Source organism: Oncorhynchus clarkii, chromosome 19 (assembly GCF_045791955.1).
Source record: "Oncorhynchus clarkii lewisi isolate Uvic-CL-2024 chromosome 19, UVic_Ocla_1.0, whole genome shotgun sequence".
NCBI classification, from domain to species: Eukaryota; Metazoa; Chordata; class Actinopteri; order Salmoniformes; family Salmonidae; genus Oncorhynchus; species Oncorhynchus clarkii.
Window position 1 is genome coordinate 54,393,821 of NC_092165.1, and position 261,903 is coordinate 54,655,723.

Genomic DNA, 261,903 nt, shown 5'->3' on the forward strand with positions numbered 1-261,903 from the left:
CTCAACTTTGAGCCATGAGAGATGTACATGCATATTATTAATGTTAGCTCTCCGTGTACATTTAAGGGCCAGCCATGCTGCCCTGTTCTGAGCCAATTGTAATTTTCCGAGGTTCCTCTTTGTGGCACTTGACCACAAGACTGAACAGTAGTCCAGGTGCGACAAAACAAGAGCCTGTATGACCTGCCTTGTTGATAGTGTTGTAAAAAGGCAGAGCAGCGCTTTATTATGGACAGACTTCTCCCCATCTTAGCTACTTCTGTATCAACATGTTTTGATCATGACAGTTTACAATGTTACTCCAAGCATTTTAGTGACCTCAACTTGCTCAATTTCAACATTATTAATGCCAGTGGCATGTCATTAGTAAAGATTGAAAAAAGTAGGGGGCCTAGACTGCTGCCCTGGGGAATTCCGGATTCTACCTGGATTATGTTGGAGAGGCTTTTATTAAAGAACACTGTTAGACAGAACACAGAGGGTGTTATTTAATGGAAGTCTCTCCAACATAATCCACAATATAGCAGGGTGTAAAGCCATAATACATACGTTTTTTTATCAGCAGAATATGATCGATAATGTCAAAAGTCGCATTGAAGTCTGTAAATCATACATTTCTCTCAGCCAATCATCAGTCATTTGTGTAAGTGCTGTGCTTGTTGAATGTCCTCTCCTATAAGCATGCCGAAAGTCTGTTGTTAATTTGTTTACAGTAAAATAACATTGTATCTGTTAAAACACATTTTTTTCCAAAAGTTTACTTAAGGTTTGTAACAGGCTGATTGGTCGGCGATTTGGGCCAGTAAAGGGGGCTTACTATTCTTGGATAGCAGAATTACTTTTGCTTCCCTCCAGGCCTGAGGGCACACACATTCTAGTGGGCTTTGATTTAAGATATGGCAAAGATCGTCTGCTATTATCCCTAGTAGTTTTCCATCCAAGTTGTCAAATCCCGGGGGCTTGTCATTGTTGATAGACAACAATAATTTTTCCACTTCTTCCACACTCACTTTACGGAATTAATTTGATCAGTTGTACTTGGATGTGTAGTGTCAGCGTTTGTTGCTTTAAAAAAATCATGAAAGTAATTGGCAATATCAGTGGGTTTTGTGATGAATGAGCCATCTGATTCAATGAATGATGGAGCTGAGTTAGCCTTTTTGCACAAAATTGAATTTAAGGTGCCCCTAAAGCTTTTTACTATCATTCTTTATCTCATTGATCTTTGTTTCATAGCGTAGTTTCTCATTATTTTTATACAGTTTAGTCACATGATTTGTCAATATGCAGTACGTTTGCCAATCGTTTGTGCAGCCAGACTTATTTGACGTTCCTTTTGCCTCATCCCTCTAAACTAAAAAAAAATTCAATTCCTCATCAATCCACGGGGATTTAACAGTTTTTACAGTAATTTTCTTAATGGGTGCATGCTTATTAGTAACTGGAATAAGGAATTTCATAAATGTGCCAAGTACAGAGTCTGGTTGCTCCTCATTACCCACCACAGACCAACAAATATTATTTACATCAACAACATAGTAATCACTACAAAACTTATTGTATGACCTCACCATGTTTTCAATGATCAGCATGTATAGGGTCTGACGGGTTGTGTTCACCTGAGAGACCTGGATTAAATGGTGTCATGTCATCATCCTGTCAATTCTAATCCCTCATGCTTCTTAGTGGTTCCCTCTATTGGAGACTTTATGAGACAGGCACTTAGTGGCATGTTGCCCTGTGTCAGCGGCAGTGGCTATTTCATTTATATGAAATTTTAAAATTTGAATCAAATAATCCATGTATTAAAATGCTCTTGGATATACAAAACAATCTAAGGACTTGGCATATCTGTTGTTAAATGTCAAAATTATATCCAGATGTAAACAAATTATATATTTTTCCCCCAGGGATTACCACAGCAGGGGGATTTTGTGTCCTGCTGAGCTTTCTCCTTCTGGGGTTCCCTCATTCAAAGCAAAGATTGTTGAGGGAGTGAGGAGTCTTAATAGCTTAATAGCTTTGTCATTTGTGGTTCCCTCAGCCAATGTTTTGCCTCATTACAGAGAATAATGGATTAACCTTGTGACTTTATGTGTGCCAATAATTACGTTTTGCAATGTAAGGTACTTCGGGCAGGTGTACTGAGAGTAGTATGATATTTGCTGCTCCTCCCCCTCAATAACTAATTTTCTAATAACTGGCAGTTGTGGACTTGGCCGGCACATTACCATTACCTTAGGTACGATGCCTGTGATACCCCAGTATTGAGCAGAGTGATCATCGTTCGTATACTACTGTACAGGTGTAGTGCGTTCCACGTATCATATCATGTATACCATAACCTGTCCCCATCCTGTGCCTGTAAGAGCAATCAGTGGTTATTTTGAAACGATAATCAGAAATGTGCTACAGGTCCATCAATTTGCATTTCATTATGATATAGGCATATACAAGATGCCCTTCACATTACAGCCCCGCTCCAAAGAAATGAGGGTATAGGGATGTAGGTGGTAGAAATATGTCTCATGGCATGAGATTGCAGAGATGTCGAGGTCACGTATTGTTAATTCTTAGTGTATCACTGCATGTAGGATACTTTTCGTAGGTGGGATTGTTGGCGGTTTGAAAAGGTGACTCGTATGTATTTCTAATGCACACAATTTCTGTCTCTCTCTTTCCTCTTCTTAGGTTGTCATGCTGTAATAGAAGCCTGGAATAAGCTGTGCAGTACTATTCCCCTCTGGACCTCAAACCTGAATGCTTAACTGACCAACAAAGCTTTGACAGGAAAAAAGTTAACACACACTGGAAATCAATACAACACATGCTGTGCTTCGTCTCACTGGGAGTCTGCAAACGCCTTGGCCTTTATCTCATTGAGTTGCAAATTTCTAAGGCAGAGACAAAAACATATGGCATGAAGAAGGGATATTGACTTGTTGTCCATGACTGGACCGGTTGAAAAGGACTTCCCACCTGATGTGGATCATGTTAACATTCTAGCTCACTCTCAACATCAACATGGCTGGACCGCCCAGGCTTTGACTCTGAAACCAAATGAAATAACCCCTGGTTCAGCTTTAAGCTAGGACAGAGCGAGCCATTCCTGTGTATTACTATCATCTCTGAGTGTGGACTCACTGAGGGTTATTGAAGAGGATGAGACCATGAAAGCAGCAGTTGATAGGGAGCCGTGGTCTGGGGTGTTGTGCTCGGCCTGGCTGGAGTGGAGATAAGAGCTTGGGCGAGCGAGAAAGCAGAGGTTTGATGAGACCAGAGCAGAATACAAATCAGCGTCTGCCGTCCCTCCGCCGGACTTCAGCGTCAAACCAATATTAGTGTGTCTACTGAATTAATAATGCCAACAGTTGTGCATTGAAAGTATAACCAAAATCTATCTATAAATATAAAACTAAATAGCAGTCATCACTTTTGAGACGATCAAAACGGAGATAAACAAATAACCCAGTGTGTCTTCAAGACTGAAATAAGGGATAAAGGATCCATCACGTCCCATGGATACGTGTGACAACCAAAAGTGACATCCATCGATGCAGCCCTCTTTACCATGCGGAGAAGACAACGTGAAGCGTAGGCTGTGATCGATTGAGGTGATGTGCCTCATCTAGACCTGGAACAAAGGGTTACAGGGGAACGGCGAGATGGATCAGGATAATAGCTCCGTTGATTCAATCTTCACCAATGCCACAGAGAGCCCCAAAACTTCAGAGGCACACTGGGACGAGGCCATTCTCCTAGGTCTGCAGATCTCCCTGTCGGCCATCCTGGCCATCATCACCCTGGCCACCGTACTGTCCAACGCCTTTGTTATTGCCACCATCTTCCTGACCCGGAAGCTGCACACGCCAGCCAATTTTCTGATCGGTTCGCTAGCCGTGACAGACCTGCTGGTGTCCATCCTGGTCATGCCTATCAGCATCGTGTACACGGTGAGTAAGACCTGGTCCCTGGGGCAGATCGTCTGCGACATCTGGCTGTCATCAGATATCACCTTTTGCACCGCCTCCATCCTGCACCTGTGTGTCATCGCGCTGGACCGCTACTGGGCCATCACTGATGCCCTGGAGTACTCCAAGCGCCGGACGATGCGTCGAGCGGGCCTGATGATAGCGGTGGTGTGGGTGATCTCCATCTCTATCTCTATACCGCCACTCTTCTGGAGGCAGGCCAAGGCCAACGAGGAAGTGATGGAGTGCCTGGTAAACACAGACCAGATCTCCTACACGCTCTACTCCACCTTTGGGGCCTTCTACGTGCCCACCGTGCTGCTGATCATCCTCTATGGCCGGATCTACGTGGCCGCCCGCTCGCGCATCTTCAAGACTCCGGTGTCGTCCGGCAAGCGTTTCACCACGGCCCATCTCATCCAGACGTCAGCCGGCTCCTCCCTCTGCTCCATCAACTCTTCCGCCTCCAATCAGGAAAGCCACCTGCAACCTGGAGGGGGAACCAGCGGAGGTGGAGGAGGAGGCAGAGGTGGGTCGCCTCTCTTTAATAGCGTGAAGGTGAAGCTTGCAGACAGCGTGCTGGAGAGGAAGCGTCTGTGCGCCGCCCGGGAGAAGAAGGCCACCAAGACGCTGGGCATCATCCTGGGAGCCTTCATCGTGTGCTGGCTGCCTTTCTTTGTGGGTACCCTGGTACTGGCCATCTGCAAAGAATGCTGGTTCCACCCAGTGCTCTTCGACGTGTTCACCTGGCTTGGCTACCTGAACTCGCTCATCAATCCCGTCATCTACACCGCCTTCAATGACGAGTTCAAACTGGCCTTCCACAAACTCATCAAGTTCAAGAGATGCTACTGAGGGAATGCGAGGATTGAGCATTCAAAATTTAAATCCATAACCTATTCTCTTGCCTTACTTAGTAAATACCGGTATGATAATATAGGGCCTATTCATAGAAACACTGTACTGTTGCATTAGTTCATGTTGTAAACACACATGCTCATTGTGTTTGGTCTCTGTACATTTTTCTGTACATTGGAACTTCATTGACCGGCTTGTGAGGTGCCTCAGCTCTTTCAGATATTTCCTTAATACAGATGTATGCATGCATTTCTAAAAGAAGAGAGAGTAAAACATATTCAGACTACAAAACTAATTATAAATGAGGGTCTGGGTTTGTATATTACAGACCCCAAAATAACAGACTTATCATACATTGAGACAAATGAATGAGACTACGCAGTATGAGACTGGGATCTCCTTTGGATGGTAGACATGAGGGGATTGATCCATGGATTATAACTGAGAAGCGGATTATAAACCCCCATCGTACTGGAAAAGCCATAGCATGTTGTCACAGAAATGTCACATTACAGAGGCTCATCGTCCATAACACGTCTGTGGTACAGTACAATAGAGACATATATAAAGATTAAGTCTTACGCTCTTTATGTGTATGCGTTTGTTTCTGTGTGGAGGAGTTGTCACTTTGCTCTAGGTGTGAGGGTGTGTGCGTGTGGGGGGGGGGGGGGTGGGGGGGGGGGTCCGTATTGAGTGTGTCAAGAACTGTAATGCTGCTGGGTTTTTCACGCTCAACAGTTTCCTGTGTGTAACAAGAATAGTCCACCAACCAAAAGATATCCAGCCAACTTGACACAAATGTGGGAAACATTGGAGTCAACATGTGCCAGCATCCCTATGGAATGCCTTGCAGATTCCATGCCCCAACGAATTGAGGCTGTTTTGAAGGCAATAGGAGGTGCACCTCAATATTAGGAAGGTGTTCCTAATGTTTTGTACACGCAGTGTAACATTTTTTAATAATACTATCTTTGAGAACTAACAATCTAACTAACAAAAGCGAGACAGTCACAGAATATCAAACATTCCCAAAACCAATCATTCAGTACACATGCCCATTGATTTAGTTATAATGTTTGAGCAGAGGAACACCGCATTAGCTATGACAAAATGCTTAGAATTGCAGGAAATTTGCTTTAAACTCCAAGATGGTCTCTCAGCTCCATGCCAAACTGTGTAGAACTAGAAAATATCTTCAAAACTGCAATCTTTTTTCTCAGCTCAATGGAAAAATAGCCCAAAACTGCTTTACAACTGCAGAATTCTCTCTCTCCCACTGTGGGAAGTTCAAAATTATGAAACGGTTTACAAAATGTATTAATTTTAAAATGTTGATTACTTCTACTTGCCATTATCAACTGACCTGATGATAAGACGTGACTATTTTTTTTTGCTAAGATATGATGAGGGAGTCCCTGGGCAAGAAAAGTACAACAACAAAAAACTGCTCTAAGAGGATGACTTCTCTGTGTAGAAGACAGCATTTACCTTAGGATTGAACCTAAAAATGAATTATGGCCTCTTTCCAGTCAACATATTAATCTGCATGAGCTATTGTGAAGTTGTCATAAGGAATCATTGATTCAACATGCAGGCTGTCTAGAACACATTTGTCAAATGCCTTACTGAAGAGGATTACAAATACGACATAGTATTGTTTCCATTGAGGCTTGGTCATGTGTACAGCTACTGATTCTGTGGTGTTAAAAACATCAGTGAGGGAAAGAGTTTATCATCATTCCTCCAATTTGTCTCCTACAAAAAAATAGGCCTAAGCAATTCAAATATTGAACTGTCCTTCCCCATAAGATAAAATGGTACTACTAGTATAGTACATGGGGTAACTGATGACAGCTTAGGTCAAGTGACCTTTGTCAGCCTTGCCGTATCTTTCACATCTTTTCCTGACACCCTGGTTTGTGTTTATTATGACTGAAACTTGCCCGTAAACAACACTGTCAGAGTCATGACATGCTCACGTGGGGTGGAAAAGGTCAGAAACGAGGTGATATAGCGAACCGTGTCAGAAAGTTAGAATCATACTGAGAGGTGTCACATAAGAGAGTGGAATTCACTCTTATTTGTCAGGTGGCAAAATGTTCGTTTAGATTGTGAGCGAAAAAGAAAACCCTAGAAGGTCTGTTGCTAGATATTGGCACTTGCAACACCAGGGTTGTGGGTTCAATTCCCATGGTGGACCGCTACAAAAATGTATGCACTCATTGCTCTGGATAAGAGCATCTGCTAAATGACAAAAATGTAAGACTGTGCTGCAAATGGTATGGTTACACAATATTATGTGTTCCTAACTTTGCTGTGAGAATCTCTGTGTGCTCATTTCGGGAAAGTACATGGTGTGCAGATATGTTGTTTGGAAGCACCTTTAGATAGCTGCTACAGCCCTGCACACGCATCAGAGCAGAGCCTACTGTAGTCAGACCTAATGCACCTCCATCTGTGCCTGTCATCAATTCTTCATGCTTTCCCGCCAAGTTTCTTTCCCAAAAAAATTTACCTTGCTTCATGGTACCTATGTGCTTCTTACATGGTTTGACCACGAGTGTCACAAGTGTCAAAAGGGGATACTCAGACCATCATGATTGACCAAGACCCAACCATGAGGAAGACTGGACCAGATGTGGGTAACCACTTACTGACAATTCATTATTTACGGTCAATTTATTTTTGTTACTGTTGGCGAATGACACAACTGCTACATGTCTGGCTATTTATGTTGACCTGCTATAAAAAATAAAAATAAGTAAATTGATGGAATTAAACCTGCCAACAGCAAAACTACAAAGCCAATAAACCAATTGTATATCGATTAGCATAAAATAATGAATTACCAAGGTAATTATCTGACCTTGAGAGGGTCACACTAATTGTGTTGTTCGAGTCCAGTTAGAACAGCCGCTTGATTACCTCCTTGCAGCCGAGAGCTAAATGAAGGTTGCTGCAGGATGTCAAGGTGGTTCACGTGTCTCAGAGTGAAGACAAATGAATGGAACTCAATCACAAAACCCACAGCATTAAACATGCCCTGATTAGCTGTCCAGCAATTGATTTCCCCCTCCGGCAATCACAAGGGGTTCCAAACCTGTCCCTGTTAATTAAAGGGGAAATGGAAAGATAACTAAGAAGGCCAAATAAGTTGCCACCTTCTATTCTGAGACGAGGGTGATGGTTTCGAATAGCATTGGTGCTTCTCTGACATAAAACCAAAAGCTCCCTGGGTGGAGGATGTTACTTCATGGCTCGTGTTAACAGACTGCGAGGTGGGAGAGGGAACAACCCTGACAGCCCCACAAACAAGCAAAATTAGCCTCAGGAGAAAGTTTGACCTGGACTATATCAGCTCATATGAATAGCGTTGTCTTAAAGCAACTTAAATATTCCATCAAGAAGATATCTCAAACATGCAAGTCACAAATGCCATGAATGAGAGAGAAAATCTGTATCTTGTCTTTTTAACGTGAGTTACTGGATATGCCATTCTTCATGTTATAGATTAATTTGAGTCTATAAATGTCAGAATAGTTTAAATGACATACATAATTCACTCTTCATGGGAAACATCATATCAACATCATAGTTCATATGATATCCATCTTTAAGGAAACTGCAGAGAGACTTATGCTAGGTGATACATTACAGATGTCACATTCTCAATGCCTTTCCATCTGTTTATCACTAATGTGGATGATATGTCAAAGAAAATCAAAAACAAGAGTGAAGAAAAGGTTAGGAGAGCTCAAAGACACAGTGGAACTACTAGAACAGATCTGTAATAGTTGTGCTACAATAACTGCCTGTGTGAACAAAGTTCATTAAATGTTTCAGTGGCATTCATAGCCGCGGTAGAGGTTATTTTTTCTCTGACGGGTGGGTGGGGGGCTGAGAATGTTTTCCTGAAGCTACAGATGGCTATATCGGTCAGCTAATACAAGACTAATAAAGGCCCAGTTCACTATTTTTATTAAGACAATATATTTTTTAAATTAATATTTCATTTTTTTATTATGATTTTTCGGGGGATTCTGCAGCACCCTCAGCACCCCTACTTCACGCAGCTAGGGTGGCATTGTACCGAATGTTTATCAATAGTTTCTCAAGAAGAAGAAGGCGCTGGAGAAGATGGCTGCCGTTTTATGGGCTCTTAACCAACTGTGCTATTTTGTTTTGTTTTTTTTGCATTGTTTGTAGCTTATTTTGTACATAATGTTGCTGCTACCATTGCTTATGAACGAAAAGAGCTTATGGATATCAGAACAGTGATTACTCACCTTGAACTGGACAAAGTTTTTCTCTTTAATGAGTCGGACGTTAGGTATTTACTCTAGACACCCAAACAGGCCCTCATCCCAGTCATTTACAGGAGAAAGAGATGGAAAAGATATTGCAGAAGGAGATTGAGGTGCCTTGTGAGGATCGTAGCTGTCTACATACCACCATAGACAATGCTGGCACTAAGAACGCACTCAATGAGCTGTATACAGCCATAAGCAAACAGGAAAGCGCACATCCAGAGGCGGCGCTCCTATTGGCCGAGGATATTAATGCAGGGAAACTTAAATCCATTTTACCTAATTTCTACCAGCACGTTTAATGTACATCCAGAAGAAAAAAACTCTAGACCACCTTTACTCCACACACAAAGACACGTACAAAGCTCTCCCTCACACTCCATTTAGCAAAGCTGGCCATAATTCTATCCTCCTGATTCCTTCTTACAAGCAAAAACTAAAGCAGGAAGCACCAGTGACTCGGTCAATAGAAAAGTGGTCAGATGTAGCAGATGCTAAGCTACAGGACTGTTTTGCTAGAACAGACAGTAATATGTTCTGAGATTCTTCCGATGGCATTGAGGAATACACCACATCGGTCACTGGCTTCATCAATAAGTGCATCGATGATGTCGTCTCCACAGTGACTGTACGTACAGACCCCAACCAGAAGCCATGGATTTCAGGCAACATCCACACTGAGCTAAAGGGTAGAGCTGCCGCTTTCAAGGAGATGGACTCTAACCCGGAAGCTTATAAGAAATGCCGCTATGCCCTCCGATGAACCATCAAACAGACAAAGCGTCAATACAGGACTAAGATCGAATCGTACTACACCGGCTCCAATGCTCGTCGATGTGGCAGGGCTGGCAAACTGTTACAGACTACAAAGGAAAGCACAGCCAAGAGTTGCCCAGTGACACGAGCCTACCAGACGAGCTAAATAACTTCTATGGTCTCTTCGAGGCTAGTATAACACTGAAACATGCATGAGAGCATCAGCTGTTCTGGATGACTGTGTGATCACGCTCTCCGCAGGACAACAACTTACTCCGTGAGTAAGACCTTTAAACAGGTCAACATTTATTTTTTATTTTTTTATTTCACCTTTATTTAACCGGGTAGGCCAGTTGAGAACAAGTGCTCAACATTCACAAGGCCGCAGGGCCAGACGGATTACCAGGACGTGTACTCCTAGCATGCGCTGACCAACTGGCAAGTGTCTTCACTGACATTTTCAACCTCTCCCTGTCTGAGTCTGTAATACCAACATGTTTTAAGCAGACCACCATAGTCCCTGTGCCCAAGAACACTAAGATGACCTGCCTAAATGACTACCGACCCGTAGCACTCACATCTGTAGCCATGAAATGCTTTGAAAGGCTGGTCATGGCTCATATCAACACCATTATCCCAGAAACCCTAGACCCACTCCAATTTGCATACCGCCCCAACGGATACACAGATGATGCTATCTCTATTACACTCTACACTGCCCTTTCACACCCGGACAAAAGGAACATCTATGTGAGAATGCTATTCATTGACTACAGATCAGTGTTCAATACCATAGTGCCCTCAAAGCTCATCACTAAGCTAAGGACCGTGGGACTAAACATCTCCCTCTGCAACTGGATCCTGGACTTCCTGACGGGGGCCGCCCCCAGGTGGTAAGGGTAGCTAACAACACATCCGCCACGCTGATCCTCAACACGGGGGCCCCATAGTCCCCTCCTGTACTCCATCGTCACTCATGACTGCACGGCCAGGCACAACTCCAACACCATCATTAAGTTTACCAATGACACAACAGTGGTAGGACTGATCACCAACAATGACAAGACAGCATAAAGGGAGGAGGTCAGAGACCTGGCCGTGTAGTGCCAGGACAACAACCTCTCCCTCAACGTGATCGAGACAAAGGAGATGATTGTGGACTACAGGAAAAGGAGTCCCGAGCACCCCCCCCCCATTCTCATCAACAGGGCTGTAGTGGAGCAGGTTGAGAGCTTCAAGTTCCTTGGTGTCTACATCACCAACAAACTACGGCAAGCTGTACCAGAGCGCCAAGTCTAGGCTCAAGAGGCTTCTAAACAGCTTCTACCACCAAGCCATAAGACTACTGAACATCTAATCAAATGTCTACCCAGACTATTTGCATTGCCCCCCCCCCCCCTTTTACGCTGCTGCTACTCTCTGTTATTATCTACGCATAAGTCACTTTAATAACTATACCTACATGTATATATTACCTCAATTACCTCGACTAACCCGTGCCCCCACACATTGACTCTGTACCGTTACACCCTGTATATAGCCTCGCTATTGTTATTTTTAGTTATGTTTTTAGGTATTTTTCTTAAATCTGCATTATTGGTTAAGGGCTTGATAGTAAGCATTTCACTGTAAGGTCTACTACATCTGTTGTATTCAGAGCATGTCAAAATAAAATTTGATTTGATTTGAGAAATTACAATTGTCTTCTACGAATCAAAGTCTATTTCTGGGTGATCTTAAGTGTGTCCTTGCCATCTGCCTACACACATTTCCTGATGATGTTAGGATGAAATTCCTCACTGTAAACTTAACATGAACCCAGAGATCACATTAAAGCTAATCTACCTGGCGTCCATGCTGCCTACGAATGCAATGCCACTCTCGAACATGGTCTGCATCCCCTGTCATGGTTTGTCAGTGTTCACGGGAGTCAAGATGGCGGCTTTGCTTTTCAAGTCCATGTATTAGCCTATAACTTTGCCTAAGAGTGGGAGGGCAGAATGCTCGTTATCAAAACTGGCCCGGTTCTTGAGCTCAGAAATTAGTTTGGTATGAAGAGCTCATGGTTTATCACAATGGCTTTTAAACCTGTCTAAAATCCCAATTAGCAACAGTGCTTTAAGGGGGGCCCCGTTATCAAATTCCTCAGGCGAACACACACGTGGAGATAAGACTGTCTAATGCTCCTTGGTGTCCAAAAGGAGGTTGCAAGTGTAAGAGGAAATAAGAATTATGCAATCACTCGAAGCAGAGTGCATATTACTGTCACATACAAATACACAGTTTGTTCTTTCAGTTGGAGAGTAACTTGGTCTTACCTGAGATTATTTTATTACCTTTATTTAACTAGGCAAGTCAGTTAAGAACAAATTCTTATTTACAATGACGGCCTAGGAACAATGGGTTAACTGCCTTGTTCAGGGGCAGAATGACAGATTGTTTACCTTGTTAGCTTGGGGATTCAATCTAGCAACCTTTCAATTATTGCCCCAGCGCTCTAACCACTAGGCTACCTGCCGCCCCTATTAGCAGTCAACAGTCAAATTAGATCGAGATACCCAAAATCCAGGTGTATTGTGTAAGACCCAAATGTCAATGAATAAGTAACGTTCAGTTTTTTTTTTGTTCTTTAGATTACCTTGTTCCTTTTTCTTCTCTGCCACATCAGTGTGTATACAGTACATAGCCAAAAGGTTTTCTCATCTTGGCCAAACCATCATATATTGTGTTTGGGGCCATGGGAAGAATATTCCATAAAGACATTTGTTTAAAACATGTATGAGCCTAAGACACATGTACTTGTCACTGTTCGTTTGCATATTTTCTTTTAAAGTGTCAGTTTATATTTTAGTATCTCTGATTTGAACGGACAAGTCGAAAGTCATAGAGTGGGTATTTTTAGCTCAGATTCACCACCTAGTCTAAGCAAAAGTACCCAAAAACATAATACGGAATTGTAACAACTTACTTCGGATATGGTTTCTACGGCAATGGGAAGATCAAACTGGCAGACAGACAGGCAGGCAGGCACAGGAAGGCAGACAGACATACAGACCTGTTCTCTGTTTATTTATAAATGATCTGACCTACTGTATAATCCACATCTATAATCCAGATCTGCCCATCTGTACACAATCCCTGAAATAAAAGCCACTGGTTGTGAACAGAAAGATCCCATAACCTCACTCTTGAATATGTGACACCGATGGTCATGGGAGATGGCCACCAAAACACTGATGGCCATGGGAGAAGTTGAACAGAATAATTTAAATGGAAGCAGTAAACACAGAAATGCATAAAACATATCCAAAAGTGGTCAATGGTCCCTGCTCATATAAATTCTTATAAAAAGTCACAAAACATGTGCTGAGAATTTCCTATCCTGCTCCCGTTCAGTCAGTAGACAATCCCTATAATGATAGACTTACTGTATCTGCTGAGGGTCTCCCCACTCTGTAATTCATCACTCCAGAGAACACGTTTCCACTGCTCCAGAGTCCGATGGCGGCGAGCTTTACACCACTCCAGCCGACGCTTGGCATTGTGCATGGTGATCTTAGGCTTGTGTGCCGCTGCTCAGCCATGGAAACCCATTTCATGAAGCTCCCAACAAACAGAGGCAGTTTGAAACTCGCCGGTGAGGGTTGCAACTGAGGACAGAGTGATCATTTTTACGTGCTTCAGCACTCGGCAGTCCAGTTCTGTGCGCTTGTGTGGCCTACCACTTCGCAGCTGAGCCATTGTTGCTCCTAGACATTTACACTTCACAATAGTTGCACTTACAGTTGACCGGGGCAGCAATAGCAGGGCAGAAAGTGAAAGACACTGAGCTCTTCAGTAAAACCATTCTACTGCCAATGTTTGTCTATGGAGATTGCATGGCTGTGTGCTCGATTTTTATACACCTGTCAGCAACGGATGTGGCTGAAATAACCGAATCCACTCATTTGAAGGGGTGTCCAAACACTTTTGAACTGGTTTCTCTTGACGAGTTCGGAACAGAAAGCGCCATTCGATTCTGTCAAATGCATTTTGTGCATCCATGACAACAATTATTGGTGTGTTATGCGAGCAATTTGAACGAGATGAAAAAAAGGGACACATTGATTTCTATGGTCCCATGTGAATTTATTAGAAAACGTTTCAAGCATTTCAAAATTCACACGGGAGCATAGAATGCAGTTTGAAGAGTCCCCTTTCCCTTGTTGTTGACATGTTTTATATCCTGTTCTTCTAAGGCAATAGATGCAATATATTTTCTATTTAGCATTTTGAAATTGACAGTGGGATCTGATAACCTCGTCACATTACGTCTACCATTCATTTCCCAAACGGACATCGCCTGAAAGTCATATTTCCAGTGATGAGACATGCACTTTGAATATAATTAAAAAACACACAGTTGTGTTGTCTCTTGCTTGGAACGAGCACTAGCAATATTTCTTAGAGAGCTTCGTCTCAGCAATAGCATTGTTTTGACATGGTACGACTAAAGAACCAAGGTAGACTTTAACAATGGTTGCCCATTTGTTCAACTTTTTTTGGTTGATTTGCACCCATTTTCCATGCTCACAGCCAAGCCATTATTCTTTCAAAATCATTCCCTAAAAGCACATCTTTATTCATCAGACGTTACGGAGAAAGTTTTCCATCTCTCTTTCTTTTACTTTGTCATTACTATGATTACAACTGACACTTACCACAGCCAAAGGGAAGGGCCTTATAATGAAGGAGATATGAATTATGTATAATTTAATGAAAAGAGAAAGAGAGAGAAAGAGAGAAAGAAAGAAAGAAAGAAAGAAAGAAAGAAAGAAAGAGAGAGAGAGGGTGAGAGAGAGAGAGAGATAGAGCGAGAGAGAAAGAAAGGGTGAGCGAGAGAGAGAGAGAGAGAGAGAGAGAGAGAGAGAGAGAGAGAGAAAAAAGAGAGAGAGAGAGAGAGAGAGAAAGGGAGAGAGCGAGAGATAAAGAGAGAGAAAGAGAGAGAGAGAGAGAGAGAGAGAAATGGAGAGAAAGAGAGAGAGAGAAAGAGAGAAAAGAGAGAGCGAGAGCATGGGAGAAAGAGAGAGGGGGATATTGAGGTGGAGGTGGAGAGATAAAGATATAAAAAATAAAATCCCCAAATCCCAAAGTCTCAACGGTCTGTGTGAGCTTTGGCAGAGTTGTCAGCATAGCAGGGTGTTCTGCCCTCATTCAGGTGAAGACCAGAAGCATAAAATCTTCCGAGACACAGCCTCACAACGGTAACGTTTTAGGTGGATGTAGCATTGTGGCCTTTACAGTTCAATTAAAAAAGCAGCTGGTTTATTCCTTTGCAGCCGCACAACTGCTGTCCCCATAGCAGACTCTTAGCCGCTAACCTTCATAACTATCTAGCTGCTTACACAAAGACCAGAGCCAACGGCAAGGGAGTAGAGGGAAGGGATTAATGCTAAGCAACGATGAACGCTAAGCAACGATGAACGTGGAAAATCATTAAAGACTCCAGCCACCTAAGCCATAGACTGTTCTCTCTGCTTCCGCGGTACCGGTGCATCAAGTCTGACATCAACAGGCTCCTGAACAACTTCTATCCCCAAGCAATAAGACTACTAAATAGCTTAGAAATGGCTACGCTCACAATGCACACCCTACCCTATGCACACCCTACACACTCACGCACACTGACACTTCAACACACACAAACACTCACTCCATTATTTGCTCACACACACATAATATGCACATACATTTATACTGACTCTACACACACACCCACTCATATACAATCATCACATACGCTGCTGCTAGTCTGTTTATTATATAACTTGATGCCTAGTCACCTTACCCCAATACATATCTATCTCTGTCACTCCAGTATCCCTGCACATTATAATTATGGTACTAGAACTGACTCTGTATAGTATCCTTACTTACTTTATCGTGTTCTTCTTATTTCAGATTTTTTTATGCTTTTGTTCTAACTTGTTATTTTTTAGTATTACATTGTTATTGATTACTGTGTTGTTGGGTTTAGAGCTGCAAGAAAGACATTTCACTGTACTTGTGTACGTGACATTAAAACTTAATCTATCACTCAACGTACACTTCTGACTAAATTAAGTCTAACTCACATGAAAAAAATACTATAGTTTAAATAAGTGAATAAAGCATGGGGCATTAATGACCAAATTACAGTCTAAATCATGAAGAATAAATGAGAATATGATTCCCAATTCAGACAGGCTGTCAAAATGATGGTCAACGGCTAAGTTCCATTTCACGGATGAGGGAACATGTAATTAAAGGCAATGATGTGGCAAATAATGGATTTATATGAAAAAGCATAGGCTGACCATAGGCTGGTCATAGACTGATCATATGCTTTATCATAGGCTGATCATAGGCTGGTCATAGACTGATCATATGCTTTATCATGGGCTGATCATAGGCTGATCATAGGCTTTATCATAGCCTAATCATAGGCAGATCATAGGCTGATCATAGGCTTTATCATAGGCTAATCATAGGCAGATCATAGGCTTTATCATAGGCTAATCATAGGCAGATCATAGGCTGATCATAGGCTGGTCATAGACTGATCATAGGCTGGTCATAGACTGATCATATGCTTTATCATAGGCTGATCATAGGCTGGTCATAGACTGATCATATGCTTTATCATAGGCTGATCATAGGCTGATCATAGGCTTTATCATAGGCTAATCATAGGCAGATCATAGGCTGATCATAGGCTTTATCATAGGCTAATCATAGGCAGATCATAGGCTGATCATAGGCTGGTCATAGACTGATCATAGGCTGGTCATAGACTGATCATATGCTTTATCATAGGCTGATCATAGGCTGGTCATAGGCTTTATCATAGGCTGATCATAGGCTGGTCATAGGCTTTATCATAGGCAGATCATAGGCTGATCATAGGCTTTATCATAGGCTAATCATAGGCAGATCATAAGCTGCAATCACTCCCTCTTGCTGAAATGTTCCCCAAACATTTGTATTTTTCCTCTTGCCAGGCACTTTCATATCCAATCACATTTTGTTCTTCACGTGCCTTGTAAAAAACAGGTGTGGAATTAGCAGCAGGAAGTAGAAGTGCTGCAGGAAGCAGCAGGAAGTAGAGGTGCTGCAGGAAGCAGCAGGAGGTAGAGGTGCTGCAGGAAGCAGCAGGAAGTAGAGGTGCTGCAGGAAGCTGCAGGAAGTAGAGGTGCTGCAGGAAGCAGCAGGAAGTAGAGGTCAGCACCTCAGCACCTATGCTGTCGCATACCCTACAAACATTGACATTTTAAACACTGTACCAGTCAAACCATTTGGACACATTCCAGGGTTATCAGTCCGCTAATGCAGGACTAGTGTAATGCGATGCTACTGGCGGCAGAGAAGTCAGGCGCAGGAGAGCGGAAACTGATTTACAACGGTTTAGTTTAATAACCAGAAACCACCGTAAACAGAATCAAAACAAAAAACGGATCAAACAAAACCCAGTACACACCAGCAATAACGTGCACAAGCACGACAACAAACAATTATGGACAGGACATGGGGGGGAACAGAGGGTTAAATACACAACATGTAATTGATGGAATTGGAACCAGGTGTGATGGAAGACAAGACAAAACCAATGGAAAATGCAAAGTGGATTGGCAATGGCTAGAAGGTCGGTGACGTCGACCGCCGTCCAAACAAGGACAGGGACCGACTTCGGCGGAAGTCATGACAACTAGTCAAGGCCCAGTGCACTACTTCAGTGAACATTTTTATTTATTTTATTTTTTATTTTGTATTGCTATATACAGTATATATTAATTAAAAAAAATAAAAAATAATTGACCCAAAAAAATTTGTTCACTGAAGTAGTGCACTGGGCCTTGACTATTCCTGTATTAGCAGACTGATATAGCTGTCTGTAGCGCAGGCCCATAACAAAATTCCCCGGCCAAACAGTTTGCGAACCACTGAGATACACAATGAGTAATGATCTATGTACCAGGGACACCAGTAGAGAGTCAATGTGCAGTGAAACAAGGTAATTGAGGTAGATATGTACATAGAACTAGACATAAAGTGACAGATAGTAAACAGTAACAGTTCGCAGCCTTCCCATCGTATTCCTGGGGTATGTGAGTCAAAACAGTGATCCATGTAGATAGTTAAATAGTTAACCAAATAGCTACCTGGAATAACTATTTAGTAATCTTATGGCTTGGGGGTAGAAGCTGTTCAGGGTTCTGTTGATTCCATACTTCCTCTGACACCGCCTGGTATAGAGGTCCTGGGTGGCAGGGAGGTCGGCCCCAGTGTTGTACTGGGCCGTCAGCACTACCCTCTGTAGCGGTCAGATACCAAGCAGTTGCCATTTATTTTCTATTTTACCTTTATTTAACTTGGAAAGTCAGTTAAGAACAAATTCTTATTTTCAATGAAGGCCAAGGAACAGTGGGTTAACTGCCTGTTCAGGGGCAGAACGACAGATTCCGGTTACTAGTCCAACGCTCTAACCACTAGGCTACCCTGCCGCCATACCAAAAGGTCAGTCAAGATGCTCTCAATGATGCAGCTGTAGAACTTTCTGCAATATCTTTTCAGTTCACTGAGGGGGAAGATGCATTGTTGTGCCCCTTTCACGAATGTGTTGGTGTGTTATGACAACGATAGATCCTTAGTGATGTGGACACCAAGGAACTGGATGCTCCCGACCCACTCCACTATAGCCCCATCGATGGGGGTGTGCTCGGCCCTCCGTTTCCTGTAGTCCACAATCAGCTCCTTTGTTTTGATGATGTAGAGGGAAAGGTTGTTGTTCTGGCCAGGTCTCTGAACTCCTGCCTATAGACTGTCTCATCGTGGTCGGTGATCAGGTTTACCACCGTTGTGTCGTCGGTGGACTTAATGATGGTGATGGAGTCGTGTGCGGGCACTATGGTGTTGAACGCTGAGCTGTAGTCAATGAACAGCATTCTTATGTAGGTGTTCCTTTTGTCCAAGTGGAAAAAGGCAGCGTGTGGTGCAATAGAGATTGCGTCATCTGTGGATCTGTTGGGGCGGTATGTGAATTTGTGTGGCACCAGGGTGTCTGGGATGGTGGTGTTGATGTGAGCCATGACCAGCCCTCAAAAAATGTCAGGGTTATAGCTTACCCGACGCTGCCGTTCTGTCCTGCCGATGCATAAAAAAAACAGTCAAGTTTCCGAGAAATATAGGTTATTACAGTTCTTCAGGTCGCATTGGTGGGATAGTCTCGAACAGAGCTAATCCAGTTTGTTCTCCAGTGATTGTACATTCGCCAATAGAACAGAGGGTAGAGGCAAAGGATTTACTCGCTGCCGTAGTTTCATCAGGGTACCCGCACGTCGGCCTCTATATCGGTGTTGTCTTTCTCTTCCGAGTGTCGGGGATTAGGGCCTGGTCTGGGGTGAGCAGCATGTCCTATGCCACTGACTCATTGAAGTATAATTCCTAATCCAAATTGAGGTTAGTAGTCGCAGTTCTGATGTCCAGAAGCTTTTATTGCTCATAGGAAACGATGATGGAAACATTATGTCCAAAAAAGTAAAGATCCGCGCAAAAAAACACACACAATAGCAGAATTGTTCAGGAGCCCGTAAAACGTCTGCAGTACATTCCAGCACCATTCTTCAAAGACACATGCACTCTTATCCTGTAATAAAAGCTGATTTAAATTAAATTAAATTAGAAAATCAGATAATAATTCTAAGCCATATACAACTTTCTACTGAAAATGAGTTATTCTCTTGGAAAATATTCTACCTCGATCTGAGTAATACAGCATACTCATTACACAGGTGCACCTTGTGCTGGGGGCAATAAGGGCCACTCTAAAATGTGCAGTTTTGTCACACAAGACAATGCCACAGATGTCTCAAGTTTTGAGGGAGTGTGCATTTGGCATGCTGACTGCAGGATTGTCCACCAGAGCTGTTGCCAGAGAATTGAATGTTCATTTCTCTATATAAGCTAAGCTCTACAATGTAATTTTAGAGAATTTGGCAGTACGTCCAACCGGCCTTAAAACCTCTTAAGGATCTGACCCTTTTTTTAAATTTTCGCTTCAAATGACATACCCAAATCTAACTGCCTGTAGCTCAGGACCTGAAGCAAGGATATGCATATTCGTGATAGCATTTGAAAGGAAACACTTTGAAGTTTGTGGAAATGTAGGAGAATATAACACATTCGATCTGGTAAAACATAATACAAAGAAACATTTTTTGTTTGTTTGTACCATCATCTTTGAAATCCAAGAGAAAGGCCATAATGTATTATTCCAGCACAGGCGTAATTTAGCCACTTGATGGCAGCAGTGTATGTGCAAAGTGTTAGACTGATCCAATGAACCATTGCATATCTGTTCAAAATGTTGTATCCAGACTGCCCAAATGTGCCTAATTGGTTTATTAATACATTTTCAAGATCATAATTGTGCACTCTGCTCAAACAATAGCATGGTATTATTTCACTGTACTAGCTACTGTAAATTGGGTGGCAGGTAGCCTAGTGGTTAGAGTGTTGGACTAGTAACTATAAGGTTGCAAGATCAAATCCCTGTGCTGACAAGGTAAAAATCTGTCATTATGCCCATGAGCAAGGCAGTTAACCCACTGTCCCAAAGCCATCATTGAAAATAAGAATTCGTTCTTAACTGACTTGCCTAGTTAAATAAAGGTAAAACATAATAATAACAATTGGACAGTGCAGTTAGATTAACTAGAATTTAAGGAAATGCTTTTGTTACTTACAACCTCACCTCATGCTAATCATATTAGCCTACTTTAGCTCAAGCGTCCCGCAGGGGGACACGCACACTCACACACACACACACACACACACACACACACACACACACACACACACACACACACACACACACACACACACACACACACACACACACACACACACACACACACACACACACACGACATACACTGGTCCCGTAGAGGTTGTGTGTAACCATGTGTAAACATACTATCCCAGGGTCTCCATATCCGGCTTCTTCACCTGCGGGATCTTCTGAGACCAGCCACCCGGACAGCTGATGAAACTGAGGAGTATTTCTGTCTGTAATAAAGCCCTTTTCAGGGAAAAAATCATTCTGATTGGCTGGGCCTGGCTCACCACTGGGTGCCCTCCCAGTCCTAAACATGTGTGCGCCCTTGTCCAGTCATGTGAAATCCATAGATTAGGGCCTAATTAATTAATTTCAATTGACTCATTTCCATCTATGAACTGTGACTCAGTAAAATCATTGAAATTGTTTCATTTTGCGTTGATATTCTTGTTCAGTATTTAAACAGTACCAGTCAAAAGTTTGGACACACCTACTCATTCAACGATTTTTCTTTATTTTTACTATTTTCTACATTGTAGAATAACAGTGAAGACATCAAAACTATGAAATAACACATATGGAATCATGTAGTAATCAACAACAAAAAAAATTCAAAATAAAGAAAAACTCTTGAATGAGTAGGTGTGTCCAAGCGTTTGACTGGTACTGTATATATTCATAGTGTCTTGCAAAGCCTAATCTGACTTTCCACAGTTGATCTTATGTTGAATACTTGTACCCTTCTCTTTGGACTCCTTAGAAGTTATCTGCATTTGTTATGGGGCCAATGTTGTACATCTCCGCGTCAGCACTGCTGTAGCTATTGAGTCATACTTTGTGACTCTCTCATAATTCCATTAATTAAAGGATGGAATGTTAAAGCCGGAACAGGAAGAAAATGGATAGAATCCAAACTCACTTCCAGTTCCAGCTCACGTAGTGAAGGGATTATGCAATGTCTGTGGAGAAGGGAGTTGGGTTGGGGCTACACCATGACAGAGGAGGAAGGTGATGAATAGTAGAAGTAGGTTGGGGAGCAGGGACTAGATGGCCAGTGACTCTAAGCCTGCTGGGTAGATAGATTCCCACCTGCCTGAACCCATGACCCCTGACCAGTGCCAACAGAGCTACTGAATGCTTTATAACTCCAGGTGCCCTCTCTTCTCTATTGGTTAGGACGTCTCTATGGATCTTTTTTCACAGATGGCTTTAAGGTTTAAACCATGTGCATGGCTTTTGCTGAGATGCTGATTTTTTTATGAAAACATCAAAGCGATCACTGGGATATTGGAACTCTTTCTCAACAAAACTAAACCTAAGAGAACCTAAAATGATCCATATCCCTGGGTCTAAACATCCCCCATGTTTAACCACAATTCTATAATTCCCAGCTGTTGATGCTGAAATCAGATCTATTTCTAATCATGGTTATAAAGCCATGGGCAGGTGTTAAGTGCTTAGTGGTCATTTCCATAATTGCTGTGATGCTTTAAACTAACCGTGGGACTAATTAACATAGAAAATGCAATAAAGGGTTTGGTTTACAGCACGCCTGAAAATCCCCATTAACTGGGTGTTTTTAACTATATGAGTCAATATAATAAGGGCAAATTACGTGTGTATGGCGAGTCTAACAAATCTGTAAAAATCAACCTCTTAAAAACAACACACAAAGAAAGTAATAACATGCTGACCAGACCGGACACGTCACGTGCCCGAGCGTCGCAAAATAAATGTAGAAATCCATGTTATTCAATTATTGAACACACACTGTCGCGCGCGCCAACGAGAGTCGGCTACACCAAGGGCTAAAATAGAAGTCATTTCTATTTCTGATGCAGATCGCGCTGCAAGTCCTGCCTCTCCCATCTCCTCATTGGTTTATAGAAGCAGGTACCCACGTGCCATCTCCTCATTGGTTATACCCACGTGGGTGATTGAAAGACGAAATGTTTTGCCTGTTGTCGTGGTAAAAGTGTAGATGCCAATCACCATATAAGTTCAAAGATGAAAAAGCCTGGAAGGAGGAGAGATGACTAGAAACGATTCAGTTGGCCGTTTTATGTGTGGATTAATTGTCGGAGTAGAAGACCTTGTGCATTTCAGGTAATATAGCAACACAATGTTTATATCCCAGGACAAATTAGCTAGCAACAGCAAGCTAGCTAAATAGGACAAATTAGCTAGCAAGTGCAAGCTAACTAGCTAAATTGCCATACATGTTTAATGCTTTTCGACCTGTCCCCAAATTAATGTAATTGGTTCAGATTGATTTGATATTTTAACCTGCGTGTCGTGGTCGCGTTTGGTGTAGGGGGACAAAATGTATTTATGCATGATAGCGCACGATGGCGCATGCACGCAGCCGGTTTGGGTTCCGTGTAACATGGAGGATAATGGCAGATCGCTCCAATATTTTTTGGCATATTTATTACGATTTTGTTGTTTATAAGTGTTTTTGTTTTTGATTGCTCTTTTGAATTTGTTGTAATGGGTCATCTCGACAGTGATTCAAGACTGATGTTGTCTTGCTTTGGACTGTTTGTGTCACGCCCTGATCTTAGAGATCCTTACTATTCTCTATGTTTGGTTAGGTCAGGGTGTGACTCGTGTGGGAAAATCTATGTTTTCTATTTCTTTGTGTTTTGGGCTGAGTATTGTTCCCAATCAGAAGCAGCTGTCTATCGTTGTCTCTGATTGGAGATCATATACAGTGGGGCAAAAAAGTATTTAGTCAGCCACCAATTGTGCAAGTTCTCCCACTTAAAAAGATGAGAGAGGCCTGTAATTTTCATCATAGGTACTCTTGAACTATGACAGACAAAATGAGAGAGAAAAAATCCAGAAAATCACATTGCAGGATTTTTTATGAATTTATTTGCAAATTAGAGTGGAAAATAAATATTTGGTCACCTACAAACAAGTAAGATTTCTGGCTCTCACAGACCTGTAACTTCTTCTTTAAGAGGCTCCTCTGTCCTCCACTCGTTACCTGTATTAATGGCACCTGTTTGAACTTGTTATCAGTATAAAATACTTCTGTCCACAACCTCAAACAGTCACACTCCAAACTCCACTATGGCCAAGACCAAAGAGCTGTCAAAGGACACCAGAAACAAAATTGTAGACCTGCACCAGGCTGGAGAAAAATAAATCAACTGTGGGAGCAATTATTAGGAAATGGAAGACATACAAGACCACTGATAATCTCCCTCGATCTTGGGCTCCACGCAAGATCTCACCCCGTGGGGTCAAAATGATCACAAGAACGGTGAGCAAAAATCCCAGAACCACACGGGGGGACCTAGTGAATGACCTGCAGAGAGCTGGGACCAAAGTAACAAAGCCTACCATCAGTAACACTACGCCGCCAGGGACTCAAATCCTGCAGTGCCAGACGTGTCCCCCTGCTTAAGCCAGTACATGTCCAGGCCCGTCTGAAGTTTGCTAGAGAGCATTTGGATGATCCAGAAGAAGATTGGGAGAATGTCATATGGTCAGATGAAACCAAAATATAACTTTTTGGTAAAAACTCAACTTGTCGTGTTTGGAGGACAAAGAATGCTGAGTTGCATCCAAAGAACACCATACCTACTGTGAAGCATGGGGGTGGAAACATCATGCTTTGGGGCTGTTTTTCTGCAAAGGGACCAGGACAACTGATCCGTGTAAAGGAAAGAATGAATGGGGCCATGTATCGTGAGATTTTGAGTGAAAACCTCCTTCCATCAGCAAGGGCATTGAAGATGAAACGTGGCTGGGTTTTCAGCATGACAATGATCCCAAACACACCGCCCGGGCAACGAAGGACTGGCTTCGTAAGAAGCATTTCAAGGTCCTGGAGTGGCCAAGCCAGTCTCCAGATCTCAACCCCATAGAAAATCTTTGGAGGGAGTTGCAAGTCCGTGTTGCCCAGCAACAGCCCCAAAACATCACTGCTCTAGAGGAGATCTGCATGGAGGAATTTGACGTTTGACCTCTGTCATTGCCAACAAAGGGTACATAGCAAAGTATTGAGATAAACTTTTGTTATTGACCAAATACTTATTTTCCACCATAATTTGCAAATAAATTCATTATAAATCCTACAATGTGATTTTCTGGAGAAAAGAAAATCTCATTTTGTCTGTCATAGTTGAAGTGTACCTATGATGAAAATTACAGGCCTCTCTCATCTTTTTAAGTGGGAGAACTTGCACAATTGGTGGCTGACTAAATACTTTTTTGCCCCACTGTATAAGTTGTCATTTTCCTTTTGGGTTTTGTGAGATCTTGTTTTCTGTATAGTTTATTTTGCCTTACAGAACTGTGCACTTTCGTTTTTGTCGTTGTTATTTGGCTTTTGGTGTCATCAATAAAAATAACGATATACGCCTACCATGCTGCACCTTGGTCCGGTCATTCCACCAGTGAAAGCCGTAACAGTTTGAACTGTTTGGATTTGAACGCCACAACACTGCCCACTGGGGACAGACGTCAATTCAACCTCTATTTGACATTGGTTCAACTTAATTTAATTGAAATGATGTGGAAACAACATTGATTCAACCAGTGTGTGCCCAGTGGGCAGCTTCATGAGAAGCCTGAAGTAAAGGACTGCATACAGAGTTGGCTTGTTCTAGTGAAGATAATCTTGACTGTTAATTATCTGTGGGGAGCTTACTGCGTCTGTGACAGCAGTAGCATCCCCACAGATTTAGTGGTGAGGAGTAACTTGACAGCTAGTTAGCTAACCATCAGGCTAAAATGACCGGAGCACTGACGTTGGGGTTAGCAGAGTGCGCTGCAGAGCCTCTGCTGACCCCAACGTCAGTGTTCCGGTCATTTTACTGCTCACTGACTGCTTACTGACTCTGACCAGTTTCATTCTGCATGACCATCCATGCCTGAAGTACCTCCTCTATCAATGCCATCGACGTAAGTCCTTGATCCATCATTCCACCTTCCATTCCCTGACTTCAATACTATGTAACCAGTTGTGTAAAGTAACTAAGTAAAAGTACTTTGATGTACTACTTAATTAAGTCTTTTTTTTTGGAGTAGCTGTATTTTACTATTTATATACAGTATATTTTTATGACAACTTTAACTTTTGCTCCACGACATTCCTAAAGAATACAAATAAATGAATAATAATAATCTTTACTCCCATACATTCAGTCCCCAAATATTTGAGCAATAAAAAATTGTTTCATCCATCTCTGTTCTTTCATAATTTCCCAACAATTCACATGTGGCTGAATCTCACCATAGATACCATTCCCTCTGTCTCTGAATGTGTAGCCCATGTATCTGATGCTGTCTGGACCAAAAGAGTAGGACATGGTGCCGCCGTAGCATTTGATTGATAGATGCCAGCAAGGTTTTGGGCTCATTGATAAAAAAAAATGATATAATTAGCCAATCAGCATTGAGCTGATCTCAGCTATGGGTTGACCTGGTGCAGCAAACCACCACCCCCCCCTTCCTAAGCAAAATGTAATTGTCAGAAAAACATGTCTGTTTCTGCTCTGCTTGTGTTGATATCCTGCAGTTGACTTAATTCTCTGTACAGGTCAATGATTATGACAGTGATTCTGATCTAACCAGAAATGCATATGTTGTGCCACTGGCCTGAGATGATTGAAGTTCAATATGTAGGCTAGTAGGCTCATGTTAACTAGCTAGCTAACTTACCTGATGCATTGTTGCCCATGAGAGGAACTTAGGCTAGCAGACATTTTAGCTAGGTAGCCTATGACAACAAAAACTAAAAGTATGACAGAGCCAAAGACCATTTAGCCAACATGAAGAGAGGAGGATGGCATTGGCATTCAACTAGTAATCAAGTTCTCCTTCACCCAAATCCAGATAGCAGATGTTCTGAAAGAGCTGCAAAACCTGGACCCATACAAATCAGCTGGGCTAGACAATCTGGACCCTCTCTTTCTAAAATGATCCGCCGCCATTGTTGTAACCCCTATTACTAGTCTGTTCAACCTCTCTTTCGTATCGTCCGAGATCCCTAAAGATTGGAAAGCTGCCGCGGTCATCCCCCTCTTCAAATGGGGTGACACTCTAGACCCAAACTGTTACAGACCTATATCCATCCTGCCCTGCTTTCTAAAGTCTTTGAAAGCCAAGTTAATAAACAGATCAATGACCATTTCGAATCCCACCGTACCTTCTCCGCTGTGCAACCTGGATTCCGAGCTGATCACGGGTGCACCTTAGCCACGCTCAAGGTACTAAATGATATCATAACCGCCATCGATAAAAGACAGTACTGTGTAGCTGTCTTCATCGACCTGGCCAAGGCTTTCGACTCGGTCAATCACCGTATTCTTATTGGCAGACTCAACAGCCTTGGTTTCTGAAATGACTGCCTCGCTTGGTTCACCAACTACGTCTCAGACAGAGTTCAGTGTGTCAAATCGGAGGGCCTGTTGTCCGGACCTCTGGCAGTCTCTATAGGCCGACTCTTTTCTCTGTGTATATCAATGATATCTCTCTTGCTGCTGGTGATTCCCTGATCCACCTCTACACAGACGATACCATTCTGTATACATCTGGCCTTTCTTTGGACACTGTGTTAACTAACCTCCAAATGAGCTTCAATGCCATACAACACTCATTCCGTGGCCTCCAACTGCTCTTTAACACTAGACAAACCAAATGCATGCTTTTCAACCGTTCGCTAGCATCACTACTCTGGACGGTTCTAACTTAGAATATGTGGACAACTACAAATACCTAGGTGTCTGGCTAGACTTTAAACTCTCCTTCCAGACTCATATTAAACATCTCCAATCCAAAATTAAATATAGAATCGGCTTCCTATTTCGCAACAAAGCCTCCTTCACTCACGCCGCCAAACATACCCTCTTAAAACGGACTATCCTACCGATCCTCGACTTCGGTGATGTCATTTACAAAATAGCTTCCAATATTCTACTCAGCAAACTGGATGCAGTCTATCACAGTGCCATCCATTTTGTTACCAAAGCCCCTTATACCACCCACCACTGCGACCTGTATGCTCTAGTCGGCTGGCCCTCTCTACATATTCGTCGCCAGACCCACTGGCCCGATGTTAGGTAAAGCTCCGCCTTCAGCTCACTGGTCACGATAACAACACCCACCCGTAGCACGCGCTCCAGCAGGTATATCTCACTGGTTATCCCCAAAGCCAACACCTCCTTTGGCCGCCTTTCCTTCCAGTTCTCTGCTGCCAATGACTGGAATGATTTGCAAAAATTGCTGAAGCTGGAGACTTATATTTCCCTTACTAACTTTAAACATCAGATATCTGAGCAGCTAACCGATCGCTGCAGCTGTACATAGCCCATCTGTAAATAGCCCACCCAATCTACCTACCTCATTCCCATATTTACTTTCTGCTCTTTTGCACACCAGTATTTCTACTTGCACATCATCATCTGCTCATCTATCACTCCAATGTTAATTTTCTAAATTGTAATTACTTTGCTACTGTGGCCTATCTATTGCCCTACCTCCTCACGCCATTTGCACACACTGTATATAGACTTTCTTTTTTTCTATGGTGTTATTGACTGTACGTTTGTTTATTCCATGTGTAACTCTGTGTTATTGTTTGTGTCACACTGCTTTGCTTTATCTTGGCCAGGTCGCAATTGTAAATGAGAACTTGTTCTCAACTAGCTTACCTGGTTAAATAAAGGTGAAATAAAAAATTGAATTGTTTTAGAAAAGGGTGAGTCAACATTTTTTGTTTTACTTACTTACTCACACACACACACACACACACACACACTCACACTCACACAACACACACACACACACACACACACACACACACACACACACACACACACACACACACACACACACACACACACACACACACACACACACACACACACACGCAGAAATCAGTACCATGGACATCCACATGATATTTAGCAACATTGATTGGACTAAATAGCGTTTGGCATCTTTAAGTTTGTTTTCAGTGTATTAAACTAAGCATATATGGCTTAGTTTAATACACATTTAATACATATTTGGCAAGTGGAAATGGTTCTGGAACAGCGGAGGCAGGGCTCCTGTTGTTTTTGTGCTGACTTGAGGTAACTCTGTGGTTCTAAATCAGTAGTTAATTCGTAAACCGTTGAAAACACTAACTTGCTTAACCATGCTGCAGGTCATATAACTGTTTGTTACATGCAATATTTACTTTGTGGACTTCACAGGATAGATGTTGCTGTCTGGTTTTGTGATGAAACAAATGTATGTGTAGTTTAATTTATTCTGCCACTGTGTGATAGTTGTATTTTTGTTGTCACAGCCTTATTGTATGTCATGGTGGTGTATAAACAAATGGGTTATAGAGCAAACAACACAATCATCACAACAGAGGTTGGAATATGTATTTTTTTACTCACTCCCCAGTGATTTTACCCACGCAACACTACTGCATACATTTTCACTGACACCCAAAAGTACTTTAAATGCTCAGACAGGACAGCAATAATAGACCTTGGGACCACATCACCCCCACCCTCATCAAACTCCACTGGCTCCCAGTTCAATACAGGAGCATCTTTAAATCAAATGTTATTGGTCACATACATGTGTTTAGCATATGTTATTGTGGGTGTAGTGAAATGCTTGTAAATTGTTCATGCTTAACTACAAAGCACTCAATGGACTGGCGCCCACATACCTTACTAACCTCCTGCACCCCTACACTCCCACCTGTTCACTGCGCTCCTCTGACACTGGCCTCCTCACCCTCCCTCTCACCAGCCTCCACTCCATGGGAGACGGGGCTTTTAGCAGTGCAGCTCCCCAACTCTGGAACTCCCTCCCTCTCCATGTCAGAACCTCACAATCCATACAGATATTCTAGTCCACACTAAAGACACACCTCTTCACACAGGCTTACACATATTCTGTTGTCTTAGCTTTAACCTCTGTCTAGTTCACTTCCTGGTTAGTCTGTCACCATTTTTAGTATTCTCTATGGTCAGTCTGTCATCATGTTTAGTATTCTCCATGGTCAGTCTGTCATCATGTTAACTGTTCTCCATGGTCAGTCTGTCATCATGTTTAGTGTTCTCCATGGTCAGTCTGTCATCATGTTTAGTGTTCTCCATGGTCAGTCTGTCATCATGTTTAGTGTTCTCCATGGTCAGTCTGTCATCATGTTTAGTGTTCTCCATGGTCAGTCTGTCATCATGTTTAGTATTCTCTATGGTCAGTCTGTCATCATGCTTAGTGTTCTCCATGGTCAGTCTGTCATCATGTTTAGTGTTCTCCATGGTCAGTCTGTCACCATGTTTAGTGTTCTCCATGGTCAGTCTGTAACGACGTTCGTCTGTAGAAGGAGAAGCGGACCAAAAAGCAGCGTGGTGGTTACTCATGTTCTTTAATTAATGGAAACTGAACGATACATGAAATAACTTAACTCTACAAAACAACAAACGGAACGTGAAAACCTATACAGCCTATCCTGTGACAACAAACACAGTGACAGGAACAATCACCCACCAACACACAGTGAAACCCAGGCTACCTAAGTATGATTCTCAATCAGAGACAACTAATGACACCTGCCTCTGATTGAGAACCATACTAGGCCCAAAACATAGAAATGCCCCAAAACATAGAAAAACAAACATAGACTGCCCACCCAACTCACGCCCTGACCATACTAAATAAATACAAAACAACGGAAATAGAGGTCAGAACGTGACAGTACCCCCCCCCCCAAAGGTGCGGACTCCGGCCGCAAAACCTTAACCTATAGGGGAGGGTCTGGGTGGGCGTCTGTCCGCGGTGGCGGCTCTGGCGCGGGACGCGGACCCCACTTCACCATTGTCTTAGTCCGCCTTATTGTCCGCCTCCGTGGCTTACTCACCATGGCCACCCCTCTCAATGACCCCACTGGACAGAGGGGCTGCTTGGGACAGAGGTGAAGCAGCTGCTCGGGACAGAGGGGCGGCTGCTCGGGACAGAGGGGCGGCTGCTCGGGACAGAGGGGCGGCTGCTCGGGACAGAGGGGCGGCTGCTCGGGACAGAGGGGCGGCTGCTCGGGACAGAGGGGCGGCTGCTCGGGACAGAGGGGCGGCAGCAGCTTGGGACAGAGGGGCGGCAGCAGCTTGGGACAGAGGGGCGGCAGCAGCTTGGGACAGAGGGGCGGCAGCAGCTTGGGACAGAGGGGCGACAGCTGCTCTGGACAGAGGGGCGACAGCTGCTCTGGACAGAGGGGCAGCTGCTCGGGCGGCCCCTGGCTGACTGGCGGCACTGGCGGCCCCTGGCTTACTGGCGGCCCCTGGCTGACTGGCGGCACTGACAGCCCCTGGCTTACTGGCGGCCCCTGGCTGACTGGCGGCACTGGCGGCCCCTGGCTTACTGGCGGCCCCTGGCTGACTGGCGGCACTGGCGGCCCCTGGCTGACTGGCGGCCCCTGGCTGACTGGCGGCACTGGCGGCCCCTGGCTGACTGGCGGCCCCTGGCTGACTGGCGGCACTGGCGGCCCCTGGCTGACTGGCGGCACTGGCGGCTCCTGGCAGACGGGCGGCACTGGCGGCTCCTGGCAGACGGGCGGCACTGGCGGCTCCTGGCAGACGGGCGGCACTGGCGGCTCCTGGCAGACGGGCGGCGCTGGCGGCGCTGGGCAGACGGGCGGCGCTGGCGGCGCTGGGCAGACGGACGGCGCTGGCGGCGCTGGGCAGACGGGCGGCGCTGGCGCCGCTGGGCAGACGGGCGGCGCTGGGCAGACGGGAGGCTCAGCTGGCGCTGGGCAGACGGGAAGCTCAGCTGGCGCTGGGCAGACGGGAAGCTCAGCTGGCGCTGGGCAGACGGGAAGCTCCGGCAGCGCTGGACTGAGTAGCTCTCGTAGCGCCGAACAGGCGGGAGACTCCGGCAGCGCCGGAGAAGAGGAAGGCCCTGGTAGCGCCGGAGAGGCGGGAGACTCCGACAGCGGCGGCGGACAGGCGGGAGGCTCCGGCAGCGGCGTCGGACAGGCGGGAGGCTCCGGCAGCGGCGCCGGACAGGCGGGAGGCTCCGGCAGCGCTGGAGAGGAGGGAGCCCCTGTAAGGATGGGCCGGAGAGACAGCCTGGTACGGGGGGCTGCCACCGGAGGGCTGGTGCGTGGAGGTGGTGACGGATAGACCGGGCCGTGAAGGCGTACTGGAGATCTTAAGAGCAGGGCTGGCACCAACCGCCCTGGCTGGATCTTCACCCTAGCCCGGCAGATGTGGGGAGCTGGGATGTAGCGCACCGGGCTAAGCACGCGTACTGGGGACACCGTGCGAACAACTGCATAACACGGTGCCTGACCAGCACCACGCCCGCCACAGTTAGCACTGCTAGGAGCACTGTAGTGCTGAGATGGCACAGGACGTGCAAGGCTAGGGAGATGCACAGGAGGCCTGGTGCGTGAGGCTGGCACAGTCTTCACCAGACCCCTCGCACGCACCTCAGGATGAGTATGGAGAGCTGACCCCGGTGCCATTAAATCCCTGACACGCTCCGTCAGGCGAATGTCGTGCCTCATGCACCAAACCAGCAATTCCCTCATATCTCTCTCCTCCAATTTCCCCATTAACTCCTTCACAGTCTCTGCTTCGCTCACCTCCAACACCAGCTCTGGTTCTGAGCTCCTCCTTGGCTCCTCACGATAAACGGGGGGAGTTGGCTCAGGTCTGACCCCTGACTCTGCCACTCCCCCCCCCCAAGACATTTTTGGGGCTGACTCTCGGGCTTCCGTCCGCGCCGCCGTGCTTGCTTCGCCAACCTCATTCGCCTGTAACCTTCCTCGCACTGTTCCATCGAATCCCTAGCGGGCTCCGGCACTCTCCCTGGGTCGACCGCCCACCTGTCTATCTCCTCCAAAGTTGTGTAGTCCAGATTCTGCTCCCATGTCCCAAAATCCTGATCTCGCTGTTGCTGTTCCTGCTGCTGCTGCCTCTGTTCCTTCTCCTGCTGCTGCTGTTGCTGTTGCCCGTTACCACGCCGCTTGGTCCTGTTGGGGTGGGTGATTCTGTAACGACGTTCGTCTGTAGAAGGAGAAGCGGACCAAAAAGCAGCGTGGTGGTTACTCATGTTCTTTAATTAATGGAAACTGAACGATACATGAAATAACTTAACTCTACAAAACAACAAACGGAACGTGAAAACCTATACAGCCTATCCTGTGACAACAAACACAGTGACAGGAACAATCACCCACCAACACACAGTGAAACCCAGGCTACCTAAGTATGATTCTCAATCAGAGACAACTAATGACACCTGCCTCTGATTGAGAACCATACTAGGCCCAAAACATAGAAATGCCCCAAAACATAGAAAAACAAACATAGACTGCCCACCCAACTCACGCCCTGACCATACTAAATAAATACAAAACAACGGAAATAGAGGTCAGAACGTGACACAGTCTGTCATCATGTTTAGTATTCTCTATGGTCAGTCTGTCATCATGTTTAGTGTTCTCTATGGTCAGTCTGTCATCATGTTTAGTGTTCTCCATGGTTAGTCTGTCATCATGTTTAGTGTTCTCTATGGTCAGACTGTCATCATATTTAGTGTTCTCCATGGTCAGACTGTCATCATGCTTAGTGTTCTCCATGGTCAGACTGTCTTCATGTTTAGTGTTCTTTTATATACTTATTTAAAATGAGATTGTATTACTTTGTATCCTGCTGATTTTATTGTGTATGTAATGTGACTTTGGGTGTTGTGAAAAGCCCTTTAAATAAAATGTATTATTATTATTAAATAAACACAAATAAAGTGTTTGTAAATTATGTCTGGTTTGATTAATATGTTTAATTTGATTTACTTTTACTCAAGTATGACAATTTAGTACTTTTTCCACCACTGTACTTAAGTACATTTAATACTAAATACTTTAAGACTTTTCCTCAAGTAGTATTTTAATGGATGACTTTCACTTTTACATAAGTCCTTTTCCATTAAGGTATCTTTACTTTTACTCAAGTAGGACAATCTTAGGTGGCATGCCAGCTGGTAAGGTTAGTAGACTACAAAAAACAAGCAATTACTAATTGTCCTGAATCTTTCAAACTTTAACCCAGATTTTTGCTGAGATGCAGAGAAGGAGGATACAGACAGCTCAAGAGGTATGTTTAGATAAAAATAAAAATAAACATGGAATTAAGCATAATGATTATGGCTCTGGATTGCAGAAAAAAAGCTGTTTCAGGTGTTTGAAAAACTCTAAATTCTCCAATTGACAGACAGGGGAACACCCCCCCAGCCATCCTAATGTACTTTGTGCCCCCTCAAAATTCTGGGGTGCATGATGCCCCTGCAGCAGTATGTGGTTATATGACAGTGAAATGATGATATTCCATTAACAAATTGTAGCATGTTATTTCCTGACACTTCTTCTTCAGCCCGGTGCCACATGTAACACATGTACCGGTACCACGCATCAGTCCTCCAGTGAGCTTCCACAGTCCAGAGCTTCCGGCTACAGTTCCCAGTCCAGAGCTTCCGGCGACAGTTCCCAGTCCAGAGCTTCCGGCGACAGTTCCCAGTCCAGAGCTTCCGGCGACAGTTCCCAGTCCAGAGCTTCCGGCGACAGTTCACAGTCCGGAACCTCCTGAGACGGTCTACAGTCCGGAACCTCCTGAGTCGGTCTACAGTCCCGGACTCCTGAGACGGTCCACAGTCCGGAATCTCCTGAGACGGTCCACAGTCCGGAACCTCTGGCGACGGTCCCCAGTCCGGGGTCTTCGGCGACGGTTCCCAGTCCGGGGATCCGCAGTCCAGAGCCTCTGGCGATGATCCGCAGTCCAGAGCCTCTTGCGATGATCCGCAGTCTGGTTCTACAAAGGCGGAGGAATCAGCGTAAAGATGGGGGGATGCGTCCAGAACCGGAGCCTCCACTGAGGGTATATGCCCACCCGGACCCTCCACTATAGGTTCAGGTTTGCGGCCGGGAGTCCGCACCTTTGGGGGGGATGGGTACTGTCACACCCTGACCTTAGTTATCTCTGTTTTCTTTATATTTTGGTTAGGTCAGGGTGTGACGAGGGTGGTTACATTAGTTTTTGTATTGTCTAGGGTCTTTGTATGTCTAGAGTTGGCCTGATATGGTTCTCAATCAGAGACAGCTGTTTATCGTTGTCTCTGATTGGGAATCATATGGATCGTGGGATCTTGTCTATGTGTAGTTGCCTGTCAGCACTCATTTGTATAGCGTCACGTTTTGTTATTTTGTTCAGTGTTCATTCTTTTAATAAATAAGAATGTACGCATACCACGCTGCGCTTTGGTCCGATCCTTATAACAAACGTGACATGAACATTCTCCAGACGTAACGGCAACCAAGGTATGCTTACAGGTGAAGTTGGACTATCTCTGGTTCAACACACATTCAGAGCTTTTATTTATTTTATTTATCTGGCCTTTGCTTCAACCTCTCTCCAGCCAGCTGTACCTCCCAGATTAGGCAAAACCGCAGGTTAACGTTTTAGTCTGAAAGGTCCACACGGGTAAAGAGGAACGTGGGATGAGAGAGAGAGAGAGAGAGAGAGAGAGAGAGAGAGAGACTGAATTAATGTGTCAGGGAAACCCGAGACGGGAGGGGAAGAGGAAGTGTATTAGAGGGATCAGAGGACTATAGGAGCCTTGAATTCAAAAGGCATCCATTGGCCCTTCTCTCACAGGATTTTATCACAAATGATATGTGGCGTGTCAAAGCCTTGGTGAACACTCCAAGGGAAGATTGAGGTTTTCCTCTAAAGGCCACCAGCATAATCTGCTTTTCTCATTTAAAAAAAAGAGGGGTATCCTCAAACAAACATATTCTCTCTCTCACGCAGGCAGACATTGACATGAAACACAGTCAGAACTCCACAGATAGGAAAGAGTGGCATGGAAGTCCCACTAGGCAGACGTCAATTAAATGTCTATTCCACGTTGGTTCCACGTCATTTCATTGAAATGGCATGAAAACAATGTTGATTCAACCATTGTGTGCCAAGTGGAGTGGTTGTCTTTGATATCTTCAAGTGGCGTGGTAGTCTTTGATATCTTCAAGTGGAGTGGTAGTCTTTGATATCTTCAAGTGGCGTGGTAGTCTTTGATATCTTCAAGTGGCGTGGTAGTCTTTGATATCTTCAAGTGGAGTGGTAGTCTTTGATATCTTCAAGTGGCGTGGTAGTCTTTGATATCTTCAAGAGTGGTTGTCTTTGGAGGTGTCAGTCATATCTCCTCCAGTCGATGGACTCCCTCTCATCCCTCTCAAAACAGGCTTTTTTTAATCCCTCTCTTCTCTCTTTCCTCCTCTGGAAAGTGTTGTATGCGTTTCCTTAGCTGAAATACTGAAAATGGTGGCTGGTCAAATCTATTATGGAAAATGTTCTCATGCTGTAGTAGCCAACCCAAAAAAAGGAATGTAAGGCTCGCAAGATATATTGGGTAAGCGAAACAGTAGCTTTAATCCCCAAAAATATATATATATTTTTTTCATAACCTTGTTGGATGACATAGCAGGGTGCTTTGTAATACGATGTAAGATATGCATCATTCAGTGATGAGGTGGTAAAACAAAGATGGATAAATTCTGAGGTTCCATTTGCTTTCAAAGCATTTTTTTCCCCCACAAAAGGTGAGTAAACAGTCTTTACGTGTGTTTTGACCCTCTACTGCACAGCTGGCATCACTGCAGCAGAGAAATTGCCACGCCCAGCACTAATATGTGAGGTGTCAGTCCCAGCACCTTGTCTACAACACATATCGATCTGTCAATCAAACCAGATGTTGAAAGTGCTTTAGGCTGGCAGTGTTGGGTAATAACAGAACTGATAAACACCAAGGATATCCACATAGCCAAACATTTATTTGATTTATTTATTAACAGGCGACAATGCACATTAATCAACATCAATATTACAATAATGCAACATCCATGTAAATGTGCCGGGGTTAGCCAAAAACTCATTTGCACCCGTAGTCCCAGGACAGCTAAGGACAATTACACAACAACAATACACATACTCACTAAAACAATACAACATACCAATACATTACATCCAATAATATATTTTTCTAACAACAACAACACTATCATCAACTGTCATCTAACATATGAGGAACCACAGATAACTCAGGTGTACAGGTTTGGATAGATTTTAGCCATGTTTTCAATTCAAACTGAAAAGTACAAGAGTCAGTGCAGCTTCTCAAGTCCATGGGCATTGCATACCATTAACATAAAACTTGACGTAAGAGGCACGCATTAAACCTCTCTGACAACATTACAATGTAACCCTGGGAAATATATATACATAGCAAACAATGCGATTATGGAGAGTCTGGCTAAACAATGAAAACCGGGTTGATCCAGCTAGCTCCAACAAGAAGACGTCGTCAATAATAGAACAACACAAGTAATGTGGTGTATAAATTTGACCGAAACGAAAAGCCTTTTTTTAAAGACCTCTTCTCTCCTCTCTTTATTTCCAGTATCTATTCTGGTCCCAGATCAACCTCAGACAGAGATCATTGAACGCCAGGGAGAGTTTTTAATAAAAACGGGAGAGGCTTGTAAGGCAGTGGCAGCTGTGTGGTGAATACTGAGTTGTCACAAAAGCGAGATGAACATACTGTTATCAGCACAATGGGAAGATGCTAGTGGAGAGTGGAACTGGGACAGGCTTTTCACCACATATGGTCTGACTGGAACTGTCAATGGCAGAACATCTGGTTGAGAGAGCATTGAGAGGCACAACACCGGAGGATTCAGTGAGTCAGCGGTACATAAGAATATCAAAGGCAAACATTTCATTTGTGTTGCTGTTCTTGTCCCTTAGAGTTCTGTATGTTTTGTGTGGACCCCGGGAAGAATAGCTGCTGCTCCTTCAACAGCTAATGGGGACCCGAATATAAATCCTAAATCATCTCATGCTTAGAGGCAGTTGTCACAATCTGCATCTCAAATAATGGCACTGAAGCACTGTTATTGAGAAGACTATGAAATAGAGACACAAAAGCAATTTCTTAAAGATGAAATGTCTTACAGAGGAAACACACCAGAATGATGGCCGGCCAAGTGCAAAAGAGTGTCTATGTCTGTTATTTTCTGTTAATTTTTAGATGTTTCTACAGGTTGAGTATGTGACAATAGCCACTGCCCGCTGACACCCAGCAAGTGGTTGCTATAACACACTGCAGCAACAGCAAACGATAGGACGGCTGTTGGTCCTCACAGTGGGTCCAAAGTTTAAGAGAAGATATCTCTTCTGGTTGAGCTTAACTAAGAATAAAGCCTCGGGCAATTGTTTTCCACTTTCTTTTTTGTCTTATTGAACGAAATCATGACGTTTGTTTCTTTCAGCCACAGTTCATTACCAACTTCATCAGAGAATAGAGATGTCTAATTATTGAGTTTCTCTCCAAAGATTTTTGATGAATTCCCCCTTATAAGAAAAAGACACAATGGTTGGGTTGAATTGTCCCTGACAGAATATTACATTGAATAAAATGGACAGGACACGAGTAAAAGGTGAGGACGGAGTTTATTAAATGTATAGGTGCTGTACATCTATTAAACCTATAGGTGCTGTACATCTATTAAATGTATAGGTGCTGTACATCTAATAAACGTATAGGTGCTGTACATCTAATAAACGTATAGGTGCTGTACATCTATTAAATGTATAGGTACATCTATTAAACGTATAGGTGCTGTACATCTATTAAACGTATAGGTGCTGTACATCTATTAAATGTATAGGTGCTGTACATCTATTAAACATATAGGTGCTGTACATCTATTAAATGTATAGGTGCTGTACATCTATTAAACGTATAGGTGCTGTACATCTATTAAACGTATAGGTGCTGTACATCTATTAAATGTATAGGTGCTGTACATCTATTAAACGTATAGGTGCTGTACATCTATTAAACGTATAGGTGCTGTACATCTATTAAATGTATAGGTGCTGTACATCTATTACACCTATAGGTGCTGTACATCTATTAAATGTATAGGTGCTGTACATCTATTAAATGTATAGGTGCTGTACATCTATTAAATGTATAGGTGCTGTACATCTAATAAATGTATAGGTGCTGTACATCTAATAAATGTATAGGTGCTGTACATCTATTAAACCTATAGGTGCTGTACATCTATTAAATGTATAGGTGCTGTACATCTATTAAATGTATAGGTGCTGTACATTTAATTAAATGTATAGGTGCTGTACATCTATTAAATGTATAGGTGCTGTACATCTAATAAATGTATAGGTGCTGTACATCTATTAAATGTATAGGTGCTGTACATCTATTAAATGTATAGGTGCTGTACATCTATTAAATGTATAGGTGCTGTACATCTATTAAATGTATAGGTGCTGTACATCTATTAAATGTATAGGTGCTGTACATCTATTAAACCTATAGGTGCTGTACATCAGTGGGGTCATTAGTCTCCATTTCAGAACTGAATAGTTTCCCTGATTGGTATGGAGTGGGTTTTAAATGCATAGCAGGCTAGAAAGATTGACCATGGATTGCCTTTACTAGACTGTGCCCCCGTCTAGTCAGTCGGCATAAACCTTCAGCGACCTCTGACATTGAAATGAACTGAGCTAAAGCACATTCATCTTTTTCAAAGATATATTTTGGGAACTTTTGAGAGTACATGAAAACCCTCCGGCCAGCTCCAACTTAAACACAGAATAAAAACAAAGAGCTAATTCAACCTTTTCAAAAGTTTTGCACTGAAATATACAGAAATTCTCTTTCCATGACATAGGATGAGGGTGAATGGGCAAGATTTAAGTGCCTTTGAACGGGGTATGGTAGTAGGTGCCAGGCGCATCGGTTTGTGTCAAGAACTGCACACTAAACAGTTTCCAGTGTGTACCAAGAATGGTCCACCACCCAAAGGACATCCAGCCAACTTGACACAACTGTGGAAAGCATTAGAGTCAACATGGGCCAATATCCCTGTGGAACATCTTTCGACACGTTGTAGAGTCCACATTGAGGCTGTTCTGAGGGCAAAGGTGTTCCTCAAGTTTGGTTTACTCAGTGTATGTATTATGATTTATCCCAATTACAGTACATTCGGAAAGTTTTCAGACCCTTTGAGTTTTTGTTTGTTTTGTTTTGTTATGTTACAGCCTTATTCTAAAATGGATTAAGTCAACATGTTCCCTCATCATTCTACACACAATGTCCCATAATGACAAAGCAAAAACATTTGCAAATGTATTAAAAAAAATACAAAACAGAAAATTCAGACCCTTTACTCAGTACTTTATTGAGGCACCTTTGGCAGCGATTACAGCCTTGAATCTTCTTGGATATGATGCTACAAGCTTGGCAACAACTGTATTTGGGGAGTTTCTCCCATTCTTCTCTGCAGATCCTCTCAAGCTCTGTATGGGTGGATGAGAACCGTCACTGCACAGCTATTTTCAGGTCTTTTCTGAAGATTCCGGGCTCTGGCTGAGCCACTCAAAGACATTCAGAGACTTGTCCCTAAGCCACTCCTGCATTGTCATGGCTGTGTGCTTGGGATCATTGTACCGTTGGAAGGTGAATCTTCGCCCCCAGTCTGAGGTCCTGAGCGCTCTGGAGGATCTCTCTTTACTTTGTTCCGTTCATCTTTCTCTTGATCCCGACTAGTCTCCCAGTCCCTGCCACTGACAAACATCCCCACGGCATGATGTTGCCACCAACATGCTTCACTGTAGGGATGATGTCAGGTTTCCTCCAGATGTGATGCTTGGCATTCAGGCCAAATAGTTAAATATTGGTTTCATCAGGATAGAGAATCTTGTTTCTCATGGTCTGAGAGTCCTTTAGGTGCCTTTTGGAAAACACTAAGTGGGCTGTCGTGTGCTTTTTACTGCAGAGTGGCTGGAATGCTGCAGAGATGGTGGTCCTTCTTGAAGGTTCTCCCATCTCCACAGAGGAACTCTGGAGCTCTGTCAGGATGACCATCAGGTTCTTGGCAACCTCCCTGACCAAGGCCCTTCTCCCCCATTGCTTAGTTTGGCCGGGCGGTCAGCTCTAGGAAGAGTCTTGGTGGTTCCAAAATTCTTCCAGTTAAAAACGATGGAGGCTACTTGGTTCTTGGGGACCTTCAATGCTGCAGATATTTTTTGGTACACTTCCCCAGATATGTGCCTCGACACAATCCTGTCTCTGTGTTCTACGGACAATTTCTTTGACCTCATCGCTTGGTTTTTGCTCTGACGTGCACTGTCAACTGTGGGACCTTATATAGACTGGTGTGTTCCTTTCCAAATCATCACCAATCAATTGCATTTACCACAGGTAAACTCCAATCAAGTTGTAGAAACATCTCAAGGATGATCAGTGGAAACAAGATGCACCTGAGCTCAATTTCTCATAGCAAAGAGTCTCATAGCAAAGAGTCTAAATATACACTGCTCAAAAAAATAAAGGGAACACTAAAATAACACATCCTAGATCTGAATGAATGAAATATTCTTATTAAATACGCTTTTCTTTACATAGTTGAATGTGCTGACAACAAAATCACACACAACTTATCAATGGAAATCAAATGTATCAACCCATGGAGGTCTGGATTTGGAGTCACACTCAAAATTAAAGTGGAAAACCACACTACAAGCTGATCCAGCTTTGATGTAATGTCCTTAAAACAAGTCCAAATGAGGCTCAGTAGTGTGTGTGGCCTCCACGTGCCTGTATGACCTCCCTACAACGCCTGGGCATGCTCCTGATGAGGTGGCGGATGGTCTCCTGAGGGATCTCCTCCCAGACCTGGACTAAAGCATCCACCAACTCCTGGACAGTCTGTGGTGCAAGCGAGACATGATGTCCCAGATGTGCTCAATTGGATTCAGGTCTGGGGAATGGGCGGGCCAGTCCATAGCATCAATGCCTTCCTCTTGCAGGAACTCCTGACACACTCCAGCCACATGAGGTCTAGCATTGTCTTGCATTAGGAGGAACCCAGGGCCAGCCGCACCAGCATATGGTCTCACAAGGGGTCTGAGGATCTCATCTCGGTACCTAATGGTAGTCAGGCTACCTCTGGCGAGCTCATGGAGGGCTGTGCGGCCTCCCCAAAGAAATGCCACCCACACCATGACTGACCCACCGCCAAACCGGTCATGCTGGAGGATGTTGCAGGCAGCAGAACGTTCTCCACGGCGTCTTCAGACTGTCAAGTCTGTCACATGTGCTCAGTGTGAACCTGCTTTCATCTGTGAAGAGCACAGGGCGCCAGTGGCAAATTTGCCAATCTTGGTGTTCTCTGGCAAATGCCAAACGTCCTGCACGGTGTTGGGCTGTAAGCACAACTCCCACCTGTGGACGTCGGGCCCTCATACCACCCTCATGGAGTCTGTTTCTGACCGTTTGAGCAGACACATGCACATTTGTGGCCTGCTGGAGGTAATTTTGCAGGGCTCTGGCAGTGCTCCTCCTGCTCCTCCTTGCACAAAGGCGGAGGTTGCGGTCCTGCTGCTGGGTTGTTGCCCTCTTACGGCCTCCTCCACGTCTCCTGATGTACTGGCCTGTCTCCTGGTAGCGACTCCATGCTCTGGACACTACGCTGACAGACACAGCAAACCTTCTTGCCACAGCTCGCATTAATGTGCCATCCTGGATGAGCTGCACTACCTGACCACTTGTGTGGGTTGTAGACTCCGTCTCATGCTACCACTAGAGTGAAAGCACCGCCAGCATTCAAAAGTAACCAAAACATCAGCCAGGAAGCATAGGAACTGAGAAGTGGTCTGTGGTCACCACCTTAAGAATCACTCCTTTATTGGGGGTGTCTTGCTAATTGCCTATAATTTCCACCTGTTGTCTATTCCATTTGCACAACAGCATGTGAAATTTATTGTCAATCAGTGTTGCTTCCTAAGTGAACAGTTTGATTTCACAGAAGTGTGATTGACGGAGTTACATTGTGTTGTTTAAGTGTTCCCTTTATTTTTTTGAGCAGTGTATTTAAGGTAGTCTTTAAAAAAGTTTTTATACATTTGCAAAAACAATTTTTTTTCGCTTTGTCATGATGGGATATTGTGTGTAGATCAATGATGGGGAAAAACAATGTAATCCATTTTAGAATACGGCTGTAATGTAACAAAATGGGAAAAAGTCAAGGGGTCAGAATACTTTCCAAATGAACTGTATGTGTTGCAATTCCATACAGTATGTATCTCGATTTATCACAATTAAATGTGTTGTGATTCCATATATATTATCATTTATCACAATTATATGTATTGCGATTCGATACTGCGATTTTATTGCGATTCAATGTTCCAAACATATTGCTCACTGCTATTGCTCACATATTGCTCACTGCTGCAAAAGAAAGCCATAATAAAAACACATTTTGATTAGTCATGGAAATAAAAGTGATGAAAACATGTTGACTCATCATTTAAAAAGAAGATTGAGGTCAAGTTATAGGAGGAGAAATACAAAAGTTGACACTGCTACAGCCGACTAGCGCTAGCTAACGTTAACTACCTGGCAAAAAATAATTATATATATATATATATATATATATATATATATATATACAGTGCCTTGCGAAAGTATTCGGCCCCCTTGAACTTTGCGACCTTTTGCCACATTTCAGGCTTCAAACATAAAGATATAAAACTGTATTTTTTTGTGAAGAATCAACAACAAGTGGGACACAATCATGAAGTGGAACGACATTTATTGGATATTTCAAACTTTTTTAACAAATCAAAAACTGAAAAATTGGGCGTGCAAAATTATTCAGCCCCTTTACTTTTAGTGCAGCAAACTCTCTCCAGAAGTTCAGTGAGGATCTCTGAATGATCCAATGTTGACCTAAATGACTAATGATGATAAATACAATCCACCTGTGTGTAATCAAGTCTCCGTATAAATGCACCTGCACTGTGATAGTCTCAGAGGTCCGTTAAAAGCGCAGAGAGCATCATGAAGAACAAGGAACATACCAGGCAGGTCCGAGATACTGTTGTGAAGAAGTTTAAAGCCGGATTTGGATACAAAAAGATTTCCCAAGCTTTAAACATCCCAAGGAGCACTGTGCAAGCGATAATATTGAAATGGAAGGAGTATCAGACCACTGCAAATCTACCAAGACCTGGCCGTCCCTCTAAACTTTCAGCTCATACAAGGAGAAGACTGATCAGAGATACAGCCAAGAGGCCCATGATCACTCTGGATGAACTACAGAGATCTACAGCTGAGGTGGGAGACTCAGTCCATAGGACAACAATCAGTTGTATATTGCACAAATCTGGCCTTTATGGAAGAGTGGCAAGAAGAAAGCCATTTCTTAAAGATATCCATAAAAAGTGTTGTTTAAAGTTTGCCACAAGCCACCTGGGAGACACACCAAACATGTGGAAGAAGGTGCTCTGGTCAGATGAAACCAAAATTGAACTTTTTGGCAACAATGCAAAACGTTATGTTTGGCGTAAAAGCAACACAGCTGAACACACCATCCCCACTGTCAAACATGGTGATGGCAGCATCATGGTTTGGGCCTGCTTTTCTTCAGCAGGGACAGGGAAGATGGTTAAAATTGATGGGAAGATGGATGGAGCCAAATACAGGACCATTCTGGAAGAAAACCTGATGGAGTCTGCAAAAGACCTGAGACTGGGACGGAGATTTGTCTTCCAACAAGACAATGATCCAAAACATAAAGCAAAATCTACAATGGAATGGTTAAAAAATAAACATATCCGGGTGTTAGAATGGCCAAGTCAAAGTCCAGACCTGAATCCAATCGAGAATCTGTGGAAAGAACTGAAAACTGCTGTTCACAAATGTTCTCCATCCAACCTCACTGAGCTCGAACTGTTTTGCAAGGAGGAATGGGAAAAAATGTCAGTCTCTCGATGTGCAAAACTGATAGAGACATATCCCAAGCGACTTACAGCTGTAATCGCAGCAAAAGGTGGCGCTACAAAGTATTAACTTAAGGGGGCTGAATAATTTTGCACGCCCAATTTTTCAGTTTTTGATTTGTTAAAAAAGTTTGAAATATCCAATAAATGTCGTTCCACTTCATGATTGTGTCCCACTTGTTGTTGATTCTTCACAAAAAATACAGTTTTATATCTTTATGTTTGAAGCCTGAAATGTGGCAAAAGGTCGCAAAGTTCAAGGGGGCCGAATACTTTCGCAAGGCACTGTATATATATAATCGTATTATTATTTAGAGCATCGATACTTAGAGTCATAGAATCTATATAATATAGTCAAAAATCATTGATTACTTTCCCCCCCATCTCTAGAAGCTACACAGTCTGATGGGTAAGAATACGCCTCCATGAGAAATACCTTTGTGTGTGTGTGTGTGTGTGTGTGTGTGTGTGTGTGTGTGTGTGTGTGTGTGTGTGTGTGTGTGTGTGTCCGTGTGTGTGTGTGTCACGTGGCTGGACATTCTCTTTACTCAGAGAAAAGTATGGATTATCGATCAATCACTTAACTCAAAGAAATAACCAACAAGCATATTCCTGAATTACCCTCCTTATACCCTTCTGTCTTTTGATCAAATCAACAGTTGTCTAAACCCAGGCCATTTGTACAACATTAGCCAATGCACAAAGCGAGGTCCATACAGAAATGGTTTGTCAAGATCGTTGTGGAAGAACTTGACTGGCCTGCACAGAGCCCTCAACCCCATCGAAAACCTTTTGGATGAATTAGAACGCCGACTGCGAACCAGGCCTAATCGCCCAACATCAGTGCCCGACCTCACTACTGCTCTTTTGGCTGAATGGAAGCAAGTCCCCGCAGCAATGTTCCAACATCTAGTTGAAATACCCATGAGTTTGGAATGAGATGTTCAACAAGCAGGTGTCCACATGCGTTTGGTCATGTAGTGTATCTATAGCTTAAACTGACACATCTTTAGAGGTGATTTTTTTACTATGCAAATTAGGTTTCCACAGGGCGAGGACATCAACTACAGGAGGTTTAAAAAGGAGAAAAAAATTGAGGGATGTGTTGAGATTTCAAATCCAAGAACACCATGCCCTTGGTATCTTGTCTTCTCTCTCATGGTCATCAAACTGTACTGTTAGGCTTGCCCCAGTTCTGTCTGGAAGATTTATGACTTCAATAACATAAGAAATATTGTCAGCTGTTGAAAGTATACATACTGTAGTTGGCTATGTTTGAAATATGTGCAGTGCGTACTAGTCTCAATTAGTGAAAGCAGTTACCGCTAAATCCACCTAATAATAGCAACAGATAGTCTATTTGTTAGTATGACGGTATGAAAAGGTCAAATCACAGATAGTATCAACATTAGGCTACCGCTTTTTCCAATACTTCCCATCTATTCAGTGGTTTTACAGGTCCACAGAATAGGTCACTGGTTTGGCCAATATACTCAGTCATCCAACAACAACAAAAATCCCGCTGCTGAAAGCTTAATTAAGATATTAAGATTCAGCTTTTTAAAAATTACTTTTCCCAATGAAAAATGATATCCCAAGTATAAATACAGTAAGCCAGGGGTGTTAAACATACGGCGAGCACATTCAATCCAAAATATATTTAAATGGGGGGGGGGGGGGGGGGGGGGGCGGATGATCTTAATCGACATTGAAATGACTCAAACTCAATCTAAATTGTAAAGAAATTGCTAATTTGTGCTGGTGTGGAAATAAAGGGGTGTGGGGAACGTACTCTGCGTCGCTGCGATCAAGAGTCAATGGCGCTGAGCTGACTCTATTTCTCTCTCTATCAAGCTTCCACCTGACAAACAACTCAGCCTCACCCCGCTTCAGTCGCTTCATTCCTGAAAAACATCTGGACCAACACAGCATCGCGATCACTCTCCCTCTATTTTTCACTTTTCTTTCTCTACTCTGGTTCTCTGAACAGTAAACAAACTTTCTTCTGGGGCCCAGCTTGCCTGACAGCTCGCTAACGATAAAGCAGCCGTTGTTATGACAACTCCCACCACATCAATAATACTGTGATGCACAACAGTAGGGTTACCAGGTATTACTGTGTGAACTTGTCCAACATCAACACGAATCATAATTAACCCAGGAAAAATAACATGTTGCTTGATGAGAAGTCATGTGGGTACAGGCTACTTCAAGATGAGCCAGTATTCATGAACGTATGGTGCAAGAGAGGAACTACTTTCACTCTAATAATGATGACCCTGCGTCTTTGTGGGGGTGTACGTTGGACAAATTGACATGACCAAATTGTTGATTGATATTTTTGTGGTGTGAGGAATACAGACTGGCCTCTGCATCATCGTCATGCTTCACCATCGATTGCTTTATTTCATTTATTTTGAAAAGATATGACATATTGCGCCCAGTGTGTGTGTGTGTGTGTGTGTGTGTGTGTGTGTGTGTGTGTGTGTGACACAGTGACAGTGCAATATGTCTTACAATCAGCTGTGACAGGAGACGGCTTCTGCTCCTTTACCCTTCCCTTTCAATAACGCTGCCGTTCTGCCTTCACACGGCTGGAGAAACAGGAAATGAAGGGAGCCGTATCGCAGAGTAATAACACCACACAGATGATGAGGCTCGGCACTATAGGCAGGAAAAATGGGCACACTGACACATAACACAATAATTCAGATAGCCACGCTAGCTTCACCCTAATGTGGGTGCTAGCAAGGTAGAAAGTAGGCTACGTAGTGCTAGGTATCAACAGCAAATCCAGTAGGGGAAGCTATAGGGAGCTTCGATTGGTCAATCGCTTCACAATATTGCTTAGTATTTGCATAAAGTTCAGCTTTCCCCAACTTTGGTGCTGCTCTGTTCACGCTCCCTCACCCATGCTCGCGTCGCCCAATGATTCCCCCCCCAACCACTTCACTTCCCTCCACTGAAAATGAATTGGGCTCCATTGTTTCAAATCCCCCATTGCGTTATGTGGAAATGCACTGTAAGGCTACAGCCAATCAGTTGTGTTGTGACAAGGTAGGATTAGTTTACAGAAGATAGCCCTATTTGGTAAAAATAGGCTATTATTATGGCAAGAACAGCTCAAATAGGCAAAGAGAAACGACAGTCCATCGTTACTTTAAAACATGAAGGTCAGTCAATACGGAACATTTCAAGAACTTTGTAAGATTCTTCGAGTGCAGTCGCAAAAACCATCATGCGATATGATGAAACTGTCTCTATTCCTCGATATTAAAAAAGACACAAGCCGCTATTAATAACAACACAAGCTTATGGAAACACCTTGCTAGAATCATTCATTGCAGCTGCAGTGCTGGTTGTAGCGTCAGTGGAAGTAGGGAGAACTAGCATTTTATGGCTTATAAAAGTGTTGAACAAAGTGCTGAAAAACAACTTAAACATTAACTTACTTGTAAAAACAGCAGCTCTTTGCTGTATTCATTGAGTCTCTCTCTAGTGATGGTTTTAAAAGTTTTGAAATCTCACCGTATCAAATTTAAGCTCTGAATATCAGCTATCCAACTTTATCGGGAGTTATCCTGAGTTTATTTTCAATGATAATCAATTTGTTTACACAGCAGGAAATGCATAAGTATCTTATTTTTCGCTATGATCGGCTGATGGATACAAACTTGAAACCAATGATCATGACATTTTAGCCCATGGGTTAAACAGCAGTTGTAAGTAGCCTGATTGTCCATTCCATATTGTTAATTTTACTTTGATCTGTCCTGTTTTTAGGATATGGTGTTCGTTAACATGTCAGCGCATTTTTTTATTTGATTGGGCGTCATTTAGGTAAGGCTATTTGATCTGAGAAATGTGCATGATGTTTAAAAAGGGTCCATCTCACTACAATGTCATACATTTTATCTCCAGCCTGTAAGGCTACAGAAAAGGCCATGACCTACTCTTTCTACCATAGACTGTATCTGCTACATGATTTATGTTAGGTCTTTTTTTTTACGTTGGAGTGTCGCAGCGATGTGTCTCTCCAACAGCACCCTGGAGAGGTGCACTGGGAATGAAGAAGCAAAATATTTTGCGCCCCTGCCTTTGACAAAGTGGGCACTGTTTAGCTCAGAAAATGCAGCCCTCGCTAATCTGCCACCCTAGGTGGCCGCCTAATCCTGTCTAATGAGGGGTCCGGCCCTGCTTCAAGATGATGGACTTTGATTAACGCACTCAGCATGGATTTCTTATTTTCTCATCTTCTCCACACTTCTCCTTTTCGTCATGATCACATGCAGGCTGGATAGACATGACGTGAGCACAGGCAGGCCATGTGGGATTTCAACCATTTTTTCCCCCTCTCCCTCTCACCACTGGCATGTACTCATGGATACCAAGGGAAGCCCTCCCTCCCTCCCTCAAAATAAAAAAAAATAAAAAAAATGCATTTTTTTGCAAGAGCTTGAATTTATCTCACCGGAGAAAGATTCCGGCGAGCAAAACAGCACCCCTCTTTCTCTGTATGTGTAGCCTTTCTATCTGATGCTGTATGGTCAAAAAGAGAATGATGTTGTTGCCGCCCACAGTATTGAATGCAAGGGAAGCCAGCGAGCATTTGCACTCCCTTTGCACTCCATTTGGCTTCACACCAATCACATCACATCAAAAGCAGAACGTAATTTACAGAAAAAACTTGAATTGTATCCCGTTGTGTCTTTGTCCTCTGGTGGCTAGCTAGCTAGATAAAATTGTAATTGGCTATTATTTTATTTAAAATACTTTGGGAGCTTCACCAGACAGATGTTGCTCTCCGGTTTTGTGATGAAACAAAGGTGTGGTTGAATTTATTCTGCCACTGTGTCTTCTTATTGTCTCGGCCTTAGGCATATAGTTCATTATGCCTTGCCATATTGATATAACAGATTATAGAGCAAATAACGCAATTATCACAACACACAGGTTGTAATTTGCCTTTTTTCCCTGGCTTGGCTTCCCCAGTGATTTTACCCATGCATCGCTACTGCCTCTTACACTGTCATGTGAGAAAGTAAAGCAAATTCTAGTTAGGTATATAAAATAGCATAATCTCATGTGGTGGAAATATGCAAATTAGCATTCAACAACATCATTTAAAGTGGTTTCCCAGATGAACAATTGACAAGCTACTCCATGGTGTGCTTGTCACCATCTCCTTCAAAGACGTTGAGTTAGGCTACACAGGCGTACTGCCAGGGAATTAATTGGATAGGTTACTGGAAAATCATGGTTTATATTAAATATGGATATCAATCCCCCTGTTGTTTCAAATCAAAGGCAAGTCAACAAAATCTAGCTTATAATATACGGCATTGACATGGACCAACTGCTTTTTGACAAACTACAAGAAAAGCCTAAACTACATGCAACAAACTCAGGAGATTACAGTGCAATCTATAGAATATGGAGATGCACTGCAGTGCATCATTTCAATGTGGGGCAGATGTTTTGTTACTCACAAATTATGCAGCCACTTCCCAATTGATCCACAATAACCGTCCCTTATGAAGTCTATGCCTACAAGTTCCTTGGGCGTACACATCACCACGTTCTGAAATGGTCCACCCACACAGAAAGTGTGGTGAAGAAGGCGCAACAGCGTCTCTTCAACCTCAGGAGGCTGAAGAAATTTGGCTTGGCCGCTAAGACCCTCACAAACTTTTACAGATGCACAATTGAGAACATCCTGTCTGGCTGTATCACTGGCTGGTATGGCAACCGCACCGCCCGCCACCGCAGGGCTCTCCAGAGGGTGGTGCAGTCTGCCAAACCCATCACCGGAGGCACACTGCCTGCCCTCCAGGACACCTACAGAACCCGATATTACAGGAAGGACAAAAAGATCATCAAGGACATCAATCACCTGAGCCACGGCCTGTTCACTCCGCTACCATCCAGAAGACGAGGTCAGTACAGGTACATCAAGGTGGGACCGAGAGACTGAAAAACAGCTTCTATCTCAAGGCCATTTGACTGTTAAATAGCCATCACCAGCCGGCTACCACCCGGTTACTCAACTCTGCACCTTAGAGGCTGCTGCCCTATGTCCATAGACATGGAATCACTGGTCACTTTAATAATGGAACGCTAGTCACTTTAATAATTTTTTACATACTGCTTTACTAATTTCATATGTATATACTGTATTCTATTCTACTGTATTTTAGTCAATGCCACTGACATTGCTCGTCCTAATATTTATATATTTCTTAACTCCATTCTTTTACTTTAGATGTGTGTGTGTTGTTGTGAATTGTTAGATATTACTGCACTGTTGGAGCTAGGAACATAAGCATTTCGCTACACCTGCAATAACATCTGCTAAAAATGTGTGACCAATAAAATTTGATTTGATGTTAGAGAGAAAGGTGTGCGACAGTGCCATCTACTGGACAAGTATAACAATTGCAGTCTTCAGAGCAACATTTCAGCATAGGATGTAGCGCAGCCTACGTTCAGAAATGTATGTATGGCAGAGGCACACACGTCAAATCAAATCAAATGTATTTATATAGCCCTTCGTACATCAGCTGATATCTCAAAGTGCTGTACAGAAACCCAGCCTTAAACCCTAAACAGCAAGCAATGCAGGTGTTTTTTCAAGCACGGAACCGGCCAGGCAGAGACAGCAAGGGCGGTTCGTTGCTCCAGAGCCTTTCCGTTCACCTTCAATGCAGTCAATGCAGTGTTTGCACGTTTAGATACAAATAACGAATTGATTGATTCGCTAATGTAAACGAGGCAAAAAACATGTACATTGTTTTATTCCACTTTGAGAAAACCATGGTCAAAGATAGTAGAATGGGTGCTTCAATACAGGTGCTTTTCTTTCGTTTTTCTGACAGGTAGGCGGGCCTATGTATGGATAATTGGTTCCCTTGCTATTACTTGACTCTTTCAAAAATTAGAATTATATTTAGTATAGTCCCAGATTACGGGTGGAAAAACAATATCTTAATCAACATGAACAGTGATGGAACAGAACCGCCATCATTTCGTGGGATCATTTTGACGTAAATAGTTTACCTGTCCTCCAATGTGGGAGCGTCATTTCATCTCATCACAAATATGCCAAAGTATTCATTTAATTAAAATGTAGTCATATCTCGTATGGGAACATCACGCGTATTAAATTATAATAAATCACAGCGATTGGTCAAATAAAGTACTTATTTACAATTTCCACCCGTTTTTTCTAAATTATGTCACTATTGATTTGGAAATCAAACTGTCAAAATGTAGCCAAAGTCAAACAATTTCCAGTAATCCTCAAAATCATTAGGCCTTTTTGATGTGATTTATATATCTTGCTTTACCTAATTTCCCATTTCAATTTTTGTAATATATATATATATATATATACACACACACACACACACACACACACACACACACACACACACACATATATATATATATACACATACATACACATATACATATATATATATATATATATATATATATATATATCAAGCATATATCCTTGGTTTAGAATCAATCATATTCTATGAACCTTAAATAAAAGGTAAACAATTCTGATGCAATTTCACACATTTTTTGTTTTGTTTTTAAAATGCTTATTTTACCAAATGCACTAAAACTGTCCATAAAACAGAATCCCAAAATCAGTAGACATAAAACAGTCTCCATAAACCGGGTCTTCAGGTGTTGAGCGGTTAATCAGGTATTAGTCGGAGCGGTCAGAGAAGCCCGGGACATCTCTGTACTTGTCTGCGGCCTCCTGTTTGCTATCGCCTCTGGATCTCCTCCTCCAAATGGATCTGAGGAAACCCTCCAGGGAAACCATACGCTGCTCCATGCCATCCATCTTGAGCAGGACCTGCTCCTGCAACTCAAATCCCTGGCGCAGCTTCTGCATGCTGCCTTTGCACTGGAGGAATCCTGCTTTGCCCTGACAGAAATGTTGGCAGACATACGTTCAAAAAACTAAAATGTGTCCTTCAAAAAACAGTAACATAGAAATACATCGAGAGCAGTATGATTTCAGGACTTTTCACCAACCCGTCCCAGCAGGCCTTTGTAAGCTATCTAAGCAACGTAGGCTAGCTATGTAGCTAAGTACACAGAGGTGCATATTTTCAATGTAGACCATATGTAAAACTAGGGCAGAGATTTATTACCACCAAAAATGATGCAACTGGATTCACAAATTGACAAAGAGTAACTATTCACCAACCTGTCCAGGGCTCTTCTTCCTGCTGATCCACAGGTACATCATGGAGATGACCAGAAAGGCCATGCAGAGAACCAGGATCATGCAGCCAACATTGTGCAGGGCCATGTCCAAGAAAGAGGTGTCATACTCCTTGCTCTCCACTACCTTTCTCAGTTCATTGGGTGTGATCTCCATCCCAACCCTTGACCAGGTTGGGTGTTTGCAGTGCCCCACACCAATACCAACACAGACCATCTTCAGATAATGAAGTAGTTAAAAAAAACAGCTCTGGATTCTTATCTTTGGAGGCCAGAGATGTGAATCCAATGTGTCTGAGTAACGAATGAGGACCTGAGCCAGTGCAACCTCAGAATAGCTCAGCAGCCCCATTATTACATCATCTGTGCCGTGATTGCATCATGACAGCCAAGTGACAACTATACCAACTTTGGAAATTAATCATTTGTGAAAATAGCACCCTGGTGTGCTCATCAAATCAAGTGTAACAAGCACAATGCATCTTAAATAATGAATTATACCATTTTCTAATTATTCCAACACTCTAATAGTTTTCTTAAAACAAACACAGTACAGGGGTGTATCAACACACAAGGCGGCAACATTTTGTTCAGAACTTAGTTATATTTTAGGTTCAAGAACAGAACAGGCTCCAAGTCCTGTCTCGTTGTCAGCGCTCCCGAGGGCTGGTTGTCAGCGCTCCACGGTTCTGGTTGTCAAAGCTCCTGATTGGTTGCCCTCGTCTTCACTCTCTCCTGATGAGCAGCAACATGAGGAAGACTCCACAGCGTCACAGCGGGTTAGTTCTCGGCCCCTGTTATTTCGAGGTGCTTTCCCCCATCTCCTACGTTCCACCACCTGAAGCTTCTTCTCCAGGGCTAGCAGCCTCACCTCCACGCCCTTCAGCTGTTGGAGATGCTCTGACAGCATGGCAGATGTGTTAAGCATATCCGACTTCTGCAGGAAAAACACATTTCAGAGATGACCCCCCCCCCCTCCTGGATTCTTTTAACTTTTTTTTTAACCACCGTTTTGATAAGTTAAATCCTTAGTATTCCTCAATGTTTTGGGGCAGAAATATAGAAGAAGCAGACTTACATATCTAGTGATGCTTCTCAAAAAATCTAAAATGTTGCCCTGATGTGAAAGTGGATGATAATGTTACTTACCAGTAATGTCTTGATCAGCTTCCTCTTGTATATTTTGTGAAGAATATTAAAGGCAAAAAATGGCAAGAAGATCACCAGCAGGCACGGGAGCACAGGTTCTATTGCACTGAAAACTTGGCTAATCCCACTGGTACTGGGTCGGAAAAATGCAGCAAGTTCCTCTGGAGTTATATCTATCCCAACCGTTGCCCATGCCGGCAGGCTGGGGAAAATTGAATTTTTGGGGGGTGGGGGACTGGAAAAGGGCCATATAGAAAATACCATCTTCACCAGATTAAACCATACACAGTGAAGTTGAGACAGGCATTAGACATGTATAATGTGACAAACTGAGCATAGAATCTTTGGCAACATTCCACTCAGAGCTGTAATTGTGACAACTCCATGGAACTGTCAGAGCCTTCTTTGACAATCACTGATGATGCAATCTTAATTCCATATCAACTCAACAAAGGGATGGCAGAGAGCTATCAGTTCATTCCTCAAGTTGTACATTTATTATTTCAGAGAAAACAAATTAAAATTCACCAAGGAATTTTCTAAATTCCATTACAAGAAACATACTGCAATAAAAACATTTTTAAAAGAGGATGTTCAGTTATGTGCAGTATATACAACCCTGAGATATATTCCCATTAGAAAGGGTTACAGCAAAACATTTCAGATACATACATTCAGAAATTTTATCCAATAACAAATGGCAATACAATTCTATGGCTTACATGTCCTGTCTAAAAATAACAATCACTCCATGTTTGTAAATGATCCTCTACTTTTCAGAAATCTATAACAAACAGTATGAACAGATTGGTCTTTTCTGACCCATGATAAAAGCTGCAGTTACCAATGTGACGTAACGCAACAAAAATAGGTTTTTATGAATGGCTTTTTCATCCTAAGGTCTTAAACTATACAAGAAGATTCAAATGCAGCTTTCCCAGAGTATCAAATTACATAGCTTTTAAAACTTTAAAATGTCCAACTTGACCTCACTCACCTCTTAACTAAAACCCTTAATGAACTATGCAAAGAGCCCTCTATCAACTCTCCCAGTAAATCATAATTCTCTCAACGAGATTCAATATTGGACAGACGTGGCAGTATAATCAAGTAATTTAAAGTGATTAAATTTACCCAGATAATGACTAACCTCTAAAAGGTCAGATCAGAAACTGGACTCGAAGAACACATCCATATGAGTAACCTTCCACCAACATCCGAAAATGGAGCCGGAACATTAATCATCCTCAGGGAACTTGAACTTGGCATACACAATGAGCATAACCATCGACATGACAACACACAAAGATCCAACCACCAAGTAAGCGATGCCCAGGAACTGGTTCTTTCCACCCATCCAGGACACGTTGCTGAAGACCACCTTCTTCCTCCCACCGAAGCTCAACACGGGATAGTCTGGAGGAGGAGTGTGTTAAGGTCGAACAGGACATAAGAGTGCCATTTGAGAGTGACCATACAAATTAGACACCGTTGGTAATATTTATATAGAAAGATTTACTCTTTCCCTAGCATATGCTTTCTCCAAGGCCGAAAAACTACCACGTCATGTCTGCCATTCTCCTCTGTTTGAAAAGCAGAGTCCCACCCAACTGGTAAGACCAGTTGAGCTGAAATGCAGGTGTAAACAATTGAGCAACAAACTGTTGTAACACGAGACACTAGCCCCATGGGAGTGAAATACATCTCACTCCGAGTGGAGTAAAAAAAAGTATTATTACAGTTGCTTGCATTTAGCTGGAGTAATAGCATCAACATGCAGTTTATGTTCTCATTTCCACTCACTCTGGTGAATGAGTGAGTGGAAATGCCAATTGGATTAGAATTAAATAAGCGTTCATCAATTTACAGGAGTGGTCATTGAATTATGTAATATGACATTGTAATGCTTGAATCATCTGTCATTCCGTATGTAATTACAGAATTGCTCAGTTCTTCAGTTCTTCTAAGGACTTAAGCCTGCGCCCTTTCACACATGCCCACTGACTTATAGACATTTCCATAGACCTATACATATTGAAGTGAAAGATACTGTAGGCGATTTCAAGGGAGTAGTTCCCTGCAGGTAGGCCACTGGCGTAGTCACCCTCTGTGATTCGTCGATACAGCTTCCTGAAGTCTGGCAGGGCAGCCCTTCTCATCCACACCAGGAAGTCCTGGTTCACGAAGCCGTTGTTGGATGGGTCAGAGGTGTCCAGCTCATAAGCCGGCTTGGACCAAAAGGATGGCTTCACAGTACCTACGTGAGGAAAGCAAATGAAAGTCGATGTAACGTCCAACTTCTAGGTCAGTGTAGAAAAAATGCATTAAGGGAAGCGTTGCCAAGGTACACAATAGTTGGTTTTTGGTAGACAGAAGGTGCAGAGGTACACAAGTCAGATTTTGGTAGATAGAAGGTGCTCTTTGGTAAAAGGGATAAATTGTTCATCAAAAAGAAAGGAGGACCGAGGCACTCTTCAAAGAATGAATTAAAATGCCTTTATTTTGTATAGCATGTTCAAAGGAAACAAAGTTTAAAAACTCCTAGGTCAGTGTGTTAAGACATGTGGATGTAGGGCATTATTGATTAGGCATCTCAAGTTAGGATGTCACTGTATACATTAATGTCATGGTCTCTGGACGGAGCTCATTACCATTGAATGCGTTCTTTAGAGGAGTAACAGAAGGGTTCCTGTATTTGATGTTGTAGTCAGTCCACCATGCTATTCCTTTTCCATCAAAGGGAACAAGCTTCTTGGTACCGTTCACGATCTGATAGAGCTTAAAGGTGTCTTTAAAAAAACAACGCAGAGATTGAATTACTGGACAACGTTGAACAGAATATTTACTCCAAGTGCAGCGTGGTAATAAAACAGTCTACTAGAGTTCTAATTAATGAATGATGGGCTTGTACCATTGAACATGCTGTTTGCTAATGATCCACAGGGCACAATTGGCTTTTGGTTGGCATCATACTGATAGGGAGAGCATGCAGAAACAGGTGTCTGCAACAAAGTTGGGGAAAACAGTTGGTGATAGGTCGTCAAGTCACAACATTTGAGGCTGTTCATAGATCATTTGTCACACATTCACATCTCTTCCCACCTTAAAGTAGTCCAGATCCCCTGAGAGCTGGTATTCATCTTTTGAAGCCCCATATGAGCGTTGGCTCTGAAAGTAGTTGGACAGACCATAGTAGAAAAACACAGGACCCTGAAGAACAAAACGTGAGTTAGAACCAGCTCTTTGCTACATGTAATGAGCAGACCTCACATTACTGTGATAATATAAATAAGTGAAGGGGTACGAAAGTCACGTTACCTCAAACAGATTGGAGAGGGAGAACTCCAGTTTGCACGTACAGTTCTTGTCGCTGGGGTTCGAGCACTTGTAGCAGTCTGAGGTGGTCTCTACTCCGGTGTAATCTTTCTGCGTTAACATGAAGCATTGCATTAAATATTGATCAGCACCTATCAACATAAAACCACAACTCACACCTCCATTATGTTGTGTGCCAGAAACCATCATATTCATCCTGTGTGACCGAATGAGCTAGTAAACAAGCATGAACAGATCGCAAGAGTAACCTTCAAGGAGAAGATGCACACAAGTACCTAAAGAGTTACAGGCAATGTCTAATTTGAACTAGTAAAAATTGAGCTACTCTGATGAAGTTCATAACTAAATTGAGAACATACAACTGGACAATATGACATTTTATGCAAATGGACAATACATGGGTATCATAAATCCTGAAACTAGGAGTCACTTTTGACCAGTGATGCCCTTGTCAGTCATACTCTTACCTCCAACACTGTGATGTTCTGTGAGGTGATGAAGAGGGCAACACCTATGCCAATGAATGCCAGGCCAATGAGCACAAACCCAGGGATTACGATACCAGCCGACAGCATGGGCTGCCAAGCAGGGAGTCTCTGCTGTGTGAAGGCTGTGTTGTCTGGCCGGTTGGTCGTTTCTAGCTCTTCTTTCATCATGATTCTGTTAGTAAGAAACAATAGGGAGGGACTTTATTTTTTTAATTCAGGGAGCTGTGGCCCAGTAGATCAGGGATGGGGTCAATTCGAATTCAAGGCAATAAATTCAGGAAGTGATTTAAGTGTAATATTCAAAAACATTTGAAATAAATACTATAGCTTCTACTCAGTTTATTGAGAAGTAATTGAAAAGATGCAGATCACATTTTGAATTGTTTTTGAAGTTTACTTCCTGAATTGACTACTTTCAATTTTAATAGACTTGAAACATACGTTTCTCCATGCAGGAATTCCTAAGGAAAAACTAAAATAATACTATGCAGTTGCACTGACATGATTAGGGCCCTGTGTTTCATGCAATCATGTGACAGATATTTAACTTTACTTAAAGCTTTTTTTTAATCAAACTGTCCCAGCACCATTATAATCCAATTATGATAAACCCTAACCTTTGGCAAAATAAGTAAAACAACTGTAAAGTTAAAGGTAGACTCAGCTAAATGACATTGCCAGGAGCAGCACAGCAGAGGTTGGGCGCATTTGAGTGGTAAACTTAAAGTAGTCGACTGTAGACGGATGTCGAGGAGTAAAGTCAGGGGAGGCACATATTCACCGTCAGCAAGTCGGTTACCTTCTGCCGTTTCTAGGAAACGCCACTATGGCAGACATTGTAGTTGCCTTTGTTATTGCCGATGAAGTGGATACAATCGGAATTCCACTTCTCCAACACGAAGCCGAACATGATCAACATGGTCCAAAGAATGAATATTCTGATAAGGAAATTAGATACCAGCTCGAGCTCTAACATTCACAAGACTTGTTTTGTATTTTTGTGATGGTCTTCCCAAAATATAACCAGTTAGTGAGTGCATAGGCTACTAGAATGAGAACATAGGTGTTTTTTCAGTATTGGCTCTGTTGCCATTACGTCATGCCCTTGTACCTTATTAATTGTGATTGTGCAACATGGAATTGTAACAGATTGTGATTAAACGGAGTACAAAGATTCTTACTGTATGTTAATTGATTTCATGTCAGCTTCACTACAACTTCCAGTGTATTTCTTTAATTCTCAACCTTCATGTTGTTGTCAGTTTGCAGAATTTGATTCAATCACATGAAGGACAACACATTCACTGTACAGAAAAGGATTACATGTTTACCACACCGCTCATGTGGATTTTGTCCACCCACACCAGACGCGATCAGGACACGCAGATTGAATTAGCAAAATTAACTCTGAACCAATTATATTAATTTGGGGACCGGTCGAAAATCATTAAACATTTTTGGCAATTTAGCCAGCAAGCTTGCTGTTGCTAGCTAATTTGTCCTGGGATATAAACATTGGGTTGCTATTTTACTTGAAATGCACAAGGTCCTCTACTCCGACAATTAAATAGACAGATAAAAGGGTAAACTGAGTTTGTTTCTAGTCATCTCTCCTCCTTCAGGCTTTTTCTTCTTCTGTGGGTTTTATGGCGGACTACAACCCAAATAAACTGTGTACTGCTGCCACCAACTGGACGGGTTGAAAACCCAAAACAAGGTGAAAAGAAAATCCATATGTGATAGGGAAACTAACGTAATCCACTCAAATAAGAATAGTACTTTGACAACAAAACACAACTCCCACTTCTTCCTTCTATCAAATTTCCATATCTCCCTTCTCAGACTCTAGGGCCTGAGGGTGGTATGGCTTGTGACAATATTCCATGTAACTCCTCTGCCGAGAAATCTTTCAGTCCCAGGAACCACTCCGCCGCAGCCACAATTTCTATCCTCCTGGACCTTTTCTCCACCTTGGCAGTGCCCTTTAACCCCATAGCTATGAAGGCCACCTTCTTAACCTTTAAAATGGCAGGGTCCTGCTGGTGAAAGGCAACCCCTGCAGCGAAGGCCTATCCACCACCATGGACTCTTCAGGACCACCATTCAAAACCTCAACCCGTTTAACAGCTGCTGCATATGAAATGTTCTGGACAGCCCTGACTTTGGCCACCTCATTCTCTTTTATGCTTGTCAGGCAATCGATAGATGTAGCTTCATGGTTCCCACCACAATTGCAATATGTCACATTTTCCACACATAATCTTTTCCACAACTTGGACATCTCGGATTCTCCCTTCTGCAAACACTTGAAACATGACCAAAAGCTTTACAATGATCACACTGCATTGGTCTTGGGACAAATGCTCTGACTCTGTAGTTGATATACCAACTGCAAGTAGGGAGACTCAAAAAGAACAGAGACTTCCCTTTTTCACCATAAGATTCAACTGACGTGCATCAAGCACTCCGGGAATATTTTTAATCTCTTCAAAATTGACTTCCCACGAGACGCCAGATATAGCCCCCTTGAAGGGTGCCCTGTTCCAAAGACACACACACACACACACACACACACACACGACACTTCAATAGTGAGACGCAACGCACATTCCTTCTGATCCGCAGAAGCACAAAAAAAGAAAATCGAAACAAGCAAGCCTCTTATAATCATCACAGCCTTTGCTTTACCCAGCACTCTCTGCCCCATGTCTGGATAACTCAAATGGATTCTTCAAAATTGGTACTTTGCTCAGCTACTCCTCATTAACAAACCATAATCCTACTAGATATGAAGGGTCACTTTCATCACTGTACAATATTTTTCCTCATTTTTCCATTCTTTTGGACAATACTCCAATTCTCCTTGATTCTACCACCATTGGATTCAGAATTCTCTTCATCGTCCCATTGCGGTCTCCTTCAGGCTTCTTCTTCAGACTTTATATGGCGGTTGACAACCAACTTTAAAAAGGTGCATTACCACTACCAACTGGACTGGAGTGTGGACCTCAGTTAATCTTTCAATCACCCAAGTGGGTATATGTTCCTCAAAACCAATGAGAAGATTGGAGAGGCGGGACTTGCAGCGCGCCAAGCATCACAAATATAAGTTTTATTTTAGTGCCTGGATACGCAGACACTCTCTGACGCATGCGAGCAGTGTGGATGCAAAGATTGAATAATATGTACGTGTAAATATATTTTTGTGACATGGGCGGTGTGTTCAGCATGTTAGACAATACATGTCAGTTCACATAAGTTACTGGGTAAACAATATGTCAAGCAGTCAAATACACTTGATATTGACCCCAAGACTGGTGTTTGGGGTACTTGCTCATTAAGGTCAGCCATGGATTGATCTCAATAGCAATGGATTGGCCAGTAGAGTGGAGGGAAAAGGTGGTCCGGTATTGCCGTCGCCTTAACCTCACCAGGATCTCCCCCATCCCTTGCCTCTAATGCCTGCATTTCCTCTTGAGTAGCCCGAAAATTGGGTCGGAATTACACAAGGAGCCCAGGGCAGATGGGTCGAAGTTGAAGATGGAATTAACGCAAGTAACTCTGATTTGATGTTCAAAAGTTATTGTACGTTGTAAGAAATGGAAGCGGATACATTGTGAAAATAAAGTAAAAATAAACTACAAAAGAATCACAAAAATAGTAAAGTTGGGTTGGCGCTTACAAAACGGTGGCCATCCATGGCGCTTGCAAAACAGTGACCATCCATGGCGCTTGCAAAACGGTGACCATCCATGGCGCTTGCAAAACAGTGACCATCCATGGCGCTTGCAAAACAGTGACCATCCATGGCGCTTGCAAAACAGTGACCATCCATGGCGCTTGCAAAACAGTGACCATCCATGGCGCTTGCAAAACAGTGACCATCCATGGCGCTTGCAAAACAGTGACCATCCAGTATTGCGCTTGCAAAACAGTGACCATCCAGTATTGCGCTTGCAAAACAGTGACCATCCAGTATTGCGCTTGCAAAACAGTGACCATCCAGTATTGCGCTTGCAAAACAGTGACCATCCAGTATTGCGCTTGCAAAACAGTGACCATCCAGTATTGCGCTTGCAAAACAGTGACCATCCAGTATTGCGCTTGCAAAACAGTGACCATCCAGTATTGCGCTTGCAAAACAGTGACCATCCAGTATTGCGCTTGCAAAACAGTGACCATCCAGTATTGCGCTTGCAAAACAGTGACCATCCAGTATTGCGCTTGCAAAACAGTGACCATCCAGTATTGCGCTTGCAAAACAGTGACCATCCAGTATTGCGCTTGCAAAACAGTGACCATCCAGTATTGCGCTTGCAAAACAGTGACCATCCAGTATTGCGCTTGCAAAACAGTGACCATCCAGTATTGCGCTTGCAAAACAGTGACCATCCAGTATTGCGCTTGCAAAACAGTGACCATCCAGTATTGCGCTTGCAAAACAGTGACCATCCAGTATTGCGCTTGCAAAACAGTGACCATCCAGTATTGCGCTTGCAAAACAGTGACCATCCAGTATTGCGCTTGCAAAACAGTGACCATCCAGTATTGCGCTTGCAAAACAGTGACCATCCAGTATTGCGCTTGCAAAACAGTGACCATCCAGTATTGCGCTTGCAAAACAGTGACCATCCAGTATTGCGCTTGCAAAACAGTGACCATCCAGTATTGCGCTTGCAAAACAGTGACCATCCAGTATTGCGCTTGCAAAACAGTGACCATCCAGTATTGCGCTTGCAAAACAGTGACCATCCAGTATTGCGCTTGCAAAACAGTGACCATCCAGTATTGCGCTTGCAAAACAGTGACCATCCAGTATTGCGCTTGCAAAACAGTGACCATCCAGTATTGCGCTTGCAAAACAGTGACCATCCAGTATTGCGCTATCTCTGCTTTTTGCTTCCAAAAAACCCAGAAGTTCGTCTCCCACAATGCTTTGGCTACGACTTCAAGTTGCAGTTGGTGAGGAGCAACTGCAGAAAACTCTTGTCGACTGCAGTTGAAAGTTCATGACCTTTGATCACATGGTTGTTGAGGTCATGCAGTTGCAAGTCGGATCCTTTTTATACCCATAATGCAAAACAAAGGTGGTGACCAACGTTGGTTAACGTCTTGACAAAAGTGCTCAGCTCGAACGCTCGCATTGAGATGAGCGAGATGCAAGACTTCGCTCTCTCACAGTATCTTCGCAGGTGCATGAGTTCACCTCCCGCTGGTAGCCAGGGCACCAAAACATTGGAGAAGTTGAGCCTTGTGCTTCAACGCTGTAAATGTTCAGCTGGCACCTAGCCAAACTCCGCTAGGCGAACCCAATGAGTGAGTTCACATACTCCCTTAAAAGACCTTCGCTTGAAAAACAAGAAAAAAAAGTTGCAATAGTACTGCGTCCATCTTGAGATGTCGTAGCCACTTCATCAAAAGTCTGGATTAATCTAAGAATCACGTTTTTGCAGAGGAGATCTTAGTTGCATAATTTTAAATCTAACTAAGATGCTTGGTGCAGTATTTCTCAAGTGAAGATTTGCATGAAACGAGTCATCCTCGTTGAATGACAAACACTTAATTGAAGCATCCCTACTGTTGTCTAATGAAGGGGCGTAGACTTCAGCTACGAACTTCGGCTTGCCTCGAGAAAAGGTGGTGTGCACGAACAGCCCCCCCAAAAACAACAAAAAAAAAACTGTTCATTACTGTTTCGGATTGGGATCCAGCGGCAGCCCGCCCATTAGGGGCGGTGCCCCACTTGTGATTGGTAAAAAAAAGTTCCATACATACACACACCGTTGAAGTCGAAAGTTTACATACAACTTAACCAAATACATTTAAACTCAGTTTCACAATTCCTGACATTTAATCCTAGTACAAATTAACTGTCTTAGGTCAGTTAGGATCACCACTTTATTTTAAGAATGTGAAATGTCAGAATAATAGAGAAAATTATTTATTTATTATTTCTTTCAACACATTCTCAGTAGGGCAGAAGTTTACATACACTCAATTAGTATTTGGTAGCATTGCTGTGAAATTGTTTAACTTCGGTCAAACATTTCAGGTAGCCTTCCACAAGCTTCCCACAATAAGTTGGGGGAATTTTGGCCCATTCCTCCTGACAGAGCTGGTGTAACTCAGGTTTGACGGCCTCCTTGCTCGCACATGCTTTTTCAGGTCTGCACACACATTTTCTATAGGGTTGAGGTCAGGGCTTTGTGATGGCCACTCCAATACCTTGACTTTGTTGTCCTTAAGTCTTGCCTGATTTATTTAGATTTTCCCATGATGTCAAGCAGAGGCACTGATTTTGAAGGTAGGCCTTGAAATACATCCACAGGTACACATCCAATTGACTCAAATGATGTCAATTAGCCTATCAGAAACTTCTAAAGCCATGACATCAAAAAAAGCCAGGTAAATGTGTAAATTTTCTTGTTTAAAAAAAAATGGTTCAAAACAAGATGTTCAGTTATCACTCTACTCCTCAGTGACTGCCAGGCAGCACCTCCTCAGAGGGTGCATAGGCCATGAGAACATTGCTTGGATTGCTTTGCCAGCTATTTGCTATGAAGGGGAACTGCACCAATGACATCGCAGAATTTCATAGCAGAAATTATAACAGCACAAAGTAAAATGGACCATCCTGGGGTGCTCAAATGTTCAGTCAGAACTTCTGGGTCTGCTTTAGTCTCCTCCTCCCAATGAGTCTATCGCACCAGACGGCTTACTTCCTCACGTGAGACTAGATCCGCTATATCAGGTACAGATGGCGTATAAAGCAAATTGTAATAAGCTTGTAAATAAATAAATAATAAGTTATGAGAGCCTGGGACCTGATAAACTGGACAACTACACCCAAAAAGAGTCACAGGACAGAGGGATACACTACTAGCTAGAACCTTCTCGTCACAGATCTGGGGGAACAAAAACAACATGGTCATTTGTCTCGTCCTCCCATGTTTTTCATCATCAGGTTCTACTGACAGGGCGACATGTGTACACTAAACAGCATAAAACCGGGTGTTTCAAACCGGGAGTATTCTTTCAGAATGAAAGTTAACTGGCTAGTGCAACATGCTTTGTGACATTATGTTAGCTAACTATCCCCAGTTAGATCATGCTTTGTGACATTATGTTAGCTAGCTATCCTCAGTTAGATCATGTGTTTTCACTTATTGCATCTGCATGCTGCTTGTTGCATTTGCCCTGGTGCACTCGTTCGTTTGTGAGCTGGCTGCTCAGTCGAGTTTCTAAACCCAGAGGCCGGAACATCTCGAACTTCCGGGAATGCTTGCAAAACAGACCAGGGTTTGAGAAGTCAATGAGAGAAGTGAACAATTATTTATTTAAAATGTTCTCTAAAATCTAAAAAAGGCACAACCTAGATTCGAGCCAATGTCTTAAGTAGTTGAACATGTTATTACTTTAACGTCGTGAAAGTGACAAACTGACTGATTTGACAGCCTGCACATGCGCAGGTTTGGCGACCGTTAAGACCCATTGACAAAGTTTCCGCTAATGAGCTTAGCTAACCAACGTTCTACTGGAGAAGCAGTTTATGCTCATCTTCCCACTGTACCATATTTGGTATAATCTAATCTGTTCAAAACAGTGGCAGCATGTGCAGCAGTGGTGATTCGGTTTTTTACCTGCAAAAGTGAAACAGGTGTATTTATACTGGTTGTTTAAATACACAGATCACTTTATACATTTTCAAAGAAACTACAGGTAGTTTAAAAAAATGTGCATCATAATTCGATCATGCTGCTTTAATGACAACTCCAACCACCTCTCACCCAGGGTATTCAGCCAATCAGTGGCCGCCACCGATGGGAAGCCTTTAGAAATTGATGGTGCTTACAAGACAACTGGGAAAAAAACGAAAAAAAAAACGAGGTCAAATCATGACGTCAGTGATCTTCAAGTTGTTAAGTCAGAGCTTTAGAAAGAGGCCCGAGTTCTCGATATGGAATTCCGAGTTGGATGACCATAAAAAAAATATTTTTCCCATTTGGAGATCGTTTCTCACCCCCTTCTCATTCCAATTTGTTCTGAACACACTGAAGTTGGAAATGTAAGAGTTCCCAGTTGTTTTGAATGGGGCATGAACCACTATGCTGTTTACTTTCTCCATCACGTCATATCGCTGAGGCTACCTTTAAATACCAGTACAGCTTCTTTGATATTGGGTTTTATATAATTCCAAGTATGATGATTTGCCTCAAACAGCTGATAGAAATGATGAGCATTGTTATGTTTATGTCAACTGTATTTTTGTTTTACTTCTAGTGTGGAGAAATGGTGTATGGACAACTGAATGATTGCATTTATGAATACTAGTTGTCTTTTCAAAAGTGACGATTGAGGTAAAATGAGAGCATTTCTTATTTTGTTAAATGAAATACAGGTTAGTATTCCGAGTGTGGTATCACATTAGTGACTAGCATTTGGCCAACAAGGCATTCTCCACTGGCAGAATTTAAGAATATTTGTAATATTTCCGCGTGCCTGTCGCCTACGTTTGTTCAAGAGACAATGACCCCCCCCATTCTTCACTCTGATAAGTTGGAAAGTAAATAACTGCAAACTAGCTTACTTACCCGTTTTAACGAAGAAGAAAATCTTTATCTTTATTTCCAGATTCGTTTGAGGAATATCCAAAATAGGCAGCGTAAAGTCAATAGACAATAAACAGGGCGCTGCCTACCGCTAACACCTTTACCTGGCTGACGGTTCCTTCCCTTTTCCTTTCTCTTCCTGCCTCAATGGTGTTCCTCACAGTGACGTCATTTCAAATCAAATGTTATTGGTCACATACACATGGTTAGCAGAAGTTAATGCGAGTGTAGCGAAATGCTTGTGCTTTTAGTTCCGACAGTGCAGTAATATCTAACAAGCAATCTAACAATTCCCCAACTGTCTAATACACACAAATCGAAAGGGGTGAATGAGAATATGTACATATTCATATGGATGAGCGATGGCTGAGGTGCAATAGATGGTATAGAATACAGTATATACATGTGATATGGGTAATGTAAGATATGTAAACATTATTAAAGCAGCATTATTTAAAGTGGCATTTATTAAAGTGCCCAGTGATTGGGTCTCAATGTAGGCAGCAGCCTCTCTGAGTTAGTGATTGCTGTTAAGCAGTCTGATGGCCTTGAGATAGAAGCTGTTTTTCAGTCTCTCGGTCCAAGCTTTGATGCACCTGTACTGACCTCACCTTCTGGATGCTAGTGGTGTGAACAGGCAGTGGCTCGGGTGGTTGTTGTCCTTGATGATCTTGTTGGTCTTGCTGTGACATCGGGTGCTGTAGGTGTCATGGAGGGCAGGTAGTTTACCCCCGGTGTATCACAGACCGCACCACCCTCTGGAGAGCCTTGCGGTTGAGGGCGGTGCAGTTGCCGTACCAGGCGGTGATACAGCCGGACAGGATGCCCTCGGTTACTCTAGCTTGAGTAATGATTTCATGGAATGCTTTTGCTTGAGCAGCATAGATCAAGTGATACTAAAAGGGATGCATTTGCTCCATTTTTTTGTTGGTGACCTACCCTATGTGCACATAGTGTGGGTTTCTTTCTCTATGGAATTTACATGGACTTCAATTAATTCATTATTTTAATTAACTCTGAAAACAAATGCACTAGTAGCCTACAGAATATGCAATTCATGTTAGTTTTCGGCGTTATTGAAAAAAATAGCCTCTTCCTTGGTAATTGACAATGCCCAAAACCAATCATTGCGTTCACGAGCTTTTAGACGTTCTCCTCCTTAACCAATATGATGATAGTGAGGGGCGGGTCATATCATTCAACGAGAGAGGACGAGTTGTCTTTGTGTTGACAAATTGCGAAGATCTAGAGGTAAAATGATCATATTATGCATATAGCTAGATCTGTTTTACTTTTCATCTCACGGCCCAGTATTGCATGAATAGTGAAATGCGATATTATTTTATAGCGTAGCTAGCATGTAATTGGAGTGCAATGTTTTCACGGACACGGGTAACGTTCGCTAGTTGCTATATGAGCTAGTTGCTAACTAGCTCATACAGACCCAGTTCATCTGCTGAGACTCATTGTTAGCCTGCTAACGTTAGCTAACTAGATAGTTATCTACATACATCGATTCGTTTGTGAATCCGATGAGGGTAGTACAACATACAACACCCGGAATATCGACCTTGTTAAGTCAGAGAAGCTAGCTAGGTAGTAATAATGTCAGACTGGGTTTTATAAGATGGCTAGCTTGCTAACCGTAGCCATACAAATGGCTTGCTAGCTCGACTGACTGGCTGCTGTACGTCGACATGTTTTTTTAGTTACAAAACCATCGAAAAAGGCGAATGGTTGAACCAAGTCATGTTAGATAGCTAGCTGGCCTAACTACTAATACCAACGGTTGTTTTTCTCTGCATGTTTAAAATACAAATACAATACCTGAAGTAGTTAGCTACCTAAAAATAGCTAGCTAGATACATGGCTAGCTAGCTAAATTGCTAACTCCTAGCTAGCTAATACAACTGGAGATCTTAACTTATTAAGGCTAGATAGAACCTTCTAAGGATGAACTTAGCCTTAAGATGCCTTTGGGGAACCGGCCCTGGACTGATTGGCTGGCTGGGTGGATTTAGCTAACTATTTCTCAGTTTCTGTTGTTCATGACCATATTTCTGATTCTGTCTTTATTTCTTAGTGTTTGAATGGATATTACCAGGTGCACGGAGAAATGGGTAAAACAAGACAAGGTTATTGTGGCGTCCTCTTACATTTGTCATCATGCACATCTGTCAACGCATCTAGCTAGTAGTGCAGTTCTTAGGCACGCTAACGTTACAATTCCCGTGACTAGCAGGTGCATTTAAAGCCCCAACAATACAAATTATATACATGTATTTAGCTAGCTGTTATGAAGTTGTTCAGAACACTTTTCAATATTTTTTTCATCATGATATGGATATCATGAAAGTGAGAATGTGAATGCATTTAATCAGACAAAGAAAGTTATGAAACCTAGAATAAAAATGTAACATTCAGTTAGACTGGGAAATGTTAGTTGAGCTGGTAAACTACAAAATTATCTAATTAAAACATTTGTGAACAGCAAGTCATAGTCATTTTCAGTTACGAAATGCAGCTAATATGCAACTTCATAGCCGTTTATTATTTTTGATCACACCACAATGGATCAACGTTGTAACTAAAACACTGGCAATCCTAGAGCATCACATCACCAACGGTAACTCTAGAGCACCGAATGGATTTGTCTCATGCCTATTTTTGTGGTTCCACTTTCCAGGAGAGACCTCTGTCTTCCTCCATTATGCTGTCGAGTAAGAAGTCGGATGCAGGTACCTCTTCTTCCGCATCTTCTTCCTCCTCCTCGGCGGCAGGGGGAGCTGAACGGGCCCCTGAAGCCCAGGCTACTGCCCTGGCTGGGGCCCCTGCTTCAGCACCAGGCCCCATGGAGATCAAGAAGAAAGAGCGGGCCTCCCCAAGCGGGGAGCCTGGCGGACCCCCGCTGCCCCACCCTCCCGGCCTCGGGGGTGTGGACCCGGACACGGCCGAGGGCCGCAGGACAAGCCGTCGCAAGCGATCAAAAGTAAAAAACCTATTACTCCTGTCCCCCCTATCTTAGAGAGAAATATAATAAGTCACTACAAGCACATGCCTAGACCAGGAGCACAATGAATGACTATTGAGAATACAGCAATCTTTGTATGGCCATCTAATTAGTGGTGAACAACACCAGAGGAACACAGGGAGCTTGACCTTTGACCTCATCTCAGGTGAGCCGGAACATGGTTTTAATGGAGCGTTTATTGTGCCCATTGTTGCAGGTGGAGTACCGCGAGATGGACGAAAGCCTGGCCAATCTGTCTGAGGACGAATACTACTCGGAGGAGGAGCGCAACGCCAAGGCAGAAAAAGAGAGAAAGCAGGTGATCCCACCGCCGGCTCCGCCCGTGGAGGAGGAGCCGGACAGCGAGCCTGAGGAGCCTTCTGGTGAGTGTGAGTCGGACTGTGCGAAAGTGTGTGTCTGCGAGCGTGAATGCCACATTGGGCAGCGAAAGGTGTGTGTGTATGTGTAAGGGCAGGTAGTGAGTGTGTGTTTGTGGTTTTTCAGGCGTGGAGGGAGCTGCGTTCCAGAGCCGCCTCCCACATGACCGCATGACCTCCCAGGAGGCCGCCTGCTTCCCGGACATCATCAGCGGGCCCCAGCAGACGCAGAAAGTGTTCCTGTACATCCGCAACCGCACAGTGAGAATTTTATTTATTTTAATTTTATTTAACTAGGCAAGTCAGTTAAGAACAAATTCTTATTTTCAACGATGGCCTAGGAATAGTGGGTTAACTGCCTTGTTCAGGGGCAGAGCGACAGATTTTCACCTTGTCCGATTTGATCTTGCAACCTTTCGATTACTAGTCCAACGCTAGGCTACCTGCCACCCCATATGCACACGCGCACTGCATTAACACGACTTGCTTCATTCTGGAGAATATTGTACATTTTGGGCTTTTGGTCTGAAGTAGTGGCGAATTCTCCATTCTAGCTCCAACTTTGGCTCGATAACCCGAAAATCCAGCTGACCTTCGAAGCCACAGCACAGCAACTTGAAGCGCCATACAACAGTGATACAGTGCTGGTGCACAGGATACACAGTTACCTGGAGAGACACGGCCTCATCAACTTTGGCATCTACAAGAGAGTCAAGCCTTTACCAAGTGAGTATATTAGCTTTCCACTATCTGCGTGATACATAAACTTTATGTACAATGCCTACGCTCATTTAGATATGTGCATATTAAACACCAGTAGTACTTATAGGTATTTAGGCATGCATATACAATGTTTTCCACAAGCACATGGAGTAGCCCGACAAAAGAGAAAGTAGCCGCTCGGGGGGGGGGGGGGGGGGGGGTTAAGACATCAGGGGTTAAGAGATTTTTGCTGAACAAGCTTTATTTTGGTGTCCTCTGGTACATCCTAATGCTAGATTGTATTTTCAATCAGCAACTATCAAATGTTCATTTTCTCAGCTATCTGCAATACAGGGTTGGTTAAAGAATGAAGAAGGTGTTTAGAAAGCAGCAGTTGATTAAATCAACTTTATTTATATAGCCCTTCGTACATCAGCTGATATCTCAAAGTGCTGTACAGAAACCCAGCCTAAAACCCCAAACAGCAAGCAATGCAGGTGTAGAAGCACGGTGGCTAGGAAAAACTCCCTAGAAAGGCCAAAACCTAGGAAGAAACCTAGAGAGGAACCAGGCTATGTGGGGTGGCCAGTCCTCTTCTGGCTGTGCCGGGTGGAGATTATAACAGAACATGGTCAAGATGTTCAAATGTTCATAAATGACCAGCATGGTCGAATAATAATAAGGCAGAACAGTTGAAACTGGAGCAGCAGCATGGCCAGGTAGACTGGGGACGGCAAGGAGTCATCATGTCAGGTAGTCCTGGGGCATGGTCCTAGGGCTAAGGTCCTCCGAGAGAGAGAAAGAAAGAGAGAAGGAGAGAATTAGAGAACGCACACTTAGATTCACACAGGACACCGAATGGGACAGGAGAAGTACTCCAGATATAACAAACTGACCCTAGCCCCCCGACACATAAACTACTGCAGCATAAATACTGGAGGCTGAGACAGGATGGGTCAGGAGACACTGTGGCCCCATCCGAGGACACCCCCGGACAGGGCCAAACAGGAAGGATATAACCCCACCCACTTTGCCAAAGCACAGCCCCCACACCACTAGAGGGATATCTTCAACCACCAACTTACCATCCTGAGACAAGGCCGAGTATAGCCCACAAAGACCTCCGCCACGGCACAACCCAAAGGGGGGGGGGCGCCAACCCAGACAGGATGACCACATCAGTGAATCAACCCACTCAGGTGACGCACCCCCTCCAGGGACGGCATGAGAGAGCCCCAGTAAGCCAGTGACTCAGCCAATGTAATAGGGTTAGAGGCAGAGAATCCCAGTGGAAAGAGGGGAACCGGCCAGGCAGAGACAGCAAGGGCGGTTCGTTGCTCCAGAGCCTTTCCGTTCACCTTCCCACTCCTGGGCCAGACTACACTCAATCATATGACCCACTGAAGAGATGAGTCTTCAGTAGAGACTTAAAGGTTGAGACCGAGTTTGCCGATTACTCCATTGTCAGCACTTTGATTTAAATCAGTAGACCCTGCATCAATATCTGAAAATACCATATATGTATCATTAGGATTTAAAACAATTCAATCTGTTTTCTTTTATCATATTTTGGACCAGAGTGAGGTTTCTCCACTAGCCTACCTATTGTTTCTGCAGTAAGGAGGATTCACCATCTGCATCTAATGTTTTCATCATTTATCTGTAGATAATCGCCAAAAAGCCTACCGGTATGCAAATGAGAGAGCCAAATGAACAGCTCTCTTACCGATTCTATTCAGTAGGATACTGACTAGTCCCTCACTTTAACGTCACTGTCTGGCAAGTCCTGATGGACTTTATATGGAAAATACAAACAAGATCTTTAGTTGTCCCAATGTGATACAGTGGATATATAACTGCATTGTAAGATTTATGAATGGGAAGGTTGTATGAGATCGACTTCATTCAGTCAGTTCAACACTTTTTTTTATAAACGAGTCAAGCTTGCTGTTTGTCAATCAAAGCACAGTATATAGCCTTTACGTCACCACTTCATGGCTACATATGAAACATGCCAGAATCCAATGTTAACTTTTTTTCCTCACTGGCCTGGTCGGTCCAGTTGGCCAAAAATCTGCTGGCACAAACAGAATTTCTACAGGCCCGGACATAGTGTAGTTCTTAAATGCATTGGGATCATGCAGGGCCTATAGGTTGGCATGTTTTCTCTCTATATTCAGCTATTAATAGGCTACATTTGGTTATTATGAAATGTATTTAATAGCTGTGTAATAATTTAGCAATGCAAGTCATTAGTCGATTCATTAGATTAGCTTTGTATTAATTACCTTGTTTTTGTTTGTGAAGTATGTCATTTTGAGAAGATTTGAAAATAGGACGCTGCCCCTTTTAAGACAGAAGGTCCAAAAGAGAGATTGACTTTGTCATCATTCTGAAAGAGACCTCTTTGACCTTATTAACAAGCAGGTATTTGTGTAGTAATAACCAGACTTTTTTCCAACAGATATTATTGACAAATGTATTCCAGTAAGTTGTGACGTAAGGAATGGATAAAATATCCCTTTGAAATAAAGCACGTATAGATCTGTTGTTCTGAGGGAGTAGGGAGAAACACATTTTCCCTATTGGAGAGTCAACTGGATTAAGCGAGGGTAGGTCAAGAAGGTGAGGTCTGGCTACACCTCTAAACAACATGAGAGTTCCAGATGGAATAGCATCAGACTATGGCGAACTCTCTAGTTGTAACAGGGATATTGTAACAAGATAAAAATGCCTCATGAAATTTAAGTATTTTTATTTTAGCAATGTGTGTGTGTCAAAATAACTTATGTGATAGGGCTGGAAATTGACACGGACCTACCGACACGATTTTATCACGATAGATAGATGCTTATACAATATGTATTGCAATTCTCAGCATTCTATATGTGTTGCGATTCAAAACTCATTTTATTGCAATTGAATTTTCAAAACGTATTGCTCACTGTTGCAGAGAGACAAGATTGTATTATAATGAGTTTTGATCAGTCAGGGAAATAAAAATGCTGAATATATGTTGACTCACTATTTAAAAAGAACATGGAGAACAAGCGATGGGATGAAAAATACCCGTTTTGGCTCAGGTACAGACGGCTAGCGCTAGCTAATGCTACCTAGCAACAAAAAAATATATTGATACTTAGAGCCAAAGCATCAATATAATATCGGTCAAAAATAATATTGCGATATGCAACTATCGATTTCATCCCACATCACTATGATGTGATTGTCAACCACTCTGGTTCTCCTGTGTCCCTGCAGCGAAGAAGACGGGGAAGGTAATCATCATCGGAGGGGGTGTGTCTGGGCTGGCAGCCGCGCGGCAGCTGCAGAGCTTCGGCATGGACGTGACCGTACTGGAGGCCAGGGTGGGTCAACAGCACATTGCTTGTCAACAGAGCTCCATAACCGTAGAAAAACAAATCATTATTATTGGACAAGCTCAGAAAGTTTTTCACTCCGCCTCTGATGGATTTCTTCTGTTTTGTGCTAATTGAACACAACCTACATCTACCCATTAGCTAATACACTGAACTGACCAGCAATATATTATTTTCAGCCTTTTGTCCTGTTTTGACCTGGTATAACAGCTAATGGTTAAGGTGTTCCTCTTCACTATGGTAGTTGTGTCATATGGTTATTGTCTCCTCAGGACCGCGTTGGGGGGAGAGTGGCCACCTTCCGGAAGGGCAACTATGTGGCTGATCTGGGGGCCATGGTGGTGACAGGACTGGGTAAGGATTACAGTTACACAATTCTGCTAACTCTCCCAAAAAGACCATGTTTTCCAGAAATCCAGATGGGAAGATCCCCAGAATCAGTGGGGAATAAGCAGGAAATCCAGATGGGAAGATCCCCAGAATCAGTGGGGAATAAGCAGGAAATCCAGATGGGAAGATCCCCAGAATCAGTGGGGAATAAGCAGGAAATCCAGATGGGAAGATCCCCAGAATCAGTGGGGAATAAGCAGGAAATCCAGATGGGAAGATCCCCAGAATCAGTGGGGAATAAGCAGGAAATCCAGATGGGAAGATCCCCAGAATCAGTGGGGAATAAGCAGGAAATCCAGATGGGAAGATCCCCAGAATCAGTGGGGAATAAGCAGGAAATCCTCCAACTGTGATTTTTAGAAATTCTGGGAAATTTAACGGAGTTTTGCAACCCTAGTAAGGATGAACCAGATGTGCAAACATTTTTGACACAAACAATTACATACATGTACAGGTGAGGATGTAGATGATTGAAACTCACTTTAAACAGTCATTTCCAATTCGCCTCATTCCTCTCACCTATTATCAAGGAAAAATTTACTCTGACGTATCTATTGACTTCATGATACCTCTACTTTGAATTTGTCAATGTTCCTGTTAGGACAGCTTCTCACCAGCAGAGGGTGGTGTTGACCATTTCAATGTCGTCTAATCAAATGTAGTCTGAATAAATAGGACAGGAGAGGCAAAAACAATACTTGTTCACCACTATTCTCCTGTTGCTTAAAAACGATACAAAAACAACTAATGAATATCAGGACGGTGAGATCCTGAGATCCTAAGATGTGTTTTAATAGATAACAAGTGTGTCCGTATTCAGCTTGTTGTGTGTTCATAATATGCACACAATAGTTTTCATCAAGTGATCTGCGAGGCTAGTAAACAGTGACATGCCTTGTAGTTGAAATAGATGAAATGGATGCTATGTGATGGTTCTATGGTTGTGTAGGCCTATATCCTGATGTTCTATCTGGTGTGTTCTAGGAGGGAATCCCATGGCAGTGGTCAGTAAGCAGGTCAACATGGAGCTGGCCAAGATTAAACAGAAGTGCCCTCTGTACGAAGCAAACGGTCAAGCTGTGAGTGCTGCATCGCTAACTATTTAGTTAACTTACTTTGCATTATGAGGTTTAGGCCACGCTCCCCGTTGATGCCAATGAACTGCAGTTGGAGTGGAATGCCTGTGTGTAGATAGAACATTACACCAAAATTAATTGTCATATGAGGCCGACATTGGCGTGTTGGTGTCTCGTGCAAGCGTGCTCGGTTTCAGCAGTTTAAATGTCTGCTTACTCCAGATGCAACTTTCTAACATTGGAACCTATTACCATTGGAACCTATTACCATTGGAACCTATTACCATTGGAACCTACTGCTATTGTACACATCACTATTTGGGTACATCACTATTTGGTTGTCGTTCCCCTATGTTAACTTGCTCCATTTGTTATTTACCTCTTGTGCTGAAGATGTTTAGATTTTTATTCAGGACATAACTATGTGCTGTGTTAGCAGGGCCCTTCACTTTGTCTGCAGTGTGGATTCAGTTAGCCGCTTAACAGGGTGGATTCAGTTAGCGCTTAGCCTAGCATTGCCCAATAGCTCAGCCCTCTCCGGGTTGAGACCGGACTCTCCCAATGTAATACTGTTAGACTGGAAATAAACAGCAGTGTCCTTTCTGAACGATAATTTTCTCCCTCCGCTCTGTCATGCAGGGTACGATGTTTGGGGTTATTTTCAGGCCAGGGTTGTATTCATTAGGGCAAAACCCCAAAGAAAATTTAAATAAGCCTTTCTTATTAGACATGTTGAGGTAGTCCCTCCCTGTTTCAGTCCATTTTCTTCTGTTGTGTACCTAATGAATATGACAAAGTTCACAGAGGTGGTAGACATGCGTACGGTTGCTTCCCACACCACGTGCAACTGTTTTCCTTTCCTGCAGGGGGCGCTAATTGTCATTTTCAAGTGTATGTAAATCTGTTCAATGTTAAGTTTGTGTTTTGTTTATCTAATCTGTTATTTCTTTGACCCCTGGCCTCAATCCCTCCCTTGTTCACCTCCTGGTTCATCTCCTGGTTCACCTCCTGGTTCATCTCCTGGTTCACCTCCTGGTTCATCTCCTGGCTGACTGCTAAAGGGCGAACGATGCACAAGTGTATGTATTGTTTTACTACATGATAACATTGTTCATCTATTGTTAATAATTAACGTCAAATCTGCTGTCAGTTCCCAATGAAGCAACTGTGTAGTTGACCGTAATAGAACTGGGTCTGTTCTTGAGTGTGTCTATGGTTCAATTGGCTGTAGTATGTTTGTAGTCAGCTATTTTTTTCCCTTCCAATCCGATACCTTAATGGTAAACGATACTTCCTTTAGGTCAATTTCTTTTTGTAGAGAAAATAAGGATTGCTTTCTAAATTGGATTGCCCTCCCTGCTGACTTCATGTTCATGATTGACATCAAATTGTTAGTATCAAATGCTGTAATCCTATGGTTAATTCTTAACATGTCATTGTATGAATGACTGCTCCCCCAGGTGCCCAAGGAGAAGGATGAGATGGTGGAGCAGGAGTTTAACCGTCTGCTGGAGGCCACCTCCTACCTCAGCCACCAGCTGGACTTCAACTTCCTTAACAACAAGCCTGTGTCTCTGGGACAGGCCCTGGAGGTGGTCATTCAGTAAGTGTTTGGCCCTTTGGCCAGGTCATCTCAATTAACCCAGAAATAAAATCTTGGGCAATTTGGTGAGCTGCATGATTTAGTTCTGTGTCCATACGTGTTAGAAATTGGGAGTTATTCTCTAATTTCACCACACGTGCGAAGCAGTTCAAGTTTAAGAACCACTTTCACCCAATCCTGATATACCCAAATAATCGTCAAAAACCCCAACCCTACGCATTCCATCCCGTCGCGACAGATTCTTCGGATTATGTGCTGAATCTGCCCACTAGAGATTAACAGCCGAGCAACTTGTTCAAATTCTGTGATAGTGGTTGTATTTTGTTTTTCATTTTAAAAAGTATCCCTCTTTCTCAATGGCACATTATTATCACCGATGTGTTCGTTTGTCTGGTAACATCCAATAGGCTGAGGTGTTCGTTTGTCTAGTATCGTCCAATAGGCTGAGGTGTTCGTTTGTCTGGTAACGTCCAATAGGCTGAGGTGTTCTTTTGTCTGGTAACGTCCAATAGGCTGCGGTTTTCGTTTGGTAACGTCCAATAGGCTGAGGTGTTCGTTTGTCTGGTAACGTCCAATAGGCTGAGGTGTTCTTTTGTCTGGTAACGTCCAATAGGCTGCGGTGTTCGTTTGTCTGGTATCATTCAATAGGCTGAGGTGTTCTTTTGTCTGGTAACGTCCAATAGGCTGCGGTGTTCGTTTGGTAACGTCCAATAGGCTGAGGTGTTTGTTTGTCTGGTAACGTCCAATAGGCTGAGGTGTTCGTTTGTCTGGTATCATCCAATAGGCTGAGGTGTTTGTTTGTCTGGTATCATCCAATAGGCTGAGGTGTTCGTTTGTCTGGTAACGTCCAATAGGCTGCAGTGTTCGTTTGTCTGGTAACGTCCAATAGGCTGAGGTGTTCGTTTGTCTGGTATCGTCCAATAGGCTGCGGTGTTCGTTTGTCTTCGTTTGTCTGGTAACGTCCAATAGGCTGAGGTGTTCTTTGTCTGGTATCATCCAATAGGTTGCAGGAGAAACATGTGAAAGATGAGCAGATAGAACACTGGAAGAAGATAGTCAAGACCCAAGAGGATCTCAAGGAGCTGTTGAACAAGGTGACCATGAGAGCCACTATCTCAGGTCAAAATAACAACAAGAGTAGCTTGCTTGTAGATGTACTTTGTCCCTCCTTTTAATATTTTTTCTCCTCTTTTGTATATCTACCTTTCTCGCTTTCCCTCATGTCCTCAGATGGTGGGTACCAAGGAGAGGGTCAAAGAGCTGCATCAGCAGCACAAGGAGGCCAGCGAGGTCAAGCCCCCCAGAGACATCACCGCTGAGTTCCTGGTCAAGAGCAAGCACCGCGACCTGACCGCACTCTGCAAGGTGAGACCACAAGTCAACCACTCACATTCTCAGTCACACCACCCTACAGTAGAGGCAGAGTAGAGGTACAGAGGAAGGATAGATGAAGGTATGGATGAAAATGGATTAAGGGAGGAATGATAATGGTGTTTTTTGACGTGGATAGGAACAAAATGCGATTGAAATCATCATCACCTCAATTGACTTGTTCCATACAAATGACTTCAAGCTGCAAGCAGTTAATGACACGTTACTTTGATTACTGTCCTGTTTACTTATTTGTTTTTCCAAAACAAAGTAATTCCATTCCTCTGGTGTGGTACTTTCTCGACTCACACACCACGTGGATAAACTATAAATCTAACAGCTGGAGTTGTTAGCAGGAGCAATCATCCTATTTCTAGGCTCCAGACACAATTTGATTCAATTAAAGGCGTTATGAACGTATGCGTTTTGAATCGCACCTATTTTAAGCCACTTTCATGTGATTATCAGAGTATGTTTTCTGTGGACTGGAACTCCAAATAGCAGCTTGACTAGCAGAATGGCCTGCAGCTACAGTAAAGGCCTAGTCTCTCTACCACTCACTCTTGAATTACTTTCCATCAACTCATAAAGACTTTCCATTGTAATTTTTGTGGTTGTTATGTAGCAAGGATCTCCTCCATTCAAGTATTTTCTTCACGTGAGTAAACTGATTTGCAAGGAGAAATATAGAGACTAAGGACTTATAGACTGCTGCCTGTCACACTATGGCTGCGTTTACACAGGCAGCCTAATTCAGATCGTTTGCCCAATAGACCAATTAGTCGGACCGCCTGTTTAAACGCAGCCTAAGAGCTTTAACAGAAATAATGTTAACGTAACAAATGGAGAGATTGGATTTGGGCCATTACGCCAAGGACAAAGAAGTGGACTTGATACCTAACTTTCACCTAAGTCCAACTTTCATTCAGCCTCCTATTGACATCAACACACGACTAAGTGAGAATTCGACTTAATAGAATGTTAGGATAGAGACACAAAAATGCTATAAGTTGTGACAATGGCATTAGCTCTGAGCAAAACAGACAGTTTCAGCAGCATGTGTTTGACTGGTCTAATGCCTTGCCTGGTGTGTCATTAAAGCCACGGATAAAGCTTCACCTCAGACGTGTACTTTCAGGAGGCAAGTTTAAACACAGCTGCTGTCTGAACTTGTCGACTGCCTCCTGAAAAAGCCACTTCTAAGGCGTGACTCAGGCTGGTCTGTCTGGTTGGAAATGGTCCACACACATACTGAGAGCGTGTTTGATACACACGTAGAGGCTAGGTCATGGTCGGGGAAGCCTTGGGCAGAAGGTTGTGGGGTTTTCGTTTTAGTTGGGCATATTTGTTAGGCCGTGTCAGCCGGCTGGTGGCTGCAGGGGTAAGTGGTGAAATTTGGATAGGGTGAGTCAGCCCATTTAACTGACTAAGCTGCTGTCCTTCCTACTTGACTTAGAACCTCTTTGGGGGTGTATGCAGCGCAGAACATATACCCGCTGTTTCCCTTAATATCACTTAATAATACACACACACACACACACACCTCTGTATGTCCCACAGTGTTTATACCTTGCTGTCCCCTGTCTCCTGTAGGAGTATGATGAGCTGGTGGAGTCGCAGGTCAAACTGGAGGAGAAGCTCCAGGAGCTAGAGGCCAACCCACCCAGGTAAACCTTTAACCCCTGAACTCCAGTGTAAAGGCCTGTTGTGGCTCCATTTCTTAACCCCTGAACTCCAGCGTATTCTTAAGACCTCTTAAGGATCGGACCCGTTTTCAATTTTTTTTGGTCCATCATATTTGAAACACAGAAGGACATAATATAATATTGCAGTTTAGGCTCAATTTAGCAGTGTGTGCAAAGTTTCAGATTGATCCAGTGAAGCATTGCAAAACCTGACAATATTTAGTATCAAGTCTGCCCAAATGTGCCGAATTGGTCAATTGACACATTTTCAAGTACATAACTATAGAGATCATACAAAAATAATATGGTAATACAACATTGAAGTTTACACACTGCCAGGAATGTCATACATGATGGATCATTAGCTTATACACTAACTTTCACACATCTAGATGGCCGGGCGGGGTGGGTGTAGAGCCAGAGACAGCAGGGGTTCAAACTGGAGAACTCAGTTCCTACATTTGAATATAAAAATAGATTTTATCAAACAAAACTATGCTACATTTTATCTCTGGGACCCTCAGGATGACAAATCAGAGCAAGATTACTGAATGCAAGTACATTATTTACCTTCAGAGGTGAATGTATCAAACCAGTTGCCGTGATACGTGTTTTGTTGTTGTGCACTCTCCTCAAACAATAGCCTGGTGTTTTTCAACGGTAATAGCTACTGTAAATTGGACAGTGCAGTTAGATTAACAAAAATGTATGCTTTCTGCCCATATAAGACATGTCTATGTCCTGGAAGGTTTGCTGTTACTTACAATGTCATGCTAATCACATTAGCGCATGTTAGCTCAACCGTCCCGGTTTAGGGACACCGATTCCGTAGAGGTTTAAGCGTGGGTGTGCTCTAGCCTGGGTGCCAGGTTGTTTCTGCTCTCTTGCCAGCTCTTTATGCAATTGTCATGCCAATGTTTGGCTTTACAATGACATTGGAGTAGGCTAAAGTACAGACGGATCTGGGAGCGGGGTACAGACGGATCTGGGAGCGGGCTACAGACGGGTCTGGGAGCGGGCTACAGACGGGTCTGGGAGCGGGCTACAGACGGGTCTGGGAGCGGGCTACAGGCGGGTCTGGTTAGAGGGCTACAGGCGGGTCTGGTTAGAGGGCTACAGGCGGGTCTGGTTAGAGGGCTACAGAGGGGTCTGGGAGCGGGCTACAGAGGGGTCTGGGAGCGGGCTACAGAGGGGTCTGGTTAGAGGGCTACAGACGGGTCTGGTTAGAGGGCTACAGACGGGTCTGGTTAGAGGGCTACAGGCGGGTCTGGTTAGCGGCCTACAGGCGGGTCTGGGAGCGGGCTACAGGCGGGTCTGGTTAGAGGGCTACAGGCGGGTCTGGTTAGAGGGCTACAGGCGGGTCTGGTTAGAGGGCTACAGACGGGTCTGGTTAGAGGGCTACAGGCGGGTCTGGTTAGAGGGCTACAGGCGGGTCTGGTTAGAGGGCTACAGGCGGGTCTTGTTAGAGGGCTACAGGCGGGTCTGGTTAGAGGGCTACAGGCGGGTCTGGGAGCGGGCTACAGGCGGGTCTGGTTAGAGGGCTACAGGCGGGTCTGGTTAGAGGGCTACAGGCGGGTCTGGTTAGAGGGCTACAGGCGGGTCTGGTTAGAGGGCTACAGGCGGGTCTGGTTAGAGGGCTACAGGCGGGTCTGGTTAGAGGGCTACAGGCGGGTCTGGTTAGAGGGCTACAGGCGGGTCTGGTTAGAGGGCTACAGGCGGGTCTGGTTAGAGGGCTACACAGACAGGTCTGGGAGCGGGCTAGATGTGTTCGCATCCATCCTTATCTAACCCTCTGATAATCTCTCCACAGTGACGTGTACCTGTCGTCCCGGGACAGACAGATCCTCGACTGGCACTTTGCCAACCTGGAGTTCGCCAACGCCACACCCCTCTCCACCCTCTCGCTCAAGCACTGGGACCAGGTACACTCCCACTCATACTCACTCATTAAAGGTTGACTTAGCGAGATGAGTTGCATGCTAAAAGTAAACACAATGTCGGGTGAATTTTGGCAACATCTAAGAGCGTTGAAGCTCGAGGCTAAACTTGTCAGCTCTTTTGCTCCAGTAGCTACCAGGTTGTAGCAGCGTGAAGCGCAGATACTGTGTGAGAGCAAAGGATTGAGTCACGCGCATCTCATTATCTACGGTGCTGCTCATTGCAACATCATCTGGCTGAGTCTACCTTTAAGATTTCTTCTTGCCCTTCCACTAAACCAATCTGTCTTATCCTGGCACTTCTCTCCTAGTAAGCACATCCACACTAGATCAGATGATGACATCAGTATGCACTTACTATAAGCTGCTATTAGACACCAGGTCCAGTTGAATCTAGGCCATTCAAACCACCAGACTAGTCTCCATAAACCACACATAACTGACATTGAGCCCGTTTGAATGTTTTCTAGTCCCTGTAAACCATATATAACCCACATTTTGTTGTTTTTTTTCTCCCTCCCTCTCCTGTCCAGGACGACGACTTTGAGTTCACAGGCAGCCACCTGACAGTGAGGAACGGCTACTCCTGTGTCCCCGTGGCTCTGGCCGAGGGCCTGGACATCAAACTGAACACTGCAGTACGGCAGGTTCGGTACACAGCCTCTGGTAAGTTTACAGGATGTGTGTGAGTAGCTGTCTTTGTTTGTCAATCTGTGTGTCTCTTTTTGTTTATGTGTGTTAAACTAGACCATGTGTATATCTCCAGGCTGTGAGGTGATAGCAGTCAACACGCGCTCCACCACCCAGACGTTCATATACAAGTGTGACGCGGTGCTGTGCACCCTACCCCTGGGTGTCATGAAACAACAGCCCCCCGCCGTGCAGTTTGTCCCCCCCCTGCCCGAGTGGAAGACCGCAGCTATCCAGAGGATGGGCTTTGGAAACCTCAACAAGGTACAGGACATGGCGTTGAAACACTTTGCGTCTCTGTTATGTTTGGTGTTTGTCCTGAGGTACAAGTCCTTTGGAAGTGTTGCTGCTAAAACAAGGTACTGAAAATCCCTCACTGGGGTGCTGTGACATCTTGTGTCTCTGTTGTCTTGGTGTGTGTCTGTTATTTTCGGTGTTTCTACCCATCTGGACTGAGATGGATGGAAGACTCATTTTGCAGTCTTGCTGCTGTGTCCTTGAAGAAGGAACTTGACCTTCAGTGAGAAGCCTGCTGCTGTAAAAATGGACGTGTGTACAGATAAAAAGCCTCTTGGCTCACTTGATACTAAACTACCAGGAAGTGAAGTAAAATTCTGATAATCTCTCCCGCTGTTAAGACATGTATTTCACTCATTCAGTCACCCTATCAATTTGCATGAGCATCTTTATTACATTGTATCAAGCATTATTCAGCCTGGGGGTTTTGGACATAGTGCAGAGAACAAGGTTTTTATTATTATGCCCCTGTACCACTCTCCCCTGGTTGGAGGACTTGTTGAAAAACGGAAATGAAATATATACAGTGCCTTGCATAAGTATTCACCCCACCTTGGTGTTTTTCCCAATGTTGTTGCATTGCAACCTGTAATTTAAATAGTTTTTTGAGAATTTACAATGACATTGTCGTGGAAATTCTACACAGGGACACTCAAAGTCAATCTTAAATGAATCATTCTTTATTAACAGCATGCTGGAGATGCATAAAGTACCTGTCTGAAGAGAGCTCTCCCGGGGCAGTCCCGTTAGCTGTCTGTGTAAGCAGTATATAAGACAAGTTTATATTTGCATGATTTAGCTTATTCATCATTAATGTTTGGTTCATGCATGTGACCGACCAATACCTCACAATACCTCTCTCCAAGCTGAGACCTTGAAACTGAAATATCCCTTTCGTTCTCAAACAATGTTCTGGGCGTATTGCCAGATTGCAGATACTGATAGTGAGGATTCCTCCAAGGCACGATCAATCAGTCACTTGCAAGAACACAGTCGAATTGGTTATTAGAAAAGCACAAACATAAAATGTTTCATCACAGCATGCTCCCTCAACTTAAGACTTCTGTGGCGTTGTGTGACGAAACTGGACATTTTAATGCCCCCAGCACAAGGTGCACCTATATAATGATCATGCTGTTTAATCAGCCACACCTGTCAGGTGTAGGAATGATTTTGGCAAAGGAGAAATTATCCCTAACAGGGATATAAACTAATTTGTGCACAAAATTTGATAGAAATAAGCCTTTTATGCGTATGGAAAATCTAAGATGTTTTATTTCAGCTCATTAAACATGGGACCAATACTTTACATGTTGTGTTTATATTTTTGTTCAGTGTATCTAAAAAAAAGAATCTTAACAAAATGTAATTTTGACATTATGGGGTATTCAGGCTGTAACACAACAAAATGTAGAACAAGTCAAGGGATGTGAATACTTTCTGAAGGCACTGTGGGTATACAGTACCAGTCAAACGACACACCTACTCCAGGGTTTTTCTTTATTTTTACTATTTTCTACATCGTAGAATAATTTAACTATAATAACTATTTTCTACATCGTAGAATAATAGTGAAGACAACACAACTATGAAATAACGTAATAACTAAAAAAGGGTTAAACAAATCAAAATATGTTATATTTGAGATTTTTCAAAGTAGCCACCCTTTGCATTCTCTCAATCAGCTTCACCAACAGTATTGAAGGAGTTCCCACATATGCTGAGCACTTGTTGGCTGCTTTTCCTTTACTCCGCGGTCCAACTCATCCCAAACCATTTTAATTGGGTTGAGGTTGAGTGATTGTGGAGGCCAGGTCATCTGATGCAGCACTCCATCACTCTCCTTCTTGGTCAAATAGCCCTTACACTAAGCGTAAACCAGATGGGATGGTGTATCGCTGTAGAATGCTGTGGTAACCATGCTGGTTAAGTGTGCCAGACAATGTCACCAGCAAAGCACCATCACATCACCTCTTCTATGCTTCACGGTGGGAACCACACATGTGGAGATCATCAAATCACCTACTCTGTGTCTCACAAAGACACGGCGGTTGGAACCAAAAATCTCACATTTGGACTCGTCGTTTCTTGGCCCAAGCAAGTCTCCTCTTCTTATTTGTGTCCTTTTAGTAGTGGTTTCTTTGCAGCAATTGAATCATGAAGGTCTGATTCACACAGTCTCCTCCGAACAGTTGATGTTGAGATGTGTCTGTGACTTGAACTTTGAAGCATTTATTTGAGCTGCAATTTCTGAGGCTGGTAACTCTAATGAACTTATCCTCTGCAGCAGATGTAACTCTGGGTCTTCCATTCCTGTGGCGGTCCTCATGAGAGACAGTTACATCATAGTGCTTTATGCTTTTTGTGACTGCACTTGAATAAACTTTAAAAGTTTCCCAGATTGACTGTCCTTCATGTCTTAACATAAGGACGGACTGTTTCTCTTTGCTTATTTGAGCTGTTCTTGCCATAATATGGAATTGGTCTTTTACCAAATAGGGCTATCTTCTGTATACCACACCAACCTTGTCACAACACAACTGACTGGCTCAAACGCATTGAGAAGGAAAGAAATTCCACAAATGTACCTGTAACAAGGCACACTTGTTAATTGAAATGCATTCCAGGTGACTACCTCATGAAGCTGGTTGAGAAAATGCCAAGTGTGTGCAAAGGGTGGCTACTTGGAAGAATCTCAAATGTTATTTCATAGTTTAGGGTTTCATTATTATTTATTATTATTCTACAATATAGAAAAAAGAAGAAGAACCCTGGAATGAGTAGATGTCCAATCTTTTGACTGTGTGTATAATAAATATATATACCGTTGGACTGGACTCCAAGTGTATCGGCCCATCAATGAATCACTCCGGTCTTAGTTGAGACAAACCCATCTTTCCCAGTACATTACCGTTTTACTCTGTCCTTTTGCAACACATCCTTCTATTTTACTGATGTCTTACGAGGGTCTTGAACCTCTATTTGGACCATTTCTACAGAGACTGTCTCTTAAAATAAACACTTTACCTAAGAGTATAATCATATTTCCCATTGATTGGTTATAGTTTTCCGGATCTCCTAACAGTACAGTTTATAGGTCCATGTGAACACAGACATTATGACTTAACAACCACTCCTGGACCTGATGCCATAAAGCAGTACCAAAAGAGATGATCTATTGATTCTGTTCCCTCATGGCAGTCTGCACAGAGCTGACTGTCCAAAGCTCCATATATTAAGCATTCCTTTTGTGGCGAGAATTTTATACAATAGTTTAAATTGAAAAGAACGGCTCGATGCGTCACTTGTAAATCAGTTCATAAACCCGTAGCCATGGTATTGGGACCTTTAGACTTGTTCCCAACTGTCATGAATTTTATGAAGCATAGTTGTCAAACCTATCGACCTTAACTGATACATTTTATGATTTATACTAGTCATTTTAAGCCATGGATGGTTTTTCATTGGAGGCAGACAAAAACCAATTCATTACTTTGAGCAATTGCCTCTTCCATTTTTGTGCCAGAGCTGCGATGAGTTGGTTATACACCTCCATACACCTTGAATTGCTGGTGTAACAGTTTCACAGTCCTTATTTACGATGTCGTTCATAAACATGATACCTCCCTTATACATTTGTATTATTACATTGGATTTTAGCCATATTATTTGCTCTTTTATTTGTTCTACATTTTCTGAAGGATGAAATTGGAATTGTAACCAACTCTTTATGGCTTCCATTTAAAAAAATAAAAAGTACAAGGTTACCTCTCTCCCCAACACAGCTATTTATCCTGCTTTATAGCAATTCAGGGAGAGAGGAATGTTTGCGGGTGAGTGAGTGTTTTGGAAATCTGTTAGTAATCAGATAAGAGTCCTCCCCCACTCTCTCTCGCTCCTCTTTTTTTCTTCCTGAGCCCTGATGTGCATCATCTACTGCAGAGTTTCAATCTGCTAATTCGGCTGCAGCAGAAAATGCTGCATTATTATGCAATGAGACCTGTTTGTGGCACCTCGTGGCCACCAGAGGGAGCTCCGTCTCTGGATCACTTGAATGGAGCAATCTGCTTCTAATGACATCGTTTGCATATGAAAAGATTATTGTGCGTGAAATGGGTCTTTAAACAACTTCTCACAAATATAGAACAGGCAGTTGGAACAATAGAGATTTATATAATTCAGTTGCGTTTAATACTGTGGGTCAGAACGATGTTGAAATGCAGTTGCTCAGACTTCACATTTGGTCTGGTTCCAACTTTCCCTTTGGTGTCTCCTTATAAAACAGTTCAATTCTGATTTCTGACACTTCTGGTTTCGTTCTGATCACTAGTGTCATCAGAAAGGCCTAGAGCTCAGAATTTCCCTTAATCTCTGGCTCCCTGCCCAATTTATTGACTCATTGCTCAACTCCAAACTGTGTCTGGGAAACTGTCCTGAATAGACTGGTATCTGTGGGGTGTATTGAGTCACTCATGCTGATGTATGTTCCTCCCGTCACCAGGTGGTGCTGTGTTTTGACCGTGTGTTCTGGGACCCCAGTGTGAACCTGTTTGGCCATGTGGGCAGCACTACAGCCAGCAGGGGAGAACTCTTCCTCTTCTGGAACCTTTACAAAGGTGAGTAGGGCTGAGTGATATGGACAAAAAATAGTTATGTTTTTAATAATAATACGTTCACAATTTCCTGCACTCATTTGAGAATTTCCACACTGACATGTAGTGCTACTAGATATAGGCAAACAAACTAGGCCTTATTTTTTTTACCAAATGTTGCAATTGCATTGTGATTTAGAGCAAAACACTTGGGTGAACTGTTGGAATCATTTGAAATTGAATGATTATTCAAATTCAAAATTTACAATATAATAGTGGGCACTTTGAATACAGTGTTTGACTTGACAACAAATGAAAATGCCAGAGAGGAGTTATTGTGACAGGGTAGGAACCAACGTGTTGATAAGTGTTTCCTAGGGGACTCTAATCTTTGGCTACATTGAATGTTTTCTCTGAGCAACTTCATGTAGCTAACATTCTTGCTTCACATATTCGTCTTTGATTTAGAAGATACTGCTGCACAAAAAACATGCACTGGCATTATCAGGCTGTATCGCTAGTTATGTTTGCTCTGACTCAGTACATTTATTAGCTACCTAGCGACTAGTATTAGCGGCTAACAAGGTTTAGGCCCAACTTACTAAGAAAAGACAAACTGATAGTGTAATTATATTAAGAAGCAAAGTGAAATCAACAATGTTGCATGTGCTGCATTGACCATGCAGAGGGAACGCAAGTGTCTCGTGCTCAAGGAAAAACAAATGTGCTCCTTGAGTGACAGGGGGCGGGGCTATGTCTCTGTGTGAAAGCAGCATGGAGAGGGAGAGATGACTCCAGTAGCAAAGTCAACTATAAAAATGGACATTACACACGGCATATCACATTTAACAAACCAAACTTTGAAATACCATTATAGAAGGTAAAGTAAAAACTCAAACCAGTCCATGTAAAATACAGTATACCACCCAGCCCTAAAGGTGAGCACAGTGAACTAGTCAGTTCTTTCTGAACTGTGACTCTTTGTTTTGATCTCCTTCATTGCACTACTGATCAGGTGAAAGCCAGCCTGATGAGCTTCTTCCACCATGTGGTTTTCAATTGTCAAGTCTTCTCCCGTGGCAGATAAAGGAGAGGATAGATTTATAAGCAACTGAGTTAGAGACGTTGATATTTGGATGTAGTCACACATTGTCTTTTTGACAGAATTTCCTTCTCTAAATTAATATTACATTTTCAGTGGTGGAATAATTACTCAATTGTCATCTTTACTTTTACTCAAGTATATCTTAATAGAAAATGACTCAAGTAAAAGGGAAAGTCACGCATTAAAATACTAAAAGTATCTGGTTTTAAATGTACTTAAGTACAGTGGTGGGAAAATTACTTAAATGTCATACTTGAGTAAAAGTAAATGCCATCCATCAAATTCCTCATATTAAGCAAACCACATGGTACACTTGTCTTGCTGCTTGTTATTTACAGACAGCCAGGGGCACACTAACACTCAGACATAATTTACCAACGCAGTATTTGTGTTTAGTAAGTCTGTCATAGCGATATATTGATAGGTTCGTGAATTGGACCATATAGCTGTCCTGCATTTGAAATGTAACAAGTACTTTTGGGTGTCAGGGAAAATGTATAAAGTACAGATTTTCTTTAGGAATGCAGGGGAGTAAAAGTTGTGGCAGCACGTCGCCTAATGGTTCAATTGTTGGGACAGTAACTGAAAGGTTGCTAGATTGAATCCCCAAGCTGACTAGGTAAAAATCTGTCGTTCTGCCCCTGAACAAGGCCGTTAACCCACTGTTCCTAGGCCATCATTGTAAATAAGAATTTGTTCTTAACTGACTTGCCTAGTTAAATAAAATACCCCACAAAATGACTTAAGTAGTACTTTAAAGTATTTTTACGTAGTTACTTTACACAACTGCCTTTTTGACAGTGTTACTGCGAAATTGACCCATGTGTGTCCCCCCTCCCCTCCCAGCCCCCATACTGCTGGCGCTGATGGCCGGAGAGGCGGCCGGCATCATGGAGAACATCAGCGACGACGTCATTGTCGGACGCTGCCTCGCCATCCTCAAAGGTATCTTCGGTAGCAGCGCAGTACCTCAGGTATGTGTGAATTTGCTTGTTTTGTACATAAAAATAGAATAACACTCAATATGGCCGCCACCGCTCCTCCCACCACGTAACGTAAACTTGAATCATAATATCCATTTCTATAGTTTGAGTCCTTTCCAACCACCAGTCAAATACATCATGAAAAAATGGTTAATATGTAGTTATTCGTGTTGGAACTGTCTAGTGTTTCCCAACCATGTTTACTGGAATCTAATATCGGTATGGAAACTGTGTCTTTTCTTTGTTGTCACGGCAGCCCAAGGAAACGGTGGTGACGCGTTGGCGTGCCGACCCCTGGGCACGGGGCTCCTACTCGTACGTGGCGGCCGGTTCCTCCGGTAACGACTATGACCTCATGGCCCAGCCCATCACCCCCGGTCCCGCCATCCCCGGAGCGTCACAGGTAACACATCTGACCACTAAGAAATACGATACATTACAAGACAGTTTCCCAGATACAAATTAAGCCCAGTTCCTGGGTCAATAAGTACACTCAGTGGAAAAGCCTCCATTCAAAGTGCTTTCAGGTCCAGGAATAGGCTACTTCTGTGCAGTACTCTGCTTTGTGATTAACCTGTCTGGGAACAGGGGACCCCTCGCCAATGAAATTGCAGGGCGCCAAATACAAATCAACATAAATCAAATTTCTCAAACATACAAGTATTAGCACCATTTTAAAGGTAAAATTCTCGTTAATCCAGCCACAGTGTCTGATTTCAAAAATGCTTTACAGCGAAAGCTCCACAAACGATTATGTTAGGTCACCACCAAGTCACAGAAAATCCCAGCCAAAGAGAGGAGTCACAAAAAGCACAAAGAGATAAAATGAATCACTAACCTTTGATGATCTTCATCAGATGACACTCATAGGACTTCATGTTAGACAATACATGTATGTTTTGTTCGATAAAGTGCATATTTATATCCAAAAATCTAATTTTACATTGGCGTGTTATGTTCAGTAATGTTTTGCTTCCAAAACATGCAGTGATTTTACAGAGCCACATCAATTTACAGAAATACTCATCATAAATGTTGATGAAAATACAAGTGTTATGCATGGAACTTTAGATACACTTCTCCTTAACGCAACCGCTGTGGCAGATTTAAAAAAAACATACCATGCAATAATCTGAGTACGGAGCTCAGAGCCCAAACCAGCCAAAATAAATATCCGCCATGTTGCGCAGTCAACATTAGTCAGATATAGCATTATAAATATTCACTTACCATTGATGATCTTCATCAGAATGCACTCCCAGGAATCCCAGTTCCACAATAAATTTTTGATTTGTTCGATAAATTATGAACTTTATGTCCATATACCTCCTTTTGTTAGGGCGTTTGGCAAACAAATCGAAACGCACGTGCAACTTCCAGCGGAAAGATCGGACGAAAATTCCAAAAAGTTAGATTACTGGTCGTAGAAACATATCAAACGTTGTATAGAATCAATCTTTAGGATGTTTTTATCATAAATGTTCAATAATGTTCCAACCGGAGAATTCCATTGTCTGTAGAAAAGCCATGGAACGAGAGCTAACTCTCATAACCGCGCGTCACGAGCCTGTGACACTCTGCCAGACCACTGACTCAAAGAGCCCTCATTCCCCCTCCTTTATAGTAGAAGCCTCAAACGACGGTTGACATCTAGTGGAAGCCTTAGGAAGTGCAATTTGACCCCATAGACACTCTATTCGATAGGCCAAGCTCTGAAAAACTACAAACCTCAGATTTCCCACTTTCTGGTTGGATTTTTCTCAGGTTTTCGCCTGCTATATGAGTTATGTTATACTCACAGACATCATTCAAACAGTTTTAGAAACTCCAGGAGTGTTTTCTATCCAAATCTACTAATAATATGCATATATTAGCATCTTGGGACTGAGTAGGAGGTAGTTTACTCTGGGCATGCTTTTCATCCAAAAGTGAAAATCCTGCCCCCTATACCAAAGAAGCTGTGAACACTACATATATAAATATAGCTGCAATCAGCAATGCCAGGGTTCAGTCATGTGCCCACTGTGCCACGATCAGGAAAAATTTCACTTTGCCCTAGGACGAGTTACTTATGTAATGTTTACCACGCTTGCCAAATATCAGAATTCAATTTTATGTATTTTTGATCATTTTTAATGAGGTTGACTACTTTAAAAGTATTCTTATCCAGAACCACTGGACCAATCGGCACCAACTTTGGTATATTACATCTATGGATGCACATCTTCAAACGCAAGAATCTGTTGCCAGAAGAGTAGCGTTTTTCTCAAAATGGCAGACCTGAGAAATAAGTATAATAATAATGAACCAGATCAAATATGATAAGGTGTCACCATCACTGCTTAACCCCTAATAACACACTCCACTACTTATTTCTGTACTGGCATCCCACTTTTGATTCGTATATAGTGAATGGAGTGGCAAAGGCCCGAACCCGACATTATTTTGCCTACATGCATGTTGTCCTTATGAATAAAGTGTAAAGCCCAATCTATTACATCATCAGAACCTTCACCTTGTTCTAAGCCAATGAGAACACTGGATATTAGCGCAAGTTTATATTTAAAAAACAATCCCTGAAACCACCAGAGCATATTTGCAAAATCTCATCCTCCTTAGCAAACCCACGTCGTTCTGACATGGGAACACTCATGTGTTGGTTGATATGTTTGTCATTCCCCCCCCCTTCGTTCGCAGCCCGTCCCACGACTGTTCTTCGCCGGCGAGCACACGATCCGCAACTACCCGGCCACGGTGCACGGCGCTTTGCTCAGCGGCCTGCGAGAGGCGGGACGCATCGCCGACCAGTTCCTGGGAGCCATGTACACCCTCCCCCGACAAGCCACGCCGACTGCCGCCCCTCAGCCCTCCCCCAGTGTCTAGAACCCTGCCCCTTTTACCAATGTCCTTCTATGTTCAAGTGATGTCGGTGACTCCCGCTAACTAAGGTGTAAAAAAAAAATTTGCCTGTCATTTTGTGTTAATGTTTAACCACCATCGATGTTACTGGACAAACAAACTGCACATTCCCAAAGGACCGAGCCAGCACCAGTCATGTCTCGGGCACATCTCTTATCCTGCTTCGTTCCCCCTCATCCCTCGACAGTCAATGCAGTTAAGTGGAACCTCCAATGGAACTCTCAGCTGGTTTCGTGTCCCTTCCAGCACCACTAGTTAACCATAGTGCTGTTTGAACAGGCTCATGCTAGGATTTGGTTGTTGAAGGTAATGAAAGCCTCTTTGGGAGGACAGATCTGGTTCCCAGTCTTATTCCAGTAGGAAGACACTACACTAGGTGTAATGCTAACCCTGGTCCACTTTATCGTCGCCCAGCCCGGGACTTGAACCAGCGACCTTCCCGTTACTGGTCCACCTCCCTAACATTAAATGGATGGAGGGGCTGAAGAGAAGGATCAGCAGCCAATAAGCCACAAAGGACAGCCAATCACTCGCTGATCCATCCCTAGCTAGCATTAGCACTGTTTCACTCCTGATGTATTTTTCTATTAAACATATTCTAGCTGCTACGATGTTGTAGCCTACAGTGCATTGTATTGATTGTTTTAAGGATCATGTTAGTTGTATGCCTCCTACTGAATAGGACCTGTACCGTGTAGGGTATGATGCATAGAGGAGTAGTGGGGGAAAAGATAAATACTATGACTTATGTTGTGAATGTTTTTGTTACTTATTGTATTTAGCAGCTTGTCTTGGTGTATTTTATTGTCGGCGTTGCATACCCTTTTGATATGTTTTCAACATTTGGATATACAAATCTAATAAATGCATGTGTGTCCCAAAAAAATGGTTTGTTATTGAACAGGTTCAGATAGTACCTCCCTGTTTCACTTCTTCCATTTCATGCCTAGTGAACACAACCCAGGCAATTATGAGTGGAGGAGATGGTCAATGACTTGCTTCCCAATCATCTCCTGAAGTGTACACACTTTCAAAGATGATCTATTAAATTGACAAGCTAGTCGAGGTGACTGCTCTAACCATGGAAATAGATGTCAATGATTCAAGGAAGGCAAGAGCAGGTGGGACTATTCTAGCCAATGAGAGGGCAGATAGTTGTGCCTGTAGTTCACACATGTAAATTGTTTGTCTCAAAGTTGCCACATGCATTCACTTGTAACAGCCTGGAAACTTCTATTTGATCAAATAGACCTCCATACAAAAACAGGGCTTATCTCAGACATATTTTGGGTGGAGTAAATCTCTCGCTTGGCTACTTCCAACAAATCCATTGGTTTAGTGGAGGCATGGGCTAGTGGGAGTTTCCATCATACATCTTAGACGTTCATCTGTGTTTCCTACCTCCAACAATGCTCACTGTTGCCCCTAGTGGCTGGTTTCCCAGACTAGATGTAACATAGTAAACATAAATCCAGGAATAAAATGTGTTTGACATGTTACATTTGGTATGGTTACATGGAATAGGTTACTGAAGGCAAAAACAAAAAGGAGGGTGGTTGGTTGTATAATGCAAACATCTGGCAACCCAAAGGTTGCGTGTTTGAATCTCATCACGGACGTTTTGCCACAATTTGGAATTTAACATATTTAACTTTTTGCAAATCCGTAACGTTCTGTACGTACAGTTGACATCGGAAGTTTACATACACCTTAGCCAAATACATTTAAACTCAGTTTTTCACAATTCCGGACATTTAATAATAAGTACTATAAATAATTGTTGGGAAAATGACTTGTGTCATGCACAGTAGATGTCCTAACCGACTTGCTAAAACTATAGTTTGTTAACAAATTTGTGGAGTGTTTGAAAATGAAGTTGACTCCAACCTAAGTGTTTGTAAACTTCTGACTTCAACTGTACATCCACAAATGAATACATGCCGTACAAAATGTAACATACCAAATGGAGCATCTCAGATTTACATACAGAATAATACAACATGCTCTGAGACCAGGTTGGGTTTCCATGTCATCTCCCAACATCCTCAGACATGGATGGATGTTGAATCCTGATTTGTATCACGGATGACCTGCCTGATTATAGAGCAGTCATTTCCTTTCAAATCAGTAAAGGGTAGTGAACAAGTGCACACTTTGGGAAGAAAGAGAGATAATTGGGATATCGCCGCACATGTCTGATCTGGGTGGCCTCTTTATGTAGCACAGTCCTTTGACCCTTCTGACCATTGGCCTGCTCCCTGGAGCATGTGTGTGGTGGCCGGGCAAGGCTTTGGCAACCAACGCCATTGTGGGGGTCTGATGGACCAAAGGAGAAATTGCACTAGGTGGTTTGGGAACACAGTTTAGTACCAGTACCCCTATATTATTAGTGAGATTTTCCCTGGGCATGAGGGCCCCTCGACCACAGTAGGGAGGTTTGACTTAACTATAGTAACTTTGGTTGGGAAATATATTGAAATAGCTCTCATCAAGGTTGGCACTGGGTTATTTCCATGTGTGGTTCACCATGGGGCCAGGGTAGAAGTTGGTGGCTAGTGGGCTTTACGTTATTATACACACACAACAGTTTCCATTGGAGTTCTCAAACACCACTTTGCTCTCCTACTGGCAGGTGTATGTCTCCCTGCTGGTCGAGGTTAGTTACACAAGGCCTGTCTGAACGCATCTCCTCCAACAGCCTTGTGACTCACACTGCAGCCTGTACAGACGTCACAGGTGGGGTGAAAATGTGTACACATGCATGCGCGCACACACACACACACACACACACACACACACAAAATAACAAAGAAAAGCAGATGCCAGTCACAAGATGTGACAGCAGTTCCAAGAATCAACTCGTAGACGAGGTACTCGGACCAAAGTCAGGATGACAGAATTAATGGAAAATAATCTATGGGCACATAAAGCGTCAAAATGCAGGCCCTAACAGGTAGCGAGTCGTGTAAGCTTGTGTTCCTTATCGTTCTAGAACCACTTTGAAACATAAATCACATCTGTCTGTATACAGGAAAGTACTGCACAGACATCCGCATCCTGTTTTTTTCTCTTACATTTTAGTCAGTTAGTAGATGCTCTTATCCAGAGCAACTTACAGTAATGAGTGCATACATTTTCATATTTGTTTGCTGTGAGAGTCGAACCGGCAACCCTGGCGCTGCAAGTTCCATGCTCTACCAATTGAGTAAATATTCCTAGGTTTATATATTAAAAAGTTGGATGTTGAAACAGTTCTTTCACACCATACGAACTTGCACAGATTACAATTTTGCATAGAGGATGATTAATTTGTATTCTTGACACACAACATTTAGGTCACCCACTCCAGATGGGACCCACTCCAGATGGGACCTGTGTACCATGCTCAGTGGTTCACAGTGAAGTCCCTATCCAGCAGACGACCTGGTGATTATGATCTGATTCAACCTCCACAGTGGTTCCCTAAACTTTTTCAGCATTGTGACCTAAACTAAAGCCATGTAGCACATTTCCAGAATTCAATTAATGGGATAATTCACACTCAGTTTGTACCTATGATGTGCTGGGTGTCTTCACAACCGTTTTAAAATAATTTTTAGACAAACTCGTAAAAAATATGCATGCTATCACAACATGCTAATCACAAGTATGCTATCACAACATGCTAATCACAAATATGCATGCTATCAAATGCACTGTGTGAACTGGGCCAACCCTTCATTTGGGCAACTGCTGTTACTAATCCAAGTCTCCAGAACAACTCTATAACCCTTTTACTAGACCTGCTGGCCGTAAGACTGTCAGGGAACAAGCTTAGCCTTCTCACTACCTGGTGGAGCTGTTTAACAGAGAGGCGTGTGCTGACTAGGCATTCCACAAGTTTTACCATCACCTGATGTATTTGCCTAATTTATCTGCTACTTTGCTTATCTTGCACACAGTCAAATGCCTCTCTCAAGACAAGCCAAGTGCAGGTGGTATAAAGCAATGGAAGTGTTGCGCTCACACACACACACACACACACACACACACAGGTGCTGTCAAATCGTTAAACTAAAATGAGTTGGTTGGGTTTTCACATAACACAAAGTATAGTCAAGATAGACACAAAAACATGGTTACAAACAGGTAGTTTATTTTATTTTATTGGAATACATAATCCACTGTACAGTTGGCAGCTTCGAGAGAGACCTACATGCAGAATGCGGTAAGGTTAAACATGCACAAACCCTAGGACAGAAAAAGCATCCCGCACAGTTTGCCGTTTATCTCTGAAGCTCAGAGCAGCGACATCCACAATAACCCTGTTGATCTGATTTCATAACAAATGTTTCTCTCTTTGATATGACCATAGGTTCCCTCCAGCCGCTTAAGAGTCATTTCTAATCACACTGCAATATAAAATACATGATTTCCAACTTGATCGTACAGGACAAAATTCCTCTGTGTGTCTATGTGGGAGTGTGAGTAGGTGTGTGTGGAGAATATCCAGTTGTTCATGTTGAAGTGTGTGTAGGTGTGTGTGTCTCGAGGCCTGAACATCTCTTTCTTTGGCAGCACTTACATACAGCACACAAGATGAATAAACCCTGAATGCATGAGAGAGAAAACAGAGAACCTGTTAGAATGACTGATTCCTGAACCACTAATAACAGGACGCCACATGGAGAATGACTTCAGACTGCGTGGACAGAGCAGACATGCTCTTGATAAAACGTACATTACTCTCAAATCGACAGAGACTATGACTAGTCTCTGTTGGCTTGCCATCTGATAGCTCGAGATCATGACATCTCTCACATAAAAAAAACTAAAAAAAACAGGAAGTACTCTCCAGGAGTGCATTAATGAGAAAGATGCATATCTAGCAACAACAAAATCCTACATATCTTTCAATAAGGCCCACTTTACAAAATTACAAGATTTTCTTAAATAAAATCTATCCGATACAGCTTCCAAAATAAGACATCTTTTGTTTTACAAAACTGAAACAAAAAAATACATGAGTTGAAAACAAAAGAAAACCCTCAAATGTAATATTTCCCCTTATTTCAGCACAAATAGTTGAAGAGACAGGGTCTCCATCTTGGAAAACGCTGGCGCTGTCTCAGACTGTAAACTGGACATACTATGGAATGATTATGGCACAGTTTTAGAAGGCAGAGACACACAAAGTGCTCAGGAAATCAATTGTAAAAGAAGAAAAAGAAAAAGGACTTTATAATAATCTGTACAATAAACGTGACAGTCCACAACTCCTCACATTATCAGACAAGTTGTTTCACAATTGCTCCAAGCAACTTTTTCAATTTGGCCGGTGCAGAAACACACATTTAATATATATCATCTTTGATGACCATACATTCAGCGAAGAAAATAAAGAGTGGAATACAATTCTCAGGGATAAACGCAAATGCAATGTCTTAATTATGTAGGGTCTTAATTATGTAGAGTCTTAATTATGTAGAGTCTTAATTTAAGTGCTGGTTAAGTGCAGATTACCGTTTCTGATGTCCAAAGACACCATGAACCCTCGCCTTATAAAAGAGGCCTTACAGGACGAATGGCAAGTCACTCCAAAGAGCCATTTCTGCTCTCTGGTCCCGCTCCACTAACTACATTCTACGCTACCTTGTAAGAGAGGAAAAAAAACAATGGCTCGTAAATAACAGATGTTTATACACCAGAAGTTACATAATGAGGAATGTTAAGAGTTTAGTTCTCATCTCAAAAATTGGCTGAGGTTTTTCCTGTCTAAACCTAGTCTCCCTCTGTCAGATTAGGTATGATCGGAGAAAGTCAATCTCCCTACAGCAGCGATCACTCTTGATTATCTGAGCAGACAGGGGTGCTGGCCTTGCATCATAGGATCAATGAAATATGATGATAGCCGACCCATGGTGATGTAGGTCTAATGGGAATGACGGCCTGTGATGTTCCTGGGCTCAACTTTGACACGGGCCTCTGAAATCAGCATCTCATTAAGATTGGCTAGTGAACTCCAGCCTACTGCAGCCTATCAAACTGTCCCCAGTGAGTGAATCGCAACAAGAGTCTGCACAGACACTTTTATATGAGCATCACACATAAACCCTTTGGCTATGATGGACAACCAGCACGTGGATTTTGGTTTACACATCGGCGCGAGCCAGTTCTGACTGGCACTCATCAACTGCCTCCATTTCGGGTTAGTGCTGGCCGCTGCCAAATCGTTTTGCTTTCCTCGCAGTATAACCCCCAAAGTCCAAGGGAAAGACGCGATTAGCTCCAGCCTTGACCTTTGACCTTTCGGCTACCCGGGGGCTGTATATCAGTGTCTGCCGGCAAGCTTTGGCAGACTGTAAAACGGCTCTCAGACCTAGCAATACTTATCACGGTCGTTAAGAATCAAGGCATTCTTGGAGGGGAAGGAGGAGGGGGAAGGAGGAGAGAGGAAGGGGAAGGAGGAGGGAGGAAGGAGGGAAACTGGAACCACTGCAGGAAAGAAGGGATGAGGTCGGAAATACAGATTTGGAACGAGTGGCCTTCTGGCAGTTGTCATCCTGGTAACCGAGGACTGGTCAACAACAGAAGCCTTCTGAAGTGGATAAGTCATCACGTAGCCCTTGGCACATCAGCACCGGGCTTCTGAACAACATCAAGCGGTGTGTGTGTTTGCACTGAACACATGTTCACAGGATGGGCCAGTAGCCGTGTAAGGGGCCACATGGCAACACTAATGCTTTATGATGCCGAGCTGGAGCACTTCTGACCGGCAAATAGAAAGATGAGAACATTTTGGGCAGCAAACATTATTTTTAATGGGTCCTTTGAAGATTTTTGGGGGGAAAACAAAAAATGATTCAATTCAAAAGATTGGGGGTCTTTTACTCCTCAGTAGATTTTTCTTCAATTGAAACCACAATGGTCTTCTATAAAATATTCTCTACAAAGGTGAAAATCTTTGCAAATGTGTAATGACTGCATTCATTATACTTGTCCACACAATCTTTAGCCCAACCTTGATGGAAATACTAGGGAGTAATTCACACAGCCTAGGCTCAACAGCTTAGTAATGTGTAGCCAGAAGGAGGGGAATTGCACCTCACATTTCCACAAGGTTAGAGGAATACAACGTGGTGATTTCGGGGTTAGGGGTGATTATATTTGCATTCTTTGTGTGTTATTGACTTCTTCCATTTCCCATAATCAATACACTATGAAATCTAAAGGACTGTAAATGGTAGGTCCCCATCACCAAATTGCAACATTCACAATGACAAAAATAGGTATATGCATTTTGTGGTAAATAACAAATAAATATGAAAGCTAACAGTGAAACGGCTGGTCGGCTGCTACTACACAGGCAATGCTGAATGACAATGACTGACCAGTATCAAGGGGAAACTTCCTACCAGAGTTTGTAGTTCAGAGTTTACAGAGTATTGCCTGTATGAGTACATCAGGTCTCACCACCTGCCAGACTACTTGTGTTTCTATGGCAACCCAGTGATCTCTGTTTCTGTCCAGAGTGACAGAGAAACCTCCCTAATCCAACAATGAAAAGCCCAGTTTAAATATTACAACAAAATACACTTCTACAGAAACAGGGAGAAGTTGAGACGAATCGCACCGCAAACACAGTCGCGTGTATCTGGACTGATTGTTCCTTTTGGTGATTGGAGAATTTTTATGTCTGATTGGCTGTTCACAGCAGCGCAGCACATTTTACTGCTAGATCCAGGGCATCAGTTACAGTTGGAGGAAAGTGCGCTGAAGCAGAGCACCATAGGAATAGCAGTCCTGTTCCAGATGACAAATGCATGTCCCCCAAGCTTAAATAAGTGCAATCCATCATTCATTGAGTGCAGACAAAAGGGGGTGGACCTTCCTTTCTGCTGTGTGTCACAATAGACACATTCTAAAGTCCAGTTGAGCAGGGGGAAGAGACGGTGGAGGGCAACAGGGAGCGAATTACTGAGGAACCAAATGAAGCACAATTTGAAGGTTGTTGATCAAAGTACTTGGCTATTATCTTCCTTATTGCATAGGGACAGATGTTGAAGAGGATATTGAGTTTGCAGCCTATAAGAAAATAAAGAACGTGTCTATGACAGGGTCCTTGTCTTTGTTGCCCTTGAAGCAGACAACATGCTGGGAAACTGGAGGCACATGGACTCCAAAATGCTCCTCTTATACATTATGTTGAAACATGCAAACTTCCCCAAAGCCCTACAGTCAACCCTCTTTTAGGCCCACATTATGCATTCTCTGGGACGATAGTCATGTTTGTAGGTTAAAAATAGATATAGGTGTATGTGTACGATGTGCAAAATAAACCCTGCAAAAACTGCTATGGTTGTCAGTATGAAGCAAACACATGGACAAAAGCTCACCAAATTAAGCAAAAAAACACACATTTCCGAGATCAGAGGACATTTTTTTTTTTTTAAATTGAAGTAATTCGCTCCCTGTTTTTGGTCACATCTTGGTGCAGCTTGGGGGAGCGCCGCTTAGAAGTTCCAAAGTGAGGTCTTGTAACGGTCCATTCTGAAAGACAACAAATCCTTCCTTCCTGTGTCACTCCCCTCTTCTCTCGCCCCCCCCACACACACACCTCTAGACCCAGTCACCCGAGTGAGCGTCTCTCCCTTGTCAAGTCGGAGCAATACATTATAATACATCAGGTAGGAGAAGAAGCGGTGGTGAGGACCACTCCATCGCGACACTGTATATGGGCATATTATAATACAACTGAAGTGGTCTGTGCAGATCAATGAAGTATATAAACCCTGGATTGCTGACACTGTATAAACCACTGAGAGGCTTTGAAACCACCGGTCGGCCATATTGGCACTCCCTAGAATGAGCAGCCCTCCATAGGAATGTATTCTAGAGTATTTCAATGCAATGTTTTAAGGTCAAAATGACATGTATTTAAGTATTTTGTTGTTGTAGTGGGGAGAGTAAACATTAGTACTCTACAAAAAAATACTTAAAGGGATATTTTTTCATCACGTTTTTTATTTTTATGTTTAGCTCACATAATATATTTTAAAAGTATTGCCAAAGGTGTCTGTAATAGAATGTAAAAAACGTATGTAGACATTAATAAATGCATTTCCATAGCTTCAAAAAATCAAGATGGCTGCGCGGTGGCTTCGACACAGCACCCAGTTAGTCATCCAGGGTTTATACATGGACGTTGTGGTGGAAGGTTTTACAGGTGGCCATCTTGTTTTTAGACTCAGAAGCATGGGTTGTTGCTGGACAGGGACTTGGCAGGAACTTGCCTGCCACTGCTGTTGCTGGGGGGGGGGGGATTAGAGATGTGGGACGCAGTACATTCCTCCTTGTTGTGCAGTTTGGGGGGAGATGAGAGCTCTGGAAGAAAAGAGAGCACAAGTCGTACACTCAGAGAGGGCTGGCTGACATCATTAGAGTAGGAGTAATTAAACTAGCACATCCTTTGATTAAAGTAACGAGTGCAGTCAAGCAGTCCAGTGGCTCAGTATGGAATCATATTTTTATCCTCTGGCCGAGTTCTAAAAAGATTCCCACCATAGAAATACAGTAGTAGTCATGGCTATTACAGAGCTTCAGTGAGATGAGAAGATGACCCTTCCTGTTGTAGTAGTGATGGCTATTACAGAGCTTCAGTGAGATGAGAAGATGACCCTTCCTGTTGTAGTCATGGCTATTACAGAGCTTCAGTGAGATGAGAAGATGACCCTTCCTGTTGTAGTCATGGCTATTACAGAGCTTCAGTGAGATGAGAAGATGACCCTTCCTGTTGTAATAGTCATGGCTATTACAGAGCTTCAGTGAGATGAGAAGATGACCCTTCCTGTTGTAATAGTCATGGCTATTACAGAGCGTCAGTGAGATGAGAAGATGACCCTTCCTGTTGTAATAGTCATGGCCATCAACTGACGAGACAACAGGAAGGATCATCTCATCTCACTGAAGCTCTGTAATAGCCATGACTATTACAACATGAAGGGCTATTACAGAGCTTCAGTGAGATGAGAAGATAACCCTTCCTGTTGTCTAGTCAGTTTAAACACTATACAGCAATAACCACACACACGGCTCGGTACATTTTGTGGTCGTGGTTCTGTACTTATTGCTGTTTTGGGGTTACGGTTCAGTTTCGGTAGAGCAGGAAAATGAAATGCCAACAGTCACTGTAGTTAGTTTGAGTTTATTTAAGAAAATCCAAAGTGTTGGTATTTCTACCTCCAAATATGATCATGAGTTATATAATGCCCGATGAGAGCACCGACAGGAGTACCAACACTTGGTATTATTTTAAATGGAAAAACACGATTACTCGCTAAAATAAAGTTCAATATGCATGTGAAATCAACATGTGAACATGGTTCAGACATTTTATATGTCTATGCTATTATGTTTCCTTACAAAGAGAACAATATGTGCACTGACTCTCATAAAGGGGGCATCTTTAGCAAGATACTTCTCATTTCGTGCTCCAGGGTAATGTGATGGGCTGTCTGTAACCCTGGAAGTCCATCCATCTGTAGTAAGCGCTACACAGGGTGCACTGGTCAATTCACTGACAACTTCAGCTGATTTAGCTTGCTTATATAGAGCGCGTACTACCTGTTTGCTGAAATGGGTGCCGAGAGGGTGAAGTTCGTAACGTGTCCCGAGCACTTTCACTAGCTGTTGAAACACCCTATTCTCAACCACTGAGAATGGATGCATATCCGCGACTATACACATACCTATAGCTCTTGTAATTTATTTGGAGTTTTTTTTTGTGTGTTTACATCTTGCTCCAGTCGACGTAAATGTGTCAACATGTCTGAGGTGTTGGCAGCTGCATAGGCTATTCTGGTTGAGCAGTGGAGACATATACTCTCTGTCCATCACCGTTGTAATCTACTGGGAAGCCAAAATGTTCCCAAACTGGAGATTTAAACGATGGAGAATCTTCCTGGTTTATCGACCCCACCACTCGCCATCGTGTAGAACTAGTTCCCGACTGCGCCTCGCAAAATGACAGTCTGAAATGCGCCAATTAAGGCTGTAGTTGTTTTAACGGAAAAGCCTGAAAAACAAAATTCAGCTCAGATTTACTCAAGAAGCATACAATGCAGTGTTGGCATAGTCTACAGGCCTAGTGTTTCTATTCCACACACACAACCAGTCAAAAGAATGGACAAGGGTTTTTCATTATTTTTACTATTTTCTACATTGTAGAACACATGGAATCATGCAGTAAGCAAAAAAAGTGTTAAACAAATCAAAATGTATTTTAGATTTTTCAAAGTAGCCACCCTTTGCCTTGATGACAGCTTTGCACACTTGGAATTCTCTCAACCAGCTTCATGAGGTAGTCACCTGGAATGCATTTCAATTAACAGGTGTGCCTTTGTGAGACACAGTAGGTGACCGGATGATCTTCGTGGTTTGGTGTGTGTGTGTGTGGTGGTGGTGGTGGGGTGCTCAGCATATGTTGGAACTCCTTCAAGACTGTTGGAAAAACATTCCAGGTGAAGCTGGTTGAGGGAATGCCAAGAGTGTACAACGCTGTCATCAAAACAAAGAGCGGCTAGAATCTCAAATACACACCTTAAAAATGTCCTTGTATTTGAAAGATAAGCACATTTTGTGTCCGTTAAAATTACATCAAATTGATCAGAAATACAGTGTAGACATTGTTAACGTTGAAAATGACTATTGTAGCTGGAAAAGGCCGATTTTTTTAATGGAATATCTACATAGGGGTACAGAGGCCCATTATCAGCAACCATCACTCCTGTGTTCCAATGGCACGTTGTGTTAGCTAATCCAAGTTTATCATTTTAAAAGGCTAATTGATCATTAAAAAAACATTTTTGCAATTATGTTAGCACAGCTGGAAACTGTTGTCCTGATTAAAGAATAACTAAAATTGGCCTTCTTTAGACTAGTTGAGTATCTGGAGCATCAGCATTTGTGGGTTCGATTACAGGCTCAAAATGGCCAGAAACAAATCACTTTCTTCTGAAACTCGTCAGTCTATTCTTGTTCTTAGAAATGAACGCTATTCCATGCGAGAAATTGCCAAGAAACTGAAGATCTCGTACAGCGCTGTGTACTACTCCCTTCACAGAACAGCGCAAACTGGCTCTAACCTGAATAGAAAGAGGAGTGGGAGGCCCCGGTGCATAACTGAGCAAGAGGACAAGAAGATTGGAGTATGTAGTTTGAGAAACAGACGCCTCACAAGTCCTCAACTGGCAGCTTCATTAAATAGTACCCGCAAAACACCAGTCTCAACGGCAACAGTGAAGAGGCGACTCCGGGATACTGGCCTTCTGAATGTTTTTGGTTTCTGGTCATTTTGAGCCTGTAATCGAACCTACAAATGCTGATGCTCCAGATACTCAACTAGTCTAAAGAAGGCCAGTTTTCATTTGTGCTAACAATAGCAAAAGGGTTTTCTAATGATCAATTAGCCTTTTAAAATGATAAACTTGGATTAGCTAACACAACGTGCCATTGGAACACATGAGTGATGGTTGCTGATAATGGGCCTCTGTATGCCTATGTAGATATTCCATAAAAAATCTTCAGTTTCCAGCTACAATAGTCATTTACAACATCAACAATGTCTACACTGTATTTCTGATCAATTTGATGTTATTTTAATGGATGAAAAATGTGCTTTAATTAAAAAAAACAGGACATTTCAATGTGACCCCAAACTTTTGAAGGGTAGTGTCTGTATACATATACAAAAATATATTAAAAAAATGTCCTCTCACTGTCAACTGAGTTAATTTTCAGAAAACTTAACATGTGTAAATATTTGTATGAACATAAGATTCAACAACGGAGACAAATTGAACAGGATCCGCAGACTAACAGAAATTGAATGTGTCCTTGAACAAAGGGGGGGTCAAAATAACAGTCAGTATCTGATGTGGCCACCAGCTGCATTAAGTACTACAGTGCATCTCCTCCTCATGGACTGCACCAGATTTGCCAGTTCTTGCTGTGAGATGTTACCCCACTCTTCCACCAAGGCACCTGCAAGTTCCCGGACATTTCTGGCCCTAGCCCTCACCTGCCAATCCAACAGGTCCCAGACATGCTCAATGGGATTGAGATCTGGGCTCTTCGTTGGCCATGGCAGAACACTGACATTCCTGGCTTGCAGGGAATCACACACAGAATGATCAGTATGGCTGGTGGCATTGTCATGCTGGAGGGTCATGTCAGGATGAGCCTGCAGGAAGGGAACATGAGGGAGGAGGATGTCTTTCCTGTAACGCACAGCATTGAGATAGCTTGTTGTCATTACAGTCCGAGGATGCTGTGACAACGCCCCAGACCATGACGGACCCTCCACCTCGTTCCCGCTCCAGAATACAGGCCTCGGTGTAACGCTCATTCCGTCGACGATAAACGCGAATCCGACCCTCACCCCTGGTGAGACAAAACCGCGATTCGTAAGTGAAGAGCACTTTTTGCCAGTCCTGCGACGGTGGGTTTGTGCCCATAGGCAACGTTCTTGCCAGTGATGTCTGGTGAGGACTTGCCTTACAACAGGCCTACAAGCCCTCAGTCCAGCCTCTCTTAGCCCATTGCGGCCCGTCTGAGCACTGATAGAGGGATTGTGCGTTCCTGGTGTACCTCGGGCAGTTGTTGTTGCCATGCTGAACATGTGCCGCAGGTGTGATGTTCGGATGTATCGATCTTGTGCAGGTGTTGTTACACAGTCTGCCACTGCGAGAACGATCAGCTGTCCGTCCTGTCTCCCTGTAGCACAGTCTTAGGCGTCTCACAGTACGGACATTGCAATGTATTGCCCCGGCCACATCTGCAGTTCTCGTGCCTCCTTGCAGCATGCCTAAGGCACATTCACGCAGATGAGCAGGGACCCTGGGCATCTTTCTTTTGGTGTTTTTCAGAGTCAGTAAAAAGGCCTCTTTAGTGTCCTAACTTTTCATAACTGTGACCTTAATTGCCTACCATCTGTAAGCTGTTAGTGTCTTAACTGTTCCACAGGTGCATGTTCATTAATTGTTTATGTTTCATTCATTAGTGTTTAAACCCTTTACAATGAAGATCTGTGAAGTTATTTGATTTTTACAAATTATCTTTGAAAAACAGGGTCCTGAAAAAGGGATTTTTTTTTTTTTGCAGAGAAACCTTTTCACTTAATCTCAAAACAAAAAGTGGGTCTGGATTTGATGTATATCTCATTCATTCATTCAGTCAGTCGGGTTCACAGTGCAGACCGAACCGAGCTCCCCATACAGAACGGTTTGGGACGAGTACATGTATCATTACACACCTACTATATAAACTTTATCAGACAATATATATCAACCTCATCAGACATTAAACATACTCTTATCAATAAGCAATGCTAGGCCAGACAGCAGGTTCCTGGGACTTTGCTTTGACATATCCTACCTGGATATTATGAAGCAGAGAGACTAAGATGGTTGGCCGGTTTAGTCGTCGGTCTGACGATTGCTCCACTGTCGATTGCCGCGCCCGGTCCTTCCCTCCGCCAGGCCAGCATGACCCCTATTGGACAAAAGCGCTGGTCTGGAAGCTGTGGTCCTCATCCCTCTGCTGGACCCTACATCTGTCCTGGAGCTCCTCTCGCTCTCATAGGGATCTAGGTCACCGGGCGCCGGCCTCGTCCTCCACGACCCAGGGTTGGGGTCCGTGTCGTCAGCGGCCTAGTCACAGCGAAACAGAAACAACACTTAGAGAGATCATTAACTTAACAGCCTGTGAGAAGGGAAATCTTAGCAAGCCAGTCCACAAGGCGACTGTGGATATGGCCTCTAAACATGGGGAGAAAAAACAAGTTACCCCAGTGATATCATTTACATGGGGCTCAACTAGCAAATGAGCCCCCTATAAAACCTACTTGAGGACTTTCACGCAACCTCAAATGACATTGTTCTAGGAAAGTGATAGATGACAGTAAACGTCTGAAAGCGAAGGCCTATGATTTCCGTTTAAAAAGACTGCAGTACTGAAACTAGTAACAGTTGGCTGGAATCCCATCCTTCCTGCCGCTGCAGAACGTTGCCAATTACCCTTAATGGCCGCTCTGCATTTCCCAGGGACGACAGGCAGGCAGACAGGAAGCCCGCTACAACGCGAGGGGCTGCCAAACTGGCAGGGCAGGCCAAACATGGCAACTTCCTGTTCTATTTACCTCAAAGGGAGGAAATGACCAGAGTACATTCTGCATTGTTATAGCATTACCACCGAACAGTTGGGTCCCGCTGTACTTCGAGTGTAATCGTATGTAAATTAGGCTTCATAAACACCAAATGTAAACCAAACCACAGCATTATTTTCTGAGCCATCTTGACATTTTTCCTGTGGATGCGGATAGTTGACATGACTGCTTATTCTAACAAAAGTGTATGAAAAAGTTTCCGGGTTGGGTGGACCTACACTAAAGTCTAGTCTTCCAGTTCAGTGACCTAAACAAGCAATGTGTGCAAAAATACCAGAAGGAACATTCTCCAAGTTCATTCCCTCTGTGTGAGGTACTAGGGACATTACTAAATCTTAATTTCAGAAAATATTTCTGCTGGATGAATGTCACATTTGAAACGTTGTTAGGCAATTTGATCTGCCACATGAGCAGAGGAAATGTCCTAGGAACGCCAAGTGCTGAAGCCCTCACAAACCTGCTTTGTTCACGCTTCACTCAAATATCTTATGATTGGGGACTGGTATTTTATAGAAAGTAAAAAAAAAAATGTTTTAAAACAATACATCAAATCTCCTTGTGCAAATCTTTGCTAATCCCGTATGTGTTACGGAAAATAGTACATTGGTTTTCTTGAGTTAAAACAGACTTGACAAAGCCTCAAATTCACTCAACCCTTTAGGAAGTAGTCTCTCATGACAACATGTTTGTCTTAAAATACAGCACAGAATCAAAAGGCCAACCATCATAGAAATAGTTTACCTTCGAGGACAACACAACTGGACTGTTACAAGCCTTGCAGAACAACCACTGTTTCGACATGAATTATGTCTTGGTTGTTTTTTTAAGTCCATGACTTTTATTCCCTGTTAAAAGCGAACTGAGCCAAAGCTCGGCTACAAGGAGACAATGCTCATTGCACCCAAGGTAATATGTTTCAGAGAAGCCTTAATTCAAGCTGGTTATTAACATGAATGTTTTCGAGCGCCTTGTCCAGGAAAGAATTTAATAGCTCTAACATACCTAGTGGAAACCATTCCTCAAAACCTTTCTTACAGGCCATTGGCATCTCCTCCGTCTGACGTTTTAACCACCTACCAGCTCTTGTCCGTGGAATCTTCCAAGTTCAACTCCAGTACAGATTGTTTTTCCAGGCTTTTAGGTTAAAGTCGGGGTCGAAAACCAACCAGAATGACCACAAGGGCCCTGCGTTTCACTTTGTTGCCACTGGGTTTGACTGACTTGCACAAAGGATGTTTTTGTATCTCGATCAGCCAGATCGACCAATGGTCCACAGCCAACCATAAGTTCACAGCCCATTCACATACCCATCTGAGGTTTCTAAGTTTTACAATGGGCTGAAAAAACAACACTGATGTTCTGTGCTGTACCTGAAGGTAAGAATGGAGGGTTAGTGAGGCTGTGTGCAGCCAGTCAACATTAAAACCACAGAGACCATTATAATCTGATGCTATACTGCGGTCATGACTGACATTTCAATGGATGAAGAGATGTCCCTCTACGATGAAGGGGTCAAACAAATGACAATCATAAATTCTATATGACCTCATACTCAACTGGCGGACAGCGGTCCAGATCTGGACCCAGAACTGGATCCAAACGGGCCGCAAGTCCCAACTACCAAAAATAAAAATGGTTGGGAACTCAGTCGGGCTACCACCCATGAAATCATAAACACACAAGACATGGAACATTTTGTAGATTTGCAGGGAAAGGACCGTTAAAAACCCCATGAAAAATGTGTAGAATTTCAGGAAATTTGCTTTATAACAGCAAAATGTTCTCTCTGCCAACAAGAGTATTGTGAACAGGTGGGGATGTATTACTACACTGATAAATGACCATATCCATCCGGACTTTTACCACCTAGGAAATGTGTGTGACCGGACCGCCATAAATAGTGCTGGAGTTCTCCTGTTATATGGGATGAATAGCCAATCAATAAGCTATTTACTGATAGAAAGTCATCCTAGGTACCCAAGGACATCAAGTGCTGTGTCTTCTCTGAAGTAACTATTGATTTTGTGGGGCTAGCCTGGCTAACTTAATTAGGGTAATAACAGACAGAGGTTAAGGAGTCAAATTCAATTTCTATAATCGAAAACTGATAGAAAAATGTGGGTGCAAAAACTTTGGCTGATCAATGATGGGAGATAGAGGCTTCATGATAGGCAGACCTGCCATACACTGTTGTTGTCAAACACTGATTGATATGGCAAACCAGCATTTTTATTGATACGTTGATTAAATGTGCACTGTCCCTGTAAACATGAAAATAAACTCAAACAGCAGAGCTGTGTACAGACAAACAATGAGAAAGATGTCCATGGTGCTTATTAATGCCCATCTCACTAACAGTTGACCTTTGACACTGCAATCACTGTCCATGACTAATCATAACTGTAAAAGCACTACCATTTGACAATAATGTGGTATTGATGCCTCGAGCCCTTTACTAACGAATAGGAAATACACAATGAATGAGAGGACGACTGCCTGTAGTGAAGTTCACAGAGAAACCTCTTGGAAATAAGCTCGGTTTACTTCTAATCCCATTGCCTGCAGGAGGGTGCCAAGGGCAAGGCAACAATGAGTGACTGAAACACACAGAAAGCAAAACAAATTAGGCCGTTCATCAGAAAGGTTAGGCGTCAAGATGATATAATGAAGGATATTTAAGCAATAAGGAACTATGGACATCTTGGAGAGACATCTTGGAGAGGCGGAGACTTAATTGTGATATCTGAGGCGTTCTCTGCTAAACCTTGGACTGTCTATTTGAACCTTTTTCTGTAATTTATCACCATATGTCCTTTTTAAAAAAAATTTTTTTATTTAACCAATATTTAACTAGACAAGTCAGTTAGGAACAAATTCTTATTTACAATGACGGCCTACTCCGGCCAAACCAGGACGACGCTGGAGTAATTGTGCACTGCCCTATGGGACTCTCACTCACGGCCGGTTGTGATACAGCCTGGATTCGAACCAGGGTGTCTGTAGTGAGGCCTCTAGCACTGAGATGCAGTGTCTTAGACCACTGAACCAGGGTGTCTGTAGTGACGCCTCTAGCACTGAGATGCATTGTCTTAGACCACTGAACCAGGGTGTCTGTAGTGATGCTCTGCGATGCGTCGTACCTCAGAACAGCCCTTAGCCGTGGTATATAAGCCATATATCACAACCCCCCCCCCGAGGATCCTAATTGCCATTATAAACTGGTTACCAACGTAATTGGAGCAGTACAAAAAATATGTTTTGTCATACTGGGGTATACTGGCTGACATACGACAGCTTTAGCCATTAAGGGCTCCAACCACACAGTTTATAATGATGGTTAGGAGGGGGAGGGGCTTTATAAGGCAGAATGACTGTAATTATAGATCTAAGTGCCATGTTGCCGTCATGTTATTTTTTTAATGGCTCGCTTGGCTGGAGATGAAAGGCTTGGTGGAGGGCTTGGGGCTGGAGCCCTCTTTGTTTGTTCTGACTGAGTGGAGCTGGGTGTGTTGCACACTATCAAACCGAACCCCAGCGGCCAACCAGATAACCCAGAGTGACAATGGCCCATCTGCAGATTTGTTAAAACAGGGAATCCTGACCCTCTTGACCCCTGACCAGGCAGGTCACTTGCGACCGCTAATCCCCTCCTAATAAGCTGGACCCCAGAAAAGTACAGTTCAGTGGCTACGACAACAACAAGCATCACTGTTGTGTGAAGACCAATCAGATCTACACAATCCTGCTTATTGCTTGTATTAGATAACTCCTACTAACTCAAGTTGAGTTTATGAAGCAGTTAAGAATGACACAAAACAGCCCAGAAAGACGATTTCAATGACAACTTCATCAATAAGCTTGCTTTTTCCCCCCTTCATAGGATATGCACCAAGGAAGATGAATATGAATGTGGCTGATGGATGATAGGGGTTGTGACTGGCAACATCAATCTTCATCTCTGGTTATGTCCAGTTTATCTGCAGGAAAACACTAGATTCCTATCCACTAGGCTAGTTTGTCTGCGTGACAAATTGAGATGTTATTGTAGCCAGTTCTCTAGGATTGCTAGTGTTAGCGTAGCCACTTGACAAACAGCACACTATTGGACAAGTCATTTTACTGTGAGGCATTTTTACCTCATCTATTTGATGCCCTGTATAATCTTTAACACGTCTAGAGTTGTAAATTTCCCCACTAAGTGGCTGTGGATAAGAGAGGAATGATGAGGCCCTTTTGCCTCGAGAGTATTCAGACAGTTCTAGACATGCATTTCAACTGTGTGTGAAACTAAAAGCTTATTATTCTATGTAGTGGGGGGAGTGTGAAGTGTGGACAGAGCTAACCATTGATGGGTAGACTCATGTATGCATGGTACTCAGCATGGTACTCAGCATGGTACATTCACATTTTTTATTTTTTATTTTTTTAGAATCAGCAATAGGATTAAATCTTCCACTTTTCTGCATTCTCAAAATTCACATAAGAATGCATATTTTTCTTCACGTCAAATACATTCTTATCTCGCTGTCCCAGTATATGTCAGACTGACTCACTGTCTACCAGTTAGTTTGAACAAGCTCGTATCTCATCTGTGCTTTAATAAAAGAGGTGTCAGACAGATGAATGACCAAGCGTCTTTGTCAAAACAGCTGACACGAGGACTTCTCACACATAAATCAACCAGACTACAAGTCATGCTTAAAATATTAATCTGAAAATCTGACACCAGAGACTTAATTGAATTCCAATGAAGAAATCTTTGAAAAACAGTCGTCTGCAGTGGGAAATGGAGTCAAACGGAGTCGAGCTACATGGAGGTGAGCCTTTGAACAATGCTCATCTTCAATTATGTCAGGAATAGGACAGGGCACAGCTTGGCAGGGCACAGCTTGGCAGGGCACAGTTGGTAAGATCAGGCACAAAAAATACAAGCAAGCTATTTCCTTCCCTTGAGTTTTTTTCTAACCTTATTCCCATTTAGGTCTTTTCATTTTCATGCTCCCTCTCTTTTTTTGTCCTACCCTTTTCTCTTTGTGCTTACTTCGGCATGAGGAATCAGGTTCAGATAACTGCTGTGCTAAGCTTAAAGTTTCAGGCCTGGCGTCAGTGAAAAAAATTGCATCTGAACACTCATTCAAAGTGGACACACCAGAAAGCTACAGTTGGTGTTTTCTGGAGTATATTTTCCAAAGATTAGCTATGTAAGCACACATGTATATGCTGTATTGCCATTGGCAAAGTACAAGTAAAGAGAGTACTTTTAAATGTAGGTATGCACTCGGAGCCAAGACTCAAGGACGTTTGGTGCCCAACATGTTCAGAGATTTAGTTCCAGTAAAAACAGAGGAAACATCCCCCTCTTACTCCTTAGAAATGCTTACAAATGATCTGTCCTCGTGTCAAAGTTCCAGATGTAATGTGTCAAGACCAAGCTTAGACATCCAACATAAACCTTATGAAAATATATGTTGAGCATCACTGCAAAGACATTCTAATCATATAAATAGAGACAAATATCTCTGAACATTTCCTTGCCTAGACTCAATGACCAGATATGCAACAGGCTCAAGAGCTATTGTAAGCAAATGGTGGAAGTATAAGAACACTAGTTTTCTTAAAAACAGGTTTGTAAAGAGTACAGAAGTTGTCCTCACCATGGGTTGTGTCCGCCAGGGAACAAGCTTCTGAGAGCTGACAGGCTCGTGGGGGATACTCATCCGCAGACCTCCGTCAGTGGGCGACAGGGAGCTTTTGCTCCGGCACACTGGCTCTGCGATGTCCCTGGTGGTCACCACACTGTTGTTGATCCTGCGCATATACAGCTCTGCTGGGGAAGGCTTGGCTGTCCGTGATGTAGCAGCCCTTGTGGCGTTTACCGTCTCCTCCGTGTCCAGAATGGTGGTGGCGCGGTAAGCCCTCCACGTGGTGGCCGACTCTGCCTCGTCCTCAGAACCCATCCCGTACATCCTGGCCCCCTGGCCAGGCTCGTCCACAGATGCCGCCCCCCTGTTCTTCCAGGTGCTTCGCACCGTCACGTTTCTCATCTCTGGGAGGCTGTCGTCCTGGGAGGTGTGGTGGCCATGGTGTTGGCTCCTCCAGCTGGTGACGGTGGTAGTGCTGCTACTGCTGCTCTCGAAACCCGACTCTGTGTCGTTGTTGAAGTCGGAGGTGGTCTCCGGTGACTGGAGGCTGAAGTTGCTTCGGGGGAGTAGGTGTGTCTCTGCACAGGCCATCCCTAGCACCCCTGATTCGTCAGGGCCATCCATGGACGGCCAGGGTGTGATCTCTCTCTTGGGGATGGAGATCTCATAGGGGATGGAGATACTTCCCCTGTGCTCACTGGGGCCGATGACGATGTTGCTGGTGGACGTGTGGCGTTCCTTGACTGGTGGCTCGCTGGATACACTGCTGCTACGGCTGCTGGTCCTGGAAGAGTTGGGATCGTTGGGGTAGATAGTGATGCTACTGGTCAGGACTGGTTTTGTGGAAATTTTGGGCTTGCCATTGGAGGAGGTCAAGGGCTCTGCCCCACCAGATATCATGACTTCCTTCCTGTCAATTTCCACGATGGCTGGCTTGATGACTACCTTTGACCTCAGGGCTTCCCGTGGGCTGCAGACCCTGCGGAGCTCTATACCTGATGGGGTGTGAGTGGGCTCCAGGGATTCTCCTTCTGCCACCAACAGCCTGTGCTGCTCTTCGTCAATCGAGCTCCTGGTGGAGGAGCCCTCTGACTGCGAGTCCTGTATGCGAGAGTATCTGGAGCACTTGGGAGTGGTGGAGGTTCTGCTACTCAGTGCAGTCACCTCAGGTACAGGTTCTGGTTCCGAGGGCCTGGACCCAGGTGATTCAGTCTCAGAGGCCGAGGAGTGGCCCTCAGAGCCATGATCACTGAACATTGGGGACACATGGGACTTGTAGGCAATGTACGACCCATTGGCTTTGGAGAGGTTTGACACTGGAAGAGCCTCTTGAACCTGGTCCACAGACTCCAGGTCTGACGCAAATGCATCCTTTTCAAGTGGGGAGACACTGTTGCTCTTGCTTGAGCTTTCAGGCACCACATCAGAATTGTTCGACTCACTGTCACTACCGACATACAATCTAGAAAACGTATCAACTTGGCATTTTTTGCTTTCACTCTCACTTGGTTTCTGAGATATCTTCCATGGCTTCTGGTCATTAGCTGCTGGAGGGTAGCGACTAAGAACAGAGAGCTTCTTGCGGTCACTCAAAGATGTGCCGACAGGAGTATGGGCTGCTCCTCTTGTTGTTTTCTCCTCTACCCCTCTGCTTATTTCTTTCACTCCATTGTCAGAGGCAGTTGATGTTCCAGTCTTGGGTGTCCTCCTGCTCTTGTGTGCAGGACTGAGTGCCCCCCTGACAGACTTTGGAGAACTTTCCTCAGAGTTGCTCAGTTCTTTGTTCCTCAGCTTGGTCTCCATCTTGTGCTGCGGGGACAGCTCTCTGCTCTTGTACTTGGGGGTGGCTGGCTCTGCAGCAGGCCTATACTTGGGCTTGACCTGCCTGAACCCACCACGGACATTGATCTCCTCATTCTCTGCCTTGCCATTCTCAAGGACCTTTGTTGGACTGCTAGGTCCTCCATTGCCATGACTGCTGCCTCCACACAGCTGCATTCTAAGCTGCTCCACCTGATCGTTGAGTGCTCGGCTACGGGATCTCTCCTGTTGGAACTTCTCCTGCAGCTCTCCATTCTTGGACTCTGTGTTCTTAAGATCCTCCTCCACCAGCTCCAGCTGCTTCAGCCGGTTCTTCAGCCTCTCCACTTCCTGGGTGAGTTCCTTGACTTTGTTGTCGTCCTGGCCATCAAGCCTGTTCTTCTCATTCTCGGACTTGTTCCTTAGCCCAAAGTCGTCGCCCAGTTTCAGGTAATCCAGGCTCTTCTTGCGCCCCAGCTTGCCGGTCAGGCCGGATGAGAGGTCGTCTTCAATTCGTCTGGGATCTACCGGGTCAATCCTGTTCTGACGCTCCAGCTTTTCTGTCAGTTTTAGTATAAGCTTCTCATCCTCCTTTTGCTTCTCCAGGAGTCTCTTCCTCTCACTCAAAAAAGTCTGAGTGAGGCCCTTGAGCTTCTCCAGCTCCCCTGCCAGGAACATCTCTGCCCGGTCCAGCCTTACCTCTGACGTGTCCACTTCCTTCACACGGTCCTTGAGGGCCTGCATCTCTGAGGACAGCTTCCGGGTCAGATTCTTCTCCTCGTTGAGACTGAGGCACAGCTGGCTGCAGTCCGACTTGCTCTTGCTGAAGGCCTCTTCCAACTTCTCCAGCTCAGCCATTCTCCTCTGCAGGCACTCAATCTCAGACTTGAGGTCCTGGGTCAAACTCTCCTCCTCCTCCAGTTTCTCCCGCACCATACGGCAGAGGTCCTCTGCCTTGCACACCTCTTCGTCCTTGCCTTCAATCTTTAGCAGGCGCTTGCGCAGTCCCTCAACATCGCCCAACATGGAGGAGTTGCTGCCCTCCGCCTGGATAATCTTGTCCTGCAGATCGAGCAGCTCATCTTCTGATTTCTGGAGCTTGTTGGTAGCCTCCTCAAGCTCGTCCAGCCGTCGTCCCAGGCTCTGCAGCTTGTGCTGCAAGTGGCGACTCGTTATGTCTTTGTTTTCAGACATCGCAGAGATTATTGTTGTTGTCCTCTTGATGCAAAGGGGAAATTATTTGAACACTTTTTGGGAGGTCCACATTTGTATGGCAGTCCTTCTCTGGTTAAAATGTCACAAGCTTGTAATGTTGGGTTGTGTCCAGTCCTTAATCCTTTCCCCACAATGTCTTCTCCCTTTTCCTTTGGTTGGGTCTTATTCCTTCAACTTCCCTCAGCTTGATGGTTAACATGGGTGTCGATCATCTGAAAGAGGAAAAAAAAGGACCAGAGTTATAACAGAATTCACCACAGTATCGAATTATTACTCACTGACCCCAATGTCATCGAAGTGATTCAGAGTATTAGCAAAACTGAATGTAACTTGAGAAACAACACGTAACAAGAAATTCCCTAATTTTCCCACATTCATTAGCAGGCATTACACACTAACATAATTAAGTCCAGTTTGCTGAGATGTAAAGAGGCCTGAGTATGGTGAAAGCGTGTAGCTCAGAGAGAGAGAGAGAGAGAGAGAGAGAGAGGTTAGAAAGAGCAATAGGGAGAGAGAGAAACAGGGAGTGCGAGAGAAACAGGGAGAGGGCTGGTTTGCCTGTAATTGATTTCACAGTTCCGCCTGATTACTGCAACACAAACCATAAGAGCTGGGCCCAGGCAAATACACACCGTAACGCAAAGGGCCAGCAGATGGGTGAGAAGAGCAGCAACGTAATTCTGCACGTACACACATGCAGGTGCTCATATAGCCAAATGTACACAGTAACCTAGACTGAAGATTAACAAGATCACAACAACCAAACTGACAGTGGAAGTTAAAAAATATGCTCCAACTGCAATTTAAAAGAACGCTACTCCCTCCTTGTTGCATCCTGCTGCCTCCAATGTCCCAGCATGGATTTCTCCCTGGCGTTTCTGCTGACAGCAACGGCCATAGGGCATTGCTACACACCACTCATGATTAGGACAACGTAGATAAAAACAGTCCATATTTCACAGTCAGACCAGGAATATCCGCAGGCATCCTTTTCTATTGGATGTTCAAACTATAAAATGGGGACATTAGTCCTCAACCTATTACCATTTACAACAGCACTGTTTATATGAAATAATCCCCACCTACACAAAGCTACTGTCCACCTGCTAACCCTCTGGAGGACTGAACAGGCATCTGGTAATGGTAACCCTCTCTGATGATGTTAATGCGAGACATTAACACAAAGAACCAGCTTGTCAGGCAGCACGTCTTCTATAAATCTTATCGTTGATGCTTTCCTCCAATGCATGACTCAGGTGCTTGTCTAAAACCATCTCTCCCCTCCCCCACTGGGAATATCGAACCAGGAGCAGACGTCATCTGCGCACACAATCCCTTACCGACCCCACAGAACCCACATCCATACCTTTCCTTTGCGCCCCTCCTCCCGATTCAATTAGCCTTTCTAAAAGCACAGCTGTTCCTAACAGTAAGGGAGCCAGGAGAAGGAAAGTGATACATCAAAATAAGAGGGCTGAACTTGGTAGTACAGGAAAATGAATACTAGAGGGATTGAGTTTGTGAATCCCACAAGGTCAATGACGAAGACCCGTGAATGCCATTTATCCAACAAACTAGTCCTCACACTACAATAACCCAATAACCCCACACTCTTAGGCCTAACTTGAATCCTTACATCTGTCTTTTGAATGTTGGCCTACTGTAAAACGTTTTTAAAAAGGCCCATTTCAACGGAGACCATTTTGTGTAATGCTCCACAACCACTCCGCCCACATTTCATTAAACAGCTTGTTCAACATTCCCGTAGTGTAAATATGGCAATGATTATTCCATAACACATCACATTTTAAAATCAAGGCATTTCGCTACAGAGGTTTGATTCTCCTCTTTCATGAGGTCTGGTGGTTTTGTAATCTTTTAGGGATTGTTGGGAGTCTATAAAAATATTTTAGCTTTCAAATGGAAAATAAGGCACAATGTATTAGCAAGGGTTCCGAGAACTGCCTGTCCTGTGCCAAAACACCTTAAGAAATAAAACGATTTACTCTCTCATGTAACATTGCCTGTTAAGTCTGGTATTCACTTATGCCCTTCCCTCTTGAGCATCTCTCAAAGTCTATTGGGTCAGGACAGATGAAAGTACTCCGATCTCAGTCCAGGCCTGGTCCAAATGACCCCAGGGGCCAGACTCCCATCTTGGCACCCCAATCGCGGTGCCAGGTCGGTCCCTGCCTCCTCTCTTAGACACGCATGCCAACGGAAGACTTCAGAACCAGCAGTGCGTGCTAAGCGACTCTGGCACGACGACCTCTGCCAAGGCAATCAACATACCTGCGCTTATCAAAGCCATGGCCTCATTAGCTGCATCATGCCAGTCCAGTGGAGAGGCAAAGGAATGAGTCTCTCAGGCACAATGTGAAACCACAAGACTGCACACCCCTGGGTACCCACGAGGAACGAGAGAAGCTGCACCCTTTCATATGTTGGCTTCTCTAGATGCCTGTACCAAATGCCAAGGATTCTGAATGGTTGCTCGAATGTGATCACAAAATGTGTCTTCATTATCATGGCACAATGCCACAGGTGTGGAGTTGTTTGGGCAAGAACAGGTTCAGAAGGAGGTGGTGGTGAGACAAAGGAACATGCCATGCCATTTCATTTGTTTGTCGATTATGAAAAACCTGAAGGGGTCAGCGACAAATGCCCGTTTTCCTGAGCACATTTCTCACAAATTTGTCTGCTCAGAACCAACGAAAGCATTGCAGCAAGAGGGATGTGAGCCTGTGAGTGACAGACAGAACGAGCATCCTTACTGTGCTGGGCGTTTGATTGACAGAGGTCCCACCACTTGAAGTCCTTTCCGGTCAATGTGTCGACAAGTGCATCCATTCTCACAACCCTTCTAGAAAAACATGTCCAGACCTTGCGTTGCTCCTCTACTGTACTCTGCACCGTGAACAACAGAGGAAAAAGTTGAAAATAGGTCACCTTAACTCAGCTCCCACTTAGGCTCCCCCCATTTCCTAAAATCTGGAGGGGAAGTGCATTACTTATCTCACCTCCTTTTTAACTCTAATTACTGTCATTGAGATGAATAAGGCCGCGGCATGGGAGCTAGGGGGAAGGGGGCACCGAGCAACTGCCAAAAGGCCCTTCAGCGGGTGGTGAAGATGGCCCAGTACATCACTAGGGCCATTTTCCAACCAATACAAGATCATCAAGGAGCCTACACAACCCAGCCGCAAGCATTTTGCTACACACCCAATAACATCCGCTAAATATGTGTGACCAAATTTTGGTATTTATTTGTTCACTCCCTTACCGGTCGGGCAGATGGTATTGGAGCATGAGGTCTGACAGAAATGGTCTCTGAGCCTGTTGGTATCTACAAGACTGCTGAACACTTGAACTGGACTGACCATCTGCACTGACTCTCCACTACAAGCACTCACAGTTTCACATCAAAATTAGATGTTCTGAGAAACATGGATGAACGTCAAATTTATTCCAAATTTCAACGTGTTTAAGTTCAGACATCTGGATATTTAAGGTTATGTCTGGGCATTATGTACATATTCTTTATCCCTTTACACTTGTGTGTATAAGGTAGGAGTTGTGGAATTGTTAGGTTAGAATACTCGTTGGTTATTACTGCATTGTCGGAACTAGAAGCACAAGCATTTCGCTACACTAGCATTAACATCTGCTAACCATGTGTATGTGACAAATAAAATTTGATTTGACATAGACGGATGTTGAATATGGACTTGGTATTATTACAGCTGACCTGCCTACTCTCCACACCATAGCACCCTCGCACCCCACCCCACCATACACAATCCCACCCCACACAACTGCTGCTTATTTACTTATGCTAATACTGCTCAAATAAAACACCCCCAATCCACCCTTCCCTGATACATCCATATTAATGCCCATGACTTTGAAATGAGATGTTCAACGAGAAATGAGATGTTCCACATGACCAAAAGTACGACTAAACTTGACATTTCTGGGTAAAATAAAAGCCTTGAAATTCCCTGGTTGAAAGGGTCCAGGTCAGAGGGATACAGGGTTGTCTACGGTGTGGTGGGTAGGAGGGGGCTCTGTAAGGATCGGTGCCTATAGAGTGGCAGAGGACAAGATTCAATGAAGATTTCACAAGGAGGCAGCAGAAAAGTGAAAACAAGCCAGTGAGAGAACCGGACAAAGAGATTATAAAAGATAGAAGTGGGGAGGAGAAAACACACAAGAAACAGAAAATGGAGGAGCAAGAGAACGTCATAAAGTCCAGGAAAGGGACAGAAATAAAACGTGAGAGGAGTAGTGAGAGACGAGTGAGAGAGAGGGGCCAGATCGGGTACTGCCGCCAACGACGCCAAAGCATTTTGGAAGTGAAAGCACTCCCAGCCACTGGTGAACTAAAGTGGGCCGCTGTGCTGTACCAAGGTTACAATCATGCACCATATCATTAGGGCCTTAGCCACTCTTCCTGCCTGCAGCTCCCAGTACATTCTGTTCCCTCCATGAAAGAGGGAAGAATAGAAAGAGAGAAAAAAGGACAACTTTCTCCTGCACTTGAAGTTACTTCGGAGGTAGGGTTGTAGAATTCTGGGAACGTTCAATAAATTCCTTGGTTTTCTAGAAATCCTGGTTGGAGGATCCAGATTCCCTACTTACTCCCTTCTGATTCCGGAAATCTTCCAACCAGGATTTCAGGCAAACCAGGGAATTTATTGAAAGTTCCTTAAATTTTGCAACCTTATTTGGAAGTCTAGCCTCGGATTCTTATTCCTCGTAAACATTTGTTAATAACCGTTGCCTCGGTGCCCCTAGCCAATGAGTGGCTTCGACCTCATCTTTAGATGGTCTGTGTGTGTCTGTGTCTGTAATATTATTAGCTTAGACACTAAGGACTTAAACTGCGGGACTCTTGGCTGTCCTCAGTTGTGCTGCTGGATACTGGCAGGCCAGTGGAAGCCACAAGATGGCGGCAACCTGATGCTTGTGCTGCATTTTTTTTTGTTTTTCCAAGTAAGAAAACCATCGTATAATGTTTGGTTCTGTCGTTTCCTGTCATGTCACTTTTCCTTGCTTTCTTTTTTTGTGGCAACATTTTTAAATAAATGAAAGGAAGTTTGACATTTCAATAGAGCCACGACTCAGGACTCAAACTGAAAGCCTGTAGTAGGAGTTCATAAAAGGGAACTGAAATTTGACAACAAAAACTCAAAACATGTTCTTTGCTTTCCTTCTTGAGAAAGGGGAGAAATGACTGCTTAGTATGAGTAATGAAATGTGGTGTAATACAGTGTAAATAAAATGCCGCTCAAGAATTTTTTGATACTTAAGTAAATTTAGTCTGACCACATAGCAACTAAGCAGATGCCCCTTTCTGGGTTGACATCAATACCAACTTAGGTGTTTAATTGCAATCTTCCTGCCAAGTCTTTGTGGCTTTCTCGTACCCTATTGGAAATCCAAAATGTTTCTGTGAATGAGCCAAACACTTCACTGTGTTTTTCTGTCCCTGGTTATATGCCAGGTTAACTAAAGGACGGACCAACAGACAGAATAAAACAAACTTGATGGACCTGAAAATCAATGACAAACCAACCATGTTTACTTCTTTCCTTCCTGGTAACAGAAAGACTTGATAACAGCCTGTAGCGGGGACAAGAGTGGACACGTCCCTTAACAATATTGATTGCGCAATGTCAGCAATCGTTAAACTGCAATGTTGCAGTTAGGGCTGTAATGATTATGGAATTTTAGGTAATGATTCATTGTCATACAAATAGCCACGGTTATTAATTGTAAAAACATGTTTTGAGCTTGTATGATAATGCATATTTGAAAACTAGCTATGACATACCTAATGAATCCGACACACCGGTCTCAAAAATGAATGGTTTTAACCACTTGGAACTTTTGGAAATTAAGCTTCTCCTCCGGACCATGCAGGTTCTGCTCATAAAATGATTACCAAATTTACCCACTTCATATAGAAGTGAAAAACTGCTAATGGGTAAACTATATCTACTCGAATATAAAGTTCAATCCCTCTTCCTCTAAAACAAATGCATTAAGAGGATTGTTTTTTAAGTTCCCGGTTATAGTCCATAATTATTGTTTATGCGATTACACAATTGTGCCAGCCCTAGTTACAGTATTCGCTTTGCCTTTTCAGGGGAAAAAAAGTACAATAAGTTCTCCTTTCACATAGTCACAGGTCCGTCCGTCCGTGCTACAGACCAATGCAGAATCAAAATAGCGACAATGTGTGCGCACACGCATCACTGCGTTTGTGCACGCGTGTGCGCCAGTGTGTGAAGAATCATTTGTAAAAGCAAGAGAGCGGTGACAGAGAGAGCCCAAACAAGAGAGCGGTGACAGAGAGAGACCAAACAAGAGAGATAAACATCTTGAAGAACGTTCTGCGGTGGTCTTGTGTTGTTTGACTTGGGTCTTTCACAGTTCCACTCAGCAGACTCATCTGAACATCTATCACTCCAGTGTTAATTGCTAAATTGTAATTACTTCGCCACTATGGCCTATTTATTGCCTTACCTCCTTACTACATTTGCACACACTGTATATAGACTTTCTCTATTGTGTTATTGACTGTGCGTCTGTTTGTTACATGTGTAACTCTGTTGTTTTTCTCACACTGCTTTGCTTTATCTTGGCCAGGTTACAGTTGTAAATGAGAACTTCTCAACTGGCCTACCTGGCTAAATAAAGGTCAAATTTTAAAAAATACAAAAACAGCCTGGTGAAGTCCTTACATGGTTATGAAATGTATTTGCCCCAGGCTCATCACTCCCCTCCAAAACCTCCCCAGCAAAACAGAGCCTTTTCTGGGTCCCACATAAATCTGGGTATGCAGCCTTCCTGCTATGTTCCATGTCTATGGCCAAGGCCCTGGCACAGATACACCCAGACCCTGCCTCCATCTGCCAGCAGAATATCACCCACAGAGACAGACAGTGAGTAAAAGCAGGAGAGTGAGCGATAGAGGCAGGTAAGAAATGGCGCAAGAGAGAAAGCAAGAAAGAGATGAAAACAGAGAGTATCTTCAGGGGAGCTTTGGAGAGGGGTTTAAGCGAGACTTATAACAAGAGCCACATCAGCTTTCATGCTAGAGATTATTCTGTCCCTCCGAAATGTACGACCTGATCAGGGACATGACTTTAAAACAGCACCAATATAACTCAGAGTCCCTAGCAGCACAGCTGGCAACTGAACAGAAACAATATTAGCCATCAAAAGACAGAACCAAAACATTATCCTGTTGCTAGCTAGCCCTCTGGCAGTGAAGACCATAGAGGAAGAAAGTGTTGTTCTCTCTAAGCGCCTTTTCCTAGGCTTGTTTTCATTTCAAAGTGTCAATACGCTAGTGAGAAGTCTGTGTAGCTTTCTCCCGCTAAGATATGCATCTTCTCGTGATCTATTGATAGGAAAGGCACCTGTCAGTCTAAAAACAAGCAAAGACAAGGAAACTGCTGGTTTGTCAGTCGACCGCCTGTCCCGCCTCCAGGTACCCATGTTATTTGTGTGTGCTGTGGTTGGCTGCAGTAAGATGTATTTTCACGGCGGAGGGAGCGCATGATGATTCTTTGTCATGTAATGTAAGTGGTAACGATGAGTTGAAATCCATATCATTTTTGTTGTGTGGCACATTCATTTATTTTCATTCACGTGTTTCATATAGCCAGCAAAGGGGCGGCAGGGTAGCCTAGTGGTTAGAGAGTTGGACTAGTAACCGGAAGGTTGCAAGTTCAAACCCCCGAGCTGACAAGGTACAAATCTGTCGTTCTGCCCCTGAACAGGCAGTTAACCCACTGTTCCTAGGCCGTCATTGAAAATAAGAATTTGTTCTTAACTGACTTGCCTAGTTAAATAAAGGTAAAATAAAAAAAAAAATAAAAAAAAGAAGTTGGGGCGCATAGTCAAAGCACAGTAAACAGCCTGACGATCGAACAGCAAGTGTTGACTAGTTCATAAAAGGTGTCGAAATGACGGAATAAAGTCAATCCCCTATCCCTTTGTCATTCATAAATCTTACAACGTACTTATATATCCATGGTATCGCATCGGAACAACCAAAATCTCGTTTGTATTTTCTAACCTCCTGTCACGACTTGCCAGTGACCGCTAAAGTGACTCGTCATGGGTTGAACGGATCTGTGAGGTCAATGTCGGCAACCGCATCGGTGAGAGAGCAGTTCATTTGGCTCCCTAATTTGCATACTGGTAGGCTACTGCTGGTTTTTGTCTGCTGATCAATAGGTAGTGGAGTGCCTCATTCCGCTCCAAAACGATAAAATAAAAACAGATGGAAGTTTAAAGCTAATGAAAATGTTTGCATTTCTAAAACTATTTTCTTGCAATTCTATATATAGTTTCTCAACGGGGAATCAATATTACCTTGACAGAACACAACCTTTTTTCTTAGGTTTGTGCCACAATAAACTAAATTGAAAGAGTAGACTATTTGGCTGGCTACTCCATGTCCTTAGGGAAAACACTGGGAAGAGATATGGAGATCTGATCTTGATCAAGTGGGGAGGGGGAGGATATGAATACCACTGACACGACCACCACTCCTCCTGTTCGCACGCCAGTCACAGCAGCTTGCGAGCATCTGCGGGCGACTGCGGTCCGTACGAGCGGTCATGGCTGTAGTCTCTAATGGGATGTGTTCACAGCTACCTCCAGCGACAACAATGACCACCGTTTTTCCAGGGCCTCGCAGCTGCAATTCAAAATATTTGTCCCCCCATACTTTAACGATGTCTGAAATGACAGCCAAGGTGCTCGAACTAACTGTCCGGTGGAATTGGGCTGAAAAACGAACAGTAACTGGAGTGAGTGACTTCAGCGTCGGCCCTTTAGTGTAATATTAACAAAGTAAACACTTCATTAGTATGTGGGATAGGACAAACTGTACGTACTACTTTATCTGGGGTGCAGTAAGGGTCCGTGCTTAAATCGGAATTAACCCTAGACTTATTCAGTGCTGTGTAGGGTGACATGGCGTTAGTGTCTCTTGAGATAGTGCCCAACTCTACAACTCTAACACTGTCTGGGGTTGAAGGGCCAGTGAAAGACAATTTAAACACCACACAATTACTAGGCCCTTGTCCTCAGGTTGGAGTTATGGTCAGATGCATTGACCACGTTTACATGTGCACAGTATTCTGGATAGTAGCTCATATCCCGCTTAAGGTGTTATTTCAGGAAACAATGTTTACCTGCATCTTTGATATCCTGCTCACGAGTTTCCCTGTATCCATGAAAACATAATATTCCTCATTGACGTTCATATGGGTTAAATGGAATAGTAACTGAAGTCTGGCCACTGACTGTAGGCCTATAACCTTTCACCTTGTAGCATCGTGTAATATGAACTCCTGCAGAATTATGTATTTCTCGCAGTAGAATTATACAAATGTTAATTTTGTCTTGTGAACAGGAGTGGAAAAATATGATTTCTTTCTTTCAGCATCTCTTGAAAAAATACAAATGTGTGTGTAATGTAGGCTTGGGTTCTATACCGGGGTATTCGGAAATAGCCACGGGATGTTTGTTTTTTTTAAATGTCAAAAAGGTTGAACTATTTTTTTTTGAAGTTTTCCAATACAAATATAAAAATGTATCTACTTTTTTTTTTTTTTTTTTACTGTACAGTGCATTTGGAAAGTATTAAGAACCCCCCCCCCACACACACACACACACTTTGTTACATTACAGCCTTATTCTAAAATGAATTATACTACTTATGATATGATACCCCATAATGACAAAGCGAAAACTGGTATTTAGAATTTTTGCAAATGTTAAAAAAAATTATAATAATTAACAGAAATATCTTATTCACACAAGTATTCAGACCCTTTGCTATGAGACTTGAAATTTAGTTCAGGTGCATCCCGTTTCCGTTTATCATCCTTGAGATGTTTCCACAACGTGGAATCCACATGTGGAGGCACTAATCTGGGGAAGGGTACCAACAATGTCTGCAGCATTGAAGGTCCCCAAGGACACAGTGTTCTCCATCATTCTTCAATGGGAGATGTTTAGAACCACCAAGATTCTTCCTAGAGCTGGCCGCCCAGCCAAACTGAGCAATCGGGGGAGAAGGGCCTTGGTAAGGGAGGTGACCAAGAACCCGATGGTTACTCTGCCAGAGCTCCAGATTTCCTCTGTGGAGATGAGAGAACCTTCCAGAAAGAAAACCATCTCTGAAGCACTCCACCAATCAGGCCTTTATGGTAGAGTCGTAAGACGGAAGCCATTACTCAGTAAAAAAGGCACAAGATAGCCCACTTGGAGTTTGTCAAAAAGGCACCTAAAGGACTCTCAGACCATGAGAAACAAGATTCTCTGGTCTGACAAAACCAAGATTGAACTCTGGCCTGAATGCCAAGCATCACATCTGGAGGAAACCTGGCACCGCTCATCACTTGGCAAATACGATCCCAATGGTGAAGCATGGTGGTGGCAGCATGATGTTGTGGAAATGTTTTTCAGCAGCAGGAACTGGGAGACTAGGCAGGAGAGGGAAAGATGGACAGAGCAAATTACAGAGAGATCCTTGATAAAAAGCTGCTCCAGAGCACTCAGGACCTCAGACTGGGGTGAAGGTTCACTTTCCAACAGGACAACGACCCTAAGCACACAGCCAAGACAAAGCAGGAGTGGCTTCAGTATTCAATGTTCTTGAGTGGCCCAGTCAGAGCCCAGACTTGAACCAGATTGAACAGCTCTGGAGAGACCTGAAAATACCGGTGCAGCGACGCTCCCCATCAAACGTGACAGAACTTGATAGGATCTGCAGAGAAGAATGGGAGAATCTCCATAAAATACAGGTGTGCCAAGCTTATAACGTCATACTCAAAAAGACTCGAGGCTGTAATCACTGCCTCAGGTGCTTCCACAAAGTACTGAGAAAAAAAGTCTGAATGCTTATGTAAATTTCACAAGTTTGTTTTAAAACATTTGCAAAAATGTCTAAAACCCTGTTTTTGCTTTGTCATTATGGGGTGTCGATTGAGGATAAAAAATAAAATAAAAATAGAATGAGGCTGTAATGTAACAAAAGAAAGAAAAAGTGAAGGGGTCTGAATACTTTCTGAATGCACTGTATATACAGTACCAGTTAAAGGTTTGGACTCATTCAAGGGTTTTTCTTTATTTTTACTATTTTCTACATTGATATTCTACAATGAAGACATCAACACATATGGAATCATGTAGTAATGAACAAGTGCTAAACAAACCAAAATACATTTTAAATTTGATATTCTTCAAAGTAGCCTCCATTTATCTTGATGACAGCTTTGCACACTTTACATTCTCTCAACCAGCTTCACGAGGTAGTCACCTGGAATGCATTTCAATTAACAAGTGTGCCTTGTTAAAAGTTCATTTGTGGAATTTCCTTCTTAATGCGTTTAAGCCAAATCAGTTGTGTTGAGACAAGGAGGTGGTGGTATACAGAAGATTCTCTTTTACCAAATAGGGCTATGTCCATATTATGGCAAGAACAGCTCAAATAACCAAAGAGAAACGACAGCATCATTACTTTAAGACATGAAGGTCAGCCAATAAGGAAAATTTCAAGAACTTTGTAAGTTTCTTCAAGTGCAGTCGCAAAAACCATCAAGCACTGTGATGATATTGGCTCTCATGAGGACCACCACAGGAAAGGAAGACCCAGAGTTACCTCTACTGCAGAGGATACGTTCATTAGAGTTACCAGCCTCAGAAATTGCAACACAAATAAATGATTCAGAGTTCAAGTAACAGACACAACAGTTCAGAGGAGACCGAGTGAATCAGGCCTTCATGGTCAAATTACTGCAAAGAAACCATTAATAAAAGGACACCAATAATAAGAAGAGACTTGCTTGGGCCAAGAAACACGAGCAATGGACACTAGACCAGTGGAAATCTGTCCTTTGGTCTGATGAGTCCAACAGATTTTTGGTTCCAATCGCCATGTCTTTGTGAGACGGGGAGTAGGTGAACGGATGATCTCCGCATGTGTGGTTCCCACCATGAAGCATGGAGGAGGAAGTGTGATGGTGCTTTGCTGGTGACACTGTCAGTGATTTATTTCTAATTCAAGGCACACTTAACCAGCATGGCTACCACAGCATTCTGCAGCGATACGCCATCCCATCTGGTTTGCGCTTAGTGGGACTATAATTTGTTTGTTTTTTAACAGGACAATGATCCAACACACCTCCAGGCTGCGTAAGGACTATTTGACCAAGGAGAGTGCTGCATCAGATGACCTGGCCTCCACAATCACCCGACCTCAACCCAATTGAGATGGTTTGGGATGAGTTGGACCACAGATTGAAGGAAAAGCAGCCAACAAGTGCTCAGCATATGTGGGAACTGCATCAAGACTGTTAGAAAAGCATTACAGGTGAAGCTGGTTGAGAGAATGTCAAGAGTGTGCACAGCTGTCATCAAGGCAAAAGGGTGGCTACTTTGAATAATCTAAAATATGAATTAGATTTTTATTTGTTTAACACTTTTTTGGTTACTAAATGATTTCATGTGTGTCATTTCAAAGTGTTGATGTCTTCACTGTTATTCTACAATGTAGAAAATAGTAAAAATAAAGAAAAACCCTTGAATGAGTAGGTGTATCCAAACGTTTGACTGGTACTCTATAGGTTTTACTTTATGAGCTGGATTGCCTGTCTTTGCTATTTGTTTCTTTTCATTTGCGTGTTTTAGCTAGCAGTTTCCATAAAAATGTGCTATTACTTCTGACAATTTTGTTAGCATTCTGGTAAATCGACACACAAGGGGCTTTTTGTCTGTTTTTTTTTTACACCCCTTGTGTACTAAACCGGTAACACAGTAAATCCCATGATGAGAGAAAAACAGTATGATATGAAACTCTGAATTACCACCCAATCCTAGTGTAATGTGTTATCTTTGACACTGACGCAAGATGCTGAGCAGACAGTATTTCAACCACATAAAATATGCATCCAAGACGAAGTCGTCTTTTCAGAAACGTTTCATAATTCTCAGCTTTTAATTTCCTTAAAACTGGTCAGTTTGAGTTCTCTCCCCGGTCTCTAAATAACACAGACAACTTTAATAGTTGTAACTACATTGCTAATTCATTCTATCAAAGTAAGACATTATTCTGGTGAGCACTACTTTATTTAGTCTTCTGGGACAACAAGGTATGACAGAAGAGAAGCTGCATGTATGTAACTATAGTTGACAAACAAATAGCCTACCAAATGTCAGAAATTATAAGCAGAAAGTTAACAGGTGAAAGTAGCCAGTAGGCTATATGTTCCAGTATGGTGTATCAAGAAAATTAATTATGGAACTAATGTGGATGGAACTGCGCAGGTAGCCTACTTTTTGAAGTGATTTTTTTGACATTCAGATGAAAACGTCATACAACACCCATGATATGGGAAACTGAGCCTGAGCAGACCGTAAAAAACAACAGTAAACGGGATAGGATGTTTACCTGCCACAGTATCCCGTCTAAGATCAGCATATCCCAGGCATCTTATCCGGATTTCTCATAACCGGGATACAAGCCTTTTCAGGTTATTGTAAACAGGACAGGATGTTCACGCCTCAACTCAAACACAGAATACTTGAGTATCCTGAATAATAATGGAAAATGTGTGTGCACGTAAACGTGGTCATCGATTACGAGAAGGAAGAAGTGTGATGACGATTCATATTATAGCTGATGATTCATTAGAGAAGGGCTCCTTTGTGTGTGTAGCCTTTGTAACAAATGAGGATGATCAGCGTAATAAAGATACCTTTTATTACTCGACCATAGGGCTCAGCGTCATCCGGGTTTGGCCGGGGTAGGCCGTCTTTATATATAAGCATTTGTTCTGAACTTACTTGCCTAGTTAAATAAAAGGTTAAATAAAAATAAATGGAAGTGTTGGGAATGTAGGTGCGTGAGTGTGTTGATCAGAGGGAAGTCCTGTTGTGAGTCCCGCCCCTCCCCTTCACTAAGTAATGATGTCATCAGAAACAGGCAGCCTTGGGCAGATAAAAGAGAAGAGCTTAGGCAACAGGCAGGTTCACTGAGTGGGAACAGATGGGCAGAGGGAGGGAGACAGAGCATGTTCCTGTCCTGCGTCACTCACATTTGGCTACTTGTCTGAGCACATTGTACAGATGCTAGGAACAGACTGTATATAATGCACATTCTAATACATGCACATGATCGTTTGTGAACACACACACACTGTGTCCCACTCCAACTTGCAACCTACTGTTTACTTTGGTCAGCAGCAAGCAATCGGGAGCACTTCCCCTCTCTCTCCCCCTTCTCTAGAACTACTGTATAACTCAGTCTCTAGAGTCTGTGAGGGGTAGAACAGACTCTAGAACTATGACTCAGTCTCTACCCCCACAGACTCTAGAACTATGACTCAGTCTCTACCCCCACACAGACTGCCCGACAACCATTAACACACATACATGAACATGCCAAGCTCCAAGCTACAGCATGCACTGAAACTCATCCATACCATTAGGTCTCATAGAATCAGACTAGATACTAACTCACAGCTCCATACCATTAGGTCTCATAGAATCAGACTAGATACTAACTCACAGCTCCATACCATTAGGTCTCATAGAATCTGACTAGATACTAACTCACAGCTCCATACCATTAGGACTCATAGAATCAGACTAGATACTAACTCACAGCTCCATACCATTAGGTCTCATAGAATCTGACTAGATACTAACTCACAGCTCCATACCATTAGGTCTCGTAGAATCAGACTAGATACTAACTCACAGCTCCATACCATTAGGTCTCGTAGAATCAGACTAGATACTAAACATATAGCTCCATACTATTAGGTCTCATAGAATCAGACTAGATACTAACTCACAGCTCCAAAATTACACGTCTCTTACAAGATGGAGCATAAATCCACCATAATGAAATACACAAGCATTTTCACATTAACTCCAAACCAATTGTAAATGTAAAAAAATAAAAAATAATTAAGTGGGCTATAACAATACTAACTGGTACTTAGTATCCTGGACTTAATGCGAAGACAAATGCTGTTGATGAATGTCCACTGTCCCTGTCAAATAAATACATTCCTTAAACTGAGCCGGTCCATTGGTTTTCCATATCCAAGAATGATCTCTGCTCTCTCCTCTATTGACTACCATCCACTTTCAAGGTCAGAGAAAACAGGGAGGGTATGCACACTGGCACCAAGGCCCAACAGCACTCCACCAGTTCAAGGTTACGGCACAATACATGAGCCAGGGACAATACAATAGGACAGTGAGAGGACCCTCGAACAGGGGTGGGCAACTCCAGTCCTCAGGGGCCTGATTGGTGGCACACTTCCTCCATACCTAGCAAAACACAGCTGATTAAATCAAATTTCATTCTAAACTGAAGATCATGATTAGGTGATTATTGGAGTCAGGTGTGTTAGCTGGGGCAAAACTGTGACACCAATCAGACCCCCGGGGACTGGAATTTCCCACCCCTGCTAGTAGGAGCCCAGTGAGATGGCGATTGGGACCAATGCCCAGATCGAATTCTTATGGAACATTTGTGGGGCATGTCATATGAGTGTAGTACAGTGTACAACTGTTGAGAAGGTGTATGTGTGTGTGTGTCTCAAGTAGACGGTAAGTATGCATGTCTGTGAGTGTGCTCTCGTGTGTCAGCAACAGCCAGAACAGATGCCCTCGGGCATCCTCTCTCCCTCCCTCCCGTCAGTCCGTCTGGATGCCAGCCCTCTCCGGTTGGCACAGCCTGGCAGCGAGAGTGTTGGCATTAGATACCCACAGCGGCTGCAAGACGGCACTGTGGGAGCTTCAGATTCACTGCGTCTCTTGTGTGAGAGGCTGACAGAGGGATGAGTAACTAAGTAGGAGAGACGGGGTATGAGAGAGACGGGGTATGAGAGAGAGAAAGAGCTACAAAGTGATGGGGAGTGAGCCCACAGAATGATGAGTAGGGCTTTGCCAGAGCGGAACAATGCAGCACTCTCCAGCACTTATCATCATCATCATCATCATCATCATCATCACAAGCTAGAGACAGAGTGGGGGAGGGAGAGAAATAAAGAGAGAAATGGAGAAAGTGAGCCAGAGAAGAAAAAAAACGAGGCAGTAGAAGTGATAAGAGGAGAGAGAGAGAGAAACAGAGTGGGAGTAATGTAATGTTGTTTAGGATAAACAGAAGAGGTTGGGTGGTGGATGGAGGTACATCCAGCCTGCAGTCAGAGGAATAGACATCACACCGCCCGGTGTAGCTTTGTCACAGAGCAGAGACTGGTGCCTCATTCACCCTCCCCTTTCTCTTACCTTATAATGCAGCAGTATTTAAAAAAGACAAAGGAATAAACCCATGGAGATAAACGGAGGACAGGGGTGGAACTATACAGAGAGTGAGAAGGTGGAGGATTCATCTTAAAGTGTATGTGCCTGCTACTTGAGTCTACAGAGACAGAAAGACCCATAAATACGTCTGGGTTGTTGACTGACTCATTACTGTCACAGAGTGACAGTAGCTGTATGTTTGGAATGGATACAGTAGCTCTAGGCACTACCACTGGGAGATATGATATAGCATATTCATATGGTCTCTTCTCAAACTTCTGTATATGCAGTATTTACAACAATACAGTCTACCTCCTTTACCATGACAACAACCCACATTGACCATGTTCTAATTTACACCTGAAGAAAGAATACAACCGAATGGGAGTACCAATTAATCAAGCCTCTATGGGTTTAAACAGTCTCCTTCGGATACTTGATTTTATAAACCAGGTGGGTCGAGGCCTGAATGCTGACAGCAGTGGTATATCAGACCGTAAATCACGGGTATTTTTATCAGTCTTATCCGTGCTATATTGGCCATATACCACACCCCCTCTTGCCAAATTGCTTAAATGTACCACTCTCCATAGATAAGTGTTCATAGATACTATCCAAAGTTATTAGCATGCTATAGCAGACGGTGCCCGCAGCCTGAGTTGACTTGACTTGGACAGTCAGTGACACATTTTCTGTGGCTTTTCCCAGTACTGAGTAAGTTTTACAGAGAGAGCACATTACTGGGAGGGTGTTATTGAGGACAACCGTGTGAGCTGGCACTCCGTGTGTGAGCGTCTGTGTGCCACTGCACCAGGGTTGCCATTTTCTACATTGTAGAATAACAGTGAAGACATCAAAACCATGAAATAACACATATGGAATAATGTAGTAACCAACAACAAAAAAAAAGTTTAACAAATCTAAATATATTTTAGTTTGGAGATTCCTCAAAGGAGGCCAGGTCATCTGATGCAGCAATCCATCACTCTCCTTCTTGGTCAAATAGCCCTTACACAGCCGGGAGGTGTGTTGGGTCATTGTCCTGTTGAAAAACAAATGACACTCCCACTCAGCACAAACCAGATGGGATGGCGTATCGCTGCAGAATGCTGTAGTAGCCATGCTGGTTAAGTGTGCCTTGAATACTAAATTAAATCAGACAGCAAAGCACCCCCACACCATCACACCTCCTCCTCCATGCTTCACGGTGGGAACCACACATGCAGAGATCATCCGTTCACCTACTCTGCATCTCACAAAGACACAGCGGTTGGAACCAAACATCTCAAATTTGGACTGATTTCCACCGGTCTAATTTTCTTTGCTCGTGTTGCTTGGCCCAAGCAAGTCTTTTTATTATTGGTGTTTTTTTAGAAGTGGTTTCTTTGCAGCAATTCGACCATGAAGGTCTGATTCACGCAGTCTCCTGTGAACAGTTGATGTTGAGATGTGTCTGTTGAACTCTGTAAACATTTATTTGTGCTGCAATATGAGGTGCTGGTAACTCTAATGATCTTATCAGAGGCAGAGGTAACTCTGGGTCTTCCTTTCCTGTGGTGGTCCTCATGAGAGCCAGTTACATCATAGCCCTTGATGGTTTTTGTAACTGCCCTTGAAGAAACTTACAAAGGTCTTGAAATTTTCCATATTGACTGTCCTTCATGTCTTAAAGTAAGGGACTGTCATTTCTTTTTGCTTATTTGAGCTGTTCTTGCCATAATATGGACTTGGTCTTTTACCAAATAGGGCCATCTTCTGTGTACCACCCCTACCTTGTCACCACTGATTGGCTCAAAAGCATTAAAGAGGAAAGAAATTCCACAAATTAACTTTTAACAAGGAACACCTGTTAATTGAACTGCATTCCAGGTGACTACATCATGAATCTGGTTGAGAGAGTGCCAAGAGTGTGAAAAGCTGTAATCAAGGCAAATGGTGGCTATTTTGAAGAATCTCACATTTAAAATATATTTTGATTTGTTTAACACTTTTTTGTTACTACATGATTCCATGTGTTATTTCCTAGCTTTGATGTCGTCACTATTATTCTAAAATGTAGAAAACAGTAAAACAAATTAAGAAAAAGCCTTGAAAAATGGTACTGTACATATAATTAATATATAGTTCAGTGACTGAAATTACATCCATCCTCAGTAGCCTATTCCAGCAGGCTATTGGGAAACACAAGCACTTCTTACCTCGATAAATTAGTCTACCAATTTGAACTAAGCAAGCTGCCTAATCATTCAGCTTACCTACTACATCTTGCCTAGGCTACTGTAAGCTATCTGAAATTAGACAGGCCACTATTTTTCAGAAAAAACATAGATAGCATTAGCAGTTGTATTTTTTAAATAAACAAATAAAATAATATACATAGGCTACCTGCATCTAGCTAAGCAAACCATGGCAACGTTTAATTACAATCATAAACCCAGATTTAGTAGTCTATTAAAAGTCAATCTCGCAAATAGGCCATTTATAGCAGTTTGTACTTTGTAGTCTTAACATCTGTCACATAACGGCAAAATTGGCACAAAATAGCCTCCGAACAGTAGTTTTTTTTAAAGTTTGTCCAAGTGTTTCTTGCATAGAGATTGAGATCCTCTGTCCAACTTCCATCACAAACCCTCCTGTCTGATTTATCTAGAGTTATGTACAAGGGCAAAAGGGCTCGCAATAAATTGATAGAAAACCGAATTTCGCTTCTTAATTAACTCGATAACGTTATGAGAAAAGGTTTGGATAAATGTTGCAACAGTTTTCAGGCCTTGTGGGTTCTGAGTGGTCTTTGGGCTGTGTGTATTTAACCTGGAAACCCAGCACTGTGTGTGTGTGTGTGCCACTCCTCGCTGACCTAAGGGTATAGGGAAGGAAGCACAACGCCGGCTTTAGTGCAACACTGCCCAGGCCCGCCAGGAAACAGGCTTACAAAGGGTTCAGAGGTAAGAACCGGTCTAGGAATCCGGAACCTTCCTACCAAATTCACACTGCGTTTCCTCTTCCAACTCTTCCAACTGAGCAGCTGGACGAAAAAACAAATTTGCCGCACACATATGGGCACAGGAGTGCCAATACACAAACATTTGGGCACACAAAAATACAAACTCTACTGATGTAGATCCGGTAAGGAAAGACAGTCTTGACAAACACACACACACACTGAACAAATACAGGAACTAGGATGTAGATACTGTAATCTTAAGTGTACAGTCTTGACACAGACAATTTACCTGCTGCTTATTTGGGTGCTAAGAAGCTGGTAAACAAGGCCTCTGTCTCCAGGTGGTTTTCACCATGGAGCTCTATCCACAAGCCCTATAACCTGAGGGAGAACACACACAGGGCAAACCATAATATGAGTTTCTCACATTCTACCATGGTAATGATTCATAGCATCCTTTCACCATTGTTGTGCTTGGTAGTCAACTGACAATGGGATCACTGTAAAAATAACCGCTCATATGAAGGCATCTTACCTGTGTTTACACAGGTAATTATCAGCATTGTGCTGTCTGTGCAAATGCAGCCATTGACTAGAGGTGGTCTGAGGACTGAGAAGTCGGTCAGATATGTACCACATTTCGTTGCTCAGCAATTGTCTCATGCATGACCAGACAATCGTTTTTGGCTGGCCTGGTCCAACAACAGTGCTCCATTCATTCCATTCTGGCCCTACGTCGAGCACTACTTCTCCTCTCAAACATGGGTTGCCACAGAAGACCAGGAGATATTTTGTTTCTTTCTTCTGACACATGAACCGGTTTTGTGCAGTAGCATTCCATGTGTTTCATTAAGCACAAAGAATCCACCGTTAAGACTATATATCTGGTATGGATTTTCTAGTGGGGAAGAGGGGGGGGGGGGGCATCCCTTTAGTGGGGAAGAGGGGCAAACATCCCTTTAGTGGGGAAGAGGGGCAAACATCCCTTTAGTGGGGAAGAGGGGCAAACATCCCTTTAGTGGGGAAGAGGGGCAAACATCCCTTTAGTGGGGAAGAGGGGCAAACATCCCTTTAGTGGGGAAGAGGGGCAAACATCCCTTTAGTGGGGAAGAGGGGCAAACATCCCTTTAGTGGGGAAGAGGGGCAAACATCCCTTTAGTGGGGAAGAGGGGCAAACATCCCTTTAGTGGGGAAGAGGGGCAAACATCCCTTTAGTGGGGAAGAGGGGCAAACATCCCTTTAGTGGGGAAGAGGGGCAAACATCCCTTTAGCGGGGAAGAGGGGCAAACATCCCTTTAGTGGGGAAGAGGGGCAAACATCCCTTTAGTGGGGAAGAGGGGCAAACATCCCTTTAGTGGGGAAGAGGGGCAAACATCCCTTTAGTGGGGAAGAGGGGCAAACATCCCTTTAGTGGGGAAGAGGGGCAAACATCCCTTTAGTGGGGAAGAGGGGCAAACATCCCTTTAGTGGGGAAGAGGGGGAAACATCCCTTTAGTGGGGAAGAGGGGGAAACATCCCTTTAGTGGGGAAGAGGGGGAAACATCCCTTTAGTGACGTAGAAAAGGAAGATGTCAGTGAGAAGAGAGGAAAGATTGAAGTAACACAAGTTATCACAGACAGATGAAAGAGAGACTGAAATAACAGGAGGACCCCCCCTCCCCGCTACAGTACACTGGTAACTGCAGACATACTTATTTAATGTATACCCCCACCGTGCCTACAGTGGGACTATTCCAGTACACCCTTCGCTACAAGGATGTTGCTAATTCAAGGATAAGCCCTTAGTATTGGGCAGATCATGGTACATTCACGAGCTGTCACACAGTAGTCATTGAATCAACAAACAGATCTGCTGAATAATGGCATGCACACTGGACATTCTGTTTAACTGTAAGGTAATGCATCAGGTCAGTTTGTCACAAGGAGCCCAGCAAAACACACAAATGACCACACAGCGTTGTCTCAACGTTGACTCAACAGGCCTTGCTACCTTTACACTCATAGACATGGATCCTCTAGGTCAGTTGAATAGCAGGGACTATTATCATGCTGTTTACAATTTAAACTACGACCACTAGCGGAAAGACAGCTTCAGAAAGTTCACCACATTTCTTAAAAAATGTTCCCTTTCTATGATTACACAAGGGGGCAAAGTACAGCACAGTGTACAGAGCTAGCAGCACGATGTACAGAGCTAGCAGCACGATGTACAGAGCTAGCAGCACGATGTACAGAGCTAGCAGCACGATGTACAGAGCTAGAACCACCCCAGTTTGGGACCTTTAATAAACAACATTGAGCCGCCATGAAGAACTTAACACTTGGCCTCTGACACAAGTCAAATCCAGGCTGATAAAGCCCTCTACCGGTGTGTATATTTCTAAGCACCTAGTCTTTCCCACACACACACATTTCCGGGTGCACATCAAACCAGCCAAACCCTCTGACCCACCTGGCGTGAGTCCTTTGGGTAGAGATTTGACCCAAATATTGTCACGGCTGGTACCAATAACTACCAAACGTGCAAACCCTGCTACCCCTACCTCCTTCAGAGCAAGCTGGCACAGCGAGCTGGTTTCTAATCTCGTCGTACTGTGTTCCCGAGTACAGAGCAGCAAATCACATATCAAAGAATTTACACGTAACAACGAATACACCTCATGTAGTTTGTGGGTGGCCATTATAAAATGACCACTCCTAGTTCATCGGTCATCTGACACTGTACAGTTTTAGCTTAAACCAGGAGACATATTTGTTGATATCATGTGATCAAATCTTTCTGGATAAAGGGCAGATCTCTGGAGTCCAAAGTAAAATCAGCCCATGACAGATGTTCTACATGCCAGTCGGGGAATGTTATGGATGCCCTCTGGCATGGAGTGATGGTAACAGTGATAGGATACAGGATATCAGAAAGCCAGAGGATTGAACCTGTGAAGAAGAGGTTTGAGCTACAATTATGAAAGAAATAGATGAAGAAAAAGGCTAGATCAGTCAAAACAATATGGGGGGGGGGAATGTATATAAAGAAAAGATTGAAAGCCAGACAGCTATGTAACGACAGAGAGGGCAAGGGAGAAAGAAAGTGAGCGGGGGGAGAGCTCATGTTCAATTTCCTTACCGCAACATTTCAGGGCATTAAAATACTTTCTGCGCTGGAGCTAGTTTGCATGGGAGCCCATTTCCTGTGAGTGATTAGCAGGGAAGTGGATAAGGAGGGGGCTGTGGTTCGCTCTGAGAGTTCTTGGATTGTTTTGTCTAAGAGCAAAGGAAAGGAATGCCCAAATTAAACATGCTGAACAGGATGCCCAGAGAGGTACGAAACCGGGAAGGGTGGAGGGGGGGGGGGGGGGGGGGGGGGGATTGGAGGAAAGCGGAAAACAACAAAGAAAAGAATAGAACACCAAATAGATTTTTCAATTTCAGACAACAAACCTTAAGTGCATACCACCCACTCGTATTCACATTCCATCAGATAGGGATGGTGCACAGGAATGTTGTACCGTGTTGATAGAGCAGCCATACGCCCCGCCAGAAGGAGCCCGCAAGATCCTTTATTTCGCTCAAAACCTGAACAACTTGTAGGGACTGTAGACAGAATACAAAGGGAAAGCGAGCCATTTCTCGGAAATTGACGCCTCACTTCCAGACAGACAGACAGACAGACAATATAAACACCTTCTGGCTGCCAGGCCAGACAGCATCCCAAGCAGTGTCCTCAGAGCATGCGCAGACCAGCTGGCTGGAGTGTTTGAGGACATATTAAAATCTCCCACTATCCCAGTCAGTTGTCCCCACTTGCATCGAGGTGTCTACCATCGTTCCTGTACCCAAGAAAGCGAAGGTTACTGAACTAAATGACTATCGCCCAATATCATTCACTTTTGTAACCATGAAGTGCTTTGAGAGGCTAATTAAGGACCATATTACCACCTTACCCGACACCCACTACAATTTTCATACAGCCCCAACAGATCCACGGACGACGCAATCACCATTGCACAATCCCACCTGGACAAGAGAAATACCTATTAAAGAATGATGTTCATTGACTACAGCTCAGCCTTCAACACCATAGTGCCCTCCAGGCTCATCACTAAGCTCAGGGCCTGAACATCTCGCTGGGCAAATGGGTCCAGGACTTCCTGATGGGATGACCCCAAGAGGAAGGTAAGCAACACCTCCCCAACTCTGATCTCAACATGGGGGACCCACAAGGGTGCGTGCTCAGTCCCCTCCTATACTCCTTGTTCACCCATGACTGTGGTGCCACGCACGTCTCCAACTTAATCATCAAGTTTGCTGACAACAGTGGTAGGCCTAATTACCAACAACGAAGACAGTCTACAGGGAGGTGGTGAGTGCCTTGGAGGAGTGGTCCCAACAAAATAACCTCTCACTCAACGTCAACAAAATGAAAGAGCCGATCGTGGACTACAGGAGACAGCATGCCCATATCCACATCAATGGGGCCCCAGTGGAGAGGGTGAAAAGTTTCTCAGCATGCAAATCACTGATGACCTGAAATGGTCCCTTTACACAGACAGTGTGGTGAAAAGGGGAGCATATTTGGAACCTACTTTGTTCAACTAATCTCACCTCATTTGCTCACATTGTATATAGACTCATTTTTCTACTGTATTATTGATTGTTTGTTTTATTCCATGTGTAACTCTGTGTTGTTGTACGTGTCAAACTGCTTTTGCTTTATCTTGGCCAGGTCGCAATTGTAAATGAGAACTTGTTCTCAACTTGCCTACCTGGTTAAATAAAGGTGAAATAAATAAAACTTGAATTTAGGGCCATGTTATTTAATTCCGTCGGTGAGTGTTTTGCGTAGGGAGTTTTGTGTGCAAACGATTCCGTAATGGATTGTTGCATGGGCTTTGCTCGTCATGACACTTTTTGGCCACATTTTTATTCGCCATGCATTCATCATCCTGTATTCACATGTCTGTGTTTCAAATGGTAGAATAAGTTGCTTGTGTTACTGCAAGTGGTGGTTATAGTTTTAGTACACCGCCTCACTCTGCTCGATATCACTAAGTTTAAAACCAACATAAGCTCAAACAACAGACACACCATCTTGCTTTGGCAGTAATTGTTCTTGCATTTCTGGGACTTCATTTCCTTCAACTCAGTTCATTTCCCCCTCGCTAATGAACGAAGCTACTCGCAAACATCACTTGGGAGAACCGCCAACAACAGGTGTGGGAAGCATGGGATAGAACATGGCTCTCATTGGCTGCTGTAGTCTTGGTTGGCTGAAACGGAATAGATGAAAACAAATGTATTTGTTGTGGCAAACCAGCCAGAGCCCGGACTTGAACCCGATTGAACATCTCTGGAGAGACCTGAAAATAGTTGTGCAGAGACGCTCCCCATCCAACTTGACAGAGCCTGAGAGGATCTGTAGAGAAGAACGGGAGAAACTCCCCAAATACAGGTGTGTCAAGCTTGTAGCATCATACCCAAGAAGACTCAAGGCTGTAATCGCAGCCAAAAGGTGCTGCAAAAGGTACTGAGTAAAGACTCTTATGTAAATGTGATCCGTTTTTATTTTAAATACATGTCTTTAAAAAACTGTTTTTCCCTTTCTCATTATGGGGTATTGCATGTAGATTGATGAGGGGGGGAGGGCAATTTAATACATTTTAGAATATGGTTTTAAATGTAACAAAATGTGAAAATAATTGAAGTGGTCTGAAACCTTTCTGAATGCCCTGTATACTACATGGCCCATTCTAATATTTCTACTACTGTACATTGCATTTTAGTTACCGTTAAATACACATAGCATATTTATACACGAGATTTAACATAGACTTGGAATGATATATTAGTGAGCTATCTTGTGTAAATTCATCAGGTGCAGATACGTATAAGATTGTTTTTGGATTACTGTTACAGTAGGTTGTTCATTGGATTTGTTGCCACATTTATTTTCTTTAATTTAGGATTTTGTGTGTAATTGCTAGGTGTTACTGCACTGCTATAGCTAGAAAAACAAGCATTTCGCTGCACCCGCAACAACATCTGCAAATCTGTGTATGCGACCAATAAACTGATTTGATGCATTATATTTTATCCCAAGATGAAAAGCAACCTTAACGTGGCACTCCAGTCTCCTTTTCACCTCATTTAACACCCGCTTTACATTTTTTTTTTAAAAGTCAGTCATGACAAAGCACAAGTGGGGAGGCTTTCCTCTTTTGTTCTTCATTGTTCCTCTATTCTTCCTGAAGCAAGGGGGGGGGGGGGGACATCACGGATTCCCATTAGACCCACTCCTTGAAGTTTGCAGTTCCTCAAAACATATGCTTTTTACCCTTTAGTGTGTGTATTATTTTTTTTTTTGAATACTGTTTTTATACTTGGGATATTGCTTTTCAAAAGTAAAAGCTCAAAAATAGCAGGAGGACATCTTTAAAGGATACTTCAGGATTTTATCTACTTCCCCAGAGTCAGATGAACTCGTGGGTACCATTTGTTATATCTGCGTCCAGTATGGATCTCATTGCCAAAATCCTGAAGTATACCTAGAAGTCTTTTTTCCCCCCTTTTTCAAATGGCTTTCGTTCTACACTGTACACCCCAGAATGGAAGGGAGTAAAAGCAGCAAAACGATGTACAGTTACTTGACAATTGTTATCACAAAAAGCAGTAATACTAGCTTCCTACTATTGCTGCTCCTCGTCATTTTAAAATAGCTACAGAACATTCCCCAGGCCAACCCACACAATAAGGTGACTCACTTGGGTAAAAAAAAAGGTATTTCTTGGACTTGAATTGATTCGTATTGCTTCCTTATAAGGTCTGCTGCCCAGTCAGGTCTTTTGTGTTTGGCATGTCGGAGGGGCCAGATGCTTCTTAGACCTCCAGCTCGGAGGGAGAGCAGATAAAACAGGACTTTAACTGCATTCTTCATGGCCGACGCTGGGGCCCACCTATCCACACCCATCCTCAGACCAGCATGAGGGAAGGAGAAAGGGAAATGAAGGGAGATTGTGAAAAAGGGAGAATTACAATGAGTTGGTCGGTCCAAGTGGGTGGGCGAAGGATTTTCTTGGCCCTTGGCACCACCACAGTCACTGTTGTGCCCTTGTTTGACCAGGGAGGGGAAAACTCACATCTGGCACTTAGAGTCATGTTAATCAAAGTCATCAAGAGCACCAACACAGTAAAATGGCTGATGTCTGTCAGTGGGGAGGGAAGGACCCGAGGATGCTGAGTGAAGCTGCATGCCAGTCAGAAAATGAGAAAAGAGCAAACTGTGGCTCAATCAAGTAACTGAACCCAACGTATAGAACCATGACAGGGCATTGTTCAGTTCACAGCAAAGTGGAGGAGGGCCAGCTTAGCTAGACAAATAAATCCAGACACACGAGAAGAAAATAATTAAAAGGCCAGAATGTTGGATCCTAAAAATAAAATAAAAAATGCAGAGTATTCCAGAACACAAATGAGCTAGTCAGGTCTAGGAGTGTTAAGGATTCCTGTGGAGCGAGATGCCGCGGAAGCCAGGTCTTCCTGTAGCCTTATTACTCAGGACAAAGGAAGGCCCATGTTACCGAGGCAGGCAGGGAGGGAGTGAGGGGCAGGAACGCCAGACAAGGAAGTGCCTTACTTATCCTATTATGGCTGTATGCAGGTCCAATAAAAGGTTCCAAGTTTTATTAGTCGTACGGGACATGATATACAGGTAACGAAATGCTTACATAACGACAGAGTAAATCACCTTGTGACAGGTTGAAAGTTGCCTACTATGCAGGGAAAACGGTGATTGGTAAGCATTTCAAACCTACTAGCAAGACGACTTAAGAAAGCACACAATCGCGCTGGCAACTCGATGGGATTCTCCAGTTAAATGTCCTTTTTAGTCCAGGATAAATGCTTAATCTGTATCCAGGCAACCAGCCCTATAAACAGAGATGTCACACTTAACTCTGGGTTAAGTGGGACATTGGAAGCTTAACATGGAACCATAAAACAGCATATGTGCCGTGATGTGGGTGAGTGACCTACCGATGGGCATGGAAAAATAAGGGAAGGACGGGTAGAAATGAGGCTGCATGAGGGCCTTCCAGATGGCAGGACGATGATGCCTCACACATGGGCCGTGTGTGTGTCTCCTCAGCAGACTCCTTCGCTAGACCAGGCCAAAGACAACACGGCACTCCAACCAGAGAGGTTAGAGAGAACGGATCAAACAGTGAGGACGGCCCTATTTCTATCCCCCCAGGGCCTGGATACAGCAGTCAGACGGGACCTAGCGACTTGAAACGAGGCTTCAAAATTCTTCAAACATTTCTATTTTTACAGCTATTTTGCGTCACGAGACTACTAGCATGAGGAGTTCCAAAAGCAACCGGCTGGCTGGGGGCGGGGGGGGGGGCGCGAGAGAGAGACACCCAACCCACTCGCGCACTGCCCCTTTTCAAAGAGCTGATGGAGTTTGCGATGGATCGGGCAGAAAAATAACACTGACGAAAGCTTCCATCCAGACATGTTAGCACCTATGATTATGGAAAGTAAAATAGTAGTCACTTTTTTGGTTGCATCAGAAGAAAATAGAGTAGACTCTAGAGGGGGGAGGAAAGGGAAGCCTAGCGTCTAAACATTCATCACCCAGAGAACATGTATATTTTCTGATCACAAGAAAAATAATCCAGAAGGAATTTTGTTTTGAAAGCCGCCTGTTAGATCCTAGGCTTAGGACGCAGGAGAGGAGAGAGAGATGGGAGAGATGGCAGAGGGGAGCAGTGGTTCCACATGTATGCTCTACAGTACAGTGCAGAAGGGAGATCGACAGAAATACAGGCCCATAGTAATTATCCACATAGAATTACAGAAGCACGGCCAGAGGCAACAGTAAACATAATTGACGCAATCACTCAAAGCTAGTTTTAGACTATTCACATCCAGACTAGAATAAAAATGTGTGGTTTTGGAGTGGGAGTATTACAAATGACAGGAAGAAAGAGTGAAGATCCTATTCAATCATTGAAGGTGCTGCGGGCAATTCCATGGTAATGGAGTGATACTGTACATTTTTAAAGTGAAAAAATCAGTCTCAGCAACAGTCAAACGTTTGGACACCTACTCATTCAAAGGTTTTTCTATATTTTTACTATGTTCTACATTGTAGAATAATAGTGAAGACATCAAAACAATCAAAATATATTTAATATTTGATATTCTTCAAAGTAGCCTACTTTGCTTTGATGACAGCTTTGCACACTCATGTTATTCTCTCATCCAGTTTCACCTGGAATGTTTTTCAACAGTTTTTTTGGTTACTACATGATTTCATGTGTTATTTCATAGTTTTGATGTCTTCACTATTATTCTACAATGAAGAAAATAGTAAAAGTAAAGGAAAATCCTTGAATGAGTGTGTGTGTCCAAACCTCTGACTGGTACTGTATATATCAAACAAATACCGATGATTGCAAAGGTACATTTCCACCAAAGATTCTACAAAAACACATCTACTTGATGAACAAGTGCAGACGTAAAGTTTGGTGCTGTTGGTGCCATCATTCTGTTACCAAACATTGCATATGCTCTGTTCAAGTAAATGTGTTTTTGTAAAATGTTTTAACCATAAACGCAATTGTTTAAAATCTGGTTGTTTTTATTTATTTATGAGGCATGTCTTACAGTGTTTCGACCATAGGAATGTTAAGGGGATTGTTTAAAAAAAACACTTCCTTCCTTTTTCAGTGGAAATTGTTAAAAGTAGTCCTTGTGCATAAAGTTGTATGCTTTGTCTCAGCATCACTCTGTTACCATGGAATTGTGCTTTCTCAGTGTTGTTACTTACTGCCCCACAATCACTTCCAGGCAACCAGCACACAGACCACAGTACCTGCCTGCAGGGCCATAACTACACATGAGAACACCAAGGTCCAGGTCATTAAAAAAAAAAATTGAAAGTATTTTTAGGAACTCAGTCGGGGACTCAACTTACAGTGGAGAGTTAGAATAGCAGAATACACAAGGTGTATTTTTAATCAGCAGAGATGTTGATACAGGTGTCCGTCATCCCTCTCTCTTTCTCACCCTCCTCCTCGCCCCCATTCTCCCTCCCTTTCCTCTTGTTCTCTCCCTCTATCTGCGGGGGCAGACCAGAGAGGAGGCGAACTATCTGTCATTCAGAAAGGCTAACAGCCATCCAGGAGCGCGCCCTCTCTTTCACACGCATGCGTTATAGTCAACCGTCAGACACCGAGAGAGGGGGCCAGAGCGGGATGTTTAAAACATGCCTGGTGGTTGCCACAGCAATGTGAGCCAACGGGTCATTAAACTCCAACGCCCCCACTCATGGATATCAAGGCTAAACAGAGGCCAAGAGTGTTATCTCAGGGTCCGAGTGACATCACTCAGTGAGGACTCATTCACATGTAGTCCAGCAGGTCTCTCCCTCCCCCTCTCCCTTCGGGCTGAAAACAGAGAGGGCCAGAGGGAGAGTGGCTGTAAGACAGGGATATGAAAAATTGACAATTTTCCGTGCTGTTTAAAAACCATTAAAAAAAATAAAAACAGTTTTCCTTTAAAAATCACAATGCAGAGTATGGTCCTACTGCGTATGACCACTAAGGGGAGAATTAAGTTCTATCTTCCACAGTAATAAAATCAAATCAAATCAAAATCAAATTTTATTTGTCACATACACATGGTTAGCAGATGTTAATGCGAGTGTAGCGAAATGCTTGTTAATAGGCTGAATCTCATTGCTGAACAACTGGCTCCTAAAGTCCTTTATCGAGTGGCCACTTGTTGTTGTGTTCGATAGTGATCACTCTAGTTTGCAAGTGTTTTGGCTAAAATTAGCATTGAGACGATGCACACTTGACGTCCCAACTGCAGTTTATCAATATTCCAAAATTCAAAATCTATTCGCCAGCACGGTCTCCTGCGCCCCCGTCTTGTTTCATAGAGCGAGTCATGTACAAGACGGGGGCGCGGGAGACCATGTTTCATAGAGCGAGTCAAGTACATGGTCTGCCGCGCCCCCGTCTTGTACATGACTCGCTCTATGAAACATGGACTCCCGCGCCCCCGTCTCGTACATGACTCGCTCTATGAAACATGGTCTCCCGCGCCCCCGTCTTGTACATGACTCGCTCTATGAAACATGGTCTCCCGCGCCCCCGTCTTGTACATGACTCGCTCTATGAAACATGGTCTCCCGCGCCCCCGTCTCATACATGACTCGCTCTATGGAACATGGTCTCCCTCGCCCCCGTCTTGTACATGACTCTCTATGAAACATGGTCTCCCTCGCCCCCGTCTTGTACATGACTCGCTCTATGAAACAGGGTCTCCCGCGCCTCCGTCTCATACATGACTCTCTATGAAACATGGTCTCCCGCGCCCCAGTCTTGTACATGACTCGCTCTATGAAACATGGTCTCCCGCGCCCCCAACTTGTACATGACTCGCTCTATGAAACATGGTCTCCCGCGCCCCCGTCTTGTACATGACTCGCTCTATGAAACATGGTCTCCCGCGCCCCTGACTTGACTCGCTCTATGAAACATGGTCTCCCGCGCCCCCGTCTTGTACATGACTCGCTCTATAAAACATGGTCTTCCTCGCCCCTGACTTGACTCGCTCTATGAAACATGGTCTCCCGCTCCCCCGTCTTGTACATGACTCGCTCTATGAAACATGGTCTCCCGCGCCCCTGACTTGACTCGCTCTATGAAACATGGTCTCCCGCGCCCCCGTCTTGTACATGACTCGCTCTATAAAACATGGTCTTCCTCGCCCCTGACTTGACTCGCTCTATGAAACATGGTCTTCCTCGCCCCTGACTTGACTCGCTCTATGAAACATGGTCTCCCGCGCCCGTCTCATACATGCCTCGCTCTATGAAACATGGTCTCCCGCGCCCCCGTCTTGTACTTGACTCGCTCTATGAAACATGGTCTCCCGCGCCCCCGTCTTGTACATGACTCGCTCTATGAAACATGGTCTCCGCGCCCCTGACTTGACTCGCTCTATGAAACATGGTCTCCCTCGCCCCCGTCTTGTACATGACTCGCTTCATGAAACATGGTCTCCCGCGCCCCCGTCTTGTACTTGACTCGCTCTATGAAACATGGTCTCCCGCGCCCCTGACTTGACTCGCTCTATGAAACATGGACTCCCGCGCCCCTGACTTGACTCGCTCTATGAAACATGGTCTCCCGCGCCCCCGTCTTGTACATGACTCGCTCTATGAAACATGGTCTCCCGCGCCCCCGTCTTGTACTTGACTCGCTCTATGAAACATGGTCTCCCGCGCCCCCGTCTTGTACATGACTCGCTCTATGAAACATGGTCTCCGCGCCCCTGACTTGACTCGCTCTATGAAACATGGTCTCCCGCGCCCCTGACTTGACTCGCTCTATGAAACATGGTCTCCTGCACCCCTGACTTGACTCGCTCTATGAAACATGGTCTCCTGCGCCCCTGACTTGACTCGCTCTATGAAACATGGTCTCCTGCGCCCCTGACTTGACTCGATCTATGAAACATGGTCTCCCGCGCCCCCGTCTTGTACTTGACTCCCTCTATGAAACATGGTCTCCCGCGCCCCTGACTTGACTCGCTCTATGAAACATGGTCTCCCCCCCCCCTGACTTGACTCGCTCTATGAAACATGGTCTCCCGCGCCCCCGCCTCGTACATGACTCGCTCTATGAAACATGGTCTCCAGCGCCCCCGTCTCGTACATGACTCGGTCTATGAAACATGGTCTCCCGCGCCCCCGTCTCGTACATGACTCGCTCTATGAAACATGGTCTCCCGCGCCCCCGTCTCGTACATGACTCGCTCTATGAAACATGGTCTCCCGCGCCCCCGTCTCGTACATGACTCGCTCTATGAAACATGGTCTCCCGCGCCCGTCTCGTACATGACTCGCTCTATGAAACATGGTCTCCCGCGCCCGACTTGATTCGCTCTATGAAACATGGTCTGCCGCGCCCCCGTCTTGTACTTGACTCGCTCTATGAAACATGGTCTCCGCGCCCCTGACCTGACTCGCTCTATGAAACAAAGGCACTGGGGCAGAAATAGACTGAGAAATCTGTAAAAACTTTATTTTATTTTTTTATTCTACATCTGCCAGGCCTCAAATTGCCATGGCAGTCGATGCCCCCTAGAGTGTGGATGTAATTCCCACAACAACAAAAAACCATGCCCGAATATAATAATTATAATTCCCTACTCCAGGCTGCCAAATCGCCCTGCTCCAAAGCACCTCTCACTCACATGGCTCTCTCAGATATCGCAATTCTTATTAGCCAGTGACCGTCACGTGATCTTGCCCTTTTCACAGGAATCGCAACTTCGAAGTAGGCAACTAGTGAAGACAGACATCGGGGATGCAACAGCGCACGTTGAATTCCAAGGTGCATATTGGAGATGGTAGAAGAACTGTCCACATTTACTTTATCAGACAAGATGAGTAATGAACAGCAAAAGCACTAACCTGTCACTCTACTATCCCCAATTTTACAAAAGTTGACCTATTCTATTGGTCAGCTTGTCGTTCTGTGCCAGAAATAAATCTTCCAAAACCAGACTCTGGGACAGTTGTGGGGCTATAGATTAATACAACCACAGTAAATCAAAACACCTGTTAATAAAAGCAATGAGGCTGATGCAACAGATCAGAAAGTTTAGCTTAAAATGTTGATAAACTATTAAGGCTATTTCTTCACATTATAAGCACAGCAATGTGCACACTGCAGTAAGGCTATAAGCAGGAATGTTCCAAATTGCAATTAGCGGGCAAACACTGTTCTCCAAAGCACACCGCATGGGTTGTTAATATGACTAGGATTGTGTCTTTGGCTGCTGTAAAACAAAATTAACACGAGAGAAATGCTGGTTTCAATGGCATATGAGGAAGTGTTTAGAAAACAATCCTATGGTCGGAACATGGTAAGACATGCATCATAAATAAATAAAAACATCCAGATTTTAAACAATTGTGTTTATGGTAAAATAGTTTCACAATGTTGACCGCCTCCGTTCAGATTGCAAGGTGGGTGATGTTGTGGTGCGGTTTGTCTCCTCCCTCCTGTCAGCTCAGCGTCGGTCTGGACATGACCGACTGTAGCCAATACACACAGGCCATCACCTACACTGAAGTCAAATCAAGCTTTATTTATACAGCACATTTCAGACATGGATTGCAGCGCAATACGCTTCACAGGAAAAAAAACATTAAACTATGAAAATAAAAACAAACATTTACTACACAACAAACATAAGAGGAAAAAACAAACATTTACTACACAACAAACATAAGAGGAAAAAACAAACATTTACTACACAACAAACATAAGAGGAAAAAACAAACATTTACTACACAACAAACATAAGAGGAAAAAACAAAAGAACAATAAAAAAAGGTTGGCTAATTATTTATGTACATTTACATACACATGTTTTTCTTAACAGAATAACTAGTGTTTTTTTGCAATTGGCTATTTAATGGCTTGGCGCGCTGGCAGATTGGGCACCTCACCAGATTGGGACCAAATGGCCTTACCCCTAACATCACGAAATTCCAGGCCTGACTCCTGCACAAATTATGTGCAAGTATATTGGTCACTAGTGATGTAAATCAGCTGATTTAGCTTGTTGTAGCCTGTGTTACTGATAAACACAGGGGTGGAATTTTAGCTAGCTAGTTAAGGATGTTGGGCACGGCACTGATAAACAGCGTGCCACTTGTCACTTATTAACGGCAGTTTGACAGCTTGCCTTTCAGCGCAATTTTTCAAACTTAACTGCGATGAGGTGGAGTGCTTTACATCTGTGACAAATCATATGAAAGATCCATATCTCCTCCTAACGTTACAGCATTGTTGCGTTAGGTATTTGTTGAATTTACATTTTTCCCTTTATGATGATCAGGTCCTTTTAGTGGTAGTTTTGTGATAACTGCACTGTGATAAAAAAAAAATAAAAACAATTCGGTTAGGGATTTTTTCTTAAGCTTTAACGTCCCAATTTCAGTCAAATATTTTACCGTTTAGAAATGTTCACACTCCTAGTGTAAGATCGGGGCCTGTATTCACAAAGTCTCAGAGTAGGAGTGCTGATCTAGGATCAGTTTAACCTATTAGATTAATAAGATTATATGGACAGATCCTAGATAAGCACTCCTGCTGAGATGCTTTGTGGATACTGGCCCAGGACAGTTAAGTTACAGTAGTCTTATGCCTGGTGCTTATGTTGGCTTACCTCAAAAATAAATTACTAGATTTTATTTCTTACGGCATAATTGGCTACAGCGGGCAGGGCTGTCACTCTGAACAAATGAGGTGGCTTTGGTTGCTAGGTGCTCCAGGTTGTTGCCTAGATGCCCTCTCACTGACACCAAATACGCTAATCACAGCTCCCGATCCTTCTAGAGGTCATGTTTAACAAGCAGCCTGTGGTTCCTCCCCCATACCCTCTCTTTCGCACTCCAACACTCCCTCTTTCTCTCTGGTTAAGAAGTAAAACAAAACATAGCAGCAAGGCTAGTTACGAGTTAAGAAAGAACTGCCAAGAAGAGAAAATAACACTTTTTACCCATGTCTCTCCCTATTCATCATCATCCATCCTCCCCTCACACACTTTGAAGTGTGAGTACGATAGACACCTCTGGCAAAGTCTGTCAACCACACATTTGCTGTCAACGTCTTCTCATCTCAAGAGTTCCTAGAACAGCAGCAAGCTATCGCTCTGGGAGACCAAACGTCAACAAGAGCCCTTGGGATGAACTCCTGTAGCTTGTGGTATGCTGGCGAGGCCAGGCTGGACCAGCCGGCCATATGCCAACCACAGGCCTAGAGAACTAAAAACAGAGGACCATCTCGACCGAAAAAGCAACAGAAAATAAGAGGCCCATCTTAAATCCTGCGAGTGAAGAAAAAGATGCTTAGGAAAATGTGTCTAGCTCAACTACCATGGTACAGGAGTTGAAAGACCCATGACAATACTCAAAGTAGTACAACAGTCTGAGTAGAAATGGCTGTAAAATGCATGTCAGCTCCATTTCAATTCAGGAAGTACAATGAAATTTCAACTCCAATTATTTTTCAATGCTTTTCAATGAGGAAAATGTGGAATTGGAATTTGGTTTACTTTTCTGAATTGACTGGATTTGAAATGGAATACTAAGGGGTAAAAGTTAAAGGATTTTGAGATACTTTTGACTTCAGAGATAGGCCTATTGTGCAAAGTACCAGTGTGTGTGGTACATGAAGTTATCTGAGACGATCATTCAAAAACAGGTTATGTAATGTAGACATGTACAGTCCTGTACTAAGAATTTTCTGTGGATAGATAAGATATCCTTCGAATTAGAGTCCGATGTTCACCTTCCTCACATGAAGAATGCACCTTGAACCAAACTGGAATGGATTCTGAAAAATGACAAATATTTCTCCCTTTTCCCCGAACGTGTCCCCCCACTCCCACTCTTTCCAGCCCACTAACGCACGACATGGTACCACACACAATGTTAAACACAACACAAGTTTCCACCCTGACCCAGACATCCCTTTTAAGGGTAAGCACTTCAGATATCTTTTCATTAACTTCCAAAAATACCCCTGGAACTGGGCTGGAGAGGACCCTATGAACCCCTGGAACTGGGCTGGAGAGGACCCTATGAACCCCTGGAACTGGGCTGGAGAGGACCCTATGAACCCCTGGAACTGGGCCGGAGAGGAGGGAGGACTCATGTGAGAACAGCGGGCCGGAGAGGAGGGAGGACTCATGTGAGAACAGCCGAGGAAGGAGCCGTAGATAAGAATGTTGGGAGCCCACGCTGAGAAATATTGGCCTGTCCAGAAGATTCAAGGGACACACAAAAGAACAGTAGCTGAGGAATTAAGGAGAAATCTCGTAACTTTTTTCTCCCTGTTAACTTCCCCATCCATCCCTCTGTCCCAGTTCAACCGCTGTGACTCTACATGATTTCTGAGCACTTACCTCCTTTTCTTTTAATCAAAGGATTGCATTTCGTGGGCCATTCTTGAGAAGCCTTTTGTATAGGCACAGTGTAGCCTACTGTATCTGTACAGGACCCTTCTGGGTTCAAAGTCACAACAGGGCCTGGACGTCCATGATAACCATCCAAGTCAGTCCATTACCGTGGGAGAAAGTACTCAAAACATGGAGTGGCTGCTTCTTTGTGCCAACCAAATGTTGATCCAAAGTGGCGAGGGGCAACTGATTAAACATGAGAGAACTTATCGCCTTTTAACACTTTGCCACCAACACAATTCTTGGCATGAGTACAATAATGATCATGTTGGCTTTCTCTAGGGGGTGACTAGGAGAAAGAGAAGTTAACAAAATACTTTTTTTCTATGGTCCAATCGCAGTCCAAAGAATCATGCATACCAGGATGTTATGATGGCTCTGCAGAAAAACAGAAAAATATCAAACTAATACAGGTCATCATGCAACTAAGCAGGAAAATTGTAATATTCTGGTGTTGCAGCAACAATGACAAAATCAGTCTCCGTTTCAGAGACAAGGAAATGGAGGATGGCCCAGCAGTAAGGAGACAAGGAAATGGAGGATGGCCCAGCAGTAAGGAGACAAGGAAATGGAGGATGGCCCAGCAGTAAGGAGACAAGGAAATGGAGGATGGCCCAGCAGTAAGGATGTGCATCTTTCCTTTTCAAGACGATTCGATACTCATCTCTGAAACATAGTTTGAAACAACTCGGTTAGATACAATGTGAATCACTAACAGGTCGACCGACTATGATTTTTCAACGCCAATGCCGATTACTGGAGGGCCCAAAAAATCTGATACTAACTAGTATCGGATTTTTTAAATATAGATAAATAAACGTAAAAAAAAATATATATATATATATAAATAAATAAATATATATATATATTTGTAATAATGACAACAACAACAATACTGAATGAACACTTATTTTAATACATTAATAAAAATCAATTCAGTCTCAAATAAATAATGAAACATGTTCTCAACTCACAATACAAACGTGGCAGCCATGGAGAGACTTTCCCAAGTGCACTGTCTTGAGGTCTGGAAACAAAGGCTACAAAGTTCACACAAATGAAATATTTCATGGCTCAGGAATTTTATCTCAAGTGTGTTTATATCTTTCCCCTCAGAAAGAGGTGTAGGTAAATTTATCAACATCCAGCTAATGCTAGGAGTTTATTTAGCTGAGCCAGCCAGCCCACTGCTCATCACCTAATATTTACTATTACAATTGGGTACAGAAGAATATATCCTTTGAGACATTACGTACTGACAGTATCCTAAGGGACGATCTGAGGCACATCCCATTGATAACATGAAGGCTGCCATCACATAGCCACATGCTCCAACAGAAAAGACCACCAAGGAAACGCCACTCTTCTCTCCGATTGCCAGATCCAATCGAAGCATCCAACAATGAGTTGCCCATTTTGCACCCTTTTGACACTAACGAGGCCAAAACGAGTCACTGGTAAAAAAGGATCAACGCAAAGCCACTCAAGACCCAATCATTTTGGACACTTCGACTGTACCCGTCATCTTCCTGCCAACACGCGTCCGCTTGTGGCATACCCAACCCCAACTTTAAGTTCAGAAGGCAAACATGAACATGCACAGACAAACACCAAGTGGAACTTAAGTTACCTATGGGCTTTACCATACAGTGCCCTGCTCTACTGGAGACGCCCACCCATGCTTACAGCGTAACAACAGTGACAGTATAGATTTATTAAGCCATAGCTTAATTGTGTCCCCTTCAAATTACTCCTGTGCACCTGGAGAAAGGGAACAAATACCTGATACCTGAAGTCTTTTGCACGACTCTATGGACGCTCAAGATTTTACGGATGTGGGCTAGGGTTTCAGTGCCCAAAGGCTAGTTCATTGTGTAATAGTGGAAATGGAATTTAACATTAAAATAACACGAAACCAGGTTAGTTTGGTAAAAGAACGCATAGTAAGAAAAAATTATTCTAAATAAGTCTTGCCATTGCCAAAGGCACCCTGCCCTACACAGGAATATAATGTTGCTCTGTACGGAATAAATATAGCCTGGTTTTGCCCTAGCTGACGTCTTTGGAGTGACAACAGATCTCCTCCAGTAGGTCAAAGGCCGTTCTTTAATGAGTGAGTGAACAGCATGAACAGTGTGAACTGGGAACGCTTTACTGATATCAGATCAGTGGTGCTGCAAGAAACTACAGACAGCAGACAATTGGTTTGAACTCCAGCTGAAATCACAGAGACAAGACCGTCACCCACCCACCACTGATAAAAGCGGGGCTGGGGGGGAAAGGGTTGAGGACCACTACCACATTGCAGGGTCTTAAAGGCAGGATTGGGGGGAGAAAACACCAATAAACACACCTAAAAAAGGCAAAGCTAGTGTTAGCAGACTCCATAGAAGCATCTAGAACTCTCCTATAGTACGTACCCTTTGCTGGCGCTCAGGCAGCAGTGTCCATCTGGTCTGCGTAGCATCAACACGAGACACTGTCCCGGATACTCAGACCATTATTTCATTATCACAATAAACGTGGGCTGTGTGCTTCACTAAACACAATCATCTGCGCTATTTCAACAAGGTCCTTATTAAAGAAACCTGGAACATCATTCTCTACATCTTTGACTTTGCTATCCCGGAAGACTAAGTATTTTCAGACATATATAATTTAGGGCTATAGACCGTTACAGTTCTATGAAATACACCAACACAGGAACACTTGACACTTAACACATTTTCCATTTAATCTCCAGACTGGTCATTGAGCCACTCTGTAATCCTCAGGTCCAGCTAGTAACTCTGATATTTACACTTATTGGACACCCATAATGATTACACGTTGGTTCAGCCAAAGGCAGCAGATGCCATTTCATTGCATGCTTCCTTCAAGTGGAAAATGAATCATGTGTAAACTCAGGTCGTAAAAAAAAGGAGGGGGGGAATTATTACTTTGGCGACTGAACAAACTCTGCACCTTTGCTTGCTTTCACGCTTGATCATAAAAAGTCAATTTGGAATGGCTAAGTTCACAGGCACTCCTACATTGTCTACACGATTCCAATTAGAGGGTTTCACAGATCCACCTGTACCCAGATACCCGAGATCCGATTTGGGACCGAGCAGGTTGGATCTGATATGATTGTCACGGGTATGTGTAATTTTAACTGACTTGTCTGGAAGGACCTATATACTGTAGATCCAAACATGACTGCTGCGGGGGAGAGCGAGAGAGACATTTTTACGAGGGGCACATGTAGCTTGTTGTTGGCCAATCATAAGTCATCAAAGCGGCAATAGGCTACAGTCAAAGGGCCTCCATGTGGGGCAAAAGTTAGGAGATATCTAATCAATGGAAGACGGAATTAAAAGTTAAACGAGAAGGATAGGGTACAACAACCGAGAGCCAACAAGTAGACTGTTACAAACAACTCCATTCACATTATAACGTAACTGTGTAAGACCAGAAAGAGCATGCAACCTCCATTAGCCTAGCTAGCTTCTCCCGGTTTGATGCAGTCAAGACGGGTACTAGTACTCATATTGAATGATAAATAGCCTAGCTATGGCAGATATTAGTCTACTATAGCACAAGTCGGCTTGGTTGGTTGCGGCCTCTCCCTCCCTGCTCGTGTCACTCGCTCACAGTAGCCGACACACAAAGCGCGGCCCCTGCTAGAGCGTCACTGCTCTTTACCTCCTCTTCCTCTCACTTCTTCAGCGCCGGTTAACTGCAGACGGGAAAGCACCACATTCATTTCTGAATGGAAGGCTTCCAATTCCAATCCTCTGAAAATAGTCTTCAGACAACGTAATGTACACTATCAAGCAGTAAAGAGTGACATAACCCCAAAGGAAAAACACCAGAGACCTACCAAGTGACCAGCCAAAGTTGAAAGTAAATTTTGCTACAGTAGACTAGCACGAAGTGGCCAAATAGGAGGTGGAATAGGACAGCACTCTAGTTTTTGTACTCTCCACTGGGCCAACACATCCACTTGGCCAATGTTCGCACAGACAGAATATGAAGGGATTGCAATTCAAGTGTGGAGCTTGCTTTGTTTGGCATTGTAACCTCTCAATGGTTTGGCACGATGGCGTAAAATGGCCTTTTCCTTGGCTGGAAGCAGCTTGTATCGACAATATTAATGACCATGTACTTCTGAATCCTACTAAGGCAGAAATGGATAGATTATTCCCCTGTATGCACAAATAGGCACAGATGCATGCATTGGAGATTCACTATCTCGCAGTCTAACTATCTTGTACTTGTGTTTCCACCATCAGGGGTGGAAGCAGTAGCAGAGTTAGTAGCTGGCTCTGGGACTTACTGGAAAGCCAGCAGTGATTTGCCTTCATGTCTGAAACAGATCCCCTCTCTATCTTTCTCCCTAGCTCCATTTATATCCCACGGTCCAACCTGCCAGACTACTATTCCCCACTGCTGCTACTACTACTGCTGAAGGAGCATTGCTCCCGTTCACCCACACACACCAACACAGTCATGAAGAAGGCACGACAACGCCTCTTCAGGAGGCTGAAAAGATTTGTCATGGGCCCTCAGGACCCCCCCCCCAAAAAGTCCTACAGCTGCACCATTGAGAGCATTTTGTCTGGCTGGGTCACCGCTTGGTATTGCAACTGCTTGGCATCCGACAGCAAGGCGCTATAGAAGGTAGTGCCTACGGCTCAGTATGTCACTGGGGACGCGCTACCTGCCATCCAGGACCTCTATACCAGGCGGTTATTATCTTTATATTTCTCTCTTGCTGTTAAGGGCCCGTAAGTCAGCATTTCACTGTTAGTCTACACCTGTTGTTTACCAAGCATGTGACCAATAAAATGTGACGTTCAGACTCAGCATTGCATCTCATTGCTTTGACACTCGTTATATGTGGGCTATGTATGTGGTCCATGTACACATACAGCAACAAACTTTCACAGGTACCCGAGTCACACACCCCTGCATTACACACACACACACCCCCCCCCCCCTCTTATAGCCGAGATCCCTTTCATGCGTGAATTCAGATAGCCACACTTGCGTTGCCCCCATGTTGGTGCTAGCAAGCAAGTTAGGCAGTGCTAGGTATCAACAGCTAATCCAGTATGGGTTGGAAAGTACAGTGAGCTTCGATTGGTCAATAGCAAGGCAATGTCACAGAGTATTTGCATAAAGTTCAGCTTTCCCCAATTTTGGTCCCACCCTGTTCACTTCTCTCACCCAATGGTTGTTTTGTCACCCCAAACATGATTTGTGGATCTCAGCTGTTTCACCGGAAATCCACCTAGAACGTTGGGGCAATGAAACAACGGAGCCAACATCTGAAGCAAAGTGGGCGGGGGGACCATTGGGCGACGCAAACATGGGTGGGGGAGCGTGAATAGAGTGGGACCAAAATTGGGGAAAGCTGAACTTTATGCAAATACTCTGCGACATCACATTGCTATTGACCAAACAAAGCTCACTGTAATTTCCAGACCCTACTGGATTGGCTGTAGATACCTAGCCTGCTCGCGCCAACATGAGGGCAAATCAATGCTTGACTATCCAAATGTACTGTGTTAAAAGGATTCTCAGCCATTAGGTGTTCACTTTGATGAGACCTGCAGATTTCTGTATCACTGCGCAATTCCCATATTGGTGCAGTGAAATTAAAAATAGCTATCTTTGGGGAAACTCCCTTCCCATGTCAAGTGGATCTTTGCAAAAAGATTGCCAACGATCAAGACAATCTCCAATTGTATCAGGCTGATATTTCCCTGCTGTCTTCACAATTTCAGCATTGACCTAAATGCATTTGATGATTTATCCATAGGCATCAAGTTGAAGAACATTACCCATGTCTGTGACAACAGACTACTTGGGAGCCAGCTAAAATATTATCTGTCAAGTATCAATATAGAAAGGGTTTACCGCCATCTTCCTCAGAACATTGCAATCGTTATTTACCTTGACAGTTGACCTGTAAAAAAAAGCGGCCTACTTTAGGCTACTAAATATTTAAGGTGACAGTGGACTGTGTAGTTGACTAAGAAAAAAAGTGGACTTTTTCGATTTGTGTTAAGGCGAGTGGTTAATAGTGTTGCGAATTCATTTCAAGAAATCGTTCGATCCGGATACATTGTTCTCGAGGAAAACATAAAAATGTCCTGTTCAGAAACCCCCAACATCACATCCTGATAGCGGTAAAGTTACGTCGCCACTGAACGCAAAAGTAGCCTAGCAACTCGTAATATTATGAAACGGTCAACTAGCGAGCTACGAAAGAGGAAAACTTCAAACTGTTACACAATTTAACCACCTGGCCGCTCAGCAGGACACAACGTTGTAGAAAGTTCAGACAGTAATAGGCAAATACCTGGCTATGGAAATATGTACCACTGGACAAACATGTCTGACTTGATGAATAATGGAATCACGTCAGTTCTATTCGTCGTTATATTTATTTCTGCAACATTCCACCCTGTTTTCCTACTGAACGTGGCCCAGGTTTTTAACCGCAGTCTGGTGTTTCGTGGAGGCTTCCTTTTGGCTGCGCCAGCAGAAGAGCAGGGGGAGGAGGGGTCAAAACTTGCCGCAGTTCGGAGTCTGCCCGTGTCGAACTCAGGAAGTTACAGCATCCTTGCACAGTTAAATGTTTCCATGTAGTAATGTGTAGTTTTACAATAGCTAGTTCACCTACCTTGCGATGAAAGAATCTGCGATAGTCCCCAAATTCATTCGGTTAGGGCCGATTAGATGACCAGGTTTGAACCAAAGACAAGTTATTTCACAGATTTCTGGTACACCAGCGGCAGAAGGCTTTTTTCCCTACTTAACTGCGTTCGTTGTTTCTTCCCTCTATTCCCCGCCTGAGCTGTAGGATCAAACCAACACATTCCACCTTGTCCCTAACAATGAAAAAGGTGGGTTTTCCTTTGCGCCGGAAGACCCACCCCTTGTGTGACGAGTATGGGTCTGACCTCAGCAAGAACGCCCTTCCCCGCTGTACAGTCCCGCCTCTCCTCAAGTCTAGCCCATGGATATAGAACGAAACACGTCGAATTCAGAGAGAAAAGGACTTGAGCCTCTGAATATTAGAGCTTAGGTTTCCGCACATTGCAATGACCTAAAATAGAATGTCAGAGGAGTAAAGGGAATGTAGCCTAAGGAAGTCAGCCGTTTCAGAAAACTTTGCAGAAAAACTTGACTGCATTTGGCCTGTCAATGGACAATATGGTATATCATATAATAAAACAATTTATTTTATGAAAGAATACAAATATTTGTATCGGGCTTTTGGGAAGAGGAACAGGCTGTTTCCATAAATAGGGTCCCTTAGGTCCCTATGTATAAAGTCCCCCTGTACTGGCGAATATCTCACCGCGAGTTGTTGCAGTACAGGGCAGCATGTAGCTTAGAGGTTAGTCTGTCAGGCCAGTAAACGGAAGGCCACTGGTTTGAATACCTGTTGATGTGCCCTTGAGCAAGGCACTTACTCCTAATTTGCTCCAGGGGCACCGTAATAATATTGGTGACCCTGTAAAACAACACATTTCACTGCACATATTTGGTGTATGTGACAATATAACACACACACACACATATATATATATATATATACAGTACCAGGCAAACGTTTGGACACACCTACTCATTTAATTTTTTTTTTACTATTTCCTACATTGTACATGATTCTAAATACAAGATCTGGAGTGAATCTGACACTATTGGTTCATGAGTGTGTGGATTGTGGATTTTGCTCAACAATAAAGTTTTTTCTTTTTTAAAATATATATATATATACACACATATATATATTGTCGATATTGATATCAATATTGTTCGAATTTGATATTTGGAATTGTTTTAAGATGGTTATACTATGGATAATTTAGCTTATGAAAGAAATAAAGAAATATATTAGATCAAATATTGAATCTGGCCTTTACTACTATAGCCCATAGAAACGCATTGCTTATCAGCTTCATTAATGGCAAAAAAAAGTGGCAATGGCAATAAACCATAAGGAAAAAGGTCTTGAAGTGTCTGTCCTATATCTAGGAGATATAAGAAAGCTCAAGAAATATATCTTTAAAAACAAATTCAACATGTTTAGACACAAAACCACCTCCAGACTTTCATTCTATTTTTAAAACTGGTATTGGTTACCTTCAGAGGATGGTGTAACACTTGTGGGGGTTGTAGAGCAAAAATGTAGAATACCATTGTGGGGTGGCAGGTAGCCTAGTTGTTAGAGTATTGGGCCAGGAACTGAAAGGTTGCTAGGTTGAATTCCCGAGCTGACAAGGTAAAGATCTGTCGTTCTGCCCCTGAACAAGGCAGTTAACCCACTGTTCCCAGGCCATCATTGTACATAAGAATGTGTTCTTAACTGACTTGCCTAGTCAAATAAAGGTAAAAATTAAAAAAATGGTGTTTGTGAGAATCTTCCCTTTCCATAGAGTGGACGATACAGATGTTTTCATGAGAAGACCGATTTTTGGGATGTCTCATGGTCTGACAAACGATGCTGTAGTTCGGTCATCTTCCCCCACAGATGCAGAAAGACTGATTGAGATGCAGCCCATGCAACCACAACAAAAAATATATCTTTATCTTAAACTGGCAGATTTTGATAGGATTTTTAAAACTATGTTACTTAGATTGACGCACATTACGTTAACATCTGACACCAGAGGGATCTATTCTTGCAATATGTAGTCTATGACATTTCATATGTAGATATGATCATTTATCACACAGTAGCTTGGATGTAGTTTAGTTAAGTAAACTATACGCTTCTTAATGGTAGCTTCAGTGTCATTTTTTTGTTTTTTATCTTATGTTTGTTGGGATGTAAATTTATATATATATATTTTCTTCTTCCTGTAAAGCACATGTTGCATTCCATGTCTGAAATGTGCTGTATGAATAAAGCTTGATTTATTTAGATTTAACTTCTCCCAGTAGCTTAACTTCTCCCAGTGTGAGGTAGTTGGTAGCTTGGTAAACTATATTTTCAGAGTAACTTCCCCAACACTGTCATCTCCATTAGACTTATATAATCAACTGTCATCACACAGCAGAGGCCAAAGTACATCTGTGTCTCACTGTAATCATGTGACAATAGGGCCAATCACAATGTACCTAACCACAAAGTGCTATTTGACTCCTCCCGCTGCCCATAGTCTTGGCTCAAGTATTGACCACCACAAGCATTTGATTGGGTATTTATTAACCAAAAGCACCAGATGGCGACACCTTGTTCTAATTAAGGTCCAGTTGTTGTGACTGTAACTTAACCAGGAAATAAAGTGGATCAAGTATTTTATCTGTGGAAAGTGTTTCGCCTTCCGTCTGCATTTAATATTGACTTATTTCAGCAGTACATCCTACTTTTCAGCCAGCAGGAATTATCAGTTGGACATGTAGACTAGACATGATGTATATCAAAAATTGTGTATCGGGAGTTTTTATTTCTTGAGTCATTTTCAAACATGAGTTTCAAACAGGGCTTGAAACAGGGCTTGAGACAGAGGTCAAAGCAGAGTAGGGAAGGGCACTATTTATTTTCTCCTTCTAATTGTTGTTCACATGAACAGGAAAAAAACAAAGTCCTTCATTCTAGCTCAGTGTAATTAAAAACCAGTGTTTGGACATCATTATGATCTGTGAAACAGCGTGGGTGGAAAAATGTCATATTCACAGTCCCCACGTATCCATGACCTTGTACGAGGCTGCGGTGACTATACTGTTGTGTAATAAATACACATCTTGATAGAATCTCACAGATAATCCAAGCTGCATTCAACCCCGTATAAATGAGATGCTCTCAGTAGATTGTATACATTGCTGTGAGTGATCATATTGTTTAACACAAGGGGAGGTGAATGCAACATTCATACTTTAGCTGACTAGCTGTGTACGCTGAAGACACCAAATAGGTTAAAAGGCCTTGAATGAAAAATGATCAAAGATAAATTAAATCCCATTTTATGTCTTATAAACTGTTGGATGAGAAACACCAGGCATACCCAGACAACCATTGCAGGAAAGAATCCTCATACATTTTTGTGTGTGTGTGTATGTGAGTATGCTCGCTCATGAGTGTGTGTCTATGGTATATGAGTGTAAGACTGTGTGTGTGCATATGTGTGTTTATGTGCATGTGAGTGTAGAGGGAAAGAGAGGATGCACTTAGAAAATCATCAGATAGGGCATATATCCATCAAAATCCGTAGGGACTGGTGTCCTCCACAGTCAGAGAGGGCTAAAGGAAGGAGGATGACAGCCCAGTAGAAACGAGAGAAGAGGTGGAGAGAAAGAAAAGCAGAACAACAGTAATAGAGAGAAAGAAAATTACTGAGAGAAAAGAGCGAGAGAGAGAGAGGGAGACTGAGGGGGAGTGAAAGTAAGACTGGAGAGAGGTAGAAGACAAAAAAACCTTGGTAACAATACTGAAAGTCTGCTGGTATAATGCTTTATAACTTGTTATAAGCCTGAATTAGCCTTTATAATGTCTTATAATGAGGCTGTAAGATATGATATATCTCTATGTATCAAAAGTCAACTGATGAAAAATGACTAATTAAAATACAAGTTATACAGTGCATTTGGAAAGTATTGAGACCCCTGGACCTTATCCACATTCTGTTACTTTACAGCCTTATTCTAAAATGGATTTCAAATCTACACACAATACAACATAATGACAGAGCAAAAACAGGTTTAAATACACTTGTGCAAATGTATATAAAAAAATGAAATCACATTTACATGAGTACTCATGAGTACCCTTTACTCAGTACTTTGTTGAAGCACCTTTGGCAGCGATTACATCTTTAAGTCTTCTTGGCTATGACACTACAAGCTTGGCACACCTGTATTTTGGGAGTTTCTCCCATTCTTCTCTGCAGATCCTCTCAAGCTCTGTCAGGTTGGATGGGGAGCTTCGCTGCACAGCGATTTTCTGGTCTCTCCAGAGATGTTCGATCTGGTTCAAGTCCAGGCTCTGGCTGGGCTGCTCAAGGACATTCAGAGACATGTCCCGAAGTCACTCCTGCGTTGTCTTGGCTGTGTGCTTAGGGTCGTTGTCCTGTTGGAAGGTGAACCTTTGCGCCAGTCTGAGGTCCTGAGCGCTCTGGAACAGGTTTTCATCAAGGATTTCTCTGTACTTTGTTCCATTCATCTTTCCCTTGATCCTGACTAGTCTCTGCCACTCCCATGCATCACCGTAGGGGTGGTGCCAGGTTTCTTCCAGACATGACACTTGGCATTCAGGCCAAAGAGTTCAATCTTGATTTCATCAGACCACAGAATTCATCAGACCAGAGAATTTTCCTCATGGTCTGAGTCCTTTATGTGTTAAAGAGGAGTGGCTTCCATCTGGTCACTCTACCATAAAGGCCTGATTGGTGGAGAGGTTCAGAGATGGTTGTCCTTCTGGAAGTTTCTCCCAACTTCCACAGAGTAACTCTGGAGCTCTGTCAGTGAGCATCGGGTTCTTGGTCACCTCCCTGACCAAGGCTGTACTCCCCCAATTGCTCAGTTTGGTCGGGTGGCCAGCTCTAGGAAGAGTCTTGGTGGTTCCAAACTTCTTCCATTTAAAAATGATGGAGGCCACTTTGTTCTTGGGGCCCTTCAATGCTGCAGACATTTTTTGGTACCCTTCCCCAGATCTGTGCCTCGACACAATCCTGCCTCGGAGCTCTACGGACAATTCCTTCGACCTCATAGCTTGATTTTTGCTCTGACATGCACTGTCAACTGTGTGTGGGACCTTATATAGATAGACAGGTGTGTGCCTTTCCAAATCATGTCCAATCAAATTAATTTACCACAGGTGGGCTCCAGTCAAGTTATATTATAGAAACTTTTCAAGGATGATCTACGGAAACAGGTTGCACCTGAGCTCAATTTAGAGACCCATAGCATAGGGTCTGAATACTTATTTAAATAATATTTCTGTTTTTATCTGTAATATCTTTTGAAGAAAAAAAAGTTTTCGCCTGTGCAGATTCATGAGGGGAGGAATGAGGAATTTAATTTAATACATTTTAGAATAAGGCTGTAATGTAACACAATGTGGAAAAAGGGAAGGGGTCTGAATACTTTCCCAAATTCACTGTATATACAGTACCATTCAAAAGTTTGGACACCTACTCATTCAAGGGTTTTTCTTTATTTTTACGATTTTCTACAATGTAGAATAATAGTGAAGACATCAAAACTATGAAATAGCACAAATGGAATCATGTAGTAACCAAAAAAGTGTTAAACAAATCAAAATATTTTATGGCAACCATGGTCACCTCCCAAACTTGGTCACCTTGATGACAGCTTTGCACACTCTGGCATTATCTCAACCAGCTTCATTAGGAATGTTTTTCCAACAGTCTTGAAGGAGTTCCCACATATGCTGAGCACTTGTTGGCTGCTTTTCCTTCACGCTGCGGCCAACTCATCCAAAACCATTTCAATTGGGTTGAGCACGGGTGATTGTGGAGGCCAGGTCATCTGATGTAGCACCATCACTCTCCTTCTTGGTCAAATAGCCCTTACACAGCCTGGAGGGCTTTCGGTCATTGTCCTGTTGATAAACAAAGGATAGTCCTGCTAAGCGCAAACCAGATGGGATGGCATATCGCTGCAGAATGCTGTGGTAGCCATGCTGGTTAAGTGTGCTTTGAATTCTTTAATATATCACAGAGAGTGTCACCAGCAAAGCACCCCTACACCATCACACCTCCTCCTCCATTCTTCATGATGGGAACCACACATGCAGAGATCATCCATTTAATCTCAAAGTTGGACTCATCAGACCTAAGGACAGATTTCCACCGGTCTAATGTCCATTGCTTGTGTTTCTTGGCCCAAGCAAGTCTCTTCTTATTATTGGTGTTTCGTTTAGTAGTGGTTTCTTTGCAGCAATTCGACAATGAAGGCCTTTTTCAAGCAGTCTCCTGTTAACAGTTGATGTTGAGATGTGCCTGTTACTTGAACTCTGTGAAAGATTTATTTGGGCTGCAATTTTAGACTGGTAACTCTTATGAATTTATCCTCTGCAGCAGAGGGTCTTCCTTTCTTGTGGCGTTCCCAATAAGAGCCAGTTTCATCACAGCGCTTGATGGTTTTTGTGACTCCACTTGAAGAAACTTTCAAAGTTCTTGAAATGTTCCTGATTGACTGACCTTCATGTCTTGAAATAATGATCGACTGTCATTTCTCTTTGTTTATTTGAGCTGTTCTTGCCGTAATATGGACTTGGTCTTTTACCAAATCTTTTGTATACCACCCCTACCTAGTCACAATACAGCTGATTAGCTCAAACGCATTAAGAAGGAAAGAAATTCCACAAATGAACTTTTAATAAGGCACACATATTAAATTAAATGCATTCCTTCTGACTACCTCATGAAGCTGATTGAGAGAATGCCAAGAGTGTGCAAAGCTGTCATTAAGACAAAAGGTGGCTATTTGAAGAATTTGTTTAACATTTTTTTGGTTACTGCATGATTCCATATGTATTATTTCATAGTTTTGATGTCTTCACTATTATTCTAAAATGTAGAAAACAGTAAAAATAAAGAAAAACCCTTGAATGAGTAGGTGTGCAAACTTTTGACGGGTACTGTACGTGGGTTGCACAAGTCATACTAATATAATATAACTGCATGATGATGCGTTATTCCTGCAGGCTAGGTTAAGCGATATCGTAGAAAGAGGACATGATTCTGTTTCTCTGCTCTCTGTATGCCTGTCATCATAGAGGATTAAAAGGATTAAAATGTACTTTGCAGTCAAACACTGTTTAATATTCAGGATTTAAATGCGCTCATGTATTTACATTACATAGGCAAAACGTGCATTTGTGTTAGGAAATCTCAATTTTTTTCCAAAAGGCACTGTAATACAGCAATGGAGTAAAATCATATCCTTACTTTAAAGCTTTGATAATTTCACATAGGCCACGAGTTGAATTGAATATTGAAGGCACATTGATTTATCTTATTTAGTATAAAGGAGATTGGAATTCTGCTCTCCTTCTCGTATTTGGATGCTTTATGAACTCAAAGGTGGAGATTAGCAAGTGGGAGTAACCATAGAAATTGAATGAATAGAACGGGCTTGGAACCTCTAACCCTGGCAATTTGACTGATAAACTCATGGGTACACTCGCAATGGCTGCCTGGTAATGTTATGCAATAATTCCCATGGTAATGTTGATTCAAATTATGTTAATTATTAACTGTGTGGCTCATGCAATGGAATGTATTGTTTGTCATGTCAGTTGAGTTGAATTCTCCAATCACAGCACACATTCATTTGTATACACTTCCTGCTTTGCTCCTACGGGTACATTCGCAATGGCCGCCAGTCCACCCATTATGCCGTCATTGACTTGAATGGGGACGCCCGTTCTATTCATTCTGTTTCTACGGGAGAAACAGTGGGAAGGTTGGAATACGGGGATCGAACTCTGACTCCGGGGTTGTACATGTGTAGGTATGTAGCTTGGCTACTCTTGAGGTATGTACAGTAAACCTCAGTGTCAGCTCCTATCTGGAGATGAAGGCACATCAGTCTTTAACAGTTTGCCCTCGCATGCCCTATCACTATTGAAGCACATTCCATTGTGGTAAATCTGTCTTGGCAACTACAGTATATAGCCTGCCAAAAACGTTTCATCCCAGGCCCAGCAGTGCTACTGCCAGGCAAAGCAAAGTACTATCCATTTATCTTCTTTTTTTTCTTCCTTCGTTTTAAGTGGGCCTGTGCTTATGTCGAGGGCCGTGGAGATACAATGTATTGCTAGACATTCATGTCTTTCAGTAAGGACAGGCTGTGGATTAAACGGCAGCGACCGTAAAAGGTGTTCACCAGGTGCCTCCAATAGCCTCCCTCTGGAATGTAAACCCCAAATGTCTCCCGACCGTCTCCACGCTAGCCCATAAAACCTCTGGGCTCCTGCCAACATTCTCCCGGTGCGTTGCACACCTGGGCCCAGTTGGGGCGCCCTCGACTTGTCCAAAGGGTTTGGGAGGTTGGGAGATGATGGTGAATTCCATAGGTTGACCTATGTAACAATGTATACCATCATCAGTCAGAGCTGACGTCAAAGCATTAGTGTTGGTAGATAATTCTATTCCCACCTAAACACCAAAAACATTAAGCCCTCCAAGCCCCATCTTAACTCCCTTCAAAAATGTCACTCCACACCCAATGTTCACTCTCAAGACGTAGTAAGCACTGCTCATTCACTTGTATACAGTCTAGGCTTCGGAGTATGTCTGCCTGGATAACCACAAAGTCTCTTTATCGTGTTCTCTGCAAACCTTAATAACAGCAATGTGGTTAGAGCCAATCGGTAAAGGCCCAGTGCAGTCAAAAACTTGATTTCCTGTGTTTTATATATATTTCCACACTATGAGGTTTGAATAATACTGTGACATTGTTCAAACTGACGATAATTCCCTTTTAGTGTAAAAGTTGTTTGAAAAGACCACCTGAAATGTCTGCCTGTTTAGGTGGGATGGAGTTTTGGCCTGCCTGGTAACATCACCTGGCAGTATAAATTAAGCCAATTACAGATCGTTGTCTGGTTACATATCCCTCCCATTAGGCTCGTCCAATTATGCCCCTCACTCAGACCACTCCCAGACTCTCCTAGCTAAATTATTGCTTGAGAAATTGCTCTTTGTTAAAAAGCTAATTTTGACCATTTTAATTGAAAACAGTCACAGTAAGGTTCTTAATTGTTACCCATAAATGATATTGAGATAAAAATGGCTGCATTGCACCTTTAACCTTAAAGCAGGAATGATGTTGTTGGCAGTTGGGCACCGCGATGCTGGGTATATTGGTACATATGGTGCTTGTGTGGACCCATGTACTTAAACGTAGACTTTGATATGAAAACAGGGGAAAGTGCAAAGAGACTGACATTAACCACAGAGAGAAATCCAGGCAGTTTTAAGGGTCATAAAACTGGACTTCACACAGCGGGACACACAGCATTTCATCATTTCTGTTGTGACTCTGCACTACATTGTAGGCAGCCGCAGGCACCAGGGAAGGGAGTAACTGTAAATGGCTATCACTTAGTCTTAGGTTACCTGGCCTGCTTTTATTGTGATCTGGATGGGGAAACAATAACCCCAGTCATAAGCCTGATTCAGACTTTAGGGCCAAACGAGCCATTCAAAGCAGAGCTGTACTGGGCTGGCCTGGTTAAGCATACATGATAGTTGCTGGAACCATGCTAAAAGAGGACAAGGTGAAAAGACAGTATCTGAGCCAGCACAGTACAGTTCAGGTCGGTTCTACAGTGCCAATCAGGCAATAGTGTAGCAGGAGAAAGTTCGAGCTGTAACGGGGACTCGAACCTAACTCCTATAACGCAGAGCCAAGCATCATACGGACTATACCACAAAAGCCCAAGCCTCTGGGTAGAAGTAGTATAACGCTCACACACTGGTTACATTAGTACTCACAAACTCACTCTACCATACACTCACTCAAATATAGTTTATTTGAGGAGAGAAAGTTTAAAAAAAAGATGAAGTCACAGAGCTTGTATCGAAATCTTTTGAGCCACCCTGTGGTTATAATGTGGAATGGCAGTCATTACCACGGACTAATTTATTAAAACGTTTGTTCAGAGAAAGGCAGCTGCAAAGTGCATCTGTAGAGCCCCGAGGGACTCTTGGAATGTTAGTAATATTAGGTCATAAACAAATATTAAAAGGGCAATCTGCTGAGAAGAAAGTAGAACCTAAGCTCATTATGCATTTAGAAGTTATGTTCTCTAAGAATCCATGGCTAATTATCATCAATTTAAAAGTAAACAAATGTATGTACCAATCCTGGATTGCCCGTTTAATGTACCTGATGCTGCGTTCATAACCAATTGGGAAGATGGTAATTACCAGTTGTGAAGTTGTAAATACCAGTTGGATGCATTCAATCTGAAAGTACAGCCATCATGCTTGTAAACAAATTATAATGTTTAAAAAATATATGAATAGATTGATTTGCAGACATTTTTCGTTGTTGCATTTAACTGATTAATTTATTTTGTTCTCTGCGCTACAGACTGCTATATCATTCTGGTAATACAGGATTAGTAAAGGCCCAGTGCACTACTTTTCTGGTAATTTGTACATTCTGATTTTTCAGGTGGTGCTGCAGTACCCCATCAGAACCCACAATACACACTTGTTTTCTATATGTCATGGACAGTCTGTGATTTGAAAAAGAACAAAACGGACACCCCTCTATTTTTTTGGGTAAACAGCTGAACTGAATAATGGGGCTAGGTAAAAGTAACTCTTCTCAAATTCATATACAGAGCTCTAGATACAAGGACTAACAGTCCATGACATATAGAAAACAAGTGTGTATGTTGGGTTCTGATGGGGTACTGCAGCACCACCTGAAAAATCAGAATGTACAAATTACCAGAAAAGTAGTGCACTGGGCCTTTACTAATCCTGTATTACCGGAATGATATAGCAGTCTGTAGCTCAGACAACAACATAAATTCATCAGTTAAATGCAACAACAAAACATTTCTACAAATAAATCTATTCATATATTTTTTAAACACTATAATTTGTTTACAAGCTTGAAGGCTGTACAAAAGAAATAGAGGGGCGTCCGTTTTGTTCTTTTTCAAATCACAGACTGTGGCTTTAAGCCGCTGATATTTCACTAAATTATTCCCCAGAGAGGAAGAAGAGTAATATCCATTAATGACCAGTCAAACAAGTAAGCTATTTGTTCTGAAATGTGGCTCAGGGATAGGACTACACCCCTCTTGTGTAGGAGTGCAGGGGGTCTGTAAGGTATGTGGGCGCCAGTCCATTGATTGCTTTGTAGGTGAGCATGAGCTATTTGAAGATGATCCTGTATTGAAGTGGGAGCCAGTGGAGTTTGATGAGGATGGGGGTGATGTGGTCCCAACGTCTGGTATGTGTGAGGACTCCTGCAGCTGAATTTTAACATGTTGAAGTCTGTCCAGTGTTTTGGCGGGGAGTCCGTAGAGAAGGCCGTTGAAGTAGTCCAGGTGTGATGAAACCAAGACGTGAATGAGGGTTTCAGCACTGGGGTCAGTGAGAGAGGGTGTGAGTCGTGAGATGTTTTCGAGGTGGAAGAAGGCTGACTTGGTGATGTTCAGGATGTGGGGTTCAAATGACAGAGTGGGGTCAAATGTAACACCAAGGTTCCTGACTGTTGAGTTGGATGGGATGGTGCAGCTGTCAGTTGTTATGTTGAGTTGGATGGGATGGTGCAGCTGTCAGTTGTCATGTTGAGTTGGATGGGATGGTGCAGCTGTCAGCAGTCATGTTGAGTTGGAAGGGATGGTGCAGCTGTCAGTTGTTGAGTTGACCCTGTGGCACTAAATCCACCAGATTAAAGGCATTAGGGATGAAACACGTTTCATTGAGAGGTGCGTAAATTGGACCATATTTCTGTCCAATCTGAGCATTTAAAATGTAATTAGTACTTTTGGGTGTTGGAGAAAATGTATTGGAGAAAAATGTGAATACAGTACTTTCTTTAGGAATGTAGCGAAGTAAAAGTTGTCAAAAATATAAATAGTAAAGTACAGAAACCCCCAAAAACGATATGTATACTTAGTTACTTTACTTCACTGACAGTAGGTCTATGCTCATGGGCTTCCCAAGTTCAACCAGTGGTGCACAAGTTGACACAAATTCACACCTCTTTTAATGGGTAGGGCAGGATATCCTGTAAATCATTGCGTCTGTCCAGTACACGCAGCCGGTGTTGTCAGACGCGCGCCTCCGTGCTTCATGGTGGATTACGTTATTGTAGTATGTACATTCGCGCACACGTATTAGGCTATAGAGATGTTTACGATGTAGCCTAACATATGCTGGTTTCAAGGTAACCTAATAGCGTTTATCTAGAACACACAAACACAGAAATACAGAACGCATCGAGGAAAGAGCCACGCTCTCAGGTAAGAGCACATTTCTTGCTGTTTTCTTAGAAAATGTATGTATTCATTTTTTTTACAGGAAATGTAGCTAAATAGAGTATCTGCTCTACACAGACTAGATTGCGCGTTAAGATTCTGGTTTAGATTTAAAATATATTTAGCTTTTCTTTATTAGCCTACCTGTAAACATTTTCGTTATTTTACAAGTATTTCGTGTTTAAAACGTTTAAACAAATGTACTCGTCTAACATATTTCACTGCACTAATAATGAGTTTCTACTAGAGCCAGAGTTGACGCCAAGAAACCTAAATGATATTATACAGTATTAGAAAACATTGAACAAGCCGTTCTTAAAAGGGAAATCTGGGATTGGTACTCCATGCATGGACTTTCCTATGAATTACATATAGCCATTCATTCTTTAAGAATTTATACATAACTCATGAGTTTAGGTCAACTTTCCAACCCCATCAGAACCCAAAATATCACCTAAACATGTTTTATTCCGTTGTTTGTATACAATGGAATAAGACACTAGTGTATTTCTAACATTTACAAATGGTTCAAATATAATTGTGATCTAATGGATGGTCAGTCCATGCATCCATAGCTCCGTCAAGGAATTTGAGAGTGGTTTCATTTTTCCAGCAACATCCCTCAGCTGTTTACCAAAAAAAATGGTGGGGTAACTGCTTTGTTGCTAATAATACTAATAATTACAAATTCTCATTTACAATGACTGCCTACCCGGGAACAGTAGGTTAACTGCCTTGTTCAGGGCAGAACAACAGGTTTTTATCTTGTCAGCTCAGGGATTCAATCCAGAAATCATTTGGTTACTGGCCCAACGCTGTAATTACTAGGCTACCTGCCACCCCAGGTAGGCATAATTGGCAGAATCTTCCATACACCCCCCAAAAAAATGATTAGTGAAGGTGCTGGATGCTAAATGCTGAATGCTAAACTGGAAAAAAGGAACATATTGTTTTACTTTTCCTATTGAAAAACGAGAATCCAAGTATAACTACAGTAAATTACACACACTGAAGGGTAAAAAAAAACATGTTTTGAGCAAAATAGTGTCTTTTAGACACAATCGTGAAATGCAAGTGTTTGCCAATTCAGTCCGTTGGTCTGATGGTGCACTCGGACGTAATTGGCATCCCGCCTTCCTTGTGTGGCAACAATAGGAGGACCAATTCAATGCGTTGGTCTGATGGTGCACTCTGACGTAATTGGCATCCCGCCTTCCTTGTGGGAACAATAGAGGACCAGTTCAGGGCAAAGCGCAGAAAGACCCCCTCCCCCCACTTGTACTATGTCAGAGGAAATCAGGTGATTAAAGAGGTTCTATGGAAACTGGAGTGGGTCTTTAATGAAGGTAATCTGACCGACAGCTTAGCTTCTATTAAAGTACATTTGCATCTGACTGGAAGTGTGCAGATAGTTTGAATGAGTTTATGCGTTGCGCTCTTTCACCAAGTTGTAAAATGAACAGACACTAGCTACTCTTTGGCAAGAAACAGTATGTGAACCCTTTGGAATTACCTGGATTTCTGCATAAATTTGACATAAATTTTGATCTGGTCTTCATCTAAGTCACAACAATAGACAAACACAGTGTGCTTATAATAATTTGTTTGTTATTCGTTAATTTGTCTTGTCTATATTGAATATATAATTTAAACATTCACAGTGTAGGTTGGAAAACGTATGTGGACCCCTAGACTAATGACTTCCCCAAAAGCTAATTGGAGTCAGGAGTCATCTAACCTGGAGTCGAATCAATGAGACCAGATTGGAGATTTTGGTTAGAGCTGCCCTGCCCCATAAAAAACACACACAAAATTTGAGTTATTTGAGTTTGCTATTCACAAGAAGAATTGCCTGATGTGAACCATGCCTCAAACTAAATAGATGTCAGAAGACCTAAAATTAAGAATGGTTGCCTTGCATAAAGCTGGAAAGGGTTACAAAAGTATCTCTAAAAGTCAGTCCACGATAACACAAATTGTCTATAAATTGAGAAATTTCAGCATTGTTGCTACTCTCTCTAGGAGTGGCCATCCTGTAAAGATGACTGCAAAAGCACAGCGCAGAATGATCAATGAGGTTAAGAAGAATCATAGAGTGTCAGCTAAAGACTTACAAAAATCTCTGGAAGATGCTAAAATCTCTGTTGACGAGTCTACAATACGTAAAACACTCAACAAGAATGGTGTTCATGAGAAGACATCAAGGAAGAAGCTGTCCAAAAAAAACATTGCTGCACATCTGAAGTTTGCAAAAGAGCACCTGGATGTTCCAGCGCTACTGGCAAAATATTATGTGGACAGATTCAACTAAAGTTGTGTTGTTTGGAAGGAACACACAACACTATGTGTGGAGAAAAAAAAGCACAGTACACCAACATAAAAACCTCCCAACTGTAAATTATGGTGGAGGGAGAATTATGGTTTGGGGCTGGTTTGCTGCCTCAAGTCCTGGACAGCTTGCTATCATCCACAGAAATATTTATTATTAAGTTTATCAAGACATTTTGCAGGATAATGTAAGGCTATCTGTCCACCAATTGAAGCTCAACAGACGTTAGGTGATGCAAAAGGACAACCATCCAAAAGACAGAAGTACTGTGGCTTGTGAAAGTATTCACCTCCTTTGGCATTTTTCCTATTTTGTTGCCTTACAACCTGGAATTAAAATAGATTTTTTGGGGGTTTGTATCATTTGATTTACACAACATGCCTACCACTTTGAAAATGCAAAATATTTTTCATTGTGAAACAAACAAGAAATAACACAAAAAAAACTGTTCTTGAGCGTGCATAACTATACACCCCTCCCAAAGTCAATACTTTGTAGAGCCACCTTTTGCAGCAACTACAGCTGCAAGTCTCTTGGAGTATGTCATTATAAGCTTGGCACATCTAGCCACTGGGATTTTTTGCCCATTCTTCAAGGCAAAACTGTCCAGGTCCTTCAAGTTGGATAGGTTCTGCTGGTGTACAGCAATATTTAAGTCATACCACAGATTCTCAATTGGATTGAGGTCTGGGCTTTGACTAGGCCATTCCAAGACATTTAAATATTTCCCCTTAAACCACTCAAGTGTTGCTTTAGCAGTATGCTTAGGGCCATTGTCCTGCTGGAAGGTGAACCTCCGTCCCAGTCTCAAATCTCTGGAAGACTGAAACAAGTTTCCATCGAGAATTTCCCTGTATTTAGCACCATCCATCATTCCTTCAATTCTGACCAGTTTCCCAGTCCCTGCCGATGAAAAACATCCCCACAGCATGATGCTGCCACCACCATGCTTCACTGTGGGGGTGGTGTTCTCGGGGTGATGAGAGGTGTTGGGTTTGCACCAGACATAGAGTTTAAGATACGTTTTTGTCTAATCTGACCAGAGTACCTTCTTCCATATGTTTGGGGAGTCTCCCACATGCCTTTTGGCGAACACCAAACGTGTTTGCTTGTAATTTTCTTTAAGCAAAGGCTTTTTTCTGGCCCAGCTCTGTGGAGTGTACGGTTTAAAGTGGTCTTATGGACAGATACTCCAATCTCTGCTGTGGAGCTTTGCAGCTCTTTGTTGCCTCTCTGATTAATGCTCTCCTTGCCTGGTCCATGAGTTTTGGTAGGTGGCCCTCTCTTGGCAGGTTTGTTGTGTTGCCATATTCTTTCATTTTTTTAATAACAGATTTAATGGTGCTCCATGGGATGTTCAAAGTTTTAGATATATTTTTTTAACCCAACCCTGATCTGTACCTCTCCACAACGTTGTCCCTGATCTGTTTAGTGAGCTCCTTGGTCTTCATATTTCTGCTTGCTTGGTGGTGCCCCTTGCTTAGTGGTGTTGCAGACTCTTGGGCCTTTCAGAACAGGTGTATATATATGTATGTAGATCATGTGACACTTATATTGCACACAGGTATAATTTATTTTATAAATTATGTGACTTCTGAAGGTAATTTGCACCAGATCTTATTTAGGGGCTTCATAGCAAAGGGGGTGAATACATATGCATGCGCCACTTCTCCATTTTTTAGAATATTTTGAATCAAGTTATTTTTTAGAATTTCACTTCACCAAATTGGACTATTTTGTGTATGTCCATTTCATGAAATGAAAGTTTTTGCTAGTTGACGTACTGTTAGAGAGAGAGCTGGCCAAAAGTTGGCTTACATTATCTATTATTTTTTCCTCAATCAAACTAGACCTGAATTAAACAATGAAACCATCGGCAAAATGATTGAAGATTGATATTCTGATGTTTTTTCAGTGCAATGTGAGTTGTATTAGTCAGTATGTCAATGTGACGTTATTGATTTGTCAGCTAATTATCTACTTTTCACACTGACACAGTAATAAACAGCTCTAATGTTCGTCGGCTTCACCGTCACGGTGCACATTAGAAGTCTTGTCTGGGACGATTTCTTCATCCCACTTAAGGCTGCTGTCTTTAGTCAAAGTATTTAGGCTTCTCCAAGCTCTGATGCTGCTGATGGTCATTAGTAGCATACCAAACTTGCTAACTGCCTGGTACTCAGCACTATATTATCCCTCTAGTCACTCTGACATCAATGCAAATGTAATCGAAAATCTAATCAAACACTTCATGAGAGCCCAAGATCTCATGTTGCGCAACATTTGTATAGGCTATGCAATTGCACAAGAAAACAGAGTGATGGCCTCTTCAAGCTTCCTATAAGCTAGGCCTATGTAACGTTGTACGCTGATAGTCGGGAAGCAAGTTCAGGGCGTGAATACATTTAAGAAACAGAAACAAAAACAATGACGCCTGGGGAAGAAACCAAAGGGAGTGACATATAATGGGCAGGTAATCAAGGAGGTGATGGAGTCCAGGTGAGTGTCGTTATGCGCAGATGCACATTACAATGGTGACTGGTGTGCGCCATAACGAGCAGCCTGGTGACCTAGAGGCCGGAGAGGGAGCCAACTGTATTTATTTCTCAACTTTACTAATATTAAGCACATTGTTTATCTTTACAACAGGAGTAGAGCCTACCTGACTGGCATGAAAATAAACCACGGGAAAAGGATCCTCCATTCACTATTTAAGTGCATATATAACATGTGTTTTTACCTGTTGCCCCTGTTTTGAGGTGCAGGATATTGGTCCATTCTAAATCAAAACAAATGTCACACATATATGATTTAGTACATGTAAAGACAAGATTAAATCAAGAATAGTCTGATGGGTGACAATATTAGCCAATTATATATTATCACTTGTGAATCATTGTCACGTTCCAAGCCCTCTGGGTTCTCTATGGTGTATAGGTCAGAGCGTGACTAGGGGGGTTTCTAGCGTTTCTATTTCTATGTTGGTATTTGCATGGTTCCCAATTAGAGGCAGCTGATTATCGTTGTCTCTAATTGGGGATCATACTTAAGTTGCCCATTGTTCCCACCTGTGTTGTGGGATATTATTTTCAGTTAGTGTCTAAGTGCGCTCTGTACTGGTGTCGCTGGAATTTCATAATTCCTACTAATTAAATCGCTCAGTCTATTTTATAAGAATTTGTAAGATTCCTATTTGCATAAAATAGACAGAGACCAGTCTTATCAAAATGAGATAATAGTATTTATTCTCGGAGCGCGCTGCCATGTAACCACGAACAACAGTCTATATACAAAATGTGACGTCATAGGGCATAAAATGTTCTTCCTCCTATCAACCAGGACCCAACAAAAGTTGAAAAGTTTATTCCCACCCCTTCGCTCTCTCACACCAGACACACAGTTAAATCAAGATAAAACTTCAGAAGTTTTCATCCATCACCATTCAGCAGACAGTTCCAGCTAATGGAAAACCTAAGAAAACACACACTGCCTTATCTAAACATCCCAGAGCTAAGTTGAGTCGGTTCAACCATAGGTTATCGACCCTTTCTGCTTACTTAAAAACCCACAATTCCAGTCTTCTCCAACCTGTCTGGAATGGTATTTATTTAATTTAATTACCCCCTGTCTCATGCTCCACAACCCCTCCCTTATGAATTAATATTATTAATCAGATATAATAAAACAGATTATAATTTTCATTAGTTATAGTTCTATTTATAATGTAGATATTGTTTAGTCATTATTCATAAAATTCCTAACAACTGGACGTTAGTTTTTTCTTTGTTGTTTTTGTTAAGTTTCACTTTGAAATAAAGTATGTGGAACTATATGCACGCTGTGCCTTGGTCCGCTCCTTTCGACAACGTGACAATGATGCTCAGCTTAAGAAACAATGCCTTTTTTGCGACTTTTTCGAATCATAGTCGCACACCTCATGTAGCCTAGCCCATAGGCCATATGTTTTGATAAGGTTTGTATCACAACTAAAGTGGCCAAATAGCTTCTTAAAATTAAGCACATTAATTTGCTTTACAAGGCGTGTAGAGGCTAACTGGCATGCATAAGCAGCGCATGAGTTTCACGTTTGGGGAAGATCATTTTCACCATAAAAACGCATCTATATAATTAAAGCATTACATCCATAATCGCATTTGCGGTCACTTTTGAAAATAGTGTTTTCCCGCTAATGGAACATTCATGCTTCTATCCTACTGTAGTGTGCGCATTGCTGCGCTTATAATGTGAAGAAATAGCCATATAGTTTATCAACATTTTAAGCTAAACTATTTCGTCAGCCACATTGTGTAAAACAGTTAGTGTATTAATTTGAGATATATCGCATCCCACAACTGTCCTGGACTATATTTTGGAATGTTTATTTCTCGCACAGAATAGGTCAACTTTTGTAATATGGGGATAGTAGATTGACATAGGCTAGTGCTTTTGCTGTTCGTTAGGCCTACTCATCTTGTTGGCTGACGAAAAGTAAATGTGGACAGTTCTTCCAATATGCACCTCGGAAATGGATAAGGACTCGAGCAGTTGTGTGACTGATGTATCTGTCTTCACTTGTAGACTGTCTTCTTCATGTGAGTGAGAGGTGCTTTGGAGCGCAGCACTCGGGGAGAAAGCACAACGCTAGCCCTTGGCAACGCAGACGCTCGTGAGCAGTGTGCGTGCAATCATTTAATAATATAGATTTCTAAATGTATTTTGCAACACTCGTGCATGCGAAGCGAGCGGTGTGGTCAGCCTGTAACATATGTGTTCACCATAGTAACCTAAGCTCATGTGGTCACATAGAAACCTAACGTATGTGTGTGTTGTGCATTTTCCTTTTCAATCATGATTACATGTTTTGATTGCACTTCGACTCACGTTAGTTGAGCGCCCTCCATTTATTTTCATTATCAATATTTATTTACAGACACTGTAACTGCCACATGATTTTCTGCCCATGTATTTCATTGAGACCACGCATACTAGGCACACATGAAACCTCTCTACCATCTAGGAGAGGTAGGCTATTGAAGTTGAAGCAGTGAATTCTGACTGTGTGAATAATGCGAGAAATATGTGCTTTTAATACAATAGGTAGGCTAACAGCATACAAACCAGAAAGAGGACCGTTTCTAAATAATTGACCACAGTGGAGTCAGTACACAACACTATGTTCATCATGTCTTAGCAGGATCAGATGGTGACAGGGGTCCTAGAAGGGTCAGACAGCCAGGGAAGACCAGTCTATGGAGCTCATGTGAATTCTGTAGTATATTCAGTGAAGGACACAGTTCAATCTTGAATTGATGGGTTGACGATTGATGGCAACGAAGGAGTGGCTTCGAAAGAAGCAATTCAAGGTCCTGGGGACAGGTCAAAATCTCAACCCCATAGAAAACCCCATAGAAAATCTTTGGTGGGAGTTGAAAGTCCGTGTTGCCCAGCAACAGCCCCAAAACATCACTGCTCTAGAAGAGATCTGCATGGAAGAATGGGCCAAAATACCAGCAACAGTGTGTGAAAATCTTGTGAAGACTTACAGTTAACGTTTGACCTCTGTCATTGCCAACAAAGGGTATATAACAAAGTATTGAGATAAACTTTTGTTATTGACCAAATACTTATTTTCCACCATAATTTGCAAATAAATTCATTAAAAATCCTACAATGTGATTTTCTGGATTTTTTTTTTCATTTTGTCTGTCATAGTTGAAGTGTACCTAGCTCTCCCAATTCAACACCTGTGATTACTGTATGCCTCGCTGTATGTCTCTCTCAAATGTCAATATGCCTTGTATACTGTTGTGCAGGTTAGTTATCATTGTTTTAGTTTACAATGGAGCCCCTAGTTCCACTCTTTATACCCCTGATACCTCCTTTGTCCCACCCCCCACACATGCGGTGACCTCACCCATTACAACCAGCATGTCCAGAGATACAACCTCTCTCATCATCACCCAGTGCCTGGGCTTACCTCCGCTGTACCCGCACCCCACCATACCCCTGTTTGCGCATTATGCCCTGAATATATTCTACCATGCCCAGAAACCTGCTCCTCTTATTCTCTGTCCCCAACGCCCTAGGCGACCAGTTTTGATAGCCTTCAGCCGCACCCTCATACTACTCCTTCTCTGTTCCGCGGGTGATGTGGAGGTAAACCCAGGCCCTGCATGTCCCCAGGCACCCTCATTTGTTGACTTCTGTGATCGAAAAAGCCTTGGTTTCATGCATGTCAACATCAGAAGCCTCCTCCCTAAGTTTGTCTTACTCACTGCTCTAGCACACTCTGCTAACCCTGATGTCCTTGCCGTGTCTGAATCCTGGCTCAGGAAGGCCACCAAAAATTCTGAGATTTCCATACCCAACTATAACATCTTCCGTCAAGATAGAACTGCCAAAGGGGGAGGAGTTGCAGTCTACTGCAGAGATAGCCTGCAAAGTAATGTCATACTTTCCAGGTCCATACCCAAACAGTTCGAACTACTAATTTTGAAAATTACTCTCTCCAGAAATAAGTCTCTCACTGTTGCCGCCTGCTACCGACCCCCCTCAGCTCCCAGCTGTGCCCTGGACACCATTTGTGAATTGATCGCCCCCCATCTAGCTTCAGAGTTTGTTCTGTTAGGTGACCTAAACTGGGATATGCTTAACACCCCGGCAGTCCTACAATCTAAGCTAGATGCCCTCAATCTCACTCAAATCATCAAGGAACCCACCAGGTACAACCCTAACTCTGTAAACAAGGGCACCCTCATTGACGTCATCCTGACCAACTGGCCCTCCAAATACACCTCCGCTGTCTTCAACCAGGATCTCAGCGATCACTGCCTCATTGCCTGTATCCGCTACGGAGCCGCAGTCAAACGACCACCCCTCATCACTGTCAAACGCTCCCTAAAACACTTCTGTGAGCAGGCCTTTCTAATCGACCTGGCCCGGGTATCCTGGATGGACATTGACCTCATCCCGTCAGTTGAGGATGCCTGGTCTTTCTTTAAAAGTAACTTCCTCACCATTTTAGATAAGCATGCTCCGTTCAAAAAATGCAGAACTAAGAACAGATATAGCCCCTGGTTCACTCCAGACCTGACTGCCCTCGACCAGCACAAAAACATCCTGTGGCGGACTGCACTAACATCGAATAGTCCCCGCGATATGCAACTGTTCAGGGAAGTCAGGAACCAATACACACAGTCAGTCAGGAAAGCTAAAGCCAACTTCTTCAGGCAGAAGTTTGCATCCTGTAGCTCCAACTCCAAAAAGTTCTGGGACACTGAAGTCCATGGAGAACAAGAGCACCTCCTCCCAGCTGCCCACTGCACTGAGGCTAGGTAACACGGTCACCACCGATAAATCCATGATTATCGAAAACTTCAACAAGCATTTCTCAACGGCTGGCCATGCCTTCCGCCTGGCTACTCCAACCTCGGCCAACAGCTCCCCCCCCCCCCCGCAGCTACTCGCCCAAGCCTCTCCAGGTTCTCCTTTACCCAAATCCAGATAGCAGATGTTCTGAAAGAGCTGCAAAACCTGGACCCGTACAAATCAGCTGGGCTTGACAATCTGGACCCTCTATTCCTGAAACTATCCGCCGCCATTGTCGCAACCCCTATTACCAGCCTGTTCAACCTCTCTTTCATATCGTCTGAGATCCCCAAGGATTGGAAAGCTGCCGCAGTCATCCCCCTCTTCAAAGGGGGCGACACCCTGGACCCAACTGTTACAGACCTATATCCATCCTGCCCTGCCTATCTAAGGTCTTCGAAAGCCAAGTCAACAAACAGGTCACTGACCATCTTGAATCCCACCGTACCTTCTCCGCTGTGCAATCTGGTTTCCGAACCGGTCACGGGTGTACCTCAGCCACGCTCAAGGTACTAAACGATATCATAACCGCCATCGATAAAAGACAGTACTGTGCAGCCGTCTTCATAGACCTTGCCAAGGCTTTCGACTCTGTCAATCACCGTATTCTTATCGGCAGACTCAGTAGCCTCGGTTTTTCGGATGACTGCCTTGCCTGGTTCACCAATTACTTTGCAGTCAGAGTTCAGTGTGTCAAATCGGAGGGCATGCTGTCCGGTCCTCTGGCAGTCTCTATGGGGGTGCCACAGGGTTCAATTCTCGGGCCGACTCTTTTCTCTGTATATATCAATGATGTTTCTCATGCTGCGGGCGATTCCCTGATCCACCTCTACGCAGACGACACCATTCTATATACTTCCGGCCCGTCCTTGGACACTGTGCTATCTAACCTCCAAACGAGCTTCAATGCCATACAGCACTCCTTCCGTGGCCTCCAACTGCTCTTAAACGCTAGTAAAACCAAATGCATGCTTTTCAACCGTTCGCTGCCTGCACCCGCACGCCTGACCAGCATCACCACCCTGGATGGTTCCGACCTTGAATATGTGGACATCTATAAGTACCTAGGTGTCTGGCTAGACTCTAAACTCTCCTTCCAGACCCATATCAAACATCTCCAATCGAAAATCAAATCAAGAGTCGGCTTTCTATTCCGCAACAAAGCCTCCGCCAAACTTACCCTAGTAAAACTGACTATCCTACCGATCCTCGACTTCGGCGATGTCATCTACAAAATTGCTTCCAACACTCTACTCAGCAAACTGGATGCAGTTTATCACAGTGCCATCCGTTTTGTCACTAAAGCACCTTATACCACCCACCACTGCGACTTGTATGCTCTAGTCGGCTGGCCCTCGCTACATATTCGTCGCCAGACCCACTGGCTCCAGGTCATCTACAAGTCCATGCTAGGTAAAGCTCCGCCTTATCTCAGTTCACTGGTTACGATGGCAACACCCATCCGTAGCACGCGCTCCAGCAGGTGTATCTCACTGATCATCCCTAAAGCCAACACCTCATTTGGCCGCCTTTCGTTCCAGTTCTCTGCTGCCTGTGACTGGAATGAATTGCAAAAATCGCTGAAGTTGGAGACTTTTATCTCCCTCACCAACTTCAAACATCTGCTATCTGAGCAGCTAACCGATCGCTGCAGCTGTACATAGTCTATTGGTAAATAGCCCACCCATTTTCACCTACCTCATCCCCATACTGTTTTTATTTATTTTTCTGCTCTTTTGCACACCAATATCTCTACCTGTACATAACCATCTGATCATTTATCACTCCAGTGTTAATCTGCATAATTGTAATTATTTGCCTACCTTCTCATGCCTTTTGCACACAATGTATATATAGACTCCCCTTTTTTCTACTGTGTTATTGACTTGTTAATTGTTTACTCCATGTGTAACTCTGTGTTGTCTGTTCACACTGCTATGCCTTATCTTGGCCAGGTCGCAGTTGCAAATGAGAACTTGTTCTCAACTAGCCTACCTGGTTAAATAAAGGTAAAATAAATAAATAAATAAAAAAACCTGATAAAAAGATGAGAGAGGCCTGTAATTTAAGTGGGAGAACTTGCACAATTGGTGGCTGACTAAAAACTTTTTTTGCCCCACTGTATGTGTATGTGACCAATAACATTACATTTGATTTAATTAGATTTTATATATAAACTGAACAGTACTGGACCCAAAATCAAACCTTGTGGAATCCCACGTGATATGTATTTTCTCTGAGTTATATTCACCAAGGGTGACAAAACTCTCGACCAGTTAAATAGGTCCTAAACCAATTTAGAACTGGACCAGAGAGGCCAACCTCCCCTGTCTGTCCAGATGGACATCATTGTCAACAGTGTCGAATGCAGCACTTAAATCAGGGACAGAGGACAGAGAGCTGGTTGGCATCTGTGTTGGCTCTAAGATCATTTACCACTAAGTAAGGCTGTCTCTGTGCTCTGGTGGAGACGAAAACCAGATTGGAATTTTTCCAAAATACTGTTGGCACTTAAAAAATGATTTAGCTGTTTGAACACAGAGAGCAGTATTGCTGCTTGGTAGCAGACCAGAAAATGCTGGTGACCCAAGTGTTGCAAGACACGTCATGTACAGTTGAAGTCGGAAGTTTACATACACCTTAGCCAAATATATTTAAACTCAATTTTAATCCTAGTAAAAATTCCCTGTCTTAGGTCAGTTAGGATCACCACTTTATTTTAAGAATGTGAAATGTCAGAATAATAGTAGAGAGAATTATTTATTTCAGCTTTTATTTCTTTCGTCACATTCCCAGTGGGTCAGATGTTTACATACGCTCAATTAGTATTTGGTAGCATTGCCTTAAAACTGTTTAACTTGGGTCAAACATTTTGGGTAGCCTTCCACAAGCTTCCCACAATAAGTTGGATGAATTTTGGCCCATTCCTCCTGACAGGGCTGGTGTAACTGAGTCAGGTTTGTAGGCCTCCTTGCTCGCACACGATTTTTCAGTTCTGCCCTCACATTTTCTATAGGATTGAGGTCAGGGCTTTGTTGTTATTAAGCCATTTTGCCACAACTTTGGAAGTATGCTTGGGGTCATTCTCCATTTGGAACAAACATCTGCGACCAAGCTTTAACTTCCTGACTGATGTCTTAAGATGTTTCTTCAAGATATCCAAATCATTTTCCTGCCTCATGATGCCATCTATTTTGTGAAGTGCACCAGTCCCTCCTGCAGCAAAGCACCACCACAACATGATGCTGCCACACCCGTGCTTCACAGTTGGGATGGTGTTCTTCGGCTTGCAAGCCTCCCCCTTTTCCCTCCAAACATAACGATGGTCATTATGACCAAACAGTAGAGGTCGACCGATTATGATTTTTCAACGCCGATACCGATACCGATTATTGGAGGACATACCGATTAATCGGCCTATTAAAAAATATATATTTGTAATAATGACAATTACAACAATACTAAATGAACACATATTTTAACTTAATATAATACCAATAAATATCAATAATACCAATAAATATCAATACAAATCATGTTAAATTTGGTTTAAATAATGCAAAAACAAAGTGTTGGAAAATATAAAAAGCTAACGTTTGAGTTCCTTGCTCAGAACATGAGAACATATGAAAGTTGGTGATTCCTTTTAACATGAGACTTCAATATTCCAAGGTAAGAGGTTTTAGGTTGTAGTTAATATAGTATTTATAGGACTATTTCTCTCTATACCATTTGTATTTCATATACATTTGACTATTGGATGTTCTTATAGGCACTATATTATTGCCAGTGTAACAGTATAGCGTCTGTCCCTCTCCTCGCCCCTACCTGGGCTCGAACCAGGAACACATCGACAACAGACACACTCGAAGCAGCGTTACCCATCGCTCCACAAAAGCCGCGGCCCTTGCAGAGCAAAGCGAATAACTACTCCAAGTCTCAGAGCGAGTGACGTTTGAAACGCTATTAGCGCGCACCCCGCTAACTAGCTAGCCATTTCACATCTGTTACACCAGCCATTAGGCTGATAGGCTTGAAGTCATAAACAGCGCTGTGCTTGCGAAGAGCTGCTGGCAAAATGTACGAAAGTGCTGTTTGAATGAATGCTTACGAGCCTGCTGCTGCCTACCATCGCTCAGTCAGACTGCTCTATCAAATCATAGACTTAATTATAACATAACACACAGAAATACGAGCCTTTGTTCATTAATATGGTAGATTCCAGAAACTATCATTTCGAAATCAAAACGTTTATTTCAGTGAAATACGGAACCGTTCGGGTGGCATCCCTAAGTCTAAATATTCTTGTTACTTTGCACAACCTTCAATGTTATGTCATAATTATGTACAATTCTGGCAAATTAGTTCGCAATGAGCCAGGCTGCCCAAACTGTTGCATATACCCTGACTCTGCGTGCAATGAACGCAAGAGAAGTGACACAATTTCACCTGGTTAATATTGCCTGCTAACCTGGATATCTTTTAGCTAAATATGCAGGTTTAAAAATATATACTTCTGTGTATTGTTTTTAAGAAAGGCATTGGTGTTTATGGTTAGTTACAGTCGTCCAACGATTGTGCTTTTTTTGCAAATGCGCTTTTGATAAATCATCCCCCAGCGTTGCATCGATTATAGCAGGACATGCTAGATAAACTAGTAATATCATCAACCATGTGTAGTTATAACTAGTGATATGATTGATTGATTGATTTTTATAAGATAAGTTTAATGCTAGCTAGCAACTTACCTTGGCTTCTACTGCATTCGCGTAACAGGCGTAACGGTTTTCCGTATGAGAAGGAGAGTCGGACCAAAATGCAGCGTGTCTATTGCAATCCATGTTTAATGAAGAAAACACACTAAACACAAACACTACCAAAACAATAAACTTAACGAAAACCGAAACAGCCTATACTTGTGTAACCTAACACAGAAACAATGACATCAGGACACTAAGGACAATCACCCACCAACACACAGTGAAACCCAGGCTACCTAAATATGGTTCCCAATCAGAGACAATGACTAACACCTGCCTCTGATTGAGAACCATATCAGGCCAGACATAGAAATAGACAAACAAGACATCCAACATAGAATGCCCACCCAGTTCACGTCCTGACCAACACTAAAACAAGGAAAACACACACGAACGATGGTCAGAACGTGACACCTTGTGGAGTGCAACGAGAGGCAGGTGGTTATAGCGTTGGACTTGTTAACTGTATGGTTGCAAGATTGGATCCCCCGAGCTGACAAGGTGAAAATCTGTCATTCTGGCCCTGAACAAGGCAGTTATTGAAAATAAGAATGTGTTCTTAACTGACTTGCCTAGTTAAATAGGTATAAAAGGTATAAAAAAATAAAATCGGCGCCCAAAAATACCGGTTTCCGATTGTTATGAAAACTTGAAATTGGCCCTAATTAAATCGGCCATTAATCGGTCGACCTCTACCAAACAGTTCTATTTTTGTTTCATCAGACCAGAGGACGAATACCCAAAAAGTACAATCTTTGTCCCCATGTGCAGTTGCAAACCATAGTCTGGCTTTTTTATTGCAGTTTTGGAGCAGTGGCTTCTTCCTTGCTGAGCAGCCTTTCAAGTTATGTTGATATAGGACTTGTTTTACTGTGGATATAGATACTTTTGTACCTGCTTCCTCCAGCATCTTCACAAGGTCCTTTGCGGTTTTCTGGGATTGATTTGCACTTTTCGCACAAAAGTCATTTCATCTCTAGGAGACAGAATGCGTCTCCTTCCTGAGCGGTATGACAGCTGCGTGGTCCCATGGTGTTTTTAATTGCGTGCTGTTGTTTGTACAGATGAACGTGGTACCTTTAGGAGTTTGGAAATTGCTCCCAAGGATGAACCAGACTTGTGGAGGTCTGAGGTCTTGGCTGATTTATTTTTATTTTCCCATGATGTCAAGCAAAGAGGCATTGAGTTTGAAGGTAGGTGTAATGGTTTTCCTCCTCTTCGTCTGAAGAGGCGAGAAGGTTCGGAGGACCAATATGCGGCGTGGTAAGTGTCATTGGTTGTTTATTAAACACATAAACTGAACACTCTATACAAAACAATAAACGCACCGTGAATAACGAAAACCGAAAACAGTACCGTGTGGTGTAAGACACGGAAACAATCACCCACAATATAACAGTGAAACCCAGGCTACCTAAGAATGATTCTCAATCAGAGACAACTAACGACACCTGCCTCTGATTGAGAACCATACTAGGCCGAACACAGAAAAACAACCTAGACACACAAAACATAGAATGCCCACCCAACGGCCTGACCAACTAAAACAAACAATTAACACAATAACTAGGGTCAGAACGTGACAGTAGGCCTTGAAATACATCCACAGGTACACCTCCAATTGACTCAAATGATGTCAGAAGCTTCTAAAGCCATGACATAATTTTCTGGAATTTTCCAAGCTGTTTAAAGGCACAGTCAACTTAGTGTATGTAAACTTTTGACCCACTGGAATATTGATACATTGAGTTATAAGTGAAATAATCTGTCTGTAAACAATTGTTGGAAAAGTGACTTGTGTCATGCACAAAGTAGATGTCCTAACTGACTTGCCAAAACTATAGTTTGTTAACAAGAAATTTGTGTAGTGGTTGAATAACGAGTTTTAATGACTCCGACCTAAGTGTATGTAAACTTCCGACCTCAACTGTATGTGTTATAGCTGACTGTATTTGATTTACATTTACAGTATTTTGTGAAACTCTCAAATATGCTGGTGTGTGATGCACTTCCTGTGATATCAGGAAGTGATTCAGTGAATCAACAACTGCACAGACTGGATAGGCCTATAGCTATTCTGGGTGGCAGGTGGTAGCCTAGCGGTTAGAGAGGCAACGGGATGTGAGCTGGCAACTACATGGTTGCTTGTATAAAATCTTAGATGCCATTGTGCCCTTGCGCAAGGAACTTAACACCCCACAACAACATCTCCTCGGCACCCAGTGTGGCACCTCTCTTAAAACCTGTATATGTATGTTTGTCTTTAAAAGCGGAAGTAAATCTTTGGTTGGACCTTGTATGCAATTGACCAATAAAGTGATTTTACTAGACATGTACAAAGCCCTCGTGACTGCAGTAAGAGAAGTACTGAAGTGAAAATTAGTCTTGAAATATGAGTCATTTATATAGTATTCTCACAGAGGGAGTTCCTTGCTTTAGCAGAACCAACAGTGGAGTCGACCATGGGGATGCAAGAGGACTGTGACCAGGACAGTGAACTCATCGACAGTCGTCAACAGAACCCTCCTGGACTCATACTTCCGTTACACACTCTTCCCAGTGTTTTAAGGTGTTGTGTTCGTCCTTGGTCTGATAGCCAACAGTTACGTGCTGTTCGTGCTGCAGCGCATGCAAGACACCAAGGCCATGAATGAGATCCGCATCTACATGGCCAACCTGACTGTGGCCCACCTCTTCGTGTGCGCCCTCCCCTTCTGGATTGGCTACTACCACCACCGCGGTGACTGGCGCTACGGCGACTTCCTGTGCCACGTCACCGGTGTGTTCTTCTTCATCAACACCTACTGCTCCGTCCTCTTCCTCGCCGCCATCAGCGTCAACCGTTACTGGGCCATCACGCGCCCGCTGGATGCCGCCTCGTCTGACCATTGGCGCCGCGGGGTGGCCATCACGGCGGTCATCTGGGCGCTCACTCTGTCCATGTCCATGCCGCACTTCTTTGAAACTGGCATCCAGGTGGACAACGGCAACGTATCACGCTGCTTTGAGGGCTACCACGACAAGACTGACGACCAGAAGCGGACTGTGGCCACCACTCATCATCGTGGGGTGCCTCGTCTTGGTCTTCTTCCTCGTAGTAGTCTGTAACCTGCTCATTGCCCGGGCCCTGCTCGCCCCAGTCCCCTACCCAGCATCGGGGCTCCAGTTCATACATACCCCGAGGGGTGAAGGACCAGGCCCTGCAGATGCTGTGAGCCGTGGTGGGGGTGTTCGTGGTGTGCTTCCTCCCCCATCCTGTGGTCCAGGGCCCCTGGACTCTGGCTGTACTGGAGATCAAGGAGGGCTGGGGCAGAATGGACTGGGGCCAGCGAACCAGGCAGTGGCTTAACGACGCCCACCAGGTCACCTTGATGCTGATGGGGCTCAACTGCCTCCTGGACCCTGTGGTGTACTGCTTCGCCACCAGGAGGTTCTGCCTGTACATCAAGGACAATCTGAAAAAGATGGGGAGGGGCAAAGGATGCTCGGAAACAGCCATCACACACATTTCTATGGTGGAGTGCAAGAATGTGAGCCAGCGGCTCCATAGCGAACAGCAGCAGCTGAAGGTTTAAATCTCTAGATGACATGATATTGTAGATATTGTGTCTAATGCTGTTGTTAGTAACCACATCCTCAGGATGCTTCATTCCATCACACCCACACCTAACAATGAACACATAGTGAAGAACATGCACTCTGCTATGTAGCCTCATGTTCATTCAGACACATCACATGAACAGATGCACCACCACACAGCCCCACCCAGAGTATGATTCCCCTCTAGATTTCCTTCCTGTAGGGATTTGTCCTGGCCACTGTGCCAGCTATAATCAGTGCTTTAAAGAATCTTTGGACCATTGATTCTTTGTTTTCACATTTCAGATGTACTGTACATTGTATCTCACAATGTATCTCACACTTTGATATTGTGACTTCAATTTAATCACGTTTCTTCCTGTTCTTCTAGTGTAATCAGAGAAGAGAAGCAGACGTTTTATAGGGAACAGAAGCTTCTATAAAGGATTGCAAAATAGCTCTACAAACTCAGTCCCAAGCCACTAGACTAGATCCTTAGATAACATGGATATCAAATTACATTTTAAATATCACATGCGCCGAACACAACCGTACAGTGAATTGCTTACTTACAAGCCCTTAACCAACAATAGTCCTATCACTGTTGGAGCCTTCTAAATTGGGTGCTGAACAATAGCTCTATAAACTCAGTCCCAAGCCACTAGACTAGATGGTTAGATAAAATGTATAGTCAGATTGTCCTATCACTGTTGGAGCCTTCTAAATTGGGTGCTGAACAATAGCTCTATAAACTCAGTCCCAAGCCACTAGACTAGATGGTTAGATAAAATGTATAGTCAGATTGTCCTATCACTGTTGGAGCCTTCTAAATTGGGTGCTGAACAATAGCTCTATAAACTCAGTCCCAAGCCACTAGACTAGATGGTTAGATAAAATGTATAGTCAGATTGTCCTATCACTGTTTGAGCCTTCTAAATTGGGTGCTGAACAATAGCTCTATAAACTCAGTCCCAAGCCACTAGACTAGATGGTTAGATAAAATGTATAGTCAGATTGTCCTATCACTGTTGGAGCCTTCTAAATTGGGTGCTGAACAATAGCAATTCATTAAAAAAAAATCCTTGTTCTTGAGCACCTAATATGGACATATATTCACACATAAAAATGAGGTTTTCAGGATGCTGGATGTCTGTCAAGTTCATGCATGTTGTGATAAACTAAGCTTTGTAATTGTGAAACTGTAATTGTGAAACTAAGAATTGCATTGATTTTAGCCTACATGGTCTTCACCACTTATGGAATTGCAAAATGTTCATGTGTGGTGAGATGTGAAACTGTATTTGTTTTGCAATTTAATTTTGTAACAAAGCAAAGACACATACTGGGAGCTTTTTTTTAAGTATGTGAAGCATCGCTATCCCCCTGGGCACAGATGTCAGTTCAACGTCTAGTATTGATTAACATTTGGTTGAGTTGTCAACTAACGTTGAAATTACGTGGAAACAACATTGATTCAACCAGTTTTTGCCCAGGGGGATTATTGTTATTGTAAAGAATAATCTTCACAATCCTTTTATGAGGCTGCCAGCTACTGAAGTATTAACAGAGACGTGAGGGTTATGAAGTTAATAGACCTCTGGTGTAAATGTTGCAGTAACTGTAACTCTATGTGTGTGATGCATTTAAAACATATTGTGTAATACGCTGTACCTCATTCTCAATGTAAATATGAACTAACAGATATATTGTTATTGAAATGCCTCTTTTTTTGTTTCACACTCGTTTTTTTATTCAAAGCTTCCATTAAAAGATTCTGACAAATATCACTATGAATGCCGACAAATTAGAAAAATAAGACTTTTCAAACCTCTTTACTTTTTAGAGATCAAGTCTAGCTTCTCTTTAAATATTTAACAAACTCTAACCCTCTTAAGGCCAGTTCCTCTGACACAGATTAAACATAGTCCTGGATGAAAAAGCATGGTCAATAGAGTATCTGTCAAAATAGTTTTTTAGTCCAGGACTATGTTTAATCTGTGTCTGGGGAAACTGCCCCACAGTGTTTTACAATGAGCAAAGGAGGATTTAAGAGGAATCATCCCAAGGTGGCGTAGGTATCATCCCCTGTGATGTAGGTGGGGTACAGGTCGCTGTAGGCTTGGTTGGTTTCACCACAGTTTATGTAGACTTCTCCCTCATTCCCAGCCTGGCCCTGACTCTTCCCCCTAGTGGTGACAGCAGACACATGATAAGCATAGTGATCAGCATAGTGATCAGCTAATTATAATCTCATACACAGGAAGACAAATGTAAAACACACACATATAATTTGTTCATCATGCTCTTACTTTGGTGCTTTTGCAGGTCCAGTATATCCTGGAAGTACATGGAAAATACGTCACAGTACATCAAACCAACACTCACAATGTCTGAATGAACATTGTGGGCTTTTCAGAAACCTACTATATTTTGATAATTTACAAACTGAATCATAGATTGAAACATAGGTGCCTCTAATTGGGTTGGCCAAATAACAACACATTACTTCCTGTAACTACAGTAGCCAACATGTCATAATTATAACTCTGCAGTATAGCCGAAGACTTGGTAGAACTGTTGATACAGTGCAGTACACTTGACAGTGTCACTCACCTTTGGCCGGTGCACTATTGGTGGCCAAGGTCTCTTGACCTGCCATCTCTTTGGCCCGCTGCCTCCAGAGCCACAGCAGCAACAAGGTCAGTAAGACCCCGGCAAGGAGAACCAGCACCAACCCTGCCACTCCTGCATACACACTGCCTAAGGGGAGAGGAGGAACAGTCAATTGAACTGCATTGACATTGATGTGCCACAGGCTTACACTAAAATCTTAAGCTTTACAAACCTATGCTATAAAGTACTACTGTGCATCAACTATTGATACATACATTGAACAGAAGGGTTTGACAACATAAAACTATTGATAAATGCAATCCAAAGTTATAAAAACAGAATAATGACATGGCAATGTGAGAGGGACCATCTCAGTACATTACCTCTTCTTTTGGTACATTGTCACTATCACACCACCATTACCACACATCATCATCAGCTCAGTTCTCTACTAATGGAACAAATCTCATTATCGTTCATCATTTCCTCAAACTGAGCTGTTCTCCATCTTGAGCTGAGAGGAAGCTAAATGTGTTGGACTCATATGAGAAATAAGGTGGATGTTGTGATTGACGAGTAGATTACCAGTCATGGGGAAGTAGACGATATAGACTGTGTGGGGGCGGCTTTGTTGCTGCTGCGTCGGGGAAGAGATGTTGCTGTAAGCCTGGCAAAAGTACTGCCCACTCTCACTTGCCATGCTCAGGGTCAGCTCTCGCCCCATGTCCACCTCCTGCCACCCACCCTGCTCGTCCAACCTGCACCAACTCCAGATGACAGAGGGGGGGTGGGAGGTGGCCTGACAGTACAGGTTGACACTCTGCCCCTCCATGGTGACCAAGTCCTTGGGTGTGGATGACACCCACACATTGGAGAGTCTCTCTAGAGAGAGGAGGGGACATGATAAACTACTTTGTGTTACTCAAATAAACACAGATTACAGATCCAGACTAAATTCTTAGAAAAAGGTTTCGAAAGGGTTCTTTGCCTGTCCCCACAGGAGAACCCATTTTGCTTCCAGGAAGAACCCTTTTTGATTCCAGGTAGGATTGTAGAAGGATAGAATAGAGTAGGATAGGGGGGTGTAGATTGTAGAAGGATAGAATAGAGTGGGAGAGGGGAGTGTAGATTGTAGAAGGATAGAATAGAGTGGGAGAGGGGGGTGTAGATTGTAGAAGGATAGAATAGAGTGGGAGAGGGGGTGTAGATTGTAGAAGGATAGAATAGAGTAGGATAGGGGGGAGTAGATTGTAGAAGGATAGAATAGAGTGGGAGAGGGGGGTGTAGATTGTAGAAGGATAGAATAGAGTAGGAGAAGGGGGGGGTAGATTGTAGAAGGATAGAATAGAGTGGGAGAGGGGGGTGTAGATTGTAGAAGGATAGAATAGAGTGGGAGAGGGGGGAGTAGATTGTAGAAGGATAGAATAGAGTAGGAGAGGGGGGAGCAGATTGTAGAAGGATAGAATAGAGTGGGAGAGGGGGGTGTAGATTGTAGAAGGACAGAATAGAGTGGGAGAGGGGGGTGTAGATTGTAGAAGGATAGAATAGAGTGGGAGAGGGGGGAGTAGATTGTAGAAGGATAGAATAGAGTGGGAGAGGGGGGTGTAGATTGTAGAAGGATAGAATAGAGTGGGAGAGGGGGGTGTAGATTGTAGAAGGACAGAATAGAGTGGGAGAGGGGGTGTAGATTGTAGAAGGACAGAATAGAGTGGGAGAGGGGGGAGTAGATTGTAGAAGGATAGAATAGAGTGGAAGAGGGGGGTGTAGATTGTAGAAGGATAGAATAGAGTGGGAGAGGGGGGAGTAGATTGTAGAAGGATAGAATAGAGTGGGAGAGGGGGGTGTAGATTGTAGAAGGATAGAATAGAGTGGGAGAGGGGGGTGTAGATTGTAGAAGGACAGAATAGAGTGGGAGAGGGGGGTGTAGATTGTAGAAGGATAGAATAGAGTGGGAGAGGGGGGTGTAGATTGTAGAAGGACAGAATAGAGTGGGAGAGGGGGGAGTAGATTGTAGAAGGATAGAATAGAGTGGGAGAGGGGGGTGTAGATTGTAGAAGGATAGAATAGAGTGGGAGAGGGGGGTGTAGATTGTAGAAGGATAGAATAGAGTGGGAGAGGGGGGAGTAGATTGTAGAAGGATAGAATAGAGTGGGAGAGGGGGTGTAGATTGTAGAAGGATAGAATAGAGTGGGAGAGGGGGGTGTAGATTGTAGAAGGATAGAATAGAGTGGGAGAGGGGGGTGTAGATTGTAGAAGGATAGAATAGAGTGGGAGAGGGGGGAGTAGATTGTAGAAGGATATAATAGAGTGGGAGAGGGGGGTGTAGATTGTAGAAGGATAGAATAGAGTGGGAGAGGGGGGAGTAGATTGTAGAAGGATAGAATAGAGTGGGAGAGGGGGGTGTAGATTGTAGAAGGATAGAATAGAGTGGGACAGGGGGGTGTAGATTGTAGAAGGATGGAATAAAGTGTGAGAGTGGGGTGTAGATTGTTGAAGGATGGAATAGAGGGAGGGGGGTGTTGAAGGGTGGAAGCAGACAGACTACAATGCTGCTGGGTCATTATCCTAGCCAGGGGGGCTAACACTGACATAACTGTGCTGGGTTCTGCTCCGGTGAAAAACAAGTCAAAATAATTCAGCCTGGCTGAACTACTTAACTCTCCCTGCCTGCTATGCTTCTGTCGTCTTATTGATTTTCCAACAGGCAGCTTTAACTGCAGTCCCTGACATCTCTTTGTGTCTCTACATGAGTAGGGTTTTCTCGCATACGTCCAGGAAGCTATTTGGCGTTGCCTTGGTGTTGGCTGTGTTTGTTCCCCTGGGACGGAAAAATAATTAGTGGGTGAAAAAAGTTGAAAAACACAATCCCCTATTCTAGCATCCACAAACATGCCATGACAATTAACCATTTGTTTCGTGATAACTATGAAGTTTACGGGAGTTTTATGATTTAAAATAACTTCCAGTCACGTACCTACCACAGTCAGGTTTACTGCATTGCTGTCGTACCTTGTTCCATTGTAATAACCTGAACACTTGTATTCTCCAGAGTCCTTAGTGGTGACAATTAGAGTCAGAAAGTTGCTGTTAATGTTCATAGCTGTGGATGTGGTCTGGTTCAGACGGTACCAGGTGTATTTGTTCACAACAAATGATACCATACAAAACATTTTGACGGTCTGACCAGCAGGCATGACCGGCGCTCCAATCTGGAGGATCAATTTGGCCCATTGGCTCTCCTGGAGAAAAGCTGTCAAAAGAGACAGAGACAATGGTTAGAGAAGGCAATTAAAAAGCCCTGCTTGTAAATGGAACACTTACTATACGAAATGGCCACTTTTAGCCTTAACTACACTGTACTCACCAACTGGTGACGCAATGTATATTTTAATGGGATAGTGTTGGCAGATTCATTTGTTGTGATGACTGGAATCATTAAAGGTCTAAATCCTAATTTGAGATCCATGCACTTCAACTTTTGCGTAAATTATGTAAATGGATGGTAAATGCAAAAAACATTTGAGTTACGGGTGCAGATCTCCAGTTAGGATTCAGCCCTAATACAGTACGTACTTAATATTAACCAATATACAGTAGAACATAATGAGAGGTCTTACCTGGTTTAACAAACAAACAGAGCAGAAGAAAAAGAAGTTGCATGTTTAGTAGCTGTAGTTTTTTTTTTATATACGTTGACGACTGATACGATGACACTCTGGACCTGTATGTTTAAGGTGTTGTGCTTTACTCTGTCTTAAAGTCCTGATGGGGGAAGTTTAAAATGGGAAACAAAAGGGACAGGAACTTTGAGCTTCCTCCTGACTGTTAATCTGTTAACAGAGTTTCATCCTCGGGTTGAACTGGAACAATATTGTTGCATGTCTACTGTTTAGATATCCTTTCTGTTTATATCTGTCCAAGCAGCTTTGTTTCTCCACATCTCTACTATCTGTTCTCAATGATTTAGTAATAACTCACTCCAACTCAACTCACTCTAATCTCTCGAGGCCTCTGTGAGTCGCCATTTCATTCACCTCACAAAGCTTGGCCAACTTCAATCTCACCCTGAACTTTATTAGCTAGGTTCCATGTTATCTACTGTGACAACAGAAATACTGAGCGCTAATGACATGTTCCCCTTCAGAAAGAGTATACTCTATCTTGGGCTGGGGTAGAGGTTACATATAGGCTCCATCCCAAATTGCACCCAATTCCCTATAGAAAGTATTCATACCCCTTTGCTTATTCCACATTTTGTTGTGTTACAGCCTGAATTTAAAATTGATTATATATATGTTTTTCCTCACCCATTTACACACAACACCCCATAATGACAAAATGAAAACATGTTTGAATCTTTTTTGCACATTTATTGAAAATGTAATACAGAAATATCTAATTTACATCAGTATTCACACCGTTGGGGTAATACTTTGTAGAATAACCTTTGTCTTTTTGGGTAAGTCTCTAAGAGCTTTCCAAACATTGATTGTGCAACATTTGCCAATTATTCTTTTCAACATTCCTCAAGCTCTGTCAAATTGGTTGTTGATCATTGCTAGACAACCATTTTCAGGTCTTCCCATAGATTGTCAAGTAGATTTAAGTCAAAACTGTAACTCGGCCACATTGACTGTCTTCTTCGTAAGCAACTCCAGTGTAGATTTAGCCTTGTGTTGTAGGTTATTGTCCTGCAGAAAGGTGAATTCATCTCCCAGTGTCAGATGGAAAGCAGACTGGAATAGGTTTTCCTTCATGATTCTGCCTGTGCTTACCTCCGTTATGTTTCTTTTTTTTTTTTTTTACATGAAAAACTTCCCAATCCTTAATAATTACAAGCATACCCATAACATGATGCGGTCACCACTATGCTTTAAAATATGGAGAGTGGTACTCAGTAATGTGTTGTATTGGATTTGCCCCAAACATAACACTTTGTATTCAGGACAAACAGTTATTGCTTTGCCACATTTTTTGCAGTATTACTTTAGTGCCTTGTTGCAAACAGGAAGCATGTCTTAGAATATTTGTTTCTGTACAGGCTTCCTTCTTTTCCCTCTGTCAAGTGGGTTAGTATTGTGGAGTAACTGCAATGTTGTTGATCCGTCCTCAGTTTTCTCCTATAGTCACCGTTGGCCTCATGGTGAAATCCCTGAGCGGTTTTCTTCCTCTCCGGGAACTGAGTTAGGAAGGATGCCTCTATCTTTGTACTGACTGTGTGTATTGATACACCGTCTAAAGTATAATTAATAACTTCACCATGCTCAAACGTATATTCAATGTCTGCTTTTTTATTTGTACCTATCTACCAATAGGTGCCCTTCTTTGTAAGTCATTGGAAAACCTCCCTGGTCTTTGTGGTTGAATCAGTGTTTGAAATTCGCTGCTCGACTGAGGGACCATTCAGGTAATTGTACGTGTGGGGTACAGAGATGAGGTAGTCATTGAAAAATCATGTTAAACACTGTTATTGCACACAGAGTGAGTCCATGCAACTTAGGTGACTTGTTAAGCAAATGTTTACTCCTGAATTTATTAAGGCTTGCCGTAACTAAGGGATTGAATACTTATTGACTCAAGACATTTCAGCTTTTCATTTTTTATACATTTTTACAAACATGATTCCACTTCAACGTCATGGGGTATTGTGTGTAGGCCAGTGACAAAACAAATATATTTAATCAATTTTAAATTCAGGCTTTAACACAACAACATGTGGAAAAAGCCAAGGGGTGTGAAAGTAATGCACTAGATAGGGAAAAGGGTGCCATTTGGAACACAGACCTAGGATATGACAGGTGACTGGGGCTCTGGGGGATGTTTAATACATCCTCTCTCCGTTGACGTTGGGTTCACTGTCTGTACTCTGCAGGAATTATGACATATGGAAAATAACTATTTTCTGGATTAGTCTTGGCTATAGAGAATTCCTGACATTGTGTTATAAGGAAAAGTTGATTTCATTTTTCAGGTAAACCTCACAGTATGAGAGCAGGCTGTCCTCTGTAGGGCACCTTGTTCTCTATACAGTTCTCTATCTTTTTGACCAGGTCCTGGTCTCTGGTCCAAACTAGTGCACTATATAGAGAATATGGGTGGCATTTGGGATGCAGAATACAGTGCCTTGCAAAAGTATTCATCCCCCTTGGTGTTTTTCTTATTATGTTGCATGACTACCTGTAATTTAAATGGATTATTATTTTGTATTTCATGTAATGGACATACACAAAATAGTCCAAATTGGTGAAGTGAAATGAAAAAAATAACTTGTTTAAAAAATAAATAAAAATAAAATAAAACGGAAAAGTGGTGCGTGCATATGTATTCAACCCCTTTGCTATGAATCCCCTAAATAAGATCTGGTGCAACCAATTACCTTCAGAAGTCACATAATTAGTTAAATAAAGTCCACCTGGGTGCAATCTAAGTGTCACATGATCTCAGTATATATACACCTGTTCTGAAAGGCCCCAGAATCTGCAACACCACTAAGCAAGGGGCACCACCAAGCAAGCGGCACCATGAAGACCAAGGAGCTCTCCAAACAGGCCAGGGGCAACGTTGTGGAGAATTACAAATCAGGGTTGGGTTCTAAAAAAAATATCTGAAACTTTGAACATCCCACAGACAACCATTAAATCCATTATTCAAAAATGGAAAGAATATGGCACCACAACAAACCTGCCAAGAGAGGGCCGCCCACCAAAGCTCACAGACCAGGCAAGGAGGGCCTTAATCAGAGAGGCAACAATGAGACCAAAGGTAACCCTGAAGGACTGCAAAGCTCCACAGCGGAGATTGGAGTATCTGTCCATAGTACCACTTTAAGCTGTACACTCCACAGAGCTGGGCTTTACGGAAGAGTGGCCAGAGAAAAGCCTTTGCTTAAAGAAAACAATAAGTAAACATGTTTGGTGTTCGCCAAAAGGCATGTGGGAGACTCCCCAAACATATGGAATAAGATACTCTGGTCAGGTGAGACTAAAATTGAGCTTTTTGGCCATCAAGGAAATGCTGTGGGGATGTTTTTCATCGGCAGGGACTGGGAAACTGGTCAGAATTGAAGTTATAATGGATGGTTCTAAATACAGGGAAACCCATCCAACTTCCAAAATCCCAGTGGCTCGATGTGCCAATCTTATAGGGACATACCCCAAGAGACTTGCAGCTGTAATTGCTGCAAAAGGTGTCTCTACAAAATATTAACTTGGGGGGTGAATAGTTATGCACGCTCAAGTTTTCAGTTTTTTTCTGTTATTTCTTATTTGTTTCACAATAAAATATATTTTGCATCTTCAAAGTGGTAGGCATGTTGTGTAAATCCAATGATACAACCCCCCCAAAAATAAAATTTAATTCCAGGTTGTAAGGCAACAAAATAGGAAAAATGCCAAGGGGGTGAATACTTTCGCAAGCCACTGTAGATTGTTATCACACAAACAGGACACCTGCAGAGCTACTTTCAGATCTTGCGTCTCAACCTGCTGAGAAGAGATGCTAAGTTGTCTTGTCTCACCTAAGATTCTATGAAAATAAAAAAAGCAGATGTTTCCACTCTGAGAGAGTTGAGAGATGGTAATTCTCAACCCCTCTGTATCTGCATTGTCACCCTTCTTGTTGAAGGGGAAATCCGGAATTGGTACATCACATTTTTTACTTTTAAATGAATTATTTATAGCTATTGATTCTTTAAGAATATTACTTTTAAATGTGTGTGTTTGTGTGTGTGTATGTGTGTGAGAATGTCTTCCTTCCAAGATTTAAATTGTTCTGTCTGTGCCGTTGTAGTTATGCTGCCTGCTTCCTACCTACAACAGTCCTGGCTGTTGCTATGGGGATCACACTGTTAGCCGCCAACACATTTCACCCAGAGGTCTCTGACTGTCTCTCCATGGTCCCAGTGGCCGGCTGTAACTAGTTTTGTTGTCATGGGGATGGTTCCCTGTTAATATGTAGTTCCTATCGCAGCATGGAACAGTGAAAATTAATGGGTTCTCTTAAATGTATGGAAAGTCTCTTTTTATTTTTAATTTTTTTTAGTTACAGTCTTGTCTCTTCGCTGCAACTCCCGTACGGACTTGGGAGAGGTGAAGGTTGAGAGCCATGCGTCCTCCGAAACACAACCCAACCTAGCCGCACTGCTTCTTGACACAACGCACCTCCAACCCGGAAGCCAGCCGCACCAATGTGTCAGAGGAAACACCGTACACCTGGCGACCTGGTCAGCATGCGCTGCGCCCGGCCCGCCACAGGAGTCGCTTGTGCGCGATGAGACAAGGATATCCTTGCCGGCCAAACCCTCCCTAACCCGGACGACGCTGGGCCAATTGTGCGTCGCCCATGGACCTCCCGGTGGTGGCCGGCTGCGACAGAGCCTGGGCTCCAACCTAGAATCTCTGGTGGCACAGCAAGCACTGTGATGGAGTGCCTTAGACTGCCCGGGAGGCCCAATGTATGGAAACTCAACTAGCTCATTTGAAATAGGCCTAAGAGCCACTGCTATTTATACTGCAGCAAATAATGTTTGTTTACATTGACAGCCTACTCTGGCCAAACCCAGACAACGCTGGGCCAATTGTGCGCTGCCGTATGGGACTTGCAATCACAGCCAGTTGTGATACAGCCTGGAATCAAACCAGGGTGTCTGTAGTGCCTTAAACCGCTGCGCCACTCGGGAGACCAGAATGTATAAACAAATTCCATGGGAATGCATCCACTGTGTGAGCTCTGCAAATGGAAATGTGACATGAGTAGGTCAGATCACATCATTCAGTGGAACCTCTTGACCTGTTTAGTCAACATAGTAATGTTTGAAAATAAATATTTATGAAAGAATGCATAAAAATATGTCTGTGGGTCTCTTTAGGGGTAGACACTAAAAGAAGAAACCAGACCAGTGGCCTTGTGGTGAGAGTGTCTGCCCTGTGTTTGGAAGGTTGGTGGTCCAACTACCAGTTGTCATGACAAAGTCTAAATTTGGGTCATGATACCTCTCTGCTTGGTACTGGATTGGGCCTAAATAGACTAGTGTCCTTTTCAGCGGGTGTACATCAAGCTGCCTCACGTTTACCGAAACAGGAAAAAGGCTCTTGCCCTATGGACCATTCTGGTTCAGACAAGCCTTACTTACTTCACTCAACTTAAAGTACAAGACTCACATGCAATGATAACTTCTCAATGGCTTCATCTTTCTGCTGCTGTTTTAGATGTCTTACTAGGCATTTTTGAATGTCCTTTCAGTTATTAAACCATTGACTGTAGGGTATTTCCAAGCTCACCAAGTCATTCTGAGAGAGCCATGTCTATGTCTCCACAGTGATGTGTTCTACAAAGGACAACTTAAGACAACACAGTTTCCCACCATTACTCTAGATCAGGAATCATCAACTAGATTCAGTAGCGGATGGTCGGTGAGGCCGGAACATAATTACTAATAATTTGTAGACTGCAAATTGACGCAGGAAGCCCAAACAGATATAACGTTTGACTAAAACATAATAATTTCAAACCTTACTTACATTTGTATATGATCACATGTCTCTCCACTATGAGTGGAAATACTTGGGAACAGATTTCCCTAATTAAAATCACTTGGAGCTGATTTCCTTTCTTTTTTTTTGCTCAGCAAACTTGGGGGGACAAATAAAATTTCAGCCCGCAGGCCCCCAGTTCGGGAACCATGCTCTAGATTATTCCCCACAATGTATGGATTTGGCTACAGGGCGGTGCCCTATCCTCACCTTTCTAATCGTCCTGGAAGGATATTGACCTCATCCCATCAGTCGAGGATGCCTGGTCGTTCTTTAAAAGTAATTTCCTCACCATCTTACATAAGCATGCCCCTTTCAAAAAATGTAGAACTAAGAACAGATATAGCCCTTGGTTCACTCTAGACCTGACTGCCCTTGACCAGCACAAAAACATCCTGTGGCGGACTGCAATAGCATCGAATAGTCCCCGCGATATGCAACTGTTCAGGGAAGTCAGGAACCAATACACGCAGCCAGTCAGGAAAGCAAAGGCTAGCTTTTCAAACAGAAATGTGCATCCTGAAGCTCTAACTTCAAAACGTTTTGGGACACTGTCAAGTCCATGGAGAACAAGAGCACCTCCTCCCAGCTGCTCACTGCATTGAGGCTAGGTAACACGGTCACCACCGATAAATCCATGATATTCAAAAATTTCAAGAAGCATTTCTCTACGGCTGGCCATGCTTTCCTCTTGGCTACCTCAACCCCGGCCAACAGCTTCGCACCCCCAGCAGCTACTTGTCCGATCCTCCCCAGCTTCTCCTTCACCCAAATCCAGATAGCAGATGTTCTGAAAGAGCTGCAAATCCTGGACCCGTACAAATCAGCCGGGCTAGACAATCTGGACCCTCTCTTTCTAAAAATATCCACCACCATTGTTGCAACCCCTATTACCAGTCTGTTCAACCTTTCTTTCGTATCGTCCGAGATCCCTAAAGATTGGAACGCTGCCGCGGTCATCCCCCTCTTCAAAGGGGGTGACACTCTAGACCCAAACTGTTATAGACCTATATCCATCCTGCTCTGCCTTTCTAAAGTCTTCGAAAACCAAGTTAATAAACAGATCATTGACCATTTCGAATCCCACCATACCTTCTCCGCTGTGCAATCTTGTTTCCGAGCTGGTCACGGGTGCACCTCAGCCACGCTCAAGGTACTAAACAATATTATAACTGCCATCGATAAAAGACATTACTGTGCAGCCGTCTTCATCGACCTAGCCAAGGCTTTCGACTCTGTCAATCACCGTATTCTTATTGGCAGACTCAATAGCCTTGGTTTCTGAAATGACTGCCTTGCCTGGTTCACCAACTACTTCTCAGACAGAGTTCAGTGTGTCAAATTGGAGGGCCTGTTGTCCGGACCTCTGGCAGTCTCTATGGGGGTACCACAGGGTTCAATTCTCGGGCCGACTCTTTTCTCTGTATATATCAACGATGTCGCTCTTGCTGCTGGTGATTCCCTGATCCACCTCTACTCATACGACACCATTCTGTATACATCTGGTCCTTCTTTGGACACTGTGTTAACTAACCTCCAAATGAGCTTCAATGTCATACAACTCTCCTTCCGTGGCCTCCAACTGCTCTTAAATGCTAGTAAAACCAAACGCATGCTTTTCAAAATTTCACTGCCCCCACCCCCCCCCCGCCCGACTACCATCACTACTCTGGACGGTTCTGACGTAGAATATGTTAACAACTACAAATACCTAGGTGTCTGGCTAGACTGTAAACTCTCCTTCCAGACTCATATTAAACATCTCCAATCCAAAATCAAATCTGGAATCGGCTTTCTGTTTCGCAAAAGAGCCTCCTTCACTCACGCCGCCAAACTAACCCTAGTAAAACTGACTATCCTACCGATCCTCAACTTCGGCGATGTCTTCTTCAAAATAGCTTCCAATACTCTACTCAGCAAACTGGATGCAGTCTATCACAGTGCCATCTGTTTTGTTACCAAAGCCCCTTGTACCACCCACCACTGTGACCTGTATGCTCCAGTTGGCTGGCCCTCGCTACATATTCGTCGCCAGACCCACCGGCTCCAGGTCATCTATAAGTCTATGCTAGGTAAAGCTCCGCCTTATCTCAGCTCACTGGTCACGATAACAACACCCACCCGTAGCACGCGATCCAGCAGGTATATCTCTCTGGTCATCCCCAAAGCCAACACCTCTTTTTAAATTTTGTTAAAATTATTTATTACAAAAAACACAAGGAAGGGGTAACATTAAAGTATTAGAACATGAAGGAAAAACAATACAGCATCAAGACACTATCAAACATGTATCAGTCTTTCTGCAACATAGCCATCCTTATGTGTGAGGGCGCGTGTGCATGATAGTGACATAAAATATATTTCATAGTTTCCTTTTTCATGATCACAATCTTGTGAAACCCGAACCCTCCAAGATCCTCCCACAGTTTCCCAATAGCTGTCCCTCAACCATTTGAGACCCCTCCCACAGTCCCCCCCCCCTCCGGAAAAATAAAATAAAAATACAATTAATTCCATTCCCCAACCCCAAGAACCCCCCAATGCACCAACAACCAAGAGAATGAACTTGAGACAAAAGGAAAAGGCATAAGAAAACAGCTAACAACAACGCAATAATAATAATAATAACACATTTAAAACAAAGGACATCAAGAACAACTGAAATCATAACAGCAATAACTACTTTATATGTTTGTGTGCATGTCTGGCACTATTACATGTATGTGTTCTTGTATGTGTTTATTTGAATGAGAGTGTGAGTATATGCATGACCACAAACACCTGCACGGCATCAGCCTTAGGCAAACCGGCATTAGTTGTAAAACACTTCCACTTAGTGTCATTCAAATGTACTTTTATTATGTTTTATTTAGACTTTTTTTCCCCATTATCATTTGACCATCATTCTCTCTCTCACACAGCAACTCCTTTCCCACTTGTCTCCATTTCCACATACCAACCCTCAGCCCATCCCATCTCTCAGCTTCCCTCAGCCCATCCCATCTCTCAGCTTCCCTCAGCCCATCCCATCTCTCAGCTTCCCTCAGCCCATCCCATCCCTCAGCTTCCCTCAGCCCATCCCATCTCTCAGCTTCCCTCAGCCCATCCCATCCCTCAGCTTCCCTCAGCCCATCCCATCCCTCAGCTTCCCTCAGCCCATCCCATCTCTCAGCTTCCCTCAGCCCATCCCATCCCTCAGCTTCCCTCAGCCCATCCCATCTCTCTGCTGGCCACTCACTTCGGGTTTCTACGCAACACGTATCTTTCAACTATGCTATGATGTTCAACATACAATTTCAATCTATCTAATCGAATAGAATCTACAGATTGCGTGTTGAAGAGAAATACTTTTACTAAGAGTATTAGTATATTAGTAATTGACTGACCCGGTCTCTTCCAGATCTCCTAACAGTACTATTTCTAGGGTCAATTTTAGATCAATGCTATGCATTTTCAGCCATTCCTGAACCTGAGACCAGAAACAGGCTACCCGAGGGCAATACCAAAATAAATTGTCTATTGATTCTGTATCCTCACAACAAAATCTGCAGAGGTTCGATGTTTTTATGCCCCAAATATTCAACATTTTGTTGGTGGCAAGAATTCTATATAATACTTTTAGCTGAAAAGCACGAAGTCTTGAATCTTACGTTGTCTTCACAAAGGCAAAAATGCAATTTTTAAACAATCGATGTAATGAAAAAGTTTTAATGTAAACAACAAACCGAGTGTAGACAGTACAGTGTCCTGTTGGGTGCGCTGATGACGTAATTCTCTCGTAATTCCAACACCTCCTTTGACCACCTTTCCTTCCAGTTCTCTGCTGCCAGTGACTGGAACAAATTGCAAAAATCGCTGAAGCTGGAGACTTATATTTCCCTCACTAACTTTAAACATCAGCTATTTGAGCAGCTAATCGATCGCGGCAGCTGTACATAGTCCATCTGTAAATAGCACACCCAATCTACCTACCTCATCCCCATATTGTTTTTATTTACTTTTCTGCTCTTTTGCACACCAGTATCACTACTTGCACATCATCATCTGTTCATCTATCACTCCAGTGTTAATCTGCTAAATCGTAATTACTTCGCTACTATGGCCTATTTATGGCCTTACCTCCTCACGCCATTTGCACACACTGTATATAGACTTTTTTATTTGTATGGTGTTATTGACTGTACGTTTGTTTATTCCATGTGTAACTCCGTGTTGTTGTTTGTGTCTCACTGCTTTGCTTTATCTTGACCAGGTCGCAGTTGTAAATGAGAACTCGTTCTCAACTATCCTACCTTCTTAAATAAAGGTTAAATAAAGGTTAAATAAAAAAATGATACAAATCTATTTAGACAGTTTTCCGATTCGACATTAGTGGCAGAATAGAGCACACACATCTCCTATTGGAGATTCCTACCGGTCCAATAGAGAGCAATAGTAATGGCGTCTTTTTCTAGGCATTGTTTGTTAGACAAAGCCTATGGAAAAAATGTTTGGAGTTTCTGTAGGTTTTTGGGATAAACACCGAAAATAAGTTATAAATTAAGGCTTCATCATTCATAAAGGTCATGTTTTATTTATTTTTTGTATTTTAGCTTTAATATTGCAGATAGATTGTAGATTCCATCAATGTAGTTGCCTGCCTCATTTTCAATCCCCTAATAGTGCCAGTCAAAGGTTTGGACACACCTACATACTCAAGGATTTTTCTTTATTTTTACTATTTTCTACATATACTATATCATCTAGTAACCAAAAAAGTGGTAAACAAATCAAATACATTTTAGATTTTAGATTCTTCAAAGTAGCCACTTTTTGCCTTGATGTCACGTTCTGACCTGTTTTGTCTTTGTTTTAGTATGGTCAGGGCGTGAGTTGGGTGAGCAGTCTATGTTATTTTTTCTATGATTTGGGATTTCTGTGTTTGGCCTGGTATGGTTCTCAATCAGAGGCAACTGTCAATCGTTGTCCCTGATTGAGAACCGTACTTAGGTAGCCTGTTTTCACCCTTGATGTGTGGGTGATTATTTTCTGTTGTGTGTCTTCACCAGACAGGACTGTTTCGTTGACGGTTCACGTTGTTGTTTTGTATTTCAGTTTGATTCATTAAATATTAACATCATGAACACATAACACGCTGCGCTTTGGTCCTCACCTTCTTCCACCAACAACGGCCGTTACACTTGATGACAGCTTTGCATACTCTTGGCATTCTCTCAACCAACTTCATGAGGTAGTTTCAATTAACAGGTGTGCCTTGTTTAAAAGTGAATTTGTGGAATTTCTTTCCTTAATGCGTTTGAGCCAATCAGTTGTGTTGTGACAAGATAGGCCTCAAACAACGTCCTCCAAACTGGCATTTTACATCAACTACCCCAGCATCAATCAACTTCAGCTCTGCCATCTCACTCATTGTGCACACCATTGACCCACTGTCAAGCATAGCGCCTAGAGTAACTTTGTTACCAACAATCACAGGCATGTAAAACAGGCTTTCACTTCTTCCTTTCACATGTGTGTTCTGGTACACAACATCTCCAGTCATATTCCTAGAGTCTTCGGCTGACATGTATAGAGCTTTGGCATTGGGAGTATCCTCATCTTGACCTGTACTGCCTCCCTCAGAATACAGGTCGGCTAGTTTCCCTCAGCCAGACTGGACTGTGACAAAAGCCTGGGGCATGCATGTCTCATGTGACCAGGAGTTAAACAGAGGAAGCACTGATGCACTCCCATGCAATGAGACTGTGTTGTGTGCCTAGTATCATTACAGACCCTGCTGGCCTATTCTCTGGGACAACGTTGAGACCTGGGGTTGTGTGCAGGGTAGTTGTGTTCACGGGAACCACTGTTTTGTCGCTGCGCTTTCTCCATCATTAGTTCCAACATACCCATCATCTGGCTCATCTCACCTGGCTGGTGCTGTGCATGTTGAACCAAGGCAGGAGTTACGGAATTATATGGAACGTGATCCTGTTGACTTTGAGTAGGAACAGGAGCAAAAGAGGAGTGTGAGGCATGACATTTTTTATTGTTAACTTGTTTGTGTGACACTGGGACCTTGTTGTGCAGAGCAGTGACATGACTCTTCTGTTGTGTAACGCATCTTTGTTTCATTAAAATCCGAACTACAATAAATGTGGCATCAGGATAGGTGGTTTCCAGTTTGCACAAAGTCCAGTGTAGTTCCTTGAGGGCCATCGTGGTATCAGCTTGAGGGGCAATATACACAGCTGTGACTATAACCGAAGAGAATTCTCTTGGGAGGTAAAATGGTCGGCATTTGATTGTGAGATAATTTAGTTTGGGTGAACAAAAGGACTTGAGTTTCTGTACGTTATCATAATCACACCATGAGTAGTTAACTTCTCTAGGGTAGGGGGCAGCATTGGGAAGTTTGCATGAAAAGCATGCCCAAATTAAAATGCTGGCTACTCAGCCATAAAACCTAGAATCTGCATATAATTAGTAGATTTGGATAGAAAACACTCTGATGTTTCTAAAACTGTTTGAATGATGTCTGTGAGTATAACAGAACTCATATGGCAGGCAAAAACCAGAGAAAAAATCCAACCAGGAAGTGGAAAATCTGAGGTTGGTCGTTTTTCAACTCATTCCCTATTGAAGATACATTGGGATATTGGTCATCTTGCACTTCCTAAGGTTTCCACTAGATGTCAATAGTCTTTAGAACCGTGTTTGAGGCTTCTACTGAGAAGTGGGGGCCAATAAGAGGGGAATGAGTCAGAGGTCTGCCAGGAGCCATGAGCAGACCATTTGCGGTCACGTGAAAGTTAGCTTGCGCTCCATTGCTTTTCTACAGACAAAGGAATTCTCCGGTTGGAACATTATTGAAGATTTATGTTAAAAACATCCCAAAGATTGATTCTAATAATCGTTTAACATGTTTCTACGGACTGTAACGGAACTTTTTGACTTTTTGTCTGCTGCTAGTGACCGCGCGTCGTGAGATTGGATTGTGTACTGAACGCGCAAACTAAAAAGTGGGTTATTTGGACATAAATTATGGACATTATCAAACAAAACAAACATTTATTGTGGAACTGGGATTCCTGGGAGGGCATTCTGATCAAGATCATCAAAGGTAAGTGAATATTTATAATGCTATTTCTGACTTCTGTTGACTCCAACATGGCGGATGTCAATTTGGCGTGATTTGTCGTCTGAGCGCCGTACTCAGATTATTGCATGGTTTGCTTTTTCCGTAAAGTTTTTAAAAAATCTGACACAGCGGTTGCATTAAGGAGAAGTGGATCTAAATCCCTGAGCGGTTTCCTTCCTCTCCGGGCAACTGAGTTAGGAAGGACGCCTGTATCTTTGTAGTGAAGGGGGGAATTGATACACCATCCAAAGTTGAATTAATAATTTCACCATAATCAGGTCTTTTTTTACCCTATTCATTGGCAAACCTCCCTGGCCTTAGTGGTTGAATCTGTGTTTGAAATTCACTACTCGACTTAGGGTTGTTAGAGACAATTGTATGTGTGGGGTAGAGAGATAAGGGAAACACTATTAGTGTACTCAGAGTGAGTCCATGCAACTTATTAGGTGACTTGTTTAGCAAATATTTACTCATTCACTTATCAAATCAAATGTATTTATATAGCCCTTCTTATATCAGCTGATATCTCAAAGTGATGTACAGAAACCCAGCCTAAAACCCCAAACAGCAAGCAATGCAGATGTAGAAGCACGGTGGCTAGGAAAAACTCCCTAGAAAGGCCAAAACCTACGAAGAAACCTAGAGAGGAACGAGTCTATGAGGGGTGGCCAGTCCTCTTCTGGCTGTGCCGGGTGGAGATTCTAACAGAACATGGCCAAGATGTTCAAATGTTCATAAATCAGCACCTCAGGACTAAATTTCAGTTGGCTTTTCATAGCCTATCATTAAGAGTATCTCTACCGCTCCTGCTGTCTCTTGAGAGTTGAAAACAGCAGGTCTGGGACTGGTAGCATGCCCGGTGAACAGGTCAGGGTTCCATAGCCGCAGGTAGAACAGTTGAAACTGGAGCAGCAGCATGGCCAGGTGCACTGGGGACAGCAAGGTGTCATCATGCAAGGTGTCAACATGCCAGGTAGTCCTGAGGCATGGTCCTAGGGCTCAGGTCCTCCGAGAGAGAGAAAGAAAGATAGAATTAGAGAGAGCATACTTAAATTCACCCAGGACACCGTATAAGACAGGAGAAGTACTCCAGATATAACAAACTGACCCCAGCCCCCCGACACAAACTACTGCAGCATAAATACTGGAAGCTGAGACAGGAGGGGTCAGGAGACACTGTGGCCGATGATACCCCCGGACAGGGCCAAACAGGAAGGATTTAACCCCACCCACTTATCTATAAGAAAAGGTGTTGAATACTTAAAGACATTTCAGCTTTTGTTTTTAATTCATTCGTAAAAATGACATTTTTTCAAAAGAGAAAGAACTGAACCCGGGTCATTTGATCCTTTGACACAGCAACAAGCCATGCTCAGCCTCTGGAAATATTCCCTGTTCTCTCCCTCCTCTCTCTCCTCTCTCCACCAGGCAGCAGGTAGTCTAGTGGTTAGCGCATTGGTAACCAAAAGGTTGCTGGATCGAATCCAAGAACTTAAAAGTTAAAATCTGTCTTTCTGCCCTTGAGCAAGGAAGTTAACTCTCTGTTCCCCGGGGGGCCAAAGACGTGGATGGTTGATTATGGCTGCTCCCTGCACCTCTCTGAGTCAGAGGGGTTGTGTTAAATTTGAAAGACACAATTCAGTTGTTCAACTGATTAGGTGTCCTTTATTATAATTATCATCTCCTCTCTTGTTATTAGCAAGCTGCCTGCTAATGAATTTTCGTATCTCCCAATTTTCATGATAAGGATTTATTATTTTTAGAATTATTATGCCCGACATCAGAAATGCAGAAAGGAGAGAAAATAGAGAAGAGAAGAAGATCTGCTGGGGACGGAGGAGAGAATAGACTGACTCTAGAGTGGTGGAGGCTTGTCCATAACGGCCCTATCTATCTCCCTCTCAGTATGTGAGGGTGAGGATAGGAGTATTCACAGAGATCTAAATGCAGAGATACAGAGATAAACAGGAGGAATGAGAACAAGGAAAATAAAGATTAAAGAAAGGGATAGAATGATAAAGAAGATACGGGATAGAGAGAAATACAACATGCCTTGGTTAGAGAGAAAGACAACATGCCTTGGTTAGAGAGAAATACAACATGCCTTGGTTAGAGAGAAATACAACATGCCTTGGTTAGAGAGAAAGACAACAGGCCTTGGTTAGAGAGAAATACAACATGCCTTGGTTAGAGAGAAAGACAACATGCCTTGGTTAGAGAGAAATACAACATGCCTTGGTTAGAGAGAAAGACAACATGCCTTGGTTAGAGAGAAAGACAACATGCCTTGGTTAGAGAGAAAGACAACATGCCTTGGTTAGAGAGAAAGACAACATGCCTTGGTTAGAGAGAAAGACAACATGCCTTGGTTAGAGAGAAAGACAACATGCCTTGGTTAGAGAGAAAGATAACATGCCTTGGTTAGAGAGAAAGATAACATGCCTTGGTTAGAGAGAAAGATAACATGCCTTGGTTAGAGAGAAAGAGAACATGCCTTGGTTAGAGAGAAAGAGAACAGGCCTTGGTTAGAGAGAAAGAGAACAGGCCTTGGTTAGAGAGAAAGACAACAGGCCTTGGTTAGAGAGAAAGACAACATGCCTTGGTTAGAGAGAAAGACAACATGCCTTGGTTAGAGAGAGAGAACAGGCCTTGGTTAGAGAGAAAGTCAACATGCCTTGGTTAGAGAGAAAGAGAACATGCCTTGGTTAGAGAGAAAGACAACATGCCTTGGTTAGAGAGAAAGACAACATGCCTTGGTTAGAGAGAAAGACAACATGCCTTGGTTAGAGAGAAAGACAACATGCCTTGGTTAAAGAGAAAGAGAACAAGCCTTGGTTAGAGAGAAACATTTTAAGAGAGTGAATAGAAAATAAAAAGAGAGAGCGAAATGCTGTTGCTACTGTTCCTTAGTCTAATTAATGTCCATGAGAGGGTGGTCTGGACACTACCTCCCTCCTAACCATAGCTGTGGGAAGTAGGAGTGCAGCACCCCCTGAAAAATATGAATACAAAAATATATACTAAAAAAAGTAAAATATTATAATAATTATTATCTTCACTAAAGTAGTGCACTGGGCCTTTACTTGTCCTGTATTATCGGACCAATATATCGGCCTGTAGCATAGTGTCATGACGTTGCCCTCTTTGGGTACAGCGAGCATCATCCCCCTCTCTCTGTCTCCTACACTCAGGCTGCTGCGACCTCAGGTCGTAAATTCCTGGAGGAGATTATCTCCTCATGCCCACAGTATATAAAGAGGGTGAGTTTAATAGAGAGAATTAAGGAATTTCTTCCACCTCACAGAACTGGAGAACCCAACAACATTTATGTTCTGGAGAATGTATAAAAGATCGGTGAAGAATCCAGCTACTTACTGGTCCATTTGGTACAATTTTGTGAAACTCATGGGAGACAATACGGCCATAATACCATAACGCTGTTTATATAATAGCCTCATATATGAGGCTTACATCTAATTGTTGTATTATATGAATGAGTGAGGATGATACTGTTTGTGAAATTGTGTAATGTGATTTTGGACTGTTTAACAATGAAGGAAACTCCAATTCCCTTTGGAGTTTAACTAAACCGCCCATGAACATAGTTATGGTCTGGCGTCCTGGGACAGACCCTTTTCTGCTCTTCCGAATAAAACCCCCACCAGGGTTTTCTATCACCAGACCATGTTTCTCTCAATTACGAGAGGACTAAGGTTGAGACCAGCTTACCTCAATAACGAGAAGGCCAAGGTTTGAGAGGAGACCGAGCTTAAGGTTTGAGTAGATGGCTGAATTTTTTAACCATAACACGTGGTTAAACTCTTAGACTATCGATCACAACAGAATAGAACAAGTCTTTGATATTAATTACTAGGCTGCAGCTAGGAACTCGGTATCATTGAACGCGAAGACCGAGAACCGCCGAAACATCAATTCTATAACGACATGAATGAATGTCACTCTGAACTATCCATTCTAACCACGACAGAGAGAGGGCGGACAAACTCTCCAACAGAAACAAACTTTTCAACAGAGATTCCGACGACACACTGAGCGTAAATATATATATTGATTGCAATTATTCCCGAATGAGTGAGCGTTCATGTGCAAAGGATTAGCATTTCAATTGTTATAATTATCAACTCTGTAGTGTCTCATCTCAGTCGACCCCCACTTCCATTTCTGTCCACCAAGCCGCGATACCGGTTTATACCACTAGGGAAACTCCGTTATCATTTCCTTGTAACTATCTACTGTTTGTTTATGCATTTCTGTGAATTACTTAGTTAGTAAGTAAATGATTTAAGACAATTGATGTATGGATGACTAATAGTGAAGACTGGGTTTGTGCAGATAACCAACAATTTACGACGTTTGGAATGAGACTAACATGAGGTAAATAATAATTCATTAATTCAAAGACTAAGTGATCAGTTATTCAAATATCTGAAAGTTATATTAGGAAAATTATAACTTTGTAATCTGAAGATTTTCCTTGGTGCCCCGACTTCCTAGTTAATTTCAGTTACATGATTAATCAGTTTAATCGCGTAATAATAATTACAGAGAGTTATTTGATTAATAAGTCTTCAGTTTTAATGATGCCAAAGACACGACAATAGGCATCTTTTTTTTCAGCCAGGTCTCATAGTTACGCCTACCCCTGAGTCCAGGTTGCAGCATACAAGCCTCATCCTGTACTACTGTTTTTGTTATCATACCATGAATAGAATTAACAACCAGAGAGAGAAGTTGGCTAACACTTCGATCAGACCGATAGCATCAATACATCAATGCTGTGTAAAAAAATTGCAGTAAAACTTTTTTCATTATGTAACCCAACATTTTCTGTGGATATGTGTGCAACAGAAGTTCCACAATCACCTTTTGCTACTGTTTCTGTCAAGTCTATGTAAAACAATTTGATGCATATGTTGGATAAATCACACCACACAGAACATAGAACGCACTGCAACACAATGCTGCAAGGCAAACGCAGCGTTCCATTGGAAATTAATGTATTTCCGGAGTACCAAAACGTTGACGGAAAGCTCAAACAGACTGGGTAAGGTTGCTTGGCCTACTTTAATGACAACATTTCCATCTTTGAGGATCACATCAGGTCGTTTTGATCTGAAGCCATATGAATATAGCTTGTATCAGCTGGTGAATGTCCTTATTATAAGACTGTCACAATTAAAGCTACAGTCTGGGATTGGTAGATACATTTTGAAAGGGGTTAGCCTACTTTTCCCTTTCCCTATCCCTATCCCTCAGCGGTATACCAAAATAAGTGGTAGGGCGGCCACTTTGTTGTTTTTTAATTGCAGACTGTAGCTTTAAGGAGTGATGTTCTTCCACAGTTTTATAGAACATACCACAGCTTCTTCTCATCAGGCCCGCCCTAAAACGTTTGGCGAGGCGGCATTTGACACAGCACTTTTCAATCAGCCACAGCACTTTTCAATCAGCCACAGCACTTTTCAATCAGCCACAGCACTTTTCAATCAGCCACAGCACTTTTCAATCAGCCACAGCACTTTTCAATCAGCCACAGCACTTTTCAATCAGTCACAGCACTTTTCAATCAGCCACAGCACTTTTCAATCAGCCACAGCACTTTTCAATCAGCCACAGCACTTTTCAATCAGCCACAGCACTTTTCAATCAGCCACAGCACTTTTCAATCAGCCACAGCACTTTTCAATCAGCCACAGCACTTTTCAATCAGCCACAGCACTTTTCAATCAGCCACAGCACTTTTGATATAGTTTAATAAAATATATTGATGCAAAATGTTTAAAAAAGTGGCAAAGTTATGTTTTTCGATGGGACCGATTTCCCTCACTCCTTCACGTCAGAGTACTGTTGCAGGCTCATTGCCTGTCATGACCAATCAGATTCAAAGAAATCACATGTCACGCGGGGAGGGTACAACGCTCAAGGCGCGCCCTCCACTTTCCTTTGGTATTTATTTAACCTCATGATAACACCAATCTTGACAGACACAAGCAACAACTCTTACATGAATGTAGCAGCCTAATGAGCCTATACACCTAAACATTAGCGATCTGTATTGTTTGGAAACAAGACTATTTTTCAGTCTGATCAACTGTAACAACAGCAGGCTAGTCTAGCTAGTCTACAATGCACCCTGTCCCTCTGGTAAACAAATGGGTAACATTGTATATTTATATTTGGTTTATATTCAAACTTGGGCTGACAAGGCTACCTAGACTTTTTCAATCTAAAATTATTAACTGTAATTATCAATGAACATAGACTGTGAGTACACTATGCAAGCCTGCATAAACCAAGCTCAGCCCTGTGAGTTTTATTGTAAAATCTTGTTGCTTTCTCTTTCATATGAACAAGTACAAGGTTGCTCCAAGGCCAGGAGTTCTTTTTTTAAAACCATGTGACCTAATTAGAAAAGCTCTGGTCCCATCATAGCACATACTAAACCTTTTTACAACAGATTAATCATGTCATACTGTGTAAGGTCCGGAATTTTACCCGGTTATGTTACAAGACCAGGAAAAACTACGGGCCCGATAATCTTTTTTCCGCCACACCACTTTGGGATCTGTGGTGCTGACCTTGAGACTGACCTTGGCCCCTAGTTTCTCCATAAAGGCTTTCCAGACCTGCGATGTGAATTGGGGACCACGGTCGGAAACAATGTCCTCCGGGAAGGCCATAGTGCAGTAAGACCTGCAAGAATAGCGTCTCAGCGACCTGGAGAGCGGTAGGTAGACCAGAGAGAGGGATAAAATGGCAGGATTTAAAGAATATGTGGAGAAGCTGGGGGCCAAGGTCAGCCTCAAATCCGGGTACCGGCCTCAGTCCAATGGGCAGATGAAGAGGACCAACCAGGAGCTGGGAAGGTTCCCAAGGAGTCACTACCAGGACCGGCATGGGGAGTGGGCTTGGTTTCTTTCCTGGGTGGAATAAACCAGAACTCACTTCATCACTCCTCCACCGGGCTGACTCCCTTCCAGTGCGTCCTGGTATATCAGCCGGCCCTGGCTCTGTGGACTCCGAGCCAGACCGAGGCCCCTGCAGTGAACAAGTTGTTCCGAATCACAGAAGAGGTGTGGAACACCACCCATGTGAGGTTCCAGCGCACCATCAGAAGGATCAGGCAGACCGCCACCACAGTGAGGTTCCCGTTTTCTATCCTAGTAATCACATCTTACTCAGAAAATTAGATGTAGCCTATCACAGTGCCATCCGCTTTGTCACCAAAGCCCCATATTCTACCCACCACTGCGATCTGTATGCTCTCGTTGGCTGGCCCTCGCTTCATATTTGTTGCCAAACCAACTGGCTCCAGGTCATCTATAAGTCTTTGCTAGGTAAAGCCCCGCCTTATCTCAGCTCAGCTCACCCACCCTTAGCACGCGCTCCAGCAGGTATATTTCACTGGTCATCCCCAAAGCCAACTCTTCCTTTGGCTGCCTTTCCTTCCAGTTCTCTGCTGCCAATGACTGAAACAAATTGCAAAAATCACTGAAGCTGGAGACATATCTCCCTCACTAACTTTAAGCATCAGCTGTCAGAGCAGCTTACCGATCACAGCACCTGTATACAGCCCATCTGTAAATAGCCCACCCAACTACCTCATCCCATATTGCTATTTATTTTTTGCTCTTTTGCACCCCAGTATCCCTACTTGCACATCATCATCTGCACATCTATCACTCCAGTGTTAATGCTAAGTTGTAATTATTTTGCCACTATGGCCTATTTATTGCCATACTTCCCTAATCGTACTTACTATTTTTCTTTTTTCTGTTGTGTTATTGACTGTACGTTTGTTTATCCCATGTGTAACTCTGTGTTGTTTTTGTCGGACTGCTTTGCTTTATCTTGGACAGGTCGCAGTTGTGAATGAGAACTTGTTCTCAAATGGCCTATCTGAAATAAAGGTGAAATAAAAAAATACATGTCTTTCCACCAGGAACCTCATGCTCCGCCTGCCCTGCCGGAAGCTGAGCTCCCAGTTTGTGGGGCCCTTCAAGGTCCTCCAGAGGGTTAATGAGGTAACTTACCAACTACCAGAGCTCACCCTATTTTCATGTTTCCCTCCTTATGCCGGTGGTTCTCTCCTGACATCATGGGAGTCAGCTTCAGTACCTGGTGGACTGGGAGGGGTACTGTCCAGAGGTGCGCTTTTGGGTTCCGGTGGCCGACATCCTGGTCCCCAACATTGTCCGGGATTTTTATCTACCCCGTCCAGACTGGCCTGATCCTCGCCCTCAGGGCTGTCCTCCTGGAGACATCGTCCTGCGGCTGGAGCCACGTGTAGGGGGGTGTACTGTTACGTCTACTCCCGTTCCCTCTCTCCGGCGCTCAACGTCGCCGGTCGACTATCCACCGCTCATGGCAACCCACATTACACACAACTGGCAACCATCATTACGCACATCTGCTCCCCATCATTATGCACACCTGGACTTCATCATTACCTTGATTACTTCCCATTTATTTAGCCCTCAGTAGTCTCAGTCTTCAGGCAGTATTGGTTTTGTTCACATTCAGTATGCGTCTCCTGTTTTGTTTATCTGCTTATTCTCATTGTTAAACTTACCTTCTGCACCTGCTTCCTGACTCCTATCGTATATGTTACAAGAACAAATAGCTTTCTTGTTCCATTGGTCATTAATGGCTATTATTCTTCTGCTTCTCTGGGGAATAATTCAGCCAAATGTCAATGGCTTAAAGCTATAGTCTACCTATCCACCAGCTGAACTGCGACATGGGGCTCAATAAAAGTAACCCCTCTGAAATTCCTATACAGTGCTCTAGATACAATGACTGACAGGGTTCTGAAGAGGTAATACAAGTGTTTCATTTGTAAATCTGGAGGTGCCGGAACAAAAAATGAGCATGAGAGGGCAGTACAGGAGAGGGCTGAGAATTCACCCTTGTGGGACCCCAGTGTTGAGGATCAGCGGAGTGGAGATGTTGTTTCCTATCTTCATCACCTGGGGGCGGCCTGTCAGGAAGTCCAGGACCCAGTTGCACAGGGCGGTGTTGAGACCCAGGGTCTCAAGCTTAATGATGAGTTTGGAGGGTACTATGGTGTTAAATGCTGAGCTGTAGTCGATGAACAGCATTCTTACATAGGTATTCCTCTTGTCCAGATGGGATAGGGCAGTGTATAGTGTGATGGCGATTGCGTCGTCTGTGGACCTATTGGGGCGGTAAGCAAATTGGAGTGGGTCTAAGGTGACAGGTAGGGTGGAGGTGATATGATTCTTGATTAAAAATACTTAGGCCTAAACCCGGCAAATAAAAACAGTAGAAAATATCCTGTTGAAATGCAGTTTTTTTTTCAGTCTAGTGGCAATTTTAGCATGTAAATCTTGGTGGGGCAAACCCATTTTTTGTTTTGATGCATGCCAGCAAAGCCACAAAACAACATAAAGCAAAATATTAATTGCACTATAACGTTGACAAATGGTGCCCACAAACGTAATTTATGAAGCAGCATAAGACATTTTTGGACTCGGCTGTTGTGATGTGTTTGAACAGGAAAGTGGCGCGGCAGTCCTTCATGGGCAAATTTTGTCATCAAAGAGAAAGATGCCGGATTTACAATTCCAAGTTGAATGACCGTTGAAAATGTATTTTGCCAGTTGCAATGCTTGCAGTTAGCCACTATTACCGAGTAATTTCAAACCACTCATTGTTGAATTTGCTATCTCCAAATTGTTGTGTAATGTTTATGTCCAATGGCCGATGAGCACCGATACATTTTATCTGTATTTTCTCTTCATATGATAAGGATTAAAAAGGATTTGTCAGTAGACTTGATTCATGAATCATAATGACTGCTAGCTAAGATTATGAAAGTAAGATGTTGACATGAAAAGTCCAATCAAAGCTACTGTACATATAACGTGATTTGACGTCATTGTTGTGGCCGATGACCTTGAGACTTCTTGAAAGGGGACTTCTAATCTAAGTCTATGGCAGGACACAGGAGGGCTCACTTTCTTGATGTCTCCCCTTACTAAAGGCAGGTGACATAGAGGGCCATGAGTGACAGAACACTGAGACAATCACAGTGCAATGCTCCTATTTTCTGCCCCACACCACAGAAAGCACTGAGCTAGGCTGAAACACCTGCATTTTGGAGCTGCCTGTTTGTATGCTGCTTTTTTAATTCAATGATACATATATTTTTTTACATTGTTTACAAACTGATATGTAACATGTATTAATGCCAAAATAACATGCAAAACAGGCAAGCCCTCCCCAAAAAAAACAACAAATATATATACATATATTTTTGTGCAAAAAATATGGGGCTCAAAACAGGTGGGGCTCTGCCCCAACTGCCCTGAATGACGGGTCGCCACTGTTTCAATCACAACCATCTCTCCACTCCGCCTGTCTGCTTTCCTTTCTATATGTCATGGAAATTCTAACAAGTGAGAGAGACTTGTCATTTCTTCAAACAGTCATTTTTATTAAGAATTGCAATAAAGAAGCTGGTCGGCCACACACTCTTGAGTGTAGGACCGAGAGTTCAACAATACCGAAAATGCAGAAGTCTTATACAGTAGACCTAAAAATGCTTTGTCATGGCTGCTACCACCCCTCCCGGTAGAGCAGGGCATCATAAACTATCGGGTGTGTGAGATCATAATGCACAAACAAGTGATAACGCCAGTTCCGTTATGCCCTTTTCTCAAGCCAGCCTCGGTTCTCTTCACATCTCCACAAAGCTATTCCCTTGAAAGATACAATAAGAACACTGTGGACTGAAGAGCTGCAGTCACTCAAAGACTCTTTGTCTTTGGCCACGTGACCAAGTTTCTCAGAAGCAAAGATGATTAGAAACAATAACATGTCTATTCTATTCCTCATGTCATCTCTATCTAGAGTCACACCATATTAAACAAAGCAGGTAAAAAACAAATGTTTCTCTCACAGTCAAATCATCACTGGGTTTGGCTGAAGCTGTCCCTAGTGAACTTGCAACATGGTATCAACTAGCCTATTCCAGACCCTCAGAGTTTCCTATGCAAGTGAGCCTGGGACAGACAGCTGTATATAGGGGATCATCAGATCATGATGTTTTGTTCGTTCACACAGAGGCTTGGTGATTGTTACGAATCCCTTTTGGCCCAACAGTCTAGGGGGGATGGTAGTGAGACCCGTAACATAACTCATGTAAATTATAATAGTGACAAAGTAAAAGTGAACGAAATAACCACGACAACTGAAATAATACCGTCAAACTCAGGGTTTATTTATAAACACACGGTAATGGGGGGGAGCAGGAAAAGGGGCTGAGCTGGACCCAAGGAAAGAAACAATAAGTATTCAAAACACCCCTAAGCTAGACAGCCTATTTCAACAACAGCTAACTAACTAACCAAAATACAGTGGGTGGTCCGCCCAGTTCTAACTAGTGTATTTAACAAAGTTCACCTACGGGTAGTGTATGCCCATGGGCGACTTGTCTTGGTTTCCCCCTTTTCCCACCAGCAACAAACAAACACCATAACCAAAACAATACTCACAGGTGATGACAAAGTGCTATGGAGGTGCTCAAACAAAAGAGAGGTTAATTAATACACAGAGAGCGCGTGCAAAACAGAGGTCTACAAACATGGCATTTACAAAGAGATTGAGCTACTGAAATCTATCAAGAGCAGAGATATACCAACATGGCATTACAAAGATTGAGCTACTGAAATCTATCAAGAGCAGAGATCTACCAACATGGCATTACAAAAAGATTGAGCTCTTGAACAAACAAATGATGGGGTTTTTAAACCATGGGGAAGGAACTGTGATAGGGTAGGAAACAGGAGGAGGTGTGTCTTCTGATTGATGGGTTGATTGTTGACTGATTGGGGAGTAATGATTTTCACCTGTGAGGGGAGAAGCAGAGAAAAGAAACACACACAGGATACACACACACACAGGATACCTGTATCCGTAACAGTGATTATCGAGGCCGGGAGTGTTGGAACGATTTTTCAAATACTGAGGAACTTTAATTTGCAATGGATGTTAAAAAAACAGACTTTGTTGACTTGTGTGAGTCACTCAAGGACAACTGTGTGCGTGACCTTATATAAACCTTATATAAAAAAATAAACATCCCTTTTTCAGGACCCTGTCTTTTAAAGATATTTCATAAAAATCCATGCTTGTGCAATGAACCGTAAACGATTAATGAACTTGCACCTGTGGAATGGTCGTTAAGACACTAACAGCTTACAGACGGCAGTCACAGTTATGAAAAGTTAGGACACTAAAGAGGCCTTTCTACTGACTCTGAAAAACACCAAAAGAAAGATGCCCAGGGTCCCTGCTCATCTGCGTGAACGTGCCTTAGACTGCAGATGTGGCCAGGGCAATAAAATGCAATGTCCGTACTGTGAGACGCTTAAGACAGAGATACAGGAAGGACAGCTGATCGTCCTCGCAGTGGCAGACCACGTGTAACAACACCTGCACAGGATCATTACATCCGAACATCACACCTGCGGGAATGGTACAGGATGGCAACAACAACAGCCCGAGTTACACCAGGGATGCACAATCCCTCTATCAGTGCTCAGACTGTCCGCAATAGGCTGAGAGAGGCTGGACTGAGGGCTTGTAGGCCTGTTGTAAGGCAGGTCCTCACCAGACATCACCGGCAACAACGTCGCCTATGGGCACAAACCCACCGCCGCTGGACCAAACAGGACTGGTAAAAAGTGCTCTTCACTGACAAATCACGGTTTTGTCTCACCAGGGGTGATGGTTGGATTTGCGTTTATCGTCGAAGGAATAAGCGTTACACCGAGGCCTGTACTCTGGAGCAGGATCGATTTGGAGGTGGAGGGTCCGTCATGGTCTGGGGCGGTGTGTCACAGCATCATCGGACTGAGCTTGTTGTCAATGCATGCAATCTCAATGCTGTGCGCTACAGGGAAGACAAAGTTATTTGTTGTTGTAATACCCCAAATGGATGTGGCAGTTTCACCAATTAAGGATTCCATATTAAAAGATGGTAATTACTGTAGTAGTTTAAGCCTAACAGTGTGCAGGCCTTTCTGTTATTTTCTAAAGATAACAACCCCTATCCACCGTAACTTAGGATCCTTAGTTGTTCAATTCTAAATAGCACCAGGGGTGCACGTACTGCACGTGAACAATACTTGGGGTTTTCCATTGAAGTTGATGCTTGTTCAAACCTCTTGATTTATGGGGGGTGATCCATGCCAGAATTAAGCCTTGTGAAGCTACTGATACCTCTCACCAAGTCACCTTCCTAGCGCCATAAAATACCGCCATAAATTAACATGGACTGTCAATGGAGACAAGTTTGTTTCTAAGATGTAGATGTAGTGTTCATGTGGTGTTCACATCGCATAACGTGTCACTGACACGTCATGTGTCAGTTTGCGTGTAAGTTTATTATGAATGATCTTACCATGAACGCGTTAAAAAGGCCTTAAAAAGGTCTAAATGTGTTACGCGTCAAGTGTTACTTTAAGTGTCGCCCAGCATTCTTTGCTCCACATCACCGGTGGGCGGAGCTACAGCTCGCCTATGATGAACTAATGTTTACTCTCAATAGTCTTTCGTACAGCTGGAAGTGGCGGTTACTTAACGTGACCCAGTGGTTAGCCTTGAGATTGACTATTTGGAGAAACCCTTCGGCCAGTGTTGGTACTGGGGTCACCACCTTAACGGATGGTGACCCCAGCTAGGAGCACCAAGCTTTCCCAGGTCTCGCCTTCCTTTTGTCCTTCTTCCAAGTCAAGTAATTCGCCCGGATGTCGGTCGATGCACTTGGTCCCCTTGATTCTTCTCCAGTGGCTCTCCTTTTTCTCATGCGCCTTATCCATGTTCAGTCTCACCTTGATTGATAATAGAAATAAATGCATTTGTATGTTTTATACTATGCAATAATGTTATATACAATTGCATTGTTTATGTCAGTAAACTGCTGCGGCTCCCCTCCGTAAAGCAGGTGATAGGGTGAGTACTCTAGAGGCCTGGACACTGCTGTGTTGTGTGCAAAGATAATTACCTTCAGATTGTCCTTCCACCATTCCTGGTACCCATCAAGCGACTTGCCCATGGCAGTCCCATTGGTCCATTCATCCAAACGTGGAGTCACCATACAGCTACACAATCACATGATCTATAACTCACTGTACTATCAGCGTCAATTTAGAAAAAAAACTCTAAATTACTGGACGCCTATGCGAAACAAAGCTACAACCATTACATTATTAACCACTAACATGTAAGCTGACATTGACTAAAACCAACTAGGCTAGCGCTAACTAGCGCTTAGTGAAGCTACATTTGGTTAGCATCAAGTTAGCAAACTATTAAACGCTATTTTCTTACAAATATTAACATTAACACATTTTATTGTGACATCACATATTTACATATATTGCCTAAAGTAAACTGAGCCTTTGTTCATAGAAAATAAAACAGATTGGATCTAAAATGTTGAAAAAAAGTACAAAAGGTTCGGACGCCATGTAAATCACTTCTCTTTCATGTAATCCATTTGCAACCTCCATTAACTTACAATAGGGAAAATAGCAACCAGTTTTTCACTCCCTTCAACTGCCTTCAAACTCATGGACTACGTAATTAGCCATGTTACCTCAATATTTTGAGTCATATTGCACTTGAGAGATGGAGAAACGGAGATGAAGAAATGTCTCACCATAGTCATTCTCCAAGAATGAAGAAGAGGAATGTCAAAGATATCACTAACACACTCCGTTGATGACACAGCTCCCCTAGCGGCAGTAATGATATACAGTTGAATTAGGAAGTTTACATACACTTACGTTGGAGTCATTAAAACTTGTTTTTCAACCACTCCACACATTTCTTATTAGCAAACTATAGTTTTGGCAAGTCGGTTAGGACATCTACTTTGTGCATGACACAAGTAATTTTTCCAACAATTGTTTAGAGACAGATTATTTCACTTATAAATCTTCTTGTGACTCCCCATCCCAGGTCCGGGAGCGTAATCATCGCCTGACACTAATTAGCATAACGCAACGGACATAAATATTCCTAGAAAATCTTCCTATTCATGAAAATCACAAGTGAAATATATTGGAACATAGCTTAGCCTTTTGTTAATCACCCTGTCATCTCAGATTTTCAAAATATGCTTTACAGCCAAAGCTAGACAAGCATTTGTGTAAGTTTATCATAGACTAGCATAGCATTATGCCTTGCTAGCAGCAGGCAACCTTGTCACGAAAATCAAAAAAGCAATCAAATTAAATAGTTTACCTTTGATGAACTTCGGATGTTTTCACTCACGAGACTCCCAGGTAGATAGCCAAAGTTCATTTTTTCCCAAAATATTATTTTTGTAGGCGAAATAGCTCCGTTTGTTCTTCACGTTTGGCTGAGAAATCGCCCGGAAATGGCAGTCACGAAAACGGCGAAAAATATTCCAAATTAGCTCCATAATATCGATAGAAACATGGCAAACGTTGTTTATAATCAATCCTCAAGGTGTTTTTCTAATATCTATTCGATAATATATCTGTCGGGACAATTCGTTTTTCAGTAGGACCGATTGGAGTAATGGCTACCTCTGTATTTTACGCGAGAGTCACCCTGGGAGCCATCATGTGACCACTTACGCAATGTAGCCTCCTACGGCTATTCTTCAACATAAATGCGTAAAACTGTGTCACAATGCTGTAGACACCTTGGGGAATACGTAGAAAGCGTAAGCTGGTTGATAGGGCATTCACAGCTCAATAGAGACTCATTGGAACGCAGTGCTTTCAAAATATGGGGCACTTCCGGATTGGATTTTTCTCAGGCTTTGGCCTGCAACATCAGTTCTGTTATACTCACAGACAATATCTTTACAGTTTTGGAAACGTTAGAGTGTTTTCTATCCAAAGCTGTCAATTATATGCATATTCTAGCATCTTGTCTTGACAAAATATCCCGTTTAAAACGGGAACGTTTTTTGTCCAAAAATGAAAATACTGCCCCTAGAGTCGCAACATTCACTGTATCATTATTTCAGGGGTCAGAAGTTTACATACACTAAGTTGACTGTTGCTTTAAACAGCTTGGAAAATTCTGGAAAATTATGTTATGGCTTTAGAAGCTTCTGATAAGTAACTCAGTGCTTCTTTGCTTGACATCATGGGAAAATCAAAAGCAATCAGCCAAGATCTCATAAAAAGTCTGGTTCGTCCTTGGGAGTAATTTCCAAATGCCTGAAGGTACCACGTTCATCTGTACAAACAATAGTATGCAAGTATAAACACCCTGGTACCCCGCAGCTGTCATACCGCTCAGGAAGGAGGAAGGAGTTCTGTCTCCTAGAGATGAACGTACTTTGGTGAAAAAGTGCAAATCAATCCCAAAACAACAGCAAATGACCTTGTGAAGATGCTGGAAGAAACAGGTACAAAAGTATCTATATCCACAGTAAAACGAGTCCTATATCGACATAACCTGAAAGGCCGCTCAGCAAGGAAGAAGCCACCGCTCCAAAACGCCATAAAAAAGCCAGAATATGGTTTGCAAATGCACATGGGACAAGGTTTGTACTTTTTGGAGAAATGTCCTCTGTTCTGATTAAACAAAAATAGAACTGTTTGGCCATAATGACCATTGTTATTTTTGTGGGAAAAAAAGGGGAGGCTTGCAAGCAGAAGAACACCATCCCAATCGTGAAGCACAGGGGTGGCAGCATCATGTTGTGGGGGTGCTTTGCTGCAGTAGGGACTGTTGCACTTCACAAAATAGATGGCATCAGGAGGAAAGAAAATGATTTGGATATATTGAAGCAACATCTCAAGGCATCAATCAGGAAGTTAAAGCTAAAGCTTGGTCGCAGATGCGTGCTCCAAATTAACAATGACCCCAAGCAAACTTCCAAAGTTGTGGCAAAATGGCTTAAGGACAACAAAGTCAAAGTAATGTAGTGGCCATCACAAAGCCCTGACCTCAATCCTATAGAACATTTGTGGGAAGAACTGAAAAGCGTGTGCGAGCAAGGAGGCCTACAAACCTGACTCAGTTACACCAGCTCTGTCAGGAGGAATGTGCCAAAATTCACCCAATTTATTGTGGGAAGCTTGTGGAAGGCTACCCGAAACAATTTAAACGCAGTGCTACCAAATACTAATTGAGTGTGCGTAAACGTCTGACCCACTGGGAATGTGATGAATTAAATAAAAGCTGAAATAAATCATTCTCTCTACTATTATTCGGACATTTCACATTCTTAAAATAGCGCGGTGATCCTAACTGACCTAAGACAGTGATTTTTTTAATAGGATTAAGTGTCAGGAATTGTGAAAAACTGAGTTTAAATGTATTTGGCTAAGGTGTAAGTAAACTTCCGACTTCAACTGTACATACATTAAATGCAAATACCTGGGAGGCAGAATAAACAAAATAAAACATAACAAATATGACCATACATACGTGTGTGTCACATATACACATGCAATATGCTTGAGTACAACCTTGACATCTCTGGTCTGCTTGCCTCAATAAATTTAGCATGTTTTTTATTTAACCTTTATTTAACTAGGCAAGTCAGTTTAGGACAAATTCTTATTTAAAATGACGACCTACCCCAGCCAAACCCTAACCCGGACGACGCTGAGCCAATTGTGCGCTGCCCTATGGGTCCCCCAATCACAGCCGGTTGTGATACAGCCTGGAAATTAACCAGAGTCTGTAGGGAAGCCTCTAGTACTGAGATCAATCAATCAATCAATCAAATGTATTTATAAAGCCCTTCTTACATCAGCTGATGTCACAAAGGGCTGTACAGTAACCCAGCCTAAAACCCCAAACATCAAGCAATGCAGGTGTAGAAGCACAGTGGCTAGGAAAAACTCCCTAGAAAGGCCAGAACCTAGGAAGAAACCTCAAGAGGAACCAGGCTATGAGAGTTTGCCAGTCCTCTTCTGGCTGAGCCGGGTGGAGATTATAACAGATCATGGCCAAGATGTTCACATGTTCATAGATGACTAGTAGGGTCAAATAATTATAACCACAGTGATTGTAGAGTGTGCAACAGGTCAGCACTTCAGGTGTAAATGTCAGTTGGCTTTTCATAGCCAATCATTCAGAGTATCTCTACTACTTCTGCTGTCTCCAGAGAGTTGAAAACAGCAGGTCTGGGACAGGTAGCACGTCTGGTGAACAGGTCAGGGTTCCATAGCCGCAGTTAAAACAGTTGAAACTTTGACCGCTGCACCACTCGCTGCACCACTCGCTGCACCACTCGCTGCACCACTTGCTGCACCACTCGCTGCACCACTCGGGAGCTCCAAGCATGTCTTTTTTGTTGGTCCTGTCAATGTTGAGTGGTCACACATGCCTCAGCACACATAGAAGGTGACTTTGCCTGCTAGCAAACTCACCACCACCAAAGAAATTATGTTTTTTACAGAAAACCACGTAACCACCACTGCAATATACAGTAGGCCTACTCTCAGATAAAACGGTGCTATCTAAAAACTAACAACATACACTAGGCCTACACTCAGATAAAACGGTGCTATCTAAAAACTAACAATATACACTAGTATAATATACACTCAGATAAAATGGGGCTATCTAAAAACTAACAGGATTCTTTCGCTGTCCCCATAGGAGAACCCTTTTTGGTTAGAACCCCTTCTGTGTCATGGTAGAACCGTTTTGGGCTCCATTCCACAGAGGGTTCTACATGGAACCAAAAAGTTCTCCCCACTGGTGACAGCCAAAGAACCCTGTTGGAACCCCTTTCTCAAAGAGTGTACTCAACAAGTTTAGCCTGTTAAGTTTACACCATTTGATTCTGTACTCAAACATCTGCCTGGTATTCAAGATAACACGCAACATAGCACCACCACCTTTGAAGGTTGTCATCAACCTCTGCTCAGCCTTAAATTGCAGTGTTCCAAGAACCTCCACCAGGGGTGACTGCAATATCCTCAAATGGACAAAAAGGAGACAGACACAAGGCACCCCACTCTCATTTTAGATCCCAAGTGGTCTTTATTTTCATACTGTATGCTCTCTCTCATCACTATCTCCTTTGCCATTTTCTCATGTCTTTACTTGGAACTCCATCCATACACACACACACACACACACACACACACACACACACACACACACACACACACACACACACACACACACACACACACACACACACACACACACACACACACACATACATACATACATACATACATACATACATACATACATACATACATACATACATACATACATACATACATACATACATACATACATACGTACATACACACACACACTACTATAGCATCTTGCTTACATTTCTCACATTTTAGGCATCCAGCGGAGGCGTTGAATGGATCATGTTGCACTGATATGGGTACAGGGGTATATGTACAGTCATTTTTAGTGTGGTGGAGAAGGAGAAGAGGATGTGGTTACTTGTGGAGGGAGAACAGTGAGGGTGGTGGGTTGAGCAGCTGCAGTGAAGCTGATTGGTTGCCCTGGCTCCTCACATCGTGACTAAAAGAAAGAGATTTAGAAATGAGTTCGACATTACCATAGTTCCACAGCTGAAAATCCGTCATTAACATACTCCCAGAGATAGCAAGTACATCTCAAGTACACTCAAAAATCGCTTCTGCCGTTTGTAAAAAAAACTAACAAATGTCTGTGTCGCCACCGAGCTCTCCATGGCAGTCTCTCTCTCTATGAACGGTCACTGCTCTCCGGATTCCTTGGGACATCCTAAACTGACACGAAAGTTAACCATTTTACATTTATACTTGATAGAGGTAGGGACATCCCAAGGATCCCGAATAGCACAGATCCTTTGGGAAAATCTATGAAATCCTCTGTTCGACTGAATGGACATCCCAAGAATTCCAAATAGCGCCTATGAACTCCTCTTTTCAACTGAAAGCCATGGACACAACTCTTATTGGTTGTCTGATGTACTACTGGGAACTGTTAACAACATAGTCTGTGATCGGCTAACAACATTTAGATCTCTATTCAGCGAGATAAGATAACATACCATACCATGAGGTGTTGAAAGAAAGACAATTACCTATAGATTGGACATAATCTTTTCTAGGCCATTGTCGATAACAGTAAATACACAAGCCGTAGGCTACACCATAGCTCAAAGTGGCTACTTCTGGAATGTGTGCTTACTTGGCAAAAATTGTATGTTTCTAACATTTATGTTTGAGATTTAATTAATATATATATATAAACTAGGCACATTATGGCATTCATTAACACAGGCGTCACTCAGATGTTAGTAAGGTGTTGGTGTCATGTCAGTTAGACGTTCAATGCTAGGTAACAGCCACATTGTGGTACTGTTGCCTAGGCTTAAATACGTCTCTTATCACCCCACATAGCAGGTAGCTCAACGAGTCTGTCAAGTTGTCAGACGCACGCATCAGTTCTTCATGGTCGATTCATTTCAGGAGTTCATATTGTTTCTAGAAACGTTATTGTAGTATGTATATTCGCGCACATGTATTAGGATATAGAGATGTTTACGATGTAGCCTAACATATGCTGGTTTCAAGGTAACCTAATAGCGTTTATCTAGAACACACACAAAAATACAGAACGAAACGAGGAAGGAGCCACGCGCTCGGGTAAGCGCAAATGTTTTAGTAAATTTAGCAAATTATAGGATCCACATTAACTTTTTGCTTGAAATGTCAAATATGTTTTGCATTTCTTTATTAGCCTACCTGTGAAAATGTTTATAAATATTTATTGTTTCAAAGTTTAAACAAATGTACACGTCTAACATCTTTCATTGCATTAGTAATGAGTCTCTACTAGAGCCAGAGTTAAAGCTGCAATATGTAAATTCTTGGGCACACCAAACAAATTCACATACTTATAGATCATAGTTATAGAGTTACCGATCTGTCATTCTCATTGAAAGCACATCTAAGAGGCGGTAGATATGTTTTATGAAAAATAAGGTCCCACTATTGTTTGTAGAGAAACGCTATAAAGCGTTTTCCTATTGAAAAACGATATGCGGGAACAATAGAGGAAGAGAGGAGCATGTCCAGTCAGTCCGGTCAGAGGCAGTAGGGATGAAAATGCATTATTAATATGTGCATGAATTTTCCATAATGCTGTCCTGCCTGAGCATTCGAAATGGAACAAGTATTTTGGGTGTCAGGAAAAAATGAATGTGAGTAAAAAGTACATATTTTCTTTAGGAATGTAGTGGATTAAAAGTTGTAAAACCTATAAATAGTAAATTAAAGTACAGATACCCCCCCAAAAATAACTTAAGTAGTACTTCAAAGTATTTTTACTTAGTTACTTTACACCACTGGTCATGTGTTAATGTTGCTGTTGTAAGTTTACTATACTGTATTGTTTTTATTTATCTCATCACAATGGAAGTTCCCGCTGGAAAAATCTATTATATTCTAACCTATTCTAATCTAGGGCTGTAACAGGCTTCTTTTTCATTTCAAGTATGAATGAGTGTGAATATTTCACATATTAAGTCTTTATTGTCCTTTCTCTTGAAAATAGTGTGGAATTTACTGTAACCAGGACCATTTTTTAGTGATGTAGTTCATCCAGAATGTGGGAATCCCATACTATGGAACTGGCCAGGGTAAATTCAGTTCAATCTCCCTTTCCGCTTGGTCTCAGTGGCTTCTCATTCCTAAGTGAATGTCACTAGGTTGACAAAATAGTTATATAACATTTGTCAAAGCACCAGTCAAGATATCATGTCATATAATAATATAGAAATATATATATATATATAATATATGCCAATAAGCAGACGTTTTTATCCAAAGTGACTTACAGTCATGTGTGTTTTACAGTCATACATTTGATGTATTGGTGGCCCCGGGAATGTTGTATCATATCATCTCTTATGTAGCAGCATTTACATGACTTTGCTAATAAATGCAATGTAAAGCCACCAAGTAGGGTTTATGAAGACTTCATGAAATCTCTATAAAGATGTATAGCCTCATTTGTTGTTAATATAAAGTGGCACTCCTTTTGTTATTGTCTGCTATACTAATGACATTAGTCTAGATGTAACTGGAAATATGGTCATCAACCAGCAATCATCATAAACAAAGCGCAGTTACCATGTTCACATTCTAGTCGCGTTCAATGAATCAGCAAGTCGGAAATGTCAGAGTTCTGTCAAGCATGTGAATGAGGCACGTGTGTTGCTGCTTAATAGCAGACCAGAAAAGGCTGGTGACACAAGTGTTGTAAGACACTTCCTGTATGTGTCATAGTTGATGTATCTATAGAAACCATAAAACACACAACTGTATTTTATTTAGATTTTACAGTAAGTTGTGAAACTCTCAAATATGGATTCAGTGAATCAACAACGTCACAGACTGGATAGGGATATAGCTATTCATTTCACCTAGACATTAGACATGTGACAATAGACATGTCCAGAGTCCTCCTACTGACTACAGTTGTACCAAAGTGAACATGACAGAGTGATTCTTGAAATATGAGTCTAATATGAAATATTTTTCTCACAGAGGGAGTTCCTTGCTTTAGCAGAACCAACAGTGGAGTCGACCATGGAGATGGAAGAGGACATGACAGTGAACACGACAGTGAACATATCGACAGTCGGTAAAATAACCTTTCTGGACTCTGAGTTCCGTTACACCCTCTTCCCAGTGTTTTACGGTGTTGTGTTCGTCCTTGGTCTGATAGCCAACGGTTACGTGCTGTTCGTGCTGCAGCGCCTGCGCAACGCCAAGGCCATGAGCGAGATCCGCATCTACATGGCCAACCTGACTGTTGCCGACCTCCTCTTCGTGTGCGCCCTCCCCTTCTGGATTGGCTACTACCACCACCGCGGTGACTGGCGCTACGGCGACTTCCTGTGCCGCGTCACCGGCGCGTTCTTCTTCATCAACACCTACTGCTCCATCCTCTTCCTCGCCGCCATCAGCGTCAACCGTTACTGGGCCATCACGTGCCCGCTGGATGCCGCCTCGTCTGACCATTGGCGCCGCGGAGTGGCTGTCACCATGGTAATCTGGGTGCTCACTCTGTCCATGTCCGTGCCGTACCTCTTGGAGACGGGCATCCAGGTGGACGACGGCAACGTGTCGCGCTGCTTTGAGGGCTACCACGACAAGACTGACGACGAGAAGCGGACTGTGGCCACCACCCACCTCATCATCGTGGGGTGCTTCATCTTGGTCTTCTTCCTCGTAGTAATCTGTAACCTGCTCATCGCCCGTGCCCTGCTCACCCAGTCCCCTACCCAGCATCGGGGCTCCAGTTCATCCCAGCTCCGGGGGGTGAAGGGCCAGGCCCTGCATATGCTGTGTGCCGTGGTGGGGGTGTTCGTGGTGTGCTTCCTCCCACACCACGTGGTCCAGGGCCCCTGGACTCTGGCTGTACTGGAGATCAAGGAGGGCTGGGGCAGAATGGACTGGGGCCAGCGAACCAGGCAGTGGCTTAACGACGCCCACCAGGTCACCTTGATGCTGATGGGGCTCAACTGCCTCCTGGACCCTGTGGTGTACTGCTTCGCCACCAGGAAGTTCCGCCTGTACATCAAGGACAATCTGAAAAAGATGGGGAGGGGCAAAGGATGCTCGGAAACAGCCATCACACACATTTCTATGGTGGAGTGCAAGAATGTGAGCCAGCGGCTCCATAGCGAACAGCAGCAGCTGAAGGTTTAAATCTCTAGATGACATGATATTGTAGATATTGTGTCTAATGCTAATGCTGTTGTTAGTAACCACATCCTCAGGATGCTTCATTCCATCACACCCACACCTAACAATGAACACATAGTGCAGAACATGCACTCTGCTATGTAGCCTCATGTTCATTCAGACACATCACATGAACAGATGCACCACCACACAGCCCCACCCAGAGTATGGTTCCCCTCTAGATTTCCTTCCTGTAGGGATTTGTCCTGGCCACTGTGCCAGCTATAATCAGTGCTTTAAAGAATCTTTGGACCATTGATTCTTTGTTTTCACATTTCAGATGTACTGTACATTGTATCTCACAATGTATCTCACACTTTGATATTGTGACTTCAATTTAATCACGTTTCTTCCTGTTCTTCTAGTGTAATCAGAGAAGAGAAGCAGACGTTTTATAGGGAACAGACTAGATCCTTAGATAAAATGGATATCAAATTACATTTTAAATATCACATGCGCTGAATGCAACAGGTGTAGGTAGACCTTACAGTGAATTGCTTACTTACAAGCCCTTAACCAACAATAGTCCTACCACTGTTGGAGCCTTCTAAATTGGGTGCTGAACAATAGCTCTATAAACTCAGTCCCAAGCCACTAGACTAGATGGTTAGATAAAATGTATAGTCAGATTGTCCTATCACTGTTGGAGCCTTCTAAATTGGGTGCTGAACAATAGCTCTATAAACTCAGTCCCAAGCCACTAGACTAGATGGTTAGATAAAATGTATAGTCAGATTGTCCTATCACTGTTGGAGCCTTCTAAATTGGGTGCTGAACAATAGCTGGTCGTGAGCAAGGAATAAAAAAAATCCTTGTTCTTGAGCACCTAATATGGACACATATTAATAACAATGAGCTTTTTAGGATGCTGGCTCTCCCTAAAGTTTATGCATTTTGTGAAAAGCTAACCTTTGTAATGAAATGAAACTGTAATTGCCAAATGAGCTATGCAGGATTGCTTTGATTTTAGCCTACAGATTATTTTAGCCTACTCTCACATGTGGTACGATGTGAAATTGTATACGTTTTGCAATTTTTGTAAGATTGCAAATGAAATACTGTGAGGCAAGAAGTACTTTCGGTCACACTTTTATTTGGACAGTCTGGATAACCCATCTAGAGATTCTGTACATACTATGAATAAACTTATCTGTTGATAAGAAATTGCTTGCTAAGGTTACGCTTATGGTTAGAATAAGTGTTAGCTTAAGGGTTAAGGTTAGGATAAGGGTTATGTTTAAGATTAGGGTTAAGTGCTAGTGGATAGTTGAAATGTTAGTGATATTATTGTTACAGCTACTTATTGCACATAATGAGGGAATAATACGCTTCACTGCCCTTTTTAAGAGGCTGGTAACCATGTGATGAACTTGATGACTTCTCAACCGCCAGCTACTGAAGTATTAACAGAGACGTGAAGGTTATGAAGTTAATCTGGTCTAAATGTTGCAGTAACTGTAACTCTATGTTTTTTATGCATTTAAAACATATTGTGTAATACGCTGTACTGCATTCTCAATGTAAATATGATTTAACAGATACACTACAGTTCAAAAGTTTGAGGTCACTTAGAAATGTCCTTGTTTTTGAAAGAAAAGCTCCTTTTTAATTCATTAAAATAACACCAAGTTGATTTGAAATACAGTGTAGACATTGGTAATGTTGTAAATGACTATTGTAGCTGGAAACGGCACATTTTTTTATTGAATATCTACATATTATGAGCAGCCAACACTCCTGTGTTCCAACGGCACGTTGTGTTAGCTAATCCAAGTTGATCATTTTTAAAGGCTAATTGATCATTAGAAAACCCTTATGCAATTATTTTAGCACAGCTGAAAACTGTTGTTCTGATTAAAGAAGCAATAAAACTGGCCTTCTTTAGACTAGTTGAGTATCTGGAGCATCAACATTTGTGGGTTTGATTACAGGCTCAAAATGGCCAGAAACAAAGAACTTTCGTCTGAAACTTGTCAGTGTATTCTTGTTCTGAGAAATGAACGCTATTCCATGCGAGAAATTGCCAAGAAACTGAATATCTCGTACAACACTATGTACTACTTTCTTCACAGAACAGCGCAAACTGTCTCTAACCAGATTAGAAAGAGGAGTGGGAGGCCCCAGTGCACAACTGAGCAAGAGGACAAGTACATTAGTGTCTAGTTTGAGAAACAGACACCTCACAAGCCCAGCTTCAATAAATAGTACCCGCAAAACACCAGTCTCAACGTCAACAGTGAAGAGGCGACTCCAGGATGCTGGTCTTCTAGGCAGAGTTCCTCTGTCCAGTCTCAACATCAACAGTGAAGAGACGACTCCAGGATGCTAGCCTTCTAGACAGAGTTCCTCTGTCCAGTCTCAACATCAACAGTGAAGAGGCGACTCCAGGATGCTGGCCTTCTAGGCAGAGTTCCTCTGTCCAGTCTCAACATCAACAGTCAAGAGGCGACTCCGGGATGCTGGCCTTCTAGGCAGAGTTCCTCTGTCCAGTCTCAACATCAACAGTGAAGAGGCGACTCCGGGATGCTGGCCTTCTAGGCAGAGTTCCTCTGTCCAGTCTCAACATCAACAGTGAAGAGGCGACTCCGGGATGCTGGCCTTCTAGGCAGAGTTCCTCTGTCCAGTCTCAACATCAACAGTGAAGAGGCGACTCCGGGATGCTGGCCTTCTAGGCAGAGTTCCTCTGTCCAGTCTCAACGTCAACAGTGAAGAGGCGACTCCGGGATGCTGGGCTTCTAGGCAGAGTTCCTCTGTCCAGTCTCAACGTCAACAGTGAAGAGGCGACTCCGGGATGCTGGCCTTCTAGGCAGAGTTCCTCTGTCCAGTCTCAACGTCAACAGTGAAGAGGCGACTCCGGGATGCTGGCCTTCTAGGCAGAGTTCCTCTGTCCAGTCTCAACATCAACAGTGAAGAGGCGACTCCGGGATGCTGGCCTTCTAGGCAGAGTTCCTCTGTCCAGTCTCAACATCAACAGTGAAGAGGCGACTCCGGGATGCTGGCCTTCTAGGCAGAGTTCCTCTGTCCAGTCTCAACGTCAACAGTGAAGAGGCGACTCCGGGATGCTGGCCTTCTAGGCAGAGTTCCTCTGTCCAGTCTCAACATCAACAGTGAAGAGGCGACTCCGGGATGCTGGCCTTCTAGGCAGAGTTCCTCTGTCCAGTCTCAACATCAACAGTGAAGAGGCGACTCCGGGATGCTGGCCTTCTAGGCAGAGTTCCTCTGTCCAGTCTCAACGTCAACAGTGAAGAGGCAACTCCGGGATGCTGGCCTTCTAGGCAGAGTTCCTCTGTCCAGTCTCAACGTCAACAGTGAAGAGGCGACTCCGGGATGCTGGCCTTCTAGGCAGAGTTCCTCTGTCCAGTCTCAACGTCAACAGTGAAGAGGCGACTCCGGGATGCTGGCCTTCTAGGCAGAGTTCCTCTGTCCAGTCTCAACATCAACAGTGAAGAGGCGACTCCGGGATGCTGGCCTTCTAGGCAGAGTTCCTCTGTCCAGTCTCAACATCAACAGTGAAGAGGCGACTCCGGGATGCTGGCCTTCTAGGCAGAGTTCCTCTGTCCAGTCTCAACGTCAACAGTGAAGAGGCGACTCCGGGATGCTGGCCTTCTAGGCAGAGTTCCTCTGTCCAGTCTCAACATCAACAGTGAAGAGGCGACTCCGGGATGCTGGCCTTCTAGGCAGAGTTCCTCTGTCCAGTCTCAACATCAACAGTGAAGAGGCGACTCTGGGATGCTGGCCTTCTAGGCAGAGTTCCTCTGTCCAGTCTCAACATCAACAGTGAAGAGGCGACTCCGGGATGCTGGCCTTCTAGGCAGAGTTCCTCTGTCCAGTCTCAACATCAACAGTGAAGAGACGACTCCGGGATGCTAGCCTTCTATGCAGAGTTCCTCTGTCCAGTCTCAACATCAACAGTGAAGAGGCGACTCTGGGATGCTGGCCTTCTAGGCAGAGTTCCTCTGTCCAGTCTCAACATCAACAGTGAAGAGGCGACTCCGGGATGCTGGCCTTCTAGGCAGAGTTCCTCTGTCCAGTCTCAACGTCAACAGTGAAGAGGCGACTCCGGGATGCTGGCCTTCTAGGCAGAGTTCCTCTGTCCAGTCTCAACATCAACAGTGAAGAGGCGACTCCGGGATGCTGGCCTTCTAGGCAGAGTTCCTCTGTCCAGTCTCAACGTCAACAGTGAAGAGGCGACTCCGGGATGCTGGCCTTCTAGGCAGAGTTCCTCTGTCCAGTCTCAACATCAACAGTGAAGAGGCGACTCCGGGATGCTGGCCTTCTAGGCAGAGTTCCTCTGTCCAGTCTCAACATCAACAGTGAAGAGGCGACTCCGGGATGCTGGCCTTCTAGGCAGAGTTCCTCTGTCCAGTCTCAACGTCAACAGTGAAGAGGCGACTCCGGGATGCTGGCCTTCTAGGCAGAGTTCCTCTGTCCAGTCTCAACGTCAACAGTGAAGAGGCGACTCCGGGATGCTGGCCTTCTAGGCAGAGTTCCTCTGTCCAGTCTCAACGTCAACAGTGAAGAGGCGACTCCGGGATGCTGGCCTTCTAGGCAGAGTTCCTCTGTCCAGTCTCAACATCAACAGTGAAGAGGCGACTCCGGGATGCTGGCCTTCTAGGCAGAGTTCCTCTGTCCAGTCTCAACATCAACAGTGAAGAGGCGACTCCGGGATGCTGGCCTTCTAGGCAGAGTTCCTCTGTCCAGTCTCAACGTCAACAGTGAAGAGGCGACTCCGGGATGCTGGCCTTCTAGGCAGAGTTCCTCTGTCCAGTCTCAACATCAACAGTGAAGAGGCGACTCCAGGATGCTGGCCTTCTAGGCAGAGTTCCTCTGTCCAGTCTCAACATCAACAGTGAAGAGGCGACTCTGGGATGCTGGCCTTCTAGGCAGAGTTCCTCTGTCCAGTCTCAACATCAACAGTGAAGAGGCGACTCCGGGATGCTGGCCTTCTAGGCAGAGTTCCTCTGTCCAGTCTCAACATCAACAGTGAAGAGACGACTCCGGGATGCTAGCCTTCTATGCAGAGTTCCTCTGTCCAGTCTCAACATCAACAGTGAAGAGGCGACTCTGGGATGCTGGCCTTCTAGGCAGAGTTCCTCTGTCCAGTCTCAACATCAACAGTGAAGAGGCGACTCCGGGATGCTGGCCTTCTAGGCAGAGTTCCTCTGTCCAGTCTCAACGTCAACAGTGAAGAGGCGACTCCGGGATGCTGGCCTTCTAGGCAGAGTTCCTCTGTCCAGTCTCAACATCAACAGTGAAGAGGCGACTCCGGGATGCTGGCCTTCTAGGCAGAGTTCCTCTGTCCAGTCTCAACATCAACAGTGAAGAGGTGACTCCGGGATGCTGGCCTTCTAGGCAGAGTTCCTCTGTCCAGTCTCAACATCAACAGTGAAGAGGCGACTCCGGGATGCTGGCCTTCTAGGCAGAGTTCCTCTGTCCAGTCTCAACATCAACAGTGAAGAGACGACTCCGGGATGCTGGCCTTCTAGGCAGAGTTCCTCTGTCCAGTCTCAACATCAACAGTGAAGAGGCGACTCCGGGATGCTGGCCTTCTAGGCAGAGTTCCTCTGTCCAGTCTCAACATCAACAGTGAAGAGGTGACTCCGGGATGCTGGCCTTCTAGGCAGAGTTCCTCTGTCCAGTCTCAACATCAACAGTGAAGAGGTGACTCCGGGATGCTGGCCTTCTAGGCAGAGTTCCTCTGTCCAGTCTCAACGTCAACAGTGAAGAGACGACTCCGGGATGCTGGCCTTCTAGGCAGAGTTCCTCTGTCCAGTCTCAACGTCAACAGTGAAGAGGCGACTCCGGGATGCTGGCCTTCTAGGCAGAGTTCCTCTGTCCAGTCTCAACGTCAACAGTGAAGAGGCGACTCCGGGATGCTGGCCTTCTAGGCAGAGTTCCTCTGTCCAGTCTCAACGTCAACAGTGAAGAGGCGACTCCGGGATGCTGGCCTTCTAGGCAGAGTTCCTCTGTCCAGTCTCAACATCAACAGTGAAGAGGCGACTCCGGGATGCTGGCCTTCTAGGCAGAGTTCCTCTGTCCAGTCTCAACATCAACAGTGAAGAGGCGACTCCGGGATGCTGGCCTTCTAGGCAGAGTTCCTCTGTCCAGTCTCAACGTCAACAGTGAAGAGGCGACTCCGGGATGCTGGCCTTCTAGGCAGAGTTCCTCTGTCCAGTCTCAACGTCAACAGTGAAGAGGCGACTCCAGGATGCTGGCCTTCTAGGCAGAGTTCCTCTGTCCAGTCTCAACATCAACAGTGAAGAGGCGACTCTGGGATGCTTGCCTTCTAGGCAGAGTTCCTCTGTCCAGTCTCAACATCAACAGTGAAGAGGCGACTCCGGGATGCTGGCCTTCTAGGCAGAGTTCCTCTGTCCAGTCTCAACATCAACAGTGAAGAGACGACTCCGGGATGCTAGCCTTCTATGCAGAGTTCCTCTGTCCAGTCTCAACATCAACAGTGAAGAGGCGACTCTGGGATGCTGGCCTTCTAGGCAGAGTTCCTCTGTCCAGTCTCAACATCAACAGTGAAGAGGCGACTCCGGGATGCTGGCCTTCTAGGCAGAGTTCCTCTGTCCAGTCTCAACGTCAACAGTGAAGAGGCGACTCCGGGATGCTGGCCTTCTAGGCAGAGTTCCTCTGTCCAGTCTCAACATCAACAGTGAAGAGGCGACTCCAGGATGCTGGCCTTCTAGGCAGAGTTCCTCTGTCCAGTCTCAACATCAACAGTGAAGAGGCGACTCCAGGATGCTGGCCTTCTAGGCAGAGTTCCTCTGTCCAGTCTCAACATCAACAGTGAAGAGGTGACTCCGGGATGCTGGCCTTCTAGGCAGAGTTCCTCTGTCCAGTCTCAACATCAACAGTGAAGAGGCGACTCCGGGATGCTGGCCTTCTAGGCAGAGTTCCTCTGTCCAGTCTCAACATCAACAGTGAAGAGACGACTCCGGGATGCTGGCCTTCTAGGCAGAGTTCCTCTGTCCAGTCTCAACATCAACAGTGAAGAGGCGACTCCGGGATGCTGGCCTTCTAGGCAGAGTTCCTCTGTCCAGTCTCAACATCAACAGTGAAGAGGTGACTCTGGGATGCTGGCCTTCTAGGCAGAGTTCCTCTGTCCAGTCTCAACATCAACAGTGAAGAGGTGACTCCGGGATGCTGGCCTTCTAGGCAGAGTTCCTCTGTCCAGTCTCAACGTCAACAGTGAAGAGACAACTCCGGGATGCTGGCCTTCTAGGCAGAGTTCCTCTGTCCAGTCTCAACGTCAACAGTGAAGAGACGACTCCGGGATGCTGGCCTTCTAGGCAGAGTTCCTCTGTCCAGTCTCAACATCAACAGTGAAGAGGCGACTCCAGGATGCTGGTCTTCTAGGCAGAGTTCCTCTGTCCAGTCTCAACATCAACAGTGAAGAGGCGACTCTGGGATGCTGGCCTTCTAGGCAGAGTTCCTCTGTCCAGTCTCAACATCAACAGTGAAGAGGCGACTCCGGGATGCTGGCCATCTAGGCAGAGTTCCTCTGTCCAGTGTCTGTGTTATTTTGCCTATCTTTTATTTTTATTGACCAGTCTGAGATATATTTTTTTCTTTGCAACTCTGCCTACAAGGCCAGCATCCCGGAGTCACCTCTTCATTGTTGACGTTGAGACTGGGGTTTTACGGGTACTATTTAATGAAGCTGTCAGTTGAGGACTTGTGAGGCATGTCCAACTAGTCCAAAAAAGGCCAGTTTTATTGCTTCTTTAATCAGGACAACAGTTTTCAGCTGTGCTAACATAATTGCAAAAGGGTATTCTAATGATCAATTAGCCTTTGAAAATTATAAACTTGGATTAGCTAACACAATGTGGCATTTGAACGCAGGAGTGACGGTTGCTGATAATGGGCCTCTGTACACCTATGTAGATATTCCATTAAACATCAACCGTTTCCAGTCTCAATAGTCATTTACAACATTAACAATGTCCACACTGTGTTTCTGATCAATTTGATGTCATTTTAATGGACATAAAATTGGCTTTTCTTTCAAAAACAAGGACATTTCTATGTGGCCCCAAACTTTTGAACGGTAGTGTATATTGTTATTGAAATGCCTGTTTTTTGTTTCACAATATTTTTTAAATTCAAAGCTTCCATTAAAAGATTCCCGAGAAATATCACATCAGCACATTTTTTTTGTATGTGTTTTTAAATTGAACCTTTATTTAACTATGCAAGTCAGTTAAGAACAAATTCTTATTTTCAATGACGGCCTACCCCGGCCAAACCCGGACAACGCTGGGCCAATTGTGTGCTGCCCTATTGGACTCCCAATCATGGCCGGATGTGATACAGCATGGATGAATGCAGACAAACAAGAAAAAGAAGACTTTTCAAACCTCTTTACTTTTTAGAGATCAAGTCTAGCTTCTCTTTAAATATTAAACAATCTAACTCTCTTTAGGACAGTTTCTCTGACACAGATTAAACATAGTCCTGGATGAAAAATCATGTTCAATAGAGTATCTCTTGAAAGAGTTTAAGTCCAGGACTATGTTTAATCTGTGTCTGGGAAACTGCCCCACAGTGTTTTACAATGAGCAAAGGAGGATTTAACCATTCTGGTATCTTCAGTATGTGGTTTATCAAGCAGGTTATTTTAGTGTTACATTCATGTCACATATGCAAATGTTGTTCCTGTCCTTGGTTAAGTACCATCACCCTCTCTCATGACAAGGTATAACAATCATCCCAAGGTGGTGTAGGTATCATCCCCTGTCATGTAGGCGGGGTACAGGTCGCTGTAGGCTTGGTTGGTTTCACAACAGTTCATGTAGACTTCTCCCTCAACCCCAGCCTGGGCCTGACTCCTCCCCCTAGTGGTGACAGCATAGTGATCAGCATAGTGATCAGCATAGTGATCAGCTAATTATAATCTCATACACAGGAAGACAGATGTAAAACACACATATATAATTTGTTCATCATGCTCTTACTTTGGTGCTTTTGCAGGTCCAGTATATCCTGGAAGTACATGGAAAATACGTCACAGTACATCAAACCAACACTCACAATGTCTGAATGAACATTGTGGGCTTTTCAGAAACCTACTAGAGTCCTATATTTTGATAATTTACAAACTGAATCATAGATTGAAACATAGGTGCCTCTAATTGGGTTGGCCAAATAACAACACATTACTTCCTGTAACTACAGTAGCCAACATGTCATAATTATAACTCTGCAGTATAGCCGAAGACTTGGTAGAACTGTTGATACAGTGCAGTACACTTGACAGTGTCACTCACCTTTGGCCGGTGCACTATTGGTGGCCAAGGTCTCTTGACCGGCCATCTCTTTGGCCCGCTGCCTCCAGAGCCACAGCAGCAACAAGGTCAGTAAGACCCCGGCAAGGAGAACCAGCACCAACCCTGCCACTCCTGCATACACACTGCCTAAGGGGAGAGGAGGAACAGTCAATTGAACCGCATTGACATTGATGTGCCACAGGCTTACACTAAAATCTTAAACTTTACAAACCTATGCTATAAAGTACTATTGTGCATCAAATATTGATACATACATTGAACAGCAGGGTTTGACAACATAAAACAATTGATAAATGCAATCCAAAGTTATAAAAACAGAATAATGACATAAGATGGCGCCGATACAGATGGCAGCTAAGCTCAAGTCCTTAGGAAACTGCAGTATTGTGTTTTTATGTATTACGTCTTACATTGTTAGCCCAGAAAACCTTAAGTGTTATTACATACAGCCGGGAAGAACTATTGGATATCAGAGAGACGTCAACTAACCAGCACAACCAGCACTACGACCAGGAATACAACTTTCCCAAAGCGGATCCTCTGTCTGCACCTCCCAGGGCATTTAACTGATTCCAGAGGCCGACCCAAAACAACGCCGTCGGAGGAGAGGGTGCCGGAGCGGTCTTCTAGTGAGGCTTCAGATGTGCGCACACCACCCACCGCTTCCGAGGATATTACTCGCTAGTGTCCAGTCCCAAGTTAACAAAGTCAACAAATTTGGGGCAAGAGTTGCTTTCCAAAGAGATATCCGGGATTGTAACATACTCTGTTTCACGAAGACATGGCTAGCTGGGGACATGCTGTTGGAGTTCGTACAACCAACAGGATTTTCAGTGCATCATACCAACAGGAACAAACATCTCCCTGGTAAGAAGAAGGGCAGGGATGTATGTTTCATGATTAACGGCTCATGGTGTAATTGTAACAACATACAAGAACTCAAGTCCTTTTGTTCACCTGACCTAGAATTCCTCACAATCAAATGCCAATCGTATTATCTCCCAGGAGAACTCTCCTCGGTTATCGTCACAGCCGTGTATATCCCCCGTAAGTGGATACCAAGACGGCCATCAAGGAACTTCATTGGACTTTATGTAAACTGGAAACCATATATCCCGTGGCTGCATTTATTGTACCTGGGGATTTTAACAAAGCTAATCTGAGAACAAGGCAATTCTATGAGCATATCGATTGCAGTACACAAGCGAGTAACACTTTCGACCACTGCTACTCTAACATCCGCAACGCATACAAGGCCCTCCCCTCCTTTTGGCAAATCTGACCATGTCTCCATATTGTTGCTCCCCTCCTATAGGCAGAAACTAAAACAGGAAGTGCCCGTGCTAGGTCTATCCAATGCTGGTCTGACCAATCGGATTACACGCTTCAAGATTGCTTCGATCACGTGGACTGGGATATGTTCCGGGTAGCCTCAGACAATAACATTGACGTATATGCTGACTCGGTGAACGAGTTTATAAGGAGATGTTGTACCCACTGTGACTATTAAAACCTTCCCGAACCAGACACCATGGATTGATGGCAGCTTTCCTGCAAAACTGAAAGCATGTGCCACCGCATTTAATCATGGCATGGCGACTGGAAACATGACCGACTACAAACAGTGTAGTTATTCCCTCCGTAAGGCAATCAAACAAGCAAAGTGTCACTTTATAGACAAAGTGGAGTCGCAATTCATCTCTTCAAACACGAGACGTATATGGCAGGGTCTGCAGTCAATCACGGATTACAAAAAAGATAACCAGCCCCGTCGCAGACATTGATATCTTGCTCACAGACAAATTAAACAACTTCTTTGCAAATTCTGAGGACAATACAGTGCCACCAATCCGTCCTGCTACCAAAGACTGTGGACTCTCCTTCTCCGTGGCCGACGTGAGTAAAACATTTAATCGTGTTAACCATCGTGTTAACCAGGCTGCCGGCCCAGACGGCATCACTTGCTCCGTCCTAAGGGCCCGCACAGACCAGCTGGATGGTGTGTTTACAGACATATTCAATCAATCTCTATCCCAGTCTGCTGTCCCCACATGCTTCAAGATGGCCACCATTGTTCCTGTTCCCAAAAAGGGTTATCCTATGGGGACAGACAAAGATCCCTTTTGGAACCCTTTTCGTAAGAGTTTAGTCTGGATCTGTAATCTGTGTTTATTTAAGTAACACAAAGTAGTTTATCATGTCCCCTCCTCTTCCTAGAGGGACTCTCTAATGTGTTGGCGTCATCCACACCCAAGGACATGGTCACATGGAGGGGCAGAGTGTCATCCTGTACTGTCAGGCCACCTCCCAACCCCACCCCCCTCTGTTGTCTGGAGCTGGAGCAGGTTGGACGAGCAGGGTGGGTGGCAGGAGGTGGGCATCGGGTGAGAGCTGACCCTGAGCATAGCAAAGAAGAGTGGGCAGTACTTTTGCCAGGCTTACAGCAACATCTCTGTCCTGAATGCAGCAGCAACAAAGCCCCTCCCACACAGTCTATATCGTCTACTTCCCCATGACTGGTAATCTACTCATCAATCACAACATCCACCTTATTTCTCATATGAGTCCAACACATTTAGCTTCCTCTCAGCTCAAGATGGTGAACAGCTCAGTTTGAGGAAATGATTAACAATAATGAGATTTGTTCCATTAGTAGAGAACTGAGCTGATGGCGATGATGTGTGGTAATGGTGGTGTGATGGTGACAATGTACCAAAAGAAAAAATTATGTACTGGGATGGTCCCTCTCACATTGTCAAATAAAATAAAATAAAATGTTATTGGTCATATACACATTGTTAGCAGATGTTATTGTGAGTGTAGCGAAGTGCTTATCCTGTCTAGGACGGGCATTCCGCTAGCGGAACCCCACTTCAATATTCCGCTGAAAAGGCAGCGCGCGAAATTAAAAAATATTTTTTTATAAATATGTAACTTTCACACATTAACAAGTCCAATACAGCAAATGAAAGATAAACATCTTGTTAATCTACTCTTGGTGTCCGATTTCAAAAATGATTTACAGCGAAAACACCACATATGATTATGTTAGGTCATAGTCAAGTCACAAAAACACACACAGCCATTTTCCAGCGAAAGAGAGGAGTCACAAAAAGCAGAAATATAGATAAAATGAGTTACTAACCTTTGGTGATCTTCATCAGATGACACTCATATTACATCATGTTACACAATACATCTGTGTTTTGTTCGATAATGTGCATATTTATATCCAAAAATCCCAGTTTACGTGCATAACGCGCCAATGTAAACTGTGATTTTGATTCCAAAACATCCAGTGATTTTCCCAGAAATACTCATAATAAACATTTATAAAAGATGCAAGTGTTATTCACAGAATTAAAGATAGACTGATCCTCTATGCAACCGCTGTGCCAGATTTTTAAAAAACTTTACAGAAAAAGCATAATCTGAGAACGGCGCTCAGTACCTGCTTATAAACAACTAGACAATTCTGCAAACTTGGAGTCAACATTAGTTCGAAATAACACTATAAATATTCACTTACCTTTGATAGTCTTCATCAGAAGGCACTCCCAGGAATCCCAGTTCGACAATAAATGACTGATTTGTTCCATAAAGTTTCATAAAGCCTATCATTTAACCACCTGTTGTTAGCTGTTCAGTCCAGTAATCCATCTTCATGGAGGAGCGACCATTTTCTCCATGACAAAAACTCAAAAGGTTCCGTTACAGGTTGTAGAAACAAGTCAAAACATGTCTGCAATCAACCTTGAGGATGTTTTTAATAAATATCATCAATAAGGTTCCAACCCGAGAATTTAATTGTCTGAATAAAAGCCCGGGAACGAGAGGACACTCTCTCGGGAGCGCGCTTCATGAGACTGAGGCGCCCTGACAGACCACTCACTAAAAGTGGGTCTCCTGAGCCCCTCCTCTATAGTATAATCTTAAAACTAGGATGTAAAGACGGTGATATCTAGTGCAAGCACATCCATATCTATCAGGGATTTAAATTGGCTCCGTTTTAAAATCCGACTTCTCACATCCTGTTTAGATTTCTTCTCAGGTTCTTGATTGCCATATGAGTTCTGTTATACACACAGACATCATTCAAACAGTTTTAGAAACTTGAGAGTGTTTTCTATCCAATACTAATAATAATATGCATATATTAGCATCTGGGACAGAGTAGGAGGCGGTTCAGTTTGGGCACGCAATTCATCAAAAAGTGACATATGCTGCCACTTTACCTAACAGGTTAAGCTTCTAGATCCGACAGTGCAGCAATATTTAACAGGTAATATCTAACAATTCCACAACAAAACCTAATACACACAGTCTAGTAAAGGAATGTGATGAGAATATATAAGTATAAAATATATGGATGAGCAGTGACAGAGCAGTTAAGATGCAATAGATAGTAAAGAATAGATAGTGAATGATACAGTGTACAGTATATACAGTTGAAGTTGGAAGTTTACATACACTTAGGTTGGATTCATTAAAACTTGTTTTTCAACCACTCCACACATTTCGTGTTAACAAACCATAGTTTTGGCAGGTCGGTTAAGACATCTACTTTGTGCATGACACAAGTCATTTTTCCCCAAAAATTTTAAAGACAAATTACTTCACTTATAATTCACTGTATCACAATTCCAGTGGGTCAGAAGTGTACATACACTAAGTTGACTGTGCCTTTAAACAGCTCGTAAAAATCGCGAAAATGATGTCATGGCTTTAGAAGCTTCTGTTAGGCTAGTTGACATAATTTGAGTCAATTGGGCCCGTGGGTGTATTTCAAGGCCTACCATCAAACTCAGTGCCGCTTTGCATGACATCATAGGAAAATCAAGAGAAATCAGCCAAGAACTCAGAAAAAAACTGTAGACCCCCATAAATCTGGTTCATCCAGAGCAATTTCTAACGCCTTGTAAAACATTAATCTGTACAAACAATAGTATGCAAGTATAAACACCATGGGACCACGCAGCTGTCATACCGCTCAGGAAGGAGACGCGTTCTGTCTCCTAGAGATGAACGTACTTTGGTGCAAAAAGTGCAAATCAATCCCATAGCAACAGCAAAGGACCTTGTGAAGATGCTGGAGGAAACAGGTACAAAAGTATCTATATCTACAGTAAAACGAGTCCTATATCGACATAACCTGAAAGGCTGCTCAGCAAGGAAGAAGCCACTGCCCTGAATCCGCCATAAAAAAGCCAGACTATGGTTTGCAACTGCACATGGGGACAAAGATCATACTTTTTGGAGAAATGTCCTCTGGTCTGATGAAACAAAAATAGAACTGTTTGGCCATAATGACCATCTTTATGTTTGGAGGAAAAAGGGGGAGGCTTGCAAGCAGAAGAACACCATCCCAACTGTGAAGCACGGGGGTGGCAGCATCATGTTATGGGGTCGATTTTGTGTAGGAGTGACTGGTGCACTTCACAAAATAGGTGGCATCATGAGGTAGGAAAATGATATGGATATATTGAAGCAACATCTCAAAACCTCAGTCAGGAAGTTCAATCTTGGTCGCAAATGGGTCTTCCAAATGGACAATGACCCCAAGCATACTTCCAAAGTTGTTGCAAATGGCTTAAGGACAACAAAGTCAAGGTATTGGAGTGGCCATCACAAAGCCCTGACCTCAATCCCATAGAACATTTGTGAGCAGAACTGAAAAAGCGTGTTGCGAGCAAGGAGGCCAACAAACCTGACTCAGTTACACCAGCCAGCTCTGTCAGGAGGAATTGGCCAACATTCACCCAACTTATTGTGGTAAGCTTGTGGAAGGCTACCCAAAATGTTTGACCCAAGTTAAACATTTTAAAGGCAATGCTACCAAATACTAATTGAGTGTATGTAAACTTCTGACCCACTGGGAATGTGATGAAATAAATGAAAGCTAAAATATAAAATTCTCTCTACTATTATTCTGACATTTCATATTCTTTAAATAAAGTTGTGATCCTAACTGACCTAATAATGGGTATTTTTTACTAGTATTAAATGTCTGGAATTGTGAAAAACGGATGTATTTGGCTAATGTGTACGTAAACTTCCGACTTCAACTGTACATATGAGATGAGTAACGCGAGATAGGTAAACATTATTAAAGTGACATTATTAAAGTGACTAGTGTTTCATTTATTAAATTGGCCAATGATATCAAGTCTGTGGGTAGGCAGTCGACTCTCTGTGCTAATGGTGGCTGTTTAACAATCTGATGGCCTTGAGATTAAAGCTGTTTTTCAATCTCTCTGTCCCAGCTCTGATGCATCTGTACAGACCTCGCCTTCTGGATGGAAGCGGGGTGAACAGGTAGTTGCTCGGGTGGTTATTGTCCTTCACTATCTTTTTTGCCTTCCTGTGATATCGGGTGTTGTAGGGGTCCTGGAGGGCCCCCAGTGATGTGTTATGCAGACCTGACAACCCTCTGGAGAACCCTCCAGTCTCGGCGGTGCAGTTGCCATACCATGCGGTGATACAGCCCAACAGGATGCTCTCGTTTGTGCACCTGTAAAAGTTAGTGAGACACATTTTTTCAGCCTCCTAAGGTTGAAGTGGCGCTGTTGCGTGTACGTAGACCAGTTTGTTGGTTGATATGTACACCAAGGAACTTACAACTTTCCACCTGGGCTGGGGAAGAATGGACTGGGACCAGCGAACCAGGCAGTGGCTTAACAACGCCCACCAGGTCACCTTGATGCTGATGGGGCTCAACTGCCTCTTGGACTCTGGCTGTACTGGAGCTCAAGGAGGGCAAGAATGTGAGCCAGCGGCTCCATAGCGAACAGCAGCAGCTGAAGGTTTAAATCTCTAGATGACATGATATTGTAGATATTGTGTCTAATGCTAATGCTGTTGTTAGTAACCACATCCTCAGGATGCTTCATTCCATCACACCCACACCTAACAATGAACACATAGTGCAGAACATGCACTCTGCTATGTAGCCTCATGTTCATTCAGACACATCACATGAACAGATGCACCACCACACAGCCCCACCCAGAGTATGGTTCCCCTCTAGATTTCCTTCCTGTAGGGATTTGTCCTGGCCACTGTGCCAGCTATAATCAGTGCTTTAAAAAATCTGGACCATTGATTCTTTGTTTTCACATTTCAGATGTACTGTACATTTTATCTCACAACATATCTTACACTTTGGTCTTGTGACTGACTTGCGACTTCAATTTCATCACTGCTGTTTCTTCCTGTTTTTCTAGTGTAATCAGCAGACGTTGTATAGGGAACATGAGCTTCTATAAATGATAGCACGATAGCTATATAAACTCAGTTCCAAGCCACAAGACTAGATGGTTAGATAAAATTGATATGGTGCATATAGTCAGATTGTTATATCACTGTTGGAGCCTTCTAATTGGGTGCTGAACAATAGCCGGTCATTAAAAAATCATTTAAAAAAAAGCATTGGTCTTGAGCACCTAGTATGGGGGTTGCTTCGTCTTGGTCTTCTTCCTCGTAGTAGTCTGTAACCTGCTCATCTCCCGCGCCCTGCTCACTCAGTCCCCTACCCAGACTCGGGGTTCCAATTCATCCAGGCCCTGGGGGGTGAAGGGTCCTGCAGACGCTGTGCGCTGTGGTGGGGGTGTTCGTGGTGTGCTTCTTCCCCTACCACATGTTACAGGGCCACTTGTACTGGAGATTTTATGAAAATAAAAAAGCAGATGTTTCCAATGTGAGAGATTTGAGAGATGGTAATTCTTATCTCCCCTGTATCTGCATTGTCATGCTTCCTTTTGAAGGGGAAATACGGAATTGGTATATCACATTTTTTACTTTTAAATTAATTAGTTATAGCTATTGATTCTTTAATAATATTACTTTTAAACGTGTGTGTGAGACTGTCTTCTCTCCAAGGTTTAGATTGTTCTGTCTGTGACACTGAAGTTATGCTGCCTGCTTCCTACCTACAACAGTCCTGGCTGTTGCTATGGGGATCACACTGTCAACCACTACCACATTTCACCCAGAGGTCTCTGACTGTCTCTCCATGGTCCCAGTGGCTGGCTGTAACTAGTTATGTTGTCATGGGGATGGTTCCCTGTTAATATGTAGTTCCTATCGCAGCATGAAAATGTGAAAACAATTTTTTATCCATTACTTTACCAGGTACGTTGACTGGGAACACATTCTCATTTGCAGCAACAACCTGTGGAATTTCTATAGGGGAGAGGAGGGGGATGAATGAGCCAATTGTAAACTGGGGATTATTAGGTGACTGTGATGGTTTATGGGGCAGATTGGGAATTTAGCAAGGACACCAGGGTTAACACCCCTGTGATAATTGCCATGGGATCTTTTATGACCTCAGAGAGTCAGGAAACCTGTTTAACATCCCATCCAGAAGATTGCAACCTACACAGGGCAGTGTCAATCACTGCCCTGGGACATTGGGCTATTTTTTTTTTTAGACCAGAGTAAAGAGTGCCTCCTACTGGCCCTCCAACACCACTTCCAGCAGCATCTGGTCTCCCATCCAGGAACGGACCAGGACCAACCCTGCTTAACTTCAGTAGCAAGCCAGCAGTGGTATGCAGGGTGGTATGCTGCTGGCATGAATGGGTTCTCATAAACGCATGGAAACTCAACTAGCTCATTGTAAATAGGGCTAAGTGCAACTTCTATTTATGCTGCAGCTAAGAATGGATAAATAAATTCCATGGGAATGCATCCACTGTGTGAGCTCTGCAAATGGAAATGTGATGTCTTCTGCGTTGCTCAGGTAGCTCTGTCCCCTCCCATGACATGAGTAGGTCAGATCACATCATTCAGTGGAACCTCTTGACCTGTTTAGTCAACATAGTAATATGTTCAAGATTAAATATTTATGAAAGAATGCACAAAAATATGTCTGTGGGTATCTTTAGGGGTAGGAACTAAAATAAGAAACCAGACCAGTGGCCTTGTGGTGAGAGTGTCTGCCCTGTGTTTGGAAGGTTGGTGGTCCAACTACCAGTTGTCATGACAAAGTCTACATTTGGGACATGATACCTCTCTGCTTGGTACTGGATTGGGCCTAAGCTCATGTGATAGACTAACATTCTTTTCAGGGGGTGTACATCAAGCTGGCTCATGCTACAGAAACAGGAAATGGACCATTCTGGTTCAGACAAGCCTTAATTACTTCACTCAACTTAAAGTACAAGACTCACATGCAATGATAACTTCTCAATGGCTTCATCTTTCTGCTGCTGTTTTAGATGTCTTACTAGGCATTTTTGAATGTCCTTTCAGTTATTAAACCATTGACTGTAGGGTATTTCCAAGCTCACCAAGTCATTCTGAGAGAGCCATGTCTATGTCTCCACAGTGATGTGTTCTACAAAGGACAACTGAAGACAACACAGGTAATTAACCACCCTGCTCTAGAATCTTATGGATTTGGCCACTAGGTGGTGCCCTATCCTCATCTATTTAGACAGTTTCCCCATCAGCCATAAGTGGCAGAATAAAGAGCACACACATCTCCTTTTGGCTGAGATTCCTACCTGTCCAATATGGACACTGAATGGTCTATGAGTTATTCACATTCACCAGGGAAAGACTGCAAAGGTTAACAAAGGCTCAGTATGTTGTGTGTCTCCCTGGCATCATACGGTCTATCTCTGGTATTGTATTGTCTGTCTCTAGTGTCGTATTGTGTCTCTCTGGTGTCGTATTGTGTCGTATTGTGTCTCTGGTGTCGTATTGTGTCTCTCTGGTGTCGTATTGTGTCGTATTGTGTCTCTCTGGTGTCGTCTTGTGTCTCTGGTGTCGTATTGTTATCAGTGTATCTCACTGATCATCCCTAAAGCCAACACCTCATTTGGCCGCCTTTCGTTCCAGTTCTCTGCTGCCTGTGATTGGAACGAATTGCAAAAATCACTGAAGTTGGAGACTTTTATCTCCCTCACCAACTTCAAACATCTGCTATCTGAGCAGCTAACCGATCGCTGCAGCTGTACATAGTCTATTGGTAAATAGCCCACCCATTTTCACCTACCTCATCCCCATACTGTTTTTATTTATTTATTTTTCTGCTCTTTTGCACACCAATATCTCTACCTTTACATCTGCATAATTGTAATTATTTGCCTACCTTCTCATGCCTTTTGCACACAATGTATATATAGACTCCCCTTTTTTCTACTGTGTTATTGACTTGTTAATTGTTTACTCCATGTGTAACTCTGTGTTGTCTGTTCACACTGCTATGCCTTATCTTGGCCAGGTCGCAGTTGCAAATGAGAACTTGTTCTCAACTAGCCTACCTGGTTAAATAAAGGTGAAATAAAAAAAAATAAAAAAATAAAAAAATTGTGTCTCTCTGGTGTCGCATTGTGTCTCTCTGGTGTCGTATTGTGTCTCTCTGGTGTCGTATTGTGTCTCTGGTGACGTATTGTGTCTCTCTGGTGTCGTATTGTGTCTCTCTGGTGTCATATTGTGTCTCTGGTGTCGTATTGTGTCTCTCTGGTGTCGTATTGTGTCTCTCTGGTGTCGTATTGTGTCTCTCTGGTGTCGTATTGTCTCTCTGGTGTCGTATTGTGTCTCTCTGGTGTCGTATTGTGTCTCTGGTGTCGTATTGTGTGTCTCTGGTGTCGTATTGTGTCTCTGGTGTCGTATTGTGTGTCTCTGGTGTCGTATTGTGTCTCTGGTGTGGTATTGTGTGTCTCTGGTGTCGTATTGTGTCTCTGGTGTGGTATAGTGTCTCTCTGGTGTGGTATTGTGTCTCTCTGGTGTGGTATTGTGTCTCTGGTGTCGTATTGTGTGTCTCTGGTGTCGTATTGTGTGTCTCTGGTGTCGTATTGTGTCTCTGGTGTGGTATTGTGTGTCTCTGGTGTCGTATTGTGTCTCTGGTGTGGTATTGTGTCTCTCTGGTGTGGTATTGTGTCTCTGGTGTCGTATTGTGTTTCTCTGATATAATAGAATACTGGAAATATAATACAAATGTTCTATCCATTTTTGACGACATCATTTGGTTTAGGTATATTACATGTATTATATATTTTTTTTTTCTTCAAGATTTAACTCTCAGGTCACGGTCATTAAAGGTGTTTCTAACCTCTAGGGTATTTCCTGGTTAAAATAAAGGTTGAATAAATAACTAAAGTCTGTAGAGTAAGCATCTAGAGGTGGGTACGACTTTATCTCCATAGAATGAATTAATAAATTGAGCACTGTGTGAGCAGTAATACCACCCCCTGGTGCTCCGAATACCACCCTCTGGTGCTCCTAATACCACCCTCTGGTGCTCCAAATACCCCCCCTGGTGCTCCGAATACCACCCTCTGGTGCTCCAAATACCCCCCCCGGTGCTCCGAATACCACCCTCTGATGCTCCAAATACCACCCTCTGGTGCTCCAAATACCACCCTCTGGTGCTCCAAATACCACCCTCTGGTGCTCCAAATACCACCCTCTGGTGCTCCTAATACCACCCCCTGGTGCTCCAAATACCACCCTCTGGTGCTCCAAATACCACCCTCTGGTGCTCCAAATACCACCCTCTTGCGCTCCTATGACTGTGTACACCTTGAGCTTGATATTATTCGTTTACAGTTGAATAGCTGTTCTATCTCTCAAGCATACATTTTTTTACGAGCATTATACCCGCGGGTGTAATAGTTATTTGGCTATTACAAAAATAAAATGCATTATGGTGATTACCTGGATAAAAGGCCAGGGAAGATGGGGACCAATACATGATTGGTACATCCGTTTTGTTATTTTTAAATGATTGATTTTTCAAGAATATAACTTCTAAATGCCTCATGAGTTATGTTCAACTGTTTGGTTTTGAATCGCTGATTTCCCCTTGAACCCTCTTGCTGTGTTCAGGTCAAATTTGACCGATTTTCAAGTTCTCTCTCTGAAAAATGCTGTTAATTTCATCTGATTGTCATAAGGTTCCATGACTTTTTCCACACAGGGCATCTGAACACACAAAATATATTTTGGATGATTTTCATTACATTTCGGGTGTTTAATTTAACTTTTGTACACCTGTGGTGTTCAGTCATTAGAAATGAATGGGTGAGACTACAATTAGTGTATTAAACTGAGTTCAGGCACATGCCCATTCATCAGATGGACACACTTCCTCTCCCAGACCCCCACATGCATGTGTGTTTGAACACACACACACACACACACACACACACACACACACACACACACACACACACACACACACACACACACACACACACCTCACTCCCCTTCTTGGCTTCCATGGCAACCCCCAAGGGAACCTTTCCCCCATGGGAACCACATGTGTTGGCATTCTCACAAACAGTCGCAACATTGTTTCAATAATATATATAACTTTTCTTGCAGCTCTGGTATATAAAGCTTTTTTGAGGCCTTTCTCACAATTCATTCTGTGGCAGCACAATGACCAAACAATATACTGTATGTGAAGCTCTTGATCATATCTTTGATCATGACACTGGTGAGGAGGAGAGATACTTTGTTTACCTTTGACACAAAGTAGTTTATGATCAAAGCACTATGTTTCATCTGACTATTTGTTATGGTCTAAATAATCCATACATTATGCTTTTTTAAAACTCAAAAATGAGTTGTGTGAGCTCAGGTCAACGAGGCCTACAGGCCGTAAATATCAAATAGAAGTTCAAAACTTGTAATGTTCACAATAATTTAAGTTGATAAAAAGATGTAACACAACATTAGGGGATAATATATGTATTCTTATCAATTTATAATCAGCTATAATGTGGTCATTTTGGACTGGAATCACAGAATGAATTAACTTGAAACGAACACAACAGGAGGGTTGAAGACTTTGAAAGATTACCAGTACCGAATCAATGTGCAGGGATACGAAGTAGGTGAGGTAATTGAGGTATTATGTTCCTGAAGGTAGGGATAAAAGTGACTAGGCAATCAGGATAGATAATAAACAGAGTTGTAGCATTGTGTGTGAAGAGTGTCACAGTGTGTCTGTTTGTGTGTGTGTGTGTATGTGTGTGTGTGTGTGTGTGTGTAGCATCAATATGCATGCATGTGTGTGAGTTTGTGTGGCGTCAACATGAGTGTGTGTGTGTGTTTTGTGTGTGTGAGCGTATTTACACTGAGTATACCAAACATTAGGAACAATTTCTTAATATTGCGTTGCAACCCCCCCCCCCCCCCCCCCCCACACACACACACACAAACCGGTGAGCCTGGCACCTACTATCATATCCCCCGTTCAAAGACACTTAAATCTTTCATCTTGCTCATTCACCCTCTGAATGGTACACATAAACAAGCCATGTCTCAATTGTTCCAAGGCTTAATTCTTTAATTCTTTCAAGTCTAAGCTATTGGTGGTGGGGGGGGGGGGGGGGGGGGGGGTTCTACGTTGACATCTGGAATTGTTTTAAGATGGTCATAGTATGGATTATTTATCTATTTGATGAAACATTTTAGGACCCCTTTAAGGTATTAAAAAAATGATTGCATTTGGCCATTACTATAGCCCAAAGAAACGCATTGAATAACGCATTCATAAATTGCAAAAAAGAGAGTCAAAAATGTATAATAAGAAACAAGGTCTTGAAGTGTTTTTCCATTATCTAGGAGAAAGCTCAGGAATTGATTTTTTTTTTACACATATTTATCCTCTTTTTTGGTTTGGCACAAAACCAAAATTTGTTTAAACCAGCACCGATTACCTTCAGATGAGTCCTGTGACGCTTGTGAGTATCGTAGACTAAAACGGATAACACTATTGTGTTTGTGAGTCTCCCATTTCCATAATAGTTTTGTAGGTCAAACCGTTCAGACGCCACAGACGTTGTTGTGAGAAGAATGATTTTCGGGATGTCTCGTGGTCTGACAAACACCTCTCTAGCTCTGTCACCTTTCACCGCAGACGCAGAAGTGCGACATCGGCGGACACAGAAGATTGAGATGCATCTGATGCAAAAAAACACATGTCTAGCTTAAACTGACAGATTTGGTTGGGGATCGTTTTATTATGTTAGTTAGATTGATGCACCGGTGTGTCAATCGACTCTAGGGGTTAACCTGTCCACCCCCTTCATCTACACCAGTGGAGGCTCCTCAGAGGAGGAAGGGGAACACCATCCTACGAAGTGAATTTCATACAAATGTAAATAATAAAATATTTTAAAAGTTATCGTTTTTAGATAAAACTATACTAAATACTGTATATTCACGTCACCAAATAACTGATTAAAACACTGTTTTGCAATGAAGGTCTACAGTAGCCTCAACAGCACTCTGGGGTAGCACCATGACGTAAGCAGAGGACAGCTATTGACCATCCTACCCTGTGTACATTGACTTCAATACAATACCTAGGAGGCTCATGGTTCTCAACCCCTTACATAGACTTACACAGTAAATCTGATGACTTCCGGAGAGTGTCCTCCAACCTATCTTGCAGAATGAACTGACTTGTTGTCCACCTAATCAAAGGATCAGGGAATGAATCTAGTACTGAAAGCATAAGCTACAGCTAGCTAACACTGCAGAGCATAACATGTGGTGACTAGTTGACTCAAAGAGAGAGAAAGACCATTGCTGAACAGTTTTTGAACAAATGAATGAATTCAAAAATGAAGGAGAAGCAGCAGAGAGTGAGAGTGTTAGCTTTATTGCGTTGTATTTTGTTCAGTTACACTTAGCTAGCCTACTCAAACACCCAGCTCAAACAGGGAGGAATGCTATTTATGTTAGCTAGCTGGCTAAAGCTATTCAACACTGGAACTCTTCCAAGTCAAGGTAAGCTTTCAGTTTTATAAATGTATTCCCACCAGGGCTTGCCGGTGTAACTGCTAAACTGATGGTGTACACTGTCCTGTGTGATTGTAGCGGGTTTACTAACACGTTAGTTCTAGTAGCTATGTTGACTATGAAGTTAGTTAATATGGTGACATTGACAATGATGTAGGCTGTGTGTGGCAGTTAACGGTTGTGGTATGAATGTTTAACTTGGATTTTTTTTCCCTCCTGGTCACAGACAGCTGTTGTGTTGTGCACTGAATTTCACAAGTGAAGGGGAAAAGGTGAGAGGAGGAGAGTGTGTAGAAGCGAGAAATAATTATGCAAGGAGTAAAGTGATGATGTTCTTTGTATGTGTCTGCTATGAAAGTTAACTGAGTGTGTGGGTGATCAGGGGTGTATTCATTTCGCCAATTCTAAATGTTTACAAATTCATATACAATTAAAAGCTGAAATGTCTTCAGTCAATAATAGTATTGAACCCCTTTGTTATGACCTGCCTAAATAAGTTCAGGAGTAAAAATGTGATAAGAAGTTTCATAAATTGCATTGACTCTGTGTGCAATAGCAGTGTTTAACATGATTTTTGAATGAGTACCTCATCTCTGTACCCCACACATACAATTATCTCTACGGTCGAGCAGTGAATTCCAAACACAGATTTAACCACAAAGACCAGGGAGATTTTCCAATGTCTCACAAAGAAGGGCACCTATTGGTAGATGGGTAAAAAAAGCAGACATATCCCTTATTAATTACACTTTGGATGGTGTATCAATACACCCAGTCACTACAAAGATACAGACCTCCTTCCTAACTCAGTTGTCGGAGAGGAAGGTACCCAATTGTCACGCCCTGGTCGAGGTATTTTGTGTTTTTCTTCATGTATTGGGTCAGGCCAGGGTGTGGCATCGGGTTTTTTGTATTGTGGTGTGTTTTGTCCTGGGGTTTTGGTGTGTATGTATTGGGATTGTAGCTAGTGGGGTTATCTAGCAAAGTCTATGGCTGTCTGGAGTGGTTCTCAATCAGAGGCAGGTGTTTATTGTTGTCTCTGATTGGGAACCATATTTAGGCAGCCATATTCTTTGAGTTTGTCGTGGGTGATTGTCCTTAGTATCATGATGTCCTTGTTCTGTGTTAGTTTTACACAAGTATAGGCTGTTTCGGTTTTCGTTACGTTTATTGTTTTTGTAGTGTTTGTATTTAGATTCGTGTTTCGTTTGTTGAATAAACATGGATCGCAATCTACACGCTGCATTTTGGTCCGACTCTCCTTCTCACCAAGAGAACCATTACACCAATAGTGACTTTAAAACAGTTACAGAGTTTAATGCGGTGATATGAGAAACCTAAGGATGGATCAACAATATTGTAGTTACTCCACAATACTAACCTAAATGACAGAGTGAAAAGAAGGAAGCCTGTACAGAATAAAAATATTCCAAAACATGCATCCTGTTTACAACAAGGCACTAAAGTAATTCTGCAAAAAATGTGGTAAGCAATTAACTTTTTGTCTTCAATACGAAGTGTTATGTTTGGGGAAAATCCAATACAACAGAGTACCACTCCATATTTTTAAGCATAGTGGTGGCTGCATCATGTTATGGGTATGTTGTAAACATTAAGGACTCTGAGATTATCAGGATAAAACATTATCGGAATGGAGGTAAGCACAGGCAAAATTCTAGAGTAAAACCTGGTTCAGTCTGCTTTCCAGCAGACACTAAGATTAATTAACCTTTATCAGGACAATAACCTAAATCATAAGCCAAATCTACACTGGAGTTGCTTACCAAGAAGACCGTGAATGTTCCTGAGTGGCCTAGTTACAGTTTTGACTTAAGTCTACTTGAATCTATGGCAAGACTTAAATGGTTGTCTAGTAATGATGAACAACCGATTTGACAGAGCTGGAGGAATTTAGAAAATAATAATGGGAAAATATTGTACAATCCAGGTGTGTAAAGCTCTGAGACTTTCTGAAGGCATTGTAGCTGTTCTGATGTCCAGAATATATTTTCGGTCATAGAAAACGATGGCGTGAATATTATGTACAAAAAAAGTTACGATCAGCGCAACAAACCCCCCCCCCCCCCCCCCACAAAATAGCACTATTGGTCAGGAGCCTTGTACAACGGCTGCTCTTCCCTCCAGTAGCATTCTTAACTCCATCCCTTTTGGATTTGGATTCGTTTAGGTGTTTGTACTTTCTGGCTCGCTCTCTTCCTTTCTCCTCCTCTGTATCTCTCTCAATTCAATTCATTTCAATTCAATTGACTTTATTGACATGGCAAGTTCATTATTACTTACATTGTCAAAGTATACATATCTAAAAATAAAATAAAAATAGATATTTATATATAAATAAATGGTGGGGCCAACAGCAATAATAATAATAATAATAATAATAATAATAATAGTAGTAGGGATTACCATTAACAACAACTACAACAGCAATATTAATGAGAACGACAATACATTAAACCAATGGTAGTAGACCAGTGTCAACATGACTGAGAAGACACATGATGTGGTATGAAAGACAAACAAGATGGGAAAAATTATCGACATTACTTTGCACTTTTCACTGGCTGTCCCTCAGGTTGTGGCAGGAGGACACATACAGTGGGGCAAAAAAGTATTTAGTCAGCCACCAATTGTGCAAGTTCTCCCACTTAAAAAGATGAGAGAGGCCTGTAATTTTCATCATAGGTACACTTCAACTATGACAGACAAAATGAGATAAAAATCCAGAAAATCATATTGTAGGATTTTTAATTAATTTATTTGAAAATTATGGTGGAAAATAAGTATTTGGTCACCTACAAACAAGCAAGATTTCTGATTCTCACAGACCTGTAACTTCTTTAAGAGGCTCCTCTGTCCTCCACTCGTTACCTGTATTAATGGCACCTGTTTGAACTTGTTATCAGTATAAAAGACACCTGTCCACAACCTCAAACAGTCACACTCCAAACTCCACTATGGCCAAGACCAAAGAGCTGTCAAAGGACACCAGAAACCAAATTGTATACCTGCACCAGGCTGGGAAGACTGAATCTGCAATAGGTAAGCAGCTTGGTTTGAAGAAATCAACTGTGGGAGCAATTATTAGGAAATGGAAGACATACAAGACCACTGATACTCTCCCTCGATCTGGGGCTCCACGCAAGATCTCACCTGTGGGGTCAAAATGATCACAAGAACGGTGAGCAAAAATCCCAGAACCACACGGGGGGACCTAGTGAATGACCTGCAGAGAGCTGGGCCCAAAGTAACAAAGCTTACCATCAGTAACACACTACGCCGCCAGGGACTCAAATCCTGCAGTGCCAGACGTGTCACCCTGCTTAAGCCAGTACATGTCCAGGCCCGCCTGAAGTTTGCTAGAGAGCATTTGGATGATCCAGAAGAAGATTGGGAGAATGTCATATGGTCAGATGAAACCAAAATATAACTTTTTGGTAAAAACTCAACTCATTGTGTTTGGAGGACAAAGAATGCTGAGTTGCATCCAAAGAACACCATACCTACTATGAAGCATGGGGGTGGAAACATCATGCTTTGGGGTTGTTTTTCGGCAAAGGGACCAGGACGACTGATCCGTGTAAAGGAAATAATGAATGGGTCCATGTATCGTGAGATTTTGAGTGAAAACCTCCTTCCATCAGCAAGGGCATTGAAGATGAAACGTGGCTGGGTCTTTCAGCATGACAATGATCCCAAACACACCGCCCGGGCAACGAAGGAGTGGCTTCGTAAGAAGCATTTCAAGGTCCTGGAGTGGCCTAGCCAGTCTCCAGATCTCAACCCCATAGAAAATCTTTGGAGGGAGTTGAAAGTCCGTGTTGCCCAGCAACAGCCCCAAAACATCACTGCTCTAGAGGAGATCAGCATGGAAGAATGGGCCAAAATACCAGCAACAGTGTGTGAAAACCTTGTGAAGACTTACAGAAAACATTTGACCTCTGTCATTGCCAACAAAGGGTATATAACAAAGTACTGAGATAAACTTTTGTTATTGACCAAATACTTATTTTCCACCATAATTTGCAAATAAATTCATAAAAAATCCTACAATGTGATTTTCTGGATTATTTTTCTAATTTTGTCTGTCATAGTTGAAGTGTACCCATGATGAAAATTACAGGCCTCTCATCTTTTTAAGTGGGGGAACTTGCACAATTGGTGGATGACTAAATACTTTTTTGCCCCACTGTATTTGGCTGCCAAAACTGCACATTTTGGTTTTCCACCCAATAAATATTAGATTTTTTTCTTCATTTTATAGTTTCAAATTCTTTGTATTGAATTATAATTTTTGGGAAAAAATATTCTCTGAGTATTTGTCACCGTGTAATAGTAAATGCAGCTCTGTCTCTACCTCTCCACTGGAGCAGAGTGAGCACAGCCTGTCCTCTCTGGGCAGCCAGGTTTGTCTGTGACGACCGGTCTCTATAGCCAGACTGTCCTCTCTGGGCAGCCAGGTTTGTCTGTGACGACCGGTCTCTATAGCCAGACTGTCCTCTCTGGGCAGCCAGGTTTGTCTGTGACGACCGGTCTCTATAGCCAGACTGTCCTCTCTGGTCAGCCAGGTTTGTCTGTGACGACCGGTCTCTATAGCCAGACTGTGCTCACTGAGTCTGTACCTAGTCAATGTTTTCCTCAGTTTTCTATCAGTCACAGTGGTCAGATAGTCTGCCACCATCTACTGTCTGTTTAGAGACAACTAGCATTGAAGTTTATTTAGATTTTTTGTGGTGTCTTTCCAATAGGTGATATATTTTTCTTTTTGTTTTGTGATGATTTGGTTGGGCCAGATTTTCTGAGTGCTGTCCTGAGGCTCTATGGGGTTGGTTTGGGTTAGTGAACTGAGCCTCAGAACCAGCTGGCTGAGGGGACTCTTCTCTTGTTTAATCTCTTGACATTGTAGAGCTGTGTGATGGAATGTTTTGGGGTCACTGATGGTTGTAAAATTTGATGGCTCTTTTTTCTATTCGATAGAGGAGGGGGTATTGGCCAAATTCTGC

At 43.0% G+C, this 261,903-nt stretch overlaps 6 protein-coding genes, 1 long non-coding RNA gene and 1 pseudogene across 12 annotated transcripts; 4 read left to right on the top strand and 4 right to left on the bottom strand.

The window, feature by feature from the left end:
* The first annotated feature begins 3,627 nt into the window (after window positions 1-3,627).
* Window positions 3,628-4,853, top strand: LOC139374345 (5-hydroxytryptamine receptor 1D-like). Its single transcript, XM_071115386.1, has one exon. It carries the CDS (start codon window positions 3,666-3,668, stop codon window positions 4,824-4,826), a length of 1,161 nt encoding a protein of 386 aa, XP_070971487.1. The 5' UTR covers window positions 3,628-3,665; the 3' UTR covers window positions 4,827-4,853.
* A 49,649-nt stretch (window positions 4,854-54,502) lies between these two features.
* LOC139374346 (transmembrane protein 30B) lies at window positions 54,503-66,588 on the bottom strand. 2 transcript variants are annotated; one of them, XM_071115388.1, is made up of 9 exons: window positions 66,444-66,558; window positions 65,640-65,711; window positions 57,832-58,024; window positions 57,347-57,454; window positions 57,131-57,238; window positions 56,940-57,030; window positions 56,680-56,817; window positions 56,079-56,285; window positions 54,503-55,444 (listed from the first exon to the last, which is right to left on the bottom strand). In XM_071115388.1, the coding sequence occupies exons 3-9, from the start codon at window positions 58,018-58,020 to the stop codon at window positions 55,266-55,268; spliced, it is 1,020 nt and encodes a 339-aa protein (XP_070971489.1). In that variant the 5' UTR covers window positions 58,021-58,024; window positions 65,640-65,711; window positions 66,444-66,558; the 3' UTR covers window positions 54,503-55,265. The 2 variants fall into 2 exon arrangements, with proteins under 2 accessions (XP_070971489.1, XP_070971488.1); XM_071115387.1 differs by lacking the exon at window positions 65,640-65,711 and having other exon boundaries at window positions 66,444-66,588.
* A 1,055-nt stretch (window positions 66,589-67,643) lies between these two features.
* LOC139375385 (lysine (K)-specific demethylase 1a) lies at window positions 67,644-93,464 on the top strand. 5 transcript variants are annotated; one of them, XM_071117113.1, is made up of 21 exons: window positions 67,644-67,712; window positions 68,545-68,596; window positions 69,148-69,450; window positions 69,689-69,860; window positions 69,976-70,109; window positions 70,403-70,574; window positions 73,812-73,918; window positions 74,203-74,284; window positions 75,305-75,399; window positions 76,458-76,475; window positions 76,857-76,999; window positions 78,003-78,093; window positions 78,230-78,364; window positions 79,964-80,037; window positions 81,866-81,977; window positions 82,526-82,658; window positions 82,759-82,946; window positions 87,481-87,595; window positions 89,523-89,650; window positions 89,916-90,062; window positions 92,357-93,464. In XM_071117113.1, exons 2-21 carry the CDS (start codon window positions 68,552-68,554, stop codon window positions 92,540-92,542), a joined length of 2,580 nt encoding a protein of 859 aa, XP_070973214.1. In that variant the 5' UTR covers window positions 67,644-67,712; window positions 68,545-68,551; the 3' UTR covers window positions 92,543-93,464. The 5 variants fall into 5 exon arrangements, with proteins under 5 accessions (XP_070973214.1, XP_070973213.1, XP_070973216.1 ...); XM_071117112.1 differs by having other exon boundaries at window positions 67,645-67,712; window positions 69,686-69,860; XM_071117115.1 differs by having other exon boundaries at window positions 67,645-67,712; window positions 69,686-69,854.
* A 3,227-nt stretch (window positions 93,465-96,691) lies between these two features.
* Window positions 96,692-159,707, bottom strand: LOC139375386 (leucine zipper protein 1-like). Its single transcript, XM_071117118.1, has 4 exons — window positions 159,451-159,707; window positions 113,435-116,649; window positions 106,991-107,265; window positions 96,692-101,941 (listed from the first exon to the last, which is right to left on the bottom strand). Exons 2-3 carry the CDS (start codon window positions 116,414-116,416, stop codon window positions 107,032-107,034), a joined length of 3,216 nt encoding a protein of 1,071 aa, XP_070973219.1. The 5' UTR covers window positions 116,417-116,649; window positions 159,451-159,707; the 3' UTR covers window positions 96,692-101,941; window positions 106,991-107,031.
* On the top strand, window positions 152,367-189,810 carry LOC139374527 (platelet-activating factor receptor-like; annotated as a pseudogene).
* Window positions 171,679-232,784, top strand: LOC139374347 (platelet-activating factor receptor-like). The gene is made up of 2 exons (XM_071115389.1): window positions 171,679-171,738; window positions 231,618-232,784. Exon 2 carries the CDS (start codon window positions 231,660-231,662, stop codon window positions 232,782-232,784), a length of 1,125 nt encoding a protein of 374 aa, XP_070971490.1. The 5' UTR covers window positions 171,679-171,738; window positions 231,618-231,659.
* LOC139374528 (CXADR-like membrane protein) lies at window positions 191,846-193,431 on the bottom strand. The gene is made up of 4 exons (XM_071115523.1): window positions 192,988-193,431; window positions 192,403-192,549; window positions 192,099-192,126; window positions 191,846-191,975 (listed from the first exon to the last, which is right to left on the bottom strand). The coding sequence occupies exons 1-4, from the start codon at window positions 193,232-193,234 to the stop codon at window positions 191,846-191,848; spliced, it is 552 nt and encodes a 183-aa protein (XP_070971624.1). The 5' UTR covers window positions 193,235-193,431.
* Window positions 232,785-241,557: 8,773 nt separating the features above from the next.
* LOC139374570 (uncharacterized) lies at window positions 241,558-242,304 on the bottom strand. Its single transcript, XR_011627686.1, has 3 exons — window positions 242,096-242,304; window positions 241,784-241,811; window positions 241,558-241,663 (listed from the first exon to the last, which is right to left on the bottom strand). It is a non-coding gene; the product is annotated as an uncharacterized lncRNA (long non-coding RNA).
* Between the last annotated feature and the right edge of the window lie 19,599 nt (window positions 242,305-261,903).

Excerpts from the sequence above, each read along its gene's own strand:
- LOC139374345 (XM_071115386.1), top strand. The coding sequence starts at position 3,666 with ATGGATCAGGATAATAGCTCCGTTGATTCAATCTTCACCAATGCCACA.
- LOC139374346 (XM_071115387.1), bottom strand. The coding sequence starts at position 58,020 with ATGATGAAAGAAGAGCTAGAAACGACCAACCGGCCAGACAACACAGCC. Across the intron at positions 57,455-57,831 it reads AGAACATCACAGTGTTGGAG|AAAGATTACACCGGAGTAGA; the intron begins GTAAGAGTATGA and ends ATGTTAACGCAG. Across the intron at positions 57,031-57,130 it reads GGGATCTGGACTACTTTAAG|ACACCTGTTTCTGCATGCTC; the intron begins GTGGGAAGAGAT and ends ACTTTGTTGCAG.
- LOC139375385 (XM_071117112.1), top strand. The coding sequence starts at position 68,552 with ATGGATATTACCAGGTGCACGGAGAAATGGGTAAAACAAGACAAG. Across the intron at positions 68,597-69,147 it reads AATGGGTAAAACAAGACAAG|GAGAGACCTCTGTCTTCCTC; the intron begins GTTATTGTGGCG and ends TCCACTTTCCAG. Across the intron at positions 69,861-69,975 it reads TGAGGAGCCTTCTGGTGAGT|GCGTGGAGGGAGCTGCGTTC; the intron begins GTGAGTCGGACT and ends GTGGTTTTTCAG.
- LOC139375386 (XM_071117118.1), bottom strand. The coding sequence starts at position 116,416 with ATGTCTGAAAACAAAGACATAACGAGTCGCCACTTGCAGCACAAGCTG. Across the intron at positions 107,266-113,434 it reads CCTGGCGGACACAACCCATG|GCCGCTGACGACACGGACCC; the intron begins GTGAGGACAACT and ends CGCTGTGACTAG.
- LOC139374528 (XM_071115523.1), bottom strand. The coding sequence starts at position 193,234 with ATGGAGGGGCAGAGTGTCAACCTGTACTGTCAGGCCACCTCCCACCCC. Across the intron at positions 192,550-192,987 it reads CGTCTACTTCCCCATGACTG|GCAGTGTGTATGCAGGAGTG; the intron begins GTAATCTACTCG and ends CTCTCCCCTTAG. Across the intron at positions 192,127-192,402 it reads CAATAGTGCACCGGCCAAAG|GATATACTGGACCTGCAAAA; the intron begins GTGAGTGACACT and ends ATGTACTTCCAG.
- LOC139374347 (XM_071115389.1), top strand. The coding sequence starts at position 231,660 with ATGGAGATGGAAGAGGACATGACAGTGAACACGACAGTGAACATATCG.